At 37.4% G+C, this 288,161-nt stretch overlaps 20 protein-coding genes across 26 annotated transcripts; 15 read left to right on the forward strand and 5 right to left on the reverse strand.

The window, feature by feature from the left end:
- The first annotated feature begins 58,553 nt into the window (after window positions 1-58,553).
- LOC135087839 (insulin-like growth factor-binding protein complex acid labile subunit) lies at window positions 58,554-94,217 on the forward strand. Of its 4 annotated transcripts, none has more exons than XM_063982668.1 (3): window positions 58,554-58,679; window positions 84,599-84,643; window positions 91,340-94,217. In XM_063982668.1, exon 3 carries the CDS (start codon window positions 91,356-91,358, stop codon window positions 93,936-93,938), a length of 2,583 nt encoding a protein of 860 aa, XP_063838738.1. In that variant the 5' UTR covers window positions 58,554-58,679; window positions 84,599-84,643; window positions 91,340-91,355; the 3' UTR covers window positions 93,939-94,217. The 4 variants fall into 4 exon arrangements, with proteins under 4 accessions (XP_063838738.1, XP_063838762.1, XP_063838754.1 ...); XM_063982684.1 differs by lacking the exon at window positions 58,554-58,679 and adding an exon at window positions 58,945-58,963; XM_063982676.1 differs by lacking the exon at window positions 58,554-58,679 and adding an exon at window positions 71,098-71,159.
- Window positions 94,218-94,327: 110 nt separating this feature from the next.
- On the reverse strand, window positions 94,328-101,066 carry LOC135087864 (probable hydroxyacid-oxoacid transhydrogenase, mitochondrial). The gene is made up of 8 exons (XM_063982704.1): window positions 100,662-101,066; window positions 100,271-100,349; window positions 99,954-100,162; window positions 98,925-99,121; window positions 98,327-98,640; window positions 96,830-97,011; window positions 96,079-96,349; window positions 94,328-94,550 (listed from the first exon to the last, which is right to left on the reverse strand). Exons 1-8 carry the CDS (start codon window positions 100,712-100,714, stop codon window positions 94,467-94,469), a joined length of 1,389 nt encoding a protein of 462 aa, XP_063838774.1. The 5' UTR covers window positions 100,715-101,066; the 3' UTR covers window positions 94,328-94,466.
- A 1,345-nt stretch (window positions 101,067-102,411) lies between these two features.
- Window positions 102,412-165,617, reverse strand: LOC135076721 (arfGAP with SH3 domain, ANK repeat and PH domain-containing protein). Its single transcript, XM_063971145.1, has 18 exons — window positions 165,278-165,617; window positions 141,813-141,885; window positions 137,905-138,053; window positions 132,284-132,538; window positions 119,191-119,436; window positions 118,618-118,879; window positions 117,825-118,049; window positions 116,577-116,799; window positions 115,264-115,444; window positions 113,320-113,601; window positions 113,040-113,159; window positions 112,500-112,728; window positions 112,292-112,456; window positions 109,540-109,662; window positions 108,488-108,606; window positions 107,792-107,842; window positions 106,610-106,807; window positions 102,412-106,182 (listed from the first exon to the last, which is right to left on the reverse strand). Exons 1-18 carry the CDS (start codon window positions 165,401-165,403, stop codon window positions 105,985-105,987), a joined length of 3,225 nt encoding a protein of 1,074 aa, XP_063827215.1. The 5' UTR covers window positions 165,404-165,617; the 3' UTR covers window positions 102,412-105,984.
- Window positions 119,667-122,673, forward strand: LOC135087884 (uncharacterized). Its single transcript, XM_063982727.1, has 3 exons — window positions 119,667-120,143; window positions 120,548-120,648; window positions 121,837-122,673. The coding sequence occupies exons 1-3, from the start codon at window positions 119,903-119,905 to the stop codon at window positions 122,581-122,583; spliced, it is 1,089 nt and encodes a 362-aa protein (XP_063838797.1). The 5' UTR covers window positions 119,667-119,902; the 3' UTR covers window positions 122,584-122,673.
- LOC135087875 (uncharacterized) lies at window positions 120,688-123,361 on the reverse strand. Its single transcript, XM_063982716.1, has 3 exons — window positions 123,091-123,361; window positions 122,693-123,005; window positions 120,688-121,516 (listed from the first exon to the last, which is right to left on the reverse strand). Exons 1-3 carry the CDS (start codon window positions 123,231-123,233, stop codon window positions 120,725-120,727), a joined length of 1,248 nt encoding a protein of 415 aa, XP_063838786.1. The 5' UTR covers window positions 123,234-123,361; the 3' UTR covers window positions 120,688-120,724.
- Window positions 165,618-170,329: 4,712 nt separating the features above from the next.
- On the forward strand, window positions 170,330-171,435 carry LOC135075300 (biogenesis of lysosome-related organelles complex 1 subunit 5). Of its 2 annotated transcripts, none has more exons than XM_063969695.1 (4): window positions 170,330-170,387; window positions 170,591-170,673; window positions 170,972-171,160; window positions 171,259-171,435. In XM_063969695.1, exons 1-4 carry the CDS (start codon window positions 170,369-170,371, stop codon window positions 171,433-171,435), a joined length of 468 nt encoding a protein of 155 aa, XP_063825765.1. In that variant the 5' UTR covers window positions 170,330-170,368. The 2 variants fall into 2 exon arrangements, with proteins under 2 accessions (XP_063825765.1, XP_063825776.1); XM_063969706.1 differs by having other exon boundaries at window positions 170,371-170,432.
- A 2-nt stretch (window positions 171,436-171,437) lies between these two features.
- On the forward strand, window positions 171,438-172,943 carry LOC135075292 (transmembrane protein 199). The gene is made up of 2 exons (XM_063969685.1): window positions 171,438-172,086; window positions 172,509-172,943. The coding sequence occupies exons 1-2, from the start codon at window positions 171,438-171,440 to the stop codon at window positions 172,814-172,816; spliced, it is 957 nt and encodes a 318-aa protein (XP_063825755.1). The 3' UTR covers window positions 172,817-172,943.
- Window positions 172,944-181,368: 8,425 nt separating this feature from the next.
- LOC135087966 (protein ref(2)P-like) lies at window positions 181,369-195,692 on the forward strand. 3 transcript variants are annotated; one of them, XM_063982837.1, is made up of 9 exons: window positions 181,369-181,559; window positions 182,731-182,907; window positions 183,271-183,438; window positions 183,916-184,091; window positions 184,698-185,394; window positions 189,811-189,951; window positions 190,467-190,658; window positions 193,270-193,494; window positions 194,525-195,692. In XM_063982837.1, exons 2-9 carry the CDS (start codon window positions 182,733-182,735, stop codon window positions 194,674-194,676), a joined length of 1,926 nt encoding a protein of 641 aa, XP_063838907.1. In that variant the 5' UTR covers window positions 181,369-181,559; window positions 182,731-182,732; the 3' UTR covers window positions 194,677-195,692. The 3 variants fall into 3 exon arrangements, with proteins under 3 accessions (XP_063838907.1, XP_063838915.1, XP_063838921.1); XM_063982845.1 differs by lacking the exon at window positions 190,467-190,658; XM_063982851.1 differs by lacking the exons at window positions 193,270-193,494; window positions 194,525-195,692 and adding an exon at window positions 191,582-192,382 and having other exon boundaries at window positions 181,373-181,559.
- A 281-nt stretch (window positions 195,693-195,973) lies between these two features.
- LOC135075304 (exosome complex component RRP42) lies at window positions 195,974-198,187 on the reverse strand. The gene is made up of 6 exons (XM_063969720.1): window positions 198,062-198,187; window positions 197,621-197,817; window positions 197,346-197,511; window positions 196,913-197,092; window positions 196,171-196,397; window positions 195,974-196,090 (listed from the first exon to the last, which is right to left on the reverse strand). Exons 1-6 carry the CDS (start codon window positions 198,116-198,118, stop codon window positions 195,988-195,990), a joined length of 930 nt encoding a protein of 309 aa, XP_063825790.1. The 5' UTR covers window positions 198,119-198,187; the 3' UTR covers window positions 195,974-195,987.
- Window positions 198,188-210,709: 12,522 nt separating this feature from the next.
- Window positions 210,710-216,467, forward strand: LOC135075314 (sodium-coupled monocarboxylate transporter 1-like). The gene is made up of 14 exons (XM_063969732.1): window positions 210,710-211,039; window positions 211,492-211,651; window positions 211,916-211,981; window positions 212,105-212,156; window positions 212,234-212,301; window positions 212,409-212,563; window positions 213,266-213,406; window positions 213,756-213,864; window positions 213,931-214,040; window positions 214,337-214,479; window positions 214,785-214,912; window positions 215,194-215,366; window positions 215,871-216,096; window positions 216,322-216,467. Exons 1-14 carry the CDS (start codon window positions 210,831-210,833, stop codon window positions 216,388-216,390), a joined length of 1,809 nt encoding a protein of 602 aa, XP_063825802.1. The 5' UTR covers window positions 210,710-210,830; the 3' UTR covers window positions 216,391-216,467.
- Window positions 216,468-217,383: 916 nt separating this feature from the next.
- On the forward strand, window positions 217,384-219,341 carry LOC135075324 (pancreatic triacylglycerol lipase-like). Its single transcript, XM_063969740.1, has 6 exons — window positions 217,384-217,476; window positions 217,572-217,623; window positions 217,781-217,926; window positions 218,084-218,326; window positions 218,560-218,908; window positions 219,210-219,341. Exons 1-6 carry the CDS (start codon window positions 217,428-217,430, stop codon window positions 219,265-219,267), a joined length of 897 nt encoding a protein of 298 aa, XP_063825810.1. The 5' UTR covers window positions 217,384-217,427; the 3' UTR covers window positions 219,268-219,341.
- Window positions 219,342-221,163: 1,822 nt separating this feature from the next.
- LOC135087900 (pancreatic triacylglycerol lipase-like) lies at window positions 221,164-223,906 on the forward strand. Its single transcript, XM_063982752.1, has 6 exons — window positions 221,164-221,274; window positions 221,521-221,572; window positions 221,962-222,110; window positions 222,826-223,068; window positions 223,164-223,512; window positions 223,782-223,906. The coding sequence occupies exons 1-6, from the start codon at window positions 221,226-221,228 to the stop codon at window positions 223,834-223,836; spliced, it is 897 nt and encodes a 298-aa protein (XP_063838822.1). The 5' UTR covers window positions 221,164-221,225; the 3' UTR covers window positions 223,837-223,906.
- A 1,076-nt stretch (window positions 223,907-224,982) lies between these two features.
- LOC135087891 (pancreatic lipase-related protein 2-like) lies at window positions 224,983-227,271 on the forward strand. Its single transcript, XM_063982739.1, has 6 exons — window positions 224,983-225,091; window positions 225,188-225,239; window positions 225,564-225,712; window positions 226,028-226,273; window positions 226,481-226,829; window positions 227,140-227,271. The coding sequence occupies exons 1-6, from the start codon at window positions 225,043-225,045 to the stop codon at window positions 227,192-227,194; spliced, it is 900 nt and encodes a 299-aa protein (XP_063838809.1). The 5' UTR covers window positions 224,983-225,042; the 3' UTR covers window positions 227,195-227,271.
- A 670-nt stretch (window positions 227,272-227,941) lies between these two features.
- Window positions 227,942-232,223, forward strand: LOC135077117 (uncharacterized). Its single transcript, XM_063971683.1, has 2 exons — window positions 227,942-231,349; window positions 232,200-232,223. Exons 1-2 carry the CDS (start codon window positions 227,942-227,944, stop codon window positions 232,221-232,223), a joined length of 3,432 nt encoding a protein of 1,143 aa, XP_063827753.1.
- Window positions 232,224-232,497: 274 nt separating this feature from the next.
- LOC135088068 (cuticle protein LPCP-23-like) lies at window positions 232,498-233,336 on the forward strand. Its single transcript, XM_063982954.1, has one exon. It carries the CDS (start codon window positions 232,524-232,526, stop codon window positions 233,196-233,198), a length of 675 nt encoding a protein of 224 aa, XP_063839024.1. The 5' UTR covers window positions 232,498-232,523; the 3' UTR covers window positions 233,199-233,336.
- A 13,705-nt stretch (window positions 233,337-247,041) lies between these two features.
- LOC135077129 (odorant receptor 49b-like) lies at window positions 247,042-248,579 on the reverse strand. The gene is made up of 5 exons (XM_063971692.1): window positions 247,816-248,579; window positions 247,619-247,718; window positions 247,421-247,522; window positions 247,180-247,335; window positions 247,042-247,102 (listed from the first exon to the last, which is right to left on the reverse strand). The coding sequence occupies exons 1-5, from the start codon at window positions 248,577-248,579 to the stop codon at window positions 247,049-247,051; spliced, it is 1,176 nt and encodes a 391-aa protein (XP_063827762.1). The 3' UTR covers window positions 247,042-247,048.
- A 9,425-nt stretch (window positions 248,580-258,004) lies between these two features.
- LOC135075332 (pancreatic lipase-related protein 2-like) lies at window positions 258,005-261,198 on the forward strand. Its single transcript, XM_063969753.1, has 5 exons — window positions 258,005-258,027; window positions 258,371-258,557; window positions 258,647-259,041; window positions 259,910-260,243; window positions 261,059-261,198. The coding sequence occupies exons 2-5, from the start codon at window positions 258,442-258,444 to the stop codon at window positions 261,102-261,104; spliced, it is 891 nt and encodes a 296-aa protein (XP_063825823.1). The 5' UTR covers window positions 258,005-258,027; window positions 258,371-258,441; the 3' UTR covers window positions 261,105-261,198.
- Window positions 261,199-262,809: 1,611 nt separating this feature from the next.
- Window positions 262,810-265,574, forward strand: LOC135075338 (pancreatic triacylglycerol lipase-like). The gene is made up of 5 exons (XM_063969768.1): window positions 262,810-262,919; window positions 263,350-263,542; window positions 263,946-264,340; window positions 264,703-265,036; window positions 265,265-265,574. Exons 1-5 carry the CDS (start codon window positions 262,883-262,885, stop codon window positions 265,308-265,310), a joined length of 1,005 nt encoding a protein of 334 aa, XP_063825838.1. The 5' UTR covers window positions 262,810-262,882; the 3' UTR covers window positions 265,311-265,574.
- A 2,072-nt stretch (window positions 265,575-267,646) lies between these two features.
- On the forward strand, window positions 267,647-269,602 carry LOC135075343 (phospholipase A1 member A-like). Its single transcript, XM_063969780.1, has 5 exons — window positions 267,647-267,689; window positions 267,881-268,073; window positions 268,167-268,561; window positions 268,890-269,223; window positions 269,491-269,602. Exons 1-5 carry the CDS (start codon window positions 267,653-267,655, stop codon window positions 269,534-269,536), a joined length of 1,005 nt encoding a protein of 334 aa, XP_063825850.1. The 5' UTR covers window positions 267,647-267,652; the 3' UTR covers window positions 269,537-269,602.
- Window positions 269,603-277,908: 8,306 nt separating this feature from the next.
- On the forward strand, window positions 277,909-280,025 carry LOC135075352 (pancreatic triacylglycerol lipase-like). The gene is made up of 5 exons (XM_063969792.1): window positions 277,909-277,971; window positions 278,318-278,504; window positions 278,716-279,110; window positions 279,361-279,706; window positions 279,907-280,025. Exons 1-5 carry the CDS (start codon window positions 277,920-277,922, stop codon window positions 279,950-279,952), a joined length of 1,026 nt encoding a protein of 341 aa, XP_063825862.1. The 5' UTR covers window positions 277,909-277,919; the 3' UTR covers window positions 279,953-280,025.
- The last annotated feature ends 8,136 nt before the right edge of the window (window positions 280,026-288,161 follow it).

A 288,161-nucleotide genomic window follows, 5' to 3' on the forward strand; every position in this document is an offset into this window, starting at 1 on the left:
AAATTGTGTCAGGCACATAATAAAACCAATACATCTACTTTAATTTTAACATATTAATTAATGTTGTTATTTTAAATTTTTATAAAAGGAGGAAGTAGTAATCGTTAAAGTGTAGATAATTGTGCTAGTTTAGTTTTTAACATTAAGGAAAGCACGAATGATTTAACAAGACGACGTATACTGTGACGTCTTATAAGTAGTTAAGACGATTTTTTGCTAAGTCCAACTGTGCTAAGTCATAAAGGTAACTTTATTAATTTCAGGAAATACATAGTTTTTCAACGGTCAAGTACCATTGTTCTAGTTCTTAAATGATAGAACTCTACATTCACAATATTACTAGCGCTTTACATATCACAAAAGAACCGTAGACATGTTACCTAACACCAGTATCGTTTTCAGGTGACTAGCTACACACAGCTAATAAATTGTACAAATGTGCGCACCTTACCCAGATAGGTACTTAAAATTTTTAACTCTATTTCTATTAGATACGACAAAGTCGAAATTTAATTTAAAAACAGGTACACGATAATGCGACTGCGTCATACTCGTAGCACACAATGCTTTGTGAAACAATGTGATCGAAAGTAGTCAATGGATTAATTGACACTATCGAACGTCACACTCCAAGGTACGCAACAGCAAATGAAGCTATACACTCGTATGTCGTTGTAACACGTGCTATTTTGCAATAAAAATGTAGAGTCTGTGCTGTTGACAGTACGAATCTGTACCAGTTACTAGATTATTTTTATTGATGCAATTGTTTACTCATCGACTCGCTCAGATGACTTTGGTTACAAATTATGGATAATTTATTAATTAATTAATCAGTTTGTTACTTTTTCACGCTTCCAGGAAATTTCCGTAAAGATAAACCTGGAACACGTTACCTTTAAAGGGGTAAAATGAGCGTTGAAAGTGTATATTAGAATGGGTTCCGTATTCTATGTAACAAATATAAAAATATTCGTTTATGCCACACTAATTGGTAAAAAAAATCTGTTAGTAATTGCAGAACAAGTGATAGACCAGATACTATCTGTGGCAGCTCGATATTGGGCCTAACAGTCGCGATAAAGCCGCATGCAAAAACTGTGTCAAGAGGGTGGTATTAATATTAATCACTTTATATACGTAATTCATAGATAACGCCAAAAGTTTGTCGTTAAATAGTTAAGCTGGACATTCACGGTCAGGTAAACTGATTAGCTGAACTGACGTATAGCCAGTGTAAAATGAAGTTCAACTTAAAATTTATGTGTTAATTACTTCAACTGATCAGTTTCACGTGGTTTCACTGATCGTGGATGTCCAGCTTTAAGAGAACCAGTCTTAAGTTAAAAATACCGCCATTCATCCTATCCTCCTAATTATTAGGTCAAGTTATATGTGCAATGTAAACAAGCAATTACTATCAGTAATTGGTTTAATTTATCGACGCATAAACACAGAGGTATAATAAAAAAATGTGTACACATACTACACGATCGAGTACATCAAAGTCCGAGTTCCCCTATCTAGGTATAAATTGTGTCTCCCTAATATTGGAGTTTTCACATACAGATAACTCAGAACTATAGACTCAGCGGAATCAGAGCTTAATAAAATGTATCGGAAAATGCTATACAGTGTGAGTCACGTTAAAGTGTACATATGAAAATAGATGAAACTAGACCTATTTTTATCGACAAAAAAGAGGTCAAAAAATTTTTGAGATTTTTTTTTTAATTTTTTATAGAATTTTTTTTCTTCCAATTACTTATTGTAAAGAAAACGTAATAACTTTTAAACTAAGCGGTATATCCTGATAAAATAAAAACAGTAATAATGCTAAATAACAGGCGATACTTAAAAAATACATAAAATACACAAAAAAGGCCAACAAATAATTAAAAAAATACTTTTTGAAAAAAATCTGCTTTTAAATTCGTGTTTTTTTGGTTATTTGATAAATTTCTCCAAAAAATGCCCCTATAACAGGTGGTTTTTATTACTTTGTATTATTCTCTATCGTATTATCTTTGTAAAACCAAAAATCGCATGTCTCTATCCCTATCACAACATTTGCTATGAGCGTTTGAACAAAGGCCTGCCACAACATTATTCTCCGCTGCAGGTAGAGAAAATTTTAATTTCAACTAAAATGCTTATTTTACTTTGAAATCTTTTGTTTTTATTTGAAATTTAACTTGTCTTTATCTTAATTACAAATCTAGAGCCATTTTCAGTTTCGTTGTTAACGAAGCGTTGAATAGCGCGCCCGGAGAGGCTTAGTTCAAACGATAATTGCAAATGTTGTGATAGGGATAGAGACATGCGATTTTTGGTTTTACGAAGGTAATACGATAGAGAATAATACAAAGTAGTAAAAACCACCGGTTATAGGGGCATTTTTTGGAGAAATTTATCAAATAACCAAAAAAACACGAATTTAAAAGCAGTTTTTTTTCAAAAAGTATCATTTTTTATTTATTTTTTGGCCTTTTTTGTGTATTTTATGTATTTTTTTAGTATCGCCTGTTATTTAGCATTATTACTGTTTTTATTATATCAGGATATACCGCTTAGTTTAAAAGTTATTACGTTTTCTTTACAATAAGTAATTGGAAGAAAAAAAATTCTATAAAAAATTTAAAAAAAATCTCAAAAATTTTTTGACCTCTTTTTTGTCGATAAAAATAGGTCTAGTTTCATCTATTTTCATATGTACACTTTAACGTGACTCACACTGTATAGTCTGAATTATGAGAGTTGCTGTGGATTATTGTTACTTTGCTTTTTTTTGTTTTTGACTGGTTAGCTTCCTATGAAGACTGTAATAACAAAAAATAATAATTCTAACAACAAGCTAACCTTGTACTATGACGTATTAATATCAGATAAAAATAGAGTCCATACAGTTCATGCTTACCAAACTTTCTCCCCACAGGATTCGAACCTACGACTTGCAGTCTACTGTAGTCTGCTATGTAAACCACCCCCCAGGTAGCCGATATTAATCTACCAGATGGTGTAACATTTTTTAAATTCCAATTGTATCAACCCTAGAGTCTAAATTAATGCCGTAAGCTTATTACACTGATGGTGTTGACGCGATAAGATAATGAATGGTTTAGATAGAACACCTGAGGTGCTATAGCTAGCTATACTTTTATACTTAAATAGAAATAGTTAGGCATAGTCTTAAGCAATATTAGTCTGGAGCAAAACTAGTGCAAGATTTTCCTATGAGAGAAACGCTGATTCTTCGCTGCAAGGAAGGAAGATTCACTGGTAAAATGTCGTAGTAAAAAAAAAACTTGCTTGTACCTCTGGATAGAAGAATAAAAAAAAACTTAAGTGCCTTTTCACCTGAAATATTTCTGCATTTTCAGGGTTAACGGAAGTAACTTAATTCATAATACAAACTGCTGTTGCGGTAAATACGATATACTTCAGCCACTTCAGTTGTTTTTTGGTGTGAAAGAAAAAAACTTAGAAAAATCATGATCAAAGCTATAGTAACACAACCTTAAACAAACTATGGAATTATGGACAAAACTAAATAGTTTTTTTTTAGAAAAACAAGCTTGAAGTATTTTAAACACATAACGCATGGGTTAGTAGTAGTCTGTGCTCCCATAGAGCAGCGTGCGATCAACAAAAACTATAAATCTTATCCCCTATCTTGAAAGCGCTCGACCGTGAAAATGATAATGAAATAAATGCCACTTAGCGATCGATTTCGATCGCCGCATTCGGGTCTGTTGTCCTAATGGTGACAGTAATAACTCCATTAATGGACGTATGTAGCCATAAATTTAATTGAATTAAGAAATTAAAAGAATGAACGTCTGAAAAACAAAGAATTTAAAATATTGTACCCAAAAAGTTACGGGAAAACTTGCTAGCGAACATGAAAAAGTTTATTCTCATTTTATTGATACAGCTATTACTTATAAGGGATATAAAATAAAACATAAAGTCTTATAAAAGTCATCCACTAAAATGGATAACACTTTAGAACTTTCGATTTAAAATTAGTACTTACACGGAACAGCTATCCATTTTCGATAAATACTAACGAAGCTATTATTTTTTATATCATAGTTAGTGCTCGTCTATTAGTTTTATAGAGCTGATCGTAATTCAATTGGCACTAAACTCGCATGGTTTGGTGAAAGTGCTTCCATAAACTTGATAACCACCGTTGGAACTTGTTGGTTCAAGATAACTAAATAACCATAAAAATACTTGTTCTTAACAAAAAACCAATATAATGAAATTCTTAGAGCGGAATAGTAACTTAAAAGCGAATTTTGAAACTTCATTTCGAGTAAGCATTTATAACTTATTTAATTATGTATTTTTGTGAAATTCCCTTTATTTTTTTAGACTTCATTTATTAAATCTAACGTATGGCACGGTTTTATCAAGATAAAACCTTAAAAAAATAGATAATTTAACTAACGAATTTGTGTAATGCACATTTTTGAATAATTTTATCACAACTTAGAAATGTTCAAAGCGTTTTTGGACATTTCTGGACTTCAATTTGGCTGCAATTTCATTTCTATATATTTTTCGTTCACTATACGTGGACATGTAACCTTTTAAAATTTTATTGCTGTAAAATTTTATTTTGATCTGGTAAGTGTAAAATAGATTAATTGAGTGTTTAACGACGTGCAAATGTTTACAGTGTGTTGTTTAGCACAAAACATCACAATTAAATTGTACAACATCTTTTTAATGCCGTAATGATTTAAAATCAAAGATCGTAAACATTTCTCCAATTTGTGCCATATGTGATACACATGACGGTGGTGGTGCTTCCAATGGGTTAAACAAACATTTCGACTTTCAAACAGGTTAAAAAACTTTGAACGACACCGGCAGCTCCAAAAGTAAATGAAGTGCAGTTAATTACCTATTCATAGTGGCTTACTGGCGACCAAGATTTTCAATTAATGGTTTTACGCATCAACATGTGGCTTTCTAAATGATGCCCAAACATGCGCTTTAGCGATTTTAAGGCTAATCATAAAGGTATCATATGTTACAGATATTGGGGATATGCATTAGATGGAGACAACTATGGAAAAATTGCACGAAAATATACAAACAAAGAAAAAAAAATTTACCCTATTTTTCGGGACTGTTTTGACTACTTAAACGGTTTAAATGGTTTGCATGACCACGTGCTATTGCTGGTAAAACGACAGTGCTTCAGTCAGACTATACTATTCTGTTGCACAATTTTACCAATTTAAATCCCAACTAATATTATAAATGCGAAAGTAACTCTGTCTGTCTGTCTGTCTGTTACGCTTTCCCGCTTAAACCTCGCAACCGATTTTGATGAAATTTGGCATAGAGATAGTTTGAGTCCCGGGAAAGAACATAGGATAGTTTTTATCCCGGTTTTTGAAACAGGGACGCGCGCGATAAAGTTTTTCTGTGACAGACAAAATTCCACGCGGGCGAAGCCGCGGGCGGAAAGCTAGTTACCTATAAGATGACACTGTGTGTACGTTGGTGTGCGTCTGTGGATTGCCGCGGAAAAATAACTTTAGCACGAAAAAAAATCACTTCTAATCTCATATTAGTCCTCAGTCGAATTCTACGCTACGCTTGGCATTTGGCTAAGACTACAGGATTCGCTATTCCAACCGCTACCGCTTATGTAACGCCGCGTGTAAAAGCTTATTTAAGGGGAAGCTGAACAAGGGCCAGGCCACGATCTGTTAACCAAACTGGGATTATTAAATGAACCTGGCTTACTCGGACGAGATTATTTTCGCTTCGGCGGTATTTAAAATACATTAACTATAATGATACTTCAGGCTCAGGGAGAAACGTTAATATTAGTATAATAAAAAATAAGTTTTTTTAAATTTTAAAGTTAAAGGACCGTGGCATTTCTAGGTTGCGTTTGATTTGAGCTTTTAAATTGAACCTAGGAACGAATAACGACAAGAAGGCTGAGTCGCACCACCTAACTTTGATCGAAAACATAAATAACCGGTATGTTTTGTATGTAGTTTGACAGATTTCTGACGTTTGATAAACTTAAAGTAAGATGGTGCAACGTAGCCTAAGACTTCTGCATGGTATTTGCAATTTCATTACGTAATTCACAGATTAAAGTCTTGCAGTGATCTTTGTATAAGTAGTATCCAAAGTTGTGGTTCAAAAATCTAGTTCTAAACTTCTAACTAACACTGTCTGCTGTTCTGCTGCTTCTGCTACTGCTTCGGAGATTCAAACCCGCGACCCCAATTGGCACAAACCACCAGACAAGTCAAATTATGAAATATTTCTTGTTTACAAATACGAACATTAATCAAATTACCTTCGCGAACATCAACAATCCAATCCTAAACTTGTCACCTACTAAGTATTCACGGATGTGCCCTTTAACGGGAAACGGTATTCGTTTAACGAACGCAGCGCGCGGTAAATCAGCGGATGTCGGCGACAACAAATGCTGCACGATCATAAAGCTGCCCTGGCCGTGGGCGAGACTGATCCTTGGGTAGGTCTAGGGATGCCAATATGAATACTGGTCAATTCTGCTTAAATAATTTCTGTCCAATACAAATATCGCACAATCGATATTCCCTACACAAGGATACCGGGAGGATTTTAAAAGCTTAAAAGCTCTTGTTCAAAGGTTTTGGCTTGAATTCCCAGATGAGTTAGAGAGACTTAAAAAGTCACTTAGTTTTCTTTTTCTTCAGTTTTATGAAGATAAATTGAAAAAAGTGTTGTTGTGTTGTGTTGTCTTTCGTACATGTTGATACGATTAGGTCTGTCAGACCCCCATGAACTCTTTTGTCCCATGGTGTGTAATAAAATTGTTTTACTAACTTATCAATCTATGTATATCTCAACATAATGCAATAGCAATATTCTTGGACAGGATGTAAGATTAGTTAAATACCCACTGAATTATTACTTATTTTTGCAATATAATCCGTTGTATCATAATTTGATCTAAATTGAGCAAATCTAGCTTGCTTGCTTGGGAAATAGGCGCATTTAAATAATCGTGGATTAAGTTATTTTACGCTGTAGAGTGGCAACAATATACATTTACGAGTACCTATTTGTGGTGACAATAGTCCTACGGTGAAGGTGTCGGACTGGCCTACTCGAGATCCGAGGAACGGTGCTTCGAACCCCGCCACTGCTGGAACTATTATGGTGACCGCCTCGTAGCAAATGCATATTTAGCTTACCACGAGGGGTTTTATTCTTATTACGAACAATATATCTATCCCTATCACTCAGGTGATGATGCAGAAAGAGAGATGGATCATCATCATTTCAGCCACAGGACGTCCACTCATTGTCATTTTTAAGGGGGGGTCTGGCCCTATTACATGTCATGATACGTCGTCGTCGATTTCCGTATCGCATCGCCCGGTGATACGAAGATGATGAGAGATGGATACGAAGGCTCAATTTATTTGACGGCTGCCGTACCTACCTGGTGATTTGCGTACCGTACTACGCCAGCCGTAATGAGGATCATTTCGATTTTTAGCTGTGAATGCAGATTTATAGGTCTAAGAAATCCTTAATATACAGTCCAAAAATTTTTGTTCTACGACAAAAATTGACGAAGTTATGGCCAAATTACTAAAAAAGTTCACTGACCGCCCGGCGCGGGACCGATGACGTCATTATATCCGATCCGAACGCTGCCGGCGTACTGCGTGGATAGAAAATATTTTTTTCTAGCCAAACTATCAGTTTTAGAGAAAAACTTGTTATGACATTTATTCATCAGAATAAAGTAAGCTATCGATAGGTAATTTTTTTAAATAGAAATTGTGAAAAATATCGCAAAAAATCCATACGCTCATACGATTCAATGGAACGCGGAGACGCGATTAGGGTCTCCGCGATGGTATATTTGGCGATTTATTCAAATAAAGTGTTCATAAGTGTTGTTAGAGTCATAAGTAAAATATAAAAATGTATAAATATTATTTTATTTACTTCTAACAATAAGTATAACAGGCAGATACACTCTGCCCAGGCTACAAGACATTGCTATGAAGATCATTTCGATGTACACGCAATACCTACCTGCCTGTTATTTAGTTTTTCTCCCATGGGCGGGCCAGCTGCTCCCTTCTGGAAATCTATTTAATCTTAGCCTAGAAGCTGGGTATGACTCCCCCGTCCCTCTCCTCTCCCCAGGTCATAAGCTGGGCATGACTTCCCCCTCGGCCAGAAGTCGGATATGATTTACCCCCCCCCCCAGGCCAGAAGCTGGGTAAGGCTTGCTCCTCCCCCCAGGCCATAAGCATAAGCTGGGTATGACTTATCCCCCCCCCCCCCTCTAGGCCAGAACCAGAAACTGGTTATGACTTGACCCCCCTCCCCCTCCCCCCAGGCCAGAAGCTGGGTAAGGCTAGCCCCTAAGCATAAGCTAGGTATGACTCCCCCTCGGCCAGAAGCTGGGTATGACTAACCCGCCCCCCCCCCCCCCCCCCCCGGCCAGAAACTGGGTATGACTTGCCTCTCCCCCCCTCTTACCAAGGCCAGAAGCCGGGTAAGGCTTGCCCCTCCCCCCAGGCTATAAGCTGGGTATGACTTATCCCCTCCCCCCCTCCCCCCCAGGCCAGAAACTGGGTATTAGCACTCATATTATGTATTATTATGTTCAAAACAAACAATCATAAAGTTACACTCACCCCAACCGCTTCTCCGCATTCCATCGAATCGTATAGAAATGTGGTTTTTAGACATAGCGATACTTATTTTTCACAATTTTTATTTTTAAAAATTACTGGTCGATAGGTTACTTTATTTTGATGAATAAATGTTATTAAAAGTTTTTTCTAAAACTGATAGTTTAGCTGGAAAAAAAAATTTCCATCCCAATAGTACGCCGGCTGCGCTCGATTCGGATATAGTGACGTCACGCGGCCTTGCGTACGTTGTCTTTTAGCGGCAAAAACGGCCTATGTTTATTACTTAATATCTTCGTAAGTAATGGTCCGATTTGGATAATTCAAAAAGATATATCTTTCTTATGTCTTAAAGATTAACGTAGATACTAGTTTTATTGAATTTTCTACAACAGTACTGATCCTCATTACGGGTTCAAATCCCGCCTGAGGCTAACGTAAGTGTGATGAAAACAAGAACTTACACGGTCTCGACGTTTATCGTACCTATGTGTTAAGTATATTCTTAAGTACATCTATTAGAGTATCTTTTCAACCGACTTCAAAAAAGGAGGAGGTTCTCAATTCGACCCGTATGTTTTCAACCGACTTCAAAAAAGGAGGAGGTTCTCAATTCGACCCGTATGTTTTTTTTTTTTCTATGTTTGTTACGCGATAACTCCGCCAATTATGAACCGATTTGAACAAATCTTTTTTCGGCGTATAGGTAATACCTCAAGGGTGGTCCCATTTAAATTTAATAATAGAAAAAACAACCCCCAAGGGTGGAAAATTGGGGATGAACGTTTTTATACGCAATATCTCCGCCGATTATAAATCAATTTGAACGATTATTTTTTTGTTGAATAGGTATTATCAAAAGGGTGGTTTCATGCGAATTTGAAGAAAATATTTCACCCCCAAGGGTGGAAAATTGGGGATGAACTTTTTTATACGCAATATTTTTAATTTTTAGTTTTTTTTTGTGTTCACGCATTTGAAGTCGGTTTTATTTTTTTTAAAAGTTAATTATTCAGTATTCAATCTCGTTCACTGTTCTCTCGGTAAAATCTCATTACTTTTTCTTATCTAAGAAGAAGCTCTTGGCCTGCATCTCACCTGACGGAAATAATGATCAGGTCAGGCCAAAGGTGGAAGCGAGCTCTACCTGAATCTAATCTTCTCAACCACGGAGGAACTAAGTATCTTGCCTCTAACTTCTTACTTTTTTATTTGACAAATTGTCTTTCTTACTTTGTGGCCGGAGGCTGGGTTATGTTATGATAATAAAAATCACCTAGCTCTTACAATGAAGTCGGGAAAAATGTTATTATTGCTAAACCATTTCACGAAGTACCCCACTTCTCAAAATCAAAACAGAACTAGCCGAGAGTGACTTTGATCAAAACCACTTCATCTAAAATTAGCGTTAGACCACTCTACATTTAATCCTCAAAATACAAAATGGCTGATAACCCTAGATATGCATTTGTGCAAACCAGAAAATAAATCGTCATCGAGATTGGTGCTGTGGGCGAATCGCAAGGTGTCGGAATTGAAACTAGCGAACCAACTATAAACACCGTAGATGGTTGACAAGCCGCACTTAGCTACATTGTGGTGCTATATCGCCGCAAAATCATCAAACGAACGTAATAGATTGACCATCAACTCTGACTGTAAGCAATAAAGATGGTAATACAAAAGCTATTAGTTTCGAACAGGAATATATCAAAATCGAGCTTAGAAAGTGTGACTTACTAAAATCAATCGACCTTCTTGCGATAAGAATTTAAAAAGTTTTGATCACACATTGATATTATTTTCCTTCTGCGTGTTAGTGTTTTATTAATTATGTTAAAGAAAAAACAATCTCTTTTCTGTTGTTTTCTATAGGCATGAAAAAAGAAAATTTATCTTATAGAGCAATAACTGCACTAGGATCTAGTACTCTGCTATTATAATAAATCAAGATTTTAATGACTTTTACTTCAGTATTTAAGTATTTGAAGCATGTGACCTAAGTGATTATAGAACAATAGTGATGAGCACAGGCTTGAGAAACTTCGCAGTATTGTTGGAAGTCATAAAGTTATGTGTTACATAAATTCACCGTAAATGGAGACATTTTTCCAAGAATAGATAGATCGCGCTGCATCAAATCGCAACACATCGTGTATAGGTATTTTTTTTTTGTGTCGGATAGTCCATTTATTGAAGAAGCCATAAATGCTAAACATGAAAATATGCTAACATCACTCTACAACCAATACTTGTAAAAGTGGAGCATCAATGAAATGTTTGCAAAAACGGGAAAAAATTTCAAACTATTTTCAAGCGAAGCTTACACACGGCTAGATGAAAAACAAAATTTAAACCGTACAATATTTAGGCGGTCTTATGACTATAAAGGTACGTTTTATATAAACAGTGGTGTATTTGTACCCGTATTTCCTCACTTAACGTTTATCTTTCCCTTCTCACGCTTTCATATCAAACTAAAGTACTTAAGTCCTCTAATAAGGCTAATGTACTAATTCATTGGAGATGCCCTTATTCGATGACAAGCTGTATGGGAGCATTTATTGGACAATACTAATTAACATAATCAACGTCGTGTATTACACTATCAAAATCTTAGGCTGAGTTGCACCGCCTTATTTTAACTGTAACAATAACAATGACAGGTGCTTTTTGTATAGAATTTGACAGATATTTGACGTTTGTCAAAGTTAAAGTAAGATGGTGCAACTCAGCCTTAGAAGACATAAGGTAACTAATGGCGTTAAATACATAAAAATTAGCCCAAAGAGTTAGCGAGAAAATATACAGTAAGTTAGCTTCGGCAGATTTAAATAACTACATAAGCAATTATTTATTCTGTCACATAAGCAAGAAAAGTTACTCTTTTAGCAATATTATAATGTAAAGTGTGAATATTTTTTTTATTACGACAGTTCTTCATTTGTATAGCTAATAGTAGTTTTCCAGTAATCAGGTGATTGCTCGGACCCTCCGCATTCCAATTTTTAAGTTTTTCATGGACCTCCTCCCAAATATAAAAAACTAGCTGACCTAGCAACCTTCGCCGCCTATTAGTTATCAGAAAATTCGGGATTCTAGTGATGGAAGACTTTTTCTAATCTTCTCATTAGTTTCGCCTATTCAATACAAACAAACAATCAAATGTTATCTTTATAATATAACAGTTAATTAAATCGATTGCAAAACACGGTGACATCGATTCCATTTAACCGAGGTCCTGGGGTCAAGTCCCCTTTCAGTGGCAATATACTCGTATTTCCCGGTGACGTATACCGGTTAACTCCGACGACTGCGGGCGACACCGGGCATCCCGTGCTCCTGCCAAATGTGTTGTTTAACCTTAATGCATTGTCAGGTTTGTCAGCGATGACAAATAAAGGATCAACAAAATCAGTCAAGTATTTACTACTGGCTTTATTTATTTATTTATTTATTTAAAATCTTTATTGCACACAATAATTAACTTTTTAAAAAAATAAAACCGACTTCAAATGCGTGAACACAAAAAAAAACTAAAAATTAAAAATATTGCGTATAAAAAAGTTCATCCCCAATTTTCCACCCTTGGGGGTGAAATATTTTCTTCAAATTCGCATGAAACCACCCTTTTGATAATACCTATTCAACAAAAAAATAATCGTTCAAATTGATTTATAATCGGCGGAGATATTGCGTATAAAAACGTTCATCCCCAATTTTCCACGCTTGGGGGTTGTTTTTTCTATTATTAAATTTAAATGGGACCACCCTTGAGGTATTACCTATACGCCGAAAAAAGATTTGTTCAAATCGGTTCATAATTGGCGGAGTTATCGCGTAACAAACATAGAAAAAAAAAAAAAACATACGGGTCGAATTGAGAACCTCCTCCTTTTTTGAAGTCGGTTGAAAATACAATGTTAAAAATTTATGTGGACTCTGCCTTCGGCTTTGACTTCGTGATCGGTAGATTTCCTATCATTGTTGTGTGGTCAAAATGTTTTTATTTCTTACCAAATTGCTTGAAAAGCTATATTTTTTGCGGTTACATGTAGCTTAGGTCATTGCCCATGATCTAATCTATGTTTATGCTACATCAAAATCGGCTCAGTCATGAAAACTTATCAAACATAATGTAATATAACATAATTATACCATGATATAACATACATATTACGTATTTATTTTCCATATTTTTAAATAACAATGATAATTGAATTGTCTAAATCCAAGGCTTTTAGGTAATTTTCCATAATAAGTTCGACATCTAATAACAAAGTGGGTAGGTAAGTTATGCACCGTCATCGTCGGAACTTATGCGTCATTCCCAGTCGGAGTGACAAACAAATAAGCGGATATTTATTCTAGAGACATCTTTTTGTTGATACAATGCCCTAATCAAAAGTGACAATGTGCTAAAAAGGTAAACCATAAACTTTTCAGTAGAAGATGCTTAATGATTGTTTTTAATCCTCAAGGGGGAAGCTCTTGGCCCTACAACTAACTTGATAGAAAGTGATGATCAGGCCAGACAGAAATGATCTTTATGCAGAATCTCACCCACAAAGGAACTGGCTACATCCTGATGGAACACAAAAATTCTGTTAATGCTACTGTTATGGTGACAGACTTAGGTAAGATAGGGAGCTAGCCAGGAGGACTTAGAACAAGCCCTATTACCAACATAATCGAGCAGAAAATATTGCCCCAACTAGGAATCGAACCCGTGCCCTATGGATGAGTCAGGTGATACACAGGCACAGAACCGCTTAATATATGTAGTAAGTTGGTGGATGTGCTTTAAAGAAAAGTAACTTTAATCTTTACTATCGAGAGTAGCGTAGCAAAATCTATTGCCATTTTATAGTATCTCGCTCTACACTAGCCTCTGTTTGGTATAGATTATCGTGTCTCGCATCTAAATACCGAACTTGAACAGTTTACATGCGGCTGCGCTGAAAGCGGCTACATTGCAGAAAGTCCTAGGGCAGGGATCGAAAACATTGTTTACTAATTTGTAGAGATTTATTAGTTTTTTAAAATATAAGTACTACAACTGGAGTGCAGACGGAATTTAAAGTATAGACAAACAAGGGAGGGACAAACTTGACCTTCATTGACTGGGTTTTTTATGGCGGTCAAGCTGTAGATCCTGGCTACACAGGAGTTGCAGCGGTGGGAACGAGAGGTGGGAATAGTCCCGTATAGACATCATAACCGCACCCCTAATTGTTATGTTATTCTCGTAATCGCATTATTTATTCTAATGTATTTCTAATGTAAGCCGCACGGAAACAAAAAGAGGCAGTGGAGACACTTTAATAAGGTTCCGTTACTAGATCTTTTAGTTATGGAACCATAAATAATTCAGCATCTTCTTCTTCTGCCTCGCCTTATCCCGTTACGCGGGGTCGGCTTTTTCAATAATGCACTACCATTTATTTAGAATAGAACAGAAAACGTTAATTTTGCTGCCACATGAAAATCTCTCTCGAACGTCATCCGTACATTCGTCATGCAGGTGGTTCAGAATTATAGGGGTTATTGTGACTGAACACAACGCAATAGCCAAAGGTTGCGAATGTCTGCCTCAAGGGCCTAAGTCGTGGACGTGATACTCGTATTAAATGTGCTCACTTTCACCATAATCTTAGCTTTAATTTAATAATCAACGTTTTCTTTAATGCGTCGCTTACTGGACTCCCAGCAGTATTCTAATTAATTGTTATGTGCCACTAGATTTACATGATTATAACTATTAAACTTAAGGTAATGAACATTAATCGACGGCCCGTATTTTGAATCACGAACTATTTCTGTAAAGAAATTACACATCTTCTTATTCGTTTCACTCTTGACAAAGCGGTTGTGGTCACCTCAAGGTGACGTTGCGTTGGCGTTCACGCCGGTTGTAGAGGCGGTTACAGCTCTCCTCACGATCTCCCGCCATCTCTCTCTGTTGATAGACTGCCTGTTACACATACGACATACGCGGTTTCCCACTGCCGATTTTACTTTGTTAGTCCAGCGCATAGGTGACGTGACACGCGATCGGGTTCCTTCACCTTTTCCCTGATCGACCCTATGGAGTTCGTCATACCACCTTGAGTATTGCAGTTTGCGCGACTTACACATAATGGGCAGTTATTGTATTCATTTAACAGTCTTGTTTGTGTAACGAATACGAAAGTTCCATTCAAAACAAAATAAAGGTGACTGTTCATCACACAAACATGCGTAATAAATTCTGTAACACTTTGTTTATTTTCAAATTGATAGTAAATAAACATTGCGACTCAGTGGTCATTGTGTAGAGTATAAAGTTTAATTACTATGTCGTTTCAAATGTTCAAGTTGTATTTTACTTGATCAAATGAACGTGCGCAGCGAGCTATTCTAAAAGTGATGTACCAAAAGCGAATAAGATACTGTACTGATACTCTTTATAAGGAAACAGGACTGATGAGAGTGCGACAGCTGTATATCATTGCCGTCACGCTTAAATACCACAAAACCTCACTATGCACAATCCAAAAAAGCCAAAGGTCACAGAGGAAAACGAAGTGGAAAAAGGAAACCTGCAAGCTAATGTTTGGGAAAAGATCATATACCTTCAAGGGGCCACTTATCTACAATAGAATCAATACCTTACTGGATGTGGTACAACTAACAAGGCGTAAATGTAAAAATGTACTCACCAAATGGTTATATAACCTAGATTACACGCATACAGAACTCTTAATTACATAGCTTTGCCCGCGGCTTCACCCGAGTAAAATTTCGTTTGCCACAAATCGATCGTCATAAATTAAAGCCTATATGTTATCCTGGGTTATCAGCAATAATACTGTAAAGTTTCATCAAAATCCGTTAAGTAGTTTTTTCGTGAAAGAGTAACAAACATCCAGACATCCAGACATCCAAAATTTCGCATTTATAATATTAATATTAATTTTAGTTGGAAGTAGGATTTACACAACCAGCAACACAAACACACACACACTACAATTATTTCAAATTACACTCGGCTATCACATTCCATTGCTTCTTCTCTTTAACTTTGTTCTATAACCTTAATGTATTAACATAATCAGATGAAAGAGACTGGATCCCACAACACAGGGAATCCTAGTGTGGGAACCAGTGCCTTACTTTATGTGCATGTAAAGTTTTGAAATAAATAAATTTTATTATTATTTATTATTATTATTAAATAAACAACTATTTTAATAGAGCTTTTTTTAAATGTTTTTGAAATGATATTTAATAACAATACATTTTGTTAAGTATGGATGACGGTTCATCAAAATAAACATGAGTAGTTTTTTAATTATTAGCGTTAAGCGTCGCATGTCAAGTCAAGCGGAAGGTTGTGGGTTCAATTCCCGCCTTAGGCAGTTCGATTTTTTCAAGTTATTTATTATTTTCAAATAAACATGAGTATTTCTCATCAGATACCCACTTAGGTACTAGGATTGTTATACAGGATAACAACACTCAAATAGTTACTAAAATTCCATCATCTCACTAAAATTGCCTTCCGTAGGATTTGAACCGCAACTGTCGTTCTAGTGCAGTATACTAACTAAACTAGCTAGATGGCCGTCGATAGAGTGAATTCTCTCCCCAAAATTCGTTTCCTGCTTATCTTTTAACCGTGGAAGAAACAATTTGTAACGCTGATATCATCTATACTTACGAGCAAAAGTATGGAATCACCCTCTTGTGTTTTGTTCCGAGCGATCTGAAGAACTCTAATCCTACTAATATTATAAATGCGAAAGTTTGGATGTCTGGATGTCTGGATGTTTGTTACTCTTTCACGCGAAAACTACTGAACGGATTTTGTTGAAACTTAACAGTATTATTATTTGTAACCCAGATTAACATATATATAGGCTATAATTTATGCCGATTTGTGACACTAAATTTCACGGGGGTGAAACCGCGGGCAAAAGCTAGTAATGAATAATATGTCTTTGGTACCATTTTCACTTAATGTTTTCCTACTGTGTGCGTTTGCGGTCTGTGTCAAAGTGAATTAACGCAGCCCGCATCATTTTCCCGTTCACTTTGACCTGACCGCAGACCGCAGAACACATCCAGTGTGGCAAACCCTCAAATCTTCAACAGTCATTTAATTCTTAAGATCACTCGGAACTCTATATTTTTGCTCGCGAGTGTAGATGGTTCAAAACTGACTCAAGCCTTTCCTTCGGGCAATAAGGACATCCTAAAGTCGGCAGTCCATCGCCACCTCACCCAGACGGTTTGTTTGCGGACAAAATAATCCCGAGATCTATCAATCTTAATGCACAAAAGTTCGGCTTCCGTAAGTACCGTCCGCAAAAACTGCTCTCGATTTTGCGCCGAATTGTGTTGCCAAAACTAGAACACCTGTTGGTGTAACTAAATGAAGCATTATTGCCTTTTCGTTCCGCTAATAAAAGTTCTGTTCGACACGAAAAAGTGTTTCATTTGTTTATTTGTTGTTTTCACTAGGAACCAATTCACTTGCAAGGGACCTAATTAAATTGTGTCTTAAATATGTTGACCGCTAGAACATGTAAACGCACCTTTTCGGTGAGGAAATGCTTTACGCGTGCCTGATCTACCAGGTAATAATATAGGATTCGTTGACGAATGGGAATCAGTCTCATGAGATAAAAGCCTCCACTGTACCTTTAGGCCGCTATTGGTTGAATGACGGAGGATCGCTGCTCATTCCTTCTCCCCAGCAGAAACATTTACTGTAGTGAACCTAACTTTTTTGCTACAATTAGTCCCGTTATCCTTTTGTGGTAAGCGACGCCATTGGGCTATTGTCGCTTCTGTGTGATTCTGATAAAAGCAATTAGTAATTAATAGACCAGAAAACGTCAGGAACATTTTAAAATCAGGGTTTTGCTAACGGTCCTGGCACCCGCATGACCAATTACCAGTCTGCACGGTTACCAGCGACCTTGTCGTGCAGATTAGCAGCCTTCCTGGCGCGCGGGAAACGCGGCCACGTGCCGCATCCTTGGACGCGTCCTGAAGGAAGCCCGGGATTGGCAAGCGGCGCTTACGCCATTGTGCTATATTTAGAAAACGTCTGGCGATTGATTGGACCGACCCGTTTAGGCTTAAGGTGAATTGTAGAAGTAATTTCATTGCAATTGCATCATAAAATTATTGTGCGAAATTAAAAGGATCACTTATTAAACAGTTAAGGGAGTGAATATGTGTAAGTACCTATTATGGTTTATAGTAAATAATTATGGTATAAAGTCAAAATGTGTTTTGAGAGTTCTTTAAACACTACGATACGGTTAATGTCAAATTTTTATGCATTTTACTTAGTTTTTGTCTCAAATCAAGTTCTAAACATTTCGTTATTTGTGTAATGATTTTGCAAATAACAGACTAATTGATAAATATGAGAAAAACTGTTTTGTTGTTTGAACGGGACTTAGTTAAACAAACATTCTGTAATTTTGTCTTTATAATAACACAGTAATAACTGCAATTAGTTTATTCAGCCTTTCTTTTAAACGCCAGTAAAGTGTTTAATTACCTGGAATTTTACTACAGGTTGTATAACCGCTTGAAATATTTTATAGGGTTTTAATGTAACTTCGGGACGCTTGCAACCGTAAAGGAAATTGCGTTTCGATCGTAAATGGTTGTAAATGATAATTATACAGGAGCCAGAACTGTGTTACCTGATTTCCTAACGTATCCTGTGAGTAGGGTTGCGGCGACCTGAGTAGGACTAGTGGCGGGCATTTTATTTTAAGGTAGGCAATTTGTTATTTCACAAATTACTAATACGAGTATGTAGTCCCGTTCGCCCCTCGTACTAAGCTAAAAATGCTTGTGTTACGAGTGAGTTCACCACAATAGTCGAGTGGCGGCGGGAATCGCTGTTCCCTTCACTGTTTGGCTATCGTGGCTTTTTTGATTGATATTTAATTTCAATTAAATTACTTAAAATTTGGTTAGTCATTAGTTATATTAATAAAACACCAATTTGAAGGTTGGGAATAAAATCATCCCTGGGACAAGAGATAAAAGTCTTAAAACTTCCCAACCATCTGGGCATCGCAGGGATGTAGGCCAAATGCTCCAATTGCATTTGGTAAATTAGAGCGGGTCGTCCTCCTGCAGTAGAGACTAAGTGACCTGATGATGATGATGAGCCATAAAACTTACGTACTATCGTACTATCTCTCATCTGTCACATATCCATTTCGCCAGTCTCTGCATCGTTTGTGTCCCCAAAAAGCAAAGATTTTGAGAGGACGTTATCGGCTTGAGATCAAATCAAGCGCCATCTCTGACAACCGGAACTGAAATCTAGAAAGTGTGTCCAGTAAAGTGCGTAAACTGCAATAAAAATTATTAAAATCACATATGGTAAAGCAGACCACTTTCTTAAGAATCTTAATTTCTGGTTACTTATTTTAATTAAAAATAATAATACACCGCTAAATTATGTTCCTTTTTTTTTGAGTTTCGTACCCCCACTTGGGTAAGCCCCAAAGAGGGTCAGTCGGACCCTATTAATTTCGAATTCTTTGCGTGTCTTTCAACGACCTGTTCATGAGTCGTAACAAATAAAAAGTTTACACTGAGTATTTATTATCATTGCCACCATAGCAAAAAATAATAACAATTAAATTAAATTAAAAATTAAAATATTACAAGACACGTACTACATTTTTTTAATAATAAAATTTAATACATAGAGCTTGGAGTTTAACCGTGTACTCCTTCAATGCGAGGCGTGGCAAGATTTTCTGACACAACATAAACCCTTCCACTGACGACGCCACTTGTGGCGGAGTTTTGGGCTGACACTGTGTAGGTTTGTTGTCGACACGAAAAGAAGAAGAAGAACCCTTCCACTAAAGACCGATATCATACTAGATCACTTATTTATTCATTCACATCTTAAAGGCCGGCAACGCACCTGTAAGATCCCCGGGACTACGGGTGTCTATGGGCGACGGTAATTACTTACCATCAGGTGATCCGTCTGCCCGTTTGCCTCTTGTTACATAAAAAAAATCAATCAGCCCAAAACCCTATCTCCATTCTCATTGTGATTGACCCCATTCCCGCCATCTGACACCCCTACGGTGTGATGACTATGCCTATGCGGGCGAACCATACTGACCTATTGCCCGCAGAAAAATTGCCACAGGTCAACGCACGATCAATTGCCGAGGCAGTTTGCGGCACATCACTAATTGTCGGTTGTGCTAGATCAACGTTAATGGCCAACAGATTCGATTTTCAGACGTTAACTCGATCTGAGCTAAAAATTAGGGCGATTGATTTAATAAAGACAAACGAATTGAGCTCAACGATGCTTTTATTTATTAGGCATGCAGTATAAAGTGCGTGGTAGTTACACACATAAAACATTACATATCCTAGTAAACTACCCGTCTAGGCGTCTGGGTTTTACGTTTTCACATAAATAATTTTGTTGAGTTTTATAATAGAACTAGCGGCCGTCCGCGACTTCGTACGCGTGGATCCCGTTTTACCCCCTTCATCTATCTTACGCGGTTTAGATTTTTTCATACAAATGTTTTTTCCCGCTAACTCCCGTTCCCGTGGGAATTTTGCAATATCCTGTTGTAACTAAGCTTTAAGTTTACTAAGGTATCTGCATGCCAAATTTCAAGCGTCTAACTTAAGCGGTTTAGATTTTTCATACAAATGGTTTTTCCCGCTAACTCCCGTTCCCGTGGGAATTTTGCAATATCCTGTTGTAACTAAGCTTTAAGTTTACTAAGGTATCTGCATGCCAAATTTCAAGCGTCTAACTTAAGCGGTTTAGATTTTTCATACAAAAGGATTTTCCCGCTAATTCCCGTTCCCGTGGGATACTCCTAAGTATACTATAACCTGCCCAGGTGTATGAAGAATAATTGTACCAAGTTTCGTTAAAATCCGTCGAGTAGTTTTTGTTTCTATAAGGAACATACAAACAGACAGACAGACAGACAAAAATTTTACTGATTGCATTTTTGGCATCAGTATCGATCACCCCCTGATAGTTATTTTGAAAATATATTTCATGTACAGAATTGACCTCTCTACAGATTTATTATAATAGATAAAAATCCCTTAGAACGAGTACTTTGGAAAAGACCGAAAACGGAAAGGAGAGACATGGTGCAGTACTCCTCGGTGGAAAAAAAATACTAATAATTATTACACAGACTACGTCGAGGACACCTGATACTGGCATCAGTAAATACAGCAGTAATAGCAGTATGTCTGACATGCTAGAATATAAGTGCCTGTTAGCTTTCAGGCTTTGCTCAAGTAACGTAAACAACGTTAATGTGTTTGTTTGTCGCAACTGCTATCTTTTATGAACGAATGAACTGGATTAAACTTTACCAATAATCTTATTTTTTATGGAGGCCAGTCTTGATCAAAGAAAGAATTTTGTTCTGCTTGTTATCAAAGTGAAGAAAATGGTAAGGATCGGCTACTTTTGGTCAAAGCGTTTGAAAAAGTCTTAGAACATGTTTTGTAAGATTTCATATAATTTTCCTGCTACTACTTATTCAGGTAAACAGACGGAATGTAATGAACTTCTTCTTCTATGATTTGGGTAGGACTAATATTTTTTCCTAAAGTCTGCTCTACCAAAATCACATACGTGCGAATGTAAGTGACACTAATGACGATTATCTAATTTGTACATTTTTGTTTTCGGCGACTTAGATCGGCGCTGATTAAGAAATATTAATGCTATTAAGACCTCGGACTCCTTTCAAACTCCACGTTTGACCCCGATGACCAGTCAGCGAGAGAATCGACATACAGCCAAGTACATAAACTAGACAAAAGTACTACCTAGGGGAGACCCAGGTGAGTTGCAATAGAGACGAGTTGTGACATTGTCAAATGGAACTTATTAACTAGAAGCGTGCTCGTCACAGTGCGCGTTTTTTTGTTAAAGTCTAGAGCTAACAAATTCGCGCTGTTGCGAGTTCGCTGATAGTCAATAGGTTTCCAAAATTCGACAATGTCACAACTTCCCTCTGTTACAACTCTCCTCAGTCTCCCCTACTACCTAGACTTGCTGCCTCGTGTAGCAGCTAAGTTTAATAACATTAGGCGACCGTCTGACCTAGTGGTTCAGTCCGAACGATCAACTAACTGTAATAGAGATTACTTTTGTTATGCACTAAGCTGCCGACAGTGAGACATAAACACAACAATATAAGAAAATGTATACAGTACGAGTAAAAGATGCAAAATCGAATCGACTTCACCAGTCAAGAACTACGGCGCTAGACAGACACATTATACTCGTAACCTATTTCGTCCATAGCGGACAACTTCATTACATCCAAAAGGGGATCGATTCGATTTTGCTTTTTTTGGCTTCACCCGCGTGAAATTTCTTTTGTCACAGATCGTCATAAATTTTAGCCTATATGTTATAAACAATAATAATGAAAAGTTTCATCAAAATCCGTTCTGTAGTTTTTGTGTGAAAGAGTAACAGACATCCAAACGTTCGCCTTTATAATATTAGTAGGATAGAGAAGTCAAAGTCAAAATGTGTTGACCTATTCAACAAAATGAAATTATCAAACTATCCAGTACATGATGCAAAGATAATATGGAAAAAGGTGATTAGGTATCAGGATACTCAATATAAGGACCTAGAGAAATGGTGCTTAACGTCATATGAGTACGTGACAAGGATTGACCTTTCTGTTTCTCACGGCCGTGTAATGAGAACAAACACTATACTAGACTGTAACATAAATTACAGCCAGCATTATGGAGGAACATGTAACTTATAGCGCCAATTATGCAGTTATAGAAACTCATATTACTGCGCAAAGACCTAGTTTTAGAACAGCGGAACATGATCTGGTTCCTACGGAAAGTAATTAGGTACAGACGACAGTACATTAAGCTTAAAACTGTAGCAATACGTGTTATTTTACAACAAAAATGTTAAGTCTAAGCTGAAGGTACAATAGACTATTGAAAATATTCTTGAACACGATACTAAGGAACCTACCTAATTAGTCAGTTGATTTCAAGCTATTCATCAAGAAATTTCAATACTAGTGTATGGGATCATGATCCTCAACTTTTAGATACCAACGAAGTAGAGTCGACCACTAAAGTGGTTTTTTTTGCAATCTCTTCCATAAGTAAGTAGCTCATAAGTTATTTATCCTCATAGAGACAGCTATACATTCAAGACCAAACAAAAGATATCTCGGAACAGATAAAAAGAGGAAAACAAAACCATTACATCTTAAACAAAACCACAAGCATCCATAACTGGGCAAAACCCAATATGCGAGAGTAGACAGTGATCAGACCACACCGATCCAAAACGAGATCGAATGCTCAGAGAATATAATATATAATTAACCCATGGCGGAAATAATGACCAACAACAATACCAGGCCAGTTATAGTAACACAAAAAATACAAGACGCCTGAGAAAGTGGGCTTGCCATTGACTTAGCGACTAGACTGGCGGCAGACGGGCCTTCACTCAGAACCACAACCAACGATAACTTTATTTCAGTTTGATATACATCTCTCTGTCTTCACATTGCTTTAGTTAAGTTGCCTTTCTAAAACAGCGTTGTATAACAGACTTTTCGTATTCGACTTTATCATTGGATACCAATTCGGCCTCGCGTCATTTGTTATATCTTTAAGCAAAAAGCTTGTAATTGTATTTCTTATTAGGTGCTGCCATACGGTACAGTTAATTATAAATAACAAATAAGAGAAATAATGGATTGGTAAGCAATAATATTAGTAATAATTAATGTAATAACGGTTATTATTCCAAGAAACTATAAATATCAGTTTAATCATTACAGTGGTAAACCAGACGTTTGATAGTCTATGCTATAACTCTCTACCATTTTCAATAACTATATGTATCGTGCCTCATTAAAGTAGGTATAATTGGAAATAAAACGTTTATGAAGTTTGCTTTTATATTGGAAACTTTATTTAATCTGAAAGAAACCATGGTAAAACACATGATACGGGTAAGAATATTACCATTTCAAAGGTAAATATCATTTACTGATGAAGCTCCCAAATAAAAAAGTAATTGAGTATACTCGTTTATCACTTCGAATAATGCAAGTGCGATGCATTTTCCCAAGATGCGTTTCGCCGATAGGGTCATAAATGCATATTACACGCGCTTTATTCGATGTTATAAATGGAAGTAATATATTATACGTCATAGAAAGCTGTGATCACTGAAATATCGATGTTAAATGAGGGAAAATCGATAGTAAGTTAAGCTGGGGTATTACTTGTAGTGTTCGATCTATTAATTCTGTCTATCTCTTTTACTCAAGTCACCTTCTCAGGAGGAGAGAGTGAGATGAATATACCGGTGTTGTTTTGTGCAGTACAGGCTCTACATTGCGCGGGCGCAGATTCGTAGCAGCGTGCAGTGTCGGCATCGTGTGAAGTGGCTGTCTCAAGCGAATCGATAGCTATACATGTTTATCTTTTATCAAAAGTACCATACGACCTTGCGACTAGGTATCGTTCCCTGAGTCAATAATGTAACAAATAAAGATAAAAAAAAATTTACTTCTAAGTACTATTTTTTTCCCACGCACGGCAACGACAAAAAGGGCCCTTACCATTGACAAAGTCATCATTACTACTTAATAAAAGCAGGGTAACATTTGAAAAGAAAATAAACTATCTTATCACAATACCTTCTTAACTAATTGACTGTCCACAAAGTAGACAAGACTACCACATAATTATAGGAATAACAATAGATTAGTCACACCACTTACGCCATAGAGAAGTTAGACTTTCATCTTCACCGCCGTCGTTTAAGACCTTTTTATTCCCATTTATCGCTTCCCTTCTACTGGACTTATCCCTAATGAGTCATAAACGCTAGCTGACGTGTGTTGCATCACATGGAAAAGCGAACTGGTTCCGAGGCACATAGTTAATTAATTCTACACGTTCGATGCAGTCGAGCCTTATCACGGTAAGTTGCACCTAAGCACGTCACGTACTGCTGGTACTAAAACTAGGCCTGTTTATGTAATGACAGCTTATGTGACACGTTAAGACTGTAGACCACACCTATAGAATCCAGGATCTGCAAGCGAATTACGAGGATTATCACAGATTTTCCTTCTGATGTTCATTTAATATTTTATTGCCAAGTGAAATAAACTTGAGAAAACTCGGTCTCTCTTTTTATGAATACTGGAGACTTGTCGCATAAAACATATTATTTTTCCAAAAATAAAAGACGTTATCTGAAAGTGAATTAAGAACTAACAGTTTTTCAGTTTAAAAAAAAACTCGTAAGTTACAAACAACTTAGGTAATTATTATGATTTTGCATTCGTTATTAAGTATTTGACTATAGGTAAATATTACTTAATTTCTAATTATTTTGTACTTAAGAAAAACAGTCTCGATTGTTTTCAGCATTCGCAATGACGAAAGAAGTATCAAATCTCAAAGAGGCGTGGTTGCTCAGAGTAGCGGGTTTAAACCCGACAAGGTGCATAATCATCCTGCTTCCCCGTACCAGGATGACATGCGTGCACATTCCTCCTTGATTTAACGAACGTAATTAATAACTAATTTATTTTCCTCATTAATTCAGATAGCTTACTAATAAGAGGATGTCCATACTATTCCATCAAAACAGATATCAATCTACATGGTTAATAGGCTAAATTACATGTATCTCTCTATCTGAACAAGAGACCTGGGATATACGGATGTTCATATTCTGTATAATTCATGACAAGGTCGAAGCCCTTACCAAGGCCTATTATTTTATAAGAACTATCTAAAGGTTCCTTGTATGAAGACTCGAACCTTAAGATTGGCGCTCAAAATCTTCAGACGAAAAAATAAGTAGGTATGTAAGATTCAAACCTGTGATTTGTTGAATTTCGAGAAGTCCACTGAAAAAATCCAATGAATGTAGGTATTTTGGTGTCGATTACATAATTTAAATAAAGAGCTAATTATCGTATTGTCGACGTATTGGTAAAGGTCGCGGGAAGAGCCTGGATGCGGGCAGCGCAGGACCGTTCATTATGGAAAACCTTGGGGGAGGCCTTTGTCCAGCAGTGGACGTCATTTGACTGAAACGACGACGTATTAAAACTTCAAGGGCATTATTACAAAAAAGTATACCCGGAATAAACACTGGTTTAAAATAACATTTCCAATTTATACTAGAAATTAACTTTTTGTCATTATGGGAGTATCAGTTTTATTAATTTGAGAAAAAATCTGTAATACTCATTATCGCTACGAAAATAACTTTTAACCGCATTCTAATGAGACACTTTAAGTTATTTCGTTCCTTCAAGAGATACCAACTCAGAAATGATCAATTTGAGTCTATAACAGCATCACGAAGTTTGTTAACAAGACCATCTTAACAGATAGCTAGATTGATCTCAGTCTTTAAGAATCATGTTTTTTTCAGCCTGGCATCTTGACACACTTCGAAACATTGTTGAAGTAAAATAAAACGTAAACACGAACGAGAGATTGGACGACAATGGAGATTTAGGCTACGACCACGAGTATAAAGGTATAATATTCACTTCAGTTAGTTGCTACGGGGCGTTCATGGCACTTGCTACATTTCGTTGTACGCCCCGTATTGAGGCTTAAGCATGCTATTTTTTTTAAAGATTATTAGCAATTTGTATTGCACAAATTACTAATAGTCCCGTTTAGGCCAGTAGAATTAAACACAAAAATTGATTAAATCGGAAATAATTCCTACAAAAGATTTTTTTGGGTTATTCCGTATTCGACCCATGACAACTCAACCCATTTCTTCACTCATCCCAAATTAGTATTCCTAGCTCTACCCATTACAGAATTTCGTTATTCTACCCAAATGCATTCCTCACTCAACCCAAAGTAAATATACCAAAAACAAGTATGGATAGCAAAACAACGCTTACTATTTGTCCAGAAATTTAATTATGATTAATACATACTAGTACATTTATGTTTATTAAAAAAAAATCACCTACATGTTTGATAAAATATAAAAACATACATATGGGAAAACTTTCACTTTCAACAAACCGTTGTTAAAGGTAAAAGTGTGAGTTATTATCTTATTAACTGTTATCTATGCAAATGAGTAACCGATACCGCTTGCCAAGCGGCTTGTCCATCCATTGTTCACCCTTAAACCGGTTTTAATTGTTTTGACAATGTTGCGAATCGGCCCTTATCAGTTATAACTTAAATATCGAAGATTTTATTCTATTTTAAGGTAATTAAGAAACTTTGGTCAAATCATACCGCTCAAAACTTATACCGCGGGATTAGTTGTCCGTCCACATGAATACTTTTATTAAGATTTATAGTAGATTTATATTAGATTCAAATTATGTAAGTTAATGGTTCCTCTTTAATCTGTGATTTTTATTATAAGATTTTAAAAAAATGATTCTACTTTTTGTTTTGTTATGAAAAGTTATAGTTCTAATTGCATGTAGTCATTATTTTATTTGTGTCCTTTTGTGAAAAACGTTTTTCAATTATATTATTGTATCAGAACTCCTGTAGTTTTATTTAATAGCACGATCTTAACACAAAAATTAACTGAGCTTAAATTTCTAAAAAATATATTTTTATTCTGACCGTACATAAAAATCTTATATTTTTTAAGTGGTTTTAAAATGGGTTGAGCTAGGAATGTTTTTGGGGTGAATAAGGAACATAAAATTAAAAATTAGTTGTGGGTACAGTAAGGAACAAAATTGGGTTGAGTAAGGAAAATAATGAGTGGGTTGAGTTTGTCGTGGGTCGAATACGGAATAACCCATTTTTTTGCTTTAATGGCTTCATTGGTTGCCCATTAAGACTCTCCTAAGTTTTCGACTTCGACGGAGTTGTGCTTAAGTGGTGGGGGCCCCCGAAAGCGACCGCGTAAATGACTTACCCTATCGAAAAGTGGTCTTCATGACGGTTAAAGGGCACTTAATCCTGCATTGAATAAGACCAAATTCATATGTTTTGGACAAACCGTTCTCGCGCTAAAGTTCGGCAAAGTAGAAAATATACGTATAATTAATGACCCTCTCCACGTCCAATGGCTTGTTACCCACATGCTTCCAAGCCTTGTAAAGGGTCGCCTTAACCAGTGTAACCCTAACAAGGCTCACGAGTTTGATTCGCTTATCCTTGTTCGTCCCAGCCGTTCCTTAACTGCGGTTGCTGCACCTCTTCCTGGCACTCTCCTGAACGACTCTGTGTTACCTAATGTGGCTGTCCCTCTTCCTTGTACCCTCCTGTACGATTTCATTGCTTAGCCATATGCCTGGTCCAAGGTTCGACGAGACAAAATCAACTTCGTATGAGTGAAAATAGTTTAAATACTATTTCCCGTGCTTGCAACATTTTTCTTTACTGCTTCGCCTCTATTAGTCGTAGAGTGATTGTATATATCCTATAGCCTTCCTCAATGTATGAGCTATTCAACACAAAAATAATGATTTCAATCAAACTAGTAATTCTAAGATTAGCGCGTTCAAACAAACAAACAAAAAACTCTTCAGCGTTTTAATATGAACTTGTTGTTGTTGATTTTTGGCGTCGAACCTTAGACCAGGCATACGGCTAGGCAACGTAGTCATGCAGGAGGATACAAGGAAGAGGGGCAGCCACAGTAGGTAACACAGAGTCGTTCAGGTGAGTGCCAGGAAGAGGTGCAGCAACCGCAGTTAAGGAACGGCTGGGACGAACAAGGATAGGCGCATCAAGCTCGTAAGCCTTGATAGGGTTACACTGGTTGAGGTGGCCCCTTTCAAGACTTGGAAGCCTGTGGGTAACAAACCATTGGACATGGAGAGGGTCATTAATTATACGTATATTTTCTACTTTGCCGAACTTTAGCGCGAGAACGGTTGGTCCAAAACATATGAATTTGGTCTTATTCAATGCAGGATTAAGTGCCCTTCAACCGTCATGAAGACCACTTTTTGATAGGGTAAGTCCTTTACGCGGTATAACCGGAAAACCGAAAAAATGCCCCTTTCGGGGGCCCCCACCACTTAAGCACAACTCCGTCGAAGTCGAAAACTTAGGAGAGTCTTAATGGGCAACCAATGAAGCCATTAAAACAATAAAATCTTTTGTAGGAATTATTTCCGATTTAAAAGCTAATTCTACTGGACTACGTTAGCCCGACGTGTTATGCTAAATAAGCTTATGTTTACGAGTGGGCTCACTACAATAGTCGAGCGGCGGTTGGATTCGAACCCGCGTTCCTCGGATCTCGAGTTAGCCAATCCGACCACTTCACTGTTGGGCTCATACAAATTGGTATTGTAATGTGAATTTACCATTTTGGTACACTGGAGATCCCTATAAGTATCACTTATAAATATCTGACGTCCTTTTCTGATTGTACACTTTAGTAAGAGCCCAAAGATATTGGCGCGGCGTGATTTAAAACAATCGGAAACGACGAAACGTGTAATCAATTATGAAGTTGTAATCTGAATAATGACGACTAAACTTATCATGTTTTGCTGCCAAACAAACGACAGTTAATAATTAATTAAATTCTAAATTGTAGGTACATGTAATTGTAATACAAACAATTTTGATTGATTACAGCAATGAAACTTTCCTCTTCAAACAAAAATGCCTGTACAACCATGGCGATATAAAGTTTAAAATCGTCAAAACACAGTTCTTATCATAAAACTTTCGCTGCTATGAAATTTACATTAACATTATTAAACATCGTTTAAAACTGTACATCGACTATGCAAATCAATCTGTCACTATAGAGCACACATGATGGATTTTCATTTTTAACTTTGAGTAAAAGTGGTCACACAAATTATTGTGTTCAAAAAATCCTTTAAGTAGGTACTTAGTACGATGTCAACGTTCTTTTAAGTCGTATTTCATTTCAACAAACTTGATCCTCTCGATTTCTAATACAATAAAATGTCGCTTAACGTTCTCTACACTATGACAAATTAATCATAGAACTTTTACATTAAACTCTACCACGTCGGGATAAAAGCGAGCGTTTTTGTAACTAATAAAGTAACATCTCTGTCGGCAAGTGACAAATGATTCTGTAAATCGACGTAGGTGGTCTCAAATGGGACATGTGACTATTTGTCATGGAAATTTCACTTCGCCCTGATACAAGCCTCAAAAGGAGACGTACCTAATCTCTCTAATTCGTGACCGTACCAGTCATTCTAGGGTCTAGGCATTAACCTTTCTCTCTGGCATTTCCACGACCATCCTTAAAATGTCGTGTGTCTTACACATACCTACTTTCACTCACGTGAACAATACTAGTTTTGGAATTTTAGATAATATAATCTGTCTAAATTATTGTCAAACTCATAGCTTTACTAAATTATCTTTTTCCTAAATAAAATCCATAATGTGACACGCATCTTCCTATCATTAAGGAGACTTATTAGGAAATGGTGAAGTATTAATATTTAGACTGCACCAATGATTCATCACGTTCGGCGAATTACACTTTTAATCGCAGTAAAATTTAATAAATAAATGAATTATTCTAGACACATATTTATTTAACCCTGAAATAAGCTGAGCTTTTACTATGGCGAATAGAAAACGGTAAAGATACTTAAATAAATAATTTACACGCAAATGTCCGTGACTTTGCTATAAATGTTCATGCACGTACACAAGCTTGCCCCCGGCGGGATCGAATCCGCAACCAGCGCTGTATTCCGGTACACGAGCCACCAAGTCAACGGTTTATTCGCAGTCTAAATACTTAAATCCCGTGCTTTGATGACTGCACCAATACTGCATTGTCTTTCACGATCTTCATTTCAGTATCGCAATATTACAAATAATTTACAACTGCTGGTTTACATACTCGTACACCTAAGTCGATGTTTTTAGATAGGTATGTCCCATAGTAATCTTATAGAATTTCTAAAATTTTACATGTGGTGACATTTTAGAAATTCGTAAAGTAGATAGGTACTATAATTTCCACATACTTCAGACAGAAGTCGACATCTGACTATTTCGACTCAATGATCATTACTTTCCATCAGGTGAGATGCAGGTCAAGGGCTTCCTCCTTGTAAATAAAAAATGTATTTAGAATTTTAAACCAACCAAACCCTAAACACAAAAAAGAACCTATTATTGTTTTATTACTATCCCTCTTCCTATTTCCAGGTCAATAAGTTGGAAGCTGTTGACAGAGAGATGTGAAAAACAAAACCCTAGGAAAGTTGGCAGAGAGCCAGCCATATTGATCGATGTAGGCCTCAATATATCACACGAGAGCTTCATAACTCATGTGAGGAGGAACTGCAGAGCTTAGACGTGTTTAAGTGCTTTGTTTTGAATATGAAGATGGTTAGGAGCTTTTATTAAGTTCTATGTGATATTACGCAAAACATCCTTGAAATTAAAGTCATAGTAATTTCTAAGTTTATCATAGAAACCAATCATTTCTCATTATTTTAACTAACGAATTTTATACTATTGGTAATCAAAATCAACTTTTTTGATAGGGAGACGTGCACATGATAAAGAATCAAAATCCAGGCGAGCGAAGCCACATTAAAGAACTAGTAAAGAATAACATAGCCTCATGTTTATTTTAAATTGTACTAATGAGATCAGTTACTCTTCAATTAAAATGCTGCCGAATTTAGCACAAGGATTCTTATTCTTACTTCCCAAAACGAAACACTACACCATAATTAATTAGCATGAAAAATCGCGAGCCGGATCGTTGTTCCGTGATCGAATTGCAATCGAGATGACAAAACAGGTATCGATGCGGCAACTTCATTGTCAGCATTCGATTAGCTATACAATGTAAGCAAATGCGATCTGGTAGCAAGAAATCCTTCTTCCGTGACATGGCTTTGACATTAACCGATAGCCAACTTTGACTAATGCTTGCTTTTTATCTCTAGACTTCAAAGGCTATGGCGGAGTGCATAACGGTGCATCAAAAAGCTAGTCACTAAATTGGGACTGGTATTGCAGCTTTTTTAACTGATACGAATTTAGGATCATTGGGTTAAATACTGATAATGAATAATCTCAGACAATTCTAATGGAAAATAGGCATATAACTAGATTATTTATATCTGTAGGAGCAATAATATACAGGGTTTAGTGCCAAGCCGAAGCCCAGAGGTAGAGCATCACTAGAGCTACCCGAATTACCGCGACTTTTGATAGCTTTCGAGTTATGATATGACTTTACAAAAAAATGTATAGGTGCTCGAAAGGGCATGTTACGAAGCTGGTCTTCCGCGGACGCCCTTGCTTATTGATGCGTTCTATGATGGAGCGAGCGTACCCAGAAAATGCTATTTACTTGAAGGTATTGGGAGTGTTTGGAAAATCTTTTCATCTATTCGTTATGTAACTATTTCATCACATAAATGTTAGTACGAATATGGCATTTCAGGAATATCCATGTACAATCAATCATATTAGGTTTCACTTTGTTAATATCAACGGAATGCAGCATCTAGCCACTCCATCGATTTTCCATACAACGAGCGATTTAATCGCGAACACTGAAGTATCGATATGCCCTAAGTAGCCAGCCCGTAACTCGATGATGGCGACTCGATCGTATCGAGTGTCGTTCCGCTCGGACGAGCGCCTTCGTCTTGACCTGGTGTTCAGTGTGAACGGAACTATGTATGTCCTGGTTACGCACTGGGTTGATTAGGAACGGCAGGCGAACGCTGTAGTCACTAAATTAATAAATTATTCCGTGAACTATGGTCTAAAAACAAATTCCTCCAAATTCAAACAACTAGGCAACTGAAAGGATATAAGCTGATCAATGAGGTATCTAGTAAGAGAATGACGTTCGGTATGATGATTCTGTACCTATTGTAACTCCTCCTTGGACATGTCCTTTTTTGCCGAGTAATATATAAAAACCATTTATAAGATGTTTACTGCTTTAAGACATAAATATACCACACAAAAGCAATCTCACACATGCTATATCATTCTCAATGTAACCCTTATTATGGCTGTCTGTACAACCTTCCATTAAATTTCAATCAAAATCGCGTAAACTTGCATCGAAATGCCCTCATCTTTTACGGTAAAAACTGTGAGTCATATTTAAATGGCAGCCTTGTCCGATTGGTTCAGCATAAAGCGATCTCATCTGACTACAAAATGTCAATGACGATGACAAAATTGTATTACCGGCTTCCCTTATTTGCTTTGATGTATGGCACTGGTGAAATGTAAGCGCCGCGATTTCGACGTCCAGTGGGTGACCTCTCGCGATTTCTTCCGATACTTTGCGTTTATTACAATTGGTAATGTGGTGACATTTATCAGTGTAGACTTCTTTCGGATAAGGGTATATTTAAAACATCGAACATTACCCTATTAAGATACAAAAGTGTGTTTACTTTGTAGTAAGTTATAGGGGCGATTTCGTTCCACCAGACCAGACAAAGAAAACATAACAAATAAACAGAATAGATAGATTGTTATATTTCTAGCTTTCTTGGTCTCTCAAAAAGGCAATCCAATCCATGATTCATCATGAAATGACACAGGTAATTTAATCAAAAAATACTTGTTATGGGAGTGGAAATGTGACCTTTATTTTCAGTTACATAAGATATGCATATGAGTGCATAATTAATCAATGAGACAGACAGGGCGTTCATTTGTACCGGAGTAATGCCGCTAAGAGGTCAATCGGCCGAGATTGCTGGGGCGTAAACCGATATCAGAAACATTAAATACGGATAATGTGCAAAGAGAAGAAAGTTAAACAAGAATTACTATTTTATGTACCTACCTAATCAAAATATTTCAAGGTGCTCGAAGAAACAATGACAACAAAAAATACGAAGAATAAATATTTATTTGACAAAGACAGAGATGTAACAATATAATTAAGAGTGCCAAAAAAAAGAACACCCGCTCCGTATTATCTGCCAGCGTAATAGCGTAGCTGAACACTCATTTTCAGCGGGCATCAGATCTATCTACAAAATCATTTGTCTCTTAAGACAGAAATGATTATCGTAAAACACGACGGAAGCGTTTTTGCAACTGTCTGCCAGACACCAGACGTCCAAATATCACTTCTACTCAATCGGTTCCTTCAAACACATGCACTTACTACGAATAAGAACAATAGGTACCCTGCACCTCGTTAATTGCCGAAACCCTCGCTTTTACTGATCTTGCAATAAGGTTGAAATTCAAATCGATTTTATGAATTATGCATTCGGAATGGAACAATTGGAAATTGTCGTAAGGCCACATGTGCGGGCGCAGCGGGAATTGGGGACACGTGTGAGGAACATGTGACGGAGTAACTAAACAACTGCACTTGTTACGTCTTTGCATATTTAGAAAAACGTTTGTCCCGATTTTGACCTTAAAATAATATAGATATGTAGTTAAGATATAAATCGTCGCTGAAGTTTTAGCATCACGCACTTAAATTTTAATTAGCAGCTTACAAAATTGTAAAAATGTAGAGTTAAAAACTGTTTGTATTACATAAACTTTTAGCTGTAATGAAGACATCTTAATGGCGATAATTAAATCAATATATCTACTGTAATGTCAGTTAAAGGTGTGTGTTAAAAGTTAAGAAATAACAAAATAATTGTTTTTGACGCCTCTTATCTACGTACGAGTAAATTACTTAAAAGAATACCTAAGGCTAGATAACTCTACCGTGTGCTATTTATTCACACTGTATTTGTTTTGACGAAATGACCTTTGTAAAAACCAACGGCACGATGTGAAAACCTTACACGTGACATAGTGAAACACCTACACTAAAAGTTTTTAGATTTCATTCATTACGTAAAGTCGTCTCTACCTACCACTGTTATGTTATTTTTTCAATTTCAATATCTAAACCAATCACAGACTTGAGGCTATTATTATAAGTGTAGATTTTATAGCCGGGCTTAAGTATTGCTAAATTATAGATACTAGCTATGTTGCCAAGTAGCAACATACTACATTATACAACATACATAAGATTACTATGTCACTATGATAACATTGTATGAGCAATACTATAACGACTTGCCTTTCGAACAGACAGACGCGTTAAACCAAAACCTATTCAACTTTTAAACTTGTAAATATGAAAATAAATAATTTCTGAGTACATTATCTATAATGTGTTCAACCTCTGACACCTCATTCAAAACAAATATATCGCACAGTGTTATAAAATCATTCAGACTTTTCTCGTTAATTATTTGTCACTATGCTTGAATGGCAGTATTTAATTAATGAAATGGTTAGAGATATTATTCTAAAAATAGAAATAAGAGTAGCGTTATCAATGTTACCTACATTGATAACGCTACTCTTGTAGGTATAGTTTATTTATTTTCATTAACTTGTTGTGGCGATAGTAATTATGAAGAGGATAAAAAGTTTTGTTTTCTGTAGTTTCGGTACTTACTGTTGGGTAGAAATCAACCTCTAGAAGTCCACTGCTGGACAAAGGCCTCCGACAGAATGAAGAGCTGGTCTGGGCCGATTAAAATAAAGTCTTTCAAGGACAGAGCAGCATTAGATAAACGACCGTATTTGAAGCATCACTTATGCGTTTTTAAAGCATAATTACTTTGAACAACATACAGAATTTGTCGTAAAACTTCATTAAAATACATGAATCACTTACGCATGATTTTACTTTGAATATAATTACTCTACGTAGAAGTCCTTGTCCTCTAACTGTTCTAGCAGCATCCAATCTTCAGCTATTTCCCAACTAACTTTACTATAGGTGGCTATTTGTGAATGTCATTGACTTTTCCTACTAGAAAACTTGCAAAAAGCAAACCATAAACGTGCACTGTAAACTTTAAGTATCAGGTGTGAATGAACATAGAAAAGGTGAAAAGCTATTCGCGGATTCTAATTGGCTCAAACCATTAATATTTCTCATCAAGCTTTCGTTTTTTCCGCAAATAAGTCTAATTACATCCCAGATTGGAATCATCAGCGATGACGCGATCATAAGCAGCTTCATTAACAAGGATCGCTTGTACACTTTCGCTAAACATCGGTTTCATTGCAAAATCACTTTCCTTGCCTTTCTCTGGTGACTTGATGGAGCATCTAACTGAGACCTCCCATCAATCAAGCTTTATTTATGAAAAAGCAGTCAGCCTGCTAAATGGACAACTTTCGCGGTCAGTTCAAACGGTTCAGCCAGCATCATCAGGTGTTCGATTCTGATCTCTAAATGAAGTCGTGTAAGGTTCCACAGATGGTGGTGCCACTGTGGTAAAATAATCACCGTAGGATAAAGCCTCCAGGCCATTCACTGTTTGGCCACTCCCTTAGTTTAATCATTCAATTACTGGGACCCTTCAGAAAGTAACGAGCCCGAAGACAGATTAATAACAACGTTTATAGCGATGATGGTATTACATTATTAGGCAATGGCAGTCAAGAAAACATTTAAATTAGTCTACATAAACATTTTGACAAGTTGATGAACCCAATAAGTGAAATATGTAGATGCAATTAGTATTTAGTAGCACATCTTCACATTAAAATTGGATTCGATTTAATCAGGGCTCGGAAAAAAGTATTTGTTCTTTATAATTTCGCGTCTTTCCAATGTTTTTATGGTTTTCTTATCTTACGGATTAGGAACTTTGATATCCTTTGTACAAAAATAGACAACTTTTACTACTAGTAAATCTAAAACTTACCTATCTCGATTGAAAAATAAGCTCCTAATGATGTTATGATAACTTTGACTCTGACCATTCAACTATCGCCTGCTTAATCATAAATTGTATAATAACTCTCCCAATCGAGATATTAAGAAAGTATGGGCAATTTAGGATATTAGCAATAAAACTACCGTTCGGATGTCGGACACGGAACTCTAAGTTAATAAGCTGCTAATTACAAAGGTAATTAACTGCAGATTCTCTTCGAGACACGAAAGTGAGACCTTGTTTTATTGATATGTTAGGATTGTGGTACACTTGGCGTCAATTAGTTCGTGACACCCAAAGCAGTCAAAACGTTCGCAACATGTCTTTGTTATTGGAATAAGGTTGTGTTGTGTGGCCTCCCACTAGGTGGACCGATGATCTGGTGAAGGTCACGGGAGGTGACTGGTCTTTGTGGAAATCCTTGGGGGAGGCCTTTGTCCAGCAGTGGACGTCTTTCGGCTGAAACGAACGAACGAAGTTTGTGTTGTAAACTTTTGAAACTTTTGAAAATAAATAAATTTTGGCTACTTTTGGTGTCACAAACTACTAGTATTTGAAGCTGACTGAACGGGCTTCTGCAGTAAGGTGTGATACGTGAATTTTCTATTAAGCAAGGAACGACCACCGGGCCAATAATGATGTATTTTCCACCTGATAAAAGTTGTGATTAAAAACGACGTTAATTCTAGCGGAAGCCAATTTACTCCACCAGTATTAAACTAGTAGCTATGAATAGGAATTGAATTAAATTAAATTGAACATACTTCTATAATCACTAAGTTTTAATAATTTCAGGTTTAATTGCATTGCAAGACCTTTATGAACTGGAAAGGTCAGCTGTAGCTGTTGTATCAAAAGTCTCAAAGTAGGCCTAAACTTTGGTAGGTACCTACTATTACTTATTCTGTGCCTAAACCAAATACATACCTGAAATTACCTACACAAAACACACACATAAATAATTACATCTTTGTATCAGTCCCATAAACTTATCAACATCATTTTGTCGTTTGAAGCACATCTACGAGTAGGTACCTACTCCTCTTGCTTTTAAACGACCAAATGAGTTGTTAATCTACAAATAGTTAGCAAAGTCTCAGTTAAGTCCATCTAGAAGTATGAAGATGTCTTTGACCTTAATACGTCGCATGTACGAGTAACTAGCATGTCATTATGTGCATAAACTTCTCCGTCACTGGCTTATCTATTAAAATATTGTTACTACCTGCCACCAAAGGCCTGATATTATAAATTTTATCGGTATCTATGCATTTTTATTGCTTAGAACGTCGTTTGTATTCATAAATCACTCTTCGACATATTAGAGAAAATATTAAACGTACTTTCGTTTATCGTAACTACTCGATACGGCTGAAGTATAAATAACTGTAGTTATTACCATCATAAACGATGTTGACTTTTATTCTCATAGTTATTAGGTGCAATATCCCAGGTAATTGTTTTGGATATTTATGCGTGTAATTATGTAAGTCTTTAAGTGATTAACTAAAGATTTAGGTACCCCATGCTGCGAGCGGCTTTGTAAAAGGCATTACTTTTTCTATCAGCTTGTAATAAATTAATATGATAATTTAAGTTAAAGTTGTAATTGTTTAAAATTTTGAGACCATTCAAAAAACGATACCTAAATATCGAGGGAAAACCTTCAAATTTAACCACCATATTATTATGTTTTATTTGTTGATTAGTTATTATAAAAATAAGTAGAACATCTATCTTTTATTCTATTTAATAAATTCATCACACTTTTTATTATTACAACTTAAATAGTTTAAATCTGTGTATAGAGAAGTCAGCTCTACATTTTTATATATGCTGAAAGATCCATAATAAAACAAATTGAACCGGCTAACCAAAACGTAGTTTTTTTACGTACCATCAAATGGCACTTTAATCCCGTAACGTATAGAAAAACAGAGATCATAGGCCCTATTATGTAAAACGAACACGTTGCGTTATAGAATAGTTTCCTTCAACTGGTTAAGTTTCATAGAAATTGGGGCGGTCTCTATCAACGCACATGGCGACTGGCGCACGTAATACGATATCTGTCCTCGGGAACACGCTACTCTCCTTTGGAATGTTAATGGAGCATTTATCATAGGCTAATCATTCTATAATACTCACAAATCTACGATTCCCTTAACCAGTTACAAATAGAGCCCGATTTTCTATTTTGTTATCCACGTGTGTCGGGAGTTCGGGACTCTCAAAACATTTTAATACTGGAAATTAATTTTAATTTATCACTGTTCGAAACGATTTCAGTGAGTTGTTACTATACCGTTCTACTTATTCGATTTTATTTATACACACCACTGTTGCACTGTTTTGTTGCTATTATAATGAACATTTTACGTTTGAGTAGTTACGATTTGTATTCATTTTTTGTCTGTCCAAATCATACGTAGTATTTCAAAAGGACGTCAGCAAAATCCGAGCAGCCCCCCTAGACAAAACGCACTTTTTGATCGAATCGAAAATCGAAACCGTCAAAACTCCATACAAAAAAGGGGCTTTTCGACCACTTTTCGACTGGTTTGCGATTATGCTCGTGCTTTGTCCTCGAGATTAGAAATAAGAACTATGTAGTATCACGTACGGTGATGCCAGTTTACGCAATCACGTACGGTGATGCCAGTTTACGCACTGTTAGTTGAGGATATTTTTTTTTTTTTTGTGGGTATCTCAGTTTACATCCCATTTGACATTGGTATCCGTCGTCAGTTAGTTTGGAGTAGTAATTTGTATTTTTTATCATTTCACTAATATGGGGGTTTGTGTTTTTAATAATATATGATTGTTAAAGACGGGTGGGAGGGTTTCTAATCTCTTCGGACAAAGCCCTCGCATAATTATGATAGAACTTCACTTTTTAAGTTCGTTTAATCATTAATTATGCTCGTGCTTTGTCCTCGAGATTAGAAATAAGAACTATGTAGATTTTGAGAGAACTGATGTGAAATGATAATAAAAACAAAGCTGTTTATTACTTTGCAAAAATAATAAATCATTGGTAAGAATACAATGCTTGTTTTATAATTACTATTAAGTGTGACATAACTGTCATAGTTACCCGAGTGAATACTTTCGTATAATTGATAATTAAGGGTAAGTAATTAAAGACAAGTATAATTAGCTGTTATATTAGCCATAATGTAAGTGGGAAAGTTAATTATTGTTTCCCAAATCAATTGTCAGTATTAGGTTCTTCTGTCAATTAAATGTTGATTGTTATTTCTGGACGCAATAGGCATTCTGTTAAAGAATTTGCCCAAAGTACCTATTTGAAATAACGCTCCAACCGGGGGTAATTCTGATAATCAAGATTAATTCCTAATGTATATGCTCTAGACGAGGCAGCATGCCTCGTGCTGTGAGTGGTGAATATCAAGGTGTCAATATCACAAGCCTGCAATGTTAATTGAACTAAACTTGTGACTAAACTAAGTGCTCTTTGTTAGAGCGGTAAAAAAATTCGTAAGCAACACTTTGCACAAAATGCTTGTATATGACATAAATTGTCAAGACAATACCAAGATTGATTGTTGTGCACTTGGGCGCGATGTCGTGATTAGATTGAATATTTGTATGCATAATATTTGAATGCTTCTAAGGAAGGTTTGAACAATGTGTGTAATAATTACACTAACTAATGACAGTAAAATGGCTAATTTCTAAATATTTTAATTTTTTCGGAAACCATAATATCTGATTATGTTTCCAATATGACAGCCAAATTAAAAGACAATAGACTAAGAGCTAGTGAACGCCAGACCTACGTTATTTTATAAAGGCTGAAAGTTTGTCAGCGCATGCTCCCAACATAGCTAAGAACCATGGCCAAACATGAAGTTTGGGTCATGGTGGCTTTGGCAGACAGACGGTACTAAAGGTGTGTAAAATACCGACTTAATTACGTCAAAGTATAAAGGCTGATTTTTTGATATTTCCTTCAAAATGTTATTAGAAATGACGTCATTAATTGACAGACACCTACCATGGTGGCAGCCCTTAGCCAGACACCTTAAAGTTCATGAAAATATAGTCCTACTTACGTCATACTATAAAAGCTGATATTTACATAAAATATTTGAACTATCATTTGATGAAGTTTCCTCATCAGCCAGTCACTTCTGATGGTTCCTTCGCCTTGCCAGACAGCTTTTAGGGTGGCTGAAAGTGCGAACGCGAGACACTATAAATATTGTTTTTTGTACTTTTTCTTAAGTTACCCTTAGTATTTGAGTCTGTAAATCATCATCTCATGTTGATGAGCTGATGATGGAAGGTAAGTACAACTCCTTAAGGCTTAGGAGTTGGAGGACAATTCCTTAACCAGTATATATAAGTATAGTTTCTAAAGTTATTTGGGTGTTTGCATCAGCTAGTCATCATCCCATGTTGATGGAAGGTACAACTCCTTAACGCTTAGGAGTTGTAGGATAATTCACGTCATGCTCCCCGGCGGAACTACTTTTGATTTAACTAGTCTAGTGTAAGTTTCTAAAATAAATCTTTGAAATGTCTATAAAATTCTAGTCCTATTTAAAAAAAATATGTCACAGGTTTCGCCGTATATTGTTATTGAAAGTGGTTGCGCTGCAGAGTATCCTTCCAGCGAAACCATCACGATATATCTATTACTATGCATAGTATAATCAATTTTATAGTATCAAATAATACTATAACAATTCTATATTGAATTAGGACCCCCAAATCCTCACTAGAATTTATATACGCGGAAAATGTGGTGCCACAAATTTTATCTTCAAAATAGTTGCTAAACGCCTAGAGTAAAGTTCTTAGCAACATTAGCATTAACATAGGTAATGATAATGTTGCTAAGAACTTTACTCTAGGCAACTTTCAGAGGTAATCACTTTAAAATTAGGGATTACCTAAGCCTTAAGGAGTTGTACTTACCTTCCATCATCAGCTCATCAACATGAGATGGTGATTTACAGACTCAAATACTTGAGTAACACAAGAAAAAGTACAAAAAACAATAATTATAGTGCCTTGCGTTCGCACTTTCAGCCACCCTAAAAGCTGTCTGGCCAGGCGAAGGAACCATCAGAAGTGTCTGGCTGATGAGGAAACTTCATCAAATGATAGTTCAAATATTTTATGTAAATATCAGCTTTTATAGTATGACGTAAGTAGGACTACATTTTCATGAACTTTAAGGTGTCTGGCTAAAGGCTGCCACCATGGTAGGTGTCTGTCAATTAATGACGTCATTTCTAATAACATTTTGAAGGAAATATGAAAAAATCAGCCTTTATACTTTGACGTAATTAAGTCGGTATTTTACACACCTTTAGTACCGTCTGTCTGCCAAAGCCACCATGACCCAAACTTCATGTTTGGCCATGGTTCTTAGCTATGTTGGGAGCATGCGCTGACAAACTTTCAGCCTTTATAAAATAACGTAGGTCTGGCGTTCACTAGCTCTTAGTCTACAAGCTTATTACAGCTATCGAAATTCACAATTTTTTTTTAAAATAGTGGAATCTAATACCTCAATGAATGATAGTTATGGCAAAAGTAAAACAATTTTCTTGAAATTGTTTAAGGAAATTGTTTTGTACTGCTTGATCATCAGACAATGATGAAGATATAATATCCATAGTTAAATGAAGATGTAATCTTCGTTTTATATGAGACATTTAGACACGTGTAGCGTTTTTATTTTTATTCAATTAAAGAAACAAAGCTAGACTACGTTATAAGGGTACTGCTAGTATACCCGTCGCTTGATCACATGTGATTTTTCGCAATGTATGTGTAATACAAAAAAGGAAGGAAACCGCAGAAATAAGCTTGACCTTGTTGTCTTAAAATTTTTAATTGCGTATGCATCGGGGTACCTATCTAATTTGGGGTATATAACGATAACGAATTTAGCAAAATTAACGATGCCACGTTCTCCAAATGTAAAAATGATAAAATGGTGAATTTGGTAATGTCGAGTCCATACTAATATTGAATGGACTCTTCAAGATTCGGTATCTACCATGCTATTATCTAGATAAGATAGATCATTAGATAGGACACATCATTGTGTATTGATGATTATAATGATTTTTCTAGTTTCGCATCATTGCCACAATTATTTTTATTTGTGTTAAGTGGGGGGAAACTGCACGCCACCTATGCGGTGTACAAAACTGAATTTCATTCTGAGAAACTGAGAATTTTGAAGATCCTTAGTAAATACTTTAAGGCCAAGAAAGGTCAATGTTTGGAATCTTTGCAGATTAATTCTTATATTATGTTTTTAATATTAAATAATATTAATAAAATAAAATAGATGTTGGACCATGGGTCCCCAGAAGTTTCCCCGTAACACGCCGCCCCCCATCCCGTAGTTGAGACATCGGAGTACTATATTTCATGACACTTAATATAAGTTTATGAATAGCCTGATATAATTGCAATTTTTCTATGTCCGAATATAATCATGTATTATGTGATTTATACTGACATTTATTATTGGTTGTGAGATTGAAATCACATAACTCTATCCTAGTACAACAGAGTCACTTATTACTAGTGACCACTGATGGTAAAAATTTAAAAGCCAACCGACATATTTTACGAGATTCAACTGTTGCGGTTCTGAGCTGGATGCGGCTGGTGCGCTCACGAGCATGACACGTGATGACTGTTTTGAAAGTCAGGAGGTCAAGTTCTCTGTTTTCATCGGTTGTCTGCCTTTCGGGGAAGTCCCTTCAAGGTTAAATTCGTATAAGAAAGGACTTTTTTGGTGGCTGCTGATTTGATTTTGGGATTCAATTTCAGATCAGCCCCAAACTTTGAAGTTCGCTAGGCAGTTTTTAGTGTTTTGGAAAGTTTTTATCAAAAGACATGGAGTCAATCTTCGGTGTTTGTAATAAATAAATAAATAGATAAGTCTTTAGAGAATAGATAATTCTTTGAACAATTTCACACAGCGCCAGCTGGCACCAAAGTAGGTAATAATTGATCTTATCTTTAATGAGTCTAAGTAGAATTACGTTTTTTCTGATAAGGAATTCTTAGTAGACAGTCGAAAAAATGCGATTGGCATCGATAAGAAATTCATATTAAGGTAATTGTGTTGAGGCTTGTCCTACACAGGATCATCACCAATATTACAATCTCATCATGAAGGGGCGCAGCTGTTTCAGACCAACAGCGTTGCAGGTGTCGAATCTAATTGATTTCTAGTTTCAGCAGCAGCGGAAGCGGCGCAGATGGCAACGAGAGCAGCAGCGTCGGCGGCGGCAGGGTTCGAGGCTAAGGGTTCTGAGTCCAATGTTTCGATAGCTACTAATGGTTTTTCACCTGCCAACGATTTGGCGTGTATCATAATTATCACCGCCCCGTAGTGTGGATATGAACCCATCAAACCATGTCTTATTAAGACAACTCCCAATTTCTAAACAAGTAGGTATGCATTATTGCATTTTTTTTTTTTAATGTGATAATGTACTTTTACAAGTATGGAACAGCCCTTTTGACTGCCTGCTAAAATATGTAGCGGGTAGGTAACAACTTAACACGAATTTTCTGCATGCCTAGTAATATTAACGTAAACTGGCATCACCGTACGTGATACTACATAGTTCTTATTTCTAATCTCTTCGGACAAAGCCCTCGCATAATTATGATAGAACTTCACTTTTTAAGTTCGTTTAATCATTAATTATAATTTGCACTTTGTCTAGACCCACAGATTAGGATCGATTTCGAACGTCATACGTAACTGCGCGCTTAAAATGTAGGTATGTAGGTATACGTAATACATACGAGATACATGTACATGAACGACAGACCATATCAGGTATTTACATGAATTAAAATTAAGCCACACCCGGTTGATAAAAAAGGTGACGTCAATAAACATCTAACGTCAGTCGAATTATTCATCGCGTTCAAATTGCATAGATTACAGAGAGCAAAGCTACCCACCAGGACACGTGTGAATAAAATCCGGAATTTGTGCTTTTTGCCTACTATTACGAGGTTAGGTACTTATTGGTCATCTCACTACTAAACAGAATCATTTTCAAGGAAGACAACAGATCATCATGAACATGATACTAAGGCTGGGTTGCACCATCTTACTTTAACTTTGACAAACGTCAAAAATCTGTCAAATTCCATACAAAAAGAACCGGTTATCGTCATAGTTACCGTTAAAGATAGGTGGTGCAACGCAACCCACCCTTAGCTTTTCTCATCCTTGACATGGCCCTATTTTTCATCAATCAGTAGCGCGCCGTTCTTCTAAATACTTTACATATTTTGTCAGAAGTAGCGCCACAACTAGGGTTGCCAGGCGTCCGGCTTTAGCCGGACATGTTTGGCTTTTTAGGGACTTGTCCGGCCAAATATTGCCTTGTCCGGCCTGTCCGGCTTTTGTTAGGCTTTTTATTTGGTTGCCGCGCCAGGCAAAAGTCGAGCCACAGAATCATATGGAGCGCACGCATCAGGATGTTGGTTAGCAACCGATGATGATAGTACTCACTCATGAGCACAAAGTCCGGCTTTTGTGATTTTGGACCTGGCAACCCTAGCCACAACATATTAAGTACTCAATTACCACTAAAATCACAGAATAATAATAAGTACTCTAAAATGCCAAATTAAAATCAATAAAAGTAACAGTAAGTAAGATCGACAGTACATCGAGCTTTAAGCTTTTTCCCACAACTTTTAATAGTGATATTTTGCAACGAAATAAGTCTGAAGTACTGTACAACATTGACATTATATTTATTTATTGATGTATTCACGCGCACACTGCCTTACTGTGAAAGTCATCGGACGCCGGCTAATCTAATTAATTACACCAATTTACTCGGCATGCAAGCTTATGACGTCTTAATCGATGGAAACCGACGTGTTGTGTCTGCGAGTAGCCATCAGCGGTCATTAGTGCTACCAGGGCTACCTACTGTCACTAGACGATGAGGAGACGGTCGTGCATGGTACAATAAGGAAGCTTAAGCGATTCTGTGAATAAAAAAAACTTAAGTGTCAATTGAGCAAGGTTCTGGAGTGGAGGCCGCGTACCGGAAAACGCAGCGTGTGACGTCCACCACAAGGTGGATATCGGACATCGTAAAAGTAGCAGGAAGGCGCTGGACGCAGGCCGCTACCAACCGGGCAACATGGAAAGCATTGGGGGAGGCCTATGTTCAACAGTGGACGTCCTATGGCTGATGATAAGTGTCAACAACAGGTCACGAGAAGTTGAACCTTAGCTTCGAACTCTTTCTATGTTCTTCTGATTAATTTCGTTGCAGGTCCTATATGTCAGTTTAAATTTCCTCCGGGACAAATTTGACCTTCACTGGTTGGGTTTTTATTGGCGGTCATGCGGTCAAGCTGTAGATCCTGGCTACACAGGAGTTGCAGCAGTGACAGAAACGAAATGTGTGAATAATCTCGTAACAGATCACGATGTAGCTGGACTTATCTGAAAAAAAGTTACTGCTACTGTATGTACTGTAGTATACCTACTTGTAAGATTTTTGCATATAAATACATACTTCTGAACCAGTTTTAACAATAAAGTTACCTAGTTTTTATGCCACATTTAAGTTATTGCGTTTCAATCTGAAATGATATAATTTACGTGTAACGTTTTACGACTTCCTCGTCTTTTAATTGATTTTGAGTTAACGCTTCGCTTTTGGAAAATGTAGGTCACATATTCGTAACTTTAACGCGTGAAAATACTCGTATTAAATAACATAGCCTTTTTAAAAGTGTACCTGTTTTGTTTTTATAAGTTCTTGGAGATAATACAGCCTTAATTACTTTGCTATTGCTTACCGCTTAGTTTTGTAATAATTTAAACACCCAGGCTTTTGACATTCTAAACCAACTTTTTTTAACCGAGTTAGGACAGGGTTGAAACCAAATTGACAAATAATTATTGTAAACAATACACTGCTAAGAAGCATCTCAATTAATCAATCTCAAGTGTAGTTAATTTGTACCAAGCCACCAAGGCAACTTCGTGGGAGTCTCGCAAGGCATCACTCTCGGACCATTACAATTAGTAACAGTCGATGTTGAGCTAATCGTCCCTATCTTTTACTGGCACTGCAACAAATTGGTCGTTGACTATCTCATTAAGTTTTTATTTATTGTTATAATTAAAAACGACAGCGAGATCTTGTTTGATAAGTTGACTTTCAGCGTACATCTTTATCGTTTTATTGATATATTATTAAATCTGATTCCTAATGATGAACTAACAAAATTTCTGTTACTTAAAAAACTGGGTATTTTGCAAGTAGTGTTTCTTCCACTACATCATAGTGATGATCGCAAGAATTGCGTCTCTATAGGCTCTGTTTTTGATTGTTTTGTTTTTGATATTATAAAGCCACTGACAAATGACAAAGGCAATGAGAACTGTAATTATTTCGTCGAATTTTACACAAACAATCGCTACAAAAATACATCGAGTAAATTTTTCCGAATATGACGCCAATATTGACCATACTCAGTACAACGCTATAAAACACGCAACCAGAGCTGTCTACTGCGACATACTCTCACCCAGTAACTACACGCCATTCAGACACTGAAACTGGACCTATGGAAGTCAGTAAACTGTGTCATTACCCAGAATCTGAATCATAAATAAAACATTTGAGGAGAAGAATCTAACGTCCTTATTCACAAACTATGCTTGCTTAAGTGAAGCAGCAAATCGAACGCACAGCGTTGAATACAGTTCTGTGATTGGTTCGTGTGTCACCCTGTGCGTTCACGCGCACTGTGAGACCTCATAGTTATGTTTTTGAATACGGGCGTAATAGCCTCTCGAGAATATTTAGTTTTGACTTTAGAAGCTGGAAAATAATTTGCAAAAAAATAATCTTATCTAATAACGCTCATACTAAATGCTAGAAGAACTTCTTAAGTCCAAAAGTCCCTATAAAATAGTCAAATTACAACCTCTTTATGTTGCACCCAGAGATACGGGATAAAGAAGCGCAACGTAAATGCTTACACTTTTTTTTTTGTAATGTAATGTGAAGTCAGTGTGTCATCGTCATCGTCCTTCCCTTTTTTTGAGACATCATCATCATCATCATTTCAGCAATAGGAAGTCCACTGCTGAACATAGGCCTCCCCCAATGACTTCCACAAAGGCCGGTTGGTAGCTGTACGTAGCGTACAATTAAAAATCGCGGTTGGACGTCCACCCACAAGGTGGACCGATGACTTCATAAAGTTATCAAGAGGGCGCTGGATGCGTAATTGAGTAATCGTGCTAAAATTTCAAAACGTTAGCCTAACATTAGTCTCTAACCTCTTTAAAAAAAATTGCAGATAGTGATGACTGTCATAATATCCATTTGTTCAGATATCAGTCACTCTTGATGGGTGCAGATTACAGCACAGATAGTTAGTGTGCCCTACACATCGCATGAGTCACAGAGCATAACGCCGCACTGTCAATGGCGTTCGATAATGGGTCGTTTACCCTGTGAGAACTTGATGATATAATTCCGGTGTACTGCAAAACTGGTGTTTACTTAACATTTAAAATCTAGATACGGACGTATCTAATTACCGTGAAAGAGGTTTGAGTTTAATTTGTCTTTTAAGGACTTTGGATACATCACCATACTACCAATCAATTGGCTCCAACTTAAATGTATTTTGTGTGTTTAGGGCTAAACTGAAATGTAAGGGCTTTGTAATGAAATGAAGTACATATTTGTGTGTTTTATGCTGTCAAATAAGTACAGTAGCCTCAAATAAAAAACCTAAAAAGTTTTTTGTAATAAATAGTAAATGCATAATAGCCAAGTTACCAATACTTAATATTAATAACTTTAAATTTCAGGCAAATAAAATCAAAAATATGCTTCGTTATATCAACGCACTCATCCAATCGGTAAACAGTAATTTATCATTAAAATGACATTTTCCGCTAGTCGACTTACGGTTGTTAATGAAAAAAAAAACAGGATTTGATTGATGATAATAATATTTTTTCATTCATTACCAAGTTGTTTATTTCCTCATACAATCAAATCATTCAGTTGTAAAATATGATTAAGTTTGACAACATTTTTCCTCGTGTACCAAATAAAGTACGTTAGCGTTTTATGTGCAAATGACAGCACATCAAGGTAAAATCATCAAGACATCTTATGCTTTTGAAATAGATGCTATTTTAGAATAAAAATTTAAACTAACCAGTCTGATGTGCTCTCCATTGTATCGACTTATGATTTGTTATGGTTGAATGTACGCTTCATAGTAAAAAAAAGTTCGTAATTTAATTTAAATATTAGTAATTAAAATTCATAAAATTGACATGGTCAACCGTAGAAATATCTGTGGTTTTGCGGTTAACGTGAAGGATTCATTTGAATGGAAAATGTTTTTTACCAAATGTAGGACATGGCCTTCAAAACCTTGCCCTAAGTGGACTTAGATAAAGCATTACACATTTAAGTTTTAGGAAATAAGTATCTACAAACAATAGAGTTAGGCACCGGGAAAAAACTAACAGGAAAATTTTAGCCAGCTTTCTGAAAAAGGAGACCTTTAATCAAATATTTCAATAATATACAAAGTTAAGTAGATGCCGACTCTATTAATTTCTTAAACTCTAACCTGAAACCTAGAAGGATAAAAGCCAAATTATCTATGCAAAACCGAACTTGCAAGCTTTGGTATACTTATCATGCTGTTTGGAATTCCAACAATTGGTATTTGGCCTCTACTAAAAATGTCTACTAGAAATTACGTTCCTTGGGTACGTTCATATTTATAGGTAGGTACAGATATTTTTTATTTGGTACAGCCACAGAATAATAATAAGTAACAGCCTCTTATGTATTCTGTGGTACAGCTCTTTCTTACATTAGGTACATAGTGTTTAGCTTCGTAGACTGTCCTATTCATAAAACTTATTTCGCCAAACTATATCCTTATTGTTGCCCTATCATCCCAAATTTTCCTCAAAGCGCAGCAAAATTGACACTCATTTATTTACCATACTCAGGACAAATCTTTAATGACTCAACGCAGTGTCAAAGAGAACAGCGACCCTCTATGCGCAGGAGTCGAGCCGGACGTTACTTACACGATAACGCTATCAGGAGCGACTTTCCCGAATTGCATTTTTTTCGCCTTTATGATAAGGATATCAGAATTCAAATTTTTAAAGTTTTTTTTTATGCGTCATCACTATCGAAGCGACGAGTTTACTCCTCGGTATAGGAAAAGATAGCTGAAAGCATTTTTTTACTACTTAATGTGAGGATATCGATATCTGCTTTAGTTGACTGATCCTCATTATTTCCATAAAAAATGGGTAGATAAACACGAAAACTCATTATTGTAAATATTTGAAAATATGCATGCGAGAAATGGCCGCATGGATGCATGGCAAAACAGAAACTAAGTAGATACTAAAAATCTTAGTAAGTAAATAAATATACACTCGTATTCGTGGTAAAAACTACACCAATTCAATTTCCATCAACGTTTGAGACGTTCAGAATAATCCAAATAGCGTTCGAAGAATATCGCAATTTTTTATTAACGTTAAATTTTATGAAACGGATATCACCACAATAACGTCACCACGCAAACGCTATGCTATCACAAGCAAACTAAACAGACGACTGTTTTCACGAACAATATTTGCGTAGAACTCGGCGAATCGCGATAACGAACGCTATGCGTTTATTTTATCTGCAAGATAAAAAAAGTAAAAAAGCATACAGCTCAATTTGCTTCCAGAGGAAGAGACAAAAAAGTGACAGCTCCGAATTGAAATGAAGCGCCTGTCTTTTGTTTAAAGATGTCTGAGTAATTACAAAAAACAATTGAAAAAGTAGGTCTCCTGTCTTTGAACCTATAGAATAATTCAGTTGGTCTACCAAAAGACTCTACATGTCCCTTCATAGACAAACATTACGTGACCGTAGACAACTTGTTTAACCTCGAATCAATTCTCCAAAAAGTCATAATAACGACAGGAAAGGAGGACAAAAGATTGTATATGAATACTAAGGACGGAAGCGGGCCAACCTTTCTTATTGTTTAGTTTCGACAGGCGTCCAGGCACATTAATTTTGTATACAATCAGATGCATCGCTTTCGTTGTGGCCCAAACAATCGAGCGTGACATCGTGGTGTCATTTTTCCATTGATTTTATTAATTAAATAGATTCAATTTATTTTATCATTTATACGTGTCGATTTGGATTCGATTTAATTGTCTAGAGGCAATGTCACATAATTTAACATTGGCGAAAGTAACTCTATCTGTTACATTTTTCACGCCTAAACCACTGAACCGATTTAGGTAGAATTTGGTATCAGACATAGTTGACATGGATCCTCAATCCATAAGATAGTCCTGTTTTTGTTACGAGGCCGCGAAGTTTTACTGATGAAAAACAGTTATCTGAACTTAAAGTATACTCGTATAGGCGCACGTCAGGCAACTTATTACATTGTTGCAACATAGCAAATTACATAAGATGCCAAAGATTAAGCCTGTGACGTCCGTACTAAGTATTACTGACAGTTAACCTGTATATTTCCCAGTATTAAGTACCTATAGGTATTACGCGTCTGATCAAACAAATCGCTCAAGTTCAGCCAGACGCATTTTACATGCATTGTGCAAGAATGTTGGCGTGTAATCCGAGCAGTGCATTTCCCGCGAATCGAGAATCGAGACCGCGCATTCCCTGTATTCGAATAATGCTTTCTTTAAACCAATCACGAGCAGATCGGAATCGATTTCAACACGATGCTAATTTATAAAAGAATTTTCCAAAATTAGAGCTAAGTCTAATACCAGCCTGCGACGTTTAAGACGTTTTCAGACCTACCTGATGTTTTCAGCTGCTCATGATGTGTATGATGACTAGGAAACTTATTAATATCTAAAGTATCGACGTTTTCTAAGGAAACAATATTGAAATTATTCAACCAATCATAGGCTCTTTTTGAGATTTGTTTACTAACATAGGCCTTAGTTCCTATCTTTTGATTAATTTAAAATTGAAAGTCCCGATTGCATTTGTTCAAAACAATAAACAGTCCGCTCTACGCAATCACAGACTAAATGAAATGGAGGCCCACTTTGGAGATATTTTTTATTAATACCAGATACGGCTGTAGCAAGACAAAGGCCCTAATCTCCCGTCCCGGTGGTCCACCCTCATAACGCGTGACAGAGTGACAAACGCGTTTTATAACTAGAGTTAATCTGATTTAAAATAAACGTAAAAGGCTATCCATAATTTTTGAGCATTAACATACAATTTTATGGTCGCTGTCATACGCGGTGCATATGGTTTGTTGATTCTGTTGAAGTTTTTGTGTTAAAAATCTCCTTTACATAAGACACCGTAATGTTAAGCGTGGTATGATTTCCTCAAAGCTTTACAAATATGAAAAACTTTTTGAAATTCTTACAGTGGTTCCGAAGTTTAAACCACAAGACTACCATTCCATCAGTAAAAAAAAGTTCGTTCGTTCGTTTCAATCAAAAATACTGTCCACTGTGGTCTAAGGCCTCTTCCAAGGATGTCCACATTGGTCCTGCGCTGCCCGCATCCTGGTGCTTCCCGCGAACTTCTTCAAATCATCGGTCCTCTTGTGGAAGGCCTGCCCTCACTACGGCTTCCGGTCCGTGATCGCCACTGGAGAACTTCTCTGCCCCAACACTGCAAATGCAGTAGAAAAAGTAAAATAATAATAACTTATCTATGCTCATGGTTCGCTCATTCCGTTAATATTTTCATGGGAATCTCATCTACGAATACCGGTTATTCCCGACATTAAGATTTCCATTGCAAATCAATAAAAGTCATTTATTTTCATCCACATGATGCGTTTGATTGCCGCAGCGCCTAAAGCACAGTTAATGGCACGAGTACTCAAAGCTTAATAACTATTTGTGGCTTTATTTCTGAAGTAAATTATAGATTTTCTTAAGCTTAAATGAACACTGATTATTGCGTATATTGAGCATGAATACAGCGACAATGAAAGCGAGCTTAGACATAGGTATAAAGTTGTACACAAGTAATTATTACTTATTTAAATTTTTCTGCATTTAATTATGTACACACGACAGCACATCAGGTTACACATTTTTGTTGCAAACTCGCCCCTATTACAACTGCACAAGAACCCACAGTGGTTACGTTGTCATGCCGTCATCTGTACCTATCTACGCACGCATAATATAAGTAACTTCTTCACGGAAAAACTGCTAGATGAAGTGGCGTGAAAATTAGAGTAGCAAATTGTCCATATTCATTGACTATTTTTTCAAAATTTAAATATGACCCGCGCGGCCGCGCCCCTTGTTACAGGGAATACATATATTACACAGTAAAAGCTTTTTGACTTTGCTAGCTACTACCTAGGGTCTAGGTCATATAAGTCCTAGGCATCCTATCCCGCTAGAGAGATCCATAATGTTTTCATACGCAGACAGGAAAACAGAACCTGTTGGATCTTGCATGTATGACTTATAGGCGTATGTCGGTGCAATATGCACATTGCACGTACAGTCCACCTTACATTCTTGTTGCAATCTCGCTCTTATTATAATTATAATAAGGTGCCACAATGTTTAGCTTGATCAGCTGTACATTGTCCACGTGCACGGGTCACGGAGTTCAAGCGATATTTACCAAACACAGTCAGGATGCGTGTGCGCAGCGGACATTCGCGCAGACGCGGCTTTACTATAAACTATGTAACGAATGACTAATATCAATTGAAACAATGTTTCTGTTGATGTCACTGGTTGGGTGCAATGAACTTAATTGCTTTTATGTACTTTTTTTTTGCAATATTGTAAGATCGATGTAAAACTTCAATGACAAGTTCATAGATATTCGTTATTAACCTATCACATTAAAGATCCAACACACTAGTTTGGAATGCGATATTTTTTTCAAGAAAAGTCAAAGAAAACTCAAATGTAGTACTTAAATATTAAGGCTTTCATGACTGAAACCACAGAAATATTTATCCATTCAAGTACCAGCGAATAGAGATACAATAGAAATCAATTGACACCGCGGTCTTGTGCGTTCCACAAGTTATATTTAATTTTATAAACGGACTTTCATTAACAAAGCTGTAAATAAAAATCGATAAACTTCAACGTCAATGCACTATTAAATAAAACAATGTATAATTTTAACACGTTCTGTCGACAACTGTACCAACGAACACGTCACTAATTTTAGTAATTAGCATCCAACCTTCAATATTCTTACGCGCCCAAACAATAGCTCCGGAGATGCATGCACTTGCATCTTGCACTTGCTCTTTGTTTTATGGTTTGTTCCCGTTGTCCCCACGGGAACTAACGTGTTTTCCCGTTACAGTCACACGTCAATAATTATGTGTACTAAGGGCATGTCCCTTTGCAAAAATAATTTTGGAACAGTTCATATTTTAATTTTGTGCATATTCGTACTACAAAGTACAAACTTCGGCTTTACAAATTGTTATAAAAGGTAAACAGAAGTTTTTATTTATGTAGTTGTAGATAAACTAAAAAATCTTTGACCATAATAACGATTTTTAATTTGCCTACGAGTACTTACCTACCTACATAAAGTAGCAACCACTAAAATGAAAATATAGAAATATGTACTTATAAGTGTGTCTCTGTTACGTGCAATTAACAAAGTTAACGGAGATCTTAATAATAATTCTAATACATAAGATAACTGACGAGTATGACGTTATTTAACTGTTTACTTTAAAAAAACTGCATGGTGATAATGATGTGCATAATGCAGATGCTCTATTCTTATCTCATCACGTAAAAATGCTGTACTAACACAAGATAATGTAAACCAATATATCTACAATATATTTAATTTTAATTATTTGAATTTAAACATTTAAATGAATTACAGGACAGAATCTGTGCTTGAGTTTAATTAAGTCTTGACCTTCGTTTCGTTACAGGTGGCGTACAGTTTGCACATTTTTTATCTTTTATTGAGATTTAGCTATTTATTGAACACTAGAGGCCGCCCGCGACTTCGTACGCGTGAATCCCGTTTTACCCGATACCCCCTTAGGGGTGGAGTTTCGTAAAATCCTTTCTTAGCCGGATGCCTACGTCATAACATCTACTGCTTGCCAAATTTCAGCCCGATCCGTCCAGTGGTTTGGGCTGTGCGTTGATAGATCACTATGTCAGTCAGTCAGTCACCTTTGAGTTATATAGTAGTTTGAGTTAGATAGTATTGCATGGCATAAGCCTGCAAATGAATTCCCAACCTCTTTATCAACATCACATCATATAGACATCTTTCTAAACAAAGGCCCATTGACTTCTGGCTAGATGGCTGCCTGCAAGTGACCCCGCAACCTCTACGGTCGTCCGTCCATAGGGCAGGTGATCCCACGCTACGCCTTCCGGTAAGCGGTCTATATCCTATAGCAGTAAACCACATTAAAAGCTTGAGGACATCGAGTGGGCAAATGTATTTATAATAACAGGAACCGACAGACTTTTGCTACTAAGAAAGTAACGCAGTTGCTCATTCAAAACTCATTTATTGATGCAAGTAAGCTTTTAAAAAGCACTTTTACACGTCCCAGTATTAACCCTACCACTGCTTCAGGACAATGAATGGGCCAGTGCTGAGAAGAATCAGCGCAAGAAACTCAGTCACTATTGTCAGCCTCTTTTTCAAAGTTAATATACATAGACAGACAGACTTTAAAATATACATAGTTATAAGTATTTATGCGAGCTAGGCAGTTTATGCATCCCAAACAAGGAGGCAAGGAGAACAGTAAACACCAGAAGTATGTTAGTTAAAGTAGCAAGCAAATACTAAAAACTAAGCGCCACACTTTTTATCGTTTGCTCTACATAAAGAAACAATTTTATGTTCATTTTATCTTTCAAATGATTTTTCTGTCTGAGTTGAAAAACAGGTAAAGTGACAAGAAAAATACATTAATTAATTGTTAACCTTTAAAGTTTTCCAGATACCCGTATCAAATGCCAATACAGTATGACTTTCAATTTTTAAGAACATAGGTACAAAAGACACTGTGGGTTCTTATCTGTCGTCCGTACCTAAAACTGTTTTGGATTAAGTAGAGAAACTATATTCTAACGGTGTGGTATACTACTACAATACCATTAGAGTCTATTAAAATTTGCGAAAATATTGATAATTTTAACGTTTTCCCAAAAATATTTTTTATTCGCCTATTACAACGGCACTGCACTCACAGAACAGATGCATTTTCTGCAGTGATCCAATTTTTTTATGATAATTACCCTGACCAGTCTTCTCGTAAAGATCAGACCAGTGTCACGTCACCCAATGTCTTGATCAGACCGTGAAATTGGATCCGATCGAGAACGACGTGCAAATTGTTTTAAATCAAGACCAATTAGAAACACCAGTGATCAACAAAAACTCGTTTCTTGAGCAAAACATTACTTTTTATGATTTTTTCGAAGTGGCTAGGTACTTTACCTCATTTTGTTTACCTAATTGACGAATAAAAATGCAATGCTTTTACATAATCATGAAGATCCTATCTTGTATCTTAGATTCTTTTTTTTTTTTTTTCATTTCTCCAGTCTGTAAAAAATATAGCTTTCGATAAGTGAAAACAGGACCCTCAAAACTAGCGCTCTACTAACATATTGACTAGCAATTTGCCAAAACTTTCGCTATAACGGCATGTAATTAGATGTTCACGTAAATATAGCCTGTATGTAATGGTTTTTTGAACCCTGTATTATGATTAAAAAGAACCGAACAACTAGGCTAATCGTCTTAACGGGCTGATAACTATAGGTTATAATATTAAATTGCCAAGTCTAAATATTGGCTAGGTTAGCTAGATTAGTTTACATAATTTGGGACACTCAATTTCAAAACTTGTCTCAAAGTTTTTATACAGTCGTAAGTGATACTTACACTTTTTGATTATACTTATAATAAACTCAATGAATCATACAGAATAGACAGAACAGCTCTAGTATAGAACAAACTGCGGTCAGATAGGGATATAAGTGAGCGGAAGATAACATAGATAGACTAACAGTAAGACATGATAATGTAGAAAACTGTCGAACCTGTACAATAGCAGATAGCAGTGTAACTACAAAATTAATCGCTTCTCTAGGATAACCTAGGTTTTATCGCTCGCTAGTGTACATAATGATAAATATTATTTAAATCATCACCTATGATGTTACTTCGATCATTGATTTTAACTTTTAACCGTTTATTTTAATATCAAGTATTTTAATTAACGAACTACCCGCTACTTTAAAAGATAATTTAAATGAAAATAACATTAAGTCCAAGCTAAGGTCGTTTTTTCTGGAACATATTTCATAGCGGAAATGCATTTGCCTAGTATGGGTACGACTTATACGAATACATTATATAGTAACCTCTTGGTAAATCGGCTCGACAGGGATGCCTATCTATGAAAATTGTAACTTTTATTATGTTTTTTCTTTGTTTCTTTGTAGAACGCAACTGTTTGATTACTAATTTAATAGACTGACCGCATCAAGCATTGCAAACAAACCTCAGTGGTTTATGCCAATGCATTTAATTGTAATATGTTTAAGAACTTCCTTTGTAAAATGATAATAAATGAAAAAAAAAAATATTTTAATATCAAGTATGTACCTACATTTGCTTACATTAGCACTTACTCTACGCAGCGTCTTAATTCTTCAAGACATAATTTATCACTGAAATTATCAAAGTACATCATACTTCATTAATGATTTTGTTACTTAGGTGTGAAAGCTCTCACTTTTTTCTACAATTTATTTAAGTATACCTACTTAATCTGTTAGATCACTCAATAACCATAAAAAAGGATACGGGATTTAGAAAATGTTAGATCTAACTGAGTAGGGAACAAAATGTGACCTAGATATGATCCTTGTGGGACTCCTTGGGTTTTCCTTTTACATTATAAGAATTCAGTCAGTGTTGAAACATTAATTTATTGATTTGTTCGTCAGATAATAGAAAGGCCTACTACTCCAAACATTCCATACGTGTTTATAAACAAATACTCATAATTATGTATCTTTGTCAAAGGTCTCAATTAAATCACTAAAATTAATTAATATGAAGAAAAGTCACAACTTTTTTCACATTTTTTCCAATTCTTCTAATGAATAATTTATTACATAGCTGCATAGTAATTTAGGTAAACATAAAGCTCCTGTGTAGGTCAGGTAGAAACTACATATCCATCTAGCAGACTAGTAGCTCCATCTGGTAACGATTGAGCAAACTATATCAGGAAATATTTTGCTCGAAGAGTGGCTTGCTAATGGTTGTCCTTTCACGTCGACTCGAACTTATTACACAGCGATGATTTTTAACAGTACCGCTAGATGGCGCTTTAGTATTTATCAAGTCCATTTTGATTCTACGGAAGTAAAAAGTTTGTATATTAGTAATGGGACTCAAGCAAGAGGTTAATTTGTTTCTAGATTTGCACTTTCCACAAATGAAAAGAATTTATACACACATAGCTCAGGAACCTTTTCATTTGAGATTTCGTAAATGAATTTATCTAAATTGTTTCTTTTACCTTTATTTCTTGAATTGCTTGATCGTTTACTATTTTGTGACCATAAAGCATCAAAATTTGGTTAATTTTGCTGCCAATCATTATTCATTTTTCTTTGAGAGGTGTATCACAACACGTCATACTTGAACTATCTGGGTCAGGATATGTACAAAGCAAAGTTTTGAAGCTAGACATCAACCAAAAGAGGACTCATGTAAATATTGTGCAGAATTTTTGAGACGAACAGCAAACATAAGACATGACATTGTCCAACGTACGGTGATGTAGGTTGCTGCACCGCAGGTATCAAAAGCGGTACTGATACTGATATATCTGACTCTTTCTTTGAAGCGGTACAACGTGCAGCGAGAAAGAGACGGGAGGGACGAGCCTCGCGTCACTAAGCAAACAAGCCTCGCTTTCCGAGTTTGTGAGACATTCGACGAGTTGGAACGACCGAACCGCCATTACTCTGGAAGTGTTGGTACCATCGTGACTGTGTCTGCTTTTCGCTTGTTTTTCCGTCGCCGATCGTGTTTTCATCAATACTGCGCAGTGTAAGGTAAGGAAGTTAGTTTTTTATAGTTGTTTTGGAAACAGTGCAGTTATTGAAGTGTATGTGAAAATAAGAAACTGTGTAGAGCTTTCTAACTTATTTATGCAAGGAATTTACCGAGGGCGGTGTGCATATAAGTGAATCGGAGGCTCGCAGGCGAGGCGAGGAGAGCGGCGCTGCCTTCGCCGCCTGCGCAGCCTATACTTCTACTCATGACGATACTGTAAAATGTGTCAAATTTGGTAAAAATCGTGCGTGTTTCGTTCTGTGATCCCGTGACTGTGTTCTTTGTAAGTGATTCGTGATGTTTTTGTTTTTTAAGCGGCCGAAATTGGTATTGAAGACAAAAAGAAGCCGTTTCTTTGTGTAGTGAACTCTTGTGCTCTGACGCATCTAGGTATATCGATGACTTAAATAATCTTGTTCAAGACAAGATTGAGATTCTTATCTTGTTACACGACAAATATTATCAATCTGACAAAGCAGACTTCAAAACTATCATTTAGTAAACAAAAATAAGTAGGTATCACCTCAGATGAGGAGCACTCTTTTAAAAAATGTTAAAAAATTTGACTGAGTCATTCATTAAATGATTACGATTAGGGGATTATGCATAACACAAATGGTATTTTCAATTAAACGTGCTCAATGAATTATTGCCATTAGACAGAACTACCAACATTACGACATACACCTGTGACCTGTTACCTTGTAAAATACAATACAACCAATGTTCATTATGTACTTACCTAGTTACCCCATCGTTCGGGCCATTTGTCGTCTGCTAGCTTTTCCGTAATATCAATAAAACTTTAACCGTTACTGTACTTACCTGTAGGATTTGTTAAAGAAGTTTCCTGAAGCTTTAATTTCTTATATTACTCTTATTTGAAAATATCCAGTTCACGTTTATTGCATAAGCTGTTGATATGTCAGCCCATGCTTTCACGCAACTCCGCGTTAAGTTTCTTCCATAACAAACTTTCAAATACTCAGAAATAATAAATATTCACTGCAAACGCTTCTAGTACACATAGCATAACAAACAGAATCTGGTGTAATATTGTACTTGCCTTATCTCATTCTAAAGCCTTTCACAATCCATCTCGCTGTTTAATGCCAAAGGAAAATACCCAGGTAAAATATTAAATACTCGTATACTCATAGTACTATTCTTATTATATCAAGCTGAACACCTTATGTGGTTAATAATAAAGGCTGTCTGATGTGCTATCGACTGTACAAACTCAGAAAGGACTTGCACGACATGTTTTTGAAGATACCTGAGATGATGTCACGGTGTCCAAGTTACTGTTATTAACGTAACAAATTTCTGACCTTCGACTTGATTACTGGCGATATAGCTACGTACTCTAATTTTACTATCTCATCTTCTGGCCATTACGAAAGTATGATTGATGACGTTGGCCAGAGGGAATTCCTAATTAAATACGAATATGATTCACTCTTTCACTTCCTTGGGGTCGTGTCCTGATTCTGATTCATACTCGATAGCAATAACTATTTGATTGAACACGTGGTGTGGTTTCACATTTGTGTTTTGTATTTTCTCAATACAGAAGCTTCCAGAACTTCTGTGCATAGTTGTTCACTTTGATTGCATTTTTATAAACACATTGATATCTATGTAGGTATCAGTTTGTTAATTTATATTAAGTTTTGCGTTAATCAAGGACGGGTCTTACTTAGACGTGGAAATTATCGTTTAACACGGCAACTATCATGAGTTGCCCAAACAATTTAACACTATTTGTTATTAACTAGTCCAATGCGCTATTTATGGTAAGTTTAACCATATTATTATTATGAATCCTCATGACATCAACCACTACGTCACAGGTGATTTTAAAATTAGTTGTCAAAATTTACAAAACCTCTTTGAAAATAACTTCACATTATTATGTTCCTCGCCATTTCTGTATTCATCTCATTCATTGTGTACGGTAATGTCGTTAATACTGCTATCTCATTCTAGGATTGCCATTATTTGTCTCGTTGCCTTATAAAGAAAGCTTACCTTGCTATAACCATAGAACAATAAAGACATAAATAAGGGGACGAGCCAGTTAGATCATTATTTTGTTTTATTCAGTATCTACTGATACAAACTGGCAAATAGAATTACAATTTATTGCAAAGTTCTTTTGTCGATTTAGTTTGCCCATTGTAGTATAGTACCTGTCGACTTAAGAGTTTCACTCTTTTTCTAGATAGTTTTTACAACAAACTTATTGGGATTGGAAGCAACAAAATATTTGTCTATTCTTAACGTTCAAAATATTTAGATGAATTTGACATTTGCGACGCGACGACCTTCGAATTTCGCGTTCCATGCTAGATCTTTAACCCAAAATGCGGAAACAAATTTCTTAGTTCAATGCAAAAATCATTGATTTTAAAAAGTTTGATGATACGTCAAATATGTTAGGCCTTACTCCTAGGCAGCTGATGATTTTGATCAGACTATTGTGGTTAATCTCAAAAGCCTGACTAGATCCGAAACATGTATTTGAATGGAATTAGAATTAGCCGACAATCTAGTTGATCGAGCAACTGATCGACTGATTGATTAACCTAATTGAACCAATTAAAACTGCAGGCAGCTAATAGAATGTGATGTCAGGCGCATATGGTTAATTGTAGGTACACTACAGATGTAATCATATCTTTATTTAGCTCTAAATTCGACTCCGTTTGTTAATACGAAAGGGTATTTGATCACGAGCAATGAACATGCAGCTGGTAATGGCAACCCTAAACGCTAGCAAGAACAAGGCTGCGTTGCGTTCGCGCCGCCTTATAAAAACGCAGTCATGTGATCACTCGTCGGCGAAGCGAATGCCTTTCTTGCCAGCCAGCAACTTCAATTCCATATTTATTAGTCATTGATCAACTGGTATGCTTTTTGCTAACTTGACTTAAACTACCACTTAGTTTTTTTTGGCTAGACTATTTGGTGCTGCCTCGAATATGCTAGGTGACACGGTTACATTCAATTGATCTTTACGTGTCAATGACAGATTCGCTTTTATTAATGAAATTATTGCAGTACTTTTTAACTTCTTCATTAACAAAAAAGTTATTTAAATGATAAATAAACTCGAAATGGAAAGGGATCGTCTAACCCAGTCCCTAATTTGTTCAAAATCGAATTTCTTTTTATACCTTTTGTGCGCCTTCAGTTCAGGTTGAGAACTTCCAAGAATGGCGTCTTTGTCGGCCTTTCAGAGAACCGGGCATATCGTCTGACTTAACTGTTTAGTGTTTCACTGTTCCTGTATAAGGTTTTAAGAGGTAAATTTGTAAATGTATCGGCGATTATTCAGCTCTACAATCCTGAAGTTATAATAATTCTACATAATGTAAAGTTCGTGCAATACCAGCCTACATGTTTCCTTGAATTGACTCAGTTTTGCTGGAATAACCTACTTACTCATAATTTTGTTTTGAAAACTTTACTAGTTTACCAAACAAACCACACCAAATCCTGTTGCCAAAACTAGGTTTAGCAATGGCTAAAATCATAACGCTTTCTTAAACAAATCTAGGTCGAACTCCTCGCCGAACATAGTTTGCTATACATCTTGATTCGACGACTGTTATAAAGGAATATCTATGTAGATATCAGTTTGTTAATGCTGAGTACTCACCCACATACACTTATGGAGTATGCCTTATCCGATGAAACATAAAAAGAAGTCCGAGTATCCGTAGTACTAACAGACGATATTAAATTCTAACGTATTAGGAGCTTATACGTTTCACCTCGAGACGAAACAAAGGAAGATGTTAAAAGAAACAATCTAAATCTTCGTGTCGAATAAGTTAACGACTTGACAGCGGCCATTAATGTCAGTGTCGTACATAATGAGAACGAGACGGTGTTAGCTAACTCGAGAATCATTTAGCAAATGACGTCATGTGTAGCCGTATTTGGCGGGTCGGGATTTTACTATTAAATTGGCAAACGTTTAGGTCTGCGGTACATATTAAAGAGGTGCTGTAGAGTAACACACAAATTAAAATACAAAGTACGAGTAGGTGGTATACTCCATTAGAAATAGGGTTATCCTTTCTTTTATCATTCGTATCCATTGCTTCATCAATCTCTGACTAAACCAAAATTCTTAATAATACCTCCCATGATTTTCCATCATAACATGTTTGTTGCACATATTTTAATTTAATTTAGGCAGCATTTACACCTGTTGTTCACGTAATAACTTTATTTATTGCAATAGCAAACGATCATAAATTTTCTTTTCATGCAAATACGCGCAGTAAATAAAATCACTTTTACACGCTTCTGAATCATTGCGATAATAAAATGGTTTCACAATCGAATAACCAACCTTTTCCGTCGATTCACGGGTTCACATTCAACAGGTTAAGTCTTTTGAAAACCGCGCGAACATTCCCTGGATGCCGGCAAAGTTCACCTTACAATGCGCGAACGCAGTTTCCCGTACTTCGTTCGCTCGTTGAGGAAGTTATTTTCGAAACGATTGCCATTTAGCATTCAGGAGGTTCTTCATTTTTCTTTTAACCTTCATTCGTTAACGAAACGGTTTTTCTGAAGTCTTAAATAGATTTTATCTCACCAAGAATCAAGAGAGAAAGTCTACATTCAGTAAATATGGAAGATGATGACAGTGCAAAGATTTTCATAAAATTACATAACTGCCATTTTATCTATAATTAAAATTATAGATTTCTAATTGCAGCAAACTAGAAAATCATGTTCAATAAAACAGTTATTTACTACATAATTAATTTGTTAAGCAACACAATCGAAAGCATAAACCTAGGAATAGTGATGTTTCCTTATTTATCAACTTTAAAGGCAGTATTTTATTACATAGGTAATTTTTCCTTTTGTAAGTATTAATGGCAGCACAACCAGAGACAAAATTACGAATATCCTTAATAAACTTTATGATTATTAATCAAGAAATTTTTCGATTGATAAGTTCACGTGTATATGGCTTACTGCACCGATTGAACAAATGAAGGCAGTAAAAAAGTTAATGACCAAAAAGTTAACTTTGACATGCGCAGCCGCACCGCAGCACGTAGCCATTCAATTCCGTCACCAACGCGCTAGTTCCGTTTCCGCTTCTTTTATATTGGACACTGGTACAAATACCGTGGAAGTTTTTATTTATTTATCTACGTTGTCTCTTTGTGCACTAAAACAATTTTTCTCTTCTCTGCCAAAGCACTTTCTGGTTCTTCTATGTTACAATTTCATCTTCTTTCCTTACGTGTGCTAGTAAGACGGGTTACTAGAAATATTCAGCAAAGACAGACGAGTCTACACCATCGTTAACCAAATTTAGATTTTTTTTTCTAATCAAAAATTGGTAAAGAACTTGAATTTGGATCATTTTTATCTTATTTTTTATTACCTATCGTATCATCAGAGTCCCGAACATGTATTTACTCTTCTAATTTCGGGTTTATCTCATCCTTCACAAGTTATTTTCATTCATTGCCAACATAACCGTCTACGTCTATTCTAATCACATTGCTAAAATATTCTACATCAATACAAAAATGCTCTGTGAAGAATTTCAAATGACCAAACTACTAGTGCAAATAAATGTAGACCAAATCTACTTGAAATTCTTAGACTAGGATTGGTTGTGTTTACTCGTAACCTTCTAAAGTCAAAATTATACGTTTACTCGTTTGTAAGTATGTATATCAAACATATCAATCATCAATATCTATGATCAAAATCTTTCTTAAAACAAGGGAAACTATGATTTTAAAGCTCTCTCTGTGTGGCTTTAGCAAGCTTTACGTCACCATGTACTTTTACTTGTAGCACTAAACCTTTAAAATTCAAACTAATCTGAAGTACTTCTTTAGTTTACTTATCAACGCTGTCATACATTTGCATACACTATCTAGGCACTTACCTATGAATTTGCATGTTGTATTAGCAACGCGGAAAAACCATTGATCAAGAAAATGGTGGAATATCAACGCGTAAAAACCATTGATTAAGAAAATCAAAAAATATTATGTAATTGAGTTATTTTTAAATGTGATGCATTTTTGTCTTTTTAGTATCTTTTTATCCTTAAGATTCTCTAACTTTACGAGTATTTCGTTTATTGACTCTGTACACGTTTTAAAGACAGACGCCTTTATCATTCATATCTGTCACGAGCAATTTTAGCAATTGAAGAAACTTTACTTCACTAATTAAACAATCAAAATCATGACTGCGCACACGACTCTACTTTGTGTCTTTTTAATGAAGATATTGATTAAGATTTAGTTATAACAGATTTAATGATCACAGATAAGTCCAGTTTAACTATAGTCTTAGTACCTTTCCGCAACAAGCGGAACACACTGAAACAATAGTTTCTCGGTGCCAGCTTTATTAGCCAAACAAACTATGGCTGTAGCCATGTGTTTGTGGCCTGCAAATATGACGTCACCGGCAAACGAGACGGCTCATTTCAGTTTAATTAACACCCGGCTTCAAACTATTTTGCGGGCTCTAATTTCCTTTGCGAGGACAGTAATCCAAATGAAACTTTCAATCATTATTCTTTAAGCTTAAAACGCATTGAAAAAAAAATGATTTACAATTTATAGCATCAATCGGTTCTGCCGATAAATGTTAGTTTTCGTCTCGCATTTTCTAAGCGATATGACCCACGTGTAATCAACTACTCATGGTTTTATAAACTTTATTTATCCAACCTTGAATTTGCAGATTGTTAATTAAGAACATTTACAGATCTAATTGGTCGGAGATTACTATGGTTTGGCAAGTCCATAATATGAAATAGTCTTGTTGAGTTTTCCTTTCAGTTACTACTTACTTATATTTTTTATTGATACGAATTTTAGCAGTCTAACATGTTGGAGAGATGTTTTCTAAAATAGCAGGCGTCACAGAACGTTATGTTGTCTAGCAGGGAAACAATTGCGTCTGTTGTTGCTGACGTTTTAATGAAAATGTTTCGAGTCTATTTGTTCTATTTTTACACTAAAACCAGACAATCGAAAGTCTCAATTAGAACGGTCTGCTAAATTCTAAAACTAATACTGATGTCATTGAATTCTTGCTTTTACAGTTTTTCCGAACGTTTTATTGTTGTTCGCTTGAACAAAACGTGTTTTATCTCAAACCATAGCCGCCCACTGTTTTGTAAAACAAAGTCTCTTTCGATCATCGTATGGACGGATTTCATAAGGACAAAAATATGAATCAGCAAGTTTTTTATTACGTCAAAAGATGTATAGTTTTAAAAACTGTTCAGGGCACGTACCTTTAAAGTATCCGAATAGCAATTTGCATACGAAACTGCATCGATATAACTTTGTTCGATTTCACATAATCTGAACGCATTCATTTATAAGAATCTGATTCATGTATTTCACGTATTTCATCATCATATCGACGCTAATCTGCTTTACTATTCCTATGCATGACCTTTTCAGCTTTCAGTCTTTTAAAACGTCTTATTTTGCTAGCATAATAATGTAAATATTCTCTAACACCATCATGATGTGATGTCATTTCCATTCCATTTCCAGGGATGTAATCTCAGTTATATCTAAGTACGTAGCTGTAAGCTTCTTCTTCTTTTTTCATGTATCTTCCTTTTTTGTATCTTCTCCTTTCCTGTTTTATAAGATTATGTCATCTGGTTTTTATCATTGCATTATTTAATTTTAGTTTGTAAAATCGTGTTGCAATCCGCCGAAATATTGTCAGAAATTGGAAAACCATACGACATCCTCTTCGCGAACAGGATTTCCAATCGATTACAAAATATTGTACAACTATTCGAGAGCGTGCATTATTACCCGTATACGTTGTGAGTCAGACAATCAGAGTGCAGACTGGAAAAAGTATATTTCAAGAACCCGCTCACGCGTCATCATGACCTAGGCTGTCACACAAGGTAAAACGGACAATCTACTACAATCGACAATACATCGGACTACATTTTTGTTGCAGAATAGCTCCTATTAGAGCTACTAACATACCCCAGCTTGATGAGCCGTCAGTGCAATAAATTTTAATTAAAAATACACTGATTTGACTTATCATAATTTGGGTTTTATAATCCGCCTCATTATGCGTACTTTGGCAATCTTTCAAACCGATAAGGCTAACTTACATTGACTCCGAACTTTTTATGACCACAGTACCTAATTGATTTATTTGATTGCAAATTGAAATAATGAGATGTGAAGTCTCTACATGTTGATGTTATTGGAAACCTACCTAATTATTCTGTCTGGGGCGTCACTCGGCGTCAGTTGTGGTTGAGTGGTGACCGTGGCATTCGTTTTGGAACATTTCCAGTCAATGAAGTGGGTGCATTAATGCTGCACTGCTCTATTAGTTTTCGACAATTCATGTCCGTGTAAAAGCGCTTTTTAAAAGCGTTATTGCAATAACCCTCCTTCTGGCGCAGTCAGGTAAAAAGTATATGACTTTTATGACTTTATTTCCTTTGATTATGCAACTAATTATGTGACTCGTATTTCAAATAGATCACCAAAACTCCATTCAAATTGATGCATAAATTAACCTTGTTTCAAGAACAGAGCTGTATATTTTAATTTCGATAGATTTTTATGCGAGTTTAATAAATGTTTAATACGTTTCCAAAGCATCTGAAAATGTAGTTCGGAGATAGATTTTGTGAACCATAAAAATGCGATATCTTTATTTTCATATTTAGGTCGAGCTTGTAAAAAGTCTAACCCAGATTCACTTACGCTTCGAATCAGTCTACGAAATATCTGGTATTGATATTTAACCTTGAAACAAACGGATTCCCGTCCAATAAAACTATTAGTTCTGTAACCTCTGTTTTGGATGGAGCATAAAATTGATTGAAAGCCCAATCTGTTTCGGCTAGTTGCCCGTCAATGAGTTTGCGGCTAAATATAACGTCAGTTATGTCGATAGCTTCAGTGTTACACAACTAAATATAATTTGGTTATGGTAAAAGCACGCGATGTTTATCGGAGTCTAGTCATTATTTCGTCTAATTAAATATTATCGCAGACATTTTGGCAATGATTTTCGGACATGTTTTTAAATTCAAGCCGTGAGTACATAATGTAACTCATTAATAAACATCGCGTTAAGACCCGTGTCACTATTTTAATTGAAATGGAACGCGAAAATTTAAAATCTTATGTTTTTAAATGCTTTAGCGGTGATACCAGAAGTATGATTAATTTTATTGACAAAGTGCTAGTCACCGTACATAAAGACTAATTAACTTTACTGCAAAATAGTCTTTATTTGTTGTATCCTTATGACTCAAATTGTCCTACAAAAGTTTCTTTGAATAGGTAAACTGCGCAATCATATTTTCTTACATGAAATTTTCTACCATTAACTTTTCCGATAACCCCAATCTTTTATCTTTTATCACAATAACAATAATGAGGGACAAACGTCAACAACCTCTGTGTTTACCCACATGCTGAAACTCTGCCAATATTGTGACCTTAGCTTCATCTGTTCCACGTCATTTCAGATGTCATTTTATTTTTATAGCATCAGTGACGTCACACTTGGCGCCACCACACCTTGCAATATGAATGGGTTGGATTGATAAAAATCTTAAGTCGTCGATTCGTTTGATGCAAATGATAATGTCGGTGATTTAAGCATGTTCAATGACAACTACATTGTATTAAAAGCAGCTTGTCATGTTTTCTTTGTGGAAATCAAAAACAGAATAAAAGACAGAAAAGACATTGTGTTAGCCTTTCAGTCCTGTGTCAGTCCTTTTTATAGAATTTCCTTTGATGACGACAGGTTTGGAACTTTGGAACCTCTATAAAGGCTAAAACCTTATACTGAACATAAGCACAAATACGTACTGGCGGTATTTAACCCATCCCTGATGCAATGGAACCTTTATGAAGCCCAATGTTTAGTGCTTACCTTTAAATCCTCATGTTTAGAAAACTAGTAAGTGTCAATGTGTAGCAGAATACACAAGCGTCTAGTTAACTACCTAGACCTAACCGAAATTAATATTAATTAGAGGAAAATTTGTGAGCTGTGCTAGGCTGTGAATAAATACCACAAAATAGGGACCTACGAGTAGGTAGGTACATGAGAAATGCTTGATAAAGCACATATTGTTTCGTACATTTAAAAGCATTGTTTTTAATGCAAATATGTAGCGTTTACGTGTGTGTCACTTATTTCTTTAGTATTTGAATTTCTTATCAATATGGCGTCAACATGTGTTAAGGTATGAGCCATTGTGAGCTGGAAATTCGCATTAAGTTATTTGCTTCAATTGGGTATCTCTCTTTTGAAATGTACGGACGTCAAACTAAAAGCTAAACCACCTTAAATCTTAAGTAGTAATAGAAGCTATTATATCAATTGAAATAGCTCTCTAATTTGCAGTCGATTCTGCATTGGGGAATTCCAAGACAGCGTTCAAATTTTGCTTGTATTTACCTGTTCTACAATTTCTGGACGGCTTTAAAGTAAATCGGCTTATTGTCCTAAAGATAATTTAACGTTCAGTAATTAAGAACTGGAGCGACGCAACGCACTCTTATCGCCAAGGAATGCGTACTTCAAACATTGAAGCACTGAAAAAACAACGACATTTTGATCCTTAAGCATTCGGTGACTATTCGAGATAACGGTAGTTTATAAACAAGGATTCAACGAACTCTGTAAATTATGAACATACTTTGCCAAAAAGTATAAAGAATTCTATGATCTTCCCTAAGCACGATAATCCTACTGTACTCGGATTCTCCATCAGTCTGGCCATCTTAGTTTTTCCAAATTATCTTTTACAAGTTCTGTTATAACTTTATGCTTCCAATAGGTCCTTGATCTCTAGACGAGTGTATCGATGAGCGAAACGATCATGAAATTGAATCTGTCACGAATGTTAACTTTATCTACAGTCACTTCTTTCGCTGGTTTTAAAATGTGACCTAGTAAAGACCAGCAATATATCGCTTTATCCGGTAGATTCTTACCTAGAGGTTTTATTAGTTGATTGATCAATTACCCGAGACGATACCTCATTAGTCTGCAACGAGGCGTTTCAAGGAATCCACAAACAATGGTACTGTCACGTTGCGATTCGCTTGTTATACTATTGGAACAGATTCAGTCGTCATGGCAACCTTGGAGGTCGGATACCTACTCGATTGTGCGTGTGTTGGTGACTTCTGGATGATTCTGTTTTGTTTCGGGATTCGAAAACAAAGGATAAACTCTATTTTCAATTTTTTTTCAACCAAAATGAAAAAGAAATGGGAAGTTTTGTAATGTAACATCAACATATTGAAATTCCAATGTTTCAATCAATGCAGATGCAGACGGTAGGTATATAGAAATTAGATATTTACAGTCAAAAGTAAAAAAAACGTAGCACCTGTCTGTCTAGACTTGTAAAGTCCAAGTTGTAAGTACTTACTTGATACATTATCGTTATAGTGATAAGATATCCTTCAGAAAAGTCATCCGAGATGTCCTCTGATCTCATACATTGCGAGAACATCGTAAAGGGCTTACTTTATGCCTTCAAACAAACTTCTGCACTCTGCCCACTTCCCCTTGTTCCACTCGTAGTTTGTATGCTTTGAGTCTACCATCTCAACTTATTTAGTACGAGAAAGCGAGACGGAAGGTGCGTCTATGCACCATTCATAGGCATCACCATTTATAAGCACACGGCTTGCGGTGTCCCAGCATTTGTACTTTGTAGACGCCAGCACGTCAAGCCAAACACTGTGGAGTCTTTTGTCGTTGTAATAGGGTTGAGTTTTAAACAAAAAAGTATAGTCTGATGTGCTATCGTCTGTACTTAGTATTACGGCTAAATTGAAGAGGCTCTGCGAACACCGGTCGTTATTAATGAATGAGGATTCCGAATTCGATCGGATAACGATGTGGGCGTCTGTTTTTATTTCTGAGCGTCGGCGGCAATAAGTAATAAGGTAAACATTAAGCAATAGAGGCCGCTGGAACCAACTTGAAGATTTTACGTGTTCTGACGAATCTTTTGCGTCAACCATTTTGATACAGGTATTCTTATTGATTTGAAAACACGAGATGTAAAAGATATTACAAATAGATTAAAATAATCATGAAATGGGTAAGATTTCTTTGATTATGCAGACATGATTAACTAGATAAGTGGTCCAAAAACCATGTTTTATACAAAGAAACACGGTTTTATGTACAAAATAATCCTCGATTTGGCAACAAAGCATTATCGATCGCTGTGTACGGTTGATAAGCCATCGAAGATAACAAATGTACTTGGAACTGATATTTCCTTTTAATGTAATCAGAGCATAAAAATGGATAGCTATTGAATCTTTGACCAACCTCAGAACAAAGATGGCGAGGAACAAAGGAACTTGATAGTTTACAATTTAAACGCGCAGCTGTATCGGACTATAAATAGAAATCTTTAGGTAAGTCATCTTCTATAGCTGTTACGTCTAAGCCTCCCAAAGCAATAGGTATAGTCAGGAGCAGATCCGACATTTTTGTTACAAAAGGATATAGTACTTGAAGACCAGCAAATCGAGACATAATAGAAATCAATAAAATTGTTACCGCGCCGCGGTCTCATGCAACCATTTAGGATTCTACGAGATAAAATGTCATATTGATTTGCTCTATCTACATATGCCTATAGTCCAAACTCAAGTCATACATACTTAGAGCTGATCCCTTTCTTAAATGTTCCTATAGAATCCATCTAGCTAATCATATCCACATTACTTATAATCTTCTATTTATATTAAAGCAAGATTCTTTCAACCCCACCTTATCTGTTCCCCCAAACACCTCCTTATCAAGAAACACTGTTCGTTCACAAAATTTCTTCAGAAACTGTTAGCTCGTAATTACCTACGTGTGCTCTTCGGGGAAGCGTTAAGTACGTTAAAATACTTTAGATAACGCCGTGGGTATGTAAGACACTATTATTTAATCTGGGGTTTGCCTTGACGCCACCGAGTTCCGACAAAAGTACCCTACTAGTAGTTTCTGTCGTTTTTCAGTACTCATTTCTGTCTGCTTTCTATTACGGGACTATTCCCACTTCTCTTTCCCACCGCTGCTACTCTTGTATAGCCAGGATCTAGATTCTACAGCTTGACTACCAATAAAAACCCAACCAGTGAAGGTCAAGTTTGTCCCGGGGGAAAGTTAAACTGTCATTAGACTCGCAACGAAATTAATCAGAAGAACATAGTAGGAGATCGAAGTTAAGGTTCTACTTCCCTCCATAACAAAGCGGTCTGTTTTCTATTAGTAAATAATTGTTTATTAAGAAAATGCATTAGTGAAAAATACTCGACAGTAAATAATCACTGTAAATACTTGGTTTTTCTACTGATAATTACTCTACCTACGCATAGTCCTTCATATTGTAGTCTTCCGTATAGGTACACCTATTTCTATTGCTTACAAAGTTACAAGTTCTTCATGCGGGTGATATAAACTCGTATGAATAGACAAAAGACGTGTTCAAACACACACGTATGCCTTAATCTGAACCAATTCATGTAGATGTCTGAATTGTCTGATAGCATCTTACGTATTTACGTACTCAAATATGTAGAAATGATTGATTACTATCTATCGAAGTAATCTTGTATAAGTGGTAGATAGCGTTAGAAAGTGGTATTTGTCTGGGAAATTCTTTTTCATGACTTGCATAAAGGACAAGTCCGAAATTCGCATATTTTTCTTTTTTACTCCCATTTAACAAGGCCCTATTGACGTCACATGATGTGATTTTCAAATAGCATTATTATCTCGAGTAGTTTTCATGCTGATAAAGTATTTTTTTCGCCAGTGATTATAATATTGATAGGTCGTTCTACGAGACACCAAAATATATGTATATTTAAATAGTCTATTAATATTTAAACGATAGAATCATCATGTAGAGCAAACTAATAAAACAGGATAATCTAGTACATATAAGATACATTTTGGTTGCAAAATAGCATTTATTACAGGAACAATATGGCTGAATACGCTGTCGTATGAACTAATATACAAATAGCATCTATGTGGCGAATCGCTCAGCTAACGGGAACTTTGGGAAAGCTCCGAGGGCTTATCGGACGAACATCGAACGGTAATTTTGTTTGGCTTTCTCGCGCCTTCTTTGGCCAAAGTGATGAGTTACAAACAGATGCTGTCTGCTTCTAATTAGTAGCCATCACACTAGCTATTTCATCCAATTAATTGTGTATGCAACTATATATAATTGAAAATAAGAATAATTTGTATGTGCCTAGTCTCGTTAAAGATAAGCTGGAGTGAAAATAGAGTTCAATTTTTTACTTCATGCGACTTATGGTCTTTAATTTTTGTGACTGCAAAGTGTTAAATATTATACCTATTTAAAACTATTCACAGTTTTTAGTGAGGTTTTTAGCTGCAACAGGAAAACTGTTTCTTGGACCTCCCCCAGGTTCTTTACCTTTCCTATTACATAACTGAGAATGACATTATGAACAACCTAAATAAATTTATTAAGGAAAAATAAGGCTTGGTGATAATGACACTTAGGCTGAGTTGTACCACCTTATTAAACGACTTCAAAAAAAGGAGGAGGTTCTCAATTCGATTGTTTACTGTAACATTAACAATCCCGTGCTTTTTGTATGGAGTTTGACAGATTTTTGACGTTTGTCAAAGTTAAAGTAAGATGATGAAACTAAGCCTTTTAATATAAAATCATGATATAGTACACACGGCCACACTGTTAACTATCCATTTCCGTTTTTGCTCTCGCTCTCATCAAATAGTGATTATTTGCGATAGAACGAGATGACATGACTGGCAATAGTACATACAACTACAAGACTGTTGAGACAAAAAACAATCTTAGGAAAATGAAAAGTAAACACTATACGAGTAAAATTACTCTAAGATTGTTCCTTAGTGGAAAGTAGATCAATATTTTTGCATAAGCTACATAAACACTCAAGACAGTGCGTATTAAACCGCAAGTACTGACCGATCTGGTTTTTCCTTCCTCTTAGGAGTTATTGCTCTACTTGTGTGCACTTATTTAACTGGCTGTGTGGTAATTCCGCACTAGCTCTGATCGCTATATCGAGTGTATGAATTATGACCCTATTTACCAAGAATTACCTGAAGGCGATACGAGTCACCATTAAATGAATGCAATTATCGCGATTCAGGTGCGTAGATTTTTCCCTTGCGCGACCATTTTGAAAAAATTCTAAGTGATTTATACATACATTTTTATTCAAAGAAGCTTACGGGGGTGTCCATAAGGCAATATTGTTATGTAGGTACTTCTTCAAAATTTCTAATCCCATATATTGGCACACAAGGCGATCTTAATATTATACATTATCTGCCAGGTAACCATCGGACTTAACAGAAAAAACCATTTGGCGGTGCAAAAAAGACTCATAGAGGCGATATTATCCATAATGATTGTAATATAGCTACAAAAAACTGCTATTCTAATATTGAAATAACTCGTAGCCTTACTCAACTAATATCGTCCTAGAAACAGCCATAACCCCATCGGTCGATCACCTTGGCAGATAGGCGGTACTCGACATGATAATAGGGGTTTTTATAATACAACGTTTGTTTTGTTGATTTCAGAGAAATAAACGTAATCTGAAACTTGAGTAGACAGAAATGAAAATGTATGATAAGAAAGAATGAGAGAACAATACCTGTGACGTGAAAGTGGAAAAGACGAAAGATTAATAATATCACAAAGAAATAAGCTGTAGCCTAAATAGTAGGACAACCTTATATCATATGACAAGGAAGGAAAGCTTTTTATAACATTGGAAATCTAAACAATACTATTTTATTTGTACCCTACGTTACATTTGCAAAATCACCTGTTACATTAAACCAAAGTTCGTCACATTGTGTTGTCTCGCCGGCTGTTACATAAAACTAAATTATATACTCATTCATACATTACTAAAAGTATTTCAAGTAGCATTGTGTGAGGCATTACATCATGGGATCGTGCCTTAGCTAAATAAGGATAAAGCTACGTTTAAACTGATCGTTCAGGATTATGTATATTTTTAGAATTTCTGGTAGATGAAGAAGAAAAGACATAGGAACATGGAGAATGGCAAATTCTGAAAAAAAAATAGTACAGACGAAATCACAACAATGTAAATATTAAACCATCATATGTAACTTGTAAATAGATATTATGTATAAATAACTATGTGCTGTGAGCTGTCAATTGTAACATGAAAGATAAATATATTCCATCGATTGAAATAGGTAATCCAAGGACATAAACATGAGGCCATAAAAGTGTGTTTTTCACACGGTGTGCATATTTTTTCTTTATCAATTTGTAAACTTAAACCATTCCTTTTTTGCTACCAATGAAGGAACCTAACCATCTGTTGTTTGCTTACGAAAGTGGATACTGCAAAAAAGGCCCGTGTGAACCCAGCCTAGCACTTAGTTCACCGATGAATTTATTTTAGTCGATGACGGGTATTACCATCGCCGCCATTGAGCCAGAGTCCGAGGTTCCATTGTGATTAGTAATTAAATGTCATTGAATGAAGTTTGTATAGGCTTCTTAATAAATAAAGATCACCCACACGTTGAAAGCAGACCTCTAAATAATCCTATAGTTAGTCTTAATCCCAGTTGGAGTAGATTATCAGAAGCAAAACTATTACCAAAGACGGTAGATAAATATTTACTGTAACAGTGAGGTGGGAGGAAAAATATAATATAGCCAAGCCAAACTAGATTATGTAATAGACAAGACTTCTGAAAGAGTAATAATAGATCAACTAGACTTTAATATTATTAATTGGTTTGACCTGATCGGTTTACTAAGTCAATTGGTCAGGTCTGACCTTATTGACTCAAGTGCCTAGACAAAGACATTGCTTGAGAAACAATTTTTTTTTCGACTGGAAAATGCATGAAACTGCATACTCACCAGCCCGGGGGAGCCAATGGTACAACACTAAATTGAAGCTCTAGCTCTCTACTTTTTTATCTGCACCGCGCAATAAATTGTTAATTGCAGCATGTACCTAAATGATAGGGAAGAGGTCGATCCCATTTCAAAGTACAGTCGCGGAATGAAAAGGTTCGTCACCTTAGTGTCGGTTTTCGCTTGCACTAGGTACTGTAAGAGTCAAACCTGCCAACATAACAGTGCAAGAAACAGTGCTGCTAACATTTAAATAAATATGACGTTTGCTAACGAATAAGGTTTTGCTTGTTTATTTTTCTATCCCATGCAATGTTACAAAATGTAGTTTTTTTTTATTTAATAGAAATAATAATGGCAGGTTGAACCAACAAGAAGGTTTTAGTTTATCAATTATAATAATCTTGACAAGATAAATCGTCAAAGAACTTTGATCTGAATAATTTTGAACTTTACTGACGAACAGTTAAAGATTATTTTCTCTAACTCGAGATTATTCTGTAACATAGTTTCAAAAGGTAATATGTGCTCGCGATTCGTTGAAGGAATCAATTTGAAAACTGACGAACCTTTTCATTTCGTGACTGTACATATTATTATGTCCCATTTCCAAGTGCAAATCCTTGTGACTTATCACACGATTAACACTGAACAACTCTAATATCAATAAAGAATGCATAGAATTTAGTTTTTTAATATAAAATCTTTTCGAAGTAAACTTTTATTTGTAGTCAATTTATCCAGTATTATGAAGTCAAGTTCAAGAAGACGGATGGTCTTTTTTATAACACATACAAATATTATCTACAAGTGTCTTTGTAAAACAGTAAAAATATTCAACACCGCTGTATAAATAGAGTTTTCACAATACAAAGATCGATGTCAGTTATTTCCTCGCCGCCCACTTTGTAAAAACCGGAATCGAATACTATTGTTCTGTCGGCACGTCTGGAAAAACTCCGATAAAAAATAGTGATGTCCACTCATTTGTTCGTGTTATTACTACCTATGTCGCTTGACGATAATTCCAGTGTTACTTGAACTAAATTATAGAAAAGAGCAGCAATAGAAAAAACAATGCAGCAACTAAATCATTATGAACCGATTTAAGTTTTTGCCACTGTCTATGGCGTCCAACAGATCTCTAGACTGTGACGTGTTTAATGATTTATTATTATAATTTTGCCATCCTTATTTCAATGTGCATAAAGTATAATTTGGCCGTGATAAACAGATAAGGCATTCGACTCACGCGCACGCGAGGATTTACGGGTCACGTCCGAATTAACGAATGGCTTTTGGCGCCTTTTGATTTAAAATCATGGCGGCGGCGCCCCACCTATTTCATCCAACATTAATTTTACGATGCAAATTGTAATATTTATGAAGTACGCGCATGTTAATGGCGATAAATAGTTAGTACGATTTTTTATTTTCGTGTAAGTAATTGAATTATGATTATCTACGAGTAATTGTAGAAGTTTTAATATAAGTACATAATTTGTTATGCAAATGCGCGTCAAATCAAAACCAATGGAATTACAAATATTAAATACCTATGCAACTTGCATTACGTAATGTTTGCAGTATAATCATGTCTATGACAAATGTCCCAAGCGTAAACAGGTAAATCTAAGTATGTACATTAATGCATAAAAAATGTGCCAGAATTAATTGTATTAACAGCATTATGTCGGTAACCCTAAGCCTATAAACCAACACACCAAAAATATCGTTTTGGACTAGGTAACGGATAATATATACGGTTCTAATAAATAAATCAGTAGGCGTCCTTCACACACTCGTCGCCAGTACCTACGACGCGGCTGCGTTTGCGCACCTTGTGGCATTATATCTGTCCTCTGTTTACAATAAACCTAATATTCATGTCTCAATAACTTGGACTTTTTTGCTATTTTTTAAACTTTCTGAAATCCAAAACAAAATGTTATTATTATTAGAAATGGTACTAGGAAAATTACAATAAAATATCTAAAATTACACTGTCATATTATCCGCTTTCTCATTTGAAAATATTTCATGAAATACTAGGTACTTAGTTACATTGTTAACCAATTCAATAATATAAAATTTATATTGTCGCGTGTAACTCGTGTTAGGTAATACAAATTATTACAATAATAATAAATATTAATTAGTCTTCCTTAAAAGCGAAGGTGACACGTTCCAAATCAGCAGAAGATTTATCGATTGCGAATGGATATAAAAAATGTGATGAAACAAAATGGCCGAAGTGAAAAAACTTTATAAACCCGCATAAAACATAATGTTAGGTAAATAATAATGAAAATAGAACGACAAAAAATAAAATGTACTATAATGTAATAAATCAACGTTGTCACATAATAAAATAATATTGCAACTAGCTGGAGAGTTACTCAACACTTTCAGTTATATTAAATTCAATATTTTTTACTGAAAGATATATTTTATTACATAAGTCAATGGTGACATTTGACGCTAACGTTAAAGGGTATACCGGGACATCCCGCGCATCTAAACACCTGACAGCACTATAGTTAGTGTGACCTACTTTACCGTTAATAATAAAGGAAACATAACATACTCTCAGGTTGCATGTCAACTAGTATCAATGTAAAAACTGCCTACCAATTAAGAAATACCCAGCACTAACTTGCAAATCGTTAAGTTGGTCTTATTAAGAAATAGTTGTGAGTAGATATAACTATCCAATTATTTTTATTGAGTAATAATTTAATTTATTTCTTTACAATGAACAGTCATTTATTAATTATCGACGCTGCTTGATTAGAAATTAATATGTAGTTATTTTGTTACGCTTTTATCTTTTGGGCGTATCGTGTCTGTGGCTAAGGTTTTCGCATAAAAATAACGGTTTTTTGGGAAATTTTAATGTAGAGTTTCATAAAATGAGTGCTGGGAATCCACGGTCAATAATGTTCCATCGTTTTTATCTATTGAAAACAACTAATGTCTAAAAACCGTCTCTTATACAGAGGTATTTACTCTTGATAAAAACAATCACAATATATCAGACCAAGAGCTTAACTCGTACGCTAAAGCTTACTCGTCGTACCTATTTAACTTCATTTTTTGAATGTAAGTGTAGTTAAGAAAGTTTCATTGTATGTAGAGTCATATTTTATATGTAGAGTGACATTTTTATGTATAATCTAAATTACATAGCTATTCAACAGCTCTCATTATTTATATTACATAGTAACCTATCGAAAACCGATTTGTCATGGAGCTTCAGAGGCCTATTATAAATAGGTCAATGTCCCGCTCTTTACAGACTATAGAAAATAATGTATGGTGTACCGGAGTCTACATTGTCGCTTCATGGCCCACGATTTATGGTGCCATGGCATTTATAGGCACAATGCCATTGGACGCTGTCGTAAAATTAGATTGTAGGGGAATACGCGATTGTTTAACGTTTTACTGGAAAGTTCTAATGTAGTTCAACTTATTGTAATAAAATATATTAAAATAGAAAGTGGGGATCATCCAATACGGGACCACTTTAATAAAACTGGACGAATTATAATATCTTTCTCACTACTTCTCTAAAGGGTTATCTGGTCTCATAAACTGTTTATACTGTTTAAGTATCGGTAAAGTACATACTTTACCGGTTACTTTGTAAGAAGAGTTTAAAGAACTGAATGGAATTTTCCATCGTTCTAATAAAGCCAATTAGAGAAGATATGAAACTGAATTTACTAGGCCCACCCACCCCACTTTTCCAGGATTGGTAATCCTGGAAAAGTGGTTTAGGATATAAAATACAATCCTTGTGAGGCCTTTTTCCAGCAGTGGACGTCATTTGGCTTAAACGCGCGAACGAAATAGAGGTACTTATCATACAATGATATTGGCTACAATTCTATACCTACTTAATAAAAAGAAACAAGCCGCAATTAATATTCTTAACATGTTATCACACTTATAACTTTAATTAATCGCATCGGGCGCGCGCTTTTTCTCTTTCCGCCTCAAAGAGAAAATAAAGTTTAATTTCTTGCGCACTTGAAATAATTGCAGCAGCTGCCTTTGCACAGTAATTGCTACCAGGAATCTGATCCGACTATATCCTGCGCGCGCAGGAAATCATAAAGGGAATAGCAACCGATAGTGTTTGCGCCAGATTCGGAATCAATAACAAACTGCAAACATTGTCGGAGTGTAACTGCCGATATTCTACCCGTTAAACGCCGGATTTGGTTCCAACCTTCAGACTTGTAATTCGGATAATTCGTTCGGAAAATGAACGTATACGATGATATCATCAAAAAACTTATAGTCGAATGGAGAACCTCCTCCTTTTTTAAGTCAGTTATAATTTTAAATATTGCGCTGATCACTTTTTAAAGTACTTTCCTCCTCGAAAGTCAGTAATTTAATGTTTCCAATGATTTATTTGGCACAAACATGAAGTGGTTCAAGAGGTATATCACTAAAATAAACAGCAAAACAATGTGCCAAAAGATCACCTTGTAACAAATTTGTTGATCAATGGGATGGAATAACAAAGAAATAATTAACAGTTCTTATGAACCGACACAATTCCGTGAATATTCAAGAAGAACCTTGCATTTACCTTAGGATCGTCTATTCCCGTGGTCTCCCACAGTTCAGTTTCGGGAAAATTTACGATAAATATGTACCAGTTGGGAAAGCCCACATGCCTGAAACGAAAAACAAAATTCCATTCATAACTCACTCAAGTGCACAAACAAGCCTCTTCTGATTGATTGAATTTCGATTTAACTACTCATTCTATTACTGAATACTGAGTGTACATTCATACCTGGGTATTTCATAATACAGAGTAAATATTATAATAGGTATCTCATTCGTATTGGTGACCGCCCACGGCCTATCCGCATGATATTTATTGCGTTACGAAATTATACTCTCTTGTTATTACTTTGGGAAAATAAGTATTTATTGTAATTTCCTCACAAACATTTGATTACCTTCTTGAACCATCAGTTAGACGAAGACCGGTTTTAATTGGTTTTTGTTTTGGTATTCGTTAATTATGAATAGTTTCAACCCAAATAATGCGACAACTATGTAATTAAAGAGATTCATTGTAATTTTAAACATAAATGCAATGCACCACACCATGAAATTCGTCTTCTCTTTACCTACTTATGAGTAATTTGTTTACGACGGTTATTAGTAAATTCTATTTTTTACTGTAAAGTTCTAAAACTTCACAGAGAGTTTTACATATTTTACGCAATGCTTAGTGACGAACTTAATTATGGTTATATTACAAAAAAATACACCGGTTTTATGTAGTCTTTCTGTCATCTTTTCAAGGAATGTTGGATTATTAATGCTATAAATAGAGTACAAGCGGTACCGTTTAAAAAATATAATTAGTGCTTTATTTGGCTACACCCTGTATTTAGCGTCTCGTTCGAAGCGCACCTGACTCGCTCATCTGCGCACACGACGAATTCAAAACTGGTTCCACACAGCTGTTGTCTATAGTAAAATAAGTAATACAAACACCTGGCTCCACACTTTTAGCCAAACATATTATACTGTATTCTTAGAAATTAAGCACAAGGTCTGCAATTTGGGTCATATATGCAGTGTCAGTGTGACAAGGCAAACGATGATCAAAATCATGGGTTGAAACAGTTGCTAACTGCTCATCATTGCTGGGTACTCAATATTTGATAAGCAGGTGCTAATTGTAAAAATCCACGGCGATTGTAAATTAAGCATAGCTCTCTCATGGCCATATAAAGTGTGTAAAAAACCTGTACATTATCGGATCGTTGAAGATCTCCGAAATTCACCGAGCGGCTATCCCAATTTGTATTGGGAGTTTATTTTTACAAAGCCTTGATTCAGATTCAGATGATTCTTAATAATTAAGAATGGCATTTATTATTATTTAAAGTACATATACATTACATACGCAAGTTATACATACATACGCAAGTTTTTGTATTGTTGTTAATAATACATTTGCGCACATGTACAACTGTTTTGCGTTTTTCGAATGCCAGCGTGTTAATGTAGCGCTGAAATATTTCAACGGGGCTAACTGTATATAAATGAACACAAATGTGCAGTCAGTTTATACTTAAACATTGTTTGCGTTAATGATCTCCCACAAAAGTAATTCCAATGGCCAAATGCAAAATGCAGTGGCCATTATTATAAATAAGAGGACCGTGAAAACGAGGCCTGCATAATGTATACTAACGAACACAATAAACAGACCGACCACATATTTACGTGTATTTATGCATATACATAACCTACTGTATCCAAGTACGTACAACAAGGGGCCAGGTGGCTATGAAATATGATAGGTATAGAGAACTGTTATCTTACAAAAAGGCTTAAAATAAAGGAGTGTATTTGAATTTTATAGCACAGGTGTTTCAATCATAATATCCTTAACACATTTTAATTATTATACGATCAAATATTAAATTAAAGTACCCACTCGTGAAAATTTCAAAATGGAGACACCTTTTTTACATGGTTTTCTTCATCTACCATGTCTAATAACTCCGATTTCTAGTATAGTTAACAGATATGCCTTCTCATCTTTTCATCTCACTCCTTCATTCTACTGTTATACCTATTTCAATTCTTTCAGGAACTTACTCAAACAACAAACACTTAAAAATTCATTGTACTTAAAGTATAAAAAACTTTACAAGTTAACAAAGTTTTCTTGTCCAGCCTTTGTTTAGTCGTGATATTGTGGCAAAGAAACCAGAAATAGGTACAAAGTGACAACAGTCTGAATAGAAAAAAGAAATAACAACTTGGACATAAAAACGTTTCTTTCTTGAGGTTTTTTATTCCTGATATCTGAAAAGTCCATTCACCGTCTGCTTAAATAGAAAGTATTAAATATCAGCATTTGTCAATGAAGGTGTGATAAATAATAATGAAATTTGATGTCAGAAGATAAAAACTCTATTAATTATAATTAAATTAATAATTATAATTAAATTTAATAATCGTAGTACGTAACGTTCTTTATCATTTTGTTTTTGTTGGACTGTTATGACAATGAGAACTCTACATAATAACTCTTATGTATTGTTGTATTTATGAAGAAGTAAAAAAATTATAATCTACTTGCAAATAAAAGTATTTTATTATAACACTAGCTTTTGTCCGCTGCTTCGCCCGCGTGTATACCACAGAATTCTGTCGCAGAAAATTCATTTTTCAAGCTATAATATAGCTCACAAATATAATGGCTTTCTACTGATAAAATAATTTTCAAACAGTTCAGTAGATCTAGAGATTACCTCTGTAATACCGAGTAGGTATTATAAATTCGTTTAGTAAGTTAGTTACTTAATACTACAGTACGAGTAATTAATTTGTCATTCCATACGAGTTCAAGGTTGGATTTACATATTTGTTTTAGTATAATAAATCTACAACACCATCACACATTTACATATAATTACTAGGCAATTAATACTGTCATAATTTGTTTATTCTACTGTTACGTGCTTCAGAAGGCACGGTCTTGTAATTAACTGTTAATGTTAACTATTTATTTGCTAAGGTGGTTTTGACGTAATTTTAATTGTTGTTCGTTGGTCTTGTATAATAAGAAGTAGGCCTACCTGTACTATGACGCAAAACAACCCCAACTGTGGACATACGTGCTCTCTGTATAAATAAAAGGTACCTAGAGTTGACTGAATGTACTCCATAAGACTCTACATTGCAAAATAACACTATTTATTATAACAACTTAAAATCCCATAGAGTTTAGCTGAAGGGCCTGTTTGTTCTTTATCTTCTCTCATTCAGAAAACCCTAGATAGTCTTCCTCAATCACAAAGTCATCAAAGTTTGTGAGTCTGTATGTTTGTTACTTCTTTACGTCTAAGCGGCTGGAGCGATTTTAATAAAATTTGGTATGCCAGCCATTAGCTGACTCCCTGCATTAACACATAGGGTACGTTTTAGCACAGCTAGTAAACTAATGATTAATTCTAATACTTTGATTAATATAATTATAGTACAAGTAGGTACTTGAAATAGTCATTCAAATAGTCGCTAAAGTCCCGCCGACACACTTTTAGTTTCCTGTGTATGTTAGGTGCCTGTCTAGGTACATCTACTGTTTTGGCTTTGTGTGTCATGCTAGTTATTTATAGCTCATTGTATTTTACACAGCCTATGAATACAAAATGTGCGACTTAACATTAGAAATGCCGGATGATACTCAGTTATAATTAAGTAAATTAGATTGATACGTCCTCGATCTGGGTATTATTTATTTCATTTAAATTCATAGTTGATTAATTAACTTTGCATTGGAACTGTATAATTACGCTCTTATTATTTAAAAATAATCCAAAATTCGGAACCAGGAACTTAATTTTGTCGACCAAATTTCGATCAGAATTCGTTCACCTTCGTAACTTAGCTTCGTTAGCTCACTCATAGCTCAGAACAAACCAGTCTTAGTACTAGCCTAGCCCCGCCCATCCTGTGCTCGCCATTATACACAATCGATGTATTTTATCGATATTATGCGAATGCTGAATCGATACATAATCGCTCGATGTGGAACGTTCATCAATTGGCCAGTGACCTGCGCCATCTGTTTCAATTCTAGCTTTTCACAGCTACTTATTACATTGATGCTCAACACAATCGATTAACAACTAACAATTGCGATTCTTTTGATTTGAATAGATGATTATGTGCATTATGGCGTAAATGTATTTTTAGACACAAGGAAATACAATATATCTTTGATTATCAATTTTCCTCAACATCGTAATCGGTATTTTAAGTGAAGAAAAACTGATGACCTAACGTAGGTATTAAGTATTGACTGTACTTGAAATTAATAGTAATAAATATTTAACCTTATTTTTATTGTTACAGATTTCTTTCGTCAAGGAGTTACTGAGTGGCTGGACAAGGTCATAGGTGTGTATCATTAATCAAATAAATCTTAGACATTTTATACTGTGCCATGTAGGTAGTTAATTATGCCAACTAAACAAAGTAGCTCCGTCGGTACCCAACTAATATTAGTATAGTGATTCAAGTTTTAGTTCGTTTAAATAGTACTTTCTTTTCTGAATCATAAAACGAATGCCACAATCGGATTAGTCGATCGTCAGGATAAATTAAACGCGACCCACGTCCCGACTCTATATGCATTTTTGCACGCGCTCACCAATATAGGTCTCCAGTGTCAATTGTATGTAAATGCACATTATTTCATCTAAGGCCCCTTATACATCGCAATATGGACACAATGACACACCCACATAGAGATTAATTGAATTTATTAAGCTGAAGTAGCTGTAGAGTCTTGATTCGATGAGTTTCTTGTAGAGTCCTAGTCTTTTATACCCGTACTAGCGGCCGCCGCGACTTCGTACGCGTGGATCCTGTTTTGCCCACTTAGGGATTGCATTTTTCAAAATCCCATCTTAGTAAGCACCTACGTTTTAAAAGGACCTCCCATGCAAAATTTGAGACTCCAAGCACTAGTAGTTTCTGAGATTTCGTGATGAGTGAGTGAGTCAGTCATATACTTATGTATAGATTTTGTGGTAGAGTCTAAGGATCTCTAACCACAAACAGTGATTGACCTAATAATATGAAATGGCTTTGTAGATCTTAAGTTAAGGCAAATCTTACAATTTTGACTGTTATAAGTAGGCATGATTTAAAAATTTGTAGCTAAAATAAATTTTTGAAGCTTAGTTTTGGCATTGTAGAGCATTATAGGCACGGCACTTTACCAACGTAGTGTTGATTGATTGATATCATCGTACCACCATGTCGCACACCTAGATCTAAACTGAGACAACTCAAAAATTGCCAATTTTGACTTATGCTTGTATTCAAATACTCGGTTATCATACGCATCTTTCCAACATAACAGGTTTAATAAAGCCTTGATCCATTTGCCGCTAGATGGCGATAACTTACTTTTGTTGAATCAACGCTTGTCAACCCCTTCCGCCTAAACAAGCGTTTTGTCAGTTGACCTTCGCTAGTATCAGAGAGTGCACGTATTAAAATAAACGAAAACGCGGATATTTAGATTTGTTACAGTTAAGCAGAAAATATACAATGAGTTAATTTGAGTAGTAACAGTATTGATGAATTGTTCTGCAATAGTCAACCAGATCATTTTGACTTGTTCCAGTTTTGTTTGATAAAGTAACTTATATTTTGTTACTATTTTGAGTTGAGTTGGTTTTGATGAATCAACTTGTGAATTTCTAGTTGGCGTAGTTTTGTTGGAACAAATTTCAATTCAATGTTATTCTATACAGGACGCGTAGTTTTGCATGTTTCACCTAAAATCAGGTACAGTATGATAATCCCTGTTTCTAAATAAAGTTAGTTTTATTCAAACTGTTCAACTGTTGTGTTTGAGAAGAGTGTTTTGAGTTAACTTACTATTGTTGGATAAGTAAAAATTACAGTGGATATTTTTTTTATTTTCTGAATAAAATAGCCTAGGTCGTTTTCTTTTAAATATTTTGAGAGAACAGTGTAAAGATAGTTAAAATGACAATGTACAGACGACGGCACTTCAAGTTAAACACTGTCGTAACTAATGTAGTTGTAATACAAGTGTATAGTCTGATATGCTGTTGTCTGCACAAAAGATAAAACCTTCTTTATAATGTAGAAATAAAAAATAACGTCGAAAAAAGGTCTATAATAAGTAAATAAATAATAAATAAACATATCAATCAGCTGATGCTAAGAAAAAGTGGCTGAAGAAACTCAAACACCTATCATGTTCACCATGTCATGAAATCTTCATTTAATCTCTTATGCTGATCCAAATCGTGTTAAAAAAGAACTGTTTTCTCAAACAATTTCTAAATTGATGATTAAGGATATCGAAATATTCAATGAAAACCACTTTAATAGTGCAGGAAGAGGACTCAGCCACATCTTGAAATTTTGAAATACAGAGGACCAAAGTACGTGAAAGAGATGATATTTGAAAAGTTTTATGACATTAAAATCTTGCAAAAAATGTGGGCAAGTAATTTGGTTTTAGACGAAAATCGGAATCCAGTTAAATGGCACGATATAAAAATTTTAAGAGTGGAAAAGGAGAACTCAAATCTCAAAATGTCCAGACAAAACTGATTCAAGTCTAAATGTACTTTATTATTTATACAAAGTCATTCCCCTAAAATGTAACAACTGAAAAAACTGCGATTAAAGGTAAAAAGGATAGATTTTTTGACCCAGTTTATACACAGGGTCATTTCACAGCCTATCAATAATCCAAAATAAAACTGAGTTTCATAACTTCCCTAACAAAAAATGTAGTAATACGTTTTTTTCGCCTCCTGAAAAATACCCTTTTTTGAGTTGTCTCAGTTTAGATCTAGGTGTGCGATGTGTTGTTTTTAACGTGCTTCTGCTACTAAGTATCTAAATTGGCATAATGATATGGCTTGTATTTGGCTAGATATTTGATAAGTAAATACATTATAACAGTTCCATACAACATGAAGTGAACAAAAGAAGCGCAAAAGTATTTATTTTAAACGAAGACTGTAGTAAAAGCGTTGTAAAAGTAACTGTAGTTAATAACAAATACAGTGTTTTAAGTTAATTGCTTGATACTGTTTATTAGTTAGGAAATATAATAAATTAGTAATAGCATTAAGTCCGCCTTATGTACACTGCTCTATGTGCATATAAGTTTGAAAATAAATAAAATAAAAATATCTCCGTAATTATAGGTTATTTGTTACAGGCCAAATTAAGTTTTTCTTACTTTCATTTTTGTTATGGCTACATTACACAATGTTTATAATTTCAAGTGCTCTGAGGTCAGAATTATTACTAACCGATTTATATCATAGGTACTTGTTTTCTTATCTAACCGGTGTCTCAGAAATGAAGACGATTCAGTTTCAATAGAAAAAGTTTTGCTGTAAACTATTTTAATCTCTATATCGACTGAAAAGGGTCGAGATTTACACGTGCAGGTTGGTTTAGTAATATCTTATCTTATCGAACTAGATAAGTGATAACCGCCTCTCCTTCAGCGGTATGAGCACGTACAGACGGCTCATCAAACTAAACACAGTGGTGTCTTATTTCATTGTAATACGGGTTATTTTAAAACAAAAAAGTGTAGTCTGATGGGCAGACTGTACGTAACCACACAATGTAAACACGCCTACAAAATATGACATCGATATTCATTGTTATCATGCTTTTAGTTGTTGGCAAAGTCACTTTAATATGAAAAGGTTTAGGAACGTAAATGGGGTAATGGTTACAATGTCGTAGTTGAAAGAAACCGACATGAACACGGGCTCTTTTCCTATCGGGAAAATTTACCCTAAAATAGTACAGCGTCTAATAGTTCGCGACATCAAAGTGACCAAAAAGTTGATAGCACAACCTTATTCCAATTGTAACAAAGACGTGTTGCGAACTTATATTAGCTACTTTGGGTGTCACGAAATATTTGACGCTGACTGTAGTTAGGTAACAAGAGTCAAGACCATAAATTGTTAACGTATGCGACGCCGATAACTGCAAAGAAAAATGATAATAAAATAAAATGCAAAGAATAGCTTACTATAGTACCTAATACCTACCTATTTGTTCATGCAAGATACCTACTCATAACATAGCTGTCTACGAAACTTAAATTAAAATGCCATTTTATAGAAGCTTATCCATTTATTAACTACCTACTTGTTTACCTGCATGTAGCGTTGCAAAATACCGGTTCTGCCACACGATACCGAGTCGGCAGTAAATTTAATACCTTAAGGCGTGTTTACTAATAATATGAAGTTTCACACAAAAGGCGGCTAAAATCAAATAAAACGTGAGTTAAATAAGAATTAGTGCGTAATTACTGCTTTGTACACTGTAATTGTGACATTGTACGATACGCGTCTAGCATGTAAAGATCTATTGATCACACAAGCTGCTCGCTGACTCTATATTGCTATTGGCGAAGTAGTATTTCAACAACAAATTAGTAAAGTGACGAAAATACATTTATTGTAATTCTCACTTTGATTAGCACGTGCAGGTTTGAATCATCATGATTAAAAGGCACCTCTGTGGTCGAACAAGCCGCGCAGTGGCTCTACATTTGACGATGTACCTAGTTATTTATCAATAATAAGTAAATTAATCAAAGTGTCAGTTTTCTTTCGTTATGTACTTAATTACTGATTTAATTAGGACATGCAGTCAAATGATTCAATCATTTTGATTTATAGATTCATGCTTCCATGCTAAGTTTAGAAATGCTCTTCGCTTTTGTTCGTTCATGTGTTAAGATGTCTCAATAAGTCATTACACCCACAATTCTAATTCAAAATACTTCTATTGAGTTAAAATACCAATATGCATAAGAATTTGCGCAAGTCATGTAACAATTTGGTAACATAAAATATGGTTTAATACTTCAAAAACATGTCTTTAGAAAATAAACAGTACTTACTAGGAATAATACCCCTACTAATTAATACATTATCATAAATACTTCCTTTACTTTTTATAACTTTGCGATATTATGTATTTCCTATAATACATTACAACATTATGCCATAATAACCTACACCGTATGTGTTACAAACCACCTTGAATTTAAATGCACTGAAACTACTTATCAACCCATTCTGCTGTCATTATAATTGATAATGATAAGTCAGCTAGTTCAACAAGCACAAGGAGCCTCACCTAAAATTCTTTACAAAAACACCTAAAACGGTTGAGACCGAAATAGAATAGACTCACGATCATATAATTCAGCGCAGTGTTTACTTATTTTATCAAAGATTAATCACTCTTTGCCTGATAGGGCAATAGCCTTCAGTGAATCTAAGTGCCCTCTTTTACCTACTATATCCTTCATAGAGAAAACCTCTTTAAATTAATATAGTATTCCGTAAATCGGAGCGTTAAAACGTCATTTTCTGAAAAGTGACGGCGTTTTTGTTATCAAATCAAGGAAAGAAATCAATATTAAAAGGTGTGTTCTGATAAAGAAACATGTTGAAAAATAAGAAGTATAGTATCCTATTACTATGTTAATGAATTGAAAACGTAATACCCTGAAAATCTTGGAAGGCTATATTGAAAGTGGTGCTAAAAGGTCTACCTTGTCCATATACCTTGTCTCCTTTTGTCGCCTATTTATCTTACAATCTTCCTAACAAGTAGATAGGTAATACCTATTTACATTTTAAAACAACACACTTAAAATACAGTTAATGTAGAAATTACTTACTTGAGTCAATAAAAAACACTTTTAATAGTTAAATTAATTTACCTAATAAAACAACACAAAGAAGAACTTACCGAACAATAAAATTGTTTTTCGAACAGAGCATTTCCTTTGTATTCGATAAAATATTCCTACTTAATTAAATGTTTACATATACAGCAGACGTAACATGTTTCTATTTTGTTGAATAAGTTTAAGTAACTTGACTGTTTATCAAAATAAATAAATCTAAAAGTAGAAGTACATATTATCTCCAAACAGAAAACCAAACTACCTATTCATTCATATGAGAAAATGGCCACACCTAATGTAAATAGGTAGGTAATACAACTCATTATACTTATTCTGAATCTTCTTGAACTGAACGTTGAAGTAAAATTAGTCACATTGTGGAGGAAAATCCTTGCATCCAAATAAAGTAGTTGACGTTATTACTAATGCAAATTGCTCTACTAATAAAGAGATAAACAATTAGGTTCCTTACAAACGACAAATGATTCATAAGTGTCATAAGCTTCAAAATGTATTAAGCCAGAAGTAATCATTTGGAATTCCCACTCCTGGCTTTATGATAATATCAAACCAAACTTAGTTTGACTTTCTTTCTACCTTCTATTCTACGTAGTATTAGTTGCCTAAGTTTAGAAATTGGCCAATTAGTGCGATAATAATATTTCAGTCAGCTGCCATTTCAAGTTACTCCGCTAAAAATTCGCTTCACAATTTGTAAAAACGAATTCAAAATTCAAAGTTCTAGACACTTGTATTGTATTAGGGCTGACAAAGTAAGTTGGGTACTAAATAGGTAATGTCTTTTTTGGACAAAAACAAAGGAATGAACTCACTCGAATGTATTCGTATACATATACCTCCTCATCTAGTCACGATAGAGCCAGACATGTGGGACAATACCTAGATAAGATTTCACCGGAACAATGTTGGCGACATCTGTTACGAGGTGCGCAGCGTATTGTATGACTGCTATTGTGTTTAAAACACGTTCAGCCATTTAATTTATTCACTCCAAAACAAACTTAATTATTTGCATTAAATATCAATAATTTGACGTTTGTATTTACAAGTAATTTGCGCAAGACAAATACTTATTAAATAGATATTTTATCTTATTTATCTGTTTATACTGGTACATTGATTACTAAGCATGGACCACGCGGGCATTCGTTTGTGTATAAAACGTGCCAAAGTTAGGCCATTGTTAATTTCAAAAAAAGTCCTATTGTTAAGCACTACTGTTAGTTTAACGGTGATTTACATACCTATAGCCTTGTTTCGAGAAAAAGTTCATAATTGACATAACTTCAACACTTAGCAAACAAACGTGACTAATATTTTTCTTTCTCTCTTTCCAGAGTTCGCTGATACGAGATGGGGGCTAAGTCCCGGGAGTTATTTCTGCTCCTGGCAGTTTGTGCGGTCTCACACAGTTTAGTTGCTAACAAAACACTGAAAGATGGTGAGACCCGACCTGCGACACTAATAGACCAGTATGAGGACTACACAGACGACCAAGAGGTGCTCTTCAACGAGGACAGGCCGTGCCCGAGAGACTGCATCTGCACTCTGTATCAGGGATACAAGATCGCTAAGTGCAATCGTCTCGAAGTGAACACGCAAAAGTTCGGAGATGACATCACTGACCTCGTGGTCGAAAATGCCGACCCCGCGATGCGCATTCAGCTCACGGATACCATTTTCAAAAAACTTGGTCTACACAAGATCGCGACTGTGAAAATTGTTAACAGCACCATCGATTTCGTCAGCCCCAGTGCATTCCATGGCCTATCTGAGCTGTACGCAGTGAACTTGTCCAATAACAAACTAAAGAGCCTCCACCCTGAAACGTTTGCCAACAACAAGAAGTTGCTGCTCCTCACGCTTGCCAACAACCCACTCAAGTTCCCAGAATGGGGCAGTAACAGATACTTCCTCAACGCCACAGCTGTGCAGGAGTTAGATATTTCCTACTGTAACATGAAGTATATCGCCGCAAGCACGTTCGAAAACATGCCAGGTTTGATGTACCTCAACGTTGCTGGAAACAACTTGAGCGATATGGATCCTGACACGTTCAAGAAGCTGTTGGATCTGGAAGAGCTTGACTTAAGCGACAATAACATTAAATCGCTGCCCGACGATATTTTCTCAGAAAACAACGAGCTCGCTACGCTCCACATCCAAAGAAATCCGATTGAATCCGTTTACGGATTGAATATCTCAGACTTGCTTACTCTTAACGCTGGTCAAACTAACATCAAATTCGTAGGACCTTCAATGTTCAACGGCATGAAATTCATCGCCAACCTCAACCTGAGCGGAAACAATATGGAGAAAATACACAACCAGGCTTTCCACAAACTTATCGAGCTGAACTACCTTGATCTCTCTTACAATAACCTTACTTTCATCTCCAGTATTCTTATCAAAGAAAACATAGAATTAGACATTTTCAAAATTTCCAACAACCCGCTGCTAAGACATTTGCCCGTTGAAGGATTCAACTGCTCAGCTGAGCAGTTCAACATTTACTTGTTCGACGCATCAAACTGCGGTCTTGAAGAAGTTTATGATGACTCACTGAAGACATTCACTGCACTCTCTGTGATCAATCTTTCTGGAAATAACATCAAGTCCTTGAACAACAAAGTATTCTCTGTCTGCCCCAAGCTGGTGGAAGTCAACCTCGCCGACAACATGCTAACGACTTTGGATATCAAAGTGTTCGAGAAGAATAATGAACTCGGTAAACTGTACTTGCGAGGTAATCCACTGAAGGTCTTATCTGCGGAAGTGTTTATTCATACACCACTGCTGACCTGGCTCGATATAAGTAACACCGAATTAACATCATTATGGAAAACTAACAAGAATCACCCTGAGACGCTACTTAGCAACTTGACGTTCTTGAACGCGTCCCAGAACCACATCACTGAAATCAAACAGAATCAGCTCGATACGTTGAACCGTCTCAGGTCTCTTGATATCAGCAACAACCCGTTAGTATGTAACCGCGAATTTGAAAACCTCATGACCTGGTTGAGCAAACGTTTGGTGTCACCAGACTCCAACACCGCGCGCATCGCCAACTTGGCGACAGACGCGAAAGAGGACGATGAGCCTTACAGCTGGGAGTTCCTCACTCTCAAAACGTGCGGCAAAGCCACAGTGCACCCGGTGGAGCCCCTGCCCGCCGTCTCCGATGAGGAGATTTGGGAGAGAATCGATGAGGACCGCGAGGGCAACTTTGATTTGAAAAACACGCTGGACGATGGCAAGGTTGCCGACACTAAAGTGTACGGTGACGACGGTAAGGTCGCATCAAAGATAGATGACCCAGTAGCCAACGATGTTGACGACGCAGATGACGAGGGCGACGACGAGGACGAGGATGACGAGGAGGAGGACGACGACGACGCGTCCGAGGACTACGACGACGGTGACGATGACGTCGACCTGAAAGTCAAACTCCTCGAGACGACGACCAGAAAACAGCCGCCTCCAACCGAGTCTTCTGACAAGGAAATCGGTGTCAAGATGGCCATAAACCTGCTCGAGAACGACAGCAACTACGACGACTTAGAGCGCGAGGTGTACGTCGGCGCCTCGGTGGAGGAGGAGCACGGCCACTACGACTACTTGTGGCCGATCCTGATCGCCGTGCTGGGCGCGCTGCTGCTGCTGATCGTGATCGCCAAGGTGGTGATGGTGGTGTGCAGCAGGAAGAGCAAGCAAGTGAGATACAACAGTGCCATAATCGCCGCCATGAGCCACCCGGGCCGCACGAAGAAGGACTGCGGGCTGGTGTACCAGCAGCTGTCGGAGGACCTGACGGGCCCCGCCACGCCCAAGCTCAGCCGCTACCAGCCGCTGCCCGCCGTCACCGTGGCCTCGAACATGTCCTACGAGAGCAGTCCCTTCCACCACAACAACATCGTCCCCGAGGCGGTGTGAGTCGCGCACAAACTGTAGGCCCACGCTCCTACACAAGCAGTAAGTGATACTAGACAGCGCTAGTCACGATACTGAACCCATTTCATAGTACAGTGCCTTCTAACGAACCATTTCGAACAACTACGACCAATGTTTTGTATCTAGCGCGTCTTGATTATAAAGTAACAAAATGAAGTCAAATTACAACAAATTAATTTAAGATATACATATTATATATTATACAAATTAGTTGATAGGTTTATTTTATGTACTTAAAATTTTAAAAATTAAACATCTAAATTGTCGTTTTAATTAACCGCCTATAACCAAAATTATCTACTGTAATAATAATGTCGATGGATTATTTAAATTGGAAAGTATTCATGGTGTTTTTTAAATAAAACTGTCACTAAAAATATAACAATTTTATTACAAGTTAAAATGTCAACATCTTTCACTACATTGAGCCATACATTATTCTTAATACCAATACCTATACACAGAGTAAATGTGTAAAAAATATACAAGAACATTGTACACCTATTAAAATTAATAAACAGTCAAGGATTCTTCCAAAATGGTAGATAAGTCTTCTTCGGACTGCGGGAGAGGAGTCAGCTGCAACAGCCTTTGCTGGAATAAAAGAGACGACAGTTCATGCATCGTGGAAACATAATCATGCTAGACACAGACAACTTATTAATTTTAAATACCTATGTGCTAATTTGCGCTTGTTCCCAACGAGTCGCACCAAAAAAAGTAACACTGTAACTCGTTGGGAAAAAATTCCTATCCAGTCACACTGCCGCCGGTCCGCCCCGGGTGCCAAGCATCAGGGGGTGACACAAGTCTCACAGATTAGTACTCACTGGCGCATCTGCATGGCAAGACTGCGGTCTATGTCATGATACGGGGGGAAGGGGGGGGGGGGGGGGGGTGATTATCTTTCAATCTTCGCATCGGTAGGTAACCCCAAAATCCTGGGGGGTACCAGGTACAGGGGGTGCCTTAGGACTTATGACGGGGGGTGGGGGTTAACGCCCGCCCGCCGCCACTGACATTAAGTACCTTTAATATCAGGATGTGAGAGATTTCATTATAAAGAAACAATGTACCTACAAAATACATTAAAATCAAATTATTTAAGTAATCTAAAGGTTACAATAAGAAAATACAGGTTAACGAGTAACAGTAAGGGTGTGATTGGATGGGTTTTTTTCCCGCGTTTAACAGTGTTACTCCTTTGGATGTGTGACTCGTTGGGAACAAGCGGCACCTTCGCACCTTTTTGTATTCGGTAGGATGTTAACACGTTAGTGCTTTTAGTGCCACACTTACATAATCAAAGAATTAATGAAATTACTCAATGATTGTAGGTATTAATAAAATGCACAAATCTTGTATGCATAATCAAACAAGCATAACACAATGTTATACAAGGACGTAAAAACAGCATTGTGTTATTTTTAGCGATAAAAAGAATAAATATTTTTTTATTATGCCATTTCTGTCGATAACTTGACTTGTTTAACTGATTTTGATCCTTTTTCTTTTACATGATTATACTTGTAGATTGTTCGCCAAACCTTGTCAAACTGGAACATTTGAACAACAATATTATTGTTTTGTTTCTTTTCGATGAGAAAAAGTAAAATTATTTAGTAGAAAGAATGCCTTATGGTATTAAGTTTAACTTTTGTACCTTATTTGAATGGTATCGTAAGATTTAATATAACTTAAATAAATAAATTAATTAGGTGAAGACACCTTCGGCCTGATGATCATTTTGCATTAGGTGAGATGCAGGTAGGGTTGCCAGGTGACATGATTGGCTTTATACGGACTTGTCCGGCCAAATATTCTCTTGTCCGGCCTGTCCCGCTTCTGTTAGGCTTTTTAAAAGTGGCTGCTGCTTCAGTCGAAAGTGCTGCGCCAGTCATAAATAATATCGAACACACAAGCGCGTATCAGGATGTTAGGCTACCGATTCACCGATTCGAAGATAAGATGTACTGTCTACCGACTGTCCGGCCAAATTAAGCACCGAGTCCGGCTTTTGTGTTTGTGGACCTGGCAACCCTACATGCAGGTCAAGATCCTTAAGAATCAGCTGGGACATTCTCTTTTTCGAAATTTAATTTTAATAAAAGTTGCAACAAACCTGTGGCAGTGCTCCTTTGACTAGACTAGGGATGTCTTCCTTCGTGTATCCCAATTCAGCCAGTCCGTTCTCGATCTTCATCTTTTGCATGTACTTGAGTATGGTATCAGCCAGTACAGCGCCGGCGTCGGCTTTCTTTTTACCAGTGATGTCGGCACCAAGCAGGTTGGCTGCTTCTAGATGCTTCTCTGGATCGCTAGCGGCGGTGAAGCGGAAGACAGCGGGGGCAGTCATCACGACCGATAGCCCGTGGGGTATCATCGGATCCTTTCTGAAAGGAATTAAAACTTTAGTAAGTATTATACTCGTAAATGCAAGAACAGCTACTGTTATATTTTCTGTTAGACTGTCTGTTGTCTCCTAAGCCACAGAACCAGTTGGACAAAATGTACCTTGGAAAAGGATAAGACTTTTGTCGCGTAAGTCCGCGTAACTAAACTAGAAGTAGTAGTTAGGACACGAAAGTTTAAATGCAGATTATAATATTATTTCTTAACAAAGGGATAAATGAAACCTACTTGTGGTAAATAATATTTATCTATGTTCAAGTCACGTGGTAAGAAGGTGTATTTTCAAGTCTGAAGTGGTGGTAAGGCAAGCAATATTTGGGGCCTGGGTAAGCGCCCTAAAAAGGGCCTAAGTACTGAATAATATCTTTGAATTCACGGGTTCGAATCCCGATTGGCATAACTATTCCCCTTCGGAAAATAAAATACTGAAAAATGTGGCTTGATGCCTCAATGGTACATACCCGTAGTCCTTAGGCACAAATGTCTTAGCGTTCCCAGCGATGGGATACGCGAGCCCATGGCACAGATGCACGCCGGCGTTACCGATGCCCACGCCTGCCATGGTCGCTGCCAGATGCATGAACGAGCGTGCGTCCAAGTCATCAGCATTGTATACAGACTGGCTGAAGTACTTTTGGATGACCTATTTGAAAAAACATAATCGATGTTATTTTTAAATAAGACCACAGATAAGACTTGCAAAAGCGCCACATGTTGACGTCAAAATACATATAGTTCCAAAATACTGAACTGTCCTATGCATGACATTGACAGTGGGGCGCCACCGTCAATACCGGATCGCTGGTTCCGATTTTTTCCATGTTGGAAACCATATAGTTGAACGATGGTAGCGCCCCCCTGTCATTGAGTTTGGTGGGACAGTTCAGCGTGGGTCATCTATAACCAGTGTTGGTCAGTGAATTTTGTGAGGCATCCAGACGTTTGCTATTATGCCAGTTTGACCCAAACGTCACTCCTCGGCCAACACCTAACGTTTGTCCCAACGTTGGTGGTATCAATAGACATCGATTGGCGTTGGGACCAACGTCGGAGCCAATGTGTGGGGCCAGCTTTATGTACTTATTATTTTCTGAGTTATGTTCCGTGTGGGCTATCAGACTTTTAGTAAGTGGTGGTGTGATTATTCGGTGTCGATCGCACAGGGTGATCTATGTTCTAAGGATTATAGGGCTCAGCAGGCATTCGCCAAACTAAAGGCTTAACTTCGCAAACATGATATCACGATGAAGTCTGTTGTTTACCACATAATGCGGGGCGGTTACAACTGATAAGGATTTTAAAGTCTACAACTGCTAACTAATGTCTTTGCAGATAAGTGCTAAAGAGTTAATTAGTTACTTAAAAAAACTAAATGAGTTTTCAGTTAAAATAAGCGTACGGAATTAAATTTAGGTATAATTTCATTGCACAAAGAAAGTATTGACCCTGTTTGAAAAAATCATAGAGCTTATCGTTATTTTGTTTCCGTAATAAGATGGATTAACTAAAAATTGTTTAAATGCACATCGATACTATAACTACATATAAATATTCTGAACAGCTAGTCTAGGCCATTAAACTTTTATGTATACGTAAGTTACTTCTTTGGTGGTAAACCCATTACGTACGTTTCACGCGCTTTCTCAATTCACCTTCAGAATATTAATTAGACATCAAACAATACCGAAACGTCAAAAAGGGACAGCCTTGCCACGGTCTCACTGTATGTCAATTGAAGGGACGATAGCCGAACGGACTGGCCGACTCGTTATCCGAGAAACGCGGGTTCGATGCCGTTCGACTTGACTATAGTAAGGCTGCGTTTCCACCAGAGATGTGCGAGGATGCGTAGCGAGGGATGTGTTTGTAAGAACACGTCATCACTCGTAACATAAGCATATTTAGCTTACCACGAGGAGTTAGCGGGACTATCCTTAAAAAAATATTTAAAAACAAACCTGTAAGCAGAACCTGGCCCACACGTCTGAAATGGGATTGCTGCCCTGGTAAGTAGGCCTCAACGCAGGATTGGATGGTGCGGGACCCCTTTCATTGTACGGTATCGCCGTTAAGCTCTCCAAGGCATGGCAGAATACGTCAAAGCCAGAGTAGTTGGCGACTTTTTCGGGCATAGTCATGGAGTGCAGAGGGTCTATAATGGCCAGTATAGGCCGTAAAGCACTGTGGGAGATGCCAGTCTTGGTGTGTATCTCTTCGAAGTCGAATATACAGGTGCCGGTCGTTTCGCTGCCCGTTCCACTTGTGGTTGGTACTGAAAACAATATTAAAGATATGAATTTTATGTAACATTTACTTGTCCCAAATCTTAACTTCGAAAACCCAACTATCTGAAAACGGAGCTTCTAGAAAACCTAGTTTTTAAAACCTTATTAACGTAAACGAAAACCTATCTTTATAAACATATTTGACATCCTAACTTTTCGAAAATCTAACTTCTCGTAAGCCATTTTTTTTTAAACTTAACTTTTTGAAACCTTACTTATCCCATCTGGCATAAACTCCGCTCAAATCGCATAGTAGTCATTCATTACTTACTTGCTATCATCGGCTGGAGCCTAACGTTGACTGGTTTCCCTTTCCCAATGGGCGCGTTCACGTAGTCCAAGAAATCTGCTTCGGGGTCGCTGTAGTAGAGATTGGCGGCTTTGCAAGTGTCCATAACGGAGCCCCCGCCTATCGCCACGAAACTGTCGAATTTGCCCTTCTTCGCGAAATCCACGGCATCTTTAAAACTAAAAAAAACAGTTATGTAGAATGGAAGACGCTGATTCTGCAAAATATTTGAATTAAGCCTGTTCGTTTCAGCCGAAAGACGTCGACTGCTGGACAAAGGCCTCTCCCAAGGATTTCCACGAAGACCGATCCAGCGGCCATCAGCTCTACAAGCTATGTGCCCCGCCCACTGCTACTTGATTTTAGCGATTCTGCGGGCTATGTCAGTCACTCTGGTTCTCCTACGGATCTCCTCATTTCTGTTTGTGGACTATGAATTAGGTCTACATCACTTCTTATACATATATCCTATAAATCTAAGGTGTTCTTTGCCTCTCTCCTAAAACCACCATTAGCTTACTCGGGACCCCGAGATTTTGTACTCAGGTCTATTCAAGTTCATTTCTTTATTAGATAATAATCGTTGATAAAATTACAATATTATAAATTGTTTATAACTTACGTAATATTATACAACCTCGACTTCAAACAATATTATCAACATCTTAATCTGCCTCATGAAAAGACTGACACTATGAACTTTAAAATATCTTATCAGTGCTTGGCAAGATTAAGAAGTACCTAAACATTTTAATGGCTAACAAAACAACTTGATACAAGGATACAACAGCAAACTGCTGGAACATGGCTTAGGAAAACTTGTGATTGCTACATGGCATTCTCAGGAGCGATTAATTAAATTTGTAAATTGCGATATGATACCACATGGTTTTTTTTTTTACCACAAACTTAAAACTTATGCGGCCCCCCATCGAGAGATAAATGTTAATCTATGATATAAGTACTAGTAATCTTGTCAAGTCTAGATTAGATGTAAAGTTTTATACGCACCTAGTATCAGTAGGTTCAACTCGTACTTTGTCGTACACTTTATAGTTGACACCATTCTTCGTAAGGGAATTTAAAACTTCTTTGACGGGCTTCAGTGACACGAGATTAGAGTCAGTCATCACACAAACATTTTTGACACCAAAGTTGACCAGGTCCTGACCCACTTCCCGGGTAACTCCTATCCCGTACCTGACGGTGGAGCTTTTGATCTGTAATTAAAAGAGATCTCATGTTAAAAATTACTGCAATTTTGACCTTATTTCATTATTATTATTCAATATTAATTTAACAATATTATTTTTTAAATATAAACTCACCTCAAACGCATAATCTAAAACTGGTGTTTCATATGATACTTGGAAATTTCCTCTGAATCCATGGGCAGGACATTGACACCTGAAATTACAAAGTTTTTAAAATCCGTAAACTGCAAATGCCTATTTCTGTAGAAAGCAGCAGTAGCAGTGTGTAATTTTTCATCTTAATTTTTTTATGATTAGCGCCAAATTACAAAACTTGGCGGCTTTTTGGATGGCACTCGTGCGTGGTATTTACTACCATGCTAATCAAGGGAAAATTACCACGCGAGTCATAAAAAAATTGAGTAAGTATACCTAAACCTAATTTGGCTTGAAATTATGAGCATCCTTAGAAATAGAATAGATAGAAATATTACCGAAATGTTAGTATTGTAAAGTTTTTACTTACGAAACTCTGTCGATCGTCCGAAGCAAGTCGAAAACTCTTTTACGTGAGGCCATGATCAATGTACGAAGTGCGGAATAGGTTTCACTTCTACCAGTTTGTTTTATTTTAATTCAAAACTATACTAATTGAAGTTATCAAAACTCTTATCACTCATAGATAATATGACCTGAGTTTAAGATAAAAATAAAGTGGAAAGTGCGTATCTAGCTACGTGAAGAATCTTCAATGTTTTCTACCTAATGGCGCCCTTATAATTAGTTCCACATCTAACAAAACACTTCAAAATTTTGTAACACAGTCAATAACACTACACGACACAAAACACAACGACACAACGACGATGTAATCAAAAATGAAATGAACCATGGTTGACGAACGAGTGTTTTTGTTTCAATCAGCTGTTCGTTTTGACATTGACAGCGGTTGTCTTGTCAGTCGGAAGTCCTACGTGTAATTTTAAACCTTGTCTACTTGCAATACGGTCTATTATAAAAATTCCCCATACGGTAAAAGACACGAGCGCCCCATGGCCATGGTCACAGAATAAGTAATAGTACAGGTACAGAAGGATTACTCCGCAAGACGATTTAAATAAATGCGAGTCTTGCTACGACGCGATAAAGTGGAATTCAGCTCGCACAGCACTACGTACCTACAATTTTATTCACCTACAAGTTTTGTCTCTTTCTATCGCGTGCCTCTGAACTCTTCTTACGCTGTTAGGGTTGCTGTCTAGTGAAAAAATAATTAATCTACTTATATGTCATGAGGTACGTATGTAGGTTTACGTACGTATGTATACTTACGTATGTACGTATGTAGTGTAACGCATTCATTATGGAAAACCATGGGAGAGGCCTTTGTCCAGCAGTGGACATCATTTGGCTGAAACGAACGAACGCATTCTGAGCAGTAGTCATGGTAGGTCAGGTTCCTATACTATCCTAAGAATTATTGATTACCTACATGGCCAACATACCTTTCAGCATCTTTGGGAAGCGAAAAAAAAGATAAATAAAATCCGGTAGATTTCTTTTCGAATTTAAACACCCGAACGCCGCACAATATTTCTTTCTCTTTATGTCCATTTTTAAATAATACTTCGATCGTAGAATTAGGTACTACAACTCACGCTGCAGCGTCCTGACAGGCACGCGCGTGACACTCGACTGATATAATACCCGCCGGCGGGGCGCTTCGCTGTAGGTAATTATCGGATGTACCGCGCGGAGTGAGCCAGGCCTGCCATGGTTCAGTCGAAGTGATATTTAGTTCTATGCAATTTTAAGCTTTATGAGTTGGCAATACAGTCTACCTCCTCCTAAAAAAAGAGTTCCAAAAAACGCAAAATCCATATCTGTGGCAAATTCACTCTTTCTCTTATTTTAACAAGGACAGATTCCATGCCACTCCCCAATATATTCTAAAGCCTTTAGACTAAAGCACAACTTTTTTAAAGAAGCACTTCATTCTGGTCTTAAAAACTTAATTAAATTTAAATTACCTGTAAATTAAGATTTTTGGTTGCATTGTAGTTTAGTGACAAAATAGTGATGTCACTGGCTAGTATTGCCATACTAAATCTATGGGAGTTTCGTAAAGTATTTTATACGTCAATTCATTGGTGGTGGCAAATACCTTACCATATATAGGCAGTAAAACACAATGCGATTATTTATCAATGGATTGCATTTCCTAAAAGATGTTTTTTTATTTTATTTTATTGGTAGGAATAAATAAAATTCAAAAGTAACATCAAAGTGATGTATTAATAAATTCATACAGATTTCCGTTCACATACAATACACAATAGAAAAGACTATTTCAACTACAACTTCATAAAGAATAGTAAAACATCTTACACTCTATTAGCATCATTTGGTTACACAACTTTTAATAAGTAACATACTGACAGGCTAAAATGGCATTAAAATATCTCATCACAATTAGATTTTCACAATATATTAAATAATAAATATAGTATGCACCAGAAAAGTGATTAAATCTGATAATTTTAGTCACTTTTCTGGTACAAATCATCCTCAAAATAATAATAAATTAAGGTTTTTCCTACATATCTATCTATATACGCATATTAATAAAATATTTATTCATATTTACATAGCTGTGTCGCAACGTTACACGCAAGTTCATGCATGGCAATAGTGGAAACAGAATAACTGCATTTATCGTGCTATTTTGTTATTTACGGATTTACTTCAACGAATTATAACCATTTGCTTGTAGGTGAGGATATTTAGTAAGAGGTACACTGAAATTGCAAATAGATAGTTGAAACATTTGTTGCAGATAAGTGTGAGCAATATTAAATATTAGCGACTAACACTAATGTATGGCAACGGGCGCAGTATACAGGTAACTTCTTAATGGATTAAAATGTAATTGTAACAGCCTATAAATATAATGGGACCTTTATCCAACTCAATATACATACAACTTAATTATACGGTTGGGAATGTGAAGATTAGCTGAATGAGGGCTACATATCTGTTGGATATAACGATACACATTTATACATATGGTATAATCATCATCACTAAATTATTGTTCGATAATTCCATAAGAAGGAACACTATTGCTATCACTACAAGTATTGCATACGTTATTGGTAGTTTGTCTATTAAACATGGAAAATGTTAAAATTTATCATGTAATAACAAGATTCAAAGTTTCTGCATCACAAAGGGGGCCATAGGTCACGCTGGTTTCCGTCTAATTCCGTTGCAGTAATATAAACTCTTTGGTCCAAGACGAAGGAACTAGGAACGAAACAAGTCAAGTTGCCAGTTGAAGATAAAATACAGGCAGTATTTAATTTGATGAATAAGAACGTTTTTTACAATTCCATTTGACTAAAAGCTGGACCATGGCTCCCTTTGAGAATATAAACTCTATAGACAGCATGCACCAACAATCTAAGACACCTCAATATCAACTACGAGAACAAACTAGACAACAAACAGCCACTGGTCCGAGAGTTTGTCGCTGATATATCTTTTCTTTTACTACTGATCACAATACTTTTTGGCAAATCGCTATCTGGCCTATCCATAGACATGCCTACGTCAATGTTTATGGCAACTCTCCTTGTGAATATTTTAATACTTTTTATTTGTCGAGAACATTTTATACTTACTCTTAATATAATTAGGTTAATCAATAATATGCAAAACATTAACACATCCTACACATATTTCTGCTGATGTGACACCTACATTGTTTTCAATATTATGATTATTTTAATGATTATTTTATAATAATATTGTTGAACGTTATAGTGATTTTAATTTATAATTATTTACATTATGGATGTTAAATGTTTTGCAATATTGACTTGAATTTTATTTGAAAGATACGACTACTTTTCGGGTATTCTTGGATACAGCGAGCATTAATTTATTAATACACAGACGAATTTGAATTTATATGAGCAGTTTTCATGTTCGCTGTATACAAAAATCCGAGTTAACACTAATACTTATTTTACAGACATTCTCACAATACATCCCTAACAATGATTAATTCTTCTTTACATAGACGATATTCGTCTCAACAATCCAAATCACGCTCTCATCTTAAAACAGGACATTTCTAAATTTTATATTTTACAATTAACGTCCAATTAGACTTGAATTAGAGATCAGTTAGACAAGGTTACAATTACTATGCTTAATTAGAGAAGTTTAATTTTCTTAAAATAAAAACCTGTCGTAATAATTACATTTACATAATATTGACGGTCTCAAAAGGTTCTCTGAGAATGCTGAATTAAAATAACAAATGAAAATTAAAATATAATTAAAAGAGCTTTGGATAGAGTACAGCGTTAAAAAGACCTTACTTTACATACTACACATTCATGCTTTTTATATATTTTTTTTCCTTTTTTTTTCTAAGATCAATATTTTTTACGAATTTTGAAAACAATGAGCAAATCTCTAAAAAGCATTTCTAAGAAATGTAATAAAACGTTCAAAATACAAGTAAAAATCCGCGACAGGACGGACTAGCTACTGGCACAATTTTACAATATTGGTGTCATAATAACTTGCAGCCTGCATACTAAAATTCAACACTTCCCCACTATTTTGTTTAGTTTTAACAATAGTTCTAATTTATATTCCGAAATGCCAAACACTGTATACGTTATATTATTTAAATTGGAATGGAAAATTTTATGAGTATTAAAATTGTTGTATAAAAACAATTATACACTGTTTCATTTTAACTTTTATCGCTATGAATAATGTAAGGCCTAATGATAAGTGCTCTGTAAGATATTTAGCAAGTTTGAATAACTTTATATAACAGTTTTAAATAGCAACAACGTGTGTTGCGTTTGATAACAGGTTTTCTAGTGGGTGTGGTCCTTTTCAAATATTACAGTATTAAACAACTGACCATAGATTATAAACCAATTGCACAGCAAAGCTTCTGTATATGTAATCAACACTCAATTATAAAAACACTATTATAAATAAGCTCATGGCCACTCGAAAGAAAGCCGAAAGCTTTAGGCCAAAAGAATAGAGTAAACATGACAAGTTCTCCATCCTTCTCCAGAAACTATATTGAGATTGATGCAATATTGAACACAGAATCAACCATGTCTAGTGTAATTCAATCCCGTGAAATATTTCAGCATAAGTTACTAATTTCATCATATTTCCCAATTTACAGGCATTTGTAACTCAGTACTAATGACACTGTTACAATCAGTTCAGGCTTACAAACAATTTCTAACTCTTATCCTTATTAAGAAGTAGTACTACGAACAGCATTGTGAGATAAATGTTTAAATTCAAACAAGACTATCAATAATGCTCTTACTTTGTTCTGTAGTGACTGAATATTGATTGAACACTGGTACATACAAAGTACCACAATTTGGTTGCATATTGACCTCTGATCACCACTCAGATTACGCATTAAGCGTTTAAATACAGTATCTGTACATAATACGCCTTTTTTTTTAATGATTTTAGTACTTAATGAGAGTATAGAGGATTTTTGCCACCTGGGCTATGCAACGTCGGGAGTGTTCTGAGATTTGCAGTCCAACGTCATAAACACATGCATTCACTCTAACACAGGAGTGATAGGTATAACGTCAACTCGGTCCCGATCAAGTGACATAAGTGAGCTGAATTTTTTTGCCTTGTTAACATATCAAGCTGTACCAGCCAGCGTTTACAGAACTCCTACGTTGCTAAGGATAAATACTCTCGTATGGAGACTTCGCTTCGTTCGATCGCATGCCGGTCAGTTTTATTGACGCTTAATATTGACGTGTGGTCACCATTTAGTCCGGGAGCATGTGTACGAAAGAGACAGGGAACATTCCGCGACGAGCTGTGCCTTCGACTTGGCCCTCCATCCAGTTGTCATCTTCTGTGCGCTCGTTGATGACCACTATTACTTCACCCTCGCGGAACGATAGCTCGTCCTCGTTGTCAGCTGAGCAGTCGTATAGAGCGCGACACCGCCTAACTCCGCCCATCTGAAAGGTTCAAGAAATAATGACTATAAAATAGGGACCTCCTTTGCAGTGCAGTGAGATGTGAGTTGAAAGGGAGTGCTTATTTGTGTGGTATCTTTTTTTAAAACGGCCGATCTGGAAATCATTAAGGCAGGCCAATATTCAGTAGATGTCTCTTGTGGCTAAAATGAAGAAGTGAGCTACTAAGTTTGTTTGATTTTTTAACATTCAGCAGATATTTCGTTCTTATCCCTACTGACTCAAAGAAAAATTGGTCAAATGATCTGAGTTTGGTTGCAGGGACATACTGACGTCCCTTTCATAACATATTTTTTTTATGCAAGACAAGGCAGGTATTTGAACACAATCGCACCTGGTGTTAAGTGAGATGCAGTCTAGGATGGTACATAATATCTGCCCTGTAAGTGCCTATTCACTCTCGCCTTACCATAGTTATAGAAGCAGATGGCGACCGCGAATGCACGCTCGAAGTGTCCGATACGTCTAGCGACCGACAATCGCTGCGGCGCGACCGGTCGCGCGATCGCGAGCTATCGCACGACAGCGCCGACTGCAGTCGACTGTCTTCCAAGCACGAATCCGACATGTCGCACAACTCCAGCGACGAATCTTGACTAGAACACTCCTAGAACATTTCATTGCACATGTTACTTTAGGTACTTAATAATTAAGTTCAAAATCTATAGTGAAGACTTCTATTAAGCTGAGGGAACTATAACTATTCAGCGTTGGATAGAAGCTCTATTTGCTTAGACATGCCGATTTGTCTTGTAGAGTACATGCCTAGTGTGTGCGATCGCAATTTCGGTGTTATAATATTATCACTTGTCTAAACTTCATAAAAAGTTACTTGAAAAAGTGTACAGTTTTATTGAAAATAGAGTGTGTATCCTACTAAAAATTGCGTTAAATTAAAAAATTAGATTCAGAAACTATTACAATAATCATAAAAAAATATAGAACAATTAAAAATCTTTCATGCAAAATATTATATCAATAAACTTCAAACAAATCACCCTTGTTAGAACAAAATAATGAATCATTTTAATAATGATAATCTTTAGCATATTCTATTACTTGCGTTGAGTCACGATGTAATAATGTACGGAAATATATTATGACCAGTAATATAGGATATAGGATGTGCTGAGTCGGAGGTATTGCTCCATTAATTCAGAACGAAGCCGAAGCCGTTAGAAAGGCATGCAATATCAGGGTTAGCTCACCATAAGCTATGCAAGGATGTAAGTTATGCATAGTTTATGGTAATTCTCAGAGATCGTTTGTCAAGAGTTTCAGAAAGGTGTTTTATTGCCAATGTTTGCTAGATACAGCTTTTTTTCTAGGTGTGTAATAGTAAAACTAAAGTAAATTCAAAATTGATAAATAAAGCAGGAAAATAAACGGACATTTTCAAAGTTGGAAGGATTGAATTATCTGCTTTAAAAATAATTTACTAGCTATTGCAAGTGACTGCTGAAACAAAATTTCTATAATTTAGTCTCTTGACACAATAATCGAGTAGACAGACAAAAATAATATTAATAAAGGGCGAAAATCAAACAAGGGTAAGCGTGTAACACTAGTTTCGCTCTCAGACTTTGTTTACCCTTCTCAGTTTCGCTTTGACCGCCTTTTCCAGATGCAATCTATTTTTCTTCTGAAGCAAAAACAAATACAGATGTGTACTTGGTTCTCCATGTTAGTCGCTAATCACTACTCGTTATATTATTTACATGTCAGAAGTTTTATCAACCCTTTGCCTAAATCATTCTTTTATACAATCGCTTATACATACGTAAAAATAGATCTTATTTTACATAAAATAAATAAATAATATTGAAAAACATTATAATAGTTATGTGTTCTCCACAATATTTATAAAATAATGAATATTATAAACGTGAGTAAAATGTATTTTATCACTAAACATATCCATTCGTAAGCTTGGTTCGTAAGTAACGGCTGACAAAATACGCGAGTAATTTTGCTAAATTCCCGTTGCTATTCTTCTCACTTTTTTCAACAAACAACTGTTTCTTTCTGAAACAATCGCCCATCGCTACTATGAATACGGTATAAATAAATAACTATCTATGGAGATAGTCCATATAAGTCATCACCGTCTCAGACCATAAATATTCTGTTGCAAAATCACACCTATCTCCCGTACATAAGATGCTAGTTTTAGCTCAAAATTTAGATCCAATCAGATCATAAGTTTTATTGCAAAATCCCACCTATTGCAGCTACATAAAACGCGACTTTATGGCTCGAAGATTAAGATATAAAATGGTGTATTTACCTTCCTAGGCGGCGGTGTGGGCTCGTCGCGGTGCGCGCCGTTGTGTAGCGTCGCGGGCGGCGGCGTCGGCGGCGGCTGCTGCGGCCGGTGCTTTACCACCGCACCCCCCACCCCTACCACTGGCAAAAATATGCATAATTAATGTGGTTAGATGTATCGCAATAGACATGTTGACACCACCACTCAATTGACGTACTTTTTAAAACTGTCAAAACGAAACTCTCCCATAGATTTTGTATGGCACTACAAGCAAGTGACGTCACTATTTTGTCAACTCAATCAAACTACTTTTTTCAATTACAATGCAAACAAAAATCGTAATTTACAGGTAATTTAAAATGAATTAAGTTTTTAAGACCAGAATAAAGGGTCTTTTTAAAACAGTTGTGGTTTCGAATTATTGTGTTATGGTGTCAAACTGTCTATTATCGGCATTGTGGTGTCGTGCTGAATTTGGACATGCGAGGCGACAATTTTTAAGGAGTAATATGTAATAACCTCAAAACTAAGCCACGATAGCCGAACGGTGAAGGGGTCGGACTGGCCGACTCGTGATCCGGGGAACGCGGGTTGGGTTCCAGCCGCTTGACTATCGTGGTGAGCCCACTCGTGACACAAGCATATTTAGCTTAGTACGAGGGGCTAACGGGAGTATTAGTTATTTGTGTAAAAACAAATGACTAATAATCTTTAAAAAAGAAACTGTAAGTCACAACCAAAGCCCGGTCCGTGAGCACGTAGAATTTTGTCCAATGACCCCAAGCTACCCATCCTTATCGCTCGCGCGTAATTACATTGCTGTCGCGACTGTGCGACGGGCGCCCGCAGTGAGTGTGCGAGCTCACTCACTCACGATGTGCTCACGGACCAGACTATAGATTGCTGCTTAGCTTGTGCTGTCTTGTAATTCCGTGAATCGACGTTACAAAAAAGTGACGTCATCGGTGTATTTTATGGAGAAACATCGTTTTGACAAATCATAAAAATAACGTCTGTTGATTGGTAGAGCTATCCTTCGAAGAAACAGACAGAATTTTTAGTTATATGCTTACCGTGTAACGATCGTGCGCTGTCGGCGGACGGCGACGGCGTCGACCGGGGGTGTGGCGGCGGGTGCGATAGGGCCACGGCGGGAGGGAGGGGCGCTGCCCTCTTCTTTAAACTTCCAATGTTATCTGGAACAGTACAAAGAAGACATTTTGAATATTCAATTGCTAATTTGTTATCTTTAACTACAAAGGTGTTTCAGGATCGATTTTGCGAATGTTGCAGCGAGACGTTAGGCTTCCTAGGCAGCGTAGTAGGAGTGGGCGGGGCATGGTGCAGCGAGTCGCAGGTCGATGACCGCGAGCGCAGCACGGGTGAGTTTCCGCGTCCCTAGCACGCTGGAAACGTTGTATACTACGGCCCCTTCAGTACACAACAGATCACCAGCTAAATAACACTCACAGACGTTAGGCTTCCTCGGCAAAGTAGTAGGAGTAGGCGGAACATGGTGCAGTAAGTGACAGTGAGTCGCAGGTTGATGACCGCGAGCGTAGCACGAGCGAGTTTCCGCGTCCCTAGCACGCTGGAAACGGTGCACAGCACACAACAGATGCCTACATCACCAGCTAAATAACACTCACAGACGTTAGGCTTCCTTGGCAATGTAGTAGGAGTGGGCGGGGCATGGTGCAGTGAGTCGCAGGTCGATGACCGCGAGCGTAGCACGGGCGAGTCCCCGCCCCCCGCGGAGCGCTCGCCCCCGCCCCCGGCGCCTAGCACGCTCGATACAGTGCAGACTACAGCGCCTCCAGCGAGACCTAGATCGATTTCTAACTAATACTCACAGACGTTAGGCTTCCTCGGCAGGGTAGTAGGAGTGGGCGGGGCATGATGCAGCGAGTCGCAGGTCGATGACCGCGAGCGTAGCACGGGTGAGTCCCCGCCCCCCGCCGACCACTCACCCCCGCCCCCGGCGCCTAGCACGCTGGATACAGTACACACTACGGCGCCTGTAGTGTACTATGGAGACCTAGATCGACCTCTAATACTCACAAACGTTAGGCTTCCTCGGCAGAGTAGTAGGAGTGGGCGGGGCGTGGTGCAGCGAGTCGCAGGTCGATGACCGCGAGCGTAACACTCCGCGTCCCTAGCACGCTGGAAATGGTGCACAGCACACAACAGATGCTTAGATCACCAGCTAAATTACACTCACAGACGTTAGGCTTCCTTGGCAGAGTAGTAGGAGTGGGCGGGGCATGGTGCAGCGAGTCGCAGGTCGATGACCGCGAGCGCAGGACGGGCGAATCCCCGCCCCCCGCGGAGCGTTCGCCCCCGCCCCCGGCGCCTAACACGCTCGATACGGTGCAGACTACGGCGCCTCCAGCGAGACCTAGATCGATATCTAACTGATACTCACAGACGTTAGGCTTCCTCGGCAGCGTAGTAGGAGTGGGCGGGGCATGGTGCAGCGAGTCGCAGGTCGATGACCTCGAGCGCAGCACGGGCGAATCCCCGCCCCCCGCGGAGCGTTCGCCCCCGCCCCCGGCGCCTAGCACGCTCGATACAGTGCAGACTACGGCGCCTCCAGCGAGACCTAGATCGATATCTAACTGATACTCACAGACGTTAGGCTTCCTTGGCAATGTAGTAGGAGTGGGCGGGGCATGGTGCAGCGAGTCGCAGGTCGATGACCGCGAGCGCAGCACAAGAGATTCCCCGCGCCCCTAGTACACTGGATGCGTGCATATAACGGCGCCTCCAGCGTACAACAGATGCCTAGATCACCAGCTAAATAATACTCACAGACGTTAGGCTTCCTCGGCAGGGTAGTAGGAGTGGGCGGGGCATGATGCAGTGAGTCGCAGGTCGATGACCGCGAGCGCAGGACGGGTGAGTCCCCGCGTCCCCAGTACACTGGATGCGTGCATATAACGGCGCCTCCAGCGTAATACAGATGCCTAGATCACCAGCTAAATAACACTCACAGACGTTAGGCTTCCTAGGCAGGGTAGTAGGAGTGGGCGGGGCGTGGTGCAGCGAGTCGCAGGTCGATGACCGCGAGCGCAGCACGGGCGAGTCCCCGCCCCCCGCGGAGCGTTCGCCCCCGCCCCCGGCGCCTAACACGCTGGATACAGTGCACACTACGGCGCCTGTAGTGTACTATGGAGGCGTTGATCGACCTCTAATACTCACAGACGTTAGGCTTCCTTGGCAATGTAGTAGGAGTGGGCGGGGCATGGTGCAGCGAGTCGCAGGTCGATGACCTCGAACGCAGCACGGGCGAGTCCCCGCCCCCCGCGGAGCGTTCGCCCCCGCCCCCGGCGCCTAGCACGCTGGATACGGTGCAGACTACAGCGCCTCCAGCGAGACCTAGATCGATATCTAACTGATACTCACAGACGTTAGGCTTCCTAGGCAGCGTAGTAGGAGTGGGCGGGGCATGGTGCAGCGAGTCGCAGGTCGATGACCGCGAGCGCAGCACGGGCGAGTCCCCCCGCCCCCCGCGGAGCGTTCGCCCCCACCCCCGGCGCCTAACACGCTGGATACAGTGCACACTACGGCGCCTGTAGTGTACTATGGAGGCCTTGATCGACCTCTAATACTCACAGACGTTAGGCTTCCTTGGCAGCGTAGTAGGAGTGGGCGGGGCATGGTGCAGCGAGTCGCAGGTCGATGACCGCGAGCGCAGCACGGGCGAGTCCCCCCGCCCCCCGCGGAGCGTTCGCCCCCACCCCCGGCGCCTAACACGCTCGATACGGGACACACTACAGCGCCTATAGTGTACTACGGAGGCCTAGATCGACCTCTAATACTCACAGACGTTAGGCTTCCTCGGCAGCGTAGTAGGAGTGGGCGGGGCGTGGTGCAGCGAGTCGCAGGTCGATGACCGCGAGCGCAGCACGGGCGAGTCCCCGCCCCCCGCGGAGCGTTCGCCCCCGCCCCCGGCGCCTAGCACGCTCGATACAGTGCACACTACGGCGCCTGTAGTGTATTACGGAGGCCTAGATCGACATCTAATACTTACAGACGTTAGGCTTCCTCGGCAGCGTAGTAGGAGTGGGCGGGGCGTGGTGCAGCGAGTCGCAGGTCGATGACCGCGAGCGCAGCACGGGCGAGTCCCCACCCCCCGCGGAGCGTTCGCCCCCACCCCCGGCGCCTAACACGCTCGATACAGTGCAGACTACAGCGCCTCCAGCGTATGAAGGAGGCCGAGATCGGGGGCACTTCTTCTCTGGAGTTACGCTACCATTTTGCTGGAAATAACACAAGGACAAAGTTTTGAATACTGTAGATCTTAATATCACTGCTGTTCTAGACAAGATTATGTGCGGATTAAACGTATGCCGCACCACAGTGTGTAGACCGTTCCCGACTCTATTGCATCTGATTTTAATATGATGATAGGCACCAAACTCCTTTGATTTGTCATTTTCCAATTTTTCCATATACAAAACACGTCTGGACTCATCATTAGGGATTTCACCCATACATAAAGCTTCGGTCTTCAAGTTGCGTCTTAAAAGCAATGCGAAGCATAATAAAGAACATAGGAATAAAGGCTTACCCGTTCGTCAATAACAGTATCGTCGTCAGAGAAATCTGTTGAACCATCGTCATGTGATAGGTTCCAGTCTATATTTATGTTTTCAAACATACTCTTCTCTCGTTTATCAACATTCTCCAACTGAAAAAATAAACAATAATCTTCATCTGCTTTTAGTAAATTATCATCATGCTACAGGCCTACAGTGGAGACTAAAGATCTTTGTTATGCAGCATTAATAGGCAGATTTAAAACTAAAAACTGATCAAACAATTGAAACCCAAAACCAGTGATAACTTACCAACTCCTGACAGGCATGATGTCCCATCTGCCTGGCAATTTGTAGAGCGGTTCTCCCGCTGCCATCCTTGAGCGTGTTATCGGCCCCAGCTTTGAGCAACAACTTCATAGGTTCAGTTCTGTCCGTGGCCGCGCACAGATGTAAGGCGGTCATGCCACTGGACGTAGTCTTATCGAGGAGCGTTGAACCGCCGTTTTGGACTAGAAAATCGACTATGTGGAGGCAGGAGCCATCGCCAAGCTCCCGCGATATGGCGAGGTGGAGAGCAGTTTCTCCGCAGTCCTGTAAGATTAAAAATTGCCTGTGACGAAACAGTCTTCTGTTAAACTATGTGCTAAGATTGAGTGTAAGTGTATGCAATATGATTTTTTCCTGTACACAAAATACAGGAACAGTACAATACATTATTGAGCGTAGAGAGATTATTATTGTTTCATTGGGATTATGCGTTCGCCTGGAGGAGATTCATAAGTCATTGTTTAATATGGTTGGTGTTTTGGCCGTGACGTCACAAGTTAAGGCAGCGATGTGGTGAGGCTGGACCCTCCGCGTACGCCTGGAGGATAACTTGCAGGTAACAGTTGTTACCGTGCACTCGCTGCATTGACGGCTTGCTCCACCTTGGAGAGGCTCACTACTAGTGTCTGCTAATGACGTCACGCACGTACCGAGCAAGGCAGCGGCGTGGCGAGGTCAGCGCCCTCGGCGTACGCCTGAGGGAGGTTCTGCAGGTGTCCGTTGTTGACGGCGTGCTCCACTTCAGACAGGCTCACTACTAGTGTCTGCTAGTGACGTCACGCACGTACCGAGCAAGGCAGCGGCGCGGCGAGGTCGGCGCCCTCAGCGTACGCCTGGAGGAGGTTCTGCAGGTGCCTGTTGTTGACGGCGTGCTCCACCTTGGACAAGCTCACTACTAGTGCCTGCTAGTGACGTCACGCACGTACCGAGCAAGGCAGCGGCGCGGCGAGGTCAGCGCCCTCGGCGTACGCCTGAGGGAGGTTCTGCAGGTGTCCGTTGTTGACGGCGTGCTCCACTTCAGACAGGCTCACTACTAGTGTCTGCTAGTGACGTCACGCACGTACCGAGCAAGGCAGCGGCGCGGCGAGGTCGGCGCCCTCAGCGTACGCCTGGAGGAGGTTCTGCAGGTGCCTGTTGTTGACGGCGTGCTCCACCTTGGACAAGCTCACTACTAGTGCCTGCTAGTGACGTCACGCACGTACCGAGCAAGGCAGCGGCGCGGCGAGGTCAGCGCCCTCGGCGTACGCCTGAGGGAGGTTCTGCAGGTGTCCGTTGTTGACGGCGTGCTCCACTTCAGACAGGCTCACTACTAGTGTCTGCTAGTGACGTCACGCACGTACCGAGCAAGGCAGCGGCGCGGCGAGGTCGGCGCCCTCAGCGTACGCCTGGAGGAGGTTCTGCAGGTGCCCGTTGTTGACGGCGTGCTCCACCTTGGACAAGCTCACTACTAGTGCCTGCTAGTGACGTCACGCACGTACCGAGCAAGGCAGCGGCGCGGCGAGGTCGGCGCCCTCAGCGTACGCCTGGAGGAGGTTCTGCAGGTGCCCGTTGTTGACGGCGTGCTCCACCTTGGACAAGCTCACTACTAGTGCCTGCTAATGACGTCACGCACGTACCGAGCAAGGCAGCGGCGCGGCGAGGTCGGCACCCTCAGCGTACGCCTGGAGGAGGTTCTGCAGGTGTCCGTTGTTGACGGCGTGCTCCACTTCAGACAGGCTCACTACTAGTGTCTGCTAGTGACGTCACGCACGTACCGAGCAAGGCAGCGGCGCGGCGAGGTCGGCGCCCTCAGCGTACGCCTGGAGGAGGTTCTGCAGGTGCCCGTTGTTGACGGCGTGCTCCACCTCGGACAGGCTCATTACTAGTACTAAAGTGTCTGCACTAGCAGCTAGTAAGTACTGTATACTGTTGTGACGTCATGCGTACCGAGCAAGGCAGCGGCGCGGCGAGGTCAGCGCCCTCAGCGTACGCCTGGAGGAGGTTCTGTAGGTGTCCGTTGTTGACTGCATGTTCCACTTCAGACAGGCGCTCGGCGGCGTCGCAGCAGGTCCGCGCGGCCCAGGCACGGTACACGTACTTCTCACGGATGAACCTTAGCCGCTCCTCCCTGAAGAATAATGACGTAATCAGTTATCAATCGGTTGTTGGTCAAAGGACCACACACCTTCAGCGATTTACATTGCCAGTAGGCTTATAAAAAGCTCCTTTACACACCCCAGTATTACTTTATCCCTACTGCTGCTTCAGAACAACAAATGGGCCAGTGCTCAGAAGAAACAGTGCAAGAAATTCAGTCACTGGAACTTAAGATTATGTCCTTTACTGAATGTATCCTAGATGTGTGGACGCTAGCTCCCTGACTATCACTTACATGGTGCTCTCGGGCGTCAGCTTGTCCCTGTCATCCAGCGTGTTCTCCATGACCTCGTTGAACATCTGGTTGCCCATGTGTCTGGCCAGCAGCAGCTGCGACGTGCTCAGCCGGTCCAGCGTCAGCGACTGTATCCTGGATATGTGGACGCTAGCTCCCTGACTATCACTTACATGGTGCTCTCGGGCGTCAGCTTGTCCCTGTCATCCAGCGTGTTCTCCATGACCTCGTCGAACATCTGGTTGCCCATATTGTGTCTGGCCAGCAGCAGCTGCGACGTGCTGAGCCGATCCAGCGTCAGCGACTGTATCCTGGATATGTGGACGCCAGCTCCCTGACTATCACTTACATAGTGCTCTCGGGCGTCAGCTTGTCCCTGTCATCCAGCGTGTTCTCCATGACCTCGTTGAACATCTGGTTGCCCATGTGTCTGGCCAGCAGCAGCTGCGACGTGCTCAGCCGGTCCAGCGTCAGCGACTGTATCCTGGATATGTGGACGCTAGCTCCCTGACTATCACTTACATGGTGCTCTCAGGCGTCAGCTTGTCCCTGTCATCCAGCGTGTTCTCCATGACCTCGTTGAACATCTGGTTGCCCATGTGTCTGGCCAGCAGCAGCTGCGACGTGCTCAGCCGGTCCAGCGTCAGCGACTGTATCCTGGATATGTGGACGCTAGCTCCCTGACTATCACTTACATGGTGCTCTCAGGCGTCAGCTTGTCCCTGTCATCCAGCGTGTTCTCCATGACCTCGTTGAACATCTGGTTGCCCATGTGTCTGGCCAGCAGCAGCTGCGACGTGCTCAGCCGGTCCAGCGTCAGCGACTGTATCCTGGATATGTGGACGCTAGCTCCCTGACTATCACTTACATGGTGCTCTCAGGCGTCAGCTTGTCCCTGTCATCCAGCGTGTTCTCCATGACCTCGTTGAACATCTGGTTGCCCATGTGTCTGGCCAGCAGCAGCTGCGACGTGCTGAGCCGGTCCAGCGTCAGCGATTGTATCCTGGATATGTGGACGCCTAGCTCCCGGTGACTGCCGGAGCATTCTATGCAGACGATTACGCCAAAGTTCGTTGAGAGCCATGTGGGGTCTGGAATTAATTGAGGGTATATTAGCATATCAGCTCAATGAAAGTGGAATCAGCAGAATATGATAGGCTAATAGAAACCAACGACAAATTGGCTTACTTTTTAACGAAGTATCAAAAAAACACCAATCTTTTTGGATTGGGAGTCTGAGCTGACTGATGACTACACCATTTCGCCGAGTCAATTGACTGAATTGACTACTAAAATTAGGCACGAATATAAAATTAAGGCAGATTATAATGATGATTGAAGTACTGTTTATGGAGTCAACTACCCAATTTAATTACTACATAAATCTAGCCAATTAAATTCTCATCTAATTTTATTAGACACAATTAAAAAGAAACAAACGCCTAATTATAACACTGAGTATAAGCGTTAACATCTTGTTTAGTCGATGGTTTACGCCGCGCTTAGTTAATGTCCATTAGCACTACTAATGGATGTCATACAGTTGGTATGCATGTTTGTAATGCGTTACATTTATCTAAACGGGAAGGACGTCCTGTCGTCTGTTTCGAATAGCGACAGCCGGTAACGCAATGTCAATATCGATTGATAAAAATGTATTTTTAAATTATAATGATAGTAACTGAGAATTTATCATTAAAATTAAATAACTAACATGGTTCAATACATCATCATGATGTTATTAACAGAATCTTGTGCATGGTACTTTCCTGCCGATAACTTTATACAGTTCAACGGTTGTGGTTAATTTTTCTAGAATAAATCAACATCATCAACTTCATTTAGTTCACTGCTGGTAGTACGGTTTCTTTATTACAGGCTTCTGAGCTTGAGCACTCGTTTATTTTAAAACGATAATCTAATACCATATCATATTGTCTTTTCGCTGGTGTAGACCATAATTATGCTCGTCTTTTACCTAGTATTTATGTGCATTTTAATATGACGATGTCAAAATCAAAATTATCTTTATTTGTTTAGACTAATTAAATTAGTATTTGCAAATCGTCAAATGCTCTTAAGAAGCCTATACATGTCTCATTCTTTTTTTGCTTACCGTTGGTAGAACCGCAGTCAGCACAGACTTGATTCCCGGGCATAGACCTGACGGCTCTAATGATGGACCTCTGGAGATCCAGGAGCGAGTGACCCGTATCGTTGCTCTCGCCAGCCTGCTGGTGGAAAGCCCTCATTAGGGCTCCCTCCTTGCAGTTGATGAGGACTGATGTCCACGCTCTCTGCTCGTTTTCATCTTCAGCTTGAAAGTGGTAGGTACGGTTGTCTGGAAAAACACATCATACAGTGAATAAATAGCCTAAATTGTGTCATCATCATCATTTCAGCCATAGGATGTCCACTGCTGAACATAGGCCTCCCCTAATGTGTATTTTCTTTCTTTTCTTGCTTTGTGTGGTGTAAAATAAAACGTCTTTCACATTCACATAGCGCAATCTCCAAACTAGGTACTCAAGCAATAAATAGGCTTGCCAGATGGTCATCATTATTTGCTTAGCAGATGTGTTTCTGTTAATCGTATGATCAAACTCATATGGCTGTTGGAACGAAAGAATTCGCTTTATAAACAATCAAATCATTGGAATATAAAATGAAACAAAAAATGTTTACTCAATGAGGATAGTAGAAACAAACAATCTTGCGTTAGATATAAAAGATTTTGAAGATATTCAACTGGACAAACCAACACCAAAAAGACCGAAAGAAAAAAAATAGCACCTGCCGGGCTAGGATGCGCTCCGTGATATACTTTATCGACGAAATCGATAAAATGGCGTGATAACCGTTATCGCGAGGCGCATCCTAGGCCTACTGGTATAATATTCTTTACTCACATGAGACTAGATCGAAGGCCCTCTTATCATCAGCAGCGACTTTTATCTGACATGTGAGCAAGTTGACCCTGGCCGGGGGTTTGTTCTCGTCAGCATGGAATATGTCCAGGAATCCTTCAGCTGTGACGCGGCACCGCCGTTTCTGCCAGACCCGCCGCACCTTCCCTTCGGACTTCTTGAGGAGATAGCCGCTCCTGGTGACCCCATGCTGTTTGTCCCCTTGCAACTGGTGGAGCGAGTAGCCGCCTATTGATGATGATACCTGGAAATTGGCGTTTAGAGTATAACTCTCATGTTGGCAGAATACAAGCTGACAGCTGTTCACGTCGATCAGTTAGTCAGCATAATGAAGAAAGTAAACACGTGTAGGTACTGAACATCGGTGCAGTGCCAAACGTTGTATCATGTATTAGATTTTTCAGAACAATAGAATCAAGAAAAGTTCAAGTTCACATTTAATTTATATTCCTAATGTTTTAAAGAGTTATGAAATGACTTAAAAATTCCCAGGAGGACGAATTTCTCTGGACTGCCAGTTCACTAATTAATGCTTTTAAGATTCAAATATCTTACCTCTCTATCTTGTGGTGCGGCTGCCCTCAACATGTTCCGCAGCTCCAATAACCTCCTCCTTTCGTCGTCCTGCTGCTGTCGGATCTTCTGCAGCTGCACGCTCAGATCAGCTACATAGACGCCGAAATGTTCGATCGTCTTCAGCCCGTCTTGAAAGTAGTTAGTCTGCGCATGGTAGTATTCCACTAAGTGCTGAAGCAGCTCGATCCCCTTCTTCGTCTTTATCTCGTTGAACTTTATCAGGTACTAAAACAATACAATGCCCGTGAGTCCAGTGACCAGTACATCGCTTGTCCGCGCACAAACATGGATTGGAGCCAGCATAGAGAGCGAATAATCAGACAGGGCGACGCCGAAAACTGCGCGTGGGCACCCGCTTATTACTTCATCAGGGCCCGTGGCTAATGGAACGCGCCAAAACATACGCGAGCGCCGTTCGGCCGGTACTGTGGAAAAGCTCAAATATCATGGTACGTTTACACGCTTGCCAAGCCTTGGCAAGCCCCGACAATCACAAGCGTGTAAAGAAGGCGTTTGGCTTGGCTTGCGTGAGCTTGTGGGCGCTTGCTTCCGATCCAGTCGAGTGTCGGTTTTTTGACGCAGATCAAAGGGCGTTTGCGGCAAGCGCTTGGGACGCATTTACACGTTGGTCCACGTTCAGTGGGCATTGTGATCTCGCGGCGAGTACACGCTTGTACGGACAAAATAAAAAATGAGTAGCTGGTCAAATGACGAGTGTCTTTCCTTCCTCGAGCATTACCAGATGGAATCCTGCATCTGGAATCCGAAAGATGCAAATCACAAAGATAAGAAGAAACAAGCAGATGCATGGATTCGTCTCGCTCAACTTACCGGAAGGCCAGTGAAGGAAGTAAAAAATAAAAAAGAGATATTGATGACTACTTTTCGCAAGCACTTAAAAAAGAAACAGGAATCTATGCGTTCTGGCGCAGGTATGTTCCTATGATGTACCTTTATAATTATTTTGATAGTCTGCTTAGCAAGGTGTAACTTTAATTAAAGTTAGTTTCTCTATTATTCCGCAACTGTCTCGCTCTAATTTTCGACGTTTTCAAAGGTTTGAGAAAATAATTGTGATACTAAAAAAACTCTCTGTTAGTCACTAGATTACCTATTCCCGTAACATTTCCCATATTTTAATCATATTTTCTTTTTGGTCACTTCCGTATTAATTTATGAAGATACGTTTTGAATTTTTTTTTAAATTTAAATGAGCTATTAATGTAAGTGATCAAAAAAGATATATGTTTAAAAGTGTTTCCACGCATTTTAAATAATAAAAATTATATTCCTATAATTCCATTATTTACATTACATTATATATCTTTTATTTTAGGTGCCGATGAAATATACAATCCCACTTGGTATGCCTACGAAATCATGGAGTCATTCTTACTGCAAGTATATACTTGTAATGAAGGGTTAAACACCGAAACTGTAAGTCAAAAGTCATTTATTCTAAATAAAAAAAATCCGTTACTTATTATAAATTTATTTATACATTTTTATCAACTTATCCAATCCTATTAAAATATGAAGTAAATTCTTCTCTGACTTCTTTGGCATTCAGCGGAGATCTTCGTGGTATTTGTGGTAATGTTTGCAATGCATTATATCCGTCGTTATCTCTGCGCCATGAACCAGGTGTAACCATATTTCCACTACTGTCATATACGTCTAACGAACCCTGAGGAATATATCGATTTGAAGAACTTTTACTTGTTCTCAAAAAGTTATGTAGTAATACACAAGTCATCGTAAATTCTGTCACAGTTTGTGGTTCTAAATCGATAGGACGTCTGAATATTCTAAAAACCGAGGTTAAAATTCCAAACGTATTTTCAACTACAACTCGGGATTTAGATAAGTTTTGGTTAAATAGCCTTTTTGGTGAGCCTACTTCATGGTTTCCAGGGTAGGGCTTCATTACGTGTTGACTCAATGCAAAAGCACCGTCAGCTAAAAACACGTATGGAATATTAATATTCGATCCTGGAAGTGGACATGGCGGTGGAAAATCTATCTCGTTCCTACATATTCTTTTCCATAGTAAACAATTATTAAACACGCCACCGTCACTTATTCTTCCTTGACTCCCGATGTCTGCAAATACAAATTTGTATTTGCTATCCACTAACGCCAAAAGGACAATGCTAAAAGTTTTTTTATAATTGAAATATTCTGTTCCACTATGAGTTGGGCTTTCAATGACTACATGCTTGCCATCCAATGACCCTATGCAATGTGGAAATTTGGTCCTGAATCCTTCTTCAATATTAAGCCATCCTTCTGCTGTGGTGGGCATCTGTAAAAAAAGAAACTAAATGAAGTGTGAGTAACAATACAGGGTGTTAGGTAAATGGGTATATGAGCCGACACTAGCCCATGTTAACATATGCATATAAATGGTATGGTGAAATCAGAAATTTCATATCATCATTTTAATTTTTTAAATGTTCATACAAAATAAAATTTAAAAATTCAGATTTGTATGAAAATTAAAATAATTAAAATGATGAAATCTATTTTCTGACTTCACCATACCATTTATATGTATATGTTAACATGGGCTAGTGTCGGCTCATATACCCATTTACCTAACACCCTGTATATTATTCTTTGCAGCAATCACAACAAATAGAAGAAATTACAGATCAGACAGAGGATGATCCTCTGATAAGAGACCGCACCAGTACGGCTACCACACCATCCAGACCACCATCTAGATCACCATCCATACAGGCAGTTAATAAACGTCGCCGCCTTGCTTCTGATTCTGAAACGGCTGAAAAGCAAATGGCCGTGGCTTTTGGTCAATTAACGAATGTTTTAAGTCAAAAACAGAATGAAAATAGACCTCCTTACAAAGAAGATGATTGCGATCTATATGCTAAATTATTGGCTATAAAGCTACGTGAACTGCCAAATGATGAACGAAAAATTATGATGTACCAAATAGATGGGTTGTTTATAAACAGAATCAGTCAAAAATCAAATGAGCGTCATACACCATACCCTCAATATTATTCTCGACCTTCCTCAATTGCTGGTTCATATTCACGCCATACACCATCTCCTCAAGTCATTCAGAGTCGGCCAACATCAGTTAATAGCGTTTATTCTGAACCTATACATAACACTCAAAGTTTTTTTCCCTCTCCATACACAGAAACCTCTCATTCAGTGCCAAACACAACAGAACATATACCAACTCCAATACCTCCAGCTCCATCTACATATTCTACATCAACAGCACCCCTGTCATCTATTCGTATAATATCGGACCAAATCCTCAACCCACCCCCGCGAGACACCAACATTATAAACTTAGCTTTATTGAATGCTTTCGAAGATTTTGAGTCGTCAAAATAATTCTTATTTAAGGTTAAATATAAAGTTAAATAATTAAGCTGTAAAAAAGTTTCCTATGAATCAATTAAAACCTAAACAAATGTATAACAATTTTTTCTTTTATTCTTACCTTAACTAGATCCTTTAGAATTTCATTAAGAGATCGGCAAACTTCACGAATGGTTATTGATATCATAGAGACAGATACTTTAAACATGTAGTGAAGGCTTTTGTAAGAATCACCAGATGCTAAAAATCGTAGCGTAATGGCAAGACGAAATTTGGCCGGTATAGCATCTCTGAAGTCTGTATCTTGCTTGGATATCATTGGTGAAATTTTCTGCAGTAAAAATTCAAAATCGGTATAGCTCATTCGGCAGAAGTTATCAAACTCGCCAGAAGGTTCATATAAAAGTTCATTAAATTTCTCTTCTATAAATTGTCTGTAACAAATAAAATATAGGTACAGTAAATATTGTGGAATAACGTAACTACAACAGATAATGGTTACACCAAAATAGTAGTTACCTGGTACGATTTCGATGAATCTTTTTCATCCACCATCTTCGTTGTCGTCGAGTTTTTCTTTTTTTTGTTTCACTTTGCTTGCATTTTAAATAAAAGTACGATAAACCAAATGCAATAGCCGTTACAAGTTCGGTGTCCGCCATGCTTGGATCTATCTTGCAGACTGACGCGTTCCCAAGCGTGTAAACTCCTTTCAAACGCCAAACGAGATTTGTGGAGGCTTGGAGCTGTTTGCCGCTTGCGAAGGCTTGGCAAGCGTGTAAACGTACCATTAAATGGTGCCCTTCCGCGAGTTAAAATTACGCTTGATGACGCACGAGCACGTTGTGGATCCCGATTTGTCTTGCGAAGTTGTGCAATAATAATGAGGCGTGGCGTGGTGCGCGACCTTGCACAACTTTCTTGGCTTATTGCCTACTGTTTACGTTTGTTTTATATGTTTATATTATTTTATCCTTATTTTTTATAACAATAGGGAACAAATAGAAGTTAGTATGTATCTCAATTTAGAAAGTATTTTAGGCACGTATGCAATTTGGCAAAGCTTAAAAAAAATCAGAAAAAAGGGTATTATGTCAGGGACTTAAGTACGACCTATAAATCGTGATCTAGGTACCTTGCCCTTGTTGTGCGTGTCGTACCTAAAGGATGATGGGCACAAATGTATGGAAAGTGGTACCCGCTCCAATAGCCCTAACCAATAATATTTTAAAAGGCCTTTAGATGTAGGAAAATGTCTGCTATGGGGCCAGTTCTAATTCACGTTTTGAAAGCAGTAATTCCACTAAGTATTATAATGAAAGTATAACACAATCATCCATGTATACGAGTATGTATTATGACTACAATCTATTAATATAACTAAAAGAAGCATTGAAAAGGAAAGGATTATACCTACGATGAACTACCCAAGCTATTAGCCCTTTATTCGCTTTCATCATCATCATCATGATCATTTTAGCCATAGGACGTCCAGTTGAACATAGGCCTCCCTCAATGATTTCCACAATGGCCGGTTGGTGGCGGCCTGCATCCAGCGCCTTCCCGCCACCTTTATGAGGTGGTCGGTCCATCTTGTGGGTGGACTTATTGGGTCTTGTGGGTTTATTCGCTTTAGCAACCCATAATAAAACCCTTAAGAAGTAATAAAACTGTAACCCCTTTATTAATAAAAGTTACACCCTAGTTCAACTGTGGCTTAAATTGTCATTTGGTATGTAAATGTCATTTTAATCCAAGGTTCTTCCTAGGTGTTACTTTTTATTAATAAGGGGGTTGTACTTCTTGAAATACAAATATTTATTTCACAATTATCCCCATCAATAATTATAGAGTTAAGAAAGGATGCTGGAGCAGTAAACCCTTCCTGCCTCGCATAACCTAAGTACCATACGATAGACACGTATGATACTTCTTCTTCTTCGGTCCCTTACTGATGAGGATCGCGACCACAAATAGTGTTCATAAGCTGTGTGGACCGCACGATGCAAACTCCCGCCTACCGTCTTCCTCACCGCGTCCGACCATCTCGTCGGTGCCCTGCCCCGAGCGCGTCCCCCTTCATACTGTATAATACATACTTAGGTTACACAAAAAGTATCTTTATCTTCGAACGCAACCAGATCTGAGGCTGGTGGCCATAGTAAATGTTGTTCGTCTTGGTAAGACCTTTCAAATGACACTACAAACATAACTATTGGAGCGGGGTACCATTCTGCAAAAAAGTATGTATATCTTCGTACACAACCAGATCTGAGGCTGGTGGTCATAGTAAAAGTTGTTCATCTTGGTAAGACCTTTCAAACGATACTAGACACATATCTATTGGAGCCGGGTACCATTTTGCCCATTGTCCTTTATTATATCCGTAGCGCTAACAAGGCAAGCACACGCGTGGGCTGTAGCGCGTATGGTGGTGTTCTTGGTAATCTTGTTTGCATTGTGGCTATCTGAGACAGAGTTAATTTGCCAAGCCTGATATTGAATCAGTACACCTAAGTACTATAGTATGGGTAAGATTTGCTCCTCTAGCGAGATACTTCGACATGAAATAAAATACGAGGGTCAGAGACACCGCCGCTGCGCCGCCACTCAAGACTCAATCTATGATGATATTGACGAATTTTGCAGGTACCTGGCCACCAAATGTGGCGCGAAATAAAGAAAAAAGACGAATTAAAACCTAATATAACTATGAATTATTCGGAAAAGTTCTGTTCCCTTCTAAATGATACCTCTTAGTGCTTGTCCACCGGGACTCTTGGCCGCGTGGAATAACCCGCGAGGGTCAGCGGAGCCCTGCGCAGCGCAAGGCCGGTCGGTGACCTGACGCGCGTCGGTACCGCACCGAGCTCACTCACAGTGTTGTCTTTTGTTTTTTTATTATCCAGATTAATTTATGCACGGACTTGTTTACAATTGAAATGGAAAACTCTAAAAGCTTTGTCAAGGGGTAAGGGTTTGTTTTACTTCGTTATGGGAGGGGACATCTGAATTTTAATTGTAAAGTTTATGCAAATCTGAAGGGATTTAAGATAGATAACCTCTGTCGTAGCTATAATTTTGCTAAGCCAACATCAAAGTAGGTGTAATAAGGGTTAATGCTAAGCGACGCGTAATAATTGTGTAAGTGCATTTTGTTTACCTACTTCATTTTTTTATGAAAGTAATAAATCATAGTAGAAAAGTTGAAACATTAACTACATGTAATTTGATTTTTAGAGCATACGTTTAATACAGGATGCCAATATCCGTCGGTTCGTCGATGTAGCAATTTGACCATTAGAAATCGTAGAAAGTGTCAGTAGTTTCCTACAATGCCAAATTACTGGCCCGAATATCTAACGGCAACGATTTAACGGCCTGTGTTAATTTAATTTGTCATAGGCTGCAGATGTTTGTTCCTCAAAATTCCATAAGACTGAAAGATCTTGTCCATAGGTAAAGTGGTTCTGACCTGGCACGAGCTAAAACCACACCAGTCATACGAGTTCTTTTGTTTCTATTTAACGCCATCATCACATGGTTCACGGTACGTAACCGCATCGTTGGAATATTTGCACGAAGTTGCTAATACGTGTTGAGAACTTGAGGTAGTTCAGGGTGGAATGTTTTTGTCTGTGTCAACCTAAATTATGACCTGAACTTTAAAATGTTAATTTCAATACTTTTTAACCTTTAATATTACCATCTAAATGCAATGTTTTGGTCGCATAAATTGTGATCAAAGAGAATACGGAATGTGCCATTCAATAATCATAAAATTCTGCGAAGAAGATAGCTTATCGTTTATCATCTCTAGATAATAACAAAATGATTCCATAACGCAGATTCAATATCGTTATGGGCGATTCCACGGGGGAGAATAGAAGAAACAAAATTGTTCCTCAGAAAATAATCATTTGCTCTACCTATGAAGTGTTAGTGTTGGGACTTGGTTGGTATCATACTGGAAAAAAGTAGCGTAGGATAGAGCTCAATGAAGAGAGCTGGAGGAGGCCTATGCCAGAGGCACGCCGAAAACCTGAAAGCAAAATTCGCGTAGAGTGGCAGATTCGGAAGAAAAGGGCTTTATGTTATAAGAACTACTCCACCATCGTAGGCTTAATAAGGATGGTCTTCAAAGGGGATATTATCTCATCTATGTAAACTGTCTAAACAATGTGTAACTTTCACATTCTATGTTCTGTATTATACACTGCGGCCCACGTCCAAGTTGTGAAATGGAATAAGCGGTGCGCTCTCAAGTTGCAGGACAACAATCAGCCTGTGGACAAACAAAACAAGCTCATCCGATGAAACAATGACCTCACCGCATCCAGTTTGCAGAACGTAATGCGTGTAGGGCTCTTTATAATACGCTTTCATTTGTTTTGTTTCTATACGATCTGCATGAGCACAGCATGGCAATATGCTCTCGTATTTTAAAATTGAAGCCAGGTCAGCGACCTATTTACAAAATAAACATGCCTATTATTTAAACGAACGGACTGGTCATTTGCTTTGTGCTAAATAGCTTCACCGCAATGAAAATTAATCTCTTTGTGCCACTAGGTATGTAGAAGACTAAACGACCAGCAGAAACGTTATCCGAATTCAGTTTTAAGAGGCTAACATTATGTTGGAAGTAATAAAAAATCTGCAAGTTAACTTGACAAAAAAGCACATCCAATGATCCATGGTATCTTAGGTTGCTGTGTTAATGTACGATTTTGCAACAAAAATGTACAATCGAATGCGCCTGCGCACAACAAGGCGTTTTAAATAGAGCCCTTTAACCGCATCATCAATCCGGCGGGGTTGTGCAACGCGACCGTGAACTCCCCGCTATTTGGCAGTGCACTCTACGGCTGAGTACGGCTGGTTGGTAGAACTAGTGCTGTTCTGATCAAGTACTAGACGTTTTACTGGTTTCATTGGAGGCCAAGCTGTAGATCCTTTCTGAGGAAATGCAGTGGTTGGAAAATGAGGTGGGATTATTCTTAAGCACTTGCTTGAGAATAATCCCACCTCATTTTCCAATAATGACTAACTCTGCTGACCATTTAATTATTGATTATTAGTTTTCAGTGATACACGTCTGTAAAAAGTTTTTGTAGGCGGTAGACTGAACTGACCAAACTCTACAGAGCTCAAAAACTACAACAGAGCTCCTGACCAACATTCTAATTAAAATGTAATTTAAGACTAACTCTATTTTGCATTCGTTTGATATGTGCATAACATTTAAATCTGTTGTTTTCCTGTTTTAGCCACATTCCACTGAATGATATGATATAAGAATCACGACCAAAGATTATAATAACCAGAAAGGAAATTCCAAAATAAACTGACTAGTTCACATCACTAGCGTGGCTAGGGCGCAATATGCCGACACTTGGCACCAGTACAAAGCACTAAAACGTCGCATGGGAGAAAAAGGACATGTTTGCAAGCTAATGGTAAGTTGTAAGCGATAGCATTTTTTGTTTTAGAAATAATATACGTCGGCAGAGTTTGAAGTAGAAAAACTAAGTAGGCGGAGACTGCGGAGAGCGTGCGACAAACGATCTTCTGTCGGTGTTATTAGCTACAAAAAAGTTCAGTATGGTTTTTATAGACATGAAGCGATTATTTGGCGATTGACGATGAAAGCACCTAGGTGCACCGTCTGTCAAGGAACTACCGTAATCATCACATGCCATACACATAATAATGCTGTTCTTATGCATAGAAAAAGTATGAATACCATACTTCTACCCTTCGATCTAAATGATTAAAAACGTAACAAGTTACACCACTTCTAAATAAGTAACTCATACTTTACCCTCGAGACCTGAATAAACTAATTGCGTTAATGTAATTACGTCCACCTTTGCCAATGCCGTGATGTCGAGTCGGAAAAATAAGCTAGTTGTTGTAAAGGAATCAATAACATAGAAAAACTAGTTACCTTGGCAAATATAATAAACCATTTGCACTATGATTTACCTAACTTCCTTATCTGTTGAAACAGAATTCAGATTGTATGCGCTGTGTGCAGACAGATAGCAGGCGGCATGCTGCCATACAGCAATAACATTATGCGGTTACAATAGACGCGTCACGAAGCTGGCACTTGACACACATTTTGATTGTCAAAATATTATAAAGTACAGCCACCATACCAGACTACATTTTTCTAGCTAAATTCGCTCCTATTTCCACTACATTAAGAAGATGGCAGTGTTAAGCTTGGTGTGCCGCCGTCTGGACCTAACTGTTGCCAGTGTCACTGCTGGTCATTGCCAAGATTTGAACTTTTGCATTACTACTTTGACTTCTCTTTTATGTTGTCTGCATCGCGTTATAATTCAAACAGACAGTTTCGAGATTTACCGACTTATTTGTGTAGTCATAATTTATGTTAAATTTTCCTGTGGCAGGAAGCGCGATTGTTTTCAAAGGGGTGTGTTCGTTTGTGGTTTTAAACGTCATGCCTCAAAGTAAAGATTACCTACAAGTTTACTTTAAACATTACAGCGTGTGGGACGGGCGAACATAATGACAAATTCACTGTTGTACCGACGTTGCAGTGACCACAATAATGGCATTTGTCAGTAAACAGCTGTACAGACCAGTACCACATATCCCTGTCATGAGCAGACATATTGTTACTCCGTGTTAATTGCATTCCTGTCCGCGTAATGTGGAACTCGTTGATGACAAATTATTGGTAATTTCAACGAGAGATAAAATACATTTGCATGCTGGTGAGGGTAGTTGAATGGAATGCTACTTGATTTAAAACTGTTGTTTTATGTTGTGAAGTCATAAAGATTATTATTATATTAAATTTAAATACTACGATGATCATTTATCCTAGATACTCGATGCATTTTTTCTAAACTCTACATTCTCATCCTTTAGACCCAATAGCTTCTTTAAACCTTTACACGGGAACATCTCCTAAAGAGAATAGAACTTTGGATAGCTTTATAGAAACTTAGCTAACCTTTAAAACCCTATTAAATTCGTAGCAGCAAGGTTCTGGAGTGGAGGCCACGTACCGGAAAACGCAGCGTGGGACGTCCACCCACAAGGTGGACCGACAACCTGATAAAGGTAGCAGAAAAGCGCTGGATGCAGGCCACTACCAACGGTGCGATGTGGAAGTCATTGGGGGAGGCCATGTTCAGCAGTGGACGTCCTGTGGCTGAAATGATGATGATGGTGAGATTCGTTGTAAGGTTCACATAACACTCACATAACACCATCACATTCACATAACACCATTTAATCCAATTTCATTAATCTTTCCGAATCACAAAACCCTATGGCATCATAATGTACCCATAAGCCATATTGTCATGGTTATGACTATGAGCTAGGAACCATTGACATTGCGGTATGGGTCTTAACTTTCTTTTACATCAGGGACATCAAGTTTTGATGGGAAGCGATGACAGTATGATAGAGCACGTAAACCTAAATATAGCGTATCGCTTCGAAAGTATTCAGGTTAAGTATTAAAACAATACTCGAGCATTATTACAGCGTACATTATTGCTTTAAAAATAGCAACAGCATTACAGACTGCGTGTTGAGAATTTGAGATATTTATAAAAATAATGCACTAAAACTTTTTTTTTTAGTTTAATGAGACGTAATATTTTTAATTAATTACTACAAACTGCCTACTATTACACCGGAACGAACATATTGTTACGGCTTATCGTGCGATCTTATTACGTGTTTTTACACAATAAAGATAAATATAATATTGTTATGATAATCCAAAGTAGCAGTAAACGTGTTAACTGTTAGTTTAGTACGTCACCAGCATATCAAGCTACCACAAAATTTCATAATTTATCAAGTGAACCTGAACCTTATATCAAAATCACAAAGTTTAAAATCCTCAGAAGAAAGTCTCAACACCTTCAGGTTGAATTGCTATACAAGCGTATTGTTTTGGCGTTCACACGGGTCACACGCGCGCCGTCACTATAGTTATTTCTTTACACAATAATTATCACAAATGTTCGTTTAGCTGACATTTTTTATCGTCACACACTGCATTGTTCATTCTATACTAATTACCTTGAATTTTCAATTAAGGTGCGAGATGTACTGCGGGCCTGCGCATTAAGTAATCGGATCATATTGCAAACAATCAATATTGTGAGAATACGTAGAATTTGTGGAAAACTCAGTTTATTTAATTAAGTTTATGTTGGTAAATTAGTCTCATATTCCCGTGAATTGTAAATTACCAGCATAAAAGATTACAGAATTTTTGTTTTGATCGTTTCATTTAGGTCTTGGTAGCTAATTAACGAAATAATATATCTTTCGTGGAATTATGTTAAAATACTCACGAAGGCCTAACTAACCTCGAGACAAAAATTTCAACTATACTAGTTAAGTGTCTTAAGTCACTAAACGTTGCACAATAACGAGACCAATTAAACGAGCTATATTAATTTGTCCCATACAATATTGAAACTAGAAACGAAGGGCTCTCAGCTACAAAACCGACTGATGAATAGGCAGACGGGTCAACGAGTAATTAGCGCGGCAACCTTAAGAGAACCCATTCAATAGCGATATTAGAAAATAAAGTAAACATATCCCAGCCCTATAAATAAACCTACGAACGAGATGAAACAAGTTATATTAGGAGCAAGACTTTCTAATTATACTTCAGTAAACATAATTGGTATCAAGTACCGGACTGACTAAATCACTCACCCGGGAGTCAATTAAGGAAGCCTCATACTCGTACACTCATCTTAACCAATCACATTGGAGGAACGCCCATAGAAAGTGCTTGCGTGCGTATTAAATTAGGTACGCATTCGATAATACATTTTCGATCTAGACGGTGGTTTTCGTGATGTGAAAATTGGAAAAAAACATTCTATACAATCAACTATGTATCCAACAAAGGTCTACATTTACTAGACTTCCTTTTATCCACAAACTACACCGAGGATTATTTCAATTACTACCTATCTTTACTAGGGTTGGTTACAACTTACAGGGTTACTACAACTTCATCTAGTTTACATTTTGGGTTATTAAGAGCGGACAGACCTCTAAAGGTGGGATTTGCATAAGCCCCCAGGTCTGAATAATTACGTATGCCAACAGGTCCCTGGTCTGCCTAAGTTGGGCACAGCCACTAATTGCCCATTCGCAATTAATAACCAACCTTTTGGCTTCGGCACTCGGCTCTCGGCCAAAATCCTTCACATGGCAGAGAAAATTTTAAACAGAATTTTCCTTCGGCAAACCAGTAATGGCAAAAAGAATTTATATTAAACTTCATTTATGTTAACCGATGTGAGTGGAATTTTTACGTCAGTTTTCAATAACAGCAAGCTTTATTGAATATTCTTATAAACAGGTTTCTTTCATATCTAAATATGTTTTCTGAAGTTAAATAAAATTAAATTTCTTATTCGGAACGTGTATGGCGGGTTATGTTTATACTATAACCCAAAATAAACACCTACTCAAACGGTAAAGGAGTTTATTTACGGCATTTAATGAGAATCGCTTTGAGAAGTTTAGTTTAAACTCTACGTACGAGTAACTACTTTCTGCTTTATTTATTTTAAGAATTAGGAGTTGTTAGTAGTAAAGCAGAAGTGGCAAAAGCTTTTGGATTATTTATCTCGTATTCAAATCTAATGAACGGATGATCTGAATGAATATTCAATGAACATACCTCACACATTTGAAGCTGAAACAATCTTCGTTCCTTTTCCATCTCATCTGCTATCTCCGCAGGCGTCACTTCACTTCGGATCAAGCCCGCCTCCTTCGCTTGGGACTTCTTCTCCTTCTCAATCTTCAGGTACTTGGACTCATAGTCTTTGGATGCTTTATCGAAGGGTCTCTTCAAGTCACCCTTAACTCCTCTGAGATCACCTTTTAACACGCTGTCAACCGGGAACATCACAATGTTGTTTATGTTTTGCATCTGTGAACAAAATGCTTTACGTTAGCGCAAAGTGGGCGAATGCAAAATAAAGGAAAGTTAATTGACTGTAAAACATCAGGCAAGCGTCACGGTTCATTAACGGTGAGCAGCCATAGAAATATGAAAGCCGAGTGTAAGCTCAAATTTCTTGATCAACCTGTTTACACACGGAGCGCTTCTAAGTATCGTATCTGTCTACGAGTTACATGTAACATGAATACAGTTTCGGAAACAATACGGTGTGCTAAATTCTTAAAAGCGTCGTATTAGGTTGCAAAATGTGCATTCCTAACCTGACGGCGCGTTTGGCTGCGCTTAGCGTTGTTGCCTCATCAGCCAGCATCGCGGCATCGTTCTAACAGTCAACTGAACAGTTGCAAATGCACCGCCCGAATAGGCGCCAAGCGCTGTGTACTGAATAGCGATGCCAATTGAGCAACCGTTGTACATATTGTACTCACGATATGCATTACTGGCAAAAGAGGCTTATATGACGACCGTGGCCTGGAAACAGCGTGCTATATCAAGAATGGGTAAGAGTAGGCCGCCCGGTAACCAGATGTTTGCCGGTTCAAGGAAGACGATAAAATTACCGGCACAATATCCGATACGATGTCGACAGTCTGGGAAAACTTTACCAAGTCTATTTTAAGACATGATGCAGTACAATGTAATTTAAAGCGATGAAATGAAATTATTAATGATTGAAAAGTATACATGGCAGTTTATTTTGGCTTAAGTAAACTTTAAAAGCGAGCCAAAATACCTATTTTGAAATACATGGGGTTAAAACGCACGTGACAAGGGAGTGGAAGGGAACGAGACAAAAGGGTTGAAGTACATAATGGGACCCTTCCTGGACATTGTAACCAGACGCTGAATACGCTTTTAATTACCGCACTACGGGAATTAATAGACCTAATTACGTACTCGCTATTATACTGCTTCTTTTATCCCACTTCAACTACATAATCGACACAATACACCACTCAAGCTGTAAAAAAGGTATGTTTACATTTCTTTGTCGTTTGCAATCACGCAGCTTTTTCCTACATTTTACACCTGTAATTAGTAAGTTAGTAAGTTTTTTAAGGTTGAAACATCAATAAGCTTCTCTTGAGATGTTTTTAATTCGGATTCGCCATTATAAACTACTCTACATACTGTAGCTGCTGTTAAACCGGCCCATCAAAACTTCATTAGACCTGTAAGTAGCAAGAAGACGGCTTTATTTCACAATTAGGCACTTTAAATCAGTAAGCCGAAAGCGATATTTGAATTAAATCTATTCGCTTAAAAACAGCTAGAGCACAAGCTTTGGAATTGACAAAGGAGGTTAAAAAAAGGTGACAAGAACTAAGTTAGAGGAATGTTTTTCACGAAACAATTAGAATGTCGGGATCGAGAGCACGTGCGAGCTTATGCGTCGCCATTGTGTGCAAATTGCTTGTCACGCGATAAACACATTGGATTGTATGCAACTTGTCGGTAAGTTCGCTCTATTGTTGCGAGCGTAATGTGATATTCTCGCTTCGAGTGAATCGCTGCAATCTCCACTTAGTGTTTTCATTAGCACATTCAGGTCAATGATGACGTGCACTTAGTGTTAGAGAAGCTTGAGGTTAAATTACCAAAATTGTAACTAAATTAACAGAGTAGAGACGACATTGACGCAACAGGCCGTAAAATTAAATCTGAACTGGTCATACAAATTCAAAAAGAATATCGTTTTGTGCACGAAAATAGCAGTGCAACGATTTATAATCCAGATTTGTTAATGAAATGGTCATGACTAATATTAAAAGCAGTATAACTTAGTTTACCTACTTGTTTAAAATGACACATCAGAATTAATTGGGCTACAACATCGTGTGAAATTATTCAATGTATAAACAATTTAGACGCCTCTTACGCTGAGCCGTCACACCCTAATTTGAATATTAGCATTGCTGTTGAAATAGGCAGAATTTATGACTATGATAAATTTAACTTTCACGAAGCAATTCCGCAGTTCCCGGCCGAAAGTTTCCCGTTCGTTCGCTATTATTATGTTGGTAACTACTTACTTCGCAATGAAAACGAGATGAGTTACGAGAGCTCGAATCTTTTTAGGTCAAGTAACACCTGAGTTTGGCATAGGGTTGGCTTTGCGCAGACGTTTCCTTTGTTTTCGTTACATTTTTATCACAAAACCTTTCTAACTCTTTCATCTGAAACTTGTAACAGAAAACAAAAACCTTTTTCGGTATTCGTAGCATCCACTCGTAAGCAATTACATCCTTTGTCATTCTTAATCGTGCTTTAGTATTTAAACACAATTAAAAATTCATCAGCACGCGTAAACGGTTAGGGGATCTCATTTAAAGGACTGTTTGTTAATGTTTAACTAGGATCTCGGCTTTCGAAGCTTCCCACATTAAATATTGAAAGGAAGCTTTGCAAAGCTTAATAAGTGGAAGAACACGAGGGCGTGATGAGAAACATTTACGCAACATGGGTTTTAATAAGTAATTTTATTACTGCGTGGGCAAATTAATTACTGAAATACTTTGTATTTTAGTTGTTCAAAAATAAACAAAGGAAACTTATGAATGTGAACACAATGGAGAACGTTTGTAGTAATATTATAGGTACCTACTCGTATTTTTGCGCCTCCGGCCGATTTACACAACGAATTCCAAAGGCTAACAAGGCTAAAGGATCCAAACTTCATTCTTGGAAATGATAAACCACAAAATGATACCGGATGTTGAGCAGTTTAGTTTTTGATTAGAAATAGTAATTTGTAATATTGATTCAAATTAAAAACTGGACTAGATAAATTTATTCTGTGCTATGTTTTCTAAATGTTTCCACCGCCTGCCTACAGGCTAATCAAATTATAGCAATGGCCGAGTGGTGGGCCAGTGATAGAGTCACTAGAAGCGATTTAGTCCTGATTAGGGTCACGCTGGGACGGACAAAGACAACGGAAATGAGCCCATAGAGCGCGCAACCTCAAGCGAAACGAAGTGTCCACTCACGAGACAAACTTGTAACAAAACTTGACGGAATCATAAGTTAAATTCAGACCATGCAATTAAAAAGTAGACGATGTATTATGAAACAACGAATAAAAGGCTCAAACTTTGATCAAAACTTAATGACAAATTTTAAATAGGTTTAGACTTTGATTCATATTATGTTCATTTCATTTGATAAAATAATGGGCATTAAACCTCATTTTCGCGATTTTCTCTGCTACCCGGCCTTAAGGTCTGACAATTCACAAAACAAGCTTATACAAATATAACCACAGCAACCAAAGGTTCAGTGAAGGAAAGCTTAAAATTTTTAGACAATTACTGGACCGGAAAATGCGAACACAAATATTGCACGTGAACACAAGGACAAAGAGTTGCAAGTCGTGTCAAGGGCGGGCCAAGGATTCTGCGCAATGACGAGCGCCCAGCGCTGGTCCGTCTCGAAGGACCCCAGCAGGGCTAATCTCTAAGTTTACGTCATTGTCGCTCATGCTGGCATCTCGCTTAGCGTGAGAAGGATGGAAAAATCCGAAATTTTGGATAACGTTTTCGGTAGCCCGCTAAGCCGGGGCACGGGCGAGGTTACGCACACTGTTGCTTCCGAAACTTCACAAATTGCTTCCCGTTTCTTTTGCGTTTGTCAAATCGACGACCGAAAAAAGACGTCACGCGTTATGATTGTGATTTAGTTTGAGTATGCAGGTAACGGTTTCCTGTTTGGGCAGGTATCTCTATATTTCAAAACATTCTGGAATGATAGGAAACATACACAATAATAAATTATCTTAATTAGATAGAGAATACCTATTTAACAACAAAAGCCCATTTCTTAGTATGAAACAGGGGAAAGAGGATAATACTTTGTTCTCGTAATGGGTATTTCAAATAAAAACTACCTTTATTATCACACGTCATGTAGGAATTATAATTATCCTTCCAATTACAGACTTATTACGTAACACAGGATAACTGATATCTCTTTATTGGCCATGATCATTGAGTGAGTTACGTCCAAGATTCTTTTAGATATTAGCTTTCTTCAAACAAGTTTATTTGCTTTTCTAACGCGCTTACGGCCAAACGAGTTCAAAAGATACTTTCTCCGGCAGATTAAATAAGTAACTATAATATTTTCGTATTGCGATGAACTGTTTTATGGTTGACACTTGATACTTCATCAATCTCGTTTGTATAATCTAATAATAATGTATCGCGTGATTAAACTTGAGATACTCGACGTCTTTTGTATTCGGTGCCAGCGTTGTCTGTCAGGTCATCAAATCATCACCCTGACCCATTTAGAGCAAATCTGCGGGTGCGCCCACGCATCATACATACGTCAAACGGTACTTTACACGTCTGCAACGAACACAGTCATGCCATCAGTTATCGGAGAGCAAAGACAAAGCATGTCAGAAAAACTTACAACTTAATTTCTACTGTGTTGTAAAGACTTTAATACTCTTTATGCTTCAAATAAGTCTAAGTTCTGTTAAAGTCTGAATTCTGAATTTCTGGTCTTTCCAATTCAACCTGGCTAGCAGCGCCACTTTTCAAAGATTTACCTTTTCAATGAATAGAAAATGGCGAACTTTTCCAATCGAATCTTGATAAGGATTGCAAGTCACGATGCAACTGTAAAGCCGTCGTAATCTCAAGCCTATTCGATAGCGGAGACGCAATAAGAATCTGTTCGTGTGAATTCCGATTTATATTTCATTCAGTGGGTTGAGCTCGGTCGTTTGCTCCGCGGAGATCTGTAGACATCCGCCGCAAGCTCCCTCACCGCTCCCTCAATAGCATAATTTCCGTTTGCTATTGCGACGGCTTCAGATTACTTTATCCAAGAGGGTGGATGGCTGATGTTTGATACGCTTGTTTCATTTCACACTCCGTGGACTGTCACGACCCACGAGCCGCAGCGCTCAAAATTACTCCGACCGTGTCGAGCCCAAATGAACGAGTGAAAATTAGGATGAGCATATAAATCTCGCCTAAGATACAATTTTTATCGCTTACGATTAAACATGACGGATATTAAAGAGATAATCTTGATTCCTGACATAGATTTTATGTCGGCTAACGTCCGGCAGTTGCCTTTTTGTGCAAACACGCTGAAATTGTGGCGTGTTCTGCTATAATTTTCGTTTAAAAGTTTGATGACACTCATTATCATCAAAATTTTGGGGATATACACTCTACAATATGAATTTGAAGCGGTGTAGTTTGAGAACGCATTATTTCACGGTACATGACCGTGACTAAACTACTTTTAGTCACACAAATTACGATCTTTAGGCATGCTGTCTACTTGAATATGGTGTTTTGTTGTCTTATGCTCACCAGGGTCTTCATTAGCGCTGACAGTTCTTTTGTGACCACTGCAAACTTGAAGAAGGCGGCGCCGATGTCTGGTTCTGAGTCCCTGCTGAGTGCGTTTCCCCCGAGCCGCTCGAGTGCCCGGGAGAGATACATCTCGTTGTCCACGTGAGCTGCAGAAAGAAAACATATGTACATCAGACCAATAAATAGGTGGTTCTATGGTATATCCACACATTCTTATCTGCTAAAATAACGATTTAACCTAAACGGTAAAAATACCTTCAAGATAGTAAAACACTGTCCTCGTTAATATCAAGAAAGACAGTCTCAAGTTCTAGTGACCGTAAACTAGAATTCTTGAACAACTATGTAGCACACAGCGTTTCTTTTGAAATTAAATTTTCAGTTAATTTTTCTAGAAGCGAATCGCTCGGAGTTTTGTTCCTTTTGCTTGCTGCCGGATATTTAATTAGTTTCTCAGTTGGATTAACTCCCATCTTAAGTTGTAGAGAAAGACCGTAACTATTAACCGTGGCACATCCACTTCGCTACAGCAATCAAATGGGATTCGATAAATTAATCCTTAGTCTGTTTAAGTGAGCAAACTACGAGTTCCGCTCTTTAAGGATACGCTATCATTCATCTGTTCTTTGAGATTTTGAAGATAACAGGGATACCCTAGTGGTTTATGTATATCCTTATTTGTAAAAGAAATATATCTTCAACCCAAGGAGAAATGGACGGTAAACTGATGAAAGAGGCGTCAGAGATCCGTGTCGCGGCCCACTTTGGCTAGCTCAATCCCGCCGACGCTCTCTGCATATTAAATGGCAGAGCACTGACTCTAGCCTTTCAATTTGTACACAGGCTCGTCGTTTGCCTCCACTTTGTATGGGCTAAACGAAGTCTTCGAGCTTTCATTAAGAATGGACAGTTGAATGACGTTCTTACTCATACTAAACAAACAAATGAAAAATAACTTTCAATTTACCAGGTTTTATTAACGTCAACAAACTAGTCGCAAAAAGAACAACGCTATTCCAATAAACGACCTGCGGTTTTGGATTAGATCCAATTCCTAGCTATTATCGCTAATACGATATCATCACATTGGTATTTATTCTCAACGAATCCGACATTCAGAAGATCTAATTCACCTTTGTGTTAATTCATTGTGCTTTGGCCTGGTGCTACTTCGCAGAAATATAAAGTTATAATGTTAATTTTTCCTTCTGCATTCTGCACAGCTATTTTAAATCGCATTTATTTTAGCTGTCGAGACTTGATTGTTGTGAAGGGACTATTGCTGGCTGGAAATGGTTTTCTAGCGTGTGCAGTGTGACAAAGGAAGCATGCTATATCGAACGGTCGAGGATCTCGACTCGATTGTTCTTCGTGCGTATTGAGGGCCCGTTGATTGGTTGTTTTTGCAGGCGCGCGCACGACCTTGCCGGCTGTGCAATCGGAACCCGCGCGACCAGTTTCAAGCGGCGACGCGGGCGCAGGCGTGCAGCCAATAAACAAACCTCCGCACGCGATGGAATTGCATTGCCTGCAAGCCTCAGTATTGCATGTTCTGGATACCGCATACAAAATAAAAACTACCCGAGCGATTCATCACGTGTGGCAAATGAAATTATCAAGTTCGAATGCACTTTATCGCTGAGCATGACATTGGTTCGCTATCGCAAAAGTACACGTAATATTTTTATAGCTTTTATCTTATCTAATCTAATCCAATATTGTTGAGTTTGTTGCAAAAAAATTCATTTCACATTATAAATATTAATAAAAGCAAAGGTAATAAAATACATTATTCACGAATCTGCCTAATTAAAGGCTGAAGCTGCGGAGCAGGTGCTAGGGAGTCGCCCCCGATAGCTAAAATCGGAAACAATAATCTAATATGGCTAGCTATACGCCTGTGGCGAGCGAAACCAGACATTCGACCCACTTTCGTTGACAAGTCATACAAGGGAAATTCTCGCGAAGTCGCGGTCAACCAAGCAACGGCTACTCGTATTTAATTTGTTGAAACTTTACAATGTAAATATGTATTACATTATTTATTATTATTATACTAAGTTATTGGGCAGCTAGGTAGGCAAAAGAATAACCAAAATATTTCAGTCAAACTGTGCTGTGTTTCTGTAATTTGATAAAGTAAGTTCCCTGACAAAGAATTTAGCCAAGTCCTAGTTTTAAACTTAAGTCGACTTATATTATTTACACAACTCTTTGAAGACAGGCGAGAAACTGCATTTTGTGTCCCCTTATTTGGTGGCATTGGCACCGCGGTCTCGGCGAGATTGCTTCACTATCTTTAAGAAAGCAGAATTACCATCTATATTGAACGCTTGCAGTCTTTATGAACGTGGATGGTCACAGAGCTTTCTCACACATAACATTTTCTCATAACTGGTCATGTTTGGATAGTGACTTTGCGAAGACTTTCGTTGGATAGAGGACTATTTTTCTTTTATAAGAACAGAAAGAAACACTTTTCTCCAATTTAACTGTGGAAATACATAAATGCGTTCAGAAGATCAATATTAATTGACTTGTTTGAACAAACCAATAGCTAAGCTACTTGGTAGAACTACACAAAAAAGTTAAGTGATGCTCTAAGAAAGCATCACAAACTTTAGCTCTACTTCAAGAAGTAGAGCAGGATGTACTCGTAGTATGCATTGTAGTTAAACAGGCAACTGGAATTCTGGATACTTTGTATTCCAAAACTGCCTGTCAAAGACATTTCTCATTGTTTGTCTGTAACCTAATTTGAATTGTTTAGAATTGGTCTGGAGTTGGAGGTATTTACAAATAATCATCGTCTGTCCACAGGCATCATTGTTGCGATATTTAGGTCATTCTAGTTCAGTGGGTTGAACGACCTCTCGTCCTAGGGAGCCGGTTCTACGTTGAGCATGTAACACTACTAGGCAATATGGAGTAATTTAGCCTTTCGCCTGCAGTCAGCCGCAAATTGCAAGGCTCTATGAAGTCCGATCTGCTGCTTGGAAAAATTGCATTCATTTAGTTCATTAACTCAACTTTGTAACGGTTTGCTGACTTGACAAATCACGACTCTATAAGAGTAGTGTAACAGAGTAGCAATAAACATGGGACAAAGAAGGTAAACAGTTGTTACTCAGTTCAGCTGTGTGGTTGGACAATGAACGCTACTCCGATTCTAATTTCGTTTCTTCAATATTCTTTATGCCATTGAATTCCAAAATCCACTTATCTTAAAATTTCAGACAAACTTGTAGGGTAGGAGTGTTAGTAAATTAACATTTGAATACAGTAGCTACAATGGCACAGTCCTGGTAACATGTGACAGAGTGCATTCACATCAAAGGAACAAAGAAAATCAATAGCTATAGAATTAATTATTGCCTATTGGCTTAGCCGAGTCACGAAGCGGGAGAAAATGGGATGGATAGCGAAATAACGTTATGTAATAGAACGAGATGGTGCGACATTAGAGCACGAATTTGAGAAAAGGCATTGGTTTCTCGATTGATATGTTTGAAAGCTGAAAGAAGTATTTTATAGTGGAATCTGTAAAATGTAGTGATTGCATCCGTGTTGCAGTGGACGAAGCCGCGTCGGCTCGCTCTAAGCGCACGCGCTTCGAACACGTCTCTAAATATGCATCAGGAATTTCGTCTATTCCAGTCCCATCTATTCACGTTACTTCCTCCACATATATTTATAGAAAGGTCTCGTTTCTCGTGTCGCCTGGATAAGTCGAAGCGAAGCGAGAATACAAATGGACCGATCGATATAATCGTTCACAATATTTTGTGTATGACATCATCTGTAACGCTCATAAGGGTTATAGAACTGCGTTTATCTCGGAGGAAGATTCGCATATTCATCAAAATCTTTATCGCGAAGTCGTAAAATAATTGGATGTCACGTACCATTTCCAGAATTGTGTATCGCCTTTATTGCTTTCTTTAGTTTGGTCAGGCCATCTCTGTCGAAATCCAACGTCTGTAACAAAACAAAATGCAAGTTATGAGGTTGTTCGATGGGAATTGCAAACGGTCATGTTTGTAAAAATCTGGTTTCTATTTTGAGTTCTCTCAATAGGGCTGTGTGGCAACGTTTTTTGGCGGGCGAACTGTCGAACAAAACAAAAAGTAGTGCAGTACAATAGCAGCCACGAGCCATCCAACAGGAGCCCGCTGAACATCTGCCACCCCAGTCGGCGATTAATCAATTCCCCCCTCTGAATTAAGCAGCAGCGACCCAAAATAAGCACGTTGCGATGCGATACGCGATACCAACTATCTTTTTTAACAACTTGGAAGTGTACAGTTCAATCAAGTCGTTAAATGAAATTACACCTCAGCACGAGACACACGAGATACGCCTTTGGGCACGCAAGTTGTTAGCTGAGCTTTAATTGATTACCCGCGAAACTAATTGCCTGCCACTTCTGGTCTACTGAAGTTTTTAGACGTGTTACTTGTGGAGATCCTAATAGAATATAAAATATCTTAACATGAGGAATTGGATCACTGTCGAATTACTCAACCACAGAACTCTACAAGATGACTTTGTGTTTTTTTATGTAACTCATTTTTAAGCCTGAGTTGGTAAAGCTGCAACACTCGCAGTAGCAGTAAACTCAATTTAAAGTGACGTTTAATTTTTAACATTTTCGAGTGGAGCGCGTGCCGCTATGAAGTTTTACCAAACGAAGTGCACCTGGGCAGCGCAGGTCGGGGCAGCGAGTGAATGCACTCTAACACGTTCTGCATTTATAAAACTTAAAGCGAATGCACGTGGCTTTGCCGGTGAAGCAAAAAACTTGTTTTTCTAAAGTATGCTAATCCAAGGCAGTGATTAAATGTAATCATTGTGATTGTGACGAATGCATGAATCACTATTGAGATTAGGATAATAATCTAAGAGGAAAACATTAAAAATTTAGAAACAACTTTCGTGGAGACTTATGTCTGTGCCTATGTCATGTTTCATGTAAAGAATGTTGTCTCATACGGACCAAACGGTAATGTAGGTAGTAGGTTTTATTGAGAAAACTCTGGCGTTTAATTTTATAATTAGACTAGATATAACTTGTATCTGTCACAGGCAAGAACTTTATAGGTATTACCCGTGGTATTACCTACATGAAACATTGGCAGTTTCCGTGACAACGTAAACAAGTTCGCCCACATTGATTGGTTGCGTGTTGTATTTGATCAAAACAATGAGGCCTTATCTTATTATTACAATTAGCGCAATACGTAGTTCAACTGAGTGCCTTAATATTACAAGAATAAAACAAGTAAGTTTTCTGTGTGTTGTGATTGTGATATTAAGAAAATGATTATGTGAGTTAGTCCAGATACATAATGATATTAAAAGTAGTTCAAAGTAAATTCATAGTTGCATACAAGAGCATACCTCCTACAATAAATTATCCACACAGCTCTTCCGTAGTGCCGACTATAAAAACCGTTCTTATTACGCAAGTAGGTCAAATGCCGCATTTGGTTTTTGCAAACTAGAACCCTCGGTTAAAACGAGCAATGGAGGTTAAGTAAGAAGAATTTATTAAACGGTTATGCTGTTAAATCTACATCTATAATATATGTAGATGATTTGGATAAAAAATGTAGATTCGCTTTCTTGGTCGTAAAAAGAAACCACGTTATTCCAGCCAAACTCGAGTATATTTCCACTTACACACTTACACTTCAATTACTCAATATTCAACTCACAATAATTATTATAACAGCTATCGGACAATAGATTCGTCAAGTGGTCTGAGTTCTATCGAAGCTAACAGAGTAATGATTCTGAGTGAGCTCTAGGCCTACAACAAGCCTCTCTATCCCCTCCACATTACCACTTCCTTGCCAAACAAGATTGAAGTTTTTAACAGTGTTGCCGCTTTTTAACTTTAAATATACTAAAATCGTAACATTTTTTTTTAATTCACTAAAATAATAACAATATTTTCTAAAAATCATGACATTCGGCCATCCGATACTGTGCTGTCTCCCGACGCACACTTATTTAAGAAAAATGAAAATAACTAAACATAGTTAGTGGATCTGATTAAATAAATGAAATAAATACTGGTACATAAATTCCTTAGTGGTATAAAAAATTATACATAGTTAAATCTCATGAACTTAATTATGTAAATTGTAATTTAGTACACATTTTGATAATGTTAAATCATGACATTCGCTTAGGTACATTTATTAGATTAGCTACTGATTAAGTTCATTATACATTTTCTAAATCAATAGAGCGTAAATATATTATTATCAATATACATTAATTCAATCAATAGAGTTTTAACATAATATTATATCAATACATACAATATTTCATAAATCAATAAGATGAAAATATAATATCAATATTTAAATACACTTGGCATGCACATTTTTTTTATAAATTTTATACTGCTTTATAATTTAAAAATATAATTTTCCACTTTTAACTTAAATTAATTGAATGGTTATTCAGATTCACTACTAAGCTCGCTAGAAGCGACTTCCTAGGTGCAGGTTCGCTGCTCGACGTGGAAGAAGAAGGACTCCTTCTCCGCTTAGACTTCTTTACTCGTCCACGCCGCTTCGGAAGCAAACCAGGCGGCGTTCCCCGTGGTGTACCGTGTTCGTCATCAGAAGTCATTTGTTTCTGTAATTTATAATAATTCACCGAAATAAACCGTTCCAGACTGTATGTAAAATGGCATGATCAATCTAAAACTATTTTATTATTGTATGTAGCTTTTCTATTAAATAAAATCTTGAAAATATTGGTATTTCATTTGATCTAGTAAAATAGCCTATTTAATTAACAAACATTTTAGCTTTATCCAGTAAGCAAACCTAGCTTACTCAAAATATCCGACAAATGTATGCAGGTCACTCATAAATCCAGCGGGAAACCTACCCACTCATAAATCCAGCGGGAAACATACCCACTCAAAAATCCAGCGGGAAACATACCCACTCATAAATCCAGCGGGAAACATACCCACTCAAAAATCCAGCGGGAAACATACCCACTCATAAATCCAGCGGGAAACATACCCACTCAAAAATCCAGCGGGAAACATACCCACTCAAAAAATCCAGCGGGAAACATACCCACTCAAAAATCCAGTGACCAAACATACACTGCCCCCTAACTAGTCCAGTGAACATACATAGCCCACTCAATCTAGCAATAATTTCAATTGATATCAGTATACTAAACCTAAGCATACGTAGACCATTCAAATAAAAAAAAAACACTTTAACTTTGTTATTTCAATTGTAAATCATTGGTAATTCAAACTTTGTGGAAAGTTAATCTATATTTTACGGAGAGAACAAAATTTGTCAGCATCTAAACGCGTAAATCAAACCATTAAATCAATTACATTACCAAGTTAATTTAAAATTGCCACCATGCAGTAGAAATTACTTAAAAAAAAATGCGTACTTTCGTTGTAAGCTTAAGGCAAAAGGAATCTGGACCATAAGTATTATGTGTCCGATACCCTGGCCGTTTGAGCAATTTCATTTTTGCACAACTAAAGAATATCCTTAGCAAAGTGAATAACACAGTAATTACTGTTAATTTACTTTGAAAATTGGCCAAATGTTATAATAATAATAAAAAAAAATTGATCAGATAGTTTCATAATTTTCAAACGTAGAAAAAAAAGAAATTAGCGTTACATACCTTTTGTTCTGTTCTTATCCCACTTCTGAGATAAAAAGAAACCACGTTATTCCAGCCAAACTCGAGTATATTTCCACTTACACACTTACACTTCAATTACTCAATATTCAACTCACAACAATTATTATAACAGCTATCGGACATAGATTCGTCAAGTGGTCTGAGTTCTATCGAAGCTAACAGAGTAATGATTCTGAGTGAGCTCTAGGCCTACAACAAGCCTCTCTATCCCCTCCACATTACCACTTCCTTGCCAAACAAGATTGAAGTTTTTAACAGTGTTGCCACTTTTTAACTTTAAATATACTAAAATCGTAACATTTTTTTTTAATTCACTAAAATAATAACAATATTTTCTAAAAATCATGACAGTCGCGCCTAACGACGCATCACAATCTTGCATAAACCTTGTAAGTGTTTCCAGATGTATCACAATTCATAAGACTATTGTAATTGCTACGATGACAGTACGACACTCATCGCATTGTTTTATTTCCACGATGAAGTGTTACGTCACTTAACTACGTCGGGTTTTACGAGCTTTTGTTTTGGTTTCTATTTCAACCGCGTCATTATGTGAGCAAACCCGTGTCTAACATTCGGGAATAATTGCTCGGGCAGATTTTAGCATTATGCTCCATGATAATTACGGTTTGCTTACATTTATGCAAATACGCCAAGTCGTTTATCTATTGAACTTTCGTTTTCATGATTACGTAACCGTAAAGATTTCGCACGCAAGCTTCATTTGCATAGAACACTATTGAATGATTCCAGCCATCACTTTTTATTGAGGAATGTTCTAAAATACCAAACAAACATGCTATCGTGTATCCTTCACATTCATACCATAATCATCTTTATTACAAAATAACAATTAAGTATTTTGTGTTAATTACTAACAATAACATTAAAATACCAATTTCAAAATATCAACAGCTGTTCACAATTTAGTTACAAGTTTGTAAAACCAGCTGTACTCTGTAACTGGAACATTAAACCTGTTTAAGTGTCAACAGATGTTCCTCACTTCCTATCGACATAAACGACACCACCACACCACTTTGTTTTAGTATTGTGTGCACCGAACATAAAAATTAGTCAAGGGAAACTTCTATTTCTATAAATGTCTTCTGTAAGCATTCAGATAATCGCTATGATCATGGGATGGCGATTTGTCTGTGACTCAGCCGATTCAAGTGAATCCTGACTACAGCAAATAATGCTAACGTAACTGGCTCAGTCACTATGCGTCACGGAGAAAAAACAAGTTTGGAAATAAAAACTTGTGATGCTAATTTGTTTTTATTGAATCTTTTGTACTTAGCACCTTTGGGACGACAGCGAGACCTCCGGTAAGGTCGCAAAAACTTGTCCAGTCACCTTTAGTTTGGCAGCGAAAGCTGTTGACCTTGTAACAGGCAGCATCGAAAGTTCGGCCGGCTCTTCCTTCGAACTTGTTAAGTTGTTACCAACCAATTCTTGCTAGGCCTTCGTTATAATCGTACAGCGAATGCAATTCATCATTAATGATACCGGATTTCAAATTAATGCAATCGTTAAAATATGGGAGTCAAATAAATCGTTCCTTACTTTTCACATTATTAATCCTCATTTTGCAGGTTATTAATCCTTACTTTTCACATGATTAATTACCCTATGAAAATTTACTGATGCCCTTCAGAGTAATTAAGATTTTTTACGTGTTAATAATGTGTGAAGTCTCTTTATTGAAGCCGCATACAGAATCGGGACAGTTCCCACCGACTGCGACTCCTGTCTCCAGGGTCTACAACTTGACCACCAACAAAAAAGGAAAAAAGTAAGAAGTACGACCTATGTCAAAGCAACAAAATATGTTACGAGTTGCGGTACACAACATTACGGCAGCCATCACCGCATCATCAAACACGTGCCTAGTACCGTACCCTCAATTCACTGTATTTTTCAAAACAAATAAACCAGTTTCTTACTAGGTCACTTTTACTAGTTTAATATCAACGTCAAATATCCGCCATAAAAATGCCTTTCAAAATATGAATGTTCCGTTTAACACAGGCAATGTTGTTAAACGAATTTGGTTTTTAACATTGACATAATTATGATTTTTCAAAATTTCAATATAGTGGAGTTTGTTGATGCAATTTTCGTGCAGACAAGTGACTGCAAGTTGCATTATAAATTGTTCGTGGTTATAGTAGTTTATGTCAAAAATAAATGAGTGGAAACTAAACTGAGACAGATTTATTCAAACATTCACTGCATGCTGAACTAATTAGCTAGAGATTTGGGAAACGCCAATCGGCAAATACATAAAAGATATCGTGTACTCATTGTATAGTCCAGTCATTATAGTAAGTTCACCTCGGAATTCGAGATACCCAGCTGTAAGTCTGTAAATACGTGTATATTGACACCAATGATATTATATAAAAACAAAAGCAGATATGTTATAAGCGCTCGCGCTGTGAATACTCAAATACGTCCCAATTGGGACGTCTTGTGTTTAGTCTTCGTGTGGCCTGCGTCGTGCGCAATCGCGTGTACCACACCGTAAGTTCCTGTGTTCTTACCAAAATAAATAAAAAATGCTATCGTGTGTGTTTCGAAAGTGTACCAATTATGACTCTAAAGTAAACAAAATACAAGGGATCTCTTACCACATGTGATTATGCAAAATTATTTAGTATTTATATTTTCAATTATTTATGCAAACAATCAAGACGCCATGCGCCATGTTCAAGTTAAGAAAGAGAAAGCGATCTTGTTTTGACGTTAGAGCGATAAGGATGCGTGCGCTGCGGACATAGATAGTTAGTGCAGAATCGTTAAAACTATAGCTATCTCTTTCATTTGCGTGCTATTTCGTATCTTTTGTTTCACTTATCAGTTACATTTGTCAATGTGTGCAATTTGGAATAGCTCGGCACGGATTAAAATCGTAATTTCTATGAACGTAACATATCTATAGTTCTTTAATATCATTGATTGACACCCTAAAAGTTGTCTCAAAACCTACATATGGTAGGGTGTAAGCAACTATTAAATTTCAAGGTCAACGGTCACAAAAATCGGTTTTTTGCGCTTTTTTTAGAAATATCTCATTTCCTATGGGTTTTTTGCTATTTGTATTTATTATCAATATTGTAGAATACTAAATTCTCTACAAATTTTGTTTAAAAACTTTTTTTATACGGTGAACCGTTTTCGAGATAGAGGGCGGAGAGCGCGCGGTCACTGCATCACTTCAGGTCTACTTAAGCGGTTTAGATTTTTCATACAAAAGGATTTTCCCGCTAATTCCTGTGGGAATTTCGGGAATTCCTTGTTGTAACTAAGCTTTGAGTTTACTAAGGTACCTACATGCCAGATTTCAAGCGTCTAACTTCCGTTAAGCATTTAGATTTTTCATACAAAAGGATTTTCCCGCTAATTCCTGTTCCCGTGGGAATTCCTAAGTATACTATAACCTGCCCAGGTGTATGAAGAATAATTGTACCAAGTTTCGTTAAAATCCGTCGAGTAGTTTTTGTTTCTATAAGGAACATACAGACGGACAGAATTCTATACATGAAATATATTTTCAAAATAACTATCAGGGGGTGATTAGTGATCGATACTGATGCCAAAAATGCAATCAGTAAAATTTTTGTGTCTGTCTGTCCGTCTGTATGTTCCTTATAGAAACAAAAACTACTCGACGGATTTTAACGAAACTTGGTACAATTATTCTTCATACACCTGGGCAGGTTATAGTTTACTTAGGAATTCCCACGGGAACAGGAATTAGCGGGAAAATCCTTTTGTATGAAAAATCTAAACGCTTAACGGAAGTTAGACGCTTGAAATTTGGCATGTAGGTACCTAAGTAAACTTAAAGCTTATTTACAACAAGTAATTACCGAAATTCCCACGGGAATTAGCGGGAAAATCCTTTTGTATGAAAAACCTAAACCACTTAAGTTGACCTGAAGTGATGCAGTGACCGCGCGCTCTCCGCCCTCTATCTCGAAAACGGTTCACCGTACAAAAAATTTTTTTAAACAAAATTTGTAGAGAATTTAGTATTCTACAATATTGATAATAAATACAAATAGCAAAAAACCCATAGGAAATGAGATATTTCCAAAAAAAGCGCAAAAAACCGATTTTTGTGACCTTTGACCTTAAAATTTAATAGTTGCTTACACCCTACCATATGGGTCATTCCATGACAAATGTTACCGAGGGTGAAAAACTAAATATGTTCTTTTCGCATTAAATTTGATGAATTTTGAAAGTAAACATTCCAAATTATAATGTGCAACAAAAAAAATCTGAAAGAAACAAGTAATTTTTAAGTTATTAGTCTTCAAAGTCTATACTTAAGTCAACTGTCTGAATGATCATTTTCTCTCTAATTATTGGTAATACGATTTTTAAAAAACTATCAATCTGTGAAACGTTTTGCCACTATATGATTCGAGGGTATTTATCATAGTATTGGTAGATAGCGTCATAGTCCCAAAAAAATGGATAATCATCAAGTTTTAAGTGTGTTTTCTTGTTACTTCGGCGATGTAACACCCGAAACAGAAAAACAGGTATTTGTTTTATTATTGTACCTTACACATGGATTAGGGTAACAATATTTGGTAAAAGTAAGGTCATGGTAGTAATGATTTCAAATAGTAACTAATATCTGAGCATGATACTAATTTAGTATGTTTCTTTCTTGATTAAAAACTGTAACACCCGAAACGTTTCGGGTATTACATTTTTATTTATATGTCGATAATGTGTGTATATTGCTTGGAGAAGTGAAAAAGTATTACTGTGAGGGTCCTTTGACCTCCCACTAGCGCTGGCATCGGAAAAGGAGTCATATTTCTCAATTTAAGACTTTTTTGAAATGTCGATTTAAGATTAAAATTAAGGTATTGCTAAAAAGTGTCGATGTTTGACATTTCCAATAAATATCGTAATTAGAAATTAAAGTAATGCTATTTCAAGCCAAAAACAATAGAAAAAGCTATATTCTGAGGAAAAATTAAACTTGAACTTTGTATATTTTTAAAAAAAAGCTGCTTCGTAATTTCAAACCAGAATTCGCTCTATTTGTGTTTATTTGTTGTACTCCTTATTTTGTAGTACCTAGAGTCTAATAAAACACCGATTTTATCGATAAAACGAGTTGAATTTTCGTACTCGTAACACCCGAAACAAAACCATTGTAACACCCGAAACAAAGAAAAAAATTATAAAAAAATAGTAAAACGTTTTATTTAACAGTGACAGTATGTTACATGGTTTGTAAATGTCATACTTTAGAAGTCCTGTAAGTTTTAGGTATGATTCCTTAAGAAAATTCGCTAAATTTCGAGTAAATGCAGCAACAGTCAGAACATAGAGGCAAAATCTCGTAACGCCCGAAACGCACACTTTTCGACTCATATTTTCGTTATCCTACATTCTAAGCTGTACAAACTTTATTATTAAGATAAAACAACTAAAAACGGACAGATTAAGGCACTAACATTATTAAAATACTATTTCAAAATAAATGAAATTGTTGAATATGTGTGTACGAACGTAACACCCGAAACGATGGAATGACCCATATGTAGGTTTTGAGACAACTTTTAGGGTGTCAATATACAAGTATTTACAGACTTACAGCTGGGTATCTCGAATTCCGAGATTCTTACCTAATTTAAGCTTAAATGACTGGACTATGTAAGGTAATGAGAAAGATACTAAGAAAAGGGCTTTCATTCATTCGAGTTAACCAAAACGACTTCTAAACGTGCTTAACGAGTGTTTAAAAACATTGACCGTAAATTGTATGATGGTAATCAGCAACAGGCGCCCACAGTCCACTTAATTAAAAGAGAAAGTTCATTGCAAGTAGGGGTTGCAAGACCCGGTACTAAGGAGTGTTACTGAATTCCCGGTACCAGGTCTAAGCGAGTACCGGGAAAACCGGGAAATTCGGGAATTTCGGTACCCACGTGAATGGTTATTATTCATTAAAACAAATTACCTAATTTGTACGTAATTTTAATAAAAATGTAATAGGTTAACAAAAATATTAAACTTTTTCTGTTCAGTTCAATTGATTTGTTACCTTAATAATAAATCAGTCCAAACAGTTACACAACACGACAAAACTAGTTATAAATGCCTATTAAAAATCATAACCGCCATATTCATAAAAAGCAACAATCGTTTAATCAACCTATTTTAGTTAAAATATGTTTTCTCACTTTCTATCAATGTCAAATACTGGCAGCGACAAGAGTTAGAGTATGCGCACACCGTTGATTTTTAGTTGGCCGATAGTTGTGACCGATTTTAATTTGTATGAAGAATCGGCCAAATCGAATCGGCGTAGTGTGCGCACCCCCATACATGCCCATACTGATCAACTGCCCGACTAAACTATCGGCCGACGAAAAATCAACGGTGTGCGCCTACCAGCGTTGCCAGACGTCCCGATTTTGGCGGGACGTCCCGATTTTTAAATCAAAATTAAATGTCCCGCGCGGGACAGGCTCGGTCCCGCTTTTCGGAGAGAGACACTTCACCAGAGCCCCGATTACGGTAATTTTTAACGTCTCCAATACAGACGCGCTTCTTCGATTCTGCGATACGATTGGTCAAAACAGCTGACGTCAACCAATCCGTATCGCAGAATCGAAGAAACGCGTCTGTATTGGAGACGTAAAAATTAGCGAAATCGGGGCACTGACTTTTGTTTGAAACGCGAATAAAACGTTTTTAATTTCGATTTTTGTTTTTTTTTTGTTTTTTTATTCTAAAGACGAATTGAACGATAGAGTAAATCTGATTTAAAATATTATTTTTTTGTTAAAATACATTTTCTATGGCTACTATTGCTATCTATTGTCACGTAAACGTAATTTTAAGTCAAATAAAAAGATAAATATTTGAAAACTGATTATATACGTTTTTTTACTATGTCCCGCTTCTGACGGAAGAATCCCGCTATTTTCACTCAAAAAGTACCAAAGTCCCGACTTGGCGAAAAAAAAAACTGGCAACGCTGGCGCCTACTCTTAGGGACAAAACACAAATTAACTAAATTAGGTTTATAAAAAAACACGCTGTTGAAAGAAATAATAAGTAGTATCTAAGTAAAATCAGATAAAACAATCAGTCTTAAAAGGAAGGATAATGAATTAGGAACATTATTAATATTTTTTCATTTGTTGATAGTGTGTACGTAAAAATATGATGGCATCTAGTCAAAAAATTGTTATTAAAAATAAATTATTGAAGTCCCGAAAGTACCGAAAGTCCCGGGAATTGCATCGTCAGTACCGGAACTAGATAAAGGATTAGATTATCGGGAATTCCCGGGAAAAATGAGTACCGGGATTTCCCGGGAGCAAACCCTAATTGCAAGACACACACTCATGTTAAATAGGCGCGTACCTACTTTCGCTTTTTCTGGACAACATTTTTATTGATTTCAATATTTTGGTATTGAATGGAGAATTAGCCATAACTTTGAGGTGGTAAGCGTGCTTCGTATCCTTAATCCCGGAACCAAGTGGGTAGCAAAGTCGACAAAAAAGCGGCAAAAATTAAGCTCTCAAACGCATTGGAATACTTATTAGATAAGTTAAATCTTGGTTGGTCTACTTTGTCTTCATCATGTAACCACACATACCGTTATAAACAATTTAATTGAACGATAAGCTCATTTACTTTCATTCAATTGAAGGGCAATCAAGTTTAATTTAAGACATTTCAAAATAAGTAACCGAGTTGATAAAACCTGCACCGGAAGATTGATGAACTAAAAGATAAGAGTTTCTACTATGACTCATATAAGGCTATGTCAGTTGTTGTGTGCTCAGGCTTGACTAGTTTTGTTTACATTTTTAAAACCTTTCCGTCGGAAAATGGTAAAGCTGCACTCTGAGCTTTGAATGTTAAAAAGGCAGGATTTCATTTTTACCTTATCGTGGTCCATGAATATGAAAAGATTTTACTGGCTATTTATGTATAACCGAAAGTGTTAAAGCTGCTTTGCTTTAAAACCTGAATCTTGTTGAGACTCCGAGAGCAAGACAAAAGGTTCTGGCACCATGCATAACGCGCCCCAAAATGCTCCTTCGTGAATGCATCCGACCGTATGGTAGTTGTATGGATGTATGACTCACTGGTTGTTGACCCACAAGGCACAACACGGCCTTACGTCGGTAGCTGGTCGGTGATGATAACATGCTTATTTATCAGCCTGTCAAGTAATTGTTAAATAAATGCCCTCAAGTGTATTACTTATCTTATTTGTTTGATGAGTTAATATTTTATCAATCGCATTTACTAAAATAACTTTTAGTACTTACATGTAAATCATGTCGTAGTATTTACCTACCTAATCAATGCAATTTCCGTTTGAACATTTGTCTATAACTGAATTTATAGCTGAATTCTTTTAAAATGTAATAAGCCAAATAAAGTAATTGGTAATATTCCTTAACGAAATAGTGTAACTTCCCTATTTGAAATGGCTTTCAAGTTGCTTTTAGTTTCTGCTCGTGCTTATACATTACATCGTGAATATGTTTCCATTCCACTGTTGGTTTCCTTTCTTCGCGGAATCCTAGGAGGCATCACTGACAATGACAAACGACTAACTATTCGTTAATTCAATTTGTTCCCGGTTCGTTGTGGCTCGTTGCCAAATCTAATGGCTAGTAGACAGGCAGGTACCTACCTACTACATACGAGGATTTGTTAACTAGCCGTTACTTAGCAAAGGTTTAGTTTCTATTCGGTATGACACTAGTGCTATTAATTGTTGAAATAAGTGACATTCCCCGATTTATATATCGAATCATAACAATACAATTAAATCTTACATCAGATGAAAAAGATTCGACCATTTTTTATAAATTTTCATTGACAGGATCAAATTTCAAATTAAAGAATTATCTGTGTAGGTGTGTAAATTTCGATCAGTCGATTTAACGTCCCCGTCACGTTTCACCGCAACCACCGCAACGTTATCTGATAATAATCTTTGTTCAACGGTTTATTTAGACATGTTATGTTGAATCATCTTCTTGCAACTAATGGACAGGCATCCATTAGCGGTTCCATAAAGTGCTGCAAACATTTACACTTCGAGATAAATAAAAATACACATTTGAAAGGGAACTACGAGGTCTTTAATAATTCGGATATGCATGCCATATTACCAGCAACATTATTAATTTACTGGATTAAAGAGGTATTCCGCATAGCTTAGCAAAGTGCGTGAGTTAAATTTTCGATATCGCTAATTATCTTTTGAATATCCATGTGGTTGCTATAAAAAATGTAAGTAATAATGAATTTATTACACGGTCCATTTATAGCATTTATCGTAACCTCGATCAACACGTTACAAATAGCCACCTACGTGCAGTGCCGTATTATCCATAAGGCACTTTAGGCCAGTGCCTAGGGGCCCACTATGGCCAGGGGCCCACTATGACAAGGGGCCCAGCACTCCCGATTAAAAAATTTAAAAAAAAAAATGTTAAAGATTATTTTTATGCAACAAAACTCAAACCACCTCAAAACTTCGCCTTATTTTGGTTTACACATTCAATCGTCATATTTCGATATTGTGGAACCTGATTCATTCCACTATACTCTAGGCACTTCAACATCACAGACAGTGGCGGCGTAGCATGGGTTGGTACCCGGGGCGATCACACCCCCCACCCCCCCGTATCATGACATAGACCGCAGATTTGCCATGCAGATATGCCAGTGAGTACTAATCTGCGCGACTTGTGTCACCCCCTGATGCTTGGCACCCGGGGCGGACCGCCCCCACCGCCCCCCCCTTACGCCGCTACTGATCACAGAGTGCCTCAGTACCTTTGAGCGCTGCTGGCCGATTACTCACGGGACCGCGAAGTCCTGTATGTTAACAGAGACGGCCAGCTCAAACGGCGCGGCGTAGCCCGCGGGATTCCGCAGGGTTCGGTGCTCGGTCCACTCTTGTGGAACCTAGGCTTCAACTGGCTCCGGCGGGGCGTCCTACTCGCGGGCATGAGTGTCATATGCTATGCGGATGACACTGTGGTCACTGCCCGGTGAAGACATTTGGGGCCGCGGCACGGCTGGCGTCGGCGGGCGGCACATTAGTCGCTCGCAGAATACGATGCCTCGGCCTGAAAGTCGCGCTGGAGAAAATTGAGGCCCTCTTCTTTCCGGGGCCTCGCCAGCGCGCCCCTCCCGACGCGTTGAGGACGTTAGGATTGTCGTCAAAGGCCATATGAAATATCTGGGCCTCACGCTTGACGGGAGGTGGCATTTTAGCCCGCACTTCAACGGGCTAGCGCCACGCTTTCTCAAGGCAGCCGGCGCACTGAGTTGGCTTCCCCTGAATTTGGGAGGGCCACAAACGAGGTGTCGTCGACTTTATGCCGGCGTTCTGAGGAGCATGGCGCTGTATGGCGCTCCAATCTGCGAGAGAGCACTCAATAAGAGAGAGAATGCTGCCCTTCTGCGCAGATCCCAGCGGGCCATAGCGCAGAGGGTCGCAAGGACCTACTGGTACTCCTCCTTCGGAGCTAGAAACTGGGGTCTTGTCTGTCATCTATCACTGGATGGCAGACCAGAAGTCGCGTGGAAGGCGCCCGGCCCCGGAGCGGTGCGGCGCCGTTATGAAGACATGACTCGCGCGCATTTTGGCCGCCGCACTCTGGACGCCATTGGTCCTGTTCTGGACAAATGGTTGGAACGACCGCACGGGTTCCTCACGTTCCGTCTGGCGCAGGTGCTGACCGGGCATGGCTGCTTCGGTTCGTACCTGCATAGAACCGGGTGAGAGGAATCCCCGCTGTGCCACAAATGCGCGGCGCGGCGGATGACACGGTGCAGCACACCCTCGCGGGCTGCACAGGCTGCCCGGCTGGGAGGAGCAGCGCCGTGTCCTCACTGCGGTCGTGGGCCGGGATCTTTCGCTTCCGAGCCTGGTCAACGCCATGCTGGGAAACGAAGGATGCTGGAAGGCGGTCGCCTCCTTTTGCGAAGAGGTCATCCTTCAGAAGGATCCTCTCGCCTCATCGCTCCGCAGGCGGAGAAGGGGGCGGGAGAAGGCGGTTGTACGACCGTTCTACTCTGCCCCCAGGTGGCGGCCAGCAGGCCGGGGGTGCGGGGGTACCCTTGTCACCTTTGTCTGACGGGAACGGCTTGGCGTTTCGGGCATTCCCGTCGGACCCCCAAAAGGGGGGTGTGTAGGGTCCGCCGTGTAGGCGAGCTGTCGCTGCAGCGTGGTGTCTCGGAAGTCTAAAGCTACGGCCGGATACTCACGACACCCCCACTTGGGCTACGACGGAACGCCGCGGAGGTTTTAGTGGGTATACCCCGTCCTTTTCACTTTTTAGGGCGCTGGGAGTCCCACACACCACCCTGTCCCCCGGCAGTGGTGAAAGTGCGCAAAGCATTTCCTCCGCGACAAAAAAAGGGGGGGCCCGAAACGAGCTGTGCCTAGGGGCCCCGAGATGGTTAATCCGGCCCTGCCTACGTGCCTAAGTAACAATAATGCGTAGTTTAATTTTCTCAGAGAATATTATTACAAAGATTTTTAAAAATTAAAAATAGTTTGTGCTATTTTTATTTCCGTCGCCGCGTCGGCCGTTTGGTGTAGTGGTGCGAAACGGACTACTATTCCGGAGGTAGCGGATTCGATTCCCGCACAGTACAAACATTTGTGTGCATGAACAATTTATTTGTATTGGGTGTTTTCTATGTATAATAAGTATGTATTTGCAAAAAAAAAGTATTTATGTATGTTTATATCCGTTGTTTAGTACCCATAGTACAAGCTTTGCTTAGTTTGGGACTAGAAGCGCAGCGCAAAATGTCCAAGGATATTTATTTATTTATTTATTAATAGGTAAATATCTTAGAGAAAGTGATTCATGAAACTCCTTTAATCCGGTCTTGAAAGATGCCATCATCAACACACCGAAAAACATCGCGAACCCGAGAGTTGGCGTAATTATTTCTATGGACAACTAAAATGGAAGTAAAGTTGCGAGAATAGGAAATGGAGGAAAATGAGTAATTATGCCATTACAGAAAAGCAAACCCTTCCATAAATTAAGCCATAGCGACGATGACACCGACGAAAAACATTCAGCTCAAAGAATAATTATTATTGGAACCCAACAATGCACCGGACTTGCAGCAGCTCTAATGAAAACAAGAAATAAGTATAAATGCGACAAATACCAAATATCAGCATTTATAAAACCTGACGCTCCCACGGTAGAAGTATTAAAAACCTGCCAAAACCTAGGAATTAATAAATTGGATAAACTTGTATTGTGTGTTGGGGAAAATGACCGCGATCCAATGATTACCATATTAGAATTATATACATTGTTGAAATCGTTGCAAAATCAGACAATTATTGTAATGAATGTAATGAATTGCAGGCATGTCAATAGTACATTGTTGAATAGAGAGCTTACTTTGTTATGTAAAAGGTTTTCAAATTGTTACTTTTTTAAGAACAAAAATCACTATCAGAGCTATATTCATGACACATGCTATTACTTAAATATACTAATGGACTCTATTGATTATGATCGAAAATACCTAAATTATGATTTTATCAGGCGCCAAATACGTGCTACAAGAATGACTTCAATGTGTAATAGACGAACGACAAGGGAAACTAAACCTACAACGCATGACTCACCAACTAAATTGACCAAACAAACATTAATACTAGACTTCTTTAAACCTAAAAAGCTTGCATCTGTAACACATAAGACTGACCTAGGAAATAACTTTTTTCGTGACTCATAACAACCAAAAAGACCAAAAATCCATAAAAAATGAACCCTTTATTGTATTCCACCAAAATATAGCAAGCTTTTTATCTAAAAAAGATTTAATACAAATAACTATGTCAGAATTAGAAGACAATAAAACTAAACCGGATGCACTCTGTTTTTCGGAAACATTTGTAAAGAGGGGCGAGGAAAGAAATTTAACACTAAAATGTTACGAATTAGCCGCTACCTACTGTAGAGAAACAAAACGAGGAGGTACATGTATACTGCTGAGGCGGGGACTACTCTACAAAGAGTTAACCTGCTTCGGTAAATACGTCGTACCAAATATATTTGAATGTTGTGGGGTAGAAGTACTCGCTCATAACTTAATCATACTTTGCGTATACTCCTCACATAACAAATATGCAAATACTTTCTTGGCTAAGCTAGAAGCAGTAATTACCGACATATTTAGGAGACATAACAACAAAAAAATCATTATCACTGGTGACTTTAATATAAATACCCTAATATGTACTAAAGAATCTCGTTACTTAATGGATATTGCCAAAAATTTTGACCTTACTCTCCAGAGGCGAAAATTGTATAGATCACATACTTAGTAATATAAAACATGGTGTCGGAAGAGTATTGCCACTACAACTATCTGACCATGACACTGCACAAATGCTCAGTATACCCGTTCAAAAAGTGCCATTAGTGCAACACCGGATTGTATATAAAAGAGATTTCTGTAATGAAAACCAAAACAAATTTTGTAACTACCTGAAATCATTGACTTTTTCCGAGGTATGCCAAGAGAAAAATATGGACGAAGCATTTAATATATTTCATGAAACTTTGTGTTTGCTTTATAATTTGTGTTTTCCAAAGGTAAAGTTAAAAATTAATAATAAACCTCAAAAACAAAAATGGATCACAAGAGGCTTAAAAATATCTACTAAAAGGAAAAGATTGCTTCGCTTTGCCTCTTATAGAAATACTGACAAAACTAAAAAAGAAAACTATGTAAAATATTGTAAAATACTCAAAAAATGTATTTCAACGGCACAAAAAAATTGTAGTAATAAATTTTTACTAAATAGTCAGAATAAATGCAAGGCCTCATGGATTCTCATTAACAATGAAACAAAAAACCGCGAACTGAAGCTAGGTATTTCAAAGATTGACTTAAATGGTAATATTATAACAAATACAAACAAAATAGCTCAAGCTTTTAACGACTATTATACTGACATATGTGGTGACAAATTTATTTATGACAACGATAGAAAAAGAAAAGTATTAACTAATTTAAAATCTACTCCTAACTCCCTCTTCTTGGAACCTTTAAATGTAAAAGAGACGATAAATTTAATCCAGTCTCTTAAAAATTCTAATGCATGTGGGTATGATGAAATTCCTACAAAAATTTTAAAATACTGTAGCCATGAATTAGCTCCTGTATTAAGATATCTCATTAACTTATCTTTTGAGACAGGACAGTTTCCTGAAAAATTGAGGTTTTCTATAGTTAAGCCCATATACAAAAAAGGGGACACGTCTGAAATTGGTAACTATCGCCCTATAACGTTGATACCTGTGCTATCAAAAATATTTGAAAAGGCTATGCAAGCTAGGCTAATGAAATTTTGTCTAAAGTTTAACATTATCAATCCAGAACAAAATGGTTTCCAAAAAGGAAAATCCACTACTCTGGCTTGCTTCAACCTGGTCCATGAAGTTGTCCTTGGCCTAAATTCAAAACAATGTGCTACTGCGCTTTTTTTTGACATGTCTAAAGCCTTTGATCGGGTAGTTCATGACATATTGCTGGATAAGTTAGAAGTATATGGAGTACGTGGAAACGCGCTACAGTGGTTTAAAACATATCTGGAGAACAGACACCAGTGTGTTGAAATAACCAAATCAAATCACGAAAATAGCACATGCCGATCTACTTACAAATCTAACAGATTTGGTGTACCCCAAGGCAGCGTCTTGGGACCGCTACTTTTCTTACTTTATATAAACGACTTACCATCTGCTACCAAACATAGGTGTATTTTATTTGCAGATGATCTTTCCGTAATAATCAAATGTAACGCTGACAAATTAAATCTCTATGAATATGACATTAACAATACTATAAATGACATAATGAAATGGCTAAACCTTAATAATCTGACTGCTAATTTAGCTAAAACGAAATATATACAATTCAATGTAAAAGGACGTAAAGAAATTAAAATGGACATAAATTATAATAATGAAATAACCTTGGACCACGTAAATAATTTGACATTTTTAGGTATCTTATTGGACAAAAACTTAAACTTTTCATGCCATATTGACAATGTGTGTAAAAAAATTAATAGATTTGTTTACGTCCTTCGAAGATTGACTAGAATTACTTCTCTGAGTGTATCGTTAAGTGCCTACTACGGATATGTTGCTTCTGTTATAAGCTATGGGCTCATACTTTGGGGAAATGGTACCGATATACAAAGGGTTTTCATAGCTCAGAAAAAATGCATACGAGCTCTATGTTGTAAAGGGCCCTTTGAAACATGTAAACCATTATTTGTGAAACTAGGCATACTCACTGTTCCCGGGATGTACATACTTGAAATTTACAAATTTGTAACACAACATCCAAAATTGTTTAAAACTGCTGCTGAGGTATACCCGAGAAACACAAGGTCAGCAAATAGACTAGTATTTGACTTCTGCCCAAAAATCGCACTTTGTCATAAAAATTGTTATTCTATGTGCATTAAGGTTTATAACAAAATTCCTGAAAGATTTAAAATAGGTCCTGCAAAAGTAATGACCAGAAAGCTTAGGGAATGGCTAACCACTTCCTGCTTTTACAGTGTTCAGGAATTTCTGGACAAAAAATTTGCATGTTAATGTATTTTAGCAGAATAGAGCACTTTGTATTTACAACACTATCTGTATCAACCTATTCTTTGCAAATAAATGTCTTTGTCTTTGTCTTTGTCTTCAAGTTACTGAGTGCAAACTTCAAATCAAGGACTATTTTGAAAAGCGACGCCATGGTCATTTTGAAAACAGTTATTTTTTTTTATGCATAACAAGGCAGGTATTTGACCACAATCGCACCTGATGTTAAGTGGGATGCAGTCTAGGATGGTACATATCTGCCCTGTAAGTGCCTATTCACTCTCGCCTTAAAGAGGCCCGGATTATATTTAATGGAAGTTATTTATTTAATGGAAAGTAATTTGGTAATTTATGTAGGTTAGGTATTTCGCTACCGGTTCCATCATAAGGTTCAGCGGTAAACCACATTGCACGTTTGTTTCTGTGCCAGTTTGTTTAGTTGTTAGCGGATGTTCCGCGTCCGCCGTAACGGTATCGGCTCTCGCAGGAAACTGGAAACCCTGCAGTGGCCTACATCGTGTTGCGATATTAATAGCTAAGCCACGTGACATTGGCGGATTTATTTAGACGATAAGTTACTAAAATGGATAATGCATCTATAATCGGGAGGGTCTTTCGAAGGGAGATACACTGCGGTAAGCGGTGTCAATCGCACAAGGACCCTTTTACTTACAACTTCTTAGACTTCGGTCAAATGAAACCGTAGCATAGTCCCACCCAAATCGTAACAAACTTATCAGGAAACAAAGCTATTAGGATATTTTCCTTGTACCTATTATTAAATTAGAGACTTCACGTCGCATTCGTCATCACGTTTTGTCCAATTGTTTCCTAGTCTGATTCGAATATTTTTGTCAGCATTTTTGCGCCATTTAAGAGGTATAAAGCCCCGTCTTTTGCGCTATTATTAAAGTAAGAATTTAATCATCAGGACACGGCGACCACAACACTGTTATCTTTATCAGAACATTATGCAGCCACAATATAAACAATAATAGTGATGATACCAAGCGACTAATCGATCTGTTAGCTTCATGATTGTGACGGAAAAGGGGCGTAGTTGTGGTTCACGCGTGCACATTAAATCCAATTGACAGACTCTTGCTCATAGATACAATTACAGGACCATGATGATGGTTGGGGGGTGGTACCTATTCAGCATAACTTATTTTGAATTAAGCCCAGAATGATTGCAATGTTTGAGGAAAAAATGTGTCACCATAGCACTGATAGTGATATTTCTTTTTGTGTAATTTTAAATTGCAGAAAAAGGTTTTACAAGATGTTAATCCCGACAACTAAGACCAGGCCTGGCTCACTCCGCGCGGTACATCCGATAATTACCTACAGCGAAGCGCCCCGCCGGCGGGTATTATATCAGTCGAGTGTCACGCGCGCGCCCGTCAGGACGCTGGCGTGCGTTGTAGTATGTACCTAATTCTATGATCGAAGTATTATTTAAAAATGGACATCATCATCATCATCATCATCATCATTTCAGCCACAGGACGTCCACTGCTGAACATAGGCCTCCCCCAATGACTTCCACATCGCACGGTTGTAGCCTGCCAAGCGTGGCGAGTATTGGCAACTCCCCCCCCCTGAAAATGGACATAAAGAGAAAGAAATATTGTGCGGCGTTCGGGTGTTTAAATTCGAAAAGAAATCTACCGGATTTATCTTTTTTTTTCGCTTCCCAAAGACGCTGAAAGGTATGTTGGCCATGTAGGTAATCAATAATTCTTAGGATAGTATAGGAACCTAACCTACTATGACTACTGCTCAGAATGCGTTCGTTCGTTTCAGCCAAATGACGTCCACTGCTGGACAAAGGCCTCTCCCAAGGTTTTCCATAATGAATGCATACTTACCTACATACGTACCTCATTACAAATAAGTAGATTAATTATTTTTTCACTAGACAGCAACCCTAACAGCGTAAGAAGAGTTCAGAGGCACGCGATAGAAAGAGACAAAACTTGTAGGTGAATAAAATTGTAGGTACGTAGTGCTGTGCGAGCTGAATTCCACTGTATCGCGTCGTAGCAAGACTCTCATTTATTTAAATCGTCTTGCGGAGTAATCCTTCTGTACCTGTACTATTACTTATTCTGTGCTAAGACTAACTTAGCTTTTAATGGTCGCGTAACAAGTGTTACAACCACGTCATAAACATTATGGTGAATTCCGGCAATCGCTAAGAAATAGCGGTATTCTCGCCAAAAGTTCATAAAAATACAATTAAAAACGTAGGCAAAAAAACAACAGTTTTTTACTCACTCGACGAGTTTTATAAATGAACTCAAATATTTGCAATTTTTTTGTCATTAAAAGTGATTAGTGATGCGCCAATATACGCCACCTATTAGATTAATGGTAATTCCGAATTCCGATTGGCAATACGCCAAAAACCGTATCATCATCGAAAAGAAAATAGATTAGGTAGGTAGCTGTACCTAGGATTCGGTAATCTAGATACTAATATTATAAATGCGAAAGTAACTCTGTCTGTCTGTCTCTCTTTCACGCCTAAACCACTGAACTGATTTTGATGAAATTTGGCAGGGACATAGTTTGAGTCCCGGGAAAGGACATAGGATAGTTTTTATCCCGGTTTTTGAAATAGGGACGAGCGCGATAAAGTTTTTCTGTGACAGACAAAATTCCACGCGGGCGAAGCCGCGGGCGGAAAGCTAGTACATACCTACCTACTAGCATAAATTTAATTCGTCAAATTAAGTAGGTAAACATCCCCAGTGGTCAGTGATAGGTGATAGTGTTGCATAGTGCACCATCTGACTGATCTATCGATTTTTAGCTGGGGTATACTATGCTACTAATGTGGATGGTGAGAAGTGGTCCTTGTCCAGGACATGCAATAATTATTAGGTAGTAGTATGCGATAATGCGATGCCGATAAGAAGAATAACTTCGTACCTATTTTGTCCGATCGCGTCATGTCGATGTGTATGTAGGTATGTAGGTACAGCTTAAAGTTAGTAATGTAGTAGAAATTATATTATCATTATTTACTTACATGAAGTCATTGAATGAGGAGAGTTACCTAACTTATTTTCATATTATTAAATGATTTTTCAGAAAAACTTGTTTAAAAAAAATATTGGCTTGGTTATGGGCCATCATGATTTAATTTGATGTAAGTAGGTAATACCTCGTATGTAGGTACCTAATTTACCTAAAGATCTCAAGATCTAATGCCAAGTCAACAGATTATCAGGCAGGGACCAAAATTAATTATTTATGCAAAGTCAAAGTCAAAATTTCTTTATTTGTTTAGACTAATAAATAGTTCTTACAAATCGTCATTTTGCTCTTAAGGAGCCTCTACATGTCTCATAATCTTTTTACCCTACCAGCGCTTCGAGACCAACATTTGGCAAGTGCTGAGAAGAAGCGCCGCAACAAACTCAGTCACCACTGTCTGCCGGTTAATATAAATAAATAGAAATAGCAGTAGTAGGTACATTCGATGCAGTAAATAATATTACCTACTTACAAGATGAAATCCAATGTTTGCTCTGATTATTAATTAGTGTAGGTACCTACAATAATTGTGTAACGCATGTTAATGGCAGGCGGTTTTTTTTTTAATAAATTCGGTATTTTAAAACAGTACGATAATTTATTTGGGTTGACCTTAGGTACATTTTACCGTTGGTACACAATCGGTACATCACTATTCACTACTCAAGCAAACGACATAAAAACAAAAATGTTGATTACAATCAATCAACAAAATTATCATCAGCTGAATTATAGAATCCAACCAATATTCTGTGTAGCCTACAGTGTAGAATACAAGTAGGAAAATATGTAGGTACGTATTTGCGCTGCGTAGCTGCGTTGGACTTGGAAGTACCAGCAAGTAGCCCAAACAAAATACCTACTGCTGACTGCACTACTTTTTCTTTTGTTGATTGGAGAATATCAAAACATGTTTAATTGTTAAACAATGTTACCTCTTCCAAAGCGTTGATTGTCTGGCGGCATTGTGGCATTCGCGAAACGAACGTCGATGTAGTCGGCGAACTGTAGTCTTCTCGAGTTTCCTCAATAAATTCGCCGATACCTATGAGACCCGGCATGATTACCACTACACACACAAATCTGCACAATTAAAAATCCCAACACATTCGTATCAATTGTATCACACAATACAGTTATCGAACGATGCAAAAATAACTAAACACATCCTCGCGTACAACACAAGTGCGCAAATAAAAACAATATCACATCTACAAAATTCCAACGTTCAACACGAATTCTCCACCCATCTCAACAATGATGAATGAATTACTAAAAATTGATTGAGTTGAGAAAGAATGAAATGCAAATATTGTAAAAGCGAGATAGAATGCTGAACTAAGAAGGAATGAACAAGAAGAATGATCCATTTCACCGGAAGTTCGAATGAGTGTTCAATCAGTGTTGCAAGTACTAATCTAGAAATCTCCCAAATTCTTAAAAACTAAAAGAGAATTTGTACTTTTCGAACATTTCGAAATTCTAAGTGTTAAAATTGTCACGAGACATTTGTGGTTTGTAGCAGTACGATAGACCCAACTTTTACAATAACACTGACTCTTGACGGCCGTGTGGTGTAGTGGTACGGAACGGACTACTATGCCTGTCGAGAGGTACCGGATTCGATTCCCAGCCGGTCAGAAAATGAAATTATAATTTTAATTTCAGTGATGGGTCAGTGTGTTAGGTACTGTTACTATGTTATGTATAATATTAGGTATGTATTTAAAAATTATAGGTAGTAGTATTTATTCGTTATGCTAAGGTGGATCAACAATCTCCTGTGAATAGCATAAAGGCGTTGAAACCGGTTAATAATGAAATACATTCAGGGAGAATAAATTACCACTAACTGTTGCAGAACTGCCCATTAATAAATTCATAGCACATAATTATTAAAAGTACCTTAATGAAAAACCGGCCAAATGCGTGTCGGACTCACGCACAAAGGGTTCCGTACCATTGATTTATGAAATTAAAATTAATTTTATTTAATTTTATTTGTATGAAAGATTACGCGGTAATAAGCGGTTTACGATTTACGAGGTATTAAAAAAAAACTACTTACTAAATCTCGTTCAAAACAATTTTCGTTGGTAGTTTTTATAGTAATGTATAATTTCATTGTCAATGTGTAATTTCATTTTCTTGTTTTAGAAGTTAGAGGGGGGGGGGGGCAACTTTTTTCCACTTTGGAAGCGTCTGTCACGCAAACTATTCGGTTTAGAAAAAAAGTATTTTAGAAACCTCGATATCATTTTTGAAGACCTATCCATAGATACCCCACACGTATGTGTTTGACGAAAAAAAAATTTTTGAGTTTCAGTTCTAAGTATGGGGAGCCCCCAATATTTATTATTATTTTTTTATTTTTGCATCAAAATCTTAATGCGGTTCACAGAATACATCTACTTACCAAGTTTCAACAGTAGCTCTTATAGTTTCGGAAAAAAATGGCTGTGACATACGGACGGACAGACAGACAGACATGACGAATCTATAAGGGTTCCGTTTTTTGCCATTTGGCTACGGAACCCTAAAAAGGGCTACTATAAAGTCGATGATTATTAAAAAGAACAAATGGGATGCTTATCTGTCTAGCTCGCATAAAATATTGATAACTATGTATTTTTTAAAGTCTGTAAAACCTTGAAAAAGAGGCTGACAATAGTGACTGAGTTTCTTGCGCTGCTTCTTCTCACCATATTGGCCTATTTATTGTCCGGAAGCAGTGGTAGGGTTTATTACTGGAACGTGTAAAAGTGCTTTTTAAAAGCCAGCAGTTTTTTTTTAGGTTCAGGTTCAGCAGTGGACATCCTGTGGATGAATGATGATGATGTTAATAATACCTTTCCTTGATAGTACAAACTTTGACATTGGTAGACATTCTGTCTAACGTCTAAGTCGTTCTGTCCATTAATTCTTAAGTTTTATTCATGGTGCAGTACCTACCTATAATTATTTTCTTTAATTAATTATAGATTTTTTTTATAATTATTATAGATACCTAGGTGACATGCAATGTTTGCCACTTAGTGCGGTGGGACCAAGGTTAAAATAAATTACCCGTAGAGACCCACTGGCAAACACTGTTCAGAACGGTGGGACAACGGGTAAAAAAATTACCCGTGGACCCACCAGGGGGACATGTTAGGGGGACCACGGGTAAAAGCCAGTTTTTTCAACCTTTTTCATGACACGATCCCCAAGTATGAAAAAATGTTTTGCGACCCCCCGACCACTCGCTTTTTTTCATGCATTTTATAATGTGATAAAGATGTTGTAAGAACCGAAAAAGTTGTAAAACATTGCATTAATTTGTTAAAATGTGCAAATTCGAATGAATTTATTTTACCCCTATCGACCCCAAGGCTGAGTTGCACCACCTTATTTTGACGGTAACTATGACATAACCGGTGCTTTTTGTATGGAGTTTGACAGATTTTTGACGTTTGTCAAAGTTAAAATTATGATGGTGCAACTCAGCCTAAGTCTCAGTCTTTTTCAAACTCATAAGATCACCTGAATGTCTCCAACTTCCTCATTGGCCCTAGAGCAATTCCAAGTATACCATCAATAAAAGCCTAATTAGAGTCATCAAACCTCTCAGTCATTCAATTAGAGCCATTAGAACTTCATAACTATGAGTTGTTTTCTGTGTGTAAGCTGAGGACACGTGTCCCCAGCTGACATATCTGTATCTTCGTAAATATTTATGCTACGATAATGTATTATACCTCAAAAATTACAGTCGAATCCAAATAGTAGGCTTTCCACTTTTCAAGACTTTAGCTCAAATACTGTTAAAACCACGATCAAAAAACTATGTGCGAGCTGGAGTACCGTGTCTCCAGCTTACACATCTGTATCTTTGTAAATATTTAAGCTACATCAATGTTTTATATCTCATAAATTAAAGTCGAATAAAAAAACCCGACTTCAAATCTTTCAAAGCTTTATCTCGAACCGTTTTCGAACTACGAACCGATATGTATGTGTAAGCTGGTGACACGTAACACACGGTGGATTATTAAAACCGTATAAGTTAGAGTTGCGTTTTAAAGATCAAATAATTCGTTATAATTAAAGTACACACGAGACATAATTTCAAATCTCTAGGCCTCTTAGTTTCAGAATTAAAAGCCAAAAACTATTTTCCCGCCAAATAATTCAAATAATGTGGGTCGACTGCGACGTTGCCGTTCCGTGCGTCCACTAGAGCAGTCGAATTTGAACCTAAAAACTAGTAGCGTTTGAATCATTTTTATTTGTAGTTTAAATCATTTAATTTCGATTATAAGAATTTTAGACTAGGAGCCGGCTGATTTGTGTATTAAGTACCTAATAACCTATATTTTATAAATAAATAATAATAAATAATGGTTGAGTCCCGGGAAAGGACGTAGGATAGATTTTATCCCGGTTTTTGAAATATGATAAAGATTTTCATCATCATCATAAATCATCTGAAAATTATAAATAACTTGAAAAAATCGAGTATTCGGGTAGCCCTAGTGATACTCTACCTCTGGGCTTCGGCTTGACAGTACTTTTTGGGAAACCTTGTATACAGGGTGTTAGGTAAATGGGTATATGAGCCGACACTAGCCCATGTTAACATGGTCATATAAATGGTATGGTGAAGTCAGAAATTTGATATCATCATTTTAATTTTTTTAATTTTCATACAAAATAAATTTTATAAAATACGATTAGTATGGAAATTAAAATTATTAAAATGAAGATATCAATTTTCTGACTTCACCAGACCATTTATATGACCATGTTAACATGGGCTAGTGTCGGCTCATATACCCATTTACCTAACACCCTGTATACAAGGTTTCCCAAAAAGTACTGTCAAGCCGAAGCCCAGAGGTAGAGTATCACTAGGGCTACCCGAATACTCGATTTTTTCAAGTTATTTATAATTTTCAGATGATTTATGATGATGATGAAAATCTTTATCATATTTCAAAAACCGGGATAAAATCTATCCTACGTCCTTTCCCGGGACTCAACCATTATTTATTATTATTTATTTATAAAATATAGGTTATTAGGTACTTAATACACAAATCAGCCGGCTCCTAGTCTAAAATTCTTATAATCGAAATTAAATGATTTAAACTACAAATAAAAATGATTCAAACGCTACTAGTTTTTAGGTTCAAATTCGACTGCTCTAGTGGACGCACGGAACGGCAACGTCGCAGTCGACCCACATTATTTGAATTATTTGGCGGGAAAATAGTTTTTGGCTTTTAATTCTGAAACTAAGAGGCCTAGAGATTTGAAATTATGTCTCGTGTGTACTTTAATTATAACGAATTATTTGATCTTTAAAACGCAACTCTAACTTATACGGTTTTAATAATCCACCGTGTGTTACGTGTCACCAGCTTACACATACATATCGGTTCGTAGTTCGAAAACGGTTCGAGATAAAGCTTTGAAAGATTTGAAGTCGGGTTTTTTTATTCGACTTTAATTTATGAGATATAAAACATTGATGTAGCTTAAATATTTACAAAGATACAGATGTGTAAGCTGGAGACACGGTACTCCAGCTCGCACATAGTTTTTTGATCGTGGTTTTAACAGTATTTGAGCTAAAGTCTTGAAAAGTGGAAAGCCTACTATTTGGATTCGACTGTAATTTTTGAGGTATAATACATTATCGTAGCATAAATATTTACGAAGATACAGATATGTCAGCTGGGGACACGTGTCCTCAGCTTACACACAGAAAACAACTCATAGTTATGAAGTTCTAATGGCTCTAATTGAATGACTGAGAGGTTTGATGACTCTAATTAGGCTTTTATTGATGGTATACTTGGAATTGCTCTAGGGCCAATGAGGAAGTTGGAGACATTCAGGTCATAAGATCTCATAATATGAAAATATTTTTTGGTTTGGTAACATTCTTAACCGGAAGTGAATGACTTATCATGTCTGAATGAATGATGAAATGATTTGTTGACGTTGTGAGTGAATGAGTGAGTATTTTTACGACAAAAAGAATGACGGAGCTGTCACGAGGTTTGTGCCAATTTTAATTTTATAAAAAGTTAATTTCGTGGGAAGGTAAACATTATATCAATGCTATCAAATTATAGTTAATTCGCATTTTCATTCTCGTTTGCTGTTATTCTCTTTGAGACATTGGACCCAAGTAAAAATATAAAGCAAATAAAGTTTAGGTAATCTCATTTTTGGTGATTTTGGTGAAATCCTTTTTACAGAAGTTGGTGAAGTCTGGTCGAGACTGTTTGACCACCGTCCTTTTCTAAATGGTGAAATAAAGTTTATGGTGAAAGAGTTTGAGGTAAGTAAAGACTTCTTGGCAAACTGTTGCACCAATAATATTTTCACTTTCACACCCCTTGTAAGACTTATTACTTACCTTCCGTATAAAACAGATAATTTTATATTAAACGATTTTTCAAACTTATATACAGCTGGTCTTTAGCCATGCATTTGCATACTAGATTTTATTTCAACATATAAATATGTACATGATTACAAATTTCATCAGCCATTATCAACAATATTGGCCATTACTTGCAATTTTTCTATGTGTCACACACAGATTAAATTACTAACATAAATTACTCATGTTTCAGGAGAAGCGAGGAGATCGTGAAGTAGAAAACTTGTTTTCCATACTTGAGAAATTGACAGAAATAAAAGACAACCAAGTTGAAAAAATAAGCAAAAGCGCTGAACATTCACTACCTGTTCTGAATGAAAAACTTGAGCAAGCACTGCAACTTTGTGACAATATTGAAAAAGAGTACTTAGAAGTGCACAAAGTATGTAAAAAAAAAAAATTTCAATAGTGATGGATGAAGTACTTTTATTTATTTTTATTTATGCACTTAGTTTTATGATTTGCTCTTATGTGTTTCAGGACTGTGAACAAAGAAGAATTCAAAAACGTGAAAAGCGGCAAAAAGAATGGGATCAATTCATTGATGATATGAACTTTAAGTGCAAGAGAATTGACAACGCATTTGAAGAAAAAGAAGAAGAATTGAGGGATTTGTACGCAGATTTAAATCACAAGTTAAACATAGCCAATAACTAAATATGGACCTCAAAGGGAGCCTTGTAGATACCAGCTTAAAAATATATCCATCAAAACAATTTTTAGATTTCATAAAGGGGCAATCATTCAATCAAAATGTTCCATTAAATATTGGAAAAATTGGCAATGGTGAGAGCTACAAGGAGAAAACCAAGGATAATGAGACTTTTAAACCTGTTGATGTAAATCTAACTAACAAGGAAATTGAAATCTTAAATCAGTTCACTAAAACTGTTGAAGATGAAAATAAAAATAATGAAAATTCAAAGCTGGAGCCTCCACCATCTGCTGATAAAAAGGGCAATGACATTGGCAACAGTGCACAATCACTTGAGGTTAAAACAAAAGGAGAAGAAAAAGACTCTGAAGAAAAATTGGAAGGTCCCTTCATATCAACATCAGACATTGAGTGGCTGTATGTATACCTAAAAGAAAAAAGAACCAAAGATCCAGACACCCCTCACCTACACAAACTCTTAGAAGAATCCCAAATTGCACTTCCTGAAAACCAGGTACTAAAAAGAAACCCAGACTTGGAGGCAAGATGTGTCAAACTCAGAGCCCAGCAAGAAGCTAGGGAGTACAGGAAAATGACAAAAGGTGTTGATAATGTTAGGATGCGGTTTCCAGAAGATAGTATTTCATATCAGTGTAAGTAGAGATTCAAAATATCAAATGTTTTATTGTCATCATACTGTCCACTTCACTGGTCTTGGTTTTTTGATTTTTATTTTTAAACATTGACCTCATTTTAAGCCTTGTAACTATTTTTTTTTGATACCACGTTTTATATTTTTATATCTTAATTTAACTACAGTAATAAATTGCCTGAATTTGTGTTCCCAGACCTCAAAGTAAAGTTAATACATATGTAAAAACTTAAAAAGGCTACTGCGATACAAGCTATGCTTAGTGCAGAAGCCGCTAGTTATAAGAATATTTTGTATTAATATTTATTGGCAATAAACATTTTATTATTATTTATTATTATTATATTATTAATTCATGAATCAGACTGAAATTGGTCTGTGTTCAACATATTTTATCTCATGTTTTTCTTTCTTTTTTTTCAGTAAAACAAATGAATCGGCAATTGATTGCAATTGGACAATTTATCATATCCATATTCGCTGGATTCTTATTTGGCTTCAGAGGTGTTGAATGGATGGTTGGCAACCTAGATTTTGGATTTCGGTTGCTCCTTGGTGTTATGTGTGCTCTAGTTATAGCTTTAGCAGAAATATACTTCCTTGCTAAAAAACTTAATGAAGAATTGAGTGTGCCAGAAACCACCCAATTAGGAGGACCACCAAAGTTTGCTGATGAAAAGCTTAATGAAAATAGAATAAGAAAAAGTATTGATAAACCACATCAAGATTAAAGTGAAAAGGCATTTCAAATACCTATTTAAACATTTATGTTTAACTATAAAAACAATGTTATTTAGCGTTAGTGTTTTATGAGATAAGTAATCATTTTATTGATATAATACAATCTAAACCTATGTAGGTATGAGTTTTATTTTATTGCTGTAGCATTTGAAAAAATATTTTCTACGAATTTGAAAAGATCACTTGAAATTCGAAAATAGCGCCATCTCTTGATGGTTTATCAATTTGCAACTTTTTTTTTAAGTTTTAGGCTCTGGGTACAAGCATGCATGAAGCTATAGATAAAAAATGGAGGCCACACTCCGATTACCTACTTGAAGCACAACCTTTGTATCACTATCTCGCTCTCTGTAGGCAGACTCTCACTTTCTAAATAAACAAAAAATAAAAATGCTAAAAGTCAATGAAACTCAATGTAAAATCTTTATTTTTTGACATAGGTATCATTAAATTATAAGTGTAAATTCTGTGAAAAATGTTTACAATGATCCAATGTCGGAAATCACGAAATAAACAGTTACGCGTGGAATCTTAAGTCATTTCCAGGAATTCTAGGACACCACGTACTACCGCAACCACGCACTACAAAATTTTGCACCATTTCTTGTGATAAAACAATGATTATGTCCTGTAAAAAATCTCAAACGAAATTAACTGCATTAATAACCAAAATAGTAAACAACCGCCATGATGGGCCGGATTGGGCCGATGTTGCCACATGGTACCGATTTCCCAGGAATTGGAATTGTAATTCCCTGATTCGCCAACACATTAAGCCTGAACGGCCGACAATTTTGTGATTTTTAATTTAACTAGGTAATCGTAGTTCAAATATTTAATTATTTATTTGTTTAACTTCTGATTTGGTTAGTGAGTTTTAGGAGATTTCAATAAGGAGATAGCAATACTACAGTCCACACTAAGAAGAGAGGTCGGCCCACAGAGAGCGAGATAGAGATAAGTAGGTATTTGACTCAAGTTGTTGTTCCAAGTGTGGCCTCCATTTTTATCTTTAGCTTCATAGGTACAAGCCCTTTTATAAATTTGCTGCGTCATGTCTACAGATTAAAGTCAATGCGTCCGCCAACATCCACTTTTGTCTATGGGCACATAAACATTGAGAAAAGGAGAAGTCATAATTTAATTTAGCTGAAATGAACTAGCAAATTAAATAGCAATTCTTGTATTAGGGGAGTCAAACTAAGGTTTAAGGTTTTAGTTTATGTATGTGCCACGAAAAAATGCTTTTGTGATTCTCCCTGTGGCCCTTTATTAAGTACCAAGTAAATGTGATTGAGACACAATAGCGAATAGAAGTCTGATGCGACCACTTACGGTTCCACGAGCAAATGTTTACTTATATAGGTGTACCAGAATCTCATGGCAAATAGGGAAAATAAACTTTGTTGAGAGCAATACTGGGGAAGTTGGAATAAACGATCTTGATACTGTTAAATTTTTTACTTTTATGACTTTAATATTAATGAACATGAAGTACGAATATACATTTTAGGTAGGTATGTGTATGAAGAATGTTGTTATACATCGGGTTTTTAACATTGGAAAATGTCTTGAAAAATAAATAAATCGTATATTACTTTAAGTAACTAATTTTATTATGCATCATACTTTTAACTTATCACTTCATTGAGAACTAGAAAACGATTCTAAGAACTCCACTTGCATTTCTTGTTCTTCAATAGATGATCAAGATAAAGAGGTATTGTAAATAAATTGCTCTTCCAGCATTTCAATGGAGAAGTTTACTGATGTTAAAAACACTATAATTATTTCTGAATGAGATTTAAATATATACCAAAACTAAAAAGACGGTGAAGTTTTTTTTTAAATCGATCAAGAAATGTCTGGGAAATTAATTATTTAAATTACCTACATATTTTCGCGTGGAACTGAAACATACACGGTGCCGTTCTTTTTGTATATGGCCAGGTCTGGGATAATTTAAAAAAAGGTTACAAAATTTTACTAAAAAAGAATCTTGAGTGACCCTAGCTGAAAAATTAAAAACTGCTAGATTAAAAAAAATGGATCTGTCAACAGCACTGGATCAGGGTTGATTTACTGTTTGTACTTCGAATGACTGTTGTGAATACACCGATCAAAATGGCGTGAATAGTTATTCGCAACTTTAGAGCCCTGTAACTTATTTATTTGTAGAGATATTTTCATGATTCTTTCACAGTTATTATTAGTTTTACTTATATTTATTTCAAGTTTATTTAAAAGGAAAAAATTGGAAACTTCTCCATTATTCAATCTTGCATGATGAAATCTTTTTCAATTTTCTTTACATGGTCACAACATTTTGACCATTCTTCTGCACCAATTTGTGAGATATACCTGAAAACCCCGATAAAGCAGCTATTATGTAATTATAATATAAATACATAACCCTCTTTCTGACGCAGTTGGGTAATAAACTAAATGTATCAAAACATTTCAGTCCAACTTACTGTCAACTCGACGACGCGCTTTAGAATCAAAGATTGAGTTTGAATTATGCCTTATTTTTCAATTCACATTGAAAACAATGTGACTTGCTTGAGATTTTTCGACTTTTTCACAAAAATAAGAAATAGTCAAGAAGAGATTACAAAATTTTTGCAGCGGCTGACAGATTTCATAATTTTCTTTGACAGGTGACAATTAAACCATAGACAATTGCCATATGAAAAACACACTTTTCCAATATTTTTATTTGCCATGAGATTCTGGTACACCTATACAGGGTGTTACTTTGCATTCTTGCCATATTTACAGAGGTGACTATATTACTGATACTGATCACAAATCCGTTAAAATATAATGCCCGAAAAAATTTTTTTTTAATCTTGAGTATTTTATTTTATCGACAATCTGTTAAACACATCACTAATTATCGTAACGCATGCACATCACTTGTTGGCGATGGCGATGAAGACTTTTTTACTTTTTATTGTATTTTTAAATATCTATTGCAATCTATTGTCTTTAAAATGTCTTTTTGACACTTGTAAAAAACTGAGAAATCCATCAATCACAAATCACGTTAAAAATTATACAAAAATGTCTGAAGTGTATTCAAACAACGAATAATTTAATCAAAATGGTGCCTGGAGTGTCTGCAAGACGTCTTAGACGAAATGCTTGATGACGTACCCTTAGCGTTACACCAAATGCTCTACTAGCAGCAGGATGGTGCTCCCCCACAATAAGGACGTCAAGTGCGCGAATAATACGTTTGGTGAACAGTGGATTGGACGAGTGGTCCAGTAACTTGACCACCACGATCCTCGGACCTGACACCAATGGATTTTTGGCGACTTGAAACGACTGGTATGCGCAGAAGAGATAAACAGTGTAAACGCGTTACATGAAAGGATTGTTTTAGTGAAACTGTGAGACAAAACGTTTATGTGTTGCGAAAACTAAAGCGGAAAACCTACGCTTCGCCGTGCTTGACTGTGCCTTCATCAGAACGGAGGACACTTTGAACACTTGCTTCGCAGTACGTAAACTTTGTAAGTAGGAACTTATAAATAAATAATTAATTGTGAATAAGGTGATTTCATTTCATACTTAATTTATTAATTTGTAAAAAATAGGGTACAATGTTAAAATTAATTAAAACCCTAATAATTATTACGTATTTTTGACGGTCCTAAGCCCGTAAAGTAGAAACTGAGAGTAGAAAGGAAAATCTGAAATCAACTGAAGAATATTTTAAAATAATTATTATGACTGGATAAAAAGGCTGGTACCCAGAGCCATAAAACAACAGATTATTAAGAACTAGGCCACGCCCACTAGGTTTATTCCACTTGCACCTATAGAACGTGCGAGACAAAATTGGTTTATTCCGATTTGTACTGAAAAACCAAATTTACTAAAATCTTATCTCTTGTTTATCTTAAATAATAGGTATTGTTCCCTACTTTTATCTCTGTGAATATGGCAAGAATGCAAAGTAACACGGTGTATAATCAGTTACTCGAGTTATTTACATTTCACATCACATCACATTCTTTTTGTTTTTTTGTAGATGGTTGTTACACCCTCTCCTTATTGAGATACTCGAAGACAACTTAATTATAATTTAGACCACAGACAAGCTCAGAATGACTTTTATTTTTTTGTCAGTGTATTCATAGAGAAAAGTAATACATAGGAAATAGAGAACCCTCTCTGTCAAATTTTTGAACCTACTAATTGACAGCCTGGTGTTAAATTCCCTGTACTTAACCTACGTACGTAACGCTCACATACATACATAGTCCACGCACACATACATACATAAAGTCCACGCACACATACACACAGTTCACGCACACATAGGCCCTCATAACCTTCAAAGAATTATTGTTTTTTTGATGTACAATGTAGAATTTTTTCAAATCCATTATTTTGAAAGTATTTATCTTTATGGTGTACGTATTGTATTATTTTCAAAACAATGGATTTGGAAAAATTCTACATTGCACATGGAAATGCAAATAAACAAAAACTTTTCAATTTAATAATTTTACTTTATTTATGAACACACATAATATTATACACCAAAAGCGTCTTTTCGCAAAGTTTTCAACAACACTAAAAAAGCATTTGCACTTTGAGAAAACTCAGATCACTTGTGAACATAACAGAAAGTTTCTTCGCGATTCACGAAGGAACGAACAAAACTCCGATGAACCAGAACAGCAGCAGGTACGAAGGAATGAACTTGAATTTGACTCGACTCTTCAATACTTTAATAGGGCCACAGAACTCATAAACGATGGCTAAGAAAACAAGAATGCATTCAACCTAACAAAAACAACACCGGCCATTTTGGAGGAAAAACAAAGTTGCCATATGTTAAATAGTAATTTCTACTACTCTATTATGTAAATTATAACAAAAAATGTCACCGTTCAGTTTTAAATTAAAACAAATTAATTTCATTTTAAAAAAAGTTTTCACATTGTAATTAACAATATTCTGAAATATATTTTAATTAAGAAAAAAATGAAAATATGAAGGAAACAGGAGCAGCGACATCTAAAGCGTTTCAGGGTAGTTAAAAAGTATTGCTTCCTCATTGTTATAGCATTGCTGCAAAATCTGAAAAGCTTTTAAATATTTTAAGATGTGTTTCTGGAGTCTGGTGGGGTGCTCACCCAGCGTCATTAAGACTTTTATACAATGCTATTATAAGAAGTGTACTTGACTATGGCAGTTTCTATCTAGAGCCTTGTAATTTAGTTGGTTTAAGTAAATTGGATGCGATTCAATCTAAAGCGCTAAGGATTATAGCTGGTGCTATGAAATCGAGTCCAATCAATGCCTTGCAAGCTGAATGTGTTGAGCCCCCATTGAAATTACGCCGCCAATATTTATGTGACAAGTATCTTTTCCGTGTACTTCAATTTGCTGACCATCCTATATATAGCAAACTCAACAGACTTAATGATTTAATTGATACTTCCTCTTATTGGTCACGTAAATCTCCTCCTTGTGTGATTATTAGTTTTCGTAAATTTATATCAATCCAAGCCCCAGTCCACAGAACCTCCTTTCTTCCGATATTTTCTGTAAATTTTGAATCCCTTATTCTTACTCCGACAATTCATTTCAACCTAGACATACATAAGGATGACTACAATGCTAACATTAAGTTCAATCAGATCGTAGACGAACACTGGGGCGATTGGCATCATATCTATTGCGATGCATCTAAGCACTCTCCAACGGGTCATGTTGGCGTTGGCGCATACCATAAACAATATCATATTGTCCAGAAAATAAAACTCCGTCCAGAATCATCAGTCTTTACAGGAGAATGTTTTGGACTGTTTAAGGCTTTAGAGTATGCTCTCCTTATGAAATTAAACACAACTGTAATATTTTGTGACTCTAAAAGTGCTTTGCAGGCATTACATAAATTTCCATTTAAGAACAATACTAATTATCCTATTATTACAGAATGCAGGAAATTACTTCACAAATGTAGTCTTAACAGTCATTTAATTAATTTTGCGTGGATTCCTAGTCATACCAATATTCCAGGAAATGATAAAGCTGATAAGCTGGCCAATGAAGCGGTTGAGTGTGGAGATATACATCCGTACACAAATTATTGCCATGACTTAACGGCAGCCCTTCCCAAAGCTTATCTCAAATCTGCCTGGGATGAGAATTGGGAGTTCACTAGCCAATCTAAGGGGAAACATTACAAGCTCATTCAACCATCCATCCTTTGTAAACCATGGTTTGTTAAAATTAATCTTTCCAAAACAGTTACTACCATTTTAACTAGAATGCGACTTGGTCACGTGTGCACTCCAGCACACTTGGCTAAAATTCATGTACTTGATTATGATTCGTGCACTTGTGGTTCTGGCGTCGGAGACTTAAATCACATATTTTTTTACTGTTGCCTATATGATCGTTCCTCTTTTATTAGTTCTCTTTTAGCCATTAAAATTCCTTTTCCTACATCTATCACTTGCCTATTATAATAATATACCAATAACATTGATGTTTATAATATCCTAGCCGAATTTATTACCCATAATAATATAAAATTGTAAATAGTAATGTATATTGTACTTATGTAAATATTATTTTATTTTTATTATTTTGTACTTATATCACACCTAAATTGATCCTATGAAAACCATCCTTTGTTCCGTTTCCTTCCGTAATTGATTCGTTTCCCTACCTTTTAACTTTAACCCAATCCCACCCTGTCTAAACGCAATGTCCGCAAAACTTATGGCAAAACTGAACGCAAAAATCAAGAACCCCGTCGTGGCTAAACGCAATCCGCGAGAGCCATAAAGAAGAAAAAAAAAAAAAAAAGTATTGGAATTTATCGACTGAAGTCGCTGTTTGGAAGCAAGTTTGATCGTAGTATGGAAGTTTCCGTACCCTGAGTGTATTGATTGTTTTGGATTGCACCAGGGTGAAGAAACTTCCATACAACGGTCATCGAAGTGAAACTTGCTTCCAAACAGCGACATCGGTGAATAAATTCAAATACTTTTTAACTACCCTAAAACGCTCTAGATGTCGCTGCTCTTGTTTCCTTCATATTTTCATTTTTTTCTTAATTAAAATATATTTGAGAATATTGTTAATTACAATGTGAAAACTTTTTTTAAATGAAATTAATTTGTTTTAATTTAAAACTGAACATTGACATTTTTGTTATAATTTACATAATAGAGTAGTAGAAATTACTATTTAACATATGGCAACTTTGTTTTTCCTCCAAAATGGCCGGTGTTGTTTTTGTTAGGTTGAATTGAATGCATTATTTATTGTTTTCTTAGCCATCGTTTATGAGTTCTGTGGCCCTATTAAAGTATTGAAGAGTCGAGTCAAATTCAAGTTCATTCCTTCGTACCTGCTGCTGTTCTGGTTCATCGGAGTTTTGTTCGTTCCTTCGTGAATCGCGAAGAAACTTTCTGTTATGTTCACAAGTGATCTGAGTTTTCCTTAGATTAATAAAACCTAGATGGATAGTCTTCATACAAACGCTTCGTCAAGAGTGAGGCAAAAATCTTATGTCATTAGTGTCAATTTTGTTGGGGAGTGTAGACAGTGAAGGCGATTTTCCCGAAAGTAGGGAAATTTTTAATACGTTTTTAATAATTTTATAATTAACAAAAACAAAACGCATCATTTACTTACTTATTTATTGAATTCAAAGTACCTACCTAATAACAATAAGATAAATCGACTTAAAAGTCTCGATTTCATAAAAAAGGAAGTGTATTTGTGCGGCGAACAATTGGGAAATAAATTTTCTTGTTACTGGTATCATTCCCGTATTTAATTTTTGAAAGCCAAATTCAAGCAAAATACGCGTCGAATCGTAGTACTTACTTATGAAATGTAACACTGGTCACTTTCTTTTGTTTTTCTGATGTATTTTAGACACCCTTTCACAGCACAAACCGTTTTAATAATTAAAATTCGTCGGACGTGTTTACCAATTTTTCACTTTGACAGTTCATGTGACGTTTACGGGTAAGCCGTGCCGGCTCCCTAAAAACTGCCTCACCTTTCGTGCACTGACTATCTATCTAGGTTTTATTAATCTAAGGAGTTTTCTCAATGTGCTGTGTTCTGTGTTTAGTGTTGAAAACTTTGCGAAAAGACGCTTTTGGTGTATTATGTGTGTTCATAAATAAAGTAAAATTATTAAATTCAAAAGTTTTTGTTTACTTATTTGCATTTCCATGTGCAATGTAGAATTTTTCCAAATACATTGTTTTGAAAATACGTACACCATAAAGATAAATATTTTCAAAATAATGGATTTGAAAAAATTCTACATTGTACATCATAAAAACAATAATTCTTTGAAGGTTATGAGGGCCTATGTGTGCGTGAACTGTGTGTATGTGTGCGTGGACTTTATGTATGTATGTGTGCGTGTACTATGTATGTATGTGAGCGTTACGTACGTAGGTTAAGTACAGGGAATTTAACACCAGGCTATCAATTAGTAGGCTCAAAAATTTGACAGAGAGGGTTCTCTATTTCCTATGTATTACTTTTCTCTATGGATTGCACCACTCTGACAACAACTTTTCTCCAATGTTCCTTTGATGATTCATAATTATTCTGTTTTATTTATATTGTGAGCCAACGTGTAAAAACATCATTTAGCGTTGCTAAAGTGTTGTGAAACGGACGTGATATTTCGTGCATTTCATACTTCTTGATATTGAAACCGTATTTTCGGTAAGAGATTTACTGCGTATTTAATTCTCTGTTTGCTTTAAAATTGCAAGTTTAGAATCTGTAGAACTATTGCTTTGTAGTTACTTTTAGATAAATGTTTTTATCAAAGGTTTAACAAATAATTGGTCGAGTTTTACACACTGTATCGACATTTTAAAACCTAACTTTGCTAGCAGATTATGTGGTAGATTATTGGTACCTGCGCCATTGCGACTCTTTTATCATGGCTTTTTTGTACGATTCCATGAAAAACAGGCTAGTAGATACTAACTAAATACCACGCAAAGTTCGTAGTTACTTAAACTTTATTGATGTGAATCAATCAATAAAGAAGAACGGTCACGCTCCATACAAAAAAAACCCAGACCCGACAGAAACGAGACATACCTCAGTTTTTTTGTCATGTCTTAGTTAGTTAAATTATATATTTTTTATATTCGAAATCTATATATAACACCAAAATATTACCCTTTGTGTTTGTTCAGGCGTTATACAAAAACTAATACAAAATGCCTATTTATCACCAAAATTGGTAAATGTATGTACCTAAATGTTTATTACAGCTGCTATGGAATGTATCTAGGTGACCTGGAGATACAGCCGGATTATACAGGGTGGTTATACATATGGAACGATAAGTGATCTCACTCGATTATTTCTAAACTATACAAGATATCGAAAAACTAGTTACTGATTCTGAAAGTGCTTCACGAGCTCTTTCAAATGGTACCAATAATAGGTTACAGATTATGGAAGCTGGTAACATTGAATTTTTGGATTTTGTAACTTTTCGTTTCCACCCTGTATAATCCAGCTGTATCTCCAGGTCACCTAGATACATTCCATAGCAGCTGTAATAGACATTTAGGTACATAATATTTACCAATTTTGGTGATAAATAGGCATTTTGTTAGGGTTTTTGTATAACGCCTGAACAAAAACAAAGGGTAATATTTTGGTGTTATACATAGATTTCAAATATAAAAAATATATAATTTAACTAATTAAGACATGACAAAAAAACTGAGGTATGTCTCGTTTCTGTCGGGCCTGGGTCACAGATGACCGTTCTTCTTTTTCATTTTTAGAGAGCCATTGGGTTCTAATCACATTAAAAGTAATAAAAGTGTTGGTTTAATTTGTATTTTATCGCAATTACTTCCATTTGCAGCCATGGAAGACCAGGTACCATTTAAAATCTACACCTTCTGGGATGAGGAGTCCAAGCCGGAAGTGAGGCGGTTTGGGATCGAAAAGACCACTGTGACCAGCTTTCATTATTTGAATGCTAAACTCCATGACGTGTTTCCTGGATTGAAGACTAAAACCTACTCGGTGACCTGGAAAGGTAAGGAAATGATGAAATCTGTTCACTTTTTGTGTCACATGAAAAAGTAGGAGTCATCATATTATTTGTTTTGGTCCACTTATTTTCAGTGATCAATAATGTTTTGATCTAGATAAGTTGTGACTAAACCAGGTTATTTATGTAAGCTACGTCAAAAACATGATTAGGCATTTATTTGTTGGTAATTAATAATAAATTGAAACACAAAACTTTAATACATTTCTTGAATATACCAATGTAGTGTGAGATAGTGTGAGTGTAATAAATCAATGATGACTCAATATTTTATTGTTTCTGTATAAGAAAAAAAAGCCTATTGTATTTCTTTCAAGCAAAATATTTATTTTATCAATTTTTTCATAGATGAGGAAGGTGATAATATCACCGTTTCGTCTGATGAGGAGCTGGTGACTGCTCTATCAACTTTGTGCGGTAACGGGAACCTCATCAAGCTCCACGTCTACGTGAAGGATGCTGAAAAGGAGGATGATGCTGATATCATTATCACCGCTGTGACTGACAATGCCACTGGTGAGTTTTAAGACATAAATATATTGGTTAACATGTTAATTATATGACTCATTAAAATTCATTTGTATTAAATATTCATGCTTGAGAGAGAAAAACATTTATGTACATTGTGTACTCTTGTATTCACTAGTAGGTATCTGTTCAAATTATATTGTTAAGTACCTAAATGTTTTATATTTCTTACAACTCCAACATATGGAATAGACTTGTAAAACTGTGACTTACACTTTAAATTAAACCAAGTGACTACACAATATTATTGAAACACAAACATTCAAATTCCAAGGTTTCTTGTGCAACAGTTATTATCATTTAAGCTTGAGTGACTACAATCTTCATAATTTTGTTCACTTCATCATTTCAGCCATAGGACGTCCACTGTTGAACATAGGCGTCCCCCAATCATTTGCATATTAACCAGTTGGTAGATTATAGTAGATAGAATTTTGTTCCCTTACCTTTAACTTTTTCTTGCAGTTGGGCCATCCAACCTACATCACTGTGGGGTAACGTGCGATGGTTGCGATTCGCCGGTCGTAGGTTTCCGCTACAAGTGTACGTCGTGCCCGGACTATGACTTGTGCTCGAAATGCGAGGGATCTCGAATTCATCCCGAGCATTGCATGGTGCGGGTGCCGTCCCCCATTATGCCAGTAAGTATTACAAATTTTGCTACATTCGTTTCAGCCGAATGACGTCCACTGCTGGACAAAGGCCTCTCCCAAGGATTTCCGCAAAGACAGGTCGTGCCCCTCCCACGACCTTCACCAGATCGTCGATCCACCTAGTGGGAGGCCTGCCCACACTGCGTCTTCCGAATCGTTATATAAAATTTTACTTATGTAATTAAAAATGTTTTGTTAGAATGGAAACTCCAGCTGTCCTACTTATCGTTCAAGTGTAAAAACTAAGTATTAGGTATTTTCAAGTCGCAGATAATGGATATCCAAATACTAGATAATGTTGATTTCTTCAGTTACTAAAATTGGTTACCTCTATGGAAAATTTTTATCTTACACAATGTTTATCCAAATTATGTACAACATGACTCATTGACAATGTCTGTTGGATATGTAGGTAGATAGTAAAATTAACTAATCTTTTCTTGTGATTTAGCTCAAGTAATTATCTTTTGTCACGCCCCAAAGACTTAGTAAACATTTAGTTATTTTTGAATAATTTTCCATAAGTTATTCTAACCACAGCTAGTTGAACAATTACATTACATACAATGAATTTGGTAACTTTCTCCCACCCAGCGCGCCCTGATCAAGGCCGCCATCAAGAAGTCGCGGCACATGCTGAAATCCATGGCGGTGTCCATGCCCGACGAGGGAGGCCACCATAAGCGCCATAAGCGCGACAAGAGCGGTGACCGCCACCGCGGTGACCGCCACCGCGGCCAGCGCAACAGCTGGCTCGAGACCTTCGCCACTTACATGAACGAATTCGCCAACCTGGCCGGCGATGTGCCTCAAGATTCCCAGAAGAAACCGGAGGAACCTAAAACCAACAACGAAGCCCAAGCTCCCAAATCTGAGGCTTCCACCTCCACAGGAGGCCACCCCTTCCACCCCGGAGTGGAGAACATTCCCAAGCTTGTGGAAATGTGCCTCAACGGCACTTTGGTCAAGCATCTGAGCCAGCAGGCCTCGGCTTCCACCTCAGCTGCCACTTCGGCTGCAGCTGCAGCTCAGCCTACCCCAGCGAGCCCTCCCAAGGTGTCATCGTCAAACTTGAATGACCTTGATGTGGATATGACCGATGGCAATAAGCAAGTCCCCGAGGCTGAGAAGGAGACTACTCAGGCTACTGCTTCTCAGGCTGCGGCTTCTCAGGCTACTGCTGCTCAGCCTGCTGAACCTTCAACCGGCACTCAATCTGCTGGCACCGAGACCCCGAGAGATGCATCACCTGAGAAAGTTGATGGTTGGACCGTGATTAACAAGGAGAAAGGTATGAGGATTGCTTTCTTTTTTATTTTCTCTATCATGCGATCAGTCAGAAGTCTATGAGCAGATTTTTTCTGTGATTAGAAGCTGAGGATTATCAAATGTTATTTTTAGTTTTACCTGGTAATTATTGTTACAGTTATACTATATTTAAACTGTTTATTTTGCTTTTAATGTAATTTTATTTTATAAATAGCGTTAAAGAGGCGTTAGCAGATGATATGATCATGAATTTCTTAATAATAATAATAATAATAATAAGCCTTTTTATTCTGAACTTGGTTACATAATAGTTACAAAATATGTTAAATAATAAGATCTGTGTTATAAAATATCCCGAAGCTCAGTTTGCCTCTTGGCATAGGCCTCCTCCAACGATTTCCATTGGGACCTGTCACGTGCTACCCTTCTCCAATAGTGTCCAACTGTGAGTTTTAGGTCGTCTTCCCATCTTGTTTGTTGCCGACCTCTACTTCTCTTTCCATCCCTGGGATACACAATCTAACGCTCTTGAACAGTCTGTATATGAAAAACAAAAAGAACAAGTGGACGTGGATCTCCCCCGATGGTAGCACTAAAAACGAAATTGACTACATAACAACAAATTATCCAAAAGCCTTTACGGATACAACGGTGCTAACCAAATTTAACTTCAATACAAATCATCGCATGGTAAGAAGCAATTTAAAAATAGAACCACCAAAAAAATCTAGGAAATATTTTACACCACACAATGCAAAGGACCACAGTAAAGAAACCTTGAGGAAAATAACCAAATCCCTAATCGACTCAGCTGATGAACTAACCGCGAGCAACTTTGATACTCATACAAAATATGGAAAGCTAGAAAATCTACTAACTGGAGTGAAAACTGAGAACGATAAGAAAAATAAATACAAACTAAGTGATAAAACGCTGGAACTCATAGCAAACAGAAAAGCACTACTTTCAAAACATCTAAAAAAGGAAAACATCAATAATATCACAAAGTTAAGTAAGGAAATAAGAGAAAACATTAGGAAAGACAGGAAAAACAAAAGACTGCAAACATTAGAAGAACATATCGCACACCTAGATCTAAACTGAGACAACTCAAAAAAGGGCATTTTTCAGGAGGCGAAAAAAACGTATTACTACATTTTTTGTTAGGAAAGTTATGAAACTCAGTTTTATTTTGGATTATTGATAGGCTGTGAAATGAGCCTGTGTATAAACTGGGTCAAAAAATCTATCCTTTTTACCTTTAATCGCAGTTTTTTTAGTTGTTACATTTTAGGGGAATGACTTTGTATAAATAATAAAGTACATTTAGACTTGAATCAGTTTTGTTTGGACATTTTGAGATTTGAGTCCTCCTTTTCCACTCTTAAAATTTTTATATCGTGCCATTTAACTTGATTCCGATTTTCGTCTACAACCAAATTAGTTGCCCACATTTTTTGCAAGATTTTAGTGTCATAAAACTTTTCAAATGTCATCTCTTCCACGTTCTTTGGTCCTCTGTATTTCAAAATTTCAAGATGTGGCTGAGTCCTCTTCCTGCACTATTAAAGTGTTTTCATTGAATGTTTCGATATCCTTAATCATCAATTTAGGAATTGTTTGAGAAAACAGTTCTTTTTTAACACGATTTGGATCAGTATAAGAGATATAAATGAAGATTTCATGACATGGTGAACATGATAGGTGTTTGAGTTTCTTCAGCTACTTTTTCTTAGCATCGGCTGATTGATATGTTTATTTATTATTTATTTACTTATTATAGACCTTTTTTCTACATTATTTTTTATTTCTACATTATAAAGAAGGTTTTACCTCTTGTGCAGACAACAGCATATCAGACTATACACTTGTATTACAACTACATTAGTTACTACAGTGTTTAACTTGAAGTGCCGTCGTCTGTACATTGCCATTTTAACTATCTTTACACTGTTCTCTCAAAATATTTAAAAGAAAACGACCTAGCATATTTTTTTCGGAAAATAAAAAAAATATCCACTGTAATTTTTACTTATCCAACAATAGTAAGTTAACTCAAAACACTCTTCTCAAACAAAACAGTTGAACAGTTTGAATAAAACTAACTTTATTTAGAAACAGGGATTATCATACTGTACATGATTTTAGGTGAAACATGCAAAACTACGCGTTCTGTATAGAAAAACATTGAATTGAAATTTGTTCCAACAAAACTACGCCAACTAGAAATTCACAAGTTGATTCATCAAAAAAAACTCAACTCAAAATAGTAACCAAATATAAGTTACTTTATCAAACAAAACTGGAACAAGTCAAAATGATCTGATTGACTATTGCAGAACAATTCATCAATACTGTTACTACTCAAATTAACTCATTACATATTTTCTGCTTAACTGTAACAAATCTAAATATCCGCGTTTTCGTTTATTTGAATACGTGCACTCTCTGATACTAGCGAAGGTCAACTGACAAAACGCTTGTTTAGGTGGAAGGGGTTGACAAGCGTTGATTCAACAAAAGTAAGTTATCGCCATCTAGCGGCAAATGGATCAAGGCTTTATTAAACCTGTTATGTTGGAAAGATGCGTATGATAACCGAGTATTTGAATACAAGCATAAGTCAAAATTGGCAATTTTTGAGTTGTCTCAGTTTAGATCTAGGTGTGCGATATACTAAAAACAGGAGGAGTGAAGAAAGCGCTTAAAGAACTGAGAGAATCAAATAAAGAATGGATACCAAAACTAAATAAAAGGGATACTACTTCTTCAAACAGAAAAATGATAAACGAAATAGCTACAAAATTTTATCAGGATCTATATTCAAACCCAGATAAAAAACCAAGAGCTGATACTAAAACAGACGTCATTGAAGAGCAAGAAACAGTGACATCCGAACCAAACATACTTCCCAGAGAAATAGAAAAAGCAATATTCAGTCAGAAGATGGAAAAAGCTCCAGGCCCAGACAAAGTGACAAACGAACTTCTTAAAGGCACTCTCGAAGAACTACTACCAATACTCACATCAATATTCAATGAAATATTAACCTCGGGTCTAATTCCTATACAGTGGAAAACATCGAACATTATTCTTATATTTAAAAAAGGACAAAAGGAAGACATAGGAAACTACAGGCCTATAAGTTTAATGTCAAATATCTACAAAGTATTTTCGAAAGTTATCCTGGGAAGGATAAGCAAGAAACTAGACGAAAATCAACCACGGGAACAAGCTGGCTTTAGACAAAAATACTCAACCCTGGACCATATACACACAGTGAAACAAATAGTAGAAAAATACAATGAATACAATAAGAAACTGTACATGGCATTCATCGACTACACCAAGGCTTTTGACAGTATAAAACACACAGCTCTATGGGATAGCCTAGAACAGCAGGGAATCCCCATAAATTACATTAACATTATAAAGAACATCTACTCGAACTGCGAAGCAAGAATCCAACTAGAAACCTTGGGAAATAAATTCAAAATCGAGAAAGGAGTAAGACAGGGAGACCCTCTATCACCAAAATTGTTTTCGGCTGCCTTGGAAAGTATCTTCCGCAAACTAGACTGGAAAGAATACGGTCTCAACATTCAAGGTGTAAAACTGAACCACCTAAGATTTGCAGACGACATAGTCCTATTTGAAGAAAACCCGACGGACCTAAACAAAATGATTGAATCACTGCACGCTGAAAGTACGAAAGTGGGCCTATACATGAACATGTCTAAAACAAATCTACTAACAAATTCTGACCCAGTGGAAATAAAAATCGACAACCAACCGCTTGCATATGTGTCAGACTACATCTACTTAGGACAGTTAATATCACACAAAGATCAAACTACTAAGGAAATTGAACGAAGAATAGCAAACGGATGGAAGAAATTTTGGTCTCTGAAGGAAGTCTTCAAATCCAAAGAGCTAAGCATGCAAATAAAAAGGAAAGTCTTCAACACATGCATACTTCCTGTCATCACATATGGCTGCGAAACCTGGGCCCTCACCAAACACCACAGAGAAAAGTTGGAACGATGCCAGAGAGCCATGGAGAGAAGCCTAATAGGAATAAAGAAGCAGGACAGAGTGAGAAGTAGCACAATAAGAGAAAAAACCAAAGTTGTCGACATAATTACCCGAATAGACCAACAGAAATGGAGATGGGCAGGTCACATGATCCGGGACCCAGAAGAAAAATGGTGTAAAAGCGTCACTGACTGGTATCCCAGGGAATTTCTTAAAACTTGCCATTATTATTTGTTGACTGAGAAAATGGTCAACAAAGCAATAAATGACACATTCATTATCTGCATTATTAGGGTCAATAGTGCATTTCTATTCTTGACTGAATATTGATATTGTTCGATTCATCTTTATACCTAAACTTGAACAGTATTGGTGTATGTTTCATTTATAAATTCTTTTACAGATCTTATGGATGCCACTGATAAGCCCACTGCACCTACTGACGGAGCCATTCCCCTGGAATACAATTTGAACCATGAGTTCCACACTCATGTGACCCTTGCTGACACAACTCACCATATCTACCCCCACATGATTCCACCAAGTAAGTGTTTTATTCTTAAATTTGTAATTCCTTGACTATTTGCGTCTAACAATCGAGGGATTATTTTTTACTGTTATAATAATGTTCCAAATTGTTTTATGAATTGATGAAATAAAAACGATTTTCAATGAAGGTTCAAGAAGTTGGTTTACTGTCAGAAAATAGGGTTTTGATTGGATTTTGCTGCTGTAGGATGATGATGCTATCGTAAAATTTATGGTTTAAAAAAATGCAGTCATATTCGCCACTCATTACTGGTGTAAGTAAATGCATTAAACTTGTCCATTGCGCGCGCTCATTGTCTGCTGTGATGTTTTTGTACAATAATTTTTGGAAGTTAAAATGCAAGCTAAGTATCCAATTTGTTTATGAAATTAGATTTACCAGCTATTACAATAATATACTCCTTTGTTATTTATGTTCATCTTTATCAATTTTGTCACGAATTTTACTATCACGTTTCACATAAGATAAAATTATGATTGATGAATCACGATTAATTTTGTTTATACCAGTGCCACTGCAGCCTACATCTGCTACTGCTATCCCTCTGCCGGCCGGATCCTACCCTACCCTGCCGAAGTCTTGCCCTTCGCTGCACCCATCAGGCAATGCGTTCGCGCCAAAGCCGCCGCAGTTTTCGCCGTCCGGCGCAGGGATGGCTCCTCAGCCAGGAGTACCAATGCCCCAGGTCAAATACCACCCAAGTAAGTCTGACACACGTAGTTTTTTCTGATATGACTATTTCCAAATTATAAATCACTTGAAAAAATCGAACTGCCTAAGGCGGGAATTGAACCCACGACTGATGCGACTCTTAACGCTAAAAATTAAATAACTATGACTATTTCCAGTCAACCTAGACTGGTAGTTAGTTTGGATAAATCGTTTCAGGTTTAAGATTCGGAGGATGGCAGTAAAAAAAAAAGACCCATTTGAGTGTGATATTGATTTTTAGAATTTAACAGGAAATTCAAATATGTGTAAATAAAAATACATTGTGTTTACGAAACAAAGATACGCACTGAGTCATATTTATCGATTATAATGTCATGACTCACTGATAAATTCACTTATCAGACTTGAACCAGATTACATACCTACAACTGAACAAGCAAACTAAGAAAATTTATTTTTGATGTGTCTCCAATTAAAATATTATTCACCAAATCCTAAATGTTTTCTTTCAATCGTCGCTATAATGTAATTTATGCTATCATACTCGTACACTAGTCTAAACAAACAAGTTACATACTATTGCAAACATTGCATAAAACGACTATAAGGTTTGTAATGAAAGAAAATATTCTAAAAATTGTACAAAAAAGATTAAAAATATTTAAAAGTGAATGAGTGAGATAGAAGACACTTCTCTACAGATAAATCTTCAAAAATATTTAAAAGATTTTAATAGATGACACAAGAAGAAGTCAAAAGCAAAACTATTTGATGTACTGCAGGATCATAACTATTCAATCTTATCAGAAGCAAAAGGCGGATTTGGTCTACACTTCCCACGTTGCCCAGACGGGTTGGGGAGGCCTGACATTCACTTATCTTTCTCTAGAGGTGGCCCTACACAAGCCAATTAACATGATTGTAAAGGGTAATAAATTTGCAATTTTCGCAGAGCCGCACGTAGACGCATCGATCAAACAGATGTTGGCCATGGGATTCACCAACGAGGGCGGTTGGCTAACTCAGCTGCTTGAAAGCAAAGACGGCAACATCGCAGCGGTTATCGACCTACTTACCCCAGTGAGCACGAGGAGGCCCACATAAACGTAATCAAAACGTCCTTTTCACTTGTACCTAGATAGAAAAGGACAGCTCTCTTTCTTATCATTAGGGATGATATGTGGATGATATACGATTTTTTTTTACTGTAGTTTATAATTTGGGTTTGCTAATCAAACTTGCTATTATAATATACATGATTAGCATTGTGAGTGCCCAAATATTTAGATATTTCTTAATTAGAATTTAAAAATGTACCTCTGGTAGTGGTGATTCACACTTTAGGTCTAAAGTGATTATTGCATGTGATAAATGATTAATCAGTATGTCGTATGTACCTTTATTATATTATAGATATTTTCAGCCTATTTAGTAGGTTTATTGATATGTTTTTGCATTCCTTTCAAACGCATATGTTTCTTATTTTAAGATCATTTATTTATATTTTCAATTCTATTGTTTTCTTGCTGTTTCCTTTGCCGTATTACAAACTATATTATGTTATAAATTTTATCAACTTATTATTATTATGTATAATTAATTAGCCATGTATCCAGGACGAATATGGGTTATATTAAAATGTATGTGATATTTAGAATGACTGAGTGACTTGTATTGTATAGCATTAAGTTTCATAATGTCATGTATTACTGTAGAAATATTTTAAACATTTCAATAAAGGTAAAGGGAATAATTGGCTGTTTTATTTACTATCAAATATGCTACTCCCTGAATCGAATCGTCGGCTGATAGTTGGGTTGGGCTGTTAATCAGTATGGAAATGTATGAAAGTGCGCACATTGGTATCGGCCGATTCTTCATACAAATTAGAATCGGGCCCAACTATCGGCCGACTAAAACTAGAACGCGGGTGTCAACACTGCTGAATACTGAAATATGACTATGAAATAACCTGAGCAGAAAGACATGCTATGCAATAGTACGTAGTACTTATTATTATTCTGTGATAGTACTTAGGACATCTTGCTCGCCATCTGTCAACTTATAAATCAACTCTTTAATTAGTAAATTGTACGTACAATAAAAACTAGTTCTCAGTTGTTTAATGAACAAAAAAAATTCTTTATAAAGCGACTTCACGAAAGATGGAGGTCGAACCTCGGAGAGGTATAGCTCCAATTCGGACAGACAGATGATAGGTATAGATTATAATTTTTGTTGGAAATTCACCCCTATAATAACTGCGTAAGATCCCATGGTGTTTTTTTCTAATCCAAGCAAATTCTCACCAAATCTTACGATGGGGGGTCCTGGCAAGTAATTAATTTTATCCGCAAGAAACAGTGTAAAATTGATTGTATAATGTTTTTTTTATAAATGCAACGAATCACATACATCTATTAACGTATTATCACTAAAATACGCATTTTGAACAATCTTACGTGAGGTAAAGGGAGGGGGTCAAGCTATATCTCGCCATATCTCACTAAGGGGGGAGAGGGGTCCAAAAATCACCTTACGTAATTAATGAACGCCCCATAAATCGGCCCTGCCGTTCTTGACTTTTAGCGAGACAAACGAACAGCAATTATTATTTTTTATGTATTTACATTATTACAGTGCCCATGCCGATGCCGCCACACCCACCAACCATGCCCCATGTGATGATGCCGCAGTATATGCCTTGGATTACCAGCACCATCCCTTCAGGGAATACGCAAGTGATGCCCAACCCGTTTGAACCGGTGTTCTCGTCTGCCGCAACTGCTGCTGCTCCTCAGCCGAAACCTGCATCTTCGGCTCAGCCGAAACCGGCACCAATGGCTCAGACCAAATACCACCCAAGTAAGTTTAACAAATGGTTTATAAACGGGGAATCACTTGGCCTGTAGGCCTGGTGAGATGTATTTCATCTGATAAGAAGTATGATCGCCGAAAGTGGAAGCGAGCTTCACCAGGAATCATCAACCACAGGAACTCCACACGGAACTGTCTGATCTAAGGTAGCCAAGTTTAACTCAGACTGCCGAAACAATACTGTTCAAGTTGTTATGAGGACAGACTTAGATGGTGGTAGCTAGCCAGGCGGAACAGGCCCTCATCATCATCACTTCAGCCACAGGACGTTCACTGCTAAACAAGTCCTACCGTCAACTAAACCATGCAGAAAATGTTGTCTATTGTGAATTTAATCTTTGAGATGGTTGAATTGAAATCAATACAAGCCTCACTGTTGGTAACCCGACACACTGACATGCATTTTCAATTCACCTACTTTTTATGCTTTATCAGAGTATCTCTAACAAAAGAATGTGTGATGAAATGGTGCCATTGTTTTTATTTTTAATTTATAGTACTCGTTCGTTGATTCGATGTGATTGGCAAATAAAAATAATTGAGTTTATTTTACAGTTGAATAGGAAACTTTCACATAAAATATAATACAGCAAATTGCATTGTATTTACGAAACAAAGGAACGCTTAGTGAGTCCTTTAGACTTAAAATGGCGTGACTCACTGATAAACTATCAGACTGGAACTAATACGTAATTCAATAGTTCAATACCTACGACTGTGCGATGTACTAGTGCTAACGAAAATTGATTTTCGATATGTCTATTACACAAATTCTACTACATAGATGTTTTGAACATTTGCAGTGAATAATTAAATGTTCACTTTATACACATGCCCCTACAAGACTGTTGCATTGCAAACACCGATTAATGCACTGTGTAGATCAAAACTATGTTTATAAAGTTTTATTTAGCTGCCAATAAAAAAGTGTATGCTGAACTGTGTTTTTCAGATTTTTTATTCATCTTTTTTAAAATAAGCACTTGAGTCATATTAATTCGTAATTGTATCTTTCTAGAGCCGAACGTAGACGCGGCCATCAAGCAAATGTTGGCCATGGGCTTCACCAACGAGGGCGGTTGGCTCACTCAGCTGCTGGAAAGCAAGGACGGCAACATCGCAGCTGTGTTGGACTTGCTCACCCCTGTAAGCCCCAACAAGCCTAAGTAAACAATCTCCGAACCAACGATATAGATACTTTAGATACACCGTCTGCGCTTTGAACTTAACCCAAAAAGAATGCTTGATACATACATCGTCAGGGTTTTGTACATGACCCGAAAAAAGAGCGCTTTTTCAAGCGCTATCTTTCTCACAATCGCCCGTCGAAGTGCTCCGTGAAAAATGCAGAAAAATATAACCACTCCAAAAAGGAAGGAGTGTCGTATTTCTAGTTATGAATAAATCAGTGTTTCATAATTGAATGTCTTAAAACGAGAAAATGGGACCCGCGTCTTGCAACTTTTGGGACAGTTTTGGTAATGCAGTTGTATCTAGGATATTTAATATTGTTGATTATAACGGCCTTTTCGCTTGTACTTAGAAAAGGCCTGCTCTCTTTTTATTATCATTAGGGATAACTATATACGATTTTATTCTTAACTGTAGTTATAATTTGGGTTTGCTAATCTCATTTATGCTTGTTATTATACAAATGATTAGCACTATTAGTGCCCAAAAATATATGTGTCTAGATATCGCCTAATTTAGGATTTAAAATGTACCTCTCTATGGTAGTGGTGATCCACATTTTAGGTCTAAAGTGATTATTGTATGTGATAAATGATTAATCTGTATGTCGTACCTATAATAATAGTTTTTTCCAGTCTATTTAGTAGGTTTTATGTATTCGTCATCTTTGTATGTGATGACATTATGATACTTCTGCATTTCTTTTTAATACATACATTTCTTGATTTCTCTTTTCTTACTTTAAGATTATCTTTTAACTTATAAATATTGTTTTCTTTATTTAACTTTGACAAATTACAAATTAAGTATAATATGTTACAAAACCAATCAATATAATTATTTTGTGTAACTCATATCCTGGACGAATGGGTAACATTAAAATGTATGTGATATTTAGTATGACTGAGTGATCTTATATTAGTTTCATAATTATACTATGATGTATTACTGTAGTGATATTGTAACCATTATTTCAATAAAGGTAAAGGGCAAAATTGGTTGTTTCATTTCTACTTACATCCTGCCTTCCCACTAAAGCCCGGTCTCCGAGCTTGGGGTCATTGGACAAAATTCTACGTGCTTGGCGACCAGACTATAGTAGTATTTATTTCATTCTGTGCTAGTAGTTCCACTAAAGTCCCTAAATGTGACTTGACGTGGTGGATTGTATATTATGTTTCATAGAAAAACTGTAAAATCTTTTCATATACTAACAAACAACCCACTTTTACTTATACTATTGTCTCGTTTGTAGGTCTTCCATTGATACACAGTATTTTATCCATTGATTTATTTTAAGAATCCATAAGAATGTTTTTTGAGGCCTACATTTTCTTGTCTCTCCCTCAATAGAGCGTGTCCTAACGCTTCATCAAGCGATTTAGCTGCCATTCTGTAAATTAAAATGACATTTTTAAAACGGATTTTCATGTAATATTTGAAGTGTAGTAATAGAAAGTATAATATACATACATTCCCTGATTAATAGCATCTTTCAAAGTTTTCGGTGCGACACTGCCTGGTCCATTCATGGCGATTGTGGTACATTTCCCCTCTATTGTTTTGACATTTGTGTCTTCATCTCTGGCATAATACTGTTCATTTCCAGTCACACCCACAATCAGAGATATAACACTGCAACTCTCTTCTTCTGCAGATGGGTCCACTACACATCTGTCACCTATTTTACATAGTGTTACCTGTAAAGAATAAAAAAAGAAATTAAATCAGCCTTCACCATAGTGAGCATAGTGCATTTCACTTCACTCAAAGTTTTTCTTCATAGTCGAATGGTAGATAATGCCCAAACGCATTAAGTTCACCTTAAGTACCAATTTTGTGGCATTAAAGTATAAATAAATAAATGTTCAGCGACAGGAATTCCAGAGCACTCTGAAATTATTGGAAGTACCCAGGGCCGTCTGTAACCTACTAGGGGCCCGGGGCACTTAAGGATCAATGGTGGCCCCTTATCATCTGGAGAAAGGTCTTTCGAGCAGACGGGGGCCCCCTCGGTCGCGGGGCCCTGGGCACGTGCCCAAAGTGCCCACTGGGAAAGAGGGGCCTGGAAGTACCTATGTTACCTAATTATATTTGTTTTCTTTTTCAAAATGGCAAGAACTAATGGCGCAACTGGATAAGCAAATTAAATTAATCTTGAAAATAATTATAAAAATACAATTTTCTGTTACTCAAAACATAATTATGTTTTTACCAGTAATGGTGCAGAGCCAACATTTAACAGTTTGCTGTCGTAAGGATCGTCTGACAGCTGTAGGTCTACATTCCCACCGTCCATCAGAGCAGCTTTTACGAAAGGTATCCTTGTGTTGAATAGTGCTGCTTTGACCGCTAATGATACTGCATCACACAGGTTGCCTCCACATTCTAGAATCTAAAACAGTTAAATACAATGATTAAAAAATGCTAATTCTTGTACAGAACTTTCTGATTCACAAGCAGACACAATGCTTAAAAAATATCATTTACACAGGGCATTTTTTCATGCTAAGGAACACATTTTTCCAAGATAAATGTATTATTTCTGTCAAAGAAAACTTCCAGCTACACTTAGCACTATTCTAGTAGAAGGCTAGAACTGAATTTTAAATTACAAAATTACTAATCACAAGGGCTAAGTGTCTTACCAAGATATCAATGTACAATTTCCAACACTGCTTTCCCTCAAATATACAAAGCTGTTTCAAGTTGAATGCTTGTGAAGAGTTGTATGCTCTTTGCATCAGGTTTGATATACTACTGGCCAGCTGTTCACCACCTCGACCTTCAAACTCTGGCGTAGCATTGGCTGAACTGAAAAGAAAAAATTCAAAGGTTTAAAAATATACATTGTTTATAACTATAACAGTTGGCACACTGGCATAGAAGTTGTGCATAAATGCAAAATAGTTTTAAATCTTACCAATCCACAAAGAATTCTAATTTCCCTGAATCTGGTTTTTCAGGCTTAGGCACGTCTATTTCTGTTTTAACACCAACTAGAATGTCTGTGTTCGCTAGTCGCAGCCTAGCTGAACCGCTGGCATGGCTGACCACGTCGGTTTCCAGTTCCATAGGTCGGTAGTCGATATTTGATCGACCATCTGAACGATAGTCATCCTGTAAAGTTAACAATGGTTACAAGTTTTATGCAGTTACTTTAAAATCTGACATCATTATCAATTTTTGCTTTTGTCGAATAATGTGACCAAAGAAGCAGTGAGTATTAGGTTTAAAGAGTATTGGACGTGTAAATGAAGTTATCAAAGCTGGGTAAATATTTTTATTGAAGTATTTAGAAGAAGTTGTGGTTTCATTAGAGGTTATGTCACAAGTTTCTTTAAATATTAATAAATGGGTTTACCTGAACTCCATGAAGTATAAACACTTTTTCGGTTTCACTTAATAATAACCCTGCCATTGAAAAATGCGTTATTTGAACCCTTGAAATGAACTTAGCGCTTAGAAAAATAAGTTTTCAGCTATTTTTTTTTTTTGGTTTCGTTCTTTCCTCTTGCAGGAAAAGGCAAAGGCATTCGCCATACAGCCAAGTCTTCAGTTTGTATTCACGGAGACGGCGCGAGAAAGAGGAAACATTTTCATTTTGAAGCCGACTGAGTAATTATTTTTTCCCCTTCAACTTCGGCTTTGAATTTCTTCAAATTTCTTCTTTAGTGGTAACCAAGAACTTGTATAATGCTACGAAACAGTTTTCATTTTTGAGAAGATCAGGTAGAGAGCGCGGGATGACTTCTGGTTCTTTATATACTTGTAATAAGTCTTCTATCAAAATGAGTCTTTGGAGTGAAAATATAGAGCACTCGAAGAATATGTGATGGAGGGATTGATTAGCTTGATTGCAGAATGAGCATGATGGGGAGGTGATCATGTTCATCCGGTGGAGATGTTCATTAAAACGGCCATGTCCAATTCTTAATCTTGATATGTAAGAATAAAACTTTCTGTTCTTATATGTTCCTTTTGTAAACCAGGGCTTTCCTATTCCACAGTTAATCTGGTGGTACCATTTTCCTTTAGTTTGAATACTGTCTTGCCAATGGTCTAGCCATTTTTTCTTCATTAATTCTTTTAAAAGGGTTGAACAGTCTGTATATGATATTTTGATCTTCTTAACAGGTACTATATCTGATGTGTTTGTTATAAGCTTAGCTAAAGTGTCTGCCTCTTCATTGCCCACCACGCCCACATGTGAAGGTGTCCAGAAAAAAATAATATCTCTGCCCATGTTACATAGTTTGTGATATTTTTCTTTTATTTGAAAAATAATATAGTTTGTTTTTGCGTTATGACACGGGTTCGACAAAGCTTCTAAAACACTCATGCTGTCGGTAACTATTATCCATTTTTCAATGTTTGAATGCTCAATGTACTCCAGAGCAGCCAGCACTGCGCATGCCTCGGCAGTATAAATACTTGCTGCAGATGGTAATTTTATCCCATGACCAATCTTGACATTTAAGTCATAAAATGCCATAGAAACCTTATCTTCGGTTTTTGAGCCATCAGTGTATATTTGTCTATAGCCTTCCCAAGAATTAAGTTCATTATTTACAACATATTTACAAGAAAGTTTTTTATTAACTATTACATTTATATAACAAAACTTACTGTCATATTCACCTCCATAACACGGTAATAAATCGCTAGTATGTACATTATTATCATCTTTTAACCTTCTGATATCCGATAGCACAGTACTCAAATAAGAAGGAAAATTAATTTGCAATAACTTAGTCGTTAATAAACTATTATTTACAGACAACAATCTCATCAAAAAAGTTTGTCTAAGATAATCAAATCTAATGAATAAAGGAGGTAAGTTGCACTCGATTTGCATTGAATTAATTGGTGAGGTGTTCATTGCTCCTAATATAAGTCTCAAATTCTTATTTTGGATTTTTTCAAGTTTCTCTACAAGTTTCTTATCAGAGGCAAAACAAAAGAATGCATATTCAAAATGGCTTCTTACCAAAGATTTATATAATAATAAAAGTATTTTAGGATCTGCACCCCAATTGGTTCCAGTAAGAGATTTAAGAATATTTGTAGCACGTAGAGATCTTTCTATAAGGCAATCAACATAGGGTTTCCAAGAGAAGTTTTGTTGGAAAGTAACACCTAAGAATTTTGCACCTGATTCCAGTGGTAGTTCTTGATGGTTATATTTAATACCCGAACTTAATAAATGAATGCAACGTTTCTTAAAAACAACAACTTTACTTTTATTTGCATTAACATCTAAATTCAAATACGATAGATAATTATGCAGTTTATTAAGTAGTACATTTATTTTGCTTGTTAACGTGGACAAATTTGGGCCTTGAGTATATATTGCTAAATCATCTGCAAATTGTAAATTACATATTTGGGGATCAGGTCCCAAAATTTCATTTAGCCTATGAATGTATATAATATACAACAACGGGCTCAAAATACCTCCTTGACAAACTCCTTTGAAAGAGAGTCTTGGACCATATAATTTATTATTAAGTTTAACATGTACTAAGCGATTATTTAAAAAATTATGTAACCAGGCCACAATTTTAGTTGGAAGACCTAATGAAGAGAGAATCGAGGATAACACAGTAAGATTGACATTGTTAAAGGCACCGACAATATCAAAGAAAACGCAGATTAGATAGTTATTTTCTTTTAAAGCCTTTTGTATGTCTGTGTATAAACAACCTAAACTTTCACGAGCGGAACGCCCACGTCTGAACCCAAATTGATTGCTTGGAAGCAAATTATTACTTTCTATGTAAAACTCCAGACGCTGTTTTATCAATTGTTCAAAAATTTTACCTACACACGATGTTAAAGCTATCGGACGATATGAGTCTGGACTATTTTTATCTTTATTCGGTTTTAATATGGGAACTAAGCAGTCAGTCTTCCATTGGCCTGGAATCAGATTTTCCTTCCACAAACTATTAATGATAAATAGAAATTTTAATAGGTTTTCTTTATTTATTTTTTTTAACATTTTATAAGAGATAAAATCCAAGCCGCAAGCGGTGTCCTTTCGTGATTTGATCGCTGATATAAGCTCAGTAAACGTAAACATGCTTAACAGATAAGAATTTGCATTACTTGCTGTACAATTAGTGAAATCTAATGGTGGCGATTCTGCATGGTCTGGAGTGTATTTCGTAAGAAAATCATGAACCCAAAGCGGACAAGAATCATTCTGCGAAAACTTGCAATTATTACTTTTATTAAATTTACGTAAAGTATTCCAAATAAGAGATATGGGAGTAAATCTACTTAAATTTGAACAAAATTCTTTCCAACTCTCAATTTTCTCTGTATTAATAACACGCTTTTTTAGGGCTTGTAATTTTTTAAAATGTATATAATTTTCAAGAGTAGGGTCATTTTTGAATTGCACGTAAGCTTCTTTCGAGTTTTGTACAGCACTAGCACAGCGATCATTCCACCAAGGAACCGAAAGACGTTTAGATTTTTTAACTGACGATCTGTGTGGAACGAAACGTTGAGATTGACTTTTTTTATTTGAGTTTGGCATTGACATATTTACAGCTGACTTGATGATGTCACAAAAGTTGTTGTACAATTCCAAAACATTGCTATTAGACACTGTAAAATCATACAACATTTCATTGACTAACTTTGAGTAATGTTTCCAATTAACTAGTTTAAGATTAGGATGATCAGGGATATCAGTACCTGCTGGCATGTATGTTAGACGTGGTTGCGATGCAGTTGATAATAGTTGTATTGAGGTTATTGTGGGTAAATGATAACTACCAAGTGGATCATCGTGCACTTTCCAGTCACAGCATAAAGCTAAACAGGGGCTCACCATAGTCAAGTCGAGTCCGTTCGGTCTCCAGACATGTGTTCCCACAGTCGTAACCTGTTTATCATTTAATAAAACTAAATCACAATCATCTAAACTATCTAAAATATCTCGTCCTCGACTGTCTACAGTGTTACAGCCCCATATGGTATGATGGGCGTTAAAATCTCCAGCTACAATAACTGGCTTTGGCAAACTTACAATTAAATCTGAAAATTTCTTTATATGAAATCTAGGTGAACTATTAGTAGGACAATAAACTGAAACTATTGTGTATGATTTATTATTGATTGTGATTTGAACTGCTAAATTTTGTAATGAGTTATCAAAATAAGTTTGAAGTCTACAATATTGAATTCTTTCATGAATCAGAATGGCTACTCCATTATGATCATTTCCACAGTCATTTCGCTCTATTTTATAACCTTTTACCTTAAATTTGTGAATAGGCTTTAGCCAAGTCTCAGATATTACAGCAATATCTATACAATTATCATAAATAAACTTAGTAAATAAATTACGATTGCACAGAAAGCTCTGAGCATTCCATTGAACTATATTTATTTGCTCTTCGAATTTGATGAATTAAAATTTTTACTGAAAGTGTCTGTAAGAATATCTAAAATGTTTTTGGATGAAATAGTTGTGTTGTTGCTTTTATTTAATGTTATAATTTTAACTATTGACTCTATTAAAAGATTCATTACCGTTGCATCAGAGTTCAATATAGACATTAAGTTGTTTTCAGGCTTTGGTAAGTATTTATTATTTGTTCTCAATTCTGGAAAGGTTTGTTTACTAGATATGTCTGCATAAGTGGGAGCTTTAACAAATTTCACTCTATTTTCTTGTATTTTCTTTTGTTTTATTGGACATTGTGCTGAAATACTAACATGATTTCCTTTGCAATGAGAGCATACTGCATTTTCTTTAGGAGTTGGACAATCTTTATAATTGTGTCCATTACTGCAAATTGAGCACCGTTCCTCGTTCTTACAATACTTGGAAATGTGACCATACCTCTGGCAGCGGTAACATTGCTTAACTGGAGGGATGTACTGGGAGATGCTGTGCCTCCAGCCGCCCAGCTCCACGAAGTCTGGCAGGGTCGTGGCCGCAAAAGTGATGGCGACTGTCCCTGTGGGCTGACGGGAGAAACCTTCAGTTGTGGTGTCTTTGCGGAAGAATCTGCGAACGCTGATAATCTTCTTACTACTGCTCAACATGGTAAAGATTTTTTTGTTATTGTACTTTATAGGCACATTTCGAATTATCCCCGTGGTTTCGGTGGATGAAGCTGGAATGCTGGCTTTGAACTGATTATCACTTAAAAAGGTTTTATTATTCAGTAGTGCATTGGCTAGACCTGGCTTTTCAAAGTAGACTCCTATTTTGTACTTGTTGAGTGCTTTCAAATACTTAACGCCTTTATTGTACCTTCTCAGAACGTTGGAAAGAGATAATAAATCTCTGTTACCAATGGGCCTCTGGCTATCAGATGACTCTATGAAGACTACGAATTCAAAAGCTGCAGAGTCCTCTGGGTATAACCTGGTGTAGTCAGTAACATAATACGGAACAAGGACACTTCCCTGACCATCCTCCACCTCGGAATCTGATGAACTGGTATCGCCGTTGCTGCGATCGCCCGGATCCAAACCGGTGACCTCCACTTTTTTCCTTTTTTTGCTACCCCTCCCCATCGTCTTAATAAACTTTCCTAACAACAAAAATCTAACAGATTTAGTTTAATTAATTTAAAACTTTCGGAAGCGCGTCTTTCCACTTCGAAGTTTCCCGCCTTTTTTCAAGTTTTCAGCTATTTGTTTACTTCTGAAATGAATGAACGAACGAACGGTAAGCGAGAGCGAAGTGGTCACAGATATGGATAGATGCAGCATGTGTCAAAAATTGTATGAAGCCGAGCGTGCCACTTTTTAAACGTCATTAGTGTCATTTTAGCGAATTTTAGTGATTGCCGCAACGTAAAAGTAATCGTATCATCGTATTGCATTTGCAAAGTCATCGAATGATATCGTGCGACTCGATTCGAAAATTAATTAATTCCGATAAAACTGATAATTTGTTAAATACAAAACCAAAAACATCTTTATTTACCTTTTTAAAATAAATTAATTCTTACAAATCATCAAATCTCGTTATTTTTTTTACCCTACCAGCGTTTCAAGACATAAATTTGTCAAGTGCATGAATACATGCATCAGTGTGTGTCTTATTGTTATGAGTAAGTACGGTTCCTTGGGATCGGTATGAGTGCACCACATACAGGGACCATTGTTTTAACTCTTAAGAGTACATCGCAGGATATGTATTAAAAACAATGCTACTTTATACTTCTTCTACTGCTACTTTATTCTAATTATTTGTTACTTGTGCTGTTAATTACAATTCTCAATCCGTAAATAATTTCTTCTTTCTACCGTGTTCGTACTACTGTCCTCGTAAAATCATCGTAACCGATTGTTGTAATCGGATTACATGAACATCACTCGACCATGTATGTCCATTTGGACATATCGGAATGGCACGCTTTGACGATCAACTTGCTGTATCTACTCTAATCCATATCTGTGATTTCTACATATAAATACAAAGTTCTTTCGGTCGTGTCGTGAGTTGGTTTAAGTCATTCGGTCAGTCGTCAGTCAAGTCCACAGATATGGATAGATGCAGCATGTGTCAAATATTGTATGAAGCCGAGCGTGCCACTTTTTAAACGTCATTAGTGTCATTTTTACGAATTTTAGTGATTGCCGCAATGTAAAAATAATCGTATCATCGTACTGCATTCGCAAAGTCATCGAAATGTATCGTGTGACTCGATTAGACAATTAATTAATTCCGATAAAACTGATATTTTGCTATTTATAGCTAGTCTAACTGTGTGATTAAAATAAACTCTATACAGGGTGTTAGGTAAATGGGTATATAAGCCGACACTAGCCCATGTTAACATGGTCATATAAATGGTATGGTGAAGTCAGAAAATTGATATCTTCATTTTAATTTTCATACAAATCGGATTTTATAATTTTGTATGAAAATTAAAATTATGATATCAAATTTCTGACTTCACCATACTATTTATATGACCATGTTAACATGGGCTAGTGTCGGCTCATATACCCATAGAAATAATGATAAAATCACAAAATTTTAACATCAATTAAAATTTTGTGATTTTATCATTATTTCTATATTATTTCCTGTATTAAAAACAATGCTACTTTATACTTCTTCTACTGCTATTTTATTCTAATTTAATTATTTGTTACTTGTGCTGTTAATTACAATTCTCAATCCGTTAATAATTTCTTCTTTCTACCGTGTTCGTACTACTGTCCTCGTAAAATCATCGAAACCGATTGTTGTAATCGGATTACAATTAACAACGTGAACATCACTCGACCATGTATGTCCATTTGGACATATCGGAATGGCACGCTTTGACGATCAACTTGCTGTATCTACTCTAATCCATATCTGTGGAAGTGGTGATTGATCTGTGATCTGTCAAAATCGAACAACATCCGCTGGATTTTTAAGCCAGCCATACATTTGGTCGGTATGGACTTCAGCGTATCCGTTTCAGATTTTGAGGCGAGATGAAAAGAAGGAGATAACTACTTATCAAGTTCATGTTATTGTATAGTTTTTCTTTGTTAATTATTAAAAGTAAAATAAAAAACAATAATATTGCTTCATATTTTTCGTTATCAATGTGCATAATAATATATTATTAATCTGTGGAAGGTTGTTTGCGCGGGAAAACGAAAATGTAAGGGCGGATTTTTTAAAAAATAACGTGGAAGAAATTAAGTTTTATAACACAAATATTTATTAGAAGATTAAAAAACCACCAAACCATTTGTTTAACTAACTGGCCAAAAACAAAATAAGAAGATGAAGAAATTAGTTTCTTAACTTACTAAAAAGTTTTTTATTGTAAGTAAGTATGTGCCTACTTTAATCAATGACTTTAATTTTTCATGTGCAAAAATCTGCTTAGTTCTAACAGGCCTGTGGGTCTAGACAAAGTGCAAATTATAATCGCAAACCAGTCGAAAAGTGGTCGCAAAGCCCCTTTTCTGTATGGAGTTTTGACGGATTCGATTTTCGATTCGATCAAAAAGTGCGTTTTGTCTAAGGGGGCTGTTCATCTCCGCGAGTTTACATCGAAAACAAAACACGCACGATTGCCCCCTACAAGAGTACTATTCGACAAGGCCTCACATACGAGCGAACATTGACTCACGCACGCGTATTCTTGTGTATGATGGAAAAAAATAAAGAAAATGGTGTACTAAATACTGTGCAGTATTTAACTGCCTAAATAATAATAAAAACACAGAATGTACTTTTTTAACCCTTAAATGCATGATTTTTTATTTAGTTATGAAAAAAATATTTCAATTAGATTTTTAGTCACAGATAGGGGGAAAAATAATAAAAAAAATCTTAGTACGAAAAAAAATGATATTTTTGAAAATTTACAGTATATAGCCAAATGTCTACACCATGCGTTTATGCCACAAAATTGATCGATAGGAATTGTTCTACGGTTTGCTTATTTGGCTTTTCTTTTCAGCATGTTTGGCTCGCTATCTGAAAAGGAAATTGAGACAGTTTTTGCTGCTTTCAATGATGGTGCAGTCTCAGAAGATGATGAAAATTTAGATGATGATAACATCGATTATTACCCAAACGTACGGGATTTATTGCATAATCTGGATGAGGAGTCCATAGATCATAATCTACCCTTGGAACATAACGAAGACCCTCCCATAGTCTATGAAAAGGAGCACATATTAGATGGTGCTTCCTTGGCGGAACCTGTGGCGGGTACTTCATCTGCGCAATCAAGTTCAGGTATTCCAGGAATTGCAGCTTGGAGGTCACGTAGCCGGGTGATGATTTGAAAAAAAAATCAAAATTTACCATGGGACGATGATCGCATTGCTTTTTTAGGGGATTCGGAACTGCCCACAGAAATATCTGACCTGGAGGAACCATTTCAGTTCTTTATCAAGTTCATAAACGATGACATTGTTTCGAAAATTGTAGACGAAACGAATTTATACCTACATTACTCAAAAAGGGTTTAGTTCAAATATTAAATAATAATAAACAGACACGAAACACCATGACGTGATCTAATATAATATGCTCCTCTTCATAGACTGGGAGGGTCTTCATGGACTCCTCATCCAGATCATGCAATAAATCCCGTACGTTTGGGTAATAATCGATGTCATCATCATCTAAATTTTCATCATCTTCTGAGACTGCACCATTATTAGAAGCAACAAGAGCTGCCTCAATTTCCTTTTCAATTAGCGAGCCAAACATGCTGAAAAGAAAAGCCAAATAAGCAAACCATAGAACAATTCCTATCGAACAATTTTATGACATAAACGCATGTTGTAGACATTTGGCTACATACACAAAAACCAAGTCGAAGGCACATTCGGGATAGATTACCAAAAAAATAAGTTATAATAATGAATTCTTACATTATTTCTAACACGTATGTATTTTTTTCCAATCGTTTTAGCAATTAATTCTCACTGAATCCGAAATTCAAACACCACAAATTTTAACACTACCAATTTTATCTCCTTCGCGATCGCTACGTCAAATATCGGTTAATTTTTTTTAAAATCTACCGTCATTTGCGGTTTTTTTATTTTTATTTGGATGTTTTCTATGATATTAGCGTACATTCAGAAACTCTTGTAAAATGTGTTACTTGCTATAATTAAAAAAGTACTTCGTAGACATATGGCAACACTATGCATTTAAGGGTTAAGTTGCCTCAAGACACTGAGAGGTAAATAAGTAGTTAATATTATTCATGATAATTTCATGCTAAATCATCTTTCAAAAGAGTCATTGCAAGGGCGAAGTCGGAGCACATTGGTGGAATTGGTGGGAAGCCAGAGCGTCTTCCTTCTGGAACTCGTGCGTTCTGGTCTCTTGCCAAAGCTATCCAAGGAAATTTCTGCACGCCATCATTTCCACCCCTGCACATGGGAAACGGTTCGTTGGCCCACGATGCAAAGGAGAAAGCCGATCTTCTGGGCAAACTCTTTGCGTCCAACTCGACACTGGATGACGGGGGACATGAGCCACCGATTATATCAAGGTGTGAGAGCTGTATGCCGGATATCCGGTTCCACCAAAGCTCAGTACGCCTGGCTCTATTTTCCCTGGATATCCATAAGTCGAGTGGGCCCGATGGAATCCCTCCTATCGTGCTGAGGACGTGCGCTCCAGAGTTAGCACCGGTTTTAACGCGCCTTTTTCGGCTCTCCTACCTCTCTGGCATAGTCCCGACCTCATGGAGGACAGCTTTGGTGCACCCGATCCCTAAAAAAAGGTGACCGCTCAAATCCGTCCAACTATAGGCCGATAGCAATCACCTCCTTGTTCTCGAAGATAATGGAATCCATTATCAACAGCCAGCTCCTTCGGTACCTAGAGGCCCACCAGTTGCTAAGTGACCGACAGTACGGTTTCCGTGGAGGTCGCTCGGCTGGTGATCTTCTGGTCTACTTGACACATTGTTGGGCACAGGCGATCGAGACTAAGGGGGAAGCATTGGCGGTCAGTTTGGACATGGCGAAGGCCTTCGATCGGGTTTGGCACAAAGCGCTTCTTTCGAAGCTCCCTTCCTATGGGCTTCCCGAGAAATTATGCGGATGGGTCGCCAGCTTTTTAGCAGACAGAAGCATTAAGGTCGTTGTCGACAGCAAATGCTCAGACTCTATGTCTGTGAATGCTGGTGTCCCCCAAGGCTGTGTGCTATCGCCTACGCTCTTCCTTCTGCATATCAATGATATGCTGCAAATTAGCGGCATTCATTGCTATGCGGACGACAGCACGGTTGATGCCGCTTATACCGGCCGCGCAAATATCTCTCGGGAGAACGTCATTGAGAGCCGTAACAAACTTGTGTCCGAAATTGAAACCTCCTTGAAGGAGGTCTCAGACTGGGGTCGACGCAATTTGGTCCAATTTAACCCTACAAAGACACAAGTTTGCGCGTTCACCGCCAAAAAGTTGCCGTTTGTCGTATCCCGCTGTTTCGAGAGCACTCCCCTAACTGCCTCAGCCAATATCGGAATCCTTGGTGTCGACATATCGAGCGAAGTCCAGTTCCGTGGTCATTTAGAGGTTAAGGCTAAATTAGCCTCGAAGAAGCTTGGTGTGCTCAATAGATCGAGACGGTATTTCACTCCAGCCCATCGTCTGCAACTTTACAAGGCGCAGGTTCGGCCTCATATGGAATACTGTTCTCATCTTTGGGCAGGTGCGCCCCAGTACCAGCTTCTCCCTCTGGACCGCATTGAACGGAGAGCAGCTCGAATCGTTGACTGCCAGGACATTTCGGATCGGCTTGACCCCTTGGCGCTGCGTAGAGATGTATCCTCACTGTGCATCTTCTATCGCATGTATCACGGGGAGTGCTCCGAAGAATTATCCGGACTTATTCCTGCCGCCACTTTTCGCCACCGATCTACCCGACAGCACTTCCACCCCCATCACTTAGATGGTTGGCAGTCCACAACAGTACGTTTCTCTAGAAACTTCCTGCCCCGTACAACCAAACTGTGGAATGGACTGTCGTCTGCGGTGTTTCCGGACGGATACGACCTGCAAGCTTTCAAGAGGAGAGCGTATCTTTACCTTAAAGGCCGGCAACGCACCTGTAACGCCCCTGGGTCTGCGGGTGTCTATGGGCGACGGTAATCACTTACCATCAGGTGATCCGTCTGCTCGTTTGCCTCCTATCACATAAAAAAAAAAAAAAAATGCTAAATCATGTATTTCCTCCGCCATTTTCTGCAGATTGGCACCTCACGTCACATCATTTTACCGAAGTCAGCCCTATAGCTTCGGCGCAGTACCGATCACTGACGTTTGTCAACAAAACTTCTGACAAACTTGCTTGACTCTTGAGACAAGCTAAATTACACCATAATATGACATTGAGCATACATTTTTTTAAATACCTTCGCGAAGTAAAACTTCTGTACGTAGTACTTTTATTATTATTCTGTGGTTCTAATTAACCAACTGTCCCACTTGTTTACAGGAATTCTAATTATGACAAATAACATAAAGTGTGTGAAGTAGGTAAACGTAAAGTAAACGATGTTGTTGGATTACGAGTGCAATACCAGCCAAATTCTTTCCAAACATCACTACCATCCAGCAAGGATGGGAGCCATTTGTGTAGGTCTCTTTCTCTACAAGAAATTACTTTTACATACTTACTTAAGTACCTACCTAACATTTTGTGACTGATTGTGAGATTTGATAAACCTCTCAGAATTCACAGATTGCAATTATTTAGGTACTAAGTAAGTAGGTATTACTTATTAAAAATAAACGTATTGTATGTACCTACTATAATCCTACAGTAGCGTTTATTATAAAATTTATGATTACGACCGCGTAATCATAAATTACGCTACTATGTGTATGCAGCTGTAAAGACAACAAATACGAATTAGATTAAAGAAATAAGTAGGTAATCATAATTTTGTTCGAAAGTCTATACAGCACTACTCGTATGTATTTTTCCGCAGATTTGACTACCAGGCGTTTTGACTGGATAACGAACTCCAATGTAACGTACATCACACATGACCTTACCAAAACTCCTCGAAAATTTACTTTCGATTAGTCTTCATTTCCCACAACCGATGTTTTGATTATGACGACGCGACGAAAACTTTTGGAAATTTTTTAATCTACGTACGGTCTACCTCTCCCATGGATTGGGTACTTTATCTACGACAGAATATAATTGTCTCGGAAATTGTTACCTTGAGCAATGCTATTCAAAATTGGAAACATTTAAGCCACTTATCATCAAATGGATGGTCAACTGATTGCCAGCTAGAGTCGTTTTCCTTCCTGGTCTCGCGAGATGAGACCTTCACGTTATATCAAGATATTTTGAGGCATATCCTGAGTCAAATATTTTAGAATAGTCAAATTATCCTGTATGAATGCATAGTGTCATGCAAAATGCAGTGCTTGTTTATCAACTACGAACATTTCCAAGCACTCAAGCATTAGTCAGTTCCCGATTCGTAGCATTGAGGGGGATCTCGCAACATCCTCTTTTAAATTGCGAGTTATCGTAATTGTTTCATTGTACAGATTGAGCTAGCTCGTAGCATGGTCATTCGAACTCTGGGTGCCTCTTAGGCGACGCCTCACGTTTCAAGTTATGATATATCGGTGCTAACAAAGCAAAATGGGGGAGTCAGGGGAGGTGAGCGAGATGGTGCATAGAATGCAAACGTTCTCCTGGGTGGACTATGTGGTGTTTGTGTTCATGTTGGCCATCAGTGCGGTTGTGGGAGTGTACTGGGGTTTCATGAAGAAGCAGACCACGCAGAATGATTACCTTCTCGGCGGTAGGAACATGAAGGTAGTTCCGGTTGCTATGTCCCTCGTAGCAAGGTGAGTTCACGATGTCCGAGTATGATTTGGTCAACGAGAGATGTTCTTGGAAAAATTATCAACTCAATACATACCTACAATGCAATGAAAATAATTATTATTAGTAGACCCTACAACTCTTAAATTTAAATAGTCAATTTCTAACAATCATACCAAAGTGATTGTGAAAGGAAACAGATAATTCGAACCCCTTACCTCCCCATATTCTGTAGTCTGAAAAGCGGACCACTCGGCTAAACAGCCACATACATAACAAACATTATAGATAATAATATGCTTTCTATACTCAATTTTCAGTGGAATTTTCCTGAGCCGATTTGTTGTGAACAATAACAAATAATTGAAAAAAGATTATTAGGATTTTCAGAAGTGAAAAGTTTTTAAAAGAATCCAGAATCCTTTGCTCTACAGCATTTTTTTTTAAACTAAAGAATGTCTTTTCTTATTTGCAGTTTTGTGTCTGGAATAACTTTGTTGGGTTCCCCTACCGAGGTTTACATGTACGGCACCCAGTACGCATTCATAATGGGAGGAATATTCCTCATGTCCTTCGTTATGACGCAAGTTTATTTGCCTGTTTTTCACGAGCTGAAGATTACGTCTAATTACGAGGTGATTACGTTGCACGTTTTATTACTGGTTTTGCATATCGCATTAATATTTTAAGATAATATCGATTTTGAGAAAAATGTTATCTTATCCTTAATATTGTAATACTTATTAATTCGATGTTTGGCGATTATTTTCCAATAATTAAATATACTTACTCTTCTTTTTTATGATTAGGAATTGAATCACAAAACCGACGCTACAATTTTAAAGTAGGTCAAGTTAGACTAATCATGCTAATAATGAAGTTAACCTTTTTTCTTTCAGTACTTATCGATGAGATTTGATAACAGGGTGCGACTTTTTGGATCGATTTTATTTGCATTTACTTTGGTAAGTTGTTAATTTAATTAAGCTTACACACACATAAACTGTTCCGTGACTTTGACCTTTAGATCATATAAATACAGTAGCTAGCATTTATGAAAAGAATGAAATCGTTCTTGTATTTTTTAGATAGGCTGGCTGCCAATAGTAATTTATGTTCCAGCTTTGGCTTTTAATCAAGGTACGTCATACTTTTAATAAAGTATTAGGTGAAATATTTTACTTCGAAATATTTCAAACATTTGCTCTTTGTTACAGTTACTGGAGTGGATATTCATGTAATAACACCCATTGTGTGTATCGTCTGCATATTTTATACCAGTGCTGTGAGTAACATTATGTCACCGTAAATACTTCAATAATTGAAGTTCATATCTAGAAGAATATCTGAATTCAAACAAGAGTTTGAAAACTGAAAGTTTCTCTCTTCCAGGGTGGTCTCCAAGCCGTGGTATGGACAGACGTGATCCAAATCACAGCCATGTTCGGTGCCATGGCTTTAGTGGCCATCAAAGGAACCATTGATGTTGGGGGCATAGGGGTCGTGTGGCAACGGAATATGGATAGCGATCGAATAGAGCTTCCCAAGTAAGATACAGATTTAAAGATGGGGCATACTGAAAACCAGTGTCGTGGCCTTTGTCACCGTGGGTCACGGCATATTATGCTGAGAGGTATCCCCTTACAATGGCCATTGCTATTGCGACAAGGTGGCACTGTTCAGCACACTTTTGTTTTTCTTTTCTTATGTTATTATGTGCTACATGTCTTTTTATGTACGTTTTGTCTTTGTAGTTACTATGGAACATTGTAATAAATGTTCTACCTATTTCTTTCTTCCTAATATGTTATTCTTCTAGCATAACACGTGTGTAGGTATCACTATTAAGTCGCCTACACCGAGCTAAAATAGAAATAATAGGTATCCTATCTGATGGCATAACTGCGATTTGTTTATAAACCTACGCTCTACATTGTAATGAAGATAGACAGGTGTAACTAGTCTAATAAGCTTTACATACAATAACACTATGTAACGACACGTTACATCACGTTACAAGTGTACTTATACTGCCCACTATAGGTGGTTCGTTAGTGTTATTAATTCACTGCATAAACTTGACTTTCTCAAAATTATGTACTTATGTGTATCTCGGCTAACAATCTCGGCTCGGACTTTATGCCACTCTTAATATTCGTTGATTTGATAGAGCAATCGCACAATCATGTCTTAAACGTTAAGCTAATAGGACATAGTTTTGGGATGCAATAAAATTCAAACTGTTTTAGCTGGGATCCGAACCCAATGGCCAGGCATACGATCTGGAGTTTGGTGGTGGGAGGACTGGTGTACTGGCTCCAGGCGAATTCAGTCAACCAGACGATGGTGCAACGGTATCTCGCATTGCCGACGCTTCGTGGGGCCAAATGGTTTGTTTGTTTTACTAAGATGTTCGTTTCAGCCAAATGACGTCCACTGCTGGACAAAGGCCTCCCCCAAGGATTTCCACAACAACCGGTCCTGCGCTGCCCTGTACTACTTTTACCAGCTATTAAATTTTTGATTAGATGAGACCATTTTCTCAGGACTTCAAGCAGATACCTAACTGCAGCTGGATGAAAACAGCGGAAGATAAAATTGTAGTGTTTCTAAGGGGCTTAATGTCTAGCATTGGACTGGGATAAGCGGATATCATGATATATTCTTCTTCTAGTGACATGTTTTCTTTCTGGTCTTCTGCTAGGTTGTTGTTGTATAATGTAACTTTGTATATTGCAGTGCTGTGATCCTGTTCTGCATTGGCATATCAATATTGTACTGCTTCTGTCTATACTGTGGCTTATTGATCTACGCCCGATTTTACGACTGCGACCCATTGCAGACAAAGGTAAGTTAGATTTTGTAATTTTCTATGTGTTTTGGGATGATGATTATGAAACTTGCTTACTTTCAGCTAGCCAAAGCTAAAGATCAGCTTTTACCGCTGCTCGTAATGGATGTACTAGGTGAAATTCCTGGTCTACCTGGTGTCTTTGTGGCTGGAATCTTCAGTGCTGCGTTGAGGTAATATTATAATATTAGTGTAATATCCAATTTCAGTAGATATTGCCTATTTCTAGAAATTCCGAAATTCGTTAATCTCAGCAATTTAGGGTTTTAAAAGCTCTGTTGCAATTCTCGAGATAATATTTTCAACATTAACCCTTACCACTGCTTTGGGAAAATAATCTGGGCACTTTTCAGACTAGCCCAAAGTCAGTCACTTTTGACATCCTTTTGTTGAGTTCTTTGTTACTCACACAATACTTTATCCATCTTAATTAAGATGATTGAAATGTATAGTTCGCAAATTCTTGCAGTTCCCTATCAACAAGTTTGAACTCCATGTCAGCTGTTGTGTTAGAGGACTTCTACAAGCCGTTCTTCAAGAAAGAATTATCTGATCGTCAAGCCAACTGGCTCATGAGAGGCGTCGTTGTACTCCTAGGCACACTTTGTGTAGGTAAATAATACCTATTTGTTGTTAACACTTAGATCTAATTGCTTTATTTCCTAAACGAATAGCTCGTTTATAAGAAGACAGAAAAAGTAAGTAGGCCCATTTGGCTGGGAAAATGAAAAGGCAACTGATACTGGGCACATTTTTCTGGGAAAGAATATTAGTTCTTGAATGTATTGGCAAGCGGTGCTTTTGTAAGTTGAAGCAATTGTAAACTCATGGATGTCCTGCATTTGAAGATGATTTTTTACTTTAGATCATATTAAATTCTTCTAAACAGGTTTATCTTTAACTTGGTTGCATTTCAGGGCTAGTGTTCATAGTAGAGAAAATGGGAACAATACTGCAACTGACCATGACCCTAGAGGCAATGACAATGGGCCCGCAGCTCGGGGTCTTTACCATGGGCATATTGATGCCTTGGGTCGATGCCACTGTAAGTACATTATAGTTCGTTCGTTCGTTCGTTTCAGCCAACTGCTGGACAAAGGCCTCTTTCAAGGTCTTCCATTATATTTACAATAAGTACATTAAAACAATGATTGAGAGAAAGGATCGCGATCTTGCTCCTATAGCATTTAAGCATTCGTAGGACATTTTCGTCTTTGAAAATAAACTCTTTATGCCATAAAAAGTATCACAAATTAAATGTGCACACAAGTTCATAAATGTGTTATTTATACTTGCATACAAATTACTCTGCTGCATACTTTTTAGGGTGCCTTAGTGGGCGGGGTAAGTGGCTTAGCGACCATGTCTTGGTGGTGTCTCACCGCACAGATGGCCATCGCTCGGGGTCGCATCACCCATCCACATAAGGACCTCACTGTATCAGGCTGCCAGTACAACTTCACTGTCAGTGATGCTGTACCTCCATCTCCGGATGCAAAGTGAGTGATTTACCTATCATCAACTTTACTACAGGATTATTATTTAATACACACAAAACATCAGTATTTAATAACGTATCTAAGCAATTCTACTTGCTCTGGTAAATGTGGATTTGACTTCGTGTTTTGCCACTAATTAATGACTTGTTTCCTAATACTGGCACAAACGAAAAGCCCGAGAGTAAAGCTTCAACCACACCAACGTGTGCAGTGGGTCTAGACAAAGTGCAAATTATAATCGCAAACCAGTCGAAAAGTGGTCGAAAAGCCCCTTTTTTGTATGGAGTTTTGACGGATTCGATTTTCGATTCGATCAAAAAGTGCGTTTTGTCTAGGGGGGCAGATCGCCATTGCCGGCGTGATCATAGGCCAATGACAGGTCACGCGACCCATGACAGTTCACGCGACCTGTCATTAGCCTATGATCGCGCTGTGATCGCGCCGGCTATGGCGATCTGCACGCATTAGTGTGGTTGAAGCATTAAGCTAAAAAAATATTTTCAGCGATGACGTAAATCCGTTACTGAGAGTGTCCTACATGTGGTACACTCTAGCGGGGGCAGTGGTCACGATATGCGTCGGGGCAGCTGTGTCCCGCCTGAACCGAGTTCGGGGCAAAGCATACGTGCCTCCCGCGCCCAAACTCCTAGCGCCACAGTTGAGGCGGTTGTACAGAGAACCTCCACACCCTTCTGAGGAGCCTTATATTAGGGCTTATGGACAAAACAAAGTAAGTTTTACCACATTACTTCCTACATGTAGTACAGTACTAGCGGGAGCAGTAGTCATGATATGCGTCGGGGCAGCTGTATCACGTGTTGACCGAGCCCGGGGCAAGTATATTAATTCCTACGATAATAGTAAATACGTGACTTTTACTCCGCATTAAGTTCTACATTGATTTTATATGGTTTTATATCAATGTCTATTGACTAATAACACACTATTGTTTCAGGAAGCCTGCCAAGTTAATGCTACCTCAATAAATATGAAGCCAATAAATGAATGCCAAGAGATAAGCTGAGTTATAGATCTAAACACTAGAGTATCACTATTTGTTTATTTTTTAGAAAAATACACAATAAACATGACGTGTTTTGATTTTTTTATTAATAAGATAGATAGTAATCCTTTGTCGTATTTTGACTGTTTACCAGATCCAAAAGTACAAATTATATTCCCCGACGAAGTAATTAATGTTATTAGTGTTGGTCTATGTCTGGAATTGTTGGTAAGTACATAGTTCCTTTGAATCAATCGACTTTGGTTTTAACATCTCATAACTCCTTTTCTCCCCGGAGTAACTTTACCTACGTACGAGTAGGTATTATTAAGTCATATTCGCCCAAAGCCGCGTAAACAATATCAGGATGTTTCTAGACAACGTCATAACATTTTTATCTATTTTAATCAAAATTTATGAGACATTGATAACTGAGGTAATGCTCGTATTGTAGCATTATCGTTATAATCTATTCTCGCTACTGGAATTGATATCTTTATTATGGCGAGCGGTGCATGTAGGCAGTTAGGTGTCTGAACCTGACATTGAAATTGACCAAACTTTGGTCACTATAGTACACGGGGTTTTATTATTAGAAGTACCAATACCAAATCATTTACTTGAAATTTTAATTTACTGCTAAGATCATCTTCATAAAGCATCCATTTAAGTGTGGTGCGCACGCAGTTTAACGCAGTACCTACGCGACTTTGAATTTGATATTTTTAATTATTGTTCTTTAGTCGCTCAGATACCTAACTACTATGTGTAAGTACCAAAAAAAAAAAGTAAGTAGGTAAGTAGAGCTACAAAAACCGAAAGAGGTAAGAATGTTACTCAAATATTAAATAATCTTGTAAGGTTCTAATTTTGGAACGAAGGTTAAGATTAAGGTTTTATTGTAGTTGGTAAAATTAGTCTACTGGTAATCACAATTTGCACCCAATTTATTGGTCAAATTGATAACTGCGGGTGCTTGAATTAAATACTCAAAAAAATTTATAGTTAACACGTTATAAATAAAGTAAAAGACAGCGGAATCAGTTCATATTGACAAAATGTACGCTCTAGTAAAGTGTCTTTTTGTCTTGAGTACTGCTTTTGCAGGTAGGTTACTGAAGCTATGTGAATGAAATTATCGATATACTTTAAAACATGTCGAAGAAATTACACAAGTGCGTTGATTGTTATATTGATTACAGCCTCAGGCCACAGCTTAGGACCGGATGATATAGAGTTTCACTTATTCACACGGTAAGTTAAGGTTTTGTTATTTTTAAGATCTTTTATGTGCTGTCAAAAATGGTAGATTAGAAGTATGATATGACGAAACTCGTGAATAATGTCCAATGTGGTCATAGTAGGTGAAATCCAGGCAAAGTAAGTCGTGAAACACTTTTAACTTTTCCAGCAATAACCCACAAGTGAGCATGCCAGTAAGGCCAATTGCATCTGAAATAGACTCTTCAGTTTTCGACCGGACGAAGCGCACGGTCATCGGTATCCACACGCACGGCCAGGGAGTCGGTAGCAACTTTGGAGCCTTTTTTGTGCAAGGTGAGGGCACCGATGTTGACAATTATTTGCTGATGTAAAAGAAGTGTTTGGAGAATTTTAAGACGGAAAATTATCATAACATTTCTGCAAAGTATATCTCTAAAGAATGTAGAGTCTACAATATTAAACACTGTTATCGTTACTTTTTTACTTGCAGCTCACCTATCTGCTGAAGATGTGAATCTATTCGCTATTGACTGGAGCCGCGGTGCTTCTGTATACACCGAAGGACTCTCCCAGGCACCTCAGTGCGGCCGTATTATCGCCGACTTCATAAACTTGATCATATCAGAGTTGAACTACAATGTTAACCAGATCCGCATAGTCGGGCACGGCTTAGGAGGACACGTCGCTGGTATCGCCGCAAGAAACGTTAATGGCATTGTTCCGCATATTATTGGTACGTGAAAATTTTACAGATTCATAGGCGAGTACGCCTGAATACTCAAATCTAATCTCAATATCAACTTTTCGCCAGATTTTCCATAATATATGCTTTTTAGTTAAATTTTAATGCTGTTCCATATTTGTTGACTATCTTGATGCAACGTAAAGAATGTTTCCTTTTTAAATCAAAATTGTGCTGCATAGTAACTGCTCGTGTTTTTCATTTACCTTTCGGTTTTGTTTTAGCTTTGGACCCATCTCTGGTCGGCTGGACTCACCACCCCGAGCGTCTTAACCCCGACGACGCGACTGTTGTGGAAGTCCTCCACACCACAGCTGGTCTCCTCGGCTACGACCATCCTTTGGGTGACCTCGACTTCTACCCCAATGGAGGCTCATTCCAGCCTGGCTGTGCTACTGACGTCAGCTGCTCTCACACCTACTCGTACGCTTTCTACGCAGAGTCCCTCACCAGCCAAATCAATGGTGGAGCCAAATTCATTGGAACTAAATGCGACAGTTATAGCCAGGCTATCACGTTGTCTTGCTCTGGAGCGAGAGACGTAACCTTCGGTGGAACTGCATCTAAGACTAGGTAACTGTATTTCGGTCTTTCGTTAGGATTAACGTCTTCCAATGCTAATGAGTTTCCACAACGACCAGTCCTACGCTGCCGCATTTAATTTTGTGTTCCTAAAACCCTTGCTGCAACTAACAATCTATATGGCATTTCTTATACGTTTAAGTAGTTAGCTTTATAAAGTATCCTACCAGCTGCTGAGTTATTTATATTAGTCGAATTGGGATGAAAAGGCTATGGTTTATATAAGTAATAAATTAATAAAAAAATATTGGTTTAATTATTTGTTAATGTGTAATTATGTTTTTTGTTTCAGTGGCTCTGGAATCTACACCTTCACCACCAACGCTTCTCCACCTTTCGCCACGAATTAAAACCATATTGTTATGATCACTTTTATGTAATAAAACTATTTATAAAAGTTTGTTAAATAAAAAACTTAATGCAACTTTAGTTTTTTTTTTAAATTTCATCATACAACGCTGCTGTCACGGAAAAGTAAAATAAGTAAAATAATTAGGTATTCTCTTGAGCTTGATACTAGTAGATGTAATTCAAGTAAATACATCAAATCTCTATTGACAATTTTGCTATATTACTTGAGTTCGATTTACGTTTCATTTATCTATCCAAACTAATTGATTGCTTGAGAATAAATTATAAGTATTATAATAGATGCAATCAATCTGTATAGTTTAATGATAATGTATAAAGTAGGAGGATGTTATTGTTGAAATTATTTTGGTGAAACATCCGGTTTTTCTGGGTTTTTTCAATTGGATAAATAATGGAAATGACGTCTAATTAATTTCAAGATATTTCTTTATCATTGTAAAATGAGTATCTGAGTATATTTAACCGGTCATACACATGATAACTATCTTAAGCTTATACATATAGGGTGTTTTGTGAGAGTAGAACCTTAGACAACCTTACTCCGAGAATTGACATTTTATTCGATACTACATAGTTTCGTCTACCTACGTCCTACGCATTGTGCACTTACGACAACATTATTAAGTGCTTTACATTGTATTAAAATGCACCAAATACCTATTTAGTCGCTGAAAATGGCATTATCCTTTTATTTTTGTCCACCTCTTGTAACATTACGGATGCAATGAATTATTATTATCTACCTTAGCCTCTCTACCTCACACTGCTCTACCAACCACCTCACCTTATTGGTTCGATTTCCTTGGATGGAGGTCTACATATAGGAGTTGTATAGTGTTGCACGATAAGTGGAAATAGTTCTGTCACTATTATTGATATTCAAGGATATTTATTTATTTATTATTATTTATTTATTGAGCCTAGATACCATCAACTCTACCTTTGCGAACAGATCTAGGTGAAGGTACACCATACCTTATTTTAGGCATTTGAAGTGCAGGCTTAAGTTACTTTTTAGTCCGTACAATAAATAATCTATACTTATAATAAATCTGTAGAGAGGTCAATTCTGTACATTAAATATATTTTCAAAATAACTATCAGGGGGTGATTAGTGATCGATACTGATGCTAAAAATGCAATCAGTAAATTTTTTGTATGTCTGTCTGTCTGTCCGTCTGTATGTTCCTTATAGAAACAAAAACTACTCGACGGATTTTAACGAAACTTGGTACAATTATTCTTCATACTCCTGGGCAGGTTATAGTATACTTAGGAATTCCCACGGGAACGGGAATTAGCGGGAAATTTTTTTGTATGAAAAATCTAAACCGCTTAAGTTAGACGCTTGAAATTTGGCATGCAGGTACCTTAGTAAACTTAAAGCTTAGTTACAACAGGATATTGCAAAATTCCCAAGGGAACGGGAGTTAGCGGAAAAAACATTTGTATGAAAAAATCTAAACCGCGTAAGATAGATGAAGGGGGTAAAACGGGATCCACGCGTACGAAGTCGCCGGCGGCCGCTAGTAATAAATAAATAAATATCCTTGGACATTTTACAGTGCGCCTCTAGCCCCAAACTACTACTAGATATTAATAGTTTTTAGCCCTACTAACCTACATTTCTTATTATTTATTCACAAAAATGTCAGCACCATTTAAATGCGTCATTTCTATTCATACAGTTTGTTATCAAATATAGTATCAATTATGTGAGAAAAAATGTTTATCAAAGGATTTTCGGATCATAATCTTTAAAGAGCTACGGAAATGCTTAACTTCCAATCGAACACTTCTATTGGCTGGATTGATAAATATGTTTGTCTGGATTAAGTATGCTCAGACATAAATTATGATTGTTAAGATAATAAACAAAGGTTTATATAAAGAGTAAAATTTGGAAATTGCCGATAGTACTCGGTGGTTGCTTAAAATGTACGCTGCATTGAAGTGTATTGTGATCTTGAGCGTTGCAATTGCAGGTAAATACAACTTCTAAAAAACAATAATACATTTTCGATACATACGAAATAATTAAGATTGATTTAGTGGCCTTAGGCTCTAACGTGCTCTTCAGTACGTTATGACATCATACTGAGCAGAGACCAATTTGGTACAATGTATTTTGCTTTTTAAGTTGATTGTACTTATTGTTTAATTTTTTGGTACCAAATAAATGTTTTTCTTTCTTTCTTTCTTTTATTACATTTTGTTATTTTCGATTCCAGCCTCAAGCCATAGTTTGGGCCCAGCGGATGTAGTATTACACTTATTTACACGGTAAGACCTCCTGTTTTGCTTAGAGTTAAAATATTTCGTTATTTATTTATTTCTATGGTGAAATCACAAATAATATAATACTGTGAATATAACATAATATTAATATTACATACGTTAAGTAGGTAGGTAGTTAATGGTGAAAGTGTTTCTCAGAGAATCAAAATTTAAAGTGGCGGATTATATAGAATAGTTCTTGTAGATCATCAGCGTAGAGTGATAGCGGATAGTAAAGAGTAGAGTCTTCCAGCTTAAGCAGGTTTATGGTCTTGAGATTTATCAATCTATACTCTTCTCAATACGAGTAGAAGCATTTATTTTAACTTAATTTTCTACGTCGTTTTAAACCTAACCCAAGAATGGATAGATTTGGTTGATTTTTGGTTTTTCAGGGCTAACCCATCAGTAAGTGTACCAGTGCTGCCCAATTTCAATTCTCTGCTGAACTCTGGTGTGTACAACCCTGCAAGACCCACGGTCATCAGCATCCACACCAGTGGTGAAGGAGTCGGCAGCAACTTTGGAGCCTTCATCGTGCGAGGTTAGTTTTGAAAGAAATAATTAAAGAAATTTTTCATTTAGGTAGTTCAAAATCGTCAAAATAATTAAATTATGTATTAAGAGCGCTTTCACATTTAGGCGATTTAGCAGCGCGACAAACGCGGGACAGAGGCGCTGCCGCAAAATTTCATACTATGTGACAGCGGATGCATGCCTTCACAATATAAAAACGCCGCTTCCGCGCTGCTTTCGCGCTGCTAACGCCCTAGTGTGAAAGCGCTCTTAGAGATGGTTCCACAATTGTTTTTTTTTAACCAAGATGGCAACCAACTAGCATGTGTCATGCTTTAAGGTAGAACCTAGAACATATCGCTGTCTGTGGAAATTTCGAGAGAAACTATTGGGAAGCGATGAGGTTTAGAGACTGTTCAGATCATCTTTGGAATGTTTAGGTACATTTTTTATCTTTGGATTAATTATGACGATCGTGATTATCTGATATGGTCATGCACAAGAAATATTTGTAATATACTCTGTCGTATTATCTGCGATCTTATATCACTAGATAATTTTTCGTTTACAATTTTAAACTGAATTTGTTTTCAAGAAAAAGCGCTTTAATAGCAATAATACATAGAACAGCTTAAAATAAAGTTAAAGAAATGTGAATTTAAACGTAAATAATCCTTGTTAAGTAGAAGATAAATAATATAAAAAATCTTACCTAAATAACATTGTCTTTATTTTGATTGCAGACCATCTGACCCGTGAAGATGTGAACGTATTCGCAGTGGACTGGAGTAACGGTGCCTCCATGTACTCCGAGGGTCTTTCTCAGGCACCTCAGTGTGGTCAGATCATCGCTAACTTTATCAATGATATCATCAGGCAATTGAGCTACAACGTCAACCAGATCCGCATTGTCGGACATGGTTTGGGAGCCCACGTCGCCGGAATTGCCGCAAGACAGATTACTGGCAATGTTCCCCATATCTTTGGTACGTAAAGGCCTTAATTAAATATCAGTTTCGTACCTCCAAGTAGGTACTTGACCTATATTAAAAGAAATAATGACAACGTTTTGTATTTTCAGCGCTGGACCCGTCTCTGGTTGGCTGGACTCACCACCCCGAGCGTCTTAACCCCGACGACGCCACTCTTGTGGAAGTCCTCCACACCACGGCTGGGATCCTCGGCTACGACTATCCCTTGGGTGACCTCGACTTCTACCCTAATGGAGGCTCGTTCCAGCCTGGCTGTGCTACTGACGTCAGCTGTTCCCACACCTACGCCTATGCGTTCTATGCCGAGTCCCTCACCAGCGAACTCACCAACGGGGCCAAGTTTGTTGGAACTAAATGCGACAGTTATGAACAGGCCATCACGATGTCATGCTCTGGAGCAAGAGACGCCATCTTCGGTGGAACTGAAACTAAGACTAGGTAAATATGACAAGTTCTTTGAAAATTATTTTTAGGACCTATTTTAGACTATTGATTAAAGTTTTCAGGTCAACAACTATAAAATTACCTATAGTTCTTACTGCTTTTTTAATTGAAATACGCGTTCGCGTTTATGGACGTGCAGAAAATTGGTTATTGATTAATTAGTAGTAATCTAACTACATGACAGTGGACCAATTATGATGATAGACTTATATTTTATCTTGTGATATTAAATAAAAATAACATAATTGTTTCTTTCTTTTCAGCTCCGGGATCTACACCTTTAGCACGAATTTTATCCCACCATTCGCCCAGAACTAAACAAATTTCATCATCCTCGTGAAATGAAATGTTTCTGCAATACTTTGTGAAATAAAATTGAATCTATATTTTTTGTTTGTGTGGATTAAATTAAGTTACAATACAGATCTTTGGTTACGATAAGCTTCCCTTTGTCCTCCCTTAATAAGAGTATAATACCTAAATAACTAATAGTAAGAGCGTATTTACCTTTCTGTATTTTCTTGACGTTTCGATTAGGTTATTATTACTGGCCGTCATCTTCATAACGTTGGGTTTCATTGAAGCTCCACCTTTAGATGATGGCTGCTTCAAGCCTGTAATGAATTAAGCTATAGTTACGGGAATATCTGATTCAGATAGGAGCTCGTTATTTATTAGCTTTTGCGTGAATTTTGGTAAGCGAGATAAAAACTATTTTACGCTTTTTCCTGAGTCTCATGCTCTATGTCAAATGTATCTAAATCACGTAATAAAGATTATAAAAAAAACATCTTCATAAACTTTCACATTATTAATTTAAACTAGTAGGACTTTTCTTTCACTTACCTTCCTTCCTTCCTTCCTTCCTTCCTTCATTGTTTTTCCAATTGTACATTATTGAAAATATTTCACCACAGTTGCGAGTAAAAACGTTTTAGAAATTAGAGTATTTACTGTCATTGCGTTTCCCGCGCAAAACTCCCGGATAAAATCAAATCAGCTTCGATGACGAGCAACACAATTTTTTTCATAAATTAAGGTTCGCAGCCAGTTCATGCGATGCAGCCAGTATTAAGTTTTTTTTTAATTGGAGATATTTATAATAGTCCAGTCAATGAATTCTTTAACTTCGGTGTAGTAGAGGGAAATGCCTGGAACACAATTTCTGATTTCGGGACTTTATTTAGACTAGTTAGGAGGTGAACCCCGCCCCCTTAGGCTAAGACGAAATTTTTAAATCGTGCTGTGTCAATAAAATTATCGAGCTTTTTAAAAAAGTAATATCAATTACGCGGGAAATTGTTTAATTATCTGGGGATTTTTCAGATCATGATCTACATGGAGCTAAAGACAATACCTACGTAATTAGTTAGGACACTTCGATTGGCTGAATACGTTATCTTTAACGGATTATGATGTATACTCGGAAATCATTATTCTTATGATAATAAAATACAAGTTATTATAAAATACAATTTGGGAACTCGCCGATGGTACTCTTTAGTCAGTCAGTGGTTTGATATAATGCATGCTACATTGAAGTATCTTTTGGTCTTGAGTGTTGCAATTGCAGGTAAAAAATATAGTTACAATACTATTAAACATAAATAAAATATTTTCCGATACTATAAAATACGTTTCACTTACGTTTCGTTGTTTTCGATTCCAGCCTCAGGACACAGCTTACAGCCCGGGGATGTAGTGTTTCACTTATTTACACGGTAAGTTTTCTACCTTTATTTTTCGTTAAGATCAGAACAGATGTTAAAATAAATTACCACAGAGAAACAGAAGGTTGCACTGAATTCTGTCAAATATTTTTTACATAAACAAAAATCACAAACTCAAAGGTCTCAGAGTGCGCGTGGACGCATAGGGTGACACACGAACCAATCACAGAGTTCAACGCTGTGCGTTCGATTTGCTGCTTCACTTAAGCAAGCATCGTTAGTGAATACGGGCGTGAGTTAACGACGATTGCTATAAATCAAATTGGGAACACTAGCTTCGTTATTTGATATTTATTATTTTTTATAATTTTTCAGGCAAAATCCCCAAGAGAGCAGACCAGTGCTGCCAACTTTCGCTTCCCTGCTGAACTCTACCGTATATAACCCAATGCTGCCCACGATCATCAGCATCCACACCAGCGGTCAGGGTGTCGGTGGTAATTTCGCAGCCTTCATAGTGAGAGGTGAGTCGAATCATGGGGAGATATGACGCTTCTCGAAGCACGAATATTAACTCAGCTGTCGAAATGTAACTAAATAAATATTAAATGTGCTATTGGTGAAATACTGCGGGACTTTTTTTCTCTTGAGTAGGTACCACAAAGTACACATCTGTAATCATCACCGCCATTTATGACGTATGACCGTAGTCACAGAAGCACTTTTTGTTTACAAAATACACCCATAATAACGTTGACATAAGTCTTCACGTCTCATTTCAGATCAGATAAGTTAAACATATAAAAAAATCTTACCTAAATAACCTTTTTTTATTGCAGACCACCTGGCCCGTGAAGATGTGAACATATTCGCTGTGGACTGGAGTCCTGGCTCCTCCATGTACTCTGAAGGCCTATCCCAAGCGCCTCAGTGCGGCCGAATCATCGCGAACTTCATCAATGACGTCATCATAGCGGAGTTAAGCTATGACGTCAACCAGATCCGTTTTGTCGGACACGGCTTGGGTGCCCACGTTGCAGGAATTGCTGCAAGACTCATTAATGGCAATGTTCCCCATATCTTTGGTATGTGGATCGTGTTGAATAGCTTTAATTTATTTTTATTTTTAGTTTAGGTATTTAGTGTTCTTTGAAGTTTGAACAGATCTTCTCAAATCTTTATTGACTTATTCTAAGAAAATTTTAAAGTTTGTAGTTAAAACATACCTTTTGTTGATAACATAAATACTTATATACGTCATAGATTTCTGAAATCGCATTTTATATTTTCAGCTCTGGACCCGTCTCTGGTAGGCTGGACTCACCACCCCGAGCGTCTGAACCCCGACGACGCCACTCTTGTGGAAGTCCTCCACACCACGGCTGGGATCCTCGGCTACGACCATCCCTTGGGTGACCTCGACTTTTACCCTAATGGAGGCTCGTTCCAGCCTGGCTGTGCTACTGACGTCAGCTGCTCCCACACCTACGCCTATGCATTCTACGCTGAGTCCCTCACCAGCGAAATCACCAACGGGGCCAAGTTTGTTGGAACCAAATGCGACAGCTATGACCAAGCCATCACGATGTCATGCTCTGGAGACAAAGACGCAATCTTTGGTGGAACTGAAACTAAGACTAGGTAAATATATCAAAGTTCACCAGCTCCAGGGTGGATTTCCGAGACTGATATAATTAAAAATGAGATACCTTAACGATTGTAGCTACGAGAAAACTTTTCTAAGCAGATTTTCTCCAGTTAAAGTTCGGTTTGCACCAAACTAGTAAGAAAAGGAGATGAGAGATGTGTTTTGAATAACTAATCAGATTTCCGAACTGAAGTTGAGCAAAGATTGGTTAACAAATCTTTCGTCTCCTCTCTTCTCCGCTTTGGTGGAAACTATACTAATATTGTATTTGTTTCTGTTATATTGATTTTTTTTTTGTTTCAGCACCGGAATCTACACCTTCAGCACAAACATATTTCCACCATTCGCCCAAGGCTAAGACCACATAAATCAGCACTGTGAAATAAAACGTTTCTTTATTACTTATTTATTTGTGAAATAAAACTGAAGCATGTTTGTTTATTTTTTTAAAACTGTAGATGTAAAAAATCTTTAACTAATTGAGTCTCAATGTTTTAAATTAAATTTGAAATAAGTATTATTGACGAATTCATTAATAAACCAAACAGTGTTTTGAAAACACGAGCTAAGTACGTAATATTGAGAGTATGTATTTGGGACCCCGTTATTATTTATTTAATAAAGAATTTGAACCTGAATTAAGAAAAAAAGAAAAAATATACTGTTTTTTCCTTACCTGATTTAAGAAAAAAACCATTAAAAAACCAAACCTGTTTTATATTTACTCAGTAACTACGGCTAAAAATATAAAAAAAAATCTGTCACCCGGTAATGTCATGTTTCCAAATTATCCTTAATCATTTTATGGAAATATGGACATTTTACTATTAAAATATTGTTTGCGCTGTGTCATTTCTTAGTTTATTTATGTTTGTGCAGATTAATATCAATATATCCAATAGACAGTTATTGTGTTCGTGTAATAGGCAAGATGGACCAAAGTGACATATCCCTGAATACTTCGAATCGGTCTGTTATTATCAGTGATAATGAGCTGGCGATGCAAGAGAAAGAGACGAGGAGGAAGGGATGCTTGTGGAACATTACCTTTGTTGAATACAACACCGGAATAATGTGTTACGTCAACCTCATCAACTGACAGATTATGATACTACGCGCACGCCCACCACCACGACCGCCTCGGGCCCTGTCCTCGTCATCGTCCTCGTGCTCTTCATCGGGAGAGGAGTTCGTGACTCCCCCCGCCACGGGCGCGTCGAGCGGCGAAGACGGGCCAGCGACGCCGCCGCCGCCACCACGACCTGCGCGACGGGGACGTCCGCCGCTGCCGGCACGCTTGGGGTCAGCGAGGCAACCTGCCTCGCGCATGGCCCCCGCTACCGGTGGTGTAGTGCGCCGCATGCGATGGACTCAAACCATGAATGAGAACTGCATGCGCGCCTATTATGGGGCTACAGAAGGGGGAACCGTCCTGACTGCGTATCGTGATCGGATCCTACCTTTGTTTCAGAACCTTGAGCCGACCATCACCGTTTCTGCCCAACGATTATCGGATCAAGTGCGGGCTATTCAACGGTGCAGGCTGTTGGACCAGTCTGTACTTGATCGACTCCGCCTGGAGGCGATGCCTGCTCGGACAACCCCCCTCTTGATGTCGGAGCCCCCTGCCCCGGCGTCGCCTACGGTGTCGCCATCGACACCACAAGCGGCGGGGGTAGCCTCTGGTGTTGATGAGGGGGATTTGCCGAGTAGTGTAAGTAACCAGGTGAGTGAGCGATTGAGGAGGGCTTTGGAGGACGCTATTGGTCAGTATCGGTTCACGTCAGATTCTAGGCCTCGACTACCGCGTTTGCCCACTCATAGACGTAATTTGGCGTTAATGGGAGCTCTGAATGCATTGTTAATTCCATATATGCAGACTAGTGCAAATTTATTTGATACCCACTCGATCCTATATTGTGGTGCCATTGCGGTTTGTCGTGTTGCTGGTGTCCAGTTCCCGGACTCGGACAGAGCAGCGCGTCCTGCCGGGATGACACCCGCGTGGCAAATACGGATCGAGCGGCGTATTAATGCATTCAGAACTCTCATTGCAAAGCTAATCTGTTTTAGACGGGGCAATAACCGCCCCCGAGTCATGCGTTTTGTGGCACAAGCCTTTGCTGGGACTGGCGTTCTACCTCAGGACTACATGGCATGTGTCACAGAACGCATTGACTACCTAAAGCAAAAAGTCTATGCATGGGCAAACCGTATTCGTCGCTATAAAGAACGCGTGAACAGATACTGGCAAAATCGCGTCTTTCAAAGTGACCAGAGGAGGGTGTACCGGAGATGGGAGGGATCTGATCAACGTGTGAGCGACGGGCAGCTACCAGATGTCAATACCATGATTGATTTCTGGCGTGGCATTTGGTCGATGCCCGTTGAACATACGGAGGGTGATTGGATGCGTGTAATTGAGCGTGAATGTGAGTCCATCGAATCTATGGGGTCTATTGTTATAGATCCCGAAGACGTTAGTAGTGCAATCAGTACGGCCCAGAACTGGAAGAGCCCTGGACCGGACGGATTGCACAACTTTTGGATTAAATGGATTCGATGCTCACATGACCGCTTAGCAACACAATTTCAAGAAGCCCTCGAGCTCGGGTCCCTTCCAGCCTTCATGACTACCGGTGTCACCACCTTGCTCTACAAATCTGGTAGTACCATGGACCCAAAAAATTACAGACCAATCACATGCTTGCCTACCATCTACAAGCTCCTTACATCTATTCTGACCACAAAAATTAACACACATATTGTCGCGAACAATATTTTGGCCCCTGCTCAGAATGGATGTAAGGTTGGGTCTCGTGGTACTAAAGAGCTCCTCCTCATAGACATGACCATTAGCCAACAAGTTCGGCGGAGCAGGAAAGCTCTCTCTGCTGCCTGGATTGACTATAAGAAGGCCTATGATTCGGTGCCTCATTCATGGCTGGAGAGGATTTTAGAGTTGTATAAGGTTGATGCAACTCTGAGATCCTTTTTACGCTCATGCATGGGGCAGTGGACTACAGTCCTTCGGCAGCCAGGTGGTGGTGAGAGGTCTCCTGATCCATTGAACTTCATAAGGATTGAGCGAGGCATTTTCCAGGGTGACAGTTTGAGTCCCTTATGGTTCTGCCTAGCACTGAATCCTCTTAGCACTCTGTTAAAGGATTCAGGGCTTGGTTATCGGCTTCGAAGAGGGGGTGAGGTCATTAGTCACCTGCTCTACATGGATGATCTCAAGTTGTTCGCACCAAAACGACAAGACCTGGTGAATTTGCTAAAAACCACACAGGTATTTAGCAACGCCATCAGGATGGAGTTCGGTGTAGACAAGTGTGCGGTCTTACATGTAGAGCGGGGAAAAGTTGTGAATTCTCCGAATTTACAACTTTCTGAGACAATGACACTCAAATCTCTCTCCGAAACTGAGACCTATAAGTATCTTGGTATGTCAGAATCGTTAGGTATATCGGTAGAAGACATCAAAAAATCGGTGAAAGAACGCTTTTGTAGCCGACTGACAAAAGTTCTTAATAGCCTTTTGTCTGGCGGCAACAAAGCAAGAGCTTTCAACGGTTGGGTGATGCCTCTACTAATATACTCCTTCGGCATACTAAGATGGACTCAGACCGAGCTTGACGCCCTGGATAGGAAGGTACGTCAGCAGCTTACACAGCATCGCATGTTACATCCGCGCTCATCTGTAATGAGACTTTACATTCCACGGAAGTGGGGAGGTCGAGGCTTTCTAAATGCCAAGAACCTCCACAACCGTGAAGTGTGCAGTCTCAGGGATTATTTCCTTACAAATGAGTGCGGAATGCATCGCGATGTTGTGGCAGTTGACAAAGGCCTCACGCCGCTCTCCTTGGCGAACGAGAACTGGCGCAAGCCAAAGGTGCTGAGCGTCGCGGATCGGAAGGACGTATGGAAGAGCAAGGAGCTGCACGGGAGGTTCTATCGGGCCCTAACAGGTCCCGATGTGGACCTCCTCGCCTCGGTGAACTGGCTACGCTTCGGTGACCTCTTCGGGGAAACCGAGGGTTTTGCTTGTGCAATTGCTGACGAGGTAATGATGACGAACAACTACCGAAAATATATCTTGAAGGACGGTACGGTCGACATTTGTCGAGCATGCCACCGTCCCGGAGAGTCACTCAGGCATATAATTTCTGGTTGTTCGCATCTTGCTAACGGTGAGTATTTGCACAGGCATAATCTAGTAGCCAGAATCATCCATCAGCAACTTGCTCTTCAGTACGGCCTTCTTGAATCTGAGTCGCCATATTACCAGTACCAGCCGGTGCCAGTTCTTGAAAATGGTCATGCATTGCTCTATTGGGATCGGTCTATCATCACAGACAGGACTATTGTCTGTAATAAACCTGATATTGTGGTGGTTGATCGATCCCAACGTCGGGCAGTGCTCGTTGACATCACCATCCCGCATGACGAAAACCTCGTGAAGGCCGAGAAGGAAAAACAAAGCAAATACCTTGACTTGGCCCACGAGGTGACCGCCATGTGGGATGTTGACTCGACGATCATTGTCCCGATAGTTGTCTCGGCGAACGGGCTAATAGCGAAGAGCTTCGACCAACATCTAAAGAAGCTCTCGCTAGATGGTTGGCTCAAGGGTCAGATTCAAAAGGCGGTGATCCTCAGCACGGCACGCATTGTCCGGAGGTTCCTCAGCCTGTGACCCTGACCACCGGTAGCTTGGGCCCTGCTCCGCTACCAGCGGATTAACTATTTTTAAGTTTTTTTTTTTTATAATGTATTTTTAGTTTTTTTTTATAATTTACATTGTAAAAAAAATATTAAAAATAAGAAATAAAATGAATAAAGAGATATAAATTAAAATATAACAATGTAGTTGGTTGATGCAAAGGACTGTTTTATGTTGACATTTCTGCATGACAAGAAAAAAGCTTACAAATTAACAAAGGCAACAATTTGTCCTCTTCAAGAATTGCCTTGGTTTATTATCATCAAAATTGAAATCTTTTTCAAAGGAGGTATATTTTTTGTAAATCTTATGTCGTTTTTATTTTGCATTAAGGGGCTTGATTTTATAATCTAAAATTACGTAAGTATGCACCAATGCTACCTACAGAAAAAAATACAATTTCGACTATGAGACTAACGCCCGTATTCACGAACATTAGGTACTATGAGGTCTCACAGGGCGCGCGGACGCACAGGGTCACACTCGAACCAATCACAGAGCTCTATTCAACGCTGTGCGTTCGATTTGCTGCTCGTTTGTGAATACGGGCGTAAATTAATTAGTCTTGCCGGTCTTGCGTTAAGATATCTTGGAGGTTGAAGTTAGTAAGAGAAAAAAGTTTTTATGTGATAAGGGCGAGCACGTGTGCCTCAGGTAAAAATCAACATTGAAACTAATATACCTAAAGTCGGTTTTTGCTTACCCGTGAGTTGCATTGCCCTATAAATGAGCATTTGTTATCTTTTACTTAGTAATTCTGTGTAAAAGCCACGACGATGATGAACTGACTAGTTCTAGCTTCTGGTCGGCCTCGGTGATTGTAAATACCAGCTTCCTGAACGAGCGTATTGCACCGGTTCTCGAAACGAGATCGCCCTTAGCTTTTGTGATTACTTTCTATAAATACGATACTTTGCATTGTCAGGCATCAGTCGTTCATCGAACAACACAGACCACAATGTTCAAGTTGGTGGTGTTGAGTGCTATCTTCGCAGCGGCCGCGGCCGAGCCCGGTTTGCTCGCGCCAGCTTTCGGGGCGCCTCTTGCTTACTCCTCGGTGTACTCGCCAGGTGTCACCAGCATCTCGCAGCAGGCCAGCAGTGTTGTGCACCCCTCACCTCCCCTAGTCTACTCGGCTCCAGTCGCGTATTCCCACTTCATCAAGAAACGATCAGCGCCTTTCGCCTATGTCGCCCCGACGACTTACCTCACGAATACGCGTATCGCTGCCGCACCCCTGGCGACCACCTACAGCGCGCCTGCCCTGCTACACAGCTCACCAATTGTACCAGCAGCTCAACTGAGCTACGCCACGCACTTCATCAAGAAGAGGTCTGCTCCCTTGGTGCCGACTACCTACATCGCGCCGACCACATACGCTGCGGCCACGCCACTTCTGACGTCGACCTACGCCGCCGCTCCCCTGGTGCACTCCGCTCCTCTGATCTCGCAGCCTATCACTTACTCCCACTTCATCAAGAAGCGTTCGGCGCCTCTGTTCAACGCCTTCGTCGCCCCTTCCTCCTACTCGACCCAGTCCAGAGTTGACGTCCACACTAGCCCTCTGATCTCCACCACCTACACTTCCCCGATCGCCTACTCTAGTCCTATTGCTTACACCCACGTGTACTAAAGCATTTGATTTAGAAGATTGACGTCTTAAACATGCATTTTACAGTAAATCCACTCACATGCTCACATAATGTCGATTGTACATACACATAAGTTTGATTTTCAAATACCAATGTCAATAAACAGATTTTGAATACGATATTAATTGTATTATTTACGTCATTTTTCATTACTCTCATACAATATTCAATTGAATGGCAACCATATTTTGTTATTGCTTTAAAATCTTACTTATCCTAGGGTTTTAGGATCAACTCGTTTACCACCTCGTACCATACTCGTAACTAAGGTAATAATAATGTATTTCTATGCAACGTACCTTATCCTTTATGTACCATCTCGAGTTTTCTACTTCGAGGAGATAATGCCATAAGTACGACTAATTAAGTTCGCCTTTTGTACTTTTTTTATCCACAACGAGGAAGCTTTTGGCTTTGTATCTCACCTGATGGTACTCTGTAAAATGTGCCAAAAAGTTTTAAATAAATATACTTAAGCGGGTATTTATTAGTAACAACAAAAATCATACATACACGTCCAACAGCCAGCGCTACGTAAACTTACGTCACTCACTTTTTGAAAATACAAGTAAACATCAAACATGACGCTTCACTTTCCCGCCAAAAAGATCTTTATTTTTTACTTGACAAATGGCAACGCACTTTAATGCATGATAAAACCAATAACCGAACAAAAAAACAATAATTCCAGAAATATCGTCAAAAGACGATCGAATTAAAAAAAACAAAAGGTAGGTATGACATGAAAAATAAAAACAATTTTGTATGTGGCCAGTGGTACCACAGGTTCGGAGATAGCGAGCGGCCTAAACGCACAAACTGGTTTTTCAAGGTTTGGTGACATTTGAAGTAAATATTATTGTATTGATTATTAACTTTTTCAACGAAAGGCTAGGGTAATTTAATTTTCAACCGACTTCAAAAAAAGGAGGAGGTTCTCAATTCGACCCGTATGTTTTTTTTTCTATGTTTGTTACGCGATAACTCCGCCAATTATGAACCGATTTGAACAAATCTTTTTTCGGCGTATACCCAAGTAACATTTTACTCCATTTAAGAGTTCACATTTAGTTCCAATGTGTACTTAAAGCATTAGTACAGTTCACTCGTGATGTATAAGCTGTATTATTGCAATTAATTACACCTATACCTGTCTAAGGGACTTATAGGAGTGTAGACTAGTGTAGAGTTATACTTTTATACGATTGTTGGTGTTATAATACTCTAACAACTATTCTTTAGTCAGCCATCTGACTAAGAGCATTACAGGAGGGTAGAGATACGGCAACCGCTGTTTAACGGCCTACTTGTACGATGTTATAGAGCTAGCATTTTAATAGAACACACGTGGTCATTTATAAAGCCAAAGGCTGTTATGTTTACTTGTTTTAGACTGTTATACAGCTAGTAGCTGTAGTAGAACTTGTTTGTGATAATTAAAATAACCTTTTTTTACTATCTGTACAAAAGTGTTTCAATGGTTCGCATGTACACTGTAGGCTGTTAAAAGGACTATATGTGTTGTCCATTAACATCAATAGCAGTTTATTTGTCCACAAGTACTACTCTTATTTGCTTTAAGCTGAACATGAATGTGATATTCTATTACACATTTCCCCAAGCCTGTTTTTAGTTGTTCATGGTGGTTCTGTACATGATGCAGAGGAAAATATTATGCCTGAACCTGAAATTTCCCTTCAAAATATACAGATATCAGAGTGTGATGATTGCAGTTCTAGTGATAGTGAATACCATTTTGATTTGGACAATTATTTAACCTTTCGCAAAAAAAATAAGAACATGGGCTATTGAAAATCGTATTCCTCATTCCGCTTTGAATAAATTGTCAAGCATAATAAACGAATTTAAACCGGGAACACTACCGTCTGATGCTTTAGGTATTCATACTTGACTATTAGTACCTGGGCTAGGCGATTTAACGGACATTAATAATTTTTATTGCGGATCTCTAAAATTTCAGTATTTGAAAGAATTAAAGATACACAATTGACCTGAACTAGGTACATCTTAAAGCTGTACATAAGTTCACAATAGAATAAATTTATAGACATTAGCGCTGTAGTGGTACAAATGTGGAACTTCATATAGATAAGAGCATTCTAACAGAACACATGTGAACCTAATATACGCTCACCGCATTAAATTGGAGTTATAACAGTTCACATAGCCGTATTTCATTTCCACCATTTTGTTCTACATAACCTAAAATATTTACCAAATAAATCTCCAAAATTAATGCAGATTTATCACAAAATTCGCAGATAGAGCGATTGAGTTTTGGTTTCATGTTATAATTAATTACCGTAATATAATTATAATGCCAATCCAATATCAAAAACTGAAAATTGTAGATTTCCTCTCAGCCAGTTTTAAATATTTTAAAATGAATATCGCGTTTTTACAGAGGCGCGTAAATATTTTAGCTGTAAATATGTATACATTTCACGATAAAGTTGCATTCCCAATGGCATTAACATTATTAAGTATTTAAAACCCGTGTTATTATTTGCATAAATGATTATCCGCCCGAGTTGTTTCCCTCTTGGCACTCACGTACAAATACCAAACTAATATTAAAATGTGGAAATAATTTAAGACACACGTGAACTTTAGGTAGCATTGGAGTACTTTTGTCGGACTTTATAACTTTGAAAGCTATGCATTTAGCCACTTGTTACTCTTTATTATCCTCACGTACGTTGTATGGTTCACACTGCGTCCCATATAGTGCCGTAAGTCAGCCTTAAGTACGATGTTACTACTTAAACTGCTATTATAATGCTATTATACTGCTAATGTACAGCCATAGTGAACTTAAGGCTGTCTAATTTGTGCCCAAACTGGTTCTATAAAAGCATTATAGCAAGCTATACAGCTCGTATACAGCTGACATACACAGCTTGTGGAGTAGGGTCAGATGTTCAACAATGAAACAGTGGTACACAATAAAACACTGCAATATTTCTTAAATGCTACGTTGCCAAACCGTGCACTATATCGCGTAAGGATACTTTCGACAATACCCCGCCGCACCTCAGTTCGTGTCGGCGCCACGTGTGAGAAGACGTGTCTGTGGAGCATTTTTTATTTTTTTCACAAAAATGTAAGTATTTTTGTCGTTCTTTAAAGATTTTTGATAAAAATATGGTTGATAAATTTATATTTTTCATGATTACCTAGCATTACACATATATCATAGACTAAGTGGAACTAAATTATACGTTAAAAGTGTTACAAATTAGTGATTTTTTTTTGAGGTTATTAAAATAAATCCTATGTAGTCAACAATGAAACAGTTGCATGATGGACACAATGAAACAATGTTTCATTGTGTACCATCTTGTTTCATTGTATAATACCATATACCTACCAAACAAAATCTACTGTCCGTGCAAATAATCATTTTTAAGGCTATAAATTACTAGGTTATCCTAAAATTTTATGTTTATTTTTCATTTAAGATGGCGCGAACTAAATCTCTAAAGAGGAAGAAAGGTGATCATTTAGGAGATAATATGCTTTGAGCTATTCTATTGCACAGAAAAGGAAAGAGCTTGAGAAAATCTGCTCAAGAGTGTAATGTGCATTATCCTACGCTGTTTCGATACGTACAGAAATATAAGAATATAGATGATGCGTCTTTACCAGGTCGTAGATTTACTCCTAACTACGAAGTTAACAGAACGTTTACAGTCGCTCAAGAAACAGCACTTAAAGAATATATCGAAGAATGTGCATTGAAATTTTACGGCTTAGGCTCCAAAGATGTGCGTCGTATTGCTTATCAAATGGCGAAAGTAAATAATATTAAATGTCCTACTAGTTGGGAAAAAGATCGAATGGCAGGTGTTGAATGGCTTCGGTCATACAAATCAAGGCATCCAGAATTAACACTAAAGAAGCCTGAAGCCTGCAGCATGGCGCGTGCGACCGCTTTCAATAAAGAAACTATCAGGTCTTTCTTTGATAATCTGAAAAATGTCATGGAGCGTCATCCTTCCTTTGGAAACGGTTGTAGAATCTACAACTTGGACGAAACTGCTACAACAACCGTTCAAAAGCCACAAAAAGTTATGGCTCCAAAGGGCAAGCACAATATTTGTAAGATAACTAGCGGTGAACGGGGTATATTGGTTACAACGTGTGCAATTGTATGTGCCTCAGGACAAGCGTTGCCTCCAGTTCTTGTTTTTCCGAGGAAGAATTTTAGAGATTTAATGTTAAATGGCGCTCCAACAGGATCTCTAGGACTTGCAGCTCCAACTGGGTGGATGAATGCAGAGCTTTTCATAAAAGTCATGGAACATTTTATCAAACACACGTCTGCGAGCCCAGAAAACCCAGCTCTACTCATAATGGATAACCATGAATCCCACCTCAGTATCGAAGCCTTAGATTTAGCCAAAAAATCTGGAGTAACAGTGCTTACACTGCATCCACATACGACCGCAAAGATGCAGCCCCTTGACGTGGGTTTAAATGCACCCTTTAAAGGTTATTATAATAGAGCTGTAGATTCATGGCTAATGAGGCATCCTGGAAAGCAATTGACTGTTTACAATGTTGCTGAGTGTGTGGGTGAGGCGTACCCAAAAGCAATGACGCCAGTCAATATTACGTCCGCTTTCAAAAAATGTGGTATTTTTCCGTATGACTCAGATATTTTTACAGAAATCGACTTCATGCCGTCATTGGTGACCGACAGAGAGCAAACAGAACCAATTCAGACTACAGTTACTGCTCCTGATGAACTGAGGGAGAATCTTGCTATTCCTTATTTAGAGGTTGAACGTGCTGAGAGTCCCCTATCTGATGTTACAAGAGCTGATAGTCCATCAATACTTGAAGCTGACAATGTATTTCAAGAAATTCCCGCACACGCCACTGTAGCTCCATGTGGTGTCAATGATATCGAAATTCTTACGACAAAGTCTAAAGAATCAAGTTCTACTTCACTATTTAGAAAAATGACTCCTCCTAAACAAGAAATTCGAGCAAGTACTTCTGGTATTCAGATTGATTTCAAATCTCCTAGGGACTTTATGGCTCCATTAAAAACTGGTCCACGTACTGGAAAGCGAAAGCCAAGAAAGCTCGGCAAAAGTTTAGTGGCGACGGACACTCCCGAAAAAGATCGGATAGTTGAAGAAAGAAAAAGAACACAAGAAAGAAAATCAGCGGCAAATAGAATTAAACGGCCAGTTTTGTGTGAAAAAGGACGAAAAAAGAAACCAAAAATCATAAGGATTGAATCAGAAACAAGTAGTGATGAAGATGAGGAAGTAATTTACACGGAACAAGGTGATTCTGATATGAGCGAATCAAATGAAGATCTAGATGAAGATGGCCTGCCTTTGATAACAGAAAATTTCAAAAAAATTACTCGTTTACCTCGAGAAGGTGATTACGTGCTTGTTTTACTGGACTCAAAAAAACTGAAGGTATACTACGTCGCGCAGATCACAGAAGTCATTAGTAATAAAAAATTCGGAGCCTCGTTCATGAGGCTAAAAATAAAAGACAATATGAAATTTTACAGGCCTTTGGAACCTGACCTTTCAGAAATTCACGTAGATGAGATAAAAATGATTCTTCCTCCGCCACAAATAAATGGATCTAAATCCAGAAACTCTACTTATGTCTTTCCTGTCCGCATAGAACCAACTATGAAGTTACGTTAAGTACGTTAAGTTTTAATTTTCTGCTGTTAATTTTGATATTATGTTTCTTTTTTATTTTGTGTTGATTATTTGTATTTGTCGTAAACTGGCAATTATTAATCGTTGGTAGTTTATTGTCAATTATTTGTTCTCCTAGACTTGTGATATTCGTAAATTTGAGACTTATTAGTCGGTAATTGTTATCTTAATTTTAAAGTGATCTCTGCAATTTTTATAGCTAAGTATCAAACTTTTTTGTGATTTTATAATTTTATAAGATAAATGTAAGTGCCTTAAAGTCGTACCTATGTCATAATTGTTTAATCAAAGAGTGCCATAAATATAATAGTAAATAGTAAGGAGCTATCTGAACCAGTTATAGGTAATCTGATGAGTCTGATTAAATTTCAATTATTAATAAAACCTTTTGAATGGACTTGGGCATTTTTTATTATTCACCTACTTCATAAATTCAATAAATAGGAATCAATCACTTAATTATAATGTCTCATTATTAAAATTGTAATGTTTCATTGTGTACATCAAAACGGACACAATGAAACATTTCCAATATGTTTGTATTTATTTTTTTGCTCATTGATTACAAATTTATTAAAAAAAAAACATAAATGACATCCGATACCTACCCAACTAAGTTACCTATGTAGCTTCAAAAAATTAGACTGGTAACTGTAAAAACAAAAGGTGTACGAGATATTGAATTGTTAGTGTTTCATTGTTGACACACAATTAATTATTATGTTTCATTGTTGAATTTGAGGTGTTTCATTGTGTACACAACAGTGGACACAATGAAACATTTCCAATTTATGTGAATTTATTTTTTTGCTGATTGATTAAACATCAATTAAAAAAAACATTAATGCCATCCTATACCCAATAAAATTGCCTACATACCTGTCAAAAATTAGACTTCTATCTATGAAAATAAGAGTTTTATGAGACTTTGAAATTTTAGTGTTTCATTGTTGAACATATGACCCTACATGTGAACGACTATTGAACTCTTAAATGGAGTAAAATGCTACTTGGGTAGGTAATACCTCAAGGGTGGTCCCATTTAAATGGCAATGCCAGATTTTGTATGGAAGGTGGCGTCTTTTTTTTTTCGCGCGGCCATCGACCAAACTTTGTTTTTTGATTACAAAATAGTGTAATAAACCAAACTTTCTATGGCATGTATACCTCTAAACTCAGTCTGAACTGAGTTACGAACATTAGAAGTTTGATGATTTACATACTAGATTTGCTTTTTGCGCGCAAGTTTTGTAAGAAATTGCAACAAAATATTGCGCTATTTTTTTATTGCGCTGATTCTGCTGCATACTGATGTCTGGAGCCTTTAATGGATGGTATTGTTTGTTCACACATACAATGTCACTATTTTGTTGCAATTTCTTACAAAACTTGCGCGCAAAAAGCAAATCTAGGTATGAAAATCATCAAACTTCTAATGCTCGTAACTCAGTTCAGACTAAGTTTAGAGGTATACATGTCATAGTAAGTTTGGTTTATTACACTATTTTGTAATCAAAAAACAAGGTTTGGTCGATGGCCGCGCGAAAAAAAAAAGACGCCAATTTCCGGCATTGTCTTTTAATAATAAAAAAAAACAACCTGCAAGGGTGGAAAATTGGGGATAAACTTTTTTATACGCAATATCTCCGCCGATTATAAACCAATTTGAACGATTATTTTTTTGTTGAATAGGTATTATTAAAAGGGTGGTTTCATGCCAATTTGAAGAAAATATTTCACCCCCAAGGGTGGAAAATTGGGGATGAACTTTTTTATACGCAATATCTCCGCCGATTATGAACCAATTTGAACGATTATTTTTTTGTTGAATAGGTATTATTTGTGTTCACGCATTTGAAGTCGGTTTTTTTTTAAAGGTTATAATTATTACTTATAAGGTGAACTCGAATCCAAAAGCTGGTGGATTATGAGACCGTTTAGGACTTCAATTAGTGGGGCCACGAGTAAAAAACCGGTCTCGGTTGACTTTATAGTGATTGTCTATGTTTTAGGTGTTGGTATTAAGGCTTGGTATTTCTGCTAAAGTAGGTATTTCGCGCTGTCAAAATCTGCGCGCGCAATACTTCGCCGAAGACAGCGCGCCAAAGAGCTCTCGCGGCTACACAGTATAGAAATACGCAGTTTGGAAATACGCAGTTGGTTAGGTTAGGTTGACTTCCTTCCGTTCAAGCGTCACACTCACAGTACTTTCTAATACAAATCATATCCAAGTGATACAAATTAAAACAACTTTCAAAATTTTTGGGAATATATTTTAGAATCGAATAAACATAGAATATAACTGCCAAAGTAAACACGGTTCAAAGAGGCGTGGCGTCACCCGACCCTCCGGAAGTTCCGCGCCGGCTAAAAGAATTTCAAGATTACGATAGATCCTCGGGAGCTTGAGCGATTGGAAAAACATTTTATGATCAGTTACTCGTAGTAGCGATTATTTAGAGCTTGGATAATAAATTATAGTTGTTGCAATTCACAAAGCTTTGCATGTGGTTAATTAATTAATAATTAATTAATTAATCAGTACACGCATCAATTTTGTTCAGTCTTTTTGTTTATTAATAAATCAAATCAAATCAAATCAAATCAAAAATATTTATTCAGTTTAGACCACAAGTGGCACTTATGAACGTCAATAGAAAATAATAAAAAAAGAAAAGGTAGCCCTTATGGGGCACTTTACATGTCTCCTTATCTTTTGGGCCCTACCAGCGCTTCGAGACAAACATATGGCAAGTGCTGAGAAGAAACGCCGGAACAAACTCAGTCACCACTTATTGCCAGGAATTATCTAACGGTAAGAATAGTCAAATTTAAGTACATCAAATATGTGCAGACTGAACTGACCACGCATCCTTGTCATCAATATAGTCTCGAACCTTGTAGTACCCTTTGGACATAAGGGTATTTTTTATATGTATCTTAAATTTGTTTATTGGCAATTCGACAAGGTTGTGTGGTATTTTGTTAAATATGGTAATACATTTCCCCAAGAATGAATTACCTATCTTATGCAACCTAAATGATGGAACAGCAAGTTTATTTTTATGTCTCGTGTTAAATGAGTGGACGTCACTTTTCTTAGTAAATAAATGTATATGTTTACGGACATACATAATGTTATCAAATATGTATTGCGAAGCCACAGTCAATATATTGATTTCTTTAAAAACTTCTCTAAGCGAAAACTTTTCTGTAAAATGAAAATTGATTATATGTCTGCTGCTGAGCCCCACAGTAAAAGACCATAAGACATAATACTATGAAAATAACTAAAATATACAAGCCTTGCTGTTTCAACATCAGTCAAGTTTTTGATCTTTCTCACCGCAAAGGCAGCTGAACTAAGTCTTCCCGCCAAGGCAGCAATATGGGGGCCCCATTGTAATTTACAGTCTAGGGTAATACCTAGAAAGACAGTAGAGTTTATCAGTTCAATGCGTTCATTATTTACTGTAATATTAGTATTAACTTGTTTAACATTAGGCATAGTGAATTTTAAACATTTAGTTTTTTTTGCGTTTAATAGCAAATTATTAGTTGTAAACCAGTCTAATACTTTGGAAAGAGCATTATTCACGTCGTCAAATATATCCTGACGCCTGTCAGTTTTAAAAATTAAAGAAGTGTCATCAGCAAATAATACTATCTCACAAAGGTCCTTTGAATAAAAAGGTAGATCATTTATATAAATCAGAAAGAGCAATGGTCCCAGTATTGAGCCTTGGGGCACTCCCATTTTTAGGGGGGCGCCCGAAGAGTTAGTTCCGTGAATATTTACTTTTTGTAATCTGTCTGAGAGGTAAGAGTGTAATAGGCTTAAGGCCTTGCCTGATACGCCATAATGTTCTAGCTTAAATAACAGAGTTTGATGATCAACACAGTCAAACGCCTTCGATAAGTCACAAAATACACCAATAGCATCTTTTTTCTCCTGCCAAGCATCGAAAATGTGTTTGATAAGAGCAACCCCTGCATCGGTCGTACTTTTCCCTTTTGTGAACCCATATTGTTTTTCATGAAACAGTTTATTTAAGTTGAAATGAGACAGTAGTTGATTGAAAATAATTTTTACAAATATTTTACTGAGCGCAGGTAGTATCGATATAGGTCTAAAGTTGGATGGGTCACTTTTGTCTCCTGCTTTAAATAATGGTATGATTTTACTATGTTTCATCAGGGTAGGGAACTGACCTTCGTTAATACATTCATTAAAGATATGAGCTAAATGGGGAGCTATAAGAGGAATGATGGGTTTTATTATGTCTGTTGATATGCCCCATATATCCTCTGTCTTTTTTATATTTAGTTCTTTGAAAGTTTTTATAATAACTATGGGGTCTATTTGTCTAAATTTTAATGGGCTATTGCAAACATCAACACAACCCTCGAGAAGAGACATTGCCTGATATGAACATGAATTAAGATTGCTTGTTGTTATGATTGGTACATTTGAGAAGTAATCTTCGAATGCGTTTGCTACCTTATCATTGCATTTAATATACTTATTATCAATTTTTAATGCGAATGTGTCATCCCGAGATATAATTCTACAAGTTTCTTTATTAATACAATTCCAAGTAGCTTTAATTTTGTTGCCAGAGTTTTTAATTTTGTCACGTATGTAAATAGATTTTGCCATAGTACAAACTTGTTTAAAAACTTTTGAGTATTTTTTTACATATTCTATAAAGTCCGGGTCGCTACTATAGGCTTTTCTACCATATAATTCAAACATTTTTTTCCTACTAATATAAATACCTACTGTAGCCCAGTCACTGAATTTAGTTTTATTGTTTTTAATAATAATTGTTTTCTTAGGAAAAGTTTTATTGAACTCATTTTTAATTAATTCAAATAATTGCTCATATAAAATATTTACACTACAGTTAAAATAATGCAAAAGTGGGACCTTATTAGATATTTGAGATTTAAATTTGTCTTTCTGGGATGCAGTGACTGGTCTATATTCTATTTCCTTGCTCGATGGCACAAAATGGTGTTGAAATGACGCTATTTGACCGCAATGATCAGAATTAACAAAATTTATTATTGATTTCTCTAGCACTAAGCAGTTACAGAATATATTGTCTAAGCAAGTAGCTGATGTTGGAGTCACCCTAGTTGGTTCAGAGAAAAGATTTAACAAGTTAAAAGATTTGAATAAATTTAAAAACCGTATTGAAAGAGAGGAATCTTCTATTATATTGATATTAAAGTCTCCACATACAACTACTTTCTTTGAACTATTACACACTCTTCTAAGTACCTCTTCCATTGTGGTTTCAAATAATTCATAGTTACTAGATGGGGGTCTATATACACATACAATAACATAGTCGTCCAGTTCTGCACATGACAGCTCAATAGTTCGCTCAACAGAGAGAGATACAATATCTTTACGCTCTTTACATTTTAATTTATCATTGATTAATATTAGTGACCCTCCACGAATAGCTAACTCTCTAGTGAATGAACTAATAAGCTTATAACTATTAATGCTCAGCATTAGTTCATATTGCCTGAGCCAATGTTCCGTTAAACATAAGACATGAATATTCAATTCTTGGATAAATAACTCAATTTCCAAGTCTTTGCCGGAGAAGCCTTGTACATTTTGATGCACTAAATTAAAACCGTTAAATTTCTTTGTACCCGAATTTTGTATGCCAGAGTTATCCTCTATTGTCTTACGATGTAATTTAAATTATGATTTGGAACAGATTCCAAGGGTCGAACATCCATGTTCTGCTCAATAAAAGCAGTTTGGCTAGCCAAATTAATGGCTAAGTATTTAATAAAATATGATAGCGAATTCGCTATTCGTCTTTTACAATATTTATTTAGATAATTATATTTATCTATTGTCAATAAACATTTATTTTTTAAATAATTGTTAATGTCAATTACATGGAATTTGCATTGATTATATGTCAGTGTATTCAATGTCAAATTCAATTTATATCTTAAATTATTTTCCTCCTGTGGCAAGCTTCTACTGTAGGGGAATGTGAACAAAATTATTTTATCTACATTAAGTAAACATAAGCTATCAAAAATATTTAGTAGGTCTTTTTTGCCTACATTGCCCCTATTTCCTATTAAAATTACTAATGTGGTATTTATTGAGAACGAATAATTTGTTATTTTTCTCATAATTTGTAAATAGGAAGCACCCGGTAAACAGTGGTTGATTACACTTTGTCCCAAGTAACTATTAATAAGTTGGCCCATATTTTTGCCTAACTCATCACTGAACATTACTATGTTGGTTTTTTCAATATTTTTAGTTGGGGAGCCGCTGGTAAATGTGTGTGATATCCTAGGACAGTAGTCTTTGTTTAGGGTGTTTAGAGTAGGTGGTGACTCACAACCAGACTGAAAACTATCTGTACAAGATTCATCCAATAGGATAGAATTTTGACAGTTGCAATTAGATATAAATTTTTTCAAAGCCTGGAAATGTTCATCACACTCTTTTTTTGTACATTGATACCGTTCAGACATTGTGTTCAAAGATAAAAAAAAAATAAAAATATCATACTAAAATTGCATACACATTTGTTTGTCTATCATAATTTATGTATACCTAACGTATGTACGGGGCTCTGTATCGAAAATCACTATGAGCAATAAGCATCACACACGGTTACCTGGAGTGCATTACCGCAGCAAAAAAATTGCCATTTTAAATGAACGGTATAATATCGAGGTTTCATCAGTACAGTTGCGAACAAAGGTGTTTGTGTAGTGTAGTTGAGTTGAGAGGTCAGATTATTGAAATAATAAAACAAACATTTTATTTTTTAAATACATTTTAAAAATAATTTACATTACAGATAATAATGAGAGGATGACATTGCAAGGTGGTGCCAGTCCAGTCTTAAATCCGTTGACATCTGCTGCATCTGCCATCTTTTTGGCTAGAAGATTCTTCTATCTTACAGCTTAGAACTTTAGCTACAGACCTTAGACAGTATTTTTTATTATTTATTTGTGTCAGTGTGCTCTTCTAACGATTGTATGTAGGTACTATTAAAATGTAATTTTAACTCATTGGTTTTGTCTCATATTTGAGGAATGTACTATGAATCATGAGTAGAGTCTTCGTTTAAAAGGATGCGAACGATTTAAATTTCAATAGGTAGACAAAATTGAATTGAATTTCAGCTTTCTCCAGTAACACTGATATTATTATACTGTGACTCATCAAAGTCATCATTGTCAAAAATATTGACAAATCGCGAACTGTCACGACCAAAAAACTGACACGCGTCCGTCCTCCGTAAGCGCCACCGCGCGACTGATTGAGATTGTCCAAGCCGTCATGGACGATTTTTTCCACATTTTTTAACATAGTAACTAAATAAGACGCAATATAAAAATTTCATCCGTTAAAAGCCCTCAAGTTATTTCTGAACTTTAGTTTAGTAAAAGATTTAGAATCTAAAATCGCTTATTTTAAAAATAAAACCATAAATAGAAAACGAATAGAGGTAACTTTGGGAATTTATTCTATCGAGTCAACTTCATCAAATCGTGTTTCCATCCGTTAATAGCCCTAGAAAATATCCTCAACTATGCCCAATAAAAATCTTAGCCTTTAATTTTACTGTTTAGTACCTCAAAAATGAAAAATGAAAACCTCATTTTCGCCATTTTCTCTGCTACCCGGCCTTAACATAAACTCAGAAACGTTATTACAAACGAGAGATAATACTTTTCTATATTATTATCACTGGGCAAACTTCAAACTCTACCATAATTATCTCATCTAGAGGTACGCAACCATTTATTTAAATTGTAAACCATTTATTTAATTATTACGCAATGACTGATTACCTATCTGAATAATCTGACACTGACTGATTTATTAATTACTTTATCATTATTTATCAATAACAGAATACATGATAATATGTTACGCTATCACAAAAGAATCTTGAATAGGACAATAAGTATTAACATAAATTATAACTATTTCAGAATATTTTATCTATTATTAAGTTTACTAGTGTTCGTGAAAAATATAATACTAATGTGCAAAATAGGTGTCATCCAAATATTTTTCTAATAGAATACTTTTCTTGAATTTATTCTTGTGCACCACTGAGCAGAGTGAAGAATGAGTAGGCCGTTTTTACCATCTGAAAAACACAATTACAGGGTAGACATTAAAAAAATTTAAAGCATATTTCATGAGAAAGAGTAAAAAGAATCTTACCGAAGCAAAGGTTTCTAAATTTATGGGCACCATTTTAAGGGCGACGATAACCACAGGCCTCTGTGCACGTTCCATAAGCAATATGAGACTTTTCTTGAAGGAGTGCGAGCAAGGTGTCCAATTGCAACTGTACGCTGCAATTCGCAGATTATCGCTCTGTGAAAAACAATAAATGACTGACAATTCACAGACATAGTTACTAGCAATAAGGATTAATGTATTATAAAATACAAAAACATACCTCAGCCGTAAGATGACTTCCTAAAAAGGAAGGCGTGTAATTTTCTAGTAGCATGGCGCTTATGAAACATGTTGTGAAAACCTTGTCCTTGTCACTTAAATCCTGAAAAAAGAAGTAGATGTTGGAAATAAGTTTCACTAAATAGCCGAAAGAAATAATAACGTGATTCACTACAGAACTCTAAAAACAAGCTGGTACCAAAATAAGCATGTACATGCAGAAACATATGGTTATGGCCGCCAAACTGAATTGTACAAAGAAAAAGACGTCTGCTATATTTTGAACATTTTCACAATACCTGTAACAACGAGAAAAGAAAATAATAGAAAAGCAGTTGTAGCCATCTCCAGGAGATGTAAACAATAAGCATATGTATTTAGAAGTTAATCACTTACTTAAGGATGATGTCGTAGTGTTTCAAACATTGGTTAAGTTTATTAATTAACGCTTGCTCCCTTTCTTCTTGATTATTGATCTCAATGTCTTCATCAAGTCGAATATTAGCGATATTAAAATTCAGTATTTTAAACTGAGTTATTCCCATTAATATTAACCCACACAGAAACGTGTGAGTAGTAGCATTATACACGATTGTTACAATAAGGCCCAGTATTTGGTAGTCGAACCAGTAGAAAATATAGTTCTTTCGGACTTCGTCGGTCAGGAAATAATATTCGCATACAGGTAGTTTCAGGTCCTCATGTCGGAAGAAGTAGTTCACTAAGGGCAAACCACAAAGAAATACGCCAGCACAACACATACAGAACGTTAAATACAGTCGAAAATATCGATAATATGTGCTTCTAAATTCTTGAAGATATTTCTTAGTTTCTGAACAGTTTCCAAGAAATTCTTTGCAGTCAATAATTTCAAACGTGGATAATATTTCTTGCTGTTTTGTGAGGACCGTGCCGATTTTGAATAGTCCAGAAACTGAAGAAAAGTAGTACACGGCCTGTGTTGCGAATATTTCGATCTTTCGTGGGGTGTATATTAAATTCAATGTGTAAAAAACGAAGTGTAACGCCGTAGTCAAAGCTACGAAAACGAAGCAATACCATTTATAGAATTTGTTGGATGATTTGTTTGACCATAACCCAAATATTATCCAAAGAGTAACAGTAGTATTGAAAGCGTATGATTGTTTAGTAGGGTCCATGTTTATTCTTTTAACTTCGAATATATTCTCGACTTTTAATACTTCCTTCGACACTTCTTTCACTTTTGCAAGTGTTAGTTTCAATATCAAGGGTGTTATTATGTAATTATCAAGTAACATTTCTTCATTTGAAGTTAATAACTGCATACTTCTTAGGGATCCGCAGTTAATAAGTAATAGAGATCTGATAGTAATTAATTTACATATTTTGAATTATATGCAAAAGTTTACATAATGTAGAGTCTGCTCAAGCTTAAACATACATTACACTCATACATACCAAATATTTCAGTTTCGTAATGTATTTCAAAATAAGGTAAAGGTAACTTTTTGTATGATTTCAGCGAGAGCAATCCAAAAAGGGGTTGTGCCTTGTGCATAATAACCACTAATTAGGTATAATATGTAGGTACATAACAACTATAATTAATTACTCCTAAAATAAACATTCTAGATAATTTATTAGTTTATTATCTACATCAATAATCAAAAACTCTTTAATCAAATAGCGATAATGTGTATTTCAGCGGCCCGCAGCAAAAATTTTACGGTGCAAATACAATAATTACATAATTATATACTAGTAGGTAGCAATAGAACTAATAGAACACTTAACGTTACGAGGCCATCATTGCATAGATATTAGGGAAATACATTTTTCATTTCTTTAATGATATACTCGTATAATACCTCTTTTAGCTAAGTGAATTGAAGGATAAGGATGGCAAGCTTTTTCAAGTCTCTGTAGAAATGGATTTCTCAAGTAGTGGATTAAAATTTTCGTAAAAAGAGAGAGTTATGCCCGTTTTCACCATCAATCCGTAATTTTTAAGTGACCCTTACCTATGATAACACAACAGGAATTTCGTTTTCATAGGGATCACTTAAAAAATAGGGATTTATGGTGAAAACGGCCATTAGAATTACTACTTAATTGAATATTTGTTATATCCGTATCCGTCCATTCATAAATCAATCCCATTGTACCTACATAATATTATGTCATAATTTAAGAAGATATCTAATCAAAATCGTACGTTTGTGAAAGTTATGATTACGAGTATCCAAGCTGAAATCAGTGATTTTATACGAAACTTGGGAGGTGAGGCCGATTATGTTGTTCAATAAATAAGAATTATGAGATTAACTATAAAGAATTACTTGAAGACAGGCTAAGCTATTTATGTAGTCGTTTACAGAGATAGGTAGGTACTCAAATGGTTATACAATTCATACTGCCTTTTCCTGGTATTTTTTTAGTCACCTTAAGGCGATTAGAGTCCTCAATGACCTTGGGCGTTTGACCTTCACGCCGCGAGCAACACCCGCGTACCCCGCACCAATAACTCCGATTTGACACCGATCAAAAATACACGGGCATAGGTAGATACAGAATAGAAGCTCTTTCTTCATACATTACTGCCTATTATTTTAAACTTAAATTGATGAACCTTGATGTCGGTGTCATTTAACTCAGGCGTAAAGGTATTTAATAAAAATAACAAAATCCATGAACATTTTGTACGGGATAAAATTTTTTTTATTTTTCGTAAATTTTCTAATGCTTTTGTCGGTTCAGTCGTTCTCGAAATTTGAACAAACCCGACTTTATTACAAGCTTTTATTTAGCTTGCAATTTATGATATAGTCCAGTCATTTAAGCTTAAATTAGGTAAGAATCTCGGAATTCGAGATACCCAGCTGTAAGTCTGTAAATACTTGTATATTGACACCCTAAAAGTTGTCTCAAAACCTACATATGGTAGGGTGTAAGCAACTATTAAATTTTAAGGTCAAAGGTCACAAAAATCGGTTTTTTTGCGCTTTTTTTGGAAATATCTCATTTCCTATGGGTTTTTTGGTATTTGTATTTATTATCAATATTGTAGAATACAAAATTCTCTACAAATTTTGTTCAAAAAAAATTTTTATACGTTGAACCGTTTTCGAGATAGAGGGCGGCCGCTAGTACTTATAATAAATCTGTAGAGAGGTCAATTCTATACATGAAATATATTTTCAAAATAACTATCAGGGGGTAATTAGTGATCGATACTGATGCCAAAAATGCAATCAGTAAAATTTTTGTCTGTCTGTCTGTCCGTCTGTATGTTCCTTATAGAAAAAAAAACTACTCGACGCATTTTAACGAAACTTGGTACAATTATTCTTCATACACCTGGGCAGGTTATAGTATACTTAGGAATTCCCACGGGAACAGGAATTAGCGGGAAAATCCTTTTGTATGAAAAATCTAAACGCTTAACGGAAGTTAGACGCTTGAAATTTGGCATGTAGGTACCTTAGTAAACTTAAAGCTTATTTACAACAAGGAATTCCCGAAATTCCCACGGGAATTAGCGGGAAAATCCTTTTGTATGAAAAATCTAAACCGCTTAAGTTGACCTGAAGTGATGCAGTGACGCGCGCTCTCCGCCCTCTATCTCGAAAACGGTTCACCGTATAAAAAAAATTTTTTAACAACATTTGTAGAGAATTTACTATTCTACAATATTGATAATAAATACAAATAGCAAAAAACCCATAGGAAATGAGATATTTCTAAAAAAAGCGCAAAAAACCGATTTTTGTGACCGTTGACCTTGAAATTTAATAGTTGCTTACACCCTACCATATGTAGGTTTTGAGACAACTTTTAGGGTGTCAATATACACGTATTTACAGACTTACAGCTGGGTATCTCGAATTCCGAGGTGAACTTACTATATTGACTGGACTAATATATCGATACCTCTGGGCTCAAAGGTCGTAAAGGACAAAGTACGACTTTTCAGGAGAAGCAAAAAACGTTTTTTTATTTTTTTATTCGACGATAACTTTTTTGTTTTTTGAGCTATTAAATTATGACTTATGAAGAAAGTGCTTAGAATTCACTGCATTTTCCGAAGAACTATTGAAAAACTGGACTAGAGCTGTATTTACTGAGATAGATTTCCTTTACGCCCTCAAAATTACAATAAAAAGACCTTTACACCCCTCAAATATTCGTCCTAGGCAAGTTACTCAGGACGTAAGTTTATTTTTATTTCACAAAACTACAAAACTAAGGTAATAAATGACAATTTACATAGTTTTGTAGGTTTTCATGGGTCGTAACGGGACACCCAGGTAAGGTATTATGAAAGGGTAAATTGATGATTTAGCTTAAATATTTAATATTTTATGGTATTTCATATGTAATATACCATTTCTTCACATATTTTTAATGAATTATGGTCTTTTAAATGAAATAAAATGATTTTCCGTAGCTTCATAATTTAATGCATACAATTTATGAAACTATTTAAGTAGAAGTTTTGATATTTTCGAACTAGAAGAAACTATTTCCGATATAAAAGCTAATTTAGAAAATAAATATTATGATGCTTTTAAATAAAACTTCATAAATGTCTACTTTATAGGAAAAACCGAAACCAATTTAATTTTATTTATTTATTTAATCATTATTATTGTTTCGAAAAACTACAAATAGCGGATTTAATTCCATAGGGCAGTCTGTCTACCAGTTGACCTGATGATAATGCAGATAGAATAGAATTATTAAGGACAAACGAAAACCAAACTATATTAATTATTTATTATATTATTTAATAAGAATTTAGAATAATTATTATTCTAAATTCTAAATAAATTAAACATTATTAATTCATAGTAGCTTAAAATTATGTCATTGTACTTGGTATAAAAGTAGAAAAGTTAGGTAAGTAAGATTACAAGTAGGAAGATTTTCATTCCAGTAAAGTACATCCACTTACTTTACTCCTACATAATACTGTTTTTAAAAGCTAATATTTTTAATATAAAAATATAACTTCGAAAAAAACTGCATTCACGCTTTTTAGTAGATTAAGTCTCAACATTATATTTTCCCATGTTGTGTAAATATTTTTCCTACTATTAGTTATTCTTTATTAGCTGATCCAAATAACTTTAGAAACTATACTAATTTATTATAATTGTAACAGTCAAAACTCAAAAGTGGTTTTGACCAAGGGCGTTAGTCAAAATTACTAGGAAATCATTAAAAATAATTGTAAAGTGTAAATTTGTGTGATTTGTGCATACAAAATAATGACACCTAAGGTACTACAGTAAGGTGACTTTTTTTTCATAATATTTTTAACAAATCTAGCTTTTTTATTTTTTCAATTTTTATGCTGACTATCCTAACTTAATTAGGTAATACGTTATTTTGTAGCATGTTTTTATTTTCTTAAATCATCTTTTAATAATTATCTTATACCTGACAAATACCTAGTTTCTTCAAATATGAGAAATAATAAAAAGCAACATTATTTTACCCGATGTGGGTAGATGTCATCATTTTAAATGTACAAATCACATAAATGTTACACTTTAAAATAGTTTTATTATATATTTTTGATGATTTTTTAGGTTCTTTCATTTGTTCCAAACGCACATACTTAAATACTATAAGAAACGTCTATAAAATTTACCTTCACAGTTATTTTAATATCCTCACTGTGTAGATTTTTAATATATTTGTTTAGATAATCTAAGGGCGTAAAGGACAAATTATTCAGACTTGGGTATGAAAATGTAAGGTTGTATAGGACAATAGATATACTACATGTACATTATACGCCCAAAAATTTGTGTTTACTTGTTCTTTACTACCATGGTAACTGTACTAAAAAATCAAATGGTATTTACATCCCAATTTTCACGATGAATTCTGTTTAGCTTATCAAATATGATGGGTCGTAAAGGCACTTTTTTTGGGAATTTCGGCAAACTAAATATACAGATCGATAGAGAATTAAATTCTGAGTAAAACTGTATAAATAACTCATTTTCGGTATTTTGTCCTTTACGACCTTTGAGCCCAGAGGTATCGATATGTAGGTAATTACATAAACGTTTGTTCGGGTGGAATCTTGCAAGCTGAATTAGTTAGACCAACTTCCTGACGACAACTAGGCTAGATGACAAAATTTCAATTATTTGTCCGCCAGATAGATAATTAGAAAATATTAGACTCATATTTTTTATTTTCTTTCATAATTAAATAATAACAGTGCTACATCGAGTTGAAATGGCGCGATACGCCACGCTTGAGTAGAATTTTTACTCAAATGTGACGTCACGCGACATTTCAACTCAATATAATACTGTAATTATTCGATTATGGAAAAAATAAAAAAATATGAGTCTAATATTTTCTAATTAATATCTGTCTGACGGACTAAATAGAATTTCGATTTCATTACCCAGTCATCATCCCTATTGGAACGCATTAGTACCTAGTATTGTCTATGGCCTAAAAAAGCAAATGTTTCTGCTTTTGTCTATTGTCATTCTCTCTGTGTCACTTAAGAAGAATAAACTGAAAATGTATTTGTCTTTTTATTAGAAATCCTTCATCAATTGATTGAGTTAAAATTTCGGATATACATGTAATTCGGTTGACAATGCAATATTGTGATGACATGGAGCTGATCTGATGGTAGAGCTGGAATGCCAGCGGCCCCATAGCAACTCCGGGATTAAACGATTCCATCGAGTTTAGGCTCGTTTGATTTTTATTTATTTATTATTACACCTAAATAACCCAATAATTTCATTACAATTTTCTAAAAATGCACAAAAACTTAAAAATCTTGAAAACGGTGATATTTTTACTGGGGTCTAAATTGGAGTTTCTTTTTTGGTAAGTTCACCGACGGACTAATTCAAACTCTTGCTACTTTCTTGCTTTATCCACGAAACATCCCTATTCTTCGAAATTATTACGATCTACAAACGGAAAATCTCTGCTACTACGCCGCAGTAAATTCCCCATCATAAATAAAAAGATTTTTTTTAAAACAAGCTCTTGTATGCTAATAATTTTGGTTTCATGACATGCTCCTAAAATTCATCACCTTATAAGAGGATTTCAGTTTTTATCTGCGAAACTTTTTAATAATATAGGTACGTTTCATGGTTTGGTAATTTAGGGAAGTTTATTTGCACTTAACATGAAAAATATGGTATCAATGTACTGAGTACCTATGCACCTTCAGTGGCAACAACAAGGTCTACTGAGTACCTATAGTCTACTAAAGGCATGAAATAGATTAATTTCACTAAAAATTAAAACCAACTCCAAAACGAATCACCAAAAGGTAGGCTGCCACCGACTCCGAAAATGGCTAATTTTGTAATCAGTATCCAAATTTTTTAATAAGCTCTATAGAACAATTCAATACCACTTTATCTTAATTTTTTTTAATGTGACAGGAGGCAAACGAGCAAACGGATCACCTGTTGGTAAATGATTACCGTCGCCCATAGACACCCGCAGACCCAGGGGCGTTACAGGTGTTATTTTTAATTGTGGTCAGTGGTATTTTCGCGAAGAAACATATTGAAAATCTAATTCTAATAAGTATAAAAAATATAAATTGTTTTCTTCACGTAAATCGATTAAGTTACAGATTCTGACTAGCTCCTAATTTGGATACTGATTGCAAAGGCCTAGTAAATAAATAACGTAATAATTTTTCTACTTCTATTTATCTAGTGCAGTTGTTTTGGAGTCAATTATAGTTTTTTTACACTAATAGATTCTATTCAGGTAGAAAATAGCGTCTGAGCGCGTCATAATTCAATTGTATCGTCTGACTGCATGTACTCTATGAACAATTCTGACATAAAATCTATTGTCGAACAAAAGCTGGGTTGCACCATCTTACTTCAACTTTGATAAGCGTCAAAATTCTGTCTAACTCCATACAAAAAACACCGGTTATTGCCAAAGCTACGGTCAAAGTTAGGTCACGTCAGGTGGTGCAACTCAGCCAAAGAAAAAATTCATTTTGATCGCTAATGTCAGTTTGCAGCGAGTGACACAACCTCCCCGTCTGAAGGCCAGCGGCCGACTGCCGCCCGCACCCCGCGAAGGCCCCCTCAACAGCAAAACGTTCGGAATTTATCAAAAGTAAAATTTATGAATGAAAGTAATGTTCGATTGAAAAACGCAACGTGTCATTTAAAGATTAAAGAATTCCCAATCTATTCGTGCAAAAATCTTTTAAATTAACATAGCCGTTTTGGAGGAGTAGGGAATTTAAGTAAAAAATCGATGTCCCGTATTTATTTTTTTAATCCAAAACAAAGAGACTTAGCGAAAATTCAAACGTCACAAATGTAGTCCTTGAACTGTTGTATAACATATATTTTTTTCAACTATTTCTGTCTAGCAGTAAAAGAGGAGTAGGCTTTACAAAATGCCCATTTGGCGCGGATTGAGGACTCTAATCGCCTTAAAGCTACGAAATTAATGACTTCTTAATTTTGTATTTATGGGAAACTAGCTTTCCGCCCGCGGCTTCGCCCGCGTGGAATTTTGTCTGTCACAGAAAAACTTTATCGCGCGCGTCCCTGTTTCAAAAACCGGGATAAAAACTATCCTATGTTCTTTCCCGGGACTCAAACTATCTCTATGCCAAATTTCATCAAAATCGGTTGCGAGGTTTAAGCGGGAAAGCGTAACAGACAGACAGCTAGACAGACAGACAGACAGAGTTACTTTCGCATTTATAATATTATATAGTTGGGATGGGATTGCGTACTCCTATTATTGACTGATGATGTAGGTAATGACAGGAGCAAGTAGTGTAGGTACTAAAAAAACAAGCTTCGATAAAGTTGCCTTTTAATGTCGTATTGTGATTTTCAGTTGTATCTTTGAAATATTGTCCTAGAAAGGCCATGAGTTGCCAGTCCTCAGTGCATACAGACCAGAAGCTCTGAAATATAAAAGAAGTATTATGAAAACAGTTAAACAAAAGGTACAGTTGATACGGATATTTTTTTTAGGTAGCAGTATTATTTAGTTTCAGACAAATGAAATTAATGTGCTTATTGTATTTTTTTTATAATCAAGCCAAATCCGCTTAGTCTTTCTAATCGTATTTGAATAGGTAAGTTACAAGATAGCTGATGTGATTCACGTACCTAAATACTGCGATTGCTAATAATAAATCTTTTAATCTCTTTACGCCCGACTGTGCGAGCAGCTGATATGGCCGATAGCTCCTCTGTCATCGAACTGGCTGTCATTATTCACTCGGTTGTTTCCGCAGCCCGGCTGAGGACGCCCACCATCATTGGGGTAAAAGTCCACGTGACCGGAGGGGTTCATGATGCGCGCCTGGTTCAACATCGGTTATTACGATCAACACTGGTTATCGTTATAATTACGGTTAAAGTTAGGTGGTGCAACACAGCCTAAGTAGACTTTGTGTTTACTATGACGACTAGTTTAAGTACTGTGTGCTTACATTATAAACGTTGATGACACCCGCCGTGATTATCACACAATTTTATACTTATTATTATACTCTTTGCCCCCCACGAGCCTCGCACCATTCCACAGCTAGCGTTGTCAAACGGTACACGGACAAAACGTAATCGGATAACAGCTTATAATATTAATAAATTATTTTCATAGATTTCATAATTTCATAATGATGATAATAAAATAAGGATCTACCTATCGGAAAATTCAACGTTTCCAGTATCCATACATTTAGTACAGCCACACAATATTAAAAACTATACGAGATATCGTAAAACTAATTACTGATCCTAAAAGTTCTTCACGAGTTCTATTAAACGATGAAAGATGAACGTAGGAAATTAGGAAATTTCCATCAGATGAGATGCAGCCTGCAGGGCAAGAGATTCACCGTTATGCTCAATAATATGTATATTGTAAATGAAAGATCATTTCAGAGAAAGAATTTAATTTTGTATACCGAATAAAGAAGTAACAGAAATAATTATCATTTCATAGTCTAGTATAGCTTGTTAATGAAATTTCATAAACTATTCGAAGGTGAGGCTGAGGCGTAGAAACGTAAATTAATCTTGCACTTAAGGTAACAGGTATTTATATTCGAAAAAATATTATCTTTTTAAATCTGTTGCTGATTAATAACCGATAAACAAGTACTATGTATGGGTGTGTCAACACAATATTATCAAAAATCGGATTAGAATTTCCAAAGTTATCAATAAAATCGGGCAAATCATTACACTCTTGTCAACACAACACTAAGGCTGTGTTTCCACTTGGATGTGATTGTTTTCTCAGCTCACAGCATGGTGTTGAAGTCACTCACTGGGTCGTATTTGTCTCATGGATCACAGCAGCAGAAGCTATTTTGGAGGGAAAACAACACGTAAAAGAGAGCGTAGAAAACTGACGAGTAGGAAAGAACTTTTTAAGTGGCAATGACTTACGTGAAACATAGCGTTTATCGTTATATATAGTACTTTTTACTCGTAGTATTTTTTAGGGGTTCGAACCCGCAACCTCTGGATGACAGTATTCCGGTACGCGAATAACTTCACCAACAGGCCGTAAAATATTATGTTCATAGCTTTGCAATCGTAGCGTTCGTAGCTCTCGTAGCTTGTTAGTATTTTTTATGATTTTATTTGTGAATTTTGTGATTTTTTAGTTTTTAATAAAAGTGTTAGTGTGTCCATTTGGACGTTTGCCCATTTTCCATCATTTGTTACGATTAGCGTATTAGCGATTTACGATCGTTTGATCACAAAATGTGGTTTTACTCAAGTTGTTGTTTATTGTATTTTAATTTATTAGCTTAGTACTCTAAAAATGTTGTTTCTTTTATTATAACTAGTAAAGATTTTTAATTTCTGAATACGGACTATTTTTGAATGTATTAAAGATTTTTAATTTGCGTTTACCCAGTATTTTTTAATATTTTAAAATAAAATATAAAAATATGCAGTGGCTGCGGCAATCCCTCTGGTGCCGAGAGACAACAGCCACTATGTGGAGGGCGAGAGCCGCTACGTGTGGATGCCGGACGGCGAGGGCAACCCAGTGCTCGTAGACCTCGAGGAGCCCGTCGACCACGCGGTCCTCGCGGACCCCACCAGGAACGGCGCCAACAACCAGTACAGGCTCTTCACCAGGTATCCACATATGCCGTCAATTTATATTTTCAGTTAAGAATAACATAATACATTTCTTCAGCTTCATTTTTAAACTTTTTTTCTCACAGGCAGAACCCGACCGCTGCACAAGTGCTGGTCCACAACAACGTCAACAGCGTACACAACTCCAACTACCGCAACACCCGCGGGCTGGTCGTCATCGTGCACGGCTGGAACGGCAACGCCAATGCTCCTGTCAACATTATGGTCAGGGACGCCTTCCTCGCCGTGGCTGACGTCAACGTTATTGTAGTCGACTGGAACGCTCTCGCTAACCAGGGGTACTCTACTGCCGCCGCTGGTGTACCCAACGTCGGCCAGCATATCGGCAACTTCCTAGTTTGGCTGATCAACAACGCCGGAGGCAACTTTAACAACGTGCACTTAGTCGGCTTCAGCTTGGGCGCTCACGCCGTCGGCAATGCTGGTCGCCAGACTGGTGGCAGACCCTCGAGAGTCACTGGTAATATTACCAGTATTATAAATAGTTAACTTTAACAAAATTATTATGGATACGGAATCTTTAAAAATAAGCTAATAATGCAGATAGGTACTGTAAGAGATATAATAGCAAATCTGGGGGCACGGCAGTGCCCCCACCAAGTCGAGCAAAAAAGCGGCACGGCCGTACCATCCTTTTCTCGAAGCAATTCAGGCCATTTTTGACCGCCTGTAACTTCGTTGTGGATAAAATTAGAAGGCTGAATTTTCATTAGCTATGCAGGCATTGTAAAGACACGGTATATTTAAAATTTCATTCAATTTGAACCAGTAGTTTAAGAATTATAACGGGTCAAAGTTACTTAATTTTGTCACTCACTGACTCACCGATCATCAAAACTCTAAGGCACTTCTAGCAGACCTAGAAGCTTCAAATTTGGAATATAAGTAGTGTTTGGTGTATGAATCAAGGAAAAACTAAAATATTTGGGGGCACGGTAGCGCAACCGCCAAGTCGAGTAAAATTTTTCAATTTCGGTCCAGTTTTCTAGATACATAACTGCTGTCTACAAAATACAAAAAGAAATGAGATCCCATCAAAAACAATACTTGTCAAAAAAACCAAGTCTCGCAACTCAGTTGTTCTACGGTAAAAAGTTGTGAGATGGCCTGGACTTGGTATTACATGGATCTCACAACTTTTTACCGTAGAACAACTGAGTTGCGAGACTTGGTTTTTTTGACAAGTATTGTTTTTGATGGGATAGCTTTTTACAAGATCATATTGTTAATATTGATGTGCTGTAGTCTATTCATTCAGATTCAGGAACCTATCTAATTTAGTTCTTTTATGAAATAGTTGCGACTATGAGATTGGTTTGGTTTACCAGGATTGGACCCCGCTGGCTACCGTTGGCACAACAACGCAAACCGTCTACAACCCAACGCTGGACGCTACGTTGAAGCCATTCACACCGAAGGCGCAGTCTTGGGAATCAACGACCCCAGCGGCCACGCTGATTTCTACCCCAATGGTGGCAGGAGGCAGCCAGGTTGCGGAGGAGACATTAATTGCTCTCATGGCCGTGCCTACCAATTTTTTGCGTCATCTGTCAGACAGAACCGCTTCGTAGGGAGACGCTGCGTCAACATTTGGGAAGCCCAACTGGCAACTTGCAACGGCGCTGCCCTGAACATGGGCAACGCATTAATCAACAAATCTGGGTAAGATGGAGCTATTTGAATAGAATAGAATAGAATAGAATAGAATGTAGGTAAGTAGGTTATCAATTTGAACCTTTGTCATTGTACAAAATACTGTAAGTTCTTTGTTGTTAAGTGCCCATGTGGCGATGTAATGTAAATAGCCTAGCAAATTTTAATTTGTTAAATAGAAAATAATTATAAGCTTTCAAAAAATCATAACTCGTAATCTGATAGTACTAACTTTAAAAAAATATCCGTCTATTCCGTGGCCCAGGCTACCCTGTATGAAGAACAAATGAAGAGCGAAAAATTACAGTTTGTAATAAGGCGGCCAACCGTCCCGCATTCTGCGGGACCGTCCCGTAATGACAGTTGCAATTCCGCATTGCAATATTTAATAAAATAGTCCCGCAAATCGTCCGAGGCGTCCCGTATGTCCCGCATTCCTCGTTTCCCATCGTTTTGCTCGCATAAAAGTGTTCCACATCAAAATACAGTGAAACTTGGTTAAGTGGGACCTGGATAAGTGAGAAACCTCCATAACTAGAACTCATGCTGAGGTCCCAACACTTTGGCACTAAATTACCTCTGTTAGTGGGACGAGGTAAGCCTCTATATCTGGGATTTGTTCTTTCGATTTATCATCATAGTTACCTCTATAACTGAGACAGCGAGTAAATTTTATATGCTTAAACCTCTGTAACTGAGATAACATTGTGTGTTTACTTATTCTTATTCTACCCACAAATTCCACACGTAATTCCAAGTACGTAAGTACAAATTTTGAGCTTTAATTTTTTAACAAACTTTGTAATCGTATTTATTCTTTACAGGACTGGATTATACTCACTGATAACTGGCAGTACTTGGCCTTTCTAAGTCATCTAACCAACCGTGTATGATCAAGATGTCAACATGAATGTATTTTGGAGGAGATCCTTTTGCGTCAATAAAGCTGAAATTAAACACACAATCGTCTTTGTTTTTCTATTTAGTTTTGTTTGAGTATTGTTAATTACCTGCAACATTATACACATATACAATTATACATTAACAATATAGCCACGATAGCCGAACGGTGAAAGGGTCGGAGAGGCCGACTCGAGATCCGAGGAACGCGGGTTCGAAACCCACCGCCGCTCGACTATTGTGGTGAGTCCACTTGTAACACAAGCTTATTTAGCTTACCACGAGCGGCTAATGGGTCTATTAGTAATTTGGGCAATACAAATTGCTAATAATCATTAAAAAAAAACTGCAAATAGAAAATGAATAACATTGTTTTTGTTGTACGACTATAGGTAGGTACTCACCTAAACTTATCTACTTACTACATGCAATGAAGAGGCTTTGTGCGATTTACATATTTAGCCAGTTTCAATAAAATTTATTAGTGTGTAATATAAAGTTAATAGAATCAATTTCCCGTTTCATAATACCACACATATTATTGGATTCGTGGATAAATTTTCTACTACTCTATTAGTACTTTCATAAAAAAATGCTTGCTGAATGAATGAGACCTCATGTGGACTTCTTGAGAGAACTTGGAGTGTTATCGCACTGTTTTATTTAATTTGCCTACACTCGTGCACGTTCACAAACTCTTAATGGTTAATAATCCACCATTATTACACAAAAAGAAAAAAAAAGTGCTAAACATGACGTTTCACTTTCCCGCGAAGATCAGCGGCATGCGCTGCACCGCGCATTTCCACCACACAGTGCTGGCAACCTACAAAAAAATAAAGTAAAACCTTCTTGGACATAGTACCAACAGGCCAACTTGCAAACCTCCATGTTAATAAAAACTGAGTAGGCAAACCCATCATTTTATTTATCAACAAGCTTTTATATTATTTTAAATTGGGTAATGTAATAAAATGATAGGTTTGATTGAATTTAAATTTTATTTTATAATAAAGCATTTTAATAACAGCTAGCTTCTTAAAAGGTGTATTGAATATTAATTTGTTTATTATCTCTGTAAATTTTGCTATCGGATTAACGTTTCATACTTACACCTGCGTGTAAGAATTTTGAGCATCTTTTGATTAGAGGAGATTGATTTAATAACAAACTAGCGACCCGCCCTGGCTTTGCATGTGTGCTATGGATTATCACATTATAAAACCTTGTTCTTCCATCACCCTATATGCATTAAAGTCCGTTGCGTAGTTTAAATGATCTAAGCGAACAGACAACGGGAGTGACTTTGTTTTATAACTACATTTATATAGAATTGTAGTGACTAGCCCTGTGTTGTGTGTTTTACACATCTCTAGACGTGTTTTAAACGGAAATAGGTAAGTCAATGCAAAAGCTTATTGGTTACTTCTTACATTGAAATACTTGAAATAAGTGACATTATTCGGTCTGAGTAACAAATTAAGAGCGATCGAATAGGTACACATGAAATCACGAATTTTATTTAAGTAATTAGATATTTAATAACTACTATTTTTTTAGAAATAAACAGACATACTTGTACCATTTTAACTACTTTATAAATTGAGTGATAGGTACGTTTATAGTTGATTGATGCAAGAAAAATAATGTTATCATATCAGATATTTGTAAAGATTCTCCATAATATGTTGATAAAAACTGTAATATAAGCTTTTCATAGAATCATTTGATTTATTGCTTTCTCGACAATGAAGGCATTCGTAGTATTCGCAGCCCTCGTAGCTTGTAAGTGTATTATTTTAATAATTTTTGGTGTTTTTTTTCCATATCGAATAATAGTGAAACATAACAAAAGTGGTGTGTCCCTAGTTCGGTTCTTCTCTAGTTCTGAATTAAAATAATTAAGAAGTTTTTTACTACACTTTTACAAGTAAATCGTTCGTATTTTTTTTTAAATCAGTGACTTTACGTTAGTTGTGCTCGCTAGCAAACTAAAATCTTCTTTATAAATTTTTGACGCACTCGCTTGCGAGCACACCTACCGTAAACTCATGGTAAGCACAAAGGTCTGGCCAGTAATTTAATTTAAACTGTGACTGTAGAAACATTCATAAACATCATAACTAATAATAAATAAGCGACCACTGAGATGTCTAAGAATTGCAACTAACTAAATGTAAAAAAAAATACTCCATCACTCAATATTATTATGTAGTGACCGCAGCAAAGTCAGTTCCTCTGGTGCCGGGGGACAACAGCCACTATGTGGAGGGCGACAGCCGCTACGTGTGGATGCCGGACGGCGAGGGCAACCCAGTACTCGTAGACCTCGAGGAACCAGTCAATCAGCAGGTCCTTGACAACAGCGCTAGGAATGGAGCCAACAATCAGTACTGGCTCTTCACGAGGTAATTCCAACAATATTAGTAATCTGGTTTGAATAAATCTAGTTTCAAATTAATCAGAGTCCCTACGGAGATTTGATAAAGATACATCATCCATCATCATTATGAGCTAATTTAGTCCTGTGTTCCTGAGCACGTCCTCTCAATTATACCTAGGGGCACATGGAACATTTGGAAACAATCATTATTACAATGACAAGTTCATAAGTCCGAGAATAATACTATAAGGTCTCACAGCGCGCATGGACGCACAAGGTGACACACGAACCAATTACTGAGCTCTATTCAACGCTCTGCGTTCGATTTGCTGCTTCACTTAAGCTAGTATCGTTTGTGAATACGGGCGTAAATGAGCTAACACAAAATTTTGTTAGAAAATTCAAGTCATAACTTTTTTGTTCCACAGGCAGAACCCTACTAGCAGGCAAGTGCTGGTCCACAATAACATTAACAGTGTACGGAACTCCAACTACCGTAATACCCGTGGATTGGCTGTCATCGTGCACGGCTGGAACAGCGACGGCAATCATCGGATGAACCCTCTCATCAGGGATGCCTTCCTCGCTGTGGCTGACGTCAACGTCATTGTGGTCGACTGGGGAAGGCTCGCTAACGAGGGCTACACCACCGCTGCATCTGGAGTCCCCAGCGTTGGACAACACCTCGGCAACTTCCTCGTTTGGCTGATCAACAACGCCGGAGGCAACTGGAACAACGTGCACTTGGTCGGCTTCAGCTTGGGCGCTCACGCCGTCGGCAATGCTGGTCGCCAGGCTGGTGGTCAACCCGTGAGAGTCACTGGTAATATTAATGTTATGCTTATTTTTAGTATACATTATTTATATTGTTTTGTAGTGTTTAAACGACGTGCTGGCTTTTTAATTTACTATGACTACGTATTTATGTTACCCAATCCTTTTGATACCAAAATCATGTTGCTATTTGAATGTCTGACTGGTCCCTCTTGATTATTTATTATTCGATCGCACATATAGAATCTAAGCAACTTAGAACATTGAAATGGTCATGATATATTAGAGTCTAGTCATAGATAGGTACCGAAATATTTTGATGAAAGGCGTACAAATTGAACTCCTTTAATATCGACTATAGTAAGTTGACGAAACTATTATTGATTAAGGGTTTTAACTTATTATTTCCAGGGTTGGACCCGGCTGGTTTCCTTTGGCATAGCAACAGCAACCGCCTCCAGCCTAATGCTGGACGCTACGTTGAAGCCATCCACACTGACGGTGGCCTGTTGGGTATCATGAACCCCAGTGGTCACGCTGACTTCTACCCCAACGGCGGCAGGAACCGTCAGCCTGGCTGTAGCAACAGTAACTGCTCTCACAGTCGCGCCGTTGACCTGTTTGCGTCCACGATCAGGAACAACCGATTCGTGGGAAGACGCTGCAACAACATCAATGAAGCTCAAAATAATAATTGTAGCGGCGCTAATTTGAACATGGGGAACGCCATATTCAATAAATCTGGGTAAGATTAAATTGGCTATTTTGGGTTCCAACCTTAGATGATTTAGACAGAAGAAATATGAATAGTGTTTGATTCAACTGAGTCACTTGTGGAGTCAGTCACATGTGAATTGTTAGATGCTTGTACTTTTAAAGTCTAATATTAAGGTTGCAACATCAATTGTAACAGAAGAGAAGTAAATACATGAAGGGCTGAAACTATGATTCTGTTTGTGTTTGTTGTTTACAGAACTGGATTATACGCGTTGACCACCGGTGCTGCTTGGCCTTTCTAAACGACTTCATCAAATGAATCAGCAAGAATATATATCGTTGGAATTACTTTCATGTCAATAGGACCATTGATTGAGCAATTTATTTAATGTACCTGCTTGAATCTTGACTGTTATACCAATAGATGTACCTACATACCTATTATTTGTCTTACATTTAAATAAAACCTCATTAAATTCTCTGCATTCTTAACCAACCTTACAATCTGTCTATTATTTTTATGTAGGACATTGTGAAATAAACATGACTGAAAAACTGAATAGTTAGATACTTGTTTTATTTTTTATTATTTTATTTTATTTTATTTTAAACTGTTGAATTTGTTACTCAACCCCAGGCCCGCGGGGCACATGGTTTTTTTTTATTGCGCTTGTCCTGAGTGAGAGTAACTGAAGTAGGTAAGTAAAGTAGTAGGTAACTGAGCTGATGCCATTTTGGTGCTTGTACCCGTTCTTTTGTAGTTTTATTTATTATTTTGCAAATAAGTTTGACTATTTAGATTTTAAGGCTGCTCAACCCCAAAAATTCCCCCGAAAATTCTCAATGGATTGCTCTGAATCGAAAAAGATATCGTGTAAAATTTACACGTATTTTCGAATCATTCCAAAAATGGTTTCTTTGTTATACGATATCTCAAGTTTCAAGTTTCCTTTGTTTGTTATTGACAATTTTCAAGTATACATCCATAAGTACAAGTTAGTATTGTTTTTCTTTAAGAAAATAATAATTGTTGGGTCTCTCGTTCTTTGAACTAAATTACAATAATGATGACATATTTTTAAGTTTGAGTAATAATTAAATATTGAAATGCGTTTTAAACAGACAGACAAATATATTTAAACTTCTATATAATGAAACTAGATTCAACAAATACAGTCATCATAACAACGATGACGAATTCTCAATTATTCTCATCCTACTAATATCCTACTATCCTAGTACTAATATTATAAATGCGAAAGTTTGGATGTCACGATGTCTGGATGTTTGTTACTCTTTCACGCCAAAACTACTGAACGGATTTTGATGAAACTTTACAGTATTATTGTTTATAACCCAGATTAACATAGGCTGTAATTTATGACGATCTGTGATAAACTAAATATCACGCGGGTAGGGTTGCCAGGTCCAAAATCACAAAAGCCGGACTTTGTGCTTCATTTGGCTGGACATTTTACCCTAAAACCCTAAAAAGCCAAACATGTCCGGCTAAAGCCGGACGCCTGGCAACCCTACACGCGGGTGAAGCCGCGGGCAAAATATGTAGATATTTATCTGTCTAATATTTTAGCACTTAGTTAAATAATCATGATTGAAAGCTAAATACCTAGTAATTTAGACTTTTGACGTTTTATATAGAACATTTTATTTTAGTTAAAATGTCTATATGACGTTATTGCTATATTTACAAATGTATGAATAAGTATGACTATTTTATATACCTATATGAAATAGTCTATCTATCTATCATAGCAGCCTTTAGGGGGTTCGCCTTCAGGCCTCCTCTTCAACCCTCCAACGACTTCTGTCCTTGGCCACACGCATCCAGTTCACTCCAGCCGGATTCATTGCACGGATGAACCAGGATCGCTGGGCCAGAAAGACCCTAGAGTGGAGAGCCCGCAACAACACCCGCGGTAGGGGAAGACCGCCTAAACGGTGGACAGACGACATAAATGAAATAGTATGAATACGTATCTCTAATTACGTCTTACTGATAAGTAACGGATAAGGGACAGAGAAGATCTAATCTAATGATACTGAATCTGAACATGACTGAATTCGAAATCCGATTGGTATTTCCCAAAAACCTCTTACCTACAATCTTTGAGAATGTTTTAGTTTTTTATTACAATCTGCCTCGCAGCTTCGCTCTCCTAGATTCTACGAAATAAAACGCGGATTCTCAGACGATTCAATGGATTACTCGGAATTAATTCGTCTCGGACTTGTAAGTAACAATTGAATCATTTCAATATTAGTTTCTTTGTCAGTCAAATCCAACTTGTACACCATATTCCAATTTAGTTTTGTTTGTTTAAATTATGTTCTTTCAGTGAATTTACATTACATTACAATAATGTGATGAGCTTTTATAGTTTGAATATGTATTAAATCACATTGTTTAAATGCGTTTTATTAACAGACAGACGAATAATATTATTTTAACTATGTAATAAAACAAGAGCAGAGATATCTAAGAAAGATAAAGTGTTTTTTTATGTTAATTCAGATAACAGTAACGATTTAATTATTCGATTTCCTAATTGGTTGATAAACAATTTGGTACATACATAAATATAAGATTTTCGCTGAATTATTTGCTTCATTACTTCCATCCACCATGAAAGTATTCGTAGTGATCGCAGCTCTCACAGCTTGTTAGTATTATTGATGTTTTTTGTGATTATTCATTATTTTTCAAGTAATCGGTGAACTACATATCGTCCATTTGCGACGACAGTGTGACATCTTCAATTAGATTAACACAGAAGATGTCACGTTGTCGTCGCAAATGGACGATATTTAAAAATTTCCAAATTACTCATTAAATTAATGTTTTATCATACAGTCGCGGCGGCAAAGTCTGTACCGCTGGTGCCAGGGGATAACAGCCACTATGTGGAGGGCGAGACTCGCTACGTGTGGATGCCGGACAGCAAGGGCCAACCTGTGCTCGTAGACCTCGAGCAGCCCGTCAACCAGGCTGCCCTCCAGGACCACACCAGGAATGGCGCCAACAACCAGTACTGGCTCTTCACTAGGTATGCATGCTTTGAAAATTATCATCTGAAAAATATAAAAGTACTCGTAGAATGAATTACTTTAGTTTATTTTTAAAACTTTTTGTTGCACAGGCAGAACCCTACCGCCAGGCAAGTGCTGGTCCACAACAACATCAACAGCGTATGGAACTCCAACTACCGCAACACTCGTGGAACAGTAGTCGTTGTACACGGTTGGAACAGCGACGGCAACCATGAGATGAACCCTGCCATCAGGGATGCCTTCCTCGCTGTGTCTGACGTCAATGTCATCGTAGTAGACTGGGGAGTGCTCGCCAACGACTGGTACTCCACCGCGGTAGCTGGAGTCCCCAGCGTTGGGCAACACCTTGGCAATTTCCTCGTTTGGCTGATTAACAACGCCGGAGGCAACTGGAACAACGTGCACTTGGTCGGCTTCAGCTTGGGCGCTCACGTCGTCGGCAATGCTGGTCGCCAGGCTGGTGGTCAACCCGCGAGAATCACCGGTAATATTAATGTTATTCTTATTTTTTTGTATCTATTCTTATGTTATATTAGTATGTTTTGTCGTGTTTAAGTGATGTACTGGCTTTTTTTTTACCATTAACGACGTACGTATATAACCAAATCCTTTTCATACCAAAATCATGTATTGATATTTGAAATTATGACACGTCCCTCCCAAGAATCTAAGCAATGTAGAACATTGAATGGTCATGATAATAGCCTAATCATTTTAGAAATATTTTGTTGAAAGAGGTACAAATTGAACTCATATAATATCGACTATACTAAGTTTAGTAAGTAAGTAAGGTTTTAATTTATTATTTCCAGGGTTGGACCCGGCTGGTTTCCTTTGGCATAACAACAACAACCGCCTCCAGCCTAACGCTGGACGCTACGTTGAAGCCATCCACACTGACGGTGGCCTGTTGGGTATCTTGAACCCCAGCGGTCACGCTGACTTCTACCCCAATGGCGGTACCAATGAACAACCAGGCTGCTCTAACAGCATCTGCTCTCACGGCCGAGCCCCTCATCTGTTCGCGTCCACCGTTAGGACCAACCGCTTCTTGGGAAGACGCTGCAATAACATCTCCGAAGCTACGAGTCAAACTTGCAACGGAGCTACCATGAACATGGGCAACGGAATATTTAACAAATCTGGGTCAGTAAAATTTTACAAGTGCATTGTTAATTTATAAAGTTTCGTTCATTTTATTGAAATGGACCACTGCTGGACAAAGCTCCTCGTGGTCACCACTCGATAACTTTCTGCCCTATTGGCGACTAGCCTAGCACTAAGAGCTGTGTGAATGATGGCGAATATCATCGTCATATTACAGGATATTAATAAGTTCTCGATTATACTACTGTGTCAATTAGGTACAATATTATCTACCTTAGTTCATTCAGTATTTTGTGTTGTTTACAGATCTGGATTATATGGACTGACCACCGCTGGTACTTGGCCTTTCTAAACAGCTACACACGATCAAGAAGACAAAATTAATATTTTGGTAATTTTCTCACGTTAATAAATGTATCTCAACCAATGTTTGTTTTTATTTCAACTTCGTCTTCTATATTATAACTATCTATACTTATAATAAATCTGTAGAGAGGTCAATTCTGTACATGAAATATATTTTCAAAATAACTATCAGGGGGTGATTAGTGATCGATACTGATGCCAAAAATGCAATTAGTAAAATTTTTGTCTGTCTGTCTTTCTGTCTGTCTGTCTGTCTGTCTGTCTGTCTGTATGTTCCTTATAGAAACAGAAACTACTCGACGGATTTTAACGAAACTTGGTACAATTATTCTTCATACTCCTGGGCAGGTTATAGGATACTTAAGAATTCCCACGGGAACGGGAATTAGCGGGAAAATCCTTTTGTATGAAAAATCTAAACCGCTTAAGTTAGACGCTTGAAATTTGGCATGCAGGTACCTTAGTAAGCTTAGAGCTTAGTTACAACAGGATATTGCTAAATTCCCACGGGAACGGGAGTTAGTGGGAAAAAATATTTGAATGAAAAAATCTAAACCGCGTAAGATAGATGAAGGGGGTAAAACGGGATCCACGCGTACGAAGTCGCGGGCGGCCGCTAGTATTATAATTTATAATGTTAATAGAATCAATACATGATGGATATTAAAGTTTTCGTCTCATTACGATCGACGATACCGACAATCTCTCTCCTGCTTTTTCTTTCAGTCACAGCTAGCTATCTACTTATCTTTTTGAATAGATCATAAGGATTATGTCTCTAATGAGATACCAAGTATCGATTTTCCCAAAAGGTGACTGATATTAGTAAAGTTCCATTTTTCGGAAAGTACTGGTGGAAAGCACTCATCGATAAAATTGCTTTGACATTTGGTTTATATTTTTTATGCAGTACAAGCAGGAATTAGGCTGCATCTACACCTTATCAAGTAATATGCATTCAGGATGGTATGTCTGCCCAGGAGATGCTTATTTAATTTTCATCTTATAGGGTGAATAGATTCAGCTTCAAATCCAAAGACTTAGGCTGAGTTGCACCATCGTACTTTAACTTTGACAAACGTCAAAAATCTGTCAAACTCCATATAAAAACACCGGTTACCGTTATAGTTACCGATAAAGTTAGGTGGTGCAACTCAGCCTTAAAATATGCGTTTTGGTTTAATTATTGCTCTAATTAAACAAACAATTTATCATAAAGCAGGAAGGCGCTGGAACTGTTTCAGTTCTTTTGTTCGTTTTAGCCAAATGACGTCACTTGTTGGACAGAGGTCTCCCCTAAGGATTTCCAAAACGACCGGTCCTGTGCTGCCCGCATCTAGCATGTTCTTATTTAACGACTTATATTATTGATGTGAGTTCAGTAGCTTAAAGCTAAAAAACAAAGGCATCGAGCCATGAAATCTGCGGATTATTTTGTTGGGGCTTAATTTATTGTTCATTCATCAGTAGTGATTAGCTGTCAACCAAAGTATTTATTGTATTCGGCGGCAGTGGTGCTGTATTAGATAATGTAACATTACAATCTATTGCGATTTGATAACATTGCAAATCTACTCGTATGTTTTTAAGATTCCGTGGTAACAACAACGAGACGCACTAGCATATAAAAAGACGAACGAACTGATGAGGAACTTAAAGGATTTCTCTTTACTCTGGAATCTGCCGAAGTCCTGTCAGTGAAAGCTATCCAGTATATGGTGGCTGGTGGTAGAGTAAGATACTATATTTTAGACGTTTAGAGCGTTCGGTCCTGCAAAGGGCGTACATAATACATAGTTACTATGTAATATTAAAAGAATTTAAATATAAGCTTCAAACATTAGAAGTTATTGAGCTCTTCCTCTTAACTTTTTTTTAATATCTAGTACCTATAATCTTGTCGTCCGGTCAAAGGATTCCCTAGTGAAGCGCTCACAACCTATTGCATAATCGAGGTTTTGCTACAAATAAAGTTTTTTTTCGAGGGTTCCGCATTTTGATAAACTCCAGTACAATCAAACGCACGCCAAGTGCCAAGTTCCTCCTGCGTGCTATTTAATGTTATCTTTAATTAATTATTATGTTTTCAAATGACTAGTACTGATTTCGTAGATTACCACCTACCAACAATAATAACTTACACACACAGACTTCCAAAATGATATTGCGATTTTACTAATGTAGTCTTTTCCCGCAACTTTGTTTGTACCTTTTTTATGAAAATTCATTTTTTTTAAATCAAACTCCATCTTTGTGTGGATAATAAGATGTCATAACTACCTATGTAGTGTTTTGATAAAACAACAAAGTCTAACATAGATTTTGGGCGAGCGAAAGGGTGTGTTACTTATATGCGTTTAACGCTGTAACGCTGCCAATTCGCTCATTGCACGGTCTGTCCCGGCCGCTTGCTTTGGTGTTGGCCTTGAGGGAGAGCGCTGGTTGTGTAGATCCTCAAGGCAAGCCTGACTGTTATCCTTCTCGTGGTTGCCGCCTGTTTTTGGTCTGGTTCCTTATGAAACAGACGTAACGGAAATGGTCAGACGCATCCCATGCTCCTTAACACCCTTTTCCTACCCCAATCCTGCTTTGCTTTTGCATTTCCTTCCTCTCCTAGGGATACCACAAACCTTGAGGTCCTTAGCCTCCTCAAAAAGTGTGGTCATGGCTACCTTGGGAAAGTACCATGGACGATTTCCCCCTAATTCAAGGTGTGATGCGAACCGTGCCGATGAACGCGTGGCTGAGAGGGAGCTCAGTCTTGAACGGTGCCTGCCCGAGACCAGAGCGATTCGGTGCAGTATTCAGCTCTTCCCTGGGCATGCGGGGCTCTGCCGAGGGTGACCGATTACTTCCCTAGCTACTCGTGGGAACTTTTATGAATACCTTTTCCATAAAAATACCCAAAACTCCTCCCTTAGGGGAACAATTGGACAGGCCTGACGGAGAGCCTTCATTGACCTCCAAATCGCCTTGCTCCAAAATTTCGGAGAGTCTCTCGGCTATGTCTGTGGGGGGCACTAGTGCTGAACCACAAACAGAGTCGACAAAGACCCCGAAGGACACAAAGCGTGCCAGGCTTTGTGGTGCGGCCAGGAAGAGGTTCCGGAGGCTGATTGCAGCGGAACTTGGTGCTGAACAAGCCCTTGCTCTCTGCAGGAAGCCCTGGGATCAAATTCCGGTCGACAATCCTCCTCCCGATCCAAAGGCGAAAAAACGCCTACGTTCGGAGGAAGAATCCCCGCGGGAACAGCCGAAGAAAACCTCTAGGCTGGACGTCACGGCAACCCCCCTCCCTAAGGTACAATACAGCGTTGTAGCTGGCGCCGTGCGAGTGGGTGTCCGAAATTCGGCCCCCATGAGCGAGGACCAGATGCGACTGCTGCATGACGCCCTTCTCGAGTCCATCGCCAAGATGGCCGGGAAGAAGGGAGTCCCGCGACCAAGATTTGCTGGTTTCTCCTACAAGACGGGGTGGGTCCTGGTTAACTGTGAGAACCAGGAAAGCCATGACTGGCTTGTAGGAGAGATCAGGCAAATCAAACCGTGGCCTGAGGCGGAACTCTCGACCATACCCGAGAGCGAACTGCCTAGGCCACAGGTGGGGACCACTTTCATACCCATCAGCGAGGCGGCAACGGTCGAAAAGGCTTTGCCGCTGCTGGAGGCGCAGAATGATGGTCTCAACCCGGGGCTATGGCGAGTTCTCCATAAGCGGGCCGAGGCGGGAGGGACTGTGGTGACCTTCTCGTTGGACGATCCGTCGGCGGAGACTCTCCGTGCAAATAACGGCAGAGCTGGCCTTGGCTTTAAATATGTAATATTTAATGTCAGGGGGGGCTCTGCCGCGGAACAGCCCAACGTGGAAACACCTAGGCCGTCGACTTCTGCTGGAGTGCAAGAGGCAACGAGGAGCCCTGCGGGGACCTCGCGCCAAAGGCCTCCGCTGAGGTCGACCAAAGGCCGGGGTGGAGCCACGAGGGGCGGCACAAGTCGTAGGGGGGTAAGAGGAGGCGGAGGGAATAGAGGACGTCCAGGTCCCCTACCCAAGAAGCCTCACACACCCGCCCTACGCTAAGCCAATGGCTCCCTACAACAGCAGAGCGAGGATCTTGCAGGGTAACCTCCATCATGCAGCAGCTGCGACTGCGGTGGTGGAGTGTTGCTTTGCCAAACAGAACATAGACCTCGCTCTGATCCAAGAACCTTGGATATCCAACGGCAACATCCAGGGGCTAGGGGCCGCCGGTAAGATTCTCTTCAATAATGGTGGCTATAGACCCAGGGCGTGCATCGTTCATAACAAAAATATTGACCTTTTACCTGTTCCAGAGCTTTGCAATGACGACCTGGTCGCAGGATACATCAATCTCCAAGGGTGGAGTGGGGCTAGAGTAATCGTCTGCTCAGCCTACCTCCCCGGTGATAAGCCCAATCCCACAGAAGACCTGGTGAACGTTGTGGCCTACGCACAAAGACACAACGCCGACCTGCTTGTGGGATGCGATGCCAATGCCCACCACACCTCGTGGGGGAGCACCGACATCAACAAAAGAGGTGAGTTACTTTATGACTTCCTTCTATCTAACAATCTGCATACACTTAACCTAGGATGCACACCGACCTTTGTAACGTGTAACAGACAAGAAGTTCTTGACATAACTTTCGCAACGAATGCCTTAGCCAGGCACGTCATCGACTGGCAGGTAAGTAATGAAAACTCTATGTCAGATCACCGACACATTCGATTTAACCTGGAAGCATCGCTGCCAAGGCGAATCGAAACCTACAGGGATCCAAGGGCTACTGACTGGGACCATTTCAGGGACCAGTTAAAAACCAACCTTGATGTGATCCCAAAAATCATCAGAACTGTGGAGTGCTTGGAATTAGCAGTGGAGGTAGTCACAGTAGGAATAACCAAAGCCTACGAGGACAGCTGCCCTGTGAAAACCAAAGCATCCACAAGTAAAGTCTCATGGTGGAACTCTAAGCTGCAAAAGCTACGAGAAGAAACCAGGAGACTCTTTAATAGAGCTAAAAAATCCCATGAATGGGACACATATAAGAAAGCTCTAACCAAATATAACACTGAGATCAGGAAAGCAAAGAGAGCATCGTGGAGGAAACTGTGCGAGGATGTCGAAAGTCTTCCTCGAGCAGCAAGACTCCAAAAAATGATCTCCAAAACTCCTGTTAGGCAGATTGGGCTTCTGAAAAGACCCGATGGAACTTTCACTTCATGTGAAAACGACACATTGGAGCTGCTGGCAGCAACCCACTTCCCTGGATCGGTGGGCAGCAATTGCTCGGCGACTACACATAGCAACCTTCGCAGGCCGAAGAATGACGACTGGCGGAGGGCTGCTATAATCATAAGACCCAACCAGGTAAAATGGGCCATCAGCTCCTTTAAACCATATAAAGCGTGTGGCGAGGACAACATATTCCCTGCTCAACTGAAGGAGGGGATGGAAATCCTCACTCCACATCTGGTCAAAATCTTCAGAGCCAGCTTGGCCTGGGGACATATACCGGAACGATGGACCACAGTAAAAGTCATATTCATTCCAAAGGCTGGCAGAAAGGACTACGCCTTGCCAAAGTCCTTTAGGCCAATAAGCCTCTCATCCTTCCTTATGAAGGTTATGGAAAAGGTAATTGACATCTATATTAGGGACGTAGCACTAAAAACGAAACCTATTCACCACACACAGCATGCCTACCGCAGAGGTAAATCTACGGAAACAGCCCTGATCAGCCTGATTGACAGGGTCGAAAAGGCACTGGAAGACAAGGAAATCGCGCTTTGCGCATTTCTAGACATAGAGGGAGCTTTTGACAACACTCCTACTACACTGCTGGTCGAAGGTCTGGTTGCAAAAAGCCTTGACATGACGACCACGAGATGGGTGGAGTCGATGCTCTCCAACAGGAGAGCTAAGGTATCTCTGCTTCAAACCACTATGGAAGTTACAACCACCAGAGGATGCCCGCAAGGGGGCGTGCTTTCGCCCCTTCTCTGGACTCTGGCGGTTGATACACTACTGTATAAAATGGCCGACCTCAACATTGACACTCAAGGGTACGCTGACGACCTTGTTGTCATAGTAAGGGGCTTCTGCCAAAGTACAATATCTTCCATAATGCAAAGAGCGCTAAACACCATAGGTGGGTGGTGCAAAAGAAACAGTTTATCAGTTAACGCTGATAAAACTGTCATTATTCCATTTACCAGGCGTAGACAGTTGAACAAACTAGTCAAACCCTCTCTAAATGGAAAAGAGATCGAGTTTTCCACGGAAGTCAAATATCTGGGCGTCACTATCGACCAGAAACTAACATGGAATACTCACCTTAATAACATCATACAAAAGGCAAAAATTGCCTTAGGCTCCTGTAGCCGCATGATGGGCAACAATTGGGGCTTGAATCCCCGATCTGTCTTATGGCTGTATACCACTATCGTGAGGCCGACTATATCGTACGCCTCTGTAGTGTGGTATCACAAAACCAGCCAAAAGACAGTAACAGTTAAACTAGGTAGTCTGCAAAGGCTTGCCTGTCTCATGGCAACTGGGGCAATGTCAACCGCACCTGGGGCGGCCCTGAACGCACTACTGTGCCTAACGCCCCTAAGTATGCACATTGCTAAGGAGGCGGAGGCAAGTGCCTACAGGATAGACGCTCAGGGGGGCTTCCATTGCATATCCCAGAGAATGAGAACATTACTGGAGGCTATAAAGAGCACACCTACTCTTTGCATGACTTCTGACATCATGGTTCCAAGTTGTAGCTTCCAAAAGAACTACAAAGTGGAAATACCACACAGGGAGGACTGGCTGAACAAGCAAGTCACCTGTGAGAAGGGCAGCCTTATATGGTTTACTGATGGGTCAAAAATGGGCCCTAACGTAGGCTTTGGCGTGTATGGAGAGCAGCCGAAGCTTAGGCTATCTCAAAGCCTGGGCAAATTTGCCTCTATCTTTCAGGCAGAAGTCTACGCCATTATTGAATGTGCGGAAGCTAACCTGCGAAAAAATTATGCCAACCACATAATTTACATTAACTCAGACAGTCAGGCCGCGCTGCTGGCCTTAAACTCCAACTTAATCACCTCAAAGTTGGTAGAAAACTGCATGAGTCGACTAAATACTCTAGGAGAACGAAACAGAGTAACGCTGAGATGGGTTCCAGGTCATGCGGGAATCGAGGGCAATGAAAATGCCGACGAACTAGCCAGAGCGGGAGCGGAGGGAACACAATATGGTCCAGAACCCTTTTGTGGTGTTCCCAAAAGTCTCGCTCGAATGACCCTGGAGAACATCTATTTAAACAAATCCTTTATGGCATGGTCAGACACGCCAGGATTAACTCATTCCAAAGCTCTCATAAAAGCCTATGATCGAAAAAGCTCTAAGCAGATCATAGGACTGAGTAGGACCAAAATGCGCATCTTAGTTCGAGCCCTCACTGGACACTGCAGCTTAAACAAGCACTTGTCCACTATGGGACTGTCCGAAACAAGAACGTGCAGGATGTGCCAAGAGGCAGATGAAACGCCACTACACATGCTCACGGACTGCGGACCTCTGATGCGCAAGCGGAGCTTACACCTGGGCAAACACATCCTAAGCCCACAAGATGTAAAACATATCGCCCCCCAAAAGATACTGCACTTCCTAATGGATGCAGGACTCGGAGGCGAACTGTAAGGAAAACAGCGGCGATCACAATAGATCGATAACGGTCGCAGTGATACTAGGACTTTATTGAACTAGAATAGCCGCTCAACACAAATAAAAAAAAAAACATGAGATAGCCTGTGTAGGTAAGGTACTAGCCCTGAGGAAAGGCACGTTCATCTGTTGCGGCGCCGTGGCGTCAGAATCCAAAATTGGTAGCCATCCATGAGCTTCACTTTATTTTCTAGAACTGGAAGATGGTAACGAGAGACCACCCTTCAGTCAATTAATCCACCACTCCGATGTTTCGTCATTTTATCGATTCGTAAACTGTAGGTACTCAATTAGCTTGGTCGACACAATTGAATCTAAGCGTGGTAAATATTGTCATGATTAACCACCACCAACCGGCCATTGTAGAAATCATTGGGGGAGGCCTATGTTCAGCAGTGGACGTCCTATATGTTGAAATGATGATGATGATGATGATGACGTATGATTTATTTAACCGAGATGAAAAATATTAGAGGTAACGAGACAAACGTACAAAACATTTTTTTCCATAAAATGTTTATTGAAATAAGGGATCTTATAAAACTTAATCAGATTATTTTCAATCGAATTTCTAGACTTAGTGATTTGTTGATAAACTCTCGTATATAAGCTCGAGTTTTCGTTTTCATAATGATGAAGCAAATCATGAAAGCGTTCGTAGTTTTCGCAGCTCTTGCAGCTTGTAAGTAGTATTAATAAGTGCCTTTTTGGTCATGTCTCATCTTCCACCATCTGAAACAACGGTTTCAAATACCAGACTTTTATATTGATTATTTACCAATTGTTTAATTTTTTTTAATATTATTAATAGTCCCATTAGCCTCTCGTACTAAGCTAAATATGCTTGTATCACGAGTGAGCTTACCACAATAGTCGAGCGGCGGCGGGGACCGAACCCGTTCCCCGGATCACGAGTCGGCCAGTCCGACCCCTTCACCGTTCGGCTATCGTGCCTTATTTGATTTGAATTAAAAGGATCAGTTAAAGGGATTTATAAAAATATATACGATAATAAATTTTAATTGCAGTGTGTGCAGCAAAGTCGGTGCCTCTGACTCCGGAGGACAGCAGCGACTATGTAGAGGGCGAGAGCCGCTACGTGTGGATGCCGGACGGCGAGGGCAACCCAGTGCTTGTAGACCTCGAAGAACCAGTTGATGAAGCGCTCCTTAGCTCCAGGAATGGTGCGAACAACCAGTACTGGCTGTTCACTAGGTATGTAAAAAAGTCGTCAAGTTTCAAACTTGAGATTGCGCAAAGTTAGTGATTAATTACTAACTGGATCAGCTGGAGCCGAAGTGGTGTTACGAAAAGCTATATTTGCTGTGATATTTGGGACAGGTTTTCTGAAAAGGACCTAATATGCTCAAGAAAATTTGAATTTGGAGTTTTTAGCTCAGCTCAACTACTATTTATTTTTTCACAGGCAAAACCCTACCGCCAGGCAAGTGCTGGTCCACAACAACATCAACAGCGTATGGAACTCCAACTACCGTAACACCCGCGGACTGGTCGTCATTGTACACGGCTGGAACAACAATGGGGACACCCAAATGAACCCTCTCATCAGAGACGCCTTCCTCGCCGTGGCTGACGTCAACGTCATTGTAGTCGACTGGCGTGCTCTGGCCGGATCCAGTTACAACACCGCTGCCGCTGGTGTCCCCAGCGTCGGCCAACACCTCGGCAACTTCCTCATTTGGCTGTTCAACAACGTCGGAGGCAACTGGAACAACGTGCACTTGGTCGGCTTCAGCTTGGGCGCTCACGTCGTCGGTAACGCTGGAAGACAGGCTGGTGGCCGAATCTCGAGAGTCACAGGTATTAATGATATAAATCAACAATTTATAAAATTCATACAACAATTTTTTCTTGTAATATTAAATGGTGGTTACCAACTCGACAGCTTATGCTCAGACTTGAACAATTTAGCAATACAGATTGCTAAATTGTTCAGTTCAACAATCTACAGAGATTGTTAATCCTGTTACCTATATTTAGAATTTACTATTGCGCACTGCATATTATGCAGTCATGACGTCATAAATTTTTTTTAAATTTTGTTTTACAGGTCTGGACCCAGCTGGTCCCCTATGGGGTGGAAACGGCAACCGCCTGCAACCCAACGCTGGTCGCTACGTTGAGGCAATCCACACTGACGGCCGCGCTTTGGGTCTCATGGATGTCAGTGGTCACGCTGACTTCTACCCCAACGGTGGCAGACACCCTCAGCCTGGCTGCTGGGGTGGTGTCACCCAGACTAGCTGCTCTCACGGCCGTGCCACTGAACTGTTCGCGTCTTCGGTCAGAACCAACCATTTCGTGGGCAGACGCTGCGTCAACCTTTGGGAAGCTGAACTAAACACTTGCAACGGCGCTGCCTTGAACATGGGCAACCCAAATATCAACAAATCTGGGTAAGATATTTTTAACGAGGACAGAGAAAACCTTTTACTTGCTCTCAGAATGTATTTTCATGTTAAGTAAGATAGTTCGATCCCTTTACCATACCAACGATTTTTTTCAAAACTGTTTTTAGGCTGAGATTTAAGTTAGAATTAAAGCCTATTTTGATTGCCATTTTAAGTTGACCATAACCGTATTTTGTTCTTTACAGGAATGGAATATACGGTCTGAGAACCGGCTCTGCTTGGCCTTTCTAAATGACTTCAAGAGAAGACAAAAATACTATTTTAACTATTTATTAAGTTAATAAACACAATGAAATCTCCATAATTGTTTTGTGATACCTGGGCCATTCTTAAATTTGTGGCAATTTTTTTTTAAAAATTAAAGATTATTTTTTTCAACTTTTTGCGATGTGTATCGAAAGTATAAACCAAAAGCATACTTTTGATGTATATGGACAACCTTAAAGCCCTCGGAAAGGAAACAAAATAGCTTACGTAAACACGGCTGTGACACTGCATGACACGGATGTGACAGTTTTACATTTTTACTGTAAATATTTATATTTATGTTGTTAAATTTATATCATCATAGTTTAAATTGATTAACAATACAATACACCAAATTCGTTTCATCAACAAAGGTGTTATTTGGTAATAAATGTACTTTTTTCTGAACATCTAAAAATTTAATAAAAATTGAGATCAAAAGTACCGTCAGGTAGTTAATATATCTACTAGATAATAAAAAAATCTACTCTTTATTATTGGCACTATCTGATCATGCTTCCGATATGCTACCTACATGGTTTCGATATGATATGCTTAATAAATTAGTAAATCTTAAACACAGTAATTGAGTATCAAATGAGATTTCCGTAGGATTCACTTATCAGTTGGTTTTGACAACTTAAACATGTTTCATAGTCACTTTACCACAAAAAATATGGTTAATAGCAATTCCTTTTAAAACAACACCGACCACCTCTGCAGGGCCCTTACCGGGAGCTGCCTCAGTAAAATATGATATTACTGCAGAAATGAGAAACTGCAATCATTTTTCCTTCGTGGCATCTAGAAAATCATACTAGCGAAAAATCAGTAAACTTACTAAAAAGCTACTCCTAAAAATTGCACAATACACTAAATAATTTAGCAGAACAACAAAAACTATTAAAATAAAAAAATAGAATGTCACAACCACGCGTTGTAATGCCACGACCATGTACTTAAATAGTTTGCGGTGGTGACACATTTTTAATACCATGGCCGTGACAATTTGAAACGTGTCCGATATATCCAAAAAATTATCTGTGAATTAGCAGATCTTGTGCAATTATCTGAAACTATGCAGCATGAGGTACATAATTATGTTTTAAACAATAGCGTGACATTGATACCTACCTTTAAAAACCGTACACGGGATGGACGTGTTATGGTTGTCCCTTTTTTCAAATAAATAGGAAATAATTTTTTGCGGCTCACTCACTAGGTTCAGCCATTTGCAAATATAATAAGATGACAATGTTACTGTTCTAAAAAAACTTAGGAAGGGATGTCAATATCAAAGATAGTTTTTTACCGAGTTACGCATATTTAAAGTGGCGCACGTGGTTGTGACACAAAAACTGCTCACACAACGTATGGTGTTATAAATCAGAAATGGTCATTATTATTGATATATATTTTTAACAGTCTTATATAACATATATTAATCTTGCATAATTACTGTAATATTCATCAAAATAACATGACATCTCTTCACAAAAAAATATTTTATGTCTAAATCCGGGAATCTCACACTACACGGTCCGTGACATTTTGGACTTGTAATTTTTTTTAAATATCCTTCTAATAGTTTTATGATAAAAATTATATTCGGCCTAGTTAATAGAGGCATTTTACTAAGTAAATTAATATACAGTGTACTGATATTCTTAAAAAACATATGCTATTCTTACATCTCACACAAAAATGCGTAAGAATAAGAATGGCCCACCTATTCCTTGAACCCTTACCGTTTTAGCAATACAGAATAATACATACCACATTATTATGTAAAGGAAATAAGAAGCGCAGCGATATTTGACTGCTTGTAGACCTAATAAAAGAAGAATAAATTAATTAAAAGTTTTTCTGTTTTGCTTGATTAAGAATATTATAAAGAATTAAACATAAGAAGAATATGAGTAGGTTATAATATTACTAATTACTTAAATAAAACTAAATTGCAATATGTTTGGTCTCTTGTGAACCTATTAGACGACAAGGCATCGTAAATTCAATGTCATGATTATTTGGTCAAGTTTGGAATCCTGAAAATTTTTCAGCGGCAATAGCGGCTAACGTAATTTATGAAGCTACTGTGGTCTGAGGCTAACGCCCGTATTCACAAACGATGCTTGCTTAAGTGAAGCAGCAAATTGAACGCACAGTGTTAAATAGAGCTCTGTGATTAGTTCGTGCGTCACCCTGTGCGTTCACGTGCACTGTGAGACCTCATAGTAATGTTTGTGAATACGGATTAATCACTTAGGTAGGTACTCGTAGACTTGTAATCAATAGAATTTGACAGACCAATGAAATGTAAAAAAACTCACTCATTAAGGGTGGATTCGACCAAACAAGAGTAAAATTATAAACCTCAGAATAAATCGTCAGTTATTCGACATTTTGACATAAATTATTTTCCATACTGAAACTGTCAATGTGCCAGTTAGGTATACGGTATACCAAACTTTTATCCGAGAATAACTCCTGGTATACCGTATACCAGGAGTTATTCTCGGATAAAAGTTTGATCGAATCGGGCCTAAGCAGAACTTTGTAGTTACCCCAAACTTTTCAAAAATGAGAATTATTAGTTAGTTCACATCACATAGTCAGCCAATTACTTTACACGATTGCTTGATATTATATTATTTGTTTTATTAGACATAACTAAGTACATACGTAAATTATTATGTAAAAAATAAAACTTAAGTCAGCTAACTTCATTCCTACATCTCATCTTGGTAGAAAAATGTAGAAAGCACGTAGTTACTGTAAGGCAAAGATATGATGATTGAACTTTGAAGGCGACTTATTTATGCGCTCTAGGGTGGATTGAAAACAAGTAATTTAATTGAATTTAAAATGAGCAAAGGTTGCAAAGGTTTAGTCTCCAATCTTGATAAAATTCTGGTGGTATTTGTTTCGACTACTAAGGAGGAATAGCTCGTAGAACTGATGGCCATTGGGGTTGAAATGTTCTTGAGTGGCGACCACGGACCGGAAAACGTAGTGTAGGCAGGCCTTCCACTCGTTTTAACGATCGATCGACGATCTGGTGAAGGTCGTGGAAAGCATAATGATTGAGGGCAGCGCAGGATCAGTTATTGTGGAAATCCATGGAGGAGGCCTTTGTCTCTGGACGAAAGTGAACGATAGGTATTTGATTGAAAGCGAAAACTAGGAAAACGTTTTCAAGTGGTGGGTGTGGCCGGCTTATGCAGCCCCCTGTTTATGTAAATAATGGACATCTGATGAAATCCAGCTTTGTAGCTCGGCAATCTACTTGTCAAAACCCCACTATGTAGCACTGTACTTGTTACTATGTACAAATTACGTTACACGTGTGCATGTAATAACGACATTAGCAGTTATTTTTGACACGCCCTTATCGAATTGCTCTGGCATCGTACGACAAATTGGAAAGATATTCATCAATTTGATAAAAAAATAAGTAATGAGCTATGCAACTCTGAATTACAATTTAATGATAGAATCATAGCTCTTGTTTTTTAGATACGGAATATTAAAATCAGGTGATTTGCTAACTAATGATAAAAAAGTTTGCTACAGTCTTTATAATTAGTAGATGAAAGATAATTTTAACTCTTTGGTTAGATTTCAAAACTCTCTGACTCTTTGGATAAGTAACGTTGTATTGGTCCATTCGGAAAATAATTATCTGAATCAAAAATTTTTAGCAACTTTTCCCCACAATAATAAAATGACATTATTTTTGCATCTGAATGGACCAACGGCTTTCAGGCCTATCAGACCGATGACTGATGACAATGTGTCTGACGTAAGGTCTGACATTTATGACGTAGCTCGAAAAGCTTCATCAAAAATCACACATAGCACACGGTAGAAGTTTGCCGTGAAATAGTTTTTAGATACCTACCATTTTACCCTTAAAATCGTAGGTATTTAACCTACGATTTTGTGTCCGTAGACGCAATAGCAAATAATTATTATGTATTATCGATAAGAAATTTGAAATGTCACTAATACAAGTGTGCAATCAGCGATTTAAAATGTTTGTTTCCATTATCAAAGTTGAATCTATGTAGATTTTGTTTTGTTGTGATTGTATTAACTGAATGGAAAATATAATACAAAGTGACATGTGTAGGATTACTGACTGCTGTTTTTTTTTTACTTTATCTGTGACATTTATTTTACACGTTCGATGACGTTCATGATTGTATTCAACGATTAATACCTAATAGTTCTATGCTTACAGGGTGGCCCAATAGTAATGTAAACTTATTAATATTTGGCGCCAAAACTAAGGATAATAAATAGGATTTTTTTTATCAAAAGAGAATGCATCATATTTGGGGGCACGGCAGTGCCACCACCAAGTCGAGCAAAAAAGCGGCACGGCCGTACCATCCTTTTCTCGAAGCAATTCAGGCCATTTTCGACCGCCTGTAACTTCGTTGTGGATAAAACTAGAAGGCTGAATTTTCATTAGCTATGCAGGCATTGTAAAGACACGGTATATTTCAAATTTCATTCAATTTGAACCAGTAGTTTAAGAATTATAACGGGTCAAAGTTACTTAATTTTGTCACTCACTGACTCACTGACTGACTGACTCACCAATCATCAAAATTCTAAGGCACTTCTAGCAGACCTAGAAGCTTCAAATTTGGAATATAAGTAGTGTTTGGTGTGTGAATCAAGGAAAAACTAAAATATTTGGGGGCACGGTAGTGCAACCGCCAAGTCGAGTAAAATTTTTCAATTTCGGTCCAGTTTTCTAGATACATAACTGCTGTCTACAAAATACAAAAAGAAATGAGATTTGGGGGCACGGTAGTGCAACCGCCAAGTCGAGTAAAATTTTTCAATTTCGGTCCAGTTTTCTAGATACATAACTGCTGTCTACAAAATACAAAAAAAAATGAGATCCCATCAAAAACAATACTTGTCAAAAAAACCAAGTCTCGCAACTCAGTTGTTCTACGGTAAAAAGTTGTGAGATCCATGTAAAATACCAAGTCCAGGCCAGGAAATCTTTAACGTTTTACATAAATATATTGACTTGGCCATCGCATGAAAACACGTGTAAATTAAATTATTTAGTGCGATGGCCAAGTCAATATATTTATGTAAAACGTTAAAGATTTCCTGGCCTGGACTTGGTATTACATGGATCTCACAACTTTTTACCGTAGAACAACTGAGTTGCGAGACTTGGTTTTTTTGACAAGTTTTTGATGGGATTCCTATTTCGAATTATATTTTTTAATTCTCCTTCAAGTTTTTAATTAAATAATCATAATATTCGGGTGCAACCTTAGAGAATTAAACCAATAGGGTGCAACTTATAATTTTATGATGAGAGAAAACAAGAAGGTTACCAATTGGGTATTTGCCACCACTCCCCAATAATTCTAAAGCACAACTTTTTTAAAAAGGCACTTCATTCTGGTCTTAAAAACTTAACTAATTTTAAATTACCTGTAAATTAAAATTTTTGGTTCCATGGTAAATTGAAAAAAAGTAATTCAATTGAGTTGACAAAATAGTGACGTCACAGTATTTATCGTTAAAAAAAGTAATTTTGATGTTGGGAAAAGTATGTCAAACACTTAATTGTAATTAAGTCAGCCGTGGACTATGAGAAGGCCTTCGATTCGATTGAGACTTGGGCAGTGTTACAATCTCTCCAGCGGTGCCGTATTGACTATCGGTATATCGAGGTGCTGAAGTGCTTGTACAAAAACGCCACCATGTCGGTCCGAGTACAGGAGCAGAGCACGAGGGCGATTCCACTGCAGCGAGGCGTTAGGCAGGGAGATGTTATATCTCCGAAACTGTTCACCGCTGCATTGGAAGACGCTTTCAAACTCCTGGAATGGAAAGGATTCGGCATAAACATTAATGGCGAGTACATCACTCACCTTCGGTTTGCCGACGATATTGTGGTCATGGCAGAATCGTTGGAAGATCTTGGCACAATGCTCGAAGACCTTAATCGAGTTTCCCAACAGGTAGGCCTGAGGATGAACATGGACAAAACGAAGCTTATGTCGAATGTCCATGTTACGCCCTACCCAGTTTCAGTTGGGAGCTCAATTCTCGAGATTGTCGACAAGTATGTCTACCTCGGACAAACGATTCAGCTAGGTAGGTCCAATTTCGAGAAGGAGGTCAATCGTCGAATCCAACTCGGCTGGGCAGCGTTCGGGAAACTACGCAACATCTTTTCGTCCAAATTACCTCAATGCCTGAAGACTAGAGTGTATAACCAATGTGTGTTACCAGTGATAACTTATGGCTCGGAAACGTGGCCTCTCACTATAGGCCTTATACAGAAGCTCAAAGTTGCACAGCGTGCTATGGAGAGGGCTATGCTTGGTGTTTCTTTGCGAGATCGAATCAGAAATGAGGAGATCCGTAAACGAACCAAAGTCGCTGACATAGCCCGACGGATTAGCAAACTGAAGTGGCAATGGGCAGGGCACATAGTACGCAGAACTGACGGCCTAGGGGCAGAAAGGTTCTGGAATGGAGGCCGCGTACCGGAAAACGCAGCGTGGGACGTCCACCTACAAGGTGGACCGACGACATCGTAAAGGTAGCAGGGAAGCGCTGGACGCAGGCCGCTACCAATCGATCAACATGGAAAGCATTGGGGGAGGCCTATGTTCAGCAGTGGACGTCCTATGGCTGAAATGATGATGATGATGAAGTCAGCCTGGAAAAAAGAAAAAAGGCCAATTTTTATACTGTTTTCAATTATTGACATTATCGTGGGTTAGCAACTTTTATGTAATCTGTGCGAGTAGTGGTGGGGAGTTTTATTATTATGTTAGAGGGCATTATGTGTTTAGCCACTGCGGAATAAACAACTCAAGTTATGTGGTCTTACCTAAGGCACAGAATACATAATAGTAGCAACAGAAATTGCACTCCTTTGTGTAGGATCAGATGCCGACATTTTAACGGTAATAATAATAATGCAAAATATCCAACGCACATGGTGCATTCGAAATCGCACCTTACTACTACGCTCACAAGAGCGCAATTTTTTTGTGTTCAGAATTGATCTACCTCACAGCTCAAGCGTCAGGGTTGTATAAGCAAAGTAAAATAAATAAAAACTTAATTTTAAGAAGCATTTACTGTATTTACGATTGGTAAACTTTAATCTAGTGGTGTTTGTATAATCGTACCATCTCTAAAGTACCTATTAATAAACTTCAGTGTTGCGATAATTTAAAATTGGACAAACAGTTTTAAAAGGTGTAGTGTCGGAAAATAGACACGGTGAAGTAAAGTTAATGTTTATATTAGCTAAAATATTTTTTTTGCAACAGTTTTTTGTCATAAGTATTCAAAATTATTTAAAAAGTGTAGTTTTTATTAATTATTTAAATTACTACAGTTAATTATTATTCCTAAATATTACGATTTTGCATTAAAGAAGGATAACAGTGCTGTTGGAACAATAAACCTTGATTGTGATGATGATCGACCGAGCGTGTAGAAATACGCGTGTGCTCACAGGCGCGTGGCGGCCATGACTGATTTGCAACTTGAAGTTGTCGCGCGCTGTAGGTAATTATCTCGGCCGGCATAGGCGAGTGACGGAGGCCTGCCTAAGGTCTTACATTACTTTTATGACTATTCATCATTTGGTTATGGATGTTATATTGTTATACCACTTTTTTAGGGTTCCGTAGTCCTGACAAGGAACCCTTATAGTTTCGATATGTCTGTCTGTCTGTCCGAGGTTTTGCTTGGAAACTATTGGCACTAGAGAGCTGTAATTTTGTGGAGGTATGTAATATTAATCACGCCGACAAAAAGGTAAAATAAAATTTTGAAAAAAGAAATTTTTAGGGTAGCTCTCCTACATGTAAAGTAGGGATGAATTTTTTTTTCATCTTCTACTCCATCGTGTGGGGTATCGTTGGATAGGTCTTTTAAAATATGGCTTAGGGGTTTCTAAGACTATTTTTCCATTTAGAGATCTGTTTGCAAATTATTAAAGTTTAAAGTGCCAATTTTTGTTCGAGTAGGGCATCCCCCCCCCTCTAAAAACTAAACTGTTGGCTTGAAAAATCTGGATCTAATACTGCTTTTTATGAACTTTCCAGGAAAACTATAACGGTTAAGATACATTAGTTAGTTTAAGAGTAATGGTCAATTAACTCATGCATTATAAAATTTCTTAAAT

Source organism: Ostrinia nubilalis, chromosome 1 (genome assembly GCF_963855985.1).
Source record: "Ostrinia nubilalis chromosome 1, ilOstNubi1.1, whole genome shotgun sequence".
NCBI lineage: Eukaryota > Metazoa > Arthropoda > Insecta > Lepidoptera > Crambidae > Ostrinia > Ostrinia nubilalis.

What these genes read in the sequence shown, in the direction of transcription:
- LOC135087891 (XM_063982739.1), top strand. Translation starts at nt 225,043, where the DNA reads ATGCATGCTACATTGAAGTATCTTTTGGTCTTGAGTGTTGCAATTGCA. An exon ending in CAATGTTCCCCATATCTTTG is followed by an intron (nt 226,274 to 226,480) that starts GTATGTGGATCG and finishes TTATATTTTCAG; the next exon opens with CTCTGGACCCGTCTCTGGTA. An exon ending in GGAACTGAAACTAAGACTAG is followed by an intron (nt 226,830 to 227,139) that starts GTAAATATATCA and finishes TTTTTGTTTCAG; the next exon opens with CACCGGAATCTACACCTTCA.
- LOC135077129 (XM_063971692.1), bottom strand. Translation starts at nt 248,579, where the DNA reads ATGGACCCTACTAAACAATCATACGCTTTCAATACTACTGTTACTCTT. An exon ending in CACTACGACATCATCCTTAA is followed by an intron (nt 247,719 to 247,815) that starts GTAAGTGATTAA and finishes TCGTTGTTACAG; the next exon opens with GTATTGTGAAAATGTTCAAA. An exon ending in ATTTAGAAACCTTTGCTTCG is followed by an intron (nt 247,103 to 247,179) that starts GTAAGATTCTTT and finishes TGTGTTTTTCAG; the next exon opens with ATGGTAAAAACGGCCTACTC.
- LOC135075304 (XM_063969720.1), bottom strand. Translation starts at nt 198,118, where the DNA reads ATGGCAGGGTTATTATTAAGTGAAACCGAAAAAGTGTTTATACTTCAT. An exon ending in TTATACTTCATGGAGTTCAG is followed by an intron (nt 197,818 to 198,061) that starts GTAAACCCATTT and finishes TTAACTTTACAG; the next exon opens with GATGACTATCGTTCAGATGG. An exon ending in AATTGTACATTGATATCTTG is followed by an intron (nt 197,093 to 197,345) that starts GTAAGACACTTA and finishes TAACTGTTTTAG; the next exon opens with ATTCTAGAATGTGGAGGCAA.
- LOC135087900 (XM_063982752.1), top strand. Translation starts at nt 221,226, where the DNA reads ATGTACGCTGCATTGAAGTGTATTGTGATCTTGAGCGTTGCAATTGCA. An exon ending in TGGAGCCTTCATCGTGCGAG is followed by an intron (nt 222,111 to 222,825) that starts GTTAGTTTTGAA and finishes TTTTGATTGCAG; the next exon opens with ACCATCTGACCCGTGAAGAT. An exon ending in GGAACTGAAACTAAGACTAG is followed by an intron (nt 223,513 to 223,781) that starts GTAAATATGACA and finishes CTTTCTTTTCAG; the next exon opens with CTCCGGGATCTACACCTTTA.
- LOC135075314 (XM_063969732.1), top strand. Translation starts at nt 210,831, where the DNA reads ATGGGGGAGTCAGGGGAGGTGAGCGAGATGGTGCATAGAATGCAAACG. An exon ending in GCTATGTCCCTCGTAGCAAG is followed by an intron (nt 211,040 to 211,491) that starts GTGAGTTCACGA and finishes TCTTATTTGCAG; the next exon opens with TTTTGTGTCTGGAATAACTT. An exon ending in CCTAGGCACACTTTGTGTAG is followed by an intron (nt 214,480 to 214,784) that starts GTAAATAATACC and finishes GTTGCATTTCAG; the next exon opens with GGCTAGTGTTCATAGTAGAG.
- LOC135088068 (XM_063982954.1), top strand. Translation starts at nt 232,524, where the DNA reads ATGTTCAAGTTGGTGGTGTTGAGTGCTATCTTCGCAGCGGCCGCGGCC.
- LOC135075352 (XM_063969792.1), top strand. Translation starts at nt 277,920, where the DNA reads ATGATGAAGCAAATCATGAAAGCGTTCGTAGTTTTCGCAGCTCTTGCA. An exon ending in CAGTACTGGCTGTTCACTAG is followed by an intron (nt 278,505 to 278,715) that starts GTATGTAAAAAA and finishes ATTTTTTCACAG; the next exon opens with GCAAAACCCTACCGCCAGGC. An exon ending in CCAAATATCAACAAATCTGG is followed by an intron (nt 279,707 to 279,906) that starts GTAAGATATTTT and finishes TGTTCTTTACAG; the next exon opens with GAATGGAATATACGGTCTGA.
- LOC135087884 (XM_063982727.1), top strand. Translation starts at nt 119,903, where the DNA reads ATGAGTAGCTGGTCAAATGACGAGTGTCTTTCCTTCCTCGAGCATTAC. An exon ending in ATCTATGCGTTCTGGCGCAG is followed by an intron (nt 120,144 to 120,547) that starts GTATGTTCCTAT and finishes CTTTTATTTTAG; the next exon opens with GTGCCGATGAAATATACAAT. An exon ending in AAGGGTTAAACACCGAAACT is followed by an intron (nt 120,649 to 121,836) that starts GTAAGTCAAAAG and finishes TATTCTTTGCAG; the next exon opens with CAATCACAACAAATAGAAGA.
- LOC135075332 (XM_063969753.1), top strand. Translation starts at nt 258,442, where the DNA reads ATGCCGGACGGCGAGGGCAACCCAGTGCTCGTAGACCTCGAGGAGCCC. An exon ending in CAGACCCTCGAGAGTCACTG is followed by an intron (nt 259,042 to 259,909) that starts GTAATATTACCA and finishes TTGGTTTACCAG; the next exon opens with GATTGGACCCCGCTGGCTAC. An exon ending in GCATTAATCAACAAATCTGG is followed by an intron (nt 260,244 to 261,058) that starts GTAAGATGGAGC and finishes TATTCTTTACAG; the next exon opens with GACTGGATTATACTCACTGA.
- LOC135087864 (XM_063982704.1), bottom strand. Translation starts at nt 100,714, where the DNA reads ATGGCCTCACGTAAAAGAGTTTTCGACTTGCTTCGGACGATCGACAGA. An exon ending in GGGCCAGGTTCTGCTTACAG is followed by an intron (nt 97,012 to 98,326) that starts GTTTGTTTTTAA and finishes TTTTTCAAATAG; the next exon opens with GTCATCCAAAAGTACTTCAG. An exon ending in TCAAAGGAGCACTGCCACAG is followed by an intron (nt 94,551 to 96,078) that starts GTTTGTTGCAAC and finishes CTTTTATTCCAG; the next exon opens with CAAAGGCTGTTGCAGCTGAC.
- LOC135075343 (XM_063969780.1), top strand. Translation starts at nt 267,653, where the DNA reads ATGAAAGTATTCGTAGTGATCGCAGCTCTCACAGCTT. An exon ending in GATCGCAGCTCTCACAGCTT is followed by an intron (nt 267,690 to 267,880) that starts GTTAGTATTATT and finishes TTTATCATACAG; the next exon opens with TCGCGGCGGCAAAGTCTGTA. An exon ending in TCAACCCGCGAGAATCACCG is followed by an intron (nt 268,562 to 268,889) that starts GTAATATTAATG and finishes TATTATTTCCAG; the next exon opens with GGTTGGACCCGGCTGGTTTC.
- LOC135075292 (XM_063969685.1), top strand. Translation starts at nt 171,438, where the DNA reads ATGGACCTCAAAGGGAGCCTTGTAGATACCAGCTTAAAAATATATCCA. An exon ending in AGATAGTATTTCATATCAGT is followed by an intron (nt 172,087 to 172,508) that starts GTAAGTAGAGAT and finishes CTTTTTTTTCAG; the next exon opens with TAAAACAAATGAATCGGCAA.
- LOC135087875 (XM_063982716.1), bottom strand. Translation starts at nt 123,233, where the DNA reads ATGGCGGACACCGAACTTGTAACGGCTATTGCATTTGGTTTATCGTAC. An exon ending in ATTCATCGAAATCGTACCAG is followed by an intron (nt 123,006 to 123,090) that starts GTAACTACTATT and finishes TATTTGTTACAG; the next exon opens with ACAATTTATAGAAGAGAAAT. An exon ending in TTCTAAAGGATCTAGTTAAG is followed by an intron (nt 121,517 to 122,692) that starts GTAAGAATAAAA and finishes CTTTTTTTACAG; the next exon opens with ATGCCCACCACAGCAGAAGG.
- LOC135077117 (XM_063971683.1), top strand. Translation starts at nt 227,942, where the DNA reads ATGATACTACGCGCACGCCCACCACCACGACCGCCTCGGGCCCTGTCC. An exon ending in ACCTTGACTTGGCCCACGAG is followed by an intron (nt 231,350 to 232,199) that starts GTGACCGCCATG and finishes TTATGTGATAAG; the next exon opens with GGCGAGCACGTGTGCCTCAG.
- LOC135075324 (XM_063969740.1), top strand. Translation starts at nt 217,428, where the DNA reads ATGTACGCTCTAGTAAAGTGTCTTTTTGTCTTGAGTACTGCTTTTGCA. An exon ending in TGGAGCCTTTTTTGTGCAAG is followed by an intron (nt 217,927 to 218,083) that starts GTGAGGGCACCG and finishes TTTTACTTGCAG; the next exon opens with CTCACCTATCTGCTGAAGAT. An exon ending in GGAACTGCATCTAAGACTAG is followed by an intron (nt 218,909 to 219,209) that starts GTAACTGTATTT and finishes TTTTTGTTTCAG; the next exon opens with TGGCTCTGGAATCTACACCT.
- LOC135075338 (XM_063969768.1), top strand. Translation starts at nt 262,883, where the DNA reads ATGAAGGCATTCGTAGTATTCGCAGCCCTCGTAGCTT. An exon ending in CAGTACTGGCTCTTCACGAG is followed by an intron (nt 263,543 to 263,945) that starts GTAATTCCAACA and finishes TTTGTTCCACAG; the next exon opens with GCAGAACCCTACTAGCAGGC. An exon ending in GCCATATTCAATAAATCTGG is followed by an intron (nt 265,037 to 265,264) that starts GTAAGATTAAAT and finishes TGTTGTTTACAG; the next exon opens with AACTGGATTATACGCGTTGA.
- LOC135087839 (XM_063982668.1), top strand. Translation starts at nt 91,356, where the DNA reads ATGGGGGCTAAGTCCCGGGAGTTATTTCTGCTCCTGGCAGTTTGTGCG.
- LOC135076721 (XM_063971145.1), bottom strand. Translation starts at nt 165,403, where the DNA reads ATGCCGGGTCTCATAGGTATCGGCGAATTTATTGAGGAAACTCGAGAA. An exon ending in ATACTGTTATTGACGAACGG is followed by an intron (nt 112,729 to 113,039) that starts GTAAGCCTTTAT and finishes TGTTATTTCCAG; the next exon opens with CAAAATGGTAGCGTAACTCC. An exon ending in GCCGAGGAAGCCTAACGTCT is followed by an intron (nt 112,457 to 112,499) that starts GTAAGTATTAGA and finishes AATACACTACAG; the next exon opens with GCGCCGTAGTGTGCACTGTA.
- LOC135087966 (XM_063982837.1), top strand. Translation starts at nt 182,733, where the DNA reads ATGGAAGACCAGGTACCATTTAAAATCTACACCTTCTGGGATGAGGAG. An exon ending in TGTGACTGACAATGCCACTG is followed by an intron (nt 183,439 to 183,915) that starts GTGAGTTTTAAG and finishes TTTTTCTTGCAG; the next exon opens with TTGGGCCATCCAACCTACAT. An exon ending in TCAGACCAAATACCACCCAA is followed by an intron (nt 193,495 to 194,524) that starts GTAAGTTTAACA and finishes GTATCTTTCTAG; the next exon opens with AGCCGAACGTAGACGCGGCC.
- LOC135075300 (XM_063969695.1), top strand. An exon ending in TTATGGTGAAAGAGTTTGAG is followed by an intron (nt 170,674 to 170,971) that starts GTAAGTAAAGAC and finishes CTCATGTTTCAG; the next exon opens with GAGAAGCGAGGAGATCGTGA. An exon ending in AGTACTTAGAAGTGCACAAA is followed by an intron (nt 171,161 to 171,258) that starts GTATGTAAAAAA and finishes TATGTGTTTCAG; the next exon opens with GACTGTGAACAAAGAAGAAT.